At 49.1% G+C, this 275,143-nt stretch overlaps 19 protein-coding genes and 1 pseudogene across 44 annotated transcripts in view; 13 read left to right on the top strand and 7 right to left on the bottom strand.

Moving 5' to 3' along the window:
- Positions 1 to 4,990: 4,990 nt before the first annotated feature.
- Sema4f (ssemaphorin 4F) lies at positions 4,991 to 34,634 on the bottom strand. The gene is made up of 14 exons (XM_028871370.2): positions 34,348 to 34,634; positions 31,449 to 31,600; positions 30,432 to 30,491; positions 30,103 to 30,201; positions 25,435 to 25,528; positions 13,566 to 13,685; positions 13,316 to 13,467; positions 12,509 to 12,687; positions 12,164 to 12,311; positions 11,833 to 12,055; positions 11,587 to 11,696; positions 11,321 to 11,481; positions 7,578 to 7,636; positions 4,991 to 7,191 (listed from the first exon to the last, which is right to left on the bottom strand). The coding sequence occupies exons 1-14, from the start codon at positions 34,514 to 34,516 to the stop codon at positions 6,578 to 6,580; spliced, it is 2,340 nt and encodes a 779-aa protein (XP_028727203.1). The 5' UTR covers positions 34,517 to 34,634; the 3' UTR covers positions 4,991 to 6,577.
- Positions 34,635 to 49,112: 14,478 nt separating this feature from the next.
- LOC114694467 lies at positions 49,113 to 49,707 on the top strand (annotated as a pseudogene).
- A 2,930-nt stretch (positions 49,708 to 52,637) lies between these two features.
- Positions 52,638 to 122,921, top strand: LOC114694452 (meiosis 1 associated protein). Its single transcript, XM_028871397.2, has 10 exons — positions 52,638 to 53,088; positions 59,938 to 60,123; positions 72,437 to 72,605; positions 93,570 to 93,743; positions 98,578 to 98,740; positions 99,416 to 99,557; positions 118,988 to 119,194; positions 121,228 to 121,368; positions 121,952 to 121,981; positions 122,524 to 122,921. Exons 1-10 carry the CDS (start codon positions 52,849 to 52,851, stop codon positions 122,680 to 122,682), a joined length of 1,611 nt encoding a protein of 536 aa, XP_028727230.1. The 5' UTR covers positions 52,638 to 52,848; the 3' UTR covers positions 122,683 to 122,921.
- Positions 122,922 to 123,685: 764 nt separating this feature from the next.
- Positions 123,686 to 126,828, bottom strand: Dok1 (docking protein 1). 2 transcript variants are annotated; one of them, XM_028871369.2, is made up of 5 exons: positions 126,171 to 126,828; positions 125,558 to 125,857; positions 125,323 to 125,416; positions 125,031 to 125,215; positions 123,686 to 124,859 (listed from the first exon to the last, which is right to left on the bottom strand). In XM_028871369.2, the coding sequence occupies exons 1-5, from the start codon at positions 126,435 to 126,437 to the stop codon at positions 124,026 to 124,028; spliced, it is 1,680 nt and encodes a 559-aa protein (XP_028727202.1). In that variant the 5' UTR covers positions 126,438 to 126,828; the 3' UTR covers positions 123,686 to 124,025. The 2 variants fall into 2 exon arrangements, with proteins under 2 accessions (XP_028727202.1, XP_037059720.1); XM_037203825.1 differs by lacking the exons at positions 125,323 to 125,416; positions 125,558 to 125,857; positions 126,171 to 126,828 and having other exon boundaries at positions 123,686 to 124,950; positions 125,031 to 125,138.
- A 189-nt stretch (positions 126,829 to 127,017) lies between these two features.
- Loxl3 (lysyl oxidase like 3) lies at positions 127,018 to 144,982 on the top strand. Of its 4 annotated transcripts, XM_037203827.1 has the most exons (16): positions 127,018 to 127,106; positions 128,280 to 128,630; positions 130,057 to 130,220; positions 131,181 to 131,395; positions 137,917 to 137,973; positions 138,601 to 138,660; positions 141,611 to 141,830; positions 142,156 to 142,336; positions 142,449 to 142,603; positions 142,817 to 142,984; positions 143,122 to 143,284; positions 143,435 to 143,678; positions 143,779 to 143,894; positions 143,968 to 144,104; positions 144,212 to 144,323; positions 144,475 to 144,982. In XM_037203827.1, the coding sequence occupies exons 2-16, from the start codon at positions 128,309 to 128,311 to the stop codon at positions 144,546 to 144,548; spliced, it is 2,388 nt and encodes a 795-aa protein (XP_037059722.1). In that variant the 5' UTR covers positions 127,018 to 127,106; positions 128,280 to 128,308; the 3' UTR covers positions 144,549 to 144,982. The 4 variants fall into 4 exon arrangements, with proteins under 4 accessions (XP_037059722.1, XP_028727194.1, XP_037059724.1 ...); XM_028871361.2 differs by lacking the exons at positions 137,917 to 137,973; positions 138,601 to 138,660; XM_037203829.1 differs by lacking the exons at positions 127,018 to 127,106; positions 128,280 to 128,630; positions 130,057 to 130,220; ... (1 more) ...; positions 137,917 to 137,973; positions 138,601 to 138,660 and adding exons at positions 139,645 to 139,796; positions 139,929 to 140,063.
- Htra2 (HtrA serine peptidase 2) lies at positions 144,938 to 148,459 on the bottom strand. The gene is made up of 8 exons (XM_028871367.2): positions 147,807 to 148,459; positions 147,485 to 147,689; positions 147,201 to 147,395; positions 146,911 to 146,943; positions 146,607 to 146,712; positions 146,379 to 146,448; positions 145,385 to 145,480; positions 144,938 to 145,286 (listed from the first exon to the last, which is right to left on the bottom strand). Exons 1-8 carry the CDS (start codon positions 148,436 to 148,438, stop codon positions 145,121 to 145,123), a joined length of 1,503 nt encoding a protein of 500 aa, XP_028727200.1. The 5' UTR covers positions 148,439 to 148,459; the 3' UTR covers positions 144,938 to 145,120.
- Aup1 (AUP1 lipid droplet regulating VLDL assembly factor) lies at positions 148,422 to 151,679 on the top strand. Of its 3 annotated transcripts, none has more exons than XR_003734703.1 (12): positions 148,422 to 148,767; positions 148,846 to 148,983; positions 149,073 to 149,223; positions 149,453 to 149,637; positions 149,859 to 149,931; positions 150,027 to 150,100; positions 150,293 to 150,359; positions 150,543 to 150,645; positions 150,756 to 150,875; positions 150,975 to 151,090; positions 151,210 to 151,390; positions 151,495 to 151,679. XR_003734703.1 is itself a non-coding variant. In XM_028871365.1 (12 exons), the coding sequence occupies exons 1-12, from the start codon at positions 148,715 to 148,717 to the stop codon at positions 151,529 to 151,531; spliced, it is 1,236 nt and encodes a 411-aa protein (XP_028727198.1). In that variant the 5' UTR covers positions 148,422 to 148,714; the 3' UTR covers positions 151,532 to 151,679. The 3 variants fall into 3 exon arrangements, 2 of the variants coding, with proteins under 2 accessions (XP_028727198.1, XP_028727199.1); XM_028871365.1 differs by having other exon boundaries at positions 151,272 to 151,390; XM_028871366.2 differs by lacking the exon at positions 151,495 to 151,679 and having other exon boundaries at positions 148,606 to 148,767; positions 150,975 to 151,125; positions 151,210 to 151,243.
- Positions 151,680 to 151,814: 135 nt separating this feature from the next.
- Dqx1 (DEAQ-box RNA dependent ATPase 1) lies at positions 151,815 to 162,091 on the top strand. 3 transcript variants are annotated; one of them, XM_028871364.2, is made up of 13 exons: positions 152,014 to 152,105; positions 152,193 to 152,275; positions 152,462 to 152,707; positions 152,930 to 153,123; positions 153,453 to 153,840; positions 154,162 to 154,395; positions 154,483 to 154,582; positions 154,671 to 154,829; positions 154,908 to 155,099; positions 158,956 to 159,075; positions 159,230 to 159,420; positions 160,750 to 160,940; positions 161,113 to 162,091. In XM_028871364.2, exons 3-13 carry the CDS (start codon positions 152,480 to 152,482, stop codon positions 161,270 to 161,272), a joined length of 2,157 nt encoding a protein of 718 aa, XP_028727197.1. In that variant the 5' UTR covers positions 152,014 to 152,105; positions 152,193 to 152,275; positions 152,462 to 152,479; the 3' UTR covers positions 161,273 to 162,091. The 3 variants fall into 3 exon arrangements, with proteins under 3 accessions (XP_037059721.1, XP_028727197.1, XP_028727195.1); XM_037203826.1 differs by lacking the exon at positions 152,193 to 152,275 and having other exon boundaries at positions 151,815 to 152,105; XM_028871362.2 differs by having other exon boundaries at positions 152,074 to 152,275.
- A 195-nt stretch (positions 162,092 to 162,286) lies between these two features.
- Positions 162,287 to 164,543, bottom strand: Tlx2 (T cell leukemia homeobox 2). The gene is made up of 3 exons (XM_028871395.2): positions 164,016 to 164,543; positions 163,393 to 163,630; positions 162,287 to 163,310 (listed from the first exon to the last, which is right to left on the bottom strand). Exons 1-3 carry the CDS (start codon positions 164,413 to 164,415, stop codon positions 163,094 to 163,096), a joined length of 855 nt encoding a protein of 284 aa, XP_028727228.1. The 5' UTR covers positions 164,416 to 164,543; the 3' UTR covers positions 162,287 to 163,093.
- An 8,371-nt stretch (positions 164,544 to 172,914) lies between these two features.
- Positions 172,915 to 176,094, top strand: Pcgf1 (polycomb group ring finger 1). The gene is made up of 9 exons (XM_028871359.2): positions 172,915 to 173,101; positions 173,529 to 173,634; positions 173,769 to 173,921; positions 174,075 to 174,146; positions 174,283 to 174,388; positions 174,572 to 174,605; positions 174,702 to 174,788; positions 175,786 to 175,866; positions 175,950 to 176,094. The coding sequence occupies exons 1-9, from the start codon at positions 173,009 to 173,011 to the stop codon at positions 175,995 to 175,997; spliced, it is 780 nt and encodes a 259-aa protein (XP_028727192.1). The 5' UTR covers positions 172,915 to 173,008; the 3' UTR covers positions 175,998 to 176,094.
- Positions 176,095 to 181,165: 5,071 nt separating this feature from the next.
- On the top strand, positions 181,166 to 183,141 carry Lbx2 (ladybird homeobox 2). The gene is made up of 2 exons (XM_028871394.2): positions 181,166 to 181,416; positions 182,439 to 183,141. The coding sequence occupies exons 1-2, from the start codon at positions 181,221 to 181,223 to the stop codon at positions 182,825 to 182,827; spliced, it is 585 nt and encodes a 194-aa protein (XP_028727227.1). The 5' UTR covers positions 181,166 to 181,220; the 3' UTR covers positions 182,828 to 183,141.
- Positions 183,142 to 195,871: 12,730 nt separating this feature from the next.
- On the top strand, positions 195,872 to 205,154 carry Ccdc142 (coiled-coil domain containing 142). The gene is made up of 9 exons (XM_028871357.2): positions 195,872 to 198,085; positions 198,453 to 198,539; positions 198,620 to 198,769; positions 198,899 to 199,029; positions 199,103 to 199,216; positions 203,665 to 203,779; positions 204,216 to 204,393; positions 204,518 to 204,717; positions 204,856 to 205,154. The coding sequence occupies exons 1-9, from the start codon at positions 197,131 to 197,133 to the stop codon at positions 205,110 to 205,112; spliced, it is 2,187 nt and encodes a 728-aa protein (XP_028727190.1). The 5' UTR covers positions 195,872 to 197,130; the 3' UTR covers positions 205,113 to 205,154.
- A 602-nt stretch (positions 205,155 to 205,756) lies between these two features.
- Positions 205,757 to 206,814, top strand: Mrpl53 (mitochondrial ribosomal protein L53). The gene is made up of 3 exons (XM_028871358.2): positions 205,757 to 205,962; positions 206,145 to 206,257; positions 206,360 to 206,814. The coding sequence occupies exons 1-3, from the start codon at positions 205,871 to 205,873 to the stop codon at positions 206,518 to 206,520; spliced, it is 366 nt and encodes a 121-aa protein (XP_028727191.1). The 5' UTR covers positions 205,757 to 205,870; the 3' UTR covers positions 206,521 to 206,814.
- A 6,131-nt stretch (positions 206,815 to 212,945) lies between these two features.
- On the top strand, positions 212,946 to 216,379 carry Mogs (mannosyl-oligosaccharide glucosidase). The gene is made up of 4 exons (XM_028871353.2): positions 212,946 to 213,380; positions 213,485 to 213,714; positions 214,105 to 214,301; positions 214,457 to 216,379. The coding sequence occupies exons 1-4, from the start codon at positions 213,035 to 213,037 to the stop codon at positions 216,186 to 216,188; spliced, it is 2,505 nt and encodes an 834-aa protein (XP_028727186.1). The 5' UTR covers positions 212,946 to 213,034; the 3' UTR covers positions 216,189 to 216,379.
- Positions 216,380 to 216,521: 142 nt separating this feature from the next.
- Wbp1 (WW domain binding protein 1) lies at positions 216,522 to 219,136 on the bottom strand. 2 transcript variants are annotated; one of them, XM_028871355.2, is made up of 5 exons: positions 218,691 to 219,136; positions 218,263 to 218,364; positions 217,670 to 217,772; positions 217,361 to 217,537; positions 216,522 to 217,188 (listed from the first exon to the last, which is right to left on the bottom strand). In XM_028871355.2, the coding sequence occupies exons 1-5, from the start codon at positions 218,757 to 218,759 to the stop codon at positions 216,728 to 216,730; spliced, it is 912 nt and encodes a 303-aa protein (XP_028727188.1). In that variant the 5' UTR covers positions 218,760 to 219,136; the 3' UTR covers positions 216,522 to 216,727. The 2 variants fall into 2 exon arrangements, with proteins under 2 accessions (XP_028727188.1, XP_028727189.1); XM_028871356.2 differs by lacking the exon at positions 218,263 to 218,364.
- A 102-nt stretch (positions 219,137 to 219,238) lies between these two features.
- Positions 219,239 to 222,433, bottom strand: Ino80b (INO80 complex subunit B). Its single transcript, XM_028871354.2, has 5 exons — positions 222,240 to 222,433; positions 221,836 to 222,025; positions 221,527 to 221,645; positions 221,244 to 221,413; positions 219,239 to 219,850 (listed from the first exon to the last, which is right to left on the bottom strand). Exons 1-5 carry the CDS (start codon positions 222,346 to 222,348, stop codon positions 219,314 to 219,316), a joined length of 1,125 nt encoding a protein of 374 aa, XP_028727187.1. The 5' UTR covers positions 222,349 to 222,433; the 3' UTR covers positions 219,239 to 219,313.
- An 8,355-nt stretch (positions 222,434 to 230,788) lies between these two features.
- Positions 230,789 to 247,360, top strand: Rtkn (rhotekin). Of its 6 annotated transcripts, none has more exons than XM_037203830.1 (13): positions 231,620 to 232,452; positions 232,964 to 233,251; positions 240,425 to 240,624; positions 242,531 to 242,592; positions 242,691 to 242,744; positions 242,850 to 242,967; positions 243,187 to 243,396; positions 244,356 to 244,450; positions 244,554 to 244,660; positions 244,872 to 245,000; positions 245,745 to 245,913; positions 246,027 to 246,131; positions 246,675 to 247,360. In XM_037203830.1, the coding sequence occupies exons 2-13, from the start codon at positions 233,180 to 233,182 to the stop codon at positions 247,007 to 247,009; spliced, it is 1,656 nt and encodes a 551-aa protein (XP_037059725.1). In that variant the 5' UTR covers positions 231,620 to 232,452; positions 232,964 to 233,179; the 3' UTR covers positions 247,010 to 247,360. The 6 variants fall into 6 exon arrangements, with proteins under 6 accessions (XP_028727184.1, XP_028727180.1, XP_037059725.1 ...); XM_028871349.2 differs by having other exon boundaries at positions 232,325 to 232,452; positions 233,064 to 233,251; XM_037203831.1 differs by having other exon boundaries at positions 232,325 to 232,452; positions 233,151 to 233,251.
- Positions 247,361 to 247,692: 332 nt separating this feature from the next.
- Wdr54 (WD repeat domain 54) lies at positions 247,693 to 265,825 on the bottom strand. 3 transcript variants are annotated; one of them, XM_028871343.2, is made up of 10 exons: positions 265,588 to 265,825; positions 250,539 to 250,761; positions 250,362 to 250,424; positions 249,929 to 249,995; positions 249,780 to 249,833; positions 249,387 to 249,514; positions 248,461 to 248,561; positions 248,208 to 248,370; positions 247,959 to 248,033; positions 247,693 to 247,879 (listed from the first exon to the last, which is right to left on the bottom strand). In XM_028871343.2, the coding sequence occupies exons 1-10, from the start codon at positions 265,683 to 265,685 to the stop codon at positions 247,748 to 247,750; spliced, it is 1,104 nt and encodes a 367-aa protein (XP_028727176.1). In that variant the 5' UTR covers positions 265,686 to 265,825; the 3' UTR covers positions 247,693 to 247,747. The 3 variants fall into 3 exon arrangements, with proteins under 3 accessions (XP_028727176.1, XP_028727179.1, XP_028727178.1); XM_028871346.2 differs by lacking the exon at positions 265,588 to 265,825 and adding an exon at positions 251,119 to 251,198; XM_028871345.2 differs by lacking the exon at positions 265,588 to 265,825 and adding an exon at positions 251,063 to 251,188.
- Positions 251,232 to 257,310, top strand: C3H2orf81 (chromosome 3 C2orf81 homolog). Of its 2 annotated transcripts, XM_028871339.2 has the most exons (4): positions 251,235 to 251,410; positions 255,239 to 255,460; positions 255,548 to 255,769; positions 255,887 to 257,310. In XM_028871339.2, the coding sequence occupies exons 1-4, from the start codon at positions 251,393 to 251,395 to the stop codon at positions 257,249 to 257,251; spliced, it is 1,827 nt and encodes a 608-aa protein (XP_028727172.1). In that variant the 5' UTR covers positions 251,235 to 251,392; the 3' UTR covers positions 257,252 to 257,310. The 2 variants fall into 2 exon arrangements, with proteins under 2 accessions (XP_028727174.1, XP_028727172.1); XM_028871341.2 differs by lacking the exon at positions 255,548 to 255,769 and having other exon boundaries at positions 251,232 to 251,410.
- The window catches only part of Dctn1 (dynactin subunit 1), a 32,914-nt gene continuing 18,038 nt past the window's right edge, over positions 260,268 to 275,143 (top strand). For 6 of the 9 annotated variants that reach the window (XM_028871328.2, XM_028871329.2, XM_028871330.2 and 3 more), the window contains exon 1: positions 272,424 to 272,736. In XM_028871328.2, coding sequence (XP_028727161.1) covers positions 272,704 to 272,736 — 33 coding nt within the window. In that variant the 5' untranslated portion in view covers positions 272,424 to 272,703. Of the gene's footprint in view, positions 260,339 to 272,423; positions 272,737 to 275,143 lie in introns of those variants that run through there. The other 3 variants (XM_028871333.1, XM_028871337.1, XM_028871336.2) reach the window with 2 other exon arrangements.

The raw sequence follows: 275,143 nt of genomic DNA on the forward strand, positions 1-275,143 counted from the left end.
TCTCTTTCTCCCTCCTTCTCTGCTCCTTCTCTCTTGAGCCTAGATTTCTTCTCCTACTCATTCTCTCTGCCTGCCAGCCCCGCCTATCCCTCTCCTGCCTAGCTATTGGCCATTCAGTTTTTATTAGATCAATCAGACAGGCAACGTAACACATCCTCACATCATTAAATAAATGCAGCATAAAGTAACACACCTTTACACAGTTAAAATAATATTCCGCAGCATAAACAAATATAGCACATCTTTGCCTAGTTAAAATAATATTCCACAGCAGACAGGTGGGTGCATGCTGACTTCTGTGGTTTGGACGGTATTCTTGTTTGTGCCTGTGTTTAGATGTGGTTGTAGACAGCGCCTGCTATCCTATTGATCTGTCATTAGCATGGAGTGTCTTTATCCAGTCTTGATGTTCTATGAACTGTTCCCAGCTCGACAGAACTCGCAGAACATGAGCGCTAGGCTGGCTCCCAGCACTCTGGGGTGAATTCCTCTCCCTCGTTATTGACTCTTTTTCACTAACCAATGTTGCAGACATGTTTTCATACCAACATTGAGTCATATTTAACCAAAAATATTTCTCATTGAGTCATTGTAACATTGTACTATTAGTCTTATAATTAATGCTAATATGAAAATTTTTAGCAATACATCACTGCACAGGCTTCAGAATCTGTGAGACCTGAAACTAGTCCTTAGAAGATAACACCGATCTTTAGAGGACTTCTCCTCTGACCTGTTTCGCTGGCTAAAACTGTAAATAATTAGCCCAGTCTTTCTAGGGTTGAGTTTAGTATGAAAAATGTAGTGGGTAGCCATTCCAGCTTTGATCTGGAAAGTTCCAATCCCATTGAGGCTTCAGTAACTGTCATGCCTACAAGGCAGGGCCAAGAGAGGACCCTGAAGACCTGAGATCCGGATGCGCAGGCTCTCTTGGTTCCTGGACCCTGGATGCTGGTGGTAGACTGAGCAGAGTTCTCCAGAGAACACTGCCGGACTGTGCTACACCTTTCCCAGACCCTGTAACCTATCCCTTCACTTGTAAGTTACCCCACAAAATAAACCCCCCTTTTAACTATGTGGAGTGGCCCTAATAATTTTGCCAATAGAAAAAAACGTTTATTATACCATACATACAAATTAGTATATGTAAGGGCGTTATCTTTATTTTTAGTTAAAGCAACTATTCTTATTTAGGACATTTATTCTTGGAAAAAATAATGTGTCTCAGATAAATGGTCTAATTTCTTTGATCTGAAAGGAAGAGCAGAAAAGACCCAGCTTCAAATAACCAAGTGCAAATTATGGAGTTCAAAACCCAAGATAGAAAGAGGTTGTTGGAGCTCTAAATGGGAAACACCAGAAAACCACCTGTTGACGAGTGTCTGTGTGGTGGTTTGAATGTGAACTCCATAGATACATGAACACGTTAGACCCTAGTTGGGGTTGCTGTGTGGGGAGGCTTAGGATGTGAGGTCTTGCTGTAGGAAATGTGCCTCTGGGGTGGGGCTTCAAGACTGTACAGCCTTACCCGACTTGCAGTTCACTCTCCCAACGTTGTGCTTGTGGCTGAGGACGAGGTCTCAGCTTCCTGCTCCAGTGGCCAGGCCTGCCGCCTACAGTCATGCTTTCCTGCCATGATGGACTCATCCCTCTGGAAACACAGCCAAAACAAAATCTTTCTCTTTTTTTCTGTAAATTGCTTTTGGTTGCGGTGTTTTACCACAGCAACAGAAAAATTAATTCAGTCAGCCTGAGAGAGGCAGAAGCTCCCAGGGGCCATGACTCAGTACTGTAGAACCAAGGCAACTGGAGCTATCTGGGCTCCTGCAGGGATACCCACTGGTTCTTCCCAGTCCTCAGTGAGCCAGGTCAGCGACGGCCATATTGACTCATTCAATAAATACTTTTTGAGGTCTCTGTAGGGTACTTCTTAGGCACTACAGAGTTAGGACTATACTAAACAGCTATGGTTTGGACTGATATGAAGAGTAGAGTTTGGTAAGAAGGGAAATAACTCAAACAGAATAAACAAGCAAAAAAAAAAAAAAAGGTAAATGCTGTGCCAAGAAGGATGTGTAGGTAGTGTTGCGGTTTGACTAGGAAATGCCTCTCACGGGCTCATGTGTTTGAATACTTGGTCCCGGCTGGTGGTGCTGTTCGAAAAGGTTATGGAACCTGTTGGAGGAAGTTAATCACTGGGGACCAGCTTTGAAGTTTTATCACCTAGCCCCACTTCCTGTCCTCTCCGCCATGTTTCCTCTGTGGGGATGAAACACGGTCCCTCTGCTTCCTGACTGCCAGGCCGTCCTTCCGCTCTTGCTGTCTTGCTTTCCTCCCCGCAGTGGACTGTATCCCCAACAAACCCTTCCTCCCATACGTTGCTTTTGGTCAAGGTCTTTTATCCCAACAACAGACAAGCACACGGCATCTATACTGGGTGGCCAAGGTGGGTGGGCCTCACTCTGGAAGTGATATTCAAGACGAAAGCTAAATAGCTAGAAGGAGCCAGGCTTGCCAAGAATAAGGAGCTTAGTTGCCGTAAGGAAGGAAAAGCTTAATGTGTCCACAAATGTGAATGAGGGCTGTGTGATGGCTAGTCTTGGTTGTCACCTTGACTAGATCTAGAATGAACTACAGTCCACAAATGGAGGGCATGCTGGTGGGAGATTTTCTACTTGGTTTGAAGTAGGTGAATCCACTTCTAGTCTGGACCTTCGAGGGAGGAAGACACACCTCTGATCCAGATCTTGAGATGGGAAGACAGACCTTTGATCTGGGCCACACCTTCTGCTGGCAGCCTGTAGAAGAACATGGAAGAGGAAGGCTTTGCTCTTTGTCTGCTTGTCCTCACCTTGCTAGTACATCCATTCCTTCACTGGCATTGGAGCCTCCTTCCTCCAGTACAAACAGAAGACCATGAGACCTCCAGCCCCATGAGAGTGAACAACTACTAGATTCTTGGACTTTCCATTAATAGCCAGCCATTGTTGGATTAGTTGGACTGCAGCCTATAAGTCACTCCAATAAATTCCTTTTGTATAGAGAGATTCATTCCGTAAGTTCTGTGACTCCAGAGGACCCTGACTAACACAGGCTAGTATGGTGGTTCCCTTGTGTGAGAGGGAAGGAAAAAGAAAACAACTTGGTTAAGTGAATAAGTATCCCAACCTGTAGGACTCTAAGTTAGAAGAAAGGCTTTGGAATTTCTCCTAAGTGTCATAAGAAATCATTAAAAAAAATCTTCATTTGGAAGGAATATGTTTAGATTTAATTTTTAAAGATCACTGTCTGCATCTAAAATGGCTTTAGTAAACTACAACTTTTTTGTTTTTGCTATCCAACTTCCTTATGCCCGTTCTTCTGAAAATTTAATTGTTCCCTCCTTGGACATGCATGTGACTGAGGCCGATCACAGCATCCCATTCCCTTGAACACAATCATTGGTTCACTATTGTCATGTGATATAAGCAGCACTTCCTTATCACTCTTGGTTTGCAGCTGAAGAAGTTCTTTGGCATCTGGGATCTGTAGCTGAAAGAATGCGAAAGCAGCCATCTTTATCTTTTCTTTCCTTTTTAAAAACATTTATTTTGGGGCTAGAGAGATGGCTCAGCAGTTAAGAGCACTGGCTGTTCTTCCTGAGGTCCTGAGTTCAATTCCCAGCAACCATATAGTGGCTCACAACTATCTGTAATGAGATCTGGTGCCCTTTTCTGGCCTTCAGGCACACATGCAGCCAGAACACTGTATATACAATAAATAAGTAAGTAAATCTTTTTTAAAAATTAAATTAAATTAAAAAATAAAAATAAATAAAAACGTTTATTTTGTGTATGTGTGCATGCGTGCGCCATGCACACATGTGCCAAAGCATGCATGTAGAGGTCAGAGGACAACCTGAGCCAGTTCTCTCCCGCCTTGTAGGTTCTGGAGAGTCAGTGTGGCAGCAGGTGCCTTTACCCATTGAGTTCTCTGAGTTGCAGCCATCTTTTCTACCTCTGTGAGTGGACCGTTTACAGCTGGAGAGGAAGAAGTCAGGCAGAACAAGCAGACGTGACAAACAGTAGACAGAGGGACATCCTCTAACACGGAATCCTGATCCCAGAGGTTGGCACCTCACTCCTGAAGTCCTTTCTGCAGGCCTGAAAGTATCCTACCTGTCTTCTCTCCTAAGTGAGCCATGAATTTCTTGTTTTACTTCACCTTCTCAAAGGCAGGCATACCACTGTGTACCTGTAGTCAGTCCCAAGACTTTGGGGAACTGAAGCAGGAGAATCACAAGTTCTGGGCCAGTTTGGGATACACAGTGAAGTCAAGGTCAGCCTGAGCCAAAAACAAACAAACAACAAAACAAAAAAAACAAAAACAAAAAACAACAACAAAAAACCTTACTTCAGCATCTCATCCTTAGCTGGATTCTATGTGTGTGCCCAATCTCCATTATTCTGAAGGAAAATCCAGTTCCATCTTGAAAATGAGATAGCACAAAGACTTGGTAAATTTGTCCCTTCCACAGAAAAAGCAATGATTATGTCTGGGCCCTGGTCCAGCAGAAGGAAGCTTTGGCTATCGACACCACTCAAAATGTTTAAGAGGGCTGGAAAGACGCCTCGGCAGTTAAAGCATGTGCTTTTCTTTCAGAAGGCCTGAGTTCAGTTCCCAGCACCCACATCAAGCACCTCACAACTGCCTGTAACTTTAGCTCCAGGGATCCAACGCCCTCTTCTGGCCGCTGGAGGTACCTGCACTCACACATACATATACTGACACACACACATATACACATGATTTTTTAAAAAATAAATCACAGATCTGACTAAAGCCTAGACATGAGTGGTTAAGACCCATTCAGAGATGATCCAAGAACAGATGTCTGTGGAAGGATGGCCCACCTTCCACTGCATGGGGCTCTCAGTGACTGCACCTGTCATGGTGGTCACGTGGTTAAGCTCTGATGGTGTAATAAAGCAACAGTTCCAATAACAACATCTACTGCGATAGGGAATGCTTTATTGTTTATACATTTCCTCATTTGGTCCTTGCAGCAACCCTGAGGTAGGTATTTCCCCACTTTACAGATGAATAAACCAACGTCCCTATGTTCGAGTACGTGCCAAAGATCCCACACAAAGTCACTGATAACGCCAAACCCAAGGGGACTCTTGAGTAGTTCACAGGCTGCTGTCAAGGCAAGTGGAGCAGAAAACATCAACTGGAAAGGGCTGCGTCACCACTGGAGTCCGAGGCCCCCACCAGGGATGGACGAGGCACGTTCACAGGCCAAGACCGGGACTGAGCAGAAGCAGGGCACACGGGGACTACGAAGCAAGAAACGAGGTGACGGTGTCTTCAAGCACGTGCAGAGTCTAGCTTCTGACGACTGGAGAGATGCTGGATCTCCAGCAGCAACGCGTCCAGGGACCGGCCACAGGCAGCGGGGCAGGGAGGAACTGGCACGGAGCAGCACTTCCTCCACGTGGCCCATGTGGCGACGATGGGCCGTGGTCCTTTAACCTCATTAAGGCCTTTCGCTCTGATGAAAGCCATTACATCCCAACAAATAGACACACATGGACAGACATTTTGCATACAATTTCTAGGAGTCCGTGAGCCCCAGTTGGGGGAGGGGACTCCTATTTTAGGGCAAGGGTGAAAGTCACTGAGGCGAATCTACCTTTAACCGGTTTGTATTCCCTACACACATTTCCAGGCTCCGTTTGTCATCCCGCAATAGTTAGAACGTTGTGAAGTTCGTCTTAAATGGGAGCCAAGGAGAGAGGCCTCGGTCTCCACGTTAGCCAGGGAAAGCGCAGCGGTGGCATGGCAGTGGTGGCAGCCAGAGAGGAAAGAAAAGGAAGAGGGTGGGGGCCACATGTCCTGCTGCCCTTTCCACCCAGAAGGTCACTTTGGGAACTTTGCTCAAAGTCAGAGAAGCTCTGTGGGGTGATGGGGTGGGGGAGCGGGTGGTTTCCCTCACTGACTACGGAGGGTGAAGTTGTATGGGCAATGTCCCCCATTCCAACCTTGCCCTCCTTCCCCCCAGAAAGCACCTAGGCACCAGCCCTGCCATTCATGCACATATGGACAGGTCTTCTAGGCACACCAGTGTATAGACACACACTCTTCCAGGGACAAAGGGAAAGTGAGGCGGGAGAGATCTCAAGGCGCTCAGGGGATCATGCACTCCCCAGAGTCAGCAAACTGGGAAATCATACAGCCACCACAAGGATGCAGCGCACACCGACCCCCACCAACTACCTCTGTGGTGCTTCCTTCTGTCCGGGGCCCATCCTAAAGCAAGTCAGAGCTATGTCCTTGCTCCATCCCACAACTGATGGGCCCAAGATAGGAGGCCGTGGCGGAAGGGTCACAAGGGTTGACCTCTCATAGGAATCAGGAATCAGGCAAAGGTCTGGCCCCCAGCTCATCCAGGTCTAGAGGACAGACAGACACCGCTGTCCAGGTGATCACACAGACTCCAAGAGCCGCCATGATCATCTCCCAGGTCCAGTCACCCTGGTCTTGGCAGCTGCTAGTTCCAGTGATTGCTCACGGGCTGGCAGTCATTCTCCTGGCTCTAGATGGATGTCTCATCACATGTGGCTAGAGGAGCCCCCGTGAGCCGGATATGGGCTGGGCTCGAGCAAGAGTCTAGCAGAAAGGGTGGAGGGAAGCCACCAAAACCGCTGCCCCTCTTGGCCAGGGCCAGGGGCAGCCGTTCATCTTCCGGGGAAGGGGAGGGAGGGTCTTGGCTATAGCTGGTGGTTCCAGAAGGTGGAGCCCCCAGGTCTAAGCCCACCTTGTCTCTAGCCAGAAGTTCCCTCTGTCGCCGCCGCTGCTGACGGCGACCGATCAGGAGGAGGGTGAGGGACGCTGCAAGAGCCCCCAGGCAAAAGCCAACCAGCCCAGCCCCCACCACCGTGTGGGCCCGGTTTGAAGGCCCCTGCTGGCTGCCCCACACCAGGCTGTAAGCAGCCACCACCCGGGCCGCGCCACCCTCCTGACACTCACAAGCATAAGCACCCATGGCCCCTGGGGTCACCACCACCTCTAGCCCATCCCTTCGGGGCGTGAGTGCCGTTACTCCATTCGGCTGGTGCCAGACACAGGATGCCCAGGCGGAGCTGGGGAAGCATGGCAGGACCACATGGCCCTTGGTAGCCACCGGAACTTCAAACACTACCGGGTGTTCTGTGAAGAGAAGGCACAGGCACAAAATACAGGCGGTTACTAGGATGAGGGGGGGCATATGGAGAGATGTCAGATATGACATGGAGTTGTGGGGACACTGGCAAAAAGGGGTTCCCCAAGAAGGGAAGGCCCTGGGTTCCTGGTTGTTTTGTTTTGTTTTTCGAGACAGGGTTTCTCTGTGTAGCTTTGTGCCTTTCCTGGAACTCACTTTGGAGACCAGGCTGGCCTTGAACTCACAGAGATCCGCCTGCCTCTGCCTCTCGAGTGCTGGGATTAAAGGCGTGCACCATCACGGGCCCGGCCCAAGTTTTTTGATTAAGTCAAAAGTGAGCAACTTTCTAGCCGCTTTCTTTATATCCACCCACATTCCACTGAACCATACAGACCTCCAGGTTCTTTCGGACACAAGGAAGAGACATCCGCTGACTCTATGTCTTGGACCATCCTACAAAGAAGACAGCATTTGGTAAATCTAGTGTTCCCATGTGCTTGCATCCTCCTCAGAACCTCACGGTACCATGGTACAGTACTCACTCACTACATAACCCATCACCTTATAAATCACCCCTGGGGTCAGTCAGCGTTCTCCTCATCACCAGAGCTTTCCTAAATACCACTCACATTCCTTGAGGTATTTGCTCTGTCAAACTCTATACATATTCCTAGCAGACAATCTGTTGGAAAGATGCTTGGTGGGTATGCCCTAAGAGGAAGAGAGGTTTCCTAAGAAGCTAGATTGGCTGTCCATAACTACAAGATCTCTCTCATTTCAAACTGAGTGGTCCGGGGAGGTGACTCGGCAGGTGAGGCTGTGTGGTAAGGACTTACGCTTAAACCTTCAGCCCCATGGAAAAGGCTAGGGGTGAGCCTGGCTAGGGGTGAGCCTGGCTAGGGGTGAGGCCGGGCTGAGTGTGAGTTAGGCTGGGTATGAGCTGGGCTGGCGGTGCCCCACAGGGCTTCAAAACAGGCAATCTCAGTGTTACTCTGAGAAAGTATTCTGCAAACAGCTGGCCCAAGAAATATTCCATTGAAGGAACTGATATTAAAGATCAACAGCTGAGAATTTAGCTCGGGAGAGAATGCCTACCAAGCATACGCAGACCCTGGGTTTGATTCAGGCATGAATCATGATGCCTATAATCCCAGTGTGTGGCAGGATGAGGCAGGAGAGATCTGCCCAGGTTCTGTAGAGTGAATTCTAGCCTGGTTATATAGAGTAGTCCAGTCTGGGCTACAGATTAAGACCTCATCTCGATTTTTTTTTTCAAATTGAAAGACACTTATGAAACATATAAGCCTATTGGGATTGATGGTATTATTTGAATCTTGACTTATACAGGCTGTTTAAAGCATCTGCAAATGAGAAAACTGAAACATTGACAGGGTATTTGATAACACTAAGAAATTAAGAACTGGGTATGGCTATGGTAGTATTATTCATTATGTAACATGGTTATTTATTTTTTGCAGGTGTATATGTGTGCGTTTGTGTGTGCACACAAGTGGATATGCACGTGTGTGCACAGAGAGGTCAGAGGACAATCTCAGGCGCCATTCATCAGGAGCATCTACCTTTTTTCCCTTTAAGTGCATCACGTGTGTGCAGTGCCTTCACAGGCCAGGAGAGGGCACTGGAGCCCTTGGAACGATAAGCCATCATGTGGGTGCTGAGAACTGAACCTGAGTCTTTTAGAGGAGCAGCCATGCTCTTAACTATTGAGCCATCTCTCCACCACCTCCACCCTTTTAACGTGGTGCCCTTGTGTGTTAGAGATACTCAAAGATTTATGGATAAAGTAATATGATAGCTAAGATTTGCTTCAAAATAACTGGGAGTGAGGCTGTTAAAAACACAGGATTGGCCAAACATCAGTGGTGGAAGGGATGGATATATGGAAGTTTATCATAGGAGTCTCTCTAGTTTTTAACATGTTTAAAATTTCCAAGAATAGATACTTTTAGGATCATCTTTATGTGATAAAGAGCCATACTGAAATACTCAGGGAGAGTGAGATGTCAGGGATTTGCTTCCATATGGCATATTTTTAAGGTCACTGCTGAGAGGTAAATGGATGGTAGAGTCCAAAATGAGTAAGACAAGGTCAGTCAGGAAGCTGAAGAACAGCCCAGTGAGAGGTGACTGGGTTGGGGGATGGATCAGTGCCTTCTGTACAAGCCTGATGGCAAGTTTGGTTCCCAGAACCCACAGAAAAGTCGGCCACAGCAGGAAGGCTTCTAGAATCCCAGGGACCCCAGGGCACCCCTGCTGACTGAGGAGGAGGAAACAGAACTGGAAGCTTGCAGGCAGCTAGCCTGAATACACAGTAGTGAACCCAAGGCAGACCTTGTCTCAGAGTGCAAGGTGAAGACTATACCCCAGGTTGTCCTCTGCCCCCACACATGTGCTGTGGCAATAACAGATACTCGCTGGTACTCATATATACACATACACACACACACACCCTATACAAATGCACATCACACACACACTCATCATACACAAACACACATATAGTACCCCAGATTGTCCTCTGACCCCATACATGTGCTGTGGCAATAACAGATACTCGCTGGTACTCATATATATACATACACACACACCCTATACAAATGCACATCACACACACACATGCACAAACACACATATATACGTATACATCATAACACATCATACGGACACACAAAGAAGCGACACCAGCTTGGTGGCAGTGGAGGTGGAGGAAGCCAGTAGAGCGATGATACACACTGGAACTGCAGTCACTGTCCTTCACAGTACAATGTGCGCCATGTCTGGTGTGAGCACCTGGAGGGACGGCAGTCCTTTTACTGAGATGATCACGTGAGGGAAAGAGGAAACCATCGTGCAGGCTCAGACTGGCTGTGTCTGGGCTGCTTATGGAGCACAGTGCAGGAGTTTGAAGTCTAGGTTTACATGGGGAGTTCTGCAGTGTTGTGGAATATTATTTTAACTATGTAAAGATGTGTTACCTTTGTTTATGCTGCGGAATATTACTTTAACCGTGTAAAGGTGAGCTACACTTGTTTATGCTGCCTTTGTTAATGATGTGAGGATGTGTTACATTTGTTTGTGCTGCATCTGTTTAACTATGTAAAGATGTGTTGCATTTGTTTCACCTTGCCTGCCTAAGGCACCCGATTGCTCTAATAAAAAGCTGAATGGCCGATGGCTAGGCAGGAGAGGGATAGGCGGGGCTGGTCAGCAGCAAGATTAAGTAGGAAGAGAAAGTTAGGCTCAAGAGAGGAGAGAATGAGGGAGAAAGAGAGGAATGCGCCCGGGGGTCAGAAGCCAGGCTGACAGACAGACAGACAGACAGACACGAGAAGCAGGGAAAGTAGGACATACAGAAAGAAAGAAATGTTTAACAAACAAACCCGAGGCAAAACGTAGATGAAGAGAAACAGGTTAAGTTATAAGAGCTCGTGGGACAAGCATAAGATAAAGCGGAGCATTCACAACTAATAAGTCTCCGTGTCACGATTTGTGAGCTGGTTGGTGCCCCACCCCTGCCCAAAGAAAGCCTGCTACACGGCAGCTCTGCCTGAGACATGTTTGTGACAATCGCAGGAACGAAATCACCTATGCAGAGTGTAGAAGAGGAGTCGAGGACTAAACCCCGAGAGACACTGATGCTCGGTGGCTGAAGGCGGAGGCAGCCATCAGCAGGGTGAGAGGAGAATGCACAGAAGACGAGAGGAGAGAGATTCCAGCAAGGAGAGGAAGGGCAACCGTGAGAGCTCTGTGCGAGCATCTGGTCAGATGAAAACGGAGAAATGTCTCCTAGAGATGATGCCCCCCCCCCACTGCCTGTTTGTCACTGGCTGACCTGGACTCAGGGCCACTGTCAGGGCAGGTCTAGCATTAATTGGGCAGCACCAGACAGACAGATGGATAATCTAATACGGGCTGACAGATGGACAGGCAAGTGATGCAGACACGAAACGAGAAGGCGGCCCACAGACAGGGCGGCTTTAGCCAGTGAGACAGGCATATGGGAGGGGCGGAGCCACGGAGGGCAGGCGCAAGACCCACGCAAAGCAGCCCCGGTCACCCACGGGGCTCAAGACCCACGCAAAGCAGTGCCGGTCACCCACGGGGCTCCCCACTCACCCACGGTGTTCCCCGGCATGGGCCACACAAGCATCAAGGCGGAAGCTCCAGGCACACACGGGGTCCTGGGCCAGGATACACTCCGAGCAGCTCTGGAGACGGCCACAGTTGCTGGTGTTCACTTGGGTCACCTCGGTGTGGGAGCCCACCAGGAGCCAGTCCTGAAATGGAGCCAGGAGAGAAAACGTGTTACGGCTTCCAGGCCAGCTCATGAACTGGCCACGGGCTCCGTTCTCCCCACCTGGCTCCTCAAATACCCAACTCACACGGTACAATTTCATGCTCTCAACCGGCTGTGGCTCTGGGAACAAGGCCAGATCTTCCAGGACACTGAGCTGAGCACCGATGCGCACAGCCCGGTGGATGTGTCCATCCTCTAGAAGGCAAGCAAGGGACAAGAAAATGGCGTAATTGGCACTGTGCCTGGGACTCAGATGCCAGTATGTCATAGAGGACCTCTCTGTAGTGTCAGCATGCACTGTGCAGGCAACTCGCTTGATGCTTAAATATACCTGTCCCCAGGTAGAGCACATCATATTCTTTCCCTGAGAGGCTGGTCACCCTGTGGGCCACCACTCTGAGATAGGCTGTATCAGTAGTGACCAGCAGGGGGCGGCCATCCGCTGGAAACACGGGCCTGTCCATGAGCGGGTGGTCTCTGATGAAGGTGAGGACCCGGTCCGGCAGGGAGAGTGAGGACCCAAACTGCTGGAGCTTCATGTTGTTGGTGATACACTAAAGGGAGACAGGTCTGGGTGACAATGTTTCCCAGGGAACAGGAAGCGTTAGGGGTGTTTAGCACAGCTCTTGCCCTTGGCGACAAGACCTGCCCCACCTCCTCACCTCTCCAGGTCTGGGCTGGGGCACGTCGTTGTCCATGACAGGTAGTCCCCTGTTGCAGTCATGTTTTAGCTCTCTAAAGGGACCGTTCAGCACTGCCCGGATATCTTGGGGTCGGAAGGCGCACACGGCGGAGATGGCAGCTCCTTCCCTGGAGGAGTCACAGATTGGAGCCAGGTATCTGGAGAGGGCTAGGTGACAGCAATTCTCATCCCTTATCAAATGAGATGATTCCCGAGAAACGCATGGAAGCCATGCAGCTGAGGGAGAGAGAGTCCACCTGCATTGACCACACCAACTCCACAGACCTCCCCCCTGGCCCTCTCATCCGCCCCAGGACCCCCTCACCACTGAGAGGAAAAGATGCCATAGAAGACAGGAGTCCCCGCTCTAGGCTGAGGTCGAAGCTCGGTCATATCCTGCAGGACCCCAGAGGCCCGGCCATGCTCAGCCCCTGGACACAGCAGGTCAGCCTTTAGAAATGTTGTCCATCTCTGCTGAAGGGTCTTCCGGCCTCCAAGGTCCCCCTGGGGTGACAAGAACATGGGGAACACTCTTCAGAAGACCAATATTGGGCAAAACATGTGTAGACCAACCCTCTGGTTCCCTCCCTGACTTCACAGCACACATGGACAGGTGAGGAGGCAGACATACAGAAGTGGAAGAACAGGCATATAGGCTGAGAAGTTGGGGGTCATCAGATGCAGAGGTGGACAGGGTCACGATGATATGGACAGTGACAAAGTTAACTGAGTACTTACAAAGAACCGTGACCTCGTTTACTCCTTAAAACATTTATGGGTTGACTTTGGTTATTATGTAAAAAATATGTATGTGTGTGTGTGTGTGTGTGTGTGTGTGTGTGTGTGTGTGTTTCAAAGGTGCTAAAGAATACACTAGATCACAGGGGCAGGAAGTGGTGGGGCAGGACTTGAACCTGAGTCCACCATTAGCTCCTGCTTTGAGCTTCTAATGTAAAACAACCTCCTGTGTAGACAGTGTGTCACAGGGGTAAACGTGGGGTGGAGACAGAGCCCTCTCGCTCACTTCCTTCAAGCTCCCCAGGAAAGAAGCCTAGGTAGAGAACAGCAGACAGAGGAGAAGACAGAAGGACAAACACCTGCGGATGACAGACAGCCAAGACAGAGATCTCACCGCACACACTCGGGCCACCCGCGGGACCTTGATACGCTCATAGGAGTCCAGCACTCGGGAGGTCTCCGTGAAGAAGAAGAGTATTTCATCGTCTCCAGCTTCATCCCCCCACTCGGCCGGGCTCAGGACCATCGCTGCCACAAAGGCTGGGGCTGTAGAAACCAATGACCTCAGATCTTCACAGACACCGCTTGGGGCTACCCGGGCTCCACCCGACCTGTGCCACAGGGGACCCTGTCCCCCTCCTCACCATTAAGCCAGGACGGCAAGGTCTCTGTTCGAATCCAGTCCTCAGCACGACCCACGGCTCGGGAGATAATCGGCTCCGTCCCTAGGAAGTTTTTCACAGTGGCGGTGTAGAGGACGCCCCCTGCAGGGCGACAGGGGGGAGGTGGGCGGTCAGAGACGCACACCCGGAAGCAGAAGCGGTCACAGGCAGAGCATGGGACAAAGCAGAGCGGCCACACGCAGGACTGAGCACCCACCAAACGTCATCACAGGGGAACACCTGACTTACGGGAATGGGGATGGGAATGGCCGTGCTGGAGTAGGAAACCCGCACTGAGGAGCCGTCAGAGGGCTCCAGTGTGACAGGCGCATAGAGGGCTCTCTAGTGGACATTTGGGTGTCACGGAGGTAACCTGGTGATAAGCTGGCTGTCCTGAGACTCCCCCAGAGGTGGCATGTGCTTTGCGGCAAACCCCAAATCTTACTCAAGTTGTCCACTATGGAGCAGTCTGAGACCCTGTGTTCTTTCTGAACGTTGCTGGGTACACTCCTCTGGACCAATTCACAACTAAAGAGCCCACTGGAGTGACTGGAGACCCGACGACAGTGAAGGTTCTCTCAGGCCCAACCACTCTAACTGGGTAACATCGGGGCAGGTCCCAACACCCTGCATTTCAAACCAGCAGGAGTGACTCTGATCCAAGTGGTGCAGGCCTCACTTGGGGAAATGCCCGCCCAGGTGATGAGAGGAAGCTTCACAGACAGTGAGGACAGTGGGGGGGGGGGGTCTTCCCCCTGTACTGAAATGGTTCCGAGCACTCTAGGAATCCCAGCGGTAAGAGAACACAGAAACCACAAAGACTTTGGTTCCGAAGAGTCAGATAGCTCTGTCACCATGAGTCACACGGGCAAGGGCTCAGACACAGGAGTAAGGAAGCGGCTGAGGGCAGAAGTCATGGCGTCTGGAAGGTCTCAAGCCCCACAGGCATTCTGGGAAAAGCCAGGTGTCAGGAGTCCACCAGCTACTGTGCACAAGGCACTGCGCTGAACGCATCAGTGTCCCCACCGGCTCCCACTAGCGTGAGGAAGACGAGCATACGCTCAGGGACCAGGAGTCCTGAACTAGCAGGTGGAGGTGGGCACAGAGGACGATCCAGCCATATCTACTTGGGATTGCGGCATCTTTTGAGGGGTGGCAGGGAAGTACCAGGACCCTGCATAAGCCAGGCAAGTGTTCTATCAACTGAGATATATCCCCAGCCCCACAAGCACCTCTTAAGAATAAATAAAGTTGGCCAGTTAAGCACTTCAAGGAGAAATTTAGGAAATCTGTGAATAGAGGAGGCATATTCAGGCATAAGGACCATGACGGCTGACACCCGGAGGGGCAGAGGATTCTGGGCCAAGCAGGTGAGCAGAGGCAAGGCGAGAGGCGTGGAGATGTGCCCCATTTGCGAAGTGCGCTCTGCCAGGCCAGGAAATGTAGTCTTTATCCCACAGAGAAGACTGGAACTACAGAGAGTTAGTTTTTAATGGGGAGAGTCATATAATCAATGTGTGGTTTTTAAGAAAGTAATGAAGGCTGGGGGTGTGGCTCAATGTTAGAGTACTGGTCTAATCAAAGATGATGGTGGTGGTGGTGGTGGTGGTGGTGGTGGTGGTGGTGGTGGTGGTGGTGAGGACAACAGTGACATTAATGACGGTAGCTAGGCTTGGTGGTGTGGACCTGGAATCCCAGCAGTAGGAAGGCTGAGGCAAGAAGCTGACAAATTGAAGACCCAGCCTGAATCACAAAACAAGGAGCTGTCAAAAAAAGAGGAGAAGGGCCAGGCAGGGTAGTACACACCTCTCATCACAGCACTCTGGAAGCAAAGCCAGACAGATCTCTGTGAGTTCAAAGCCAGCCTGGTCTACACGGCAAGTTCTAGGACAGCCAGGGCTCCACAGAGAGACCCTGTTTCAGAAACCAAACAACAGTGATGGCTCGGCTCTTAAGAGCACTATCTGCTCTTACAGAGAACCCAGGCTTGGGTCCCAGCACCCACCTGGAGGCTCACAACCATCCTTGGATTCTAGACCCAGAGGATCCAACCCCTCCACTGGCCTCCCAAGTCCTGCAGGCATGTGATACCCAGCCATACATGCAAAACACGCAACCACATAAAATGAAAATGGGAAGAGAGAGAGAAGAAGCCACTCCTGCATTAGATGTACTGTGTGATGTTTTCACTCATGAATTCATGAAAACAAGGTGATTTTCATATTTAAAAAAGAGAAGAGGAGGAGGGAGAGGAAGGGGAAATGGGAACACAGGAGAAAACCAAAGACGATAAAAGAGGAAGTGGAGGAGGAACAGCAACAAAAGACCATTCACACAGCTCAGGAAGAGTGGACGACCTGGGTAAGGCGGGGAGAATAAAGGGGATGACGGGCTAAGAAGGTATTTCTAAGGCAGAGTGTGTTCGTAAGACCTGAGCACGAATTGAGATAAGAGAGTGAAAGAATGAACTAAGGTAATTTCTCTTATGGCTTATCAGCCATAAGTAACCAGGCCAGGAAACAACAGAGGAGGACCCATGAAGAAGGTGGCTGGAGAGGAAGGCCATTCACTCCCAGGCATGCTAAGGCAAAAGGGCTTTCAGAACAGAACGGGGATTCTAGAAGGCAATTAAGAAAGGTCCAGGAAACACAGCCAGGGTCAGCACCTGGGAGTCGCTGCACATCGTGCTCAGGTCCCAACAGAGACAACGCAAAGGAACTGAGCAGAAAGGTACACAGGTTAGGGTGCCCTGGGAACAGCGCCAATTAAAGGAGAGCGTTCTGCGGGCCACTGAGAGGTCAGAGCAGAAAGCCAGGAGAAGCAAGGCAGGAACTTTAGCAAGGCTGGAAGGAGCCTGTGCTAGCCAGGGGAGGCAGGAGGGCAGTGTCACACAGAAGGAAGCACAGACATCCCAGGGCAACAGACGCTCTAGAAAAACCTATGTTTTGTTAGCAGTGACCAGATACCCAGCCTTGACACAATCCTCAATGCAGAGTGAAGCACAGCCAGGAGGCCTGGGAGATACGTGAGTTGAAAACCTCCTTGTGGGATGTGGGTGGGAAGGGGAGATGATCCCACCATTTGAGATTTCAAAAAGGGTTTCAGCATCAGAAGACTTCGGTTTGAACTCTGACTACTTACTAGATACTAGGATCCTGGGCAAAGTGACTTTCCTAAATCCCAGATTCTTCAAATGCAGAACAGAGAGAAAGCCACCTCCCACTCAGAATAAATGCAGATGCTAGATGACGATCACAGAGCCCTAGCGAGAGTCTGGCACACGGTAGGCGTTCGGGACAATCAGTTACAGCTCCCCGTGACACTTTGGAGACGTATGCTTGACTTGCCGCTAGTAGAGGAGGGCAGCTGCCAAATGACACCCCAATCCCTTCCTGAGAGGTTTAGAAAAGAAAACCCAAACATCAGTCATCGGTCCCAGCAACAATGGGACCCCATACGAGCCAACTCTCTGTACTTGCAAGGGGGTCGGTGGAGAAGGAACCGATACAGAAAAGCTGACTGAAAAATGGTCGCTAGCCAGGCAGGGGTGACACTGCTTTTAATCCCAGCACTTGGGAGGCAGAGGCAGGTGAATCTCTGTGAGTTCAAGGTCAACCTAGTTTACAGAGCAAATTCCAGGACAGCTAGTTCCAGGGCTACATAGAGAATCCCCGTCTCAAAAAGAAAAAGAAAAAGAAAAATGGTTCCTAAGAACACCATACCCGAAAGGCTCTAAAACCAAAAGTCTGGCAGAGGTTCTGCCATGGCTGTCCTGAGAATGGAGGACGAGAGAAGGAGACAATTGTGCATATTTAGAGAGCATGTCTTTAGGGACCAAGGTGATAAATCATTAATGGACCACAGATAAGCACACAAAGGCCTGGCTGTCACTGGAGGCAAACGGTCCCAAAATGCTCTAAGGGAGCAATACCCCAGAGAGCTAGCAACCCTGGAACCTGCAGTGCAGAGAACTGTCACTCAGCGTGGAACAGAAACTATCACTGACAGAGGAAGGGATGGACGCCTTGGGATGGAGTAGCGGGTGGCCAGGTGCTCTGGGAGAATCAAGGGGCTCACCACGGTCTCAGATAAACACAGAAGGGACATCAACCACACAGGCATGAAGACCATGTCCACAGGAGGACGTACAATCACTACACATTCTAGATTCTCCAAGACTCTCAATTCCAATGCGACAGAACTACAACCTCAATGTAGTAAAATATTCATAAATGTGAAAGTGTTTGGCCAATTAGTGCTGAATGGATCAATCAGCAAACATTCAACTACACATCCGGCCCAGTGGTGCATGCCAGGAAATCCCAACACTTAGGACGCTGAAGTAGGAGTATTAGGTACCCAGGTCAGTCTGGGCTACACCGTGAGACCTGTCTCAAGAGGCCGAGGGCAGGGCGTAGTGGTGCATGCCTTTAATCCCAGCACTTGGGAGGCAGAGGCCGGTGGATTTCAAGGCCAGCCTGGTCTATATAATGAGTTCCAGAACACCAGAGCTACACAGTCTTAAAAAACCCCCAAACCAACCCAAACCAAAAGAGCCTGAGAGCTGGAGGTGGAACTCAGCAGTAAGAGGCTTGCAAAGGCCCTGGGATCTAGCCTCAGCACCGAAACAAATGACAATAAAAGCTAAAAACAGGCAAAAGAGAGTGAGGAGATGACCACGGCATCATGACCACAGTATCATGTAGAGTTCAGTGAATACGCTGGTTGGAAAAAAAATACTGGGGGCAATTCAGTCCTATTTTTACAAAACATGTTTAAATACACACATATACAGGAGCTGGGGGGACCACTCAGTGGGTAAGCACACTTCTGTGCAAGCATGAGGCCCTGAGTTCAGATCCCAGCCCCCACACAAAAAGCCAAGCATGATGGTATGCAAGCCTGTAGTCGCAGCACTGTGTGCGGCAGAAACAGTAGGGTCACCTGAGCTCCAGGTGCAGCGACAGACCCTGCCTCAAGGGAAGAAAGCAGAGAGAGGCAGAGCAGGACCCGACACCTCTGACAGCCTCCACACTCAGACACAGGCACTCAGATACATGTGCATATACCCCACCACACATAGTGTGTGTGTGTGTGTGTGTGTGTGTGTGTGTGTGTGTGTGTGTGTGTGTATGTGGTCCTCAGAAAGACTGTTGAAGATGGTATAACTACAGTGTTAATGATGTTTGTTTCTGACTAACCTTATTAGAAGAATTGCTTTGAGTTGGGTTTTTCCAAACAGGATCTTCCTGGGATGACCTTGAACTCTTGATTCTCCTGATACTACCTCATAAGTCCTGGGATTTCCAGCTTAAACCACCTTTGTAGTCTGATTGCTTTTCTTTGGTGGGGGAGGGGTAGAGAGGGTTGAGACCCCAAAGTTAGCCTCAAACTTTCCATGTAGGGAAAGATGACCTTGATTTTCCTGCCTCCATCTTCCAAGTGCTTGAGATTAAAGGTATGGCTCTCCACACCTGGCTAGTTTTTGTTTTGTTTTGTTTTTTGTTTGTTTGTTTATACTTTTGTAGTGAGCATCTTTTACTTTTATAACTCAAAGTTAACATATTTTATTTCAGAAATAGAAAAAAAAAAAGAGTTAAAAAGACACTGGAAAGCCACAAAAGATGAAGACTCACAGCTGAATAAAACACATAATTGTATGTGAAACAGATCCCTACTTGTCCGGATGGCCTGTAGACACAGGTCCCAGAAGGGTTAGCCACCCTAAAATTAACAGGCCAGATTGTGCATCCAGCAGCAACTATCCATTACACCATCAGAGTTTCACAGTTCCATCTGGGAGGCTGGAGAGACGGCTCAGTGGTAAAGAGCAGTTGCTGATCTTACAGAAAACCTGGGTTTGAGTCCCAGCACCCCCACGGTGGCTCACAACCATCCTTGACTTCGGTTTCAGGGGCTCTGATGCTCTCTTCTGGCCTCTGTGAGCACCAAGCATGTACACTGCACACAGACATACATGCAGGACAAACACTCACACACATAAAAATAAAATAAATCTAAAATAATTTTTAAAAAACAACACAGTAATCTCATTTTGAAGCCTAGGATAGTCTTGAACTCCAGATCTTCCTGTCTCAGTCTCTCCAAATGCTCACTTTTAAAGGAAATTAACAGTAGGGATTATCTTTTTTTTTAAAAAAAAAAAAGAAGATTATAAACATGCTCTAGTTTTCTTCCTTAAGATCAAGCCCCTTTCTTCCTTCCTTCCTTTCTTTTTCTTCCTCCCTCCCTTCCTTCCTCCCTCCCTCCCTTCCTCTCTTTCTGTTCCTTTTTTGACAAGGTCTCATGACGCCCAACCTGGCCTAGAACTCACTATATGGCAGAGATTGGCTTTGAACTCCTGACCCCCCCATCTCCTCTTCCCCAGTGCCAGGATTACAGGTCTATGCTACCACACCCTGCTGGTCAGACAGTCTTTCAAGACAGACAGCTTCAATTCTATCAAATGTGTTCCATTTCCTTATCTAAGCATCAGATCATCAGGCTATCTTTCTTCAACAATCTGTTTGTAAGATATAACTAGACAGAGATACTGTGTTTACCCCTTATTGTGTCTACTGGCCATACAGGATCCTATGCCTGTCATGTTTCAGTGTATGCTTGGATGTCCAGGGGCAGATGTGGATCGAAGAGGTCGGATTTGACCTAAGATGTTGGCAGCAGCTGCACACCTGAACATCTGCAGGGGTCCTTGGCAGAAGCATTACTACCAGATGGGATGGTTCTGGAATCCATAGAGAAAAAAGCACTGGACAGTGTCTGAAAAGGAGGAGGAAGAGGCAGCAGCAGCAAAAGCTTCGGCTCACTGTCGTCATAAAAACCTGATTCATTACGAGATGTGGTAGGAAAGCTCAAAGGTAACAGGCTGCTGGCTCCAGCTGGGATGCCTGGGTAATGGTATTCTGAGCCCAGAGAGAACGCTGGTGGAGGAGCAGACGAAGACAGTGAGCTAATGACGGTTTTGAGATTCTGGTGGGACATTCAAGCACAGCTGTCTGAAAGGCAGTTAGGTCTGAGAGGCAGGTACGGAACCAGGAGCCATTAGAACGTGGTGGGGAAAGAAGTCACAGGGATGAGAAGAGGCTTTTGGGTAAAAGCCAGCCTTCAAAGAGCAAGTAGAAGACAGGGAAACTGCAAAGGACTCGCCAATGACTTCAGCCTGATGTGAATGATTGCCAAAATATTCACATTTTTCCTAGTATAAATCTCACAAATGAGCCGGGTGTTGGTGGCACACGCCTTTAATCCCAGCACTCGGGAGGCAGAGCCAGGCAGATCTCTGTGAGTTCGAGGCCAGCCTGGTCTACAAAGCGAGTTCCAGGAAAGGTGCAAAGCTACACAGAGAAACCCTGTCTCAAAAAACCAAAAAAAAAAAGAAAAAGAAAAACAAATCTCACAAATGAAGATACGGAGATGATTTTGCTAATTTTACCTGACTACAGTACAAATAAATGTCATATTTCAAAACTGAACTTACAGCTAGGCATGGTGGTTCGTGTCTGCTATCCCAGCACTCAGGAGGCTGAGGCAAGATGACTAGCAGCAGGTCAAAGCCAGCCTGGGGAACAGAGAGACCTCTCCAACAACAACAACAATAATAATAAACCCTAGACTTACCCCAAAAGAAATACAAGCACCAGTAAGCACAGCGACAGCTGTTTGACCTCTCCAGGAGAAATGCCAATCAAAATACATTCAGGGAAAGGGGCGGTTACATCCTTAATCTCAGCACTTGGGAGGCAAAAGCAGGAAGATCTCTACAAGTTCAAGGCCAGTCTAATCTACTCAGCCAGGTCCATGCCTCCCAATGATACATGGTAAGACCATGTCAAAAAAAAAAAGAAGAAAGAAAGAGAGAAATAAAGAAAGGGGGAAAGGAAAGGAAAAACACAAAACAAATTGGATTTTGGAGAAGAATTTTTAATCAAATAATAATAAAATAATAACTTTCAACCAATAAAAGAAACTTAAAATGAAGTTTGGCTCCTTAAGCCATGTCCTAATATGAATTTTCTTCCTGACAAAAGAGAGAAGTTATCCAGAGACTCACCCATGCTTTAAGAATATTGCTTAATAGCATGTGAAGACGCTGGTAAGCCACGAGCCACGTGGCAGGGTATAGATTTATGGAAATGGATTAATTTAAGCTATAAGAACAGTTAGCAAGAAGCCTGCCACAGTTTGTAAGAAAAAAAAAAAAGAATATTGCTTAAAAGAAAGCATGCTTCATGTTCCTACATCTAAGTCATTTGTGTTGATACACAATTCTGCAGAATCTAGCAGTGTTTACAACAGCTACAATCCAGAAGTCTTTCTTAATGACCCCAGTGACCAATTCAGAGTTTTGTCAAAGGTGTTGGTGAAAAGCCAAGAAAAATATTGACCGAACTGTTTTATTCAACATGAACCAGTCGGTTCCAACAGTAGAGAGTGGTAATCATGACGGCTGGATGCTGTAGTCACTCAGCTCTCTGCTTGCTTCCAAACAGTCATCAACTGTATGACTGGAGAGTGATTTAATCTGTTTATCTTTTAAGAATTTTCCTAAAAATAAACTCATACATAAGGAAAAAAATCACTTTTGTAGTCCAAGTCTCAATTTTTGTTTTACATAAAGTATTGTCAAGCTGGGCACCATAGTGTACACCTTTAATCCCAACATTCTGAAGCATGTAGACTTCTGTGAGCTCAAGGCCAGCCTGGCCTACACAGTGAGACCCTGTCTCAAAAATAAATGAATAAGCCAGATGTGGTTAGTGCAGGCCTTTAATCCCAGCACTAGGAAGGCAGAGGCAGGCTGATCTTTGAGTTCAAGGCCAGCCTAGTCTACAAAGTAAGTTCCAGAACAGCCAGGGCTACACAGAAAAACCCTGACTCAAAAAATAATTAATTAATAAGTAATATAAATTTTATAAAGTATCCAAAAATATAAGTAAAAACATATTGTATGATAAACTTGGCAATAAGTGTCTAGGAAGGAAGAAGAAACTGTGATCCATGAGAATAAGGCCCGGATGAGCAAGCTGGGAATGACAGGCTGTGAGCCTCACTCACTCCATTCACTAAAACAAGCTCCAAATATTCAAAGAATTAAACCTAAGGGAACTGTTTAAAAGGGAAAAATGGTTACTTGTTCTTTAAAAGAAGAACTGAGCTTTAAAAAACATATAATCAGAAGCCAGATGTGGAAGTACAAACCTCTGATCACACTCTAAGGAGGCAGAAGCAGACAGAACTCTGTGAGTTCGAGGCCAGCCTGGTCTACATGGTAAGTTCCAGGACAGTCAGAGCTGCATAGAAAAACTCTGTCTCAAAAAATGAATAAAGTAAAATAAAAAATCTGGAAAGCTGGAAAGATGGCTCAGTGGTCAAGAGCACATGCTGTTCTTCAAGAGGACCCAGGTTCAATTCTAAGCAGGCACATGGTTGCCCACAATCATCTGTAACTCCAGTTCCAGAGGATTTGATCCCTTATTCTGACCTCTGCAGGCACCAGTCATGAACTTGTTTGCACTGACATACATGTAGACAAAACACTCATACACATAACATAATAAAATAAAGAAAACACACACACACACACACACACACACACACACACACACACACACACACCATAAAGGAAAAGGTGTGGCTTGGAATACTAATGCCCTGGCCCAACTGAGAATTTACCCAAAAAGAAGCAAAAAATAAGTACTACAACATGAAAAAAAGTTCAACTTCACTAACATTCAAAGAAATACAAATTAAAACAAGCGCCACTTTCGGCCTCAGATTAGCACAGATTTTCTTAAATGACAACAACATATGGCAAAATTAATGTGAGAAAAGAAAATACCCTCATACATTTCCGGCTTAGGGTGTGAATTGGTACACCCCAATCTAAAACCCAATTAGCATCTGATAATGAGCCATAAAATATCACACCCTTTGATGTGGTAATCCATTTCTAGGAATCCTGAGATGATCAAAACTGAAGACAAAAAATACACACATACGTTTTCACTACAGCAATATGGACAATACCAAAATCTTTAAAGGAAACATAAAATATAACAACAATATGAAATTATTTAATCAATTTACAGTATGCTCAGAAGATGAACAGCATAACATCATTAAAACTGTTTTCATAGCTGGGTATAGTGGCACATGCCTTTAATCCTAGCACTTGGGAGGCAGAGGCAGGTGAATCTTTGTGAGTTCAAGGCTAGCCTAGACTACATAGTGAGTTCCAGGACAGCCAGAGCTACATAGTAAGACCCTGTCTCAAAGAACCATAGATAGATAGATAGATAGATAGATAGATAGATAGATAGATAGATAGATAGAAAGACCTTGTCTCAGATAAAGAAAGAGAGACAGACAGACAGACAGACAGAGCTAATGTAATTTTTTTTTTTTTTTTTGGTTTTTCCGAGACAGGTTTTCTTTGTGTAGCTTTGCTCCTTTCCTGGAACTCACTTGGTAGCTCAGGCTGGCCTCGAACTCACAGAGATCCACCTGGCTTTGCCTCCCAAGTGCTGGGATTAAAGGCATGCGCCACCACTGCCCAGCGGAATAATTATTTCTAAAAATGTCTTCACAAAGTATCTTTAGAGGCTGGGGCTCTAGCTCAGTCAGTAAGGGCTTGCCTAGCACACACAAAGCCTGGGTCCTGTACCAGTGTTGCTAAAGCAAATGCATACCTATCATTCCAGCCTTCAAAGGTGGAGACAGAAGGATCAGGAGGCAGGCTACCTTTGGCTACACAGAGAGTTGGAGGCCAGTCTGGATTACATGTGACTTTGTCTCAAAATAACAACAACAACAAAAAAAGTATTTAAAAATCATATAGAAAGTCCTATAAGTAAAGCTACATGACAAAGCTCGAAATTATATTCATGCTGGAAATTAAGTGCTTTAAAAAATGTTTCAACGCACACCTAAACAGATCTCAATTCTGTTCCTGCCTGTTCTGCACTGTCATGAGCAAACAGCTGGCTCTTCTCTGAATTTGGAGTCTACGTGGAGTAAACTCCCCTAAAATATGGGTTATGTAGTACAAAAGCAATCTGTTCTCTATGCCAATGAATTTGTCATTCTCCGAAAGAAGTTCGGGCGGGGTCCACACTTGAGCAATTGCAGGTAGCTCCCTCAAAGGAGGCAATGAAAGGAACTGAAAAACAGCCGTTCATTCCCCTGAAGAACAAAGGACGAGCCAACAACATGTGCGTAAGTGTATATGGGTGTGTGAACACATTTTAAAGGCTAGAAAGGAATATCCTAAAGTACTGGCGGTGGTTTTCTAAGTAGAGATATTCTAGAAGTGCGTTAAGTGATAGCCTCAAGACGCATGGGGCCACTTACACCAAATGAGATTCAACTTCATTTAAAATTCCCTCATTCCATTGCAGTAGTCGCGTTTCAATGGCTTCAACAGCCAAGGTGGTAAGTGGCTACCAAATCAGACAAAGATCTAGATCGTCTCGGTTACCACATAAAGATAATTGAAACGCTCTTTCCAAATGTATTACAATATGCACTGCAGTCAATTCCTCTTACAAACAGGGTGGGGGGATGCTATAAGAGAAGAAAATGGGGTCCACAGACAAAACAATCCCACTAGAGGTGCAGAGGCCACATTCTCTAGAGAGGAGCCTGGGGGAAATAATATCCTATGGGGACATGTAGCGGTCACAGGCACTCAGGGACCATCAGGAAAGGCTGAGAGGAGACAGGAGTGTGGTAGACATTCCAAGGGCAGAGAAGACACAGAAACTCGGGCGGCAAGGGTGGGGAAGGAGGGCGTCAGAGCAAGAATCACCGGTTCTTGTCTCTCCCCACTCACCAGCCATTACAGCTGCTGACCGTTGAGCTGGCTCAAAAGGACATTTCCCCCGGCCACTCTCAAGTCTTTCAACCTGCTGGAAACTGGACACACCCTACAGACCAGAAGAGGGGGGGCAGGTGGTTTAGGGTTTATGGGGAAGGTTCATGGTGAGAATTAAACAGAAGATCAAATGGAGGAAAACCCCATTTCCATTCACCTCCCACCCACCCACCCCCAACTCCCATCCCCATATCCAGTCATCGTACGCCTGGTTCCTCCACCCACTTACTTCCTCTCTCTGCTTCTCTCCTCTTGGCCCTCAGACCCGTGCCCCCCACTTCCTCGTGAAGGCATTCCTAGAACAGCCCTAGAGAAGACCAGGAGGCTGGACAAAGGTCTCTCCTCTGAAATCCTGGACTTTGTAACCACCTGGATGTGCTACAGCCAAGGAGAGGGAGGGAAGCAGACAGCCTTTTGAGGGTTGGAGCTTTGAGAAAGGGCAAGGAAAGTGTAAGTCTCTGGGAACCAGCTGAAGCCCCGGAGCTTAGAGAAAACAAAATATCATTCTCCCCTCGGTCCCACTGAAGGATGGAGGAGAGGGTCAGAGTCCCACATTCAAGCAGAGAAGAAAACTGTGAAGAATGACCCAAAGCTCAGATCATGATCTGAGGGCTTGGTAGGCAAGCATCTTCTTCCAGGAACCTCCAGAGGGGCGGAGGCGGCAGACAGAAGACATCCACCAGGGACAGTCACAAGCGACCTTAGTCTAGTGGACAGCACTAGCAGAGTTTCAAGACAACATCTACAAGTGGGAAGGAAGGACGGCTTCACACTAGGACTCAGAGGGACATCACCATAGCTGGTTTCAAGTCACAGGTATGACACGGACATGCCAGGCATGCTGCCGCCAGCTCACAAACTCAAGCAGGCATCGCTGTGGCCGCAGCTGAGCTGTTCTGAGGCTAGCCAGAGGTGTGAAATAGAGACGTGGTCTCCGAGCTTAGTGCTGCCGCCGGACCACTCGCCTAGCTCCCCTCTTTGCTGCAGATGGCAAACAAGGTTTGATTTTGCTGACACAATTCTTGAAGAAGTCTGGTGAAAACGAGATGCAATCTGCTCGCCTCTCCAGAAGAAGATACTGGATCAAAAAAGCGTTTTGGAATGGAAGACCGCACAGACGCCCAACACTCCAAGTGTGTGGTGATGAGAACATTGTCTGAGGAGGAGGATGGCGGTTTTGTGACTGCTGGAGTGCTCTGGCCCTCTAGGAGTGCAGTTAGCAACCACTGTGGCTGCATTTCTTCCCTCACCTGAGCTACTCCTTGCCCTAGAATAGATGCACCCCCAATTTACCTCCACACTCACCTCACATCAGTCTTCCAGAATCACACACACACACACACACACACACACACACACACACACACACACACGCACGCACACGCACACAGACATGCGTGCATATACACATGACCCATCATTGCCTGTAGTACAAACTCTAACCCAACCTACTTATTTTCTACTACTTCTCAAAATGATCTTTGTTCCAAACAAATCACCTATTATTCCTGGAAAACAAACTGTTTTCCCATCTCTGTGCTCCCTTTCTTTTCACCAAAGATCAAAAAGATGGGCCTTTTCCTGGTACCCAACCACTTCAGTCTCTATGTATCAGCTGGCATGTTCATTTCCTGGAAATATTCCATTCTTTGGCTCTTAAAACTCTATCTTCCTGGAGTCCTTTTTCCTATTTGATATTTGTTTCTCTAGCTCCTTCTTTTCCTAGCCCCATCATGTATATCCTTAAGCTCTATCTGTAGTCTTTCTAACATATCATTTAAATATCCCATTCACTCCTCTATTTCCAGCCTTTCTGTTTAAACCATTGGTCAAACCCTCCGGGACTGATGCCCTCCAACAAGCCCCATGTCCTCCAAACACAAGTCCATACTTCCATTGACTGGGGGGCATTCTCACAAAGTTTGCTGCCAGCTTCTTCCCCTCGCCCCCACCCCCGGATCTGGGACCGAACCCAGGGCTTTGTGCTTGCTAGGCAAGCACTCTACCACTGAGCGAAATCCCCAACCCCCAACTGTCAGCTTCTTAAAATTCAACAAGTCAAGACTAGCTCTCTCCCAGTTTTCCTGAGTGCCATTATCATTTCATCTATCCTTCTAACCTTTGAGAAAGTGAGCCACCCATTGACAAACAGGTTCTGATTATTCTCTGTCCAAAATGGCCTTGAACCAGGCTGTGAAAACTGAAGACCGTCTCACTGATTTTCTGTTTGTATGTGGAGATCTTCAGTACATCATCTCCATGTCAGTGGATCGTCTCTCACTATCAGCTAGTAGTAGTAAAGGCAAGTCCCTAAAGCTGAAATCTGGGGATGGATAGGAAGGCTCTCCCTGAGCAGTGAAGCTAGAGTTGGCCCTTTGGCCTTGTCCAAAAAAAAATAGAAGGCGTATAAAGGACGTAAGATGCATGAACCATGTCAGAAGTCACAGGAGATAGAAGCCAGATGAGGACCCCTGGGTTGCAGGCTGGCCACACAGACAGGGTTGTAGAACATATCTAGACTAACCCAGGTTCAGATATTGGCTCTGCCTCTGCTAGCTACATAATCTTAAGCCATGGCATCTCATTTCTCTGAATAACAGTTTCCTTGCTTATAAAATAGAAATAAATCATACCTGAATACTATGACATGGTGATTAAATTAAACTCAATTGTGAACATAAGGTACCTAAGCCCGCAACAGAGTGAATGGCCATTGCTTTTCTGGTGATCATTACTGAGGCCTAATATTTTTCTCTATTAATGGCTGGAGTTCCCTCAAGAAGTCACATTAAGGTATTTTCTTCCAATGTGTGATGGAAGCTGGAACTGAAAGCTAGCAGTCCACTGCTAAAACTGGTAGATCCAGGGCTTCATAAGAACCTTCATTTCTCCACAATCATCAATGAGTGAGCTATGTCTAGATCAAAGCTTTCAGGAAACAGCTATCCACAATCTCAATATCATCAGTCGGGATAATGGGAGATTCAGCACTAAGGGTAAAGCAAGGACACAGTCAAAGAGAATAGGATAGGTAAAAGCCACAGAGGATGCTCAAAAGGTCTACTGAGTCGGCTTGGGATGGAGCATGGAGGGCTAACAGAGTTAACCTCTCCCTCCAAAGAATGGCCCCTCAGCTCACAAGCCTGTTGGATAGGTGGTTTCAGAAAAAATACTGAACTGGTGAGATGAGCTGGTGGGACACAGAACCCTGGCTTTACTTGTCATTGCTGACATCTCTCAAGAATGGAGAGGGGCCCAAGTCACACTGATCACCCCAGGCATGGCCAGAACATTTTCCATCTAGGTGCTTTAGCTAGGACCCATTAGGGTCCCAACTCAGAGATCCCAGGAAGAAAGGAGAGCCCAAGAAGATGAGCTGGGATGATCATACTCTGCATAATCCCTGACTCTGATATTCATTCCTCTGGGCTCCCTATGCCTGAGCAGACTGGGAAAACTAGCTCTGCTACCTTGTGAGCCTGGTGGGAATTGTAAAGAACTAAACCTTCAATACTGGTTGCTGGAATACCGAGGTTTTCAAATACCATCCAGAACCAATAAGCTGTCCCAGACTGAGAGAATCACCCAGACTTTTGTAAAGAGCATATGGAAAGAATTCAACAAGGCCAACTAACCCTGAGGAAAGCCTCGGATACTAACTGGATCCATCCCAAGCCAGAGCTAGGGTGCCCTTGAACAGAGGTTTTTGGAGATGTATACTGCCTAGGCCCAAGTGGATCACTGTATTAGTGAAGACAGTAGAACAGTCTATCAATATCTGCAGTTCAGGATCAAAGTCAAGAAAGAAACACACTGCATGGTCTGTGTGCAAAGGACAAGTAGGGTCTTTGACTCACCCCAGGACTCAGTCACAAATCTGCTGCCAGAAGACCAGTGGTGACCACTGTACAATGAGCAGAGAAAGGTCAGAGTTCCAAACATGTAGTTGTGACTAGACTAGACATCATCAACAACATATTGTTGTTGATACCAAGGCTGCCCGGGTTTGAGGGTGGGAAAGTCTACGGCCTTCACCAAGGAACAAGATCTAGAAGAAAATGTGGTTGACAGAGTGGCTCACCCCAAAGGCAGTATCAAGAGCACGGAGCCAGCTGGTACCACATTGCATGGGGGTGACATCAGGAGTCATGAGAGTCACACCCTGTAGAGAACAGGGTTGGCAGAGGGTGCCAGAAGATGATGAGGCATGCTATGGGAGAAGAGAGACTGGGCTGTTCTGATGAAGAAACAGGCTGCAGCTGCTTGGCCAAAGCCCTTAGTGGGCAAAGCATGAGTGTCTGGCTGCTGAAGTATCTCTTGGAGTTGTCCGATCCCCAGGCCAACCAATCCCCGGCAACACTAACTCCATTCACTGTCTCACTGCATCTTATTACACTGTGAGCATACCTGACAATCTCCCTTTCCCATTCCTCTGTGAGGGCATCCTCTAACCCCCACCCCCCACCCCGGGGGGCCCACCGATACTTATCCTACATAGTGGTTGTCTTAACCATGCCCAACATGGTCACTCACAAAAAACCCTTCGCACCCTCCCACCCACCACCCCCAAGTAACTCCCACTGCTGCAGGCTCCCCCTCCCTCTCCGTCTGGCCCCTGTCACTCACAATAACCCCGCACTTCGGATCAAAAGCGAAGGTGCCACAAGTGAGGAGGTGAGAGGCATTGGCCATGGCGAGAATCTGGATAAAATTGTGACATTCGTCCTGGGGGGGTCAGAGATGGTTAGAGAGAATCAGAAGCCGTGGGTATGAGAAAGGATGGGGTCAGGTATAGATAGAGGCAGCTGTGGTATGGGGGAGTATGAGTGATGTGTGGTGTTAGAGTCCTTGCCTGGACCCTTCAGGACAGGAGCACTACAGGGGGCTGACCCCAAAGTCAGGGCTGGGCCAAGGTCCCCACCGACTCTCAGGACAGGGTGAGGGCTTACACCTACCTCTTTCTTGCCTTTCTTCCTACAGTTCTGTCTGTGAGCCTCGGGCACCATCCAGTCAATCTGAGAAAGAAGAAGAACTCTTTTCCCAGGTTCCCTTCCCCCTGCACACTGAGGTCGGGGGAGAAGAGACGGTCCTACAAATCTCAACAGTCTGGAAACTTCCGAGATTCCCCACTCACTTCTTTTCAAACTGGAAGTCCCCCACCCATTAATGAGGAACAAAATCAACTGTGAAATCAAAGCCCCGTTTTTATTTTTGAGACAGGGTCTCAGGCAGCCCAGGCTGGCCTCAAACTCTTTGTAAGGCTGAGGATGACCTTGAACGTCTGAACCTCCTGTCTCTACCTTCCCAGTTCTGGGATCACAGGCATACACAAGATTTTTATGCGGTGCTGGAGGTCAAATCCAGGGCTTTGTCCAAGCTAAGCAAGCACTTCATCTGCTGAGCAGATCCCCAACCCCAAATCACATTTTTTAAGGAAACAGAACAAATCAGAACTTGTCACATACATGACTGTCAGTGCTGGTCCAAAGAAACTTTCTGTCAGGACACATTTACATACTTGTGCACTGTGTCAGGGTGTACTAGAGTTCTTACTAATACATGGTGAAAACAGTTTGCAAACTCTCCCTGGAAAAAATCACTATTCTAGCGACAACGTCTGTCCACTGCCCCTCCCCCGTCGCCACGTGTCCCCATCACAGCTGAGACAGGTGGGAAGACCCCCGTCCCATTATCTCCTTCCTTACTGGCAGACAAAGCCTTTACAGCCTGTATCCTCTATTCCATACAGTGATGGTCTTAACCATACCCACCACAGTCACTCACCAAAAACCCTTCCCTCCACCCATCACCCACCCACCACCCCCAAGTAACTCACGCTGCTGCAGGCTCCCTCTCCCTCCTTCTGCTCCATGACACCTGTAGTTATCATGAAACTCTCCCACCTACAGCCCACGGAATGATGGCTTTAAATGTACGCTACAGGCAGGGTCAACCCCACTGTCATCTCTCACCCTGCGAGGTCTTTCCCCCGAGAAGGGGAGGGATAAAGCGAAGATGCTGTCCCGAGCCCCGACGTAAAGCGTGTGAGAAGCAGGATCCACAAGGAGAGCAGAGTAATTGTATGTATGAGGGGCAGCAAACCGGGTGAGATAGGAGTCGGCCTCTGGAAGGAAGAAAAGAGGGAGAGTGACATCAGCCATCCCCTCAGAAACTTAAGGTCCCCCAAGGGGCTGATCTTTGTTGTCTCCCAAGGACTCTTTTTTTTTTTTTTTTTTTTGTGGTTTTTCGAGACAGGGTTTCTCTGTGTAGCTTTGCGCCTTTCCTGGAACTCCTGTAGCCCAGGCTGGCCTGAATTCACAGAGATCTGCCTGCCTCTGCCTCCCCAGTGCTGGGATTAAATTAGGCGTGCGCCACCACCGCCGGCCCAAGGACTCTTTATTTGGTAGCCAACAAGGTTTAAAAAAAAAAAAAGAAGAAGAAGAACCTTGACAAGCCAACCATCTTCCTGTTCCCAATGAAAGATAACTGAAGAGGCCAGAATAGTTAGCACACGATCCAGGCATGCATGCTTTTTCTATAAAAAGAACACTTTTTAAAATGGTGCAAATATTAAATCTGTCATTCCTACTCACAGCAATGTGATACAAAACATTAAAATACCTATAGAAAGTATTAGTATTTTCCTGATATGCCTCAATTTTTTTTTTTTAAAGATAAACTCTCGTTATGTAGCCCAAGCTGGCCTTGAACTCAAAATACTCCTACCTCAGTTTCCTGCCAGCTGGGATTAAAGGTGTGTGCCACCATAATGGGCACTCTTTTGCCAACACATTTGGAGTGCACTTCCTCTCTTACCCTACACCCTTGGCTTCCCCTTACCCCATCTACCCAAATCGAGAGTGGGATGAGTGTGTGTTTCTGAAATAGACCATTCTGCATTTAAACGTGGTTCTTCCACGTACCAGCTGTGTGCGCTCACATAAGCCCTCTTAGGGCCTCACCTTTGTGTGTAAACGCCACAATCCGGGAGTGTTGGGAGAATAAAGGGGGTAACAAGTGGGCATGACACCCATCTCACTCATGGTCACATCCTGCCTTCCTTATCATCTTTCTGCTTAGACCCAAACTCAACTCATTATCAGCATCTAAAGCTCTCAGCTTTTTGAAGTTCAATAACAATTTTGTGTGAATTCACCTTTGCTCAATGTCTGGTTCTGGGGAGCCGAACTCTTCACCAGTACATCTGGATTCCAGCTGCCTCATCAACTCAGATGCCCTCAAGAGAGTAGACCAGCTACCAGCCCATTCATCCCGAGATATGCCAAGGTGAGCCCCACCCATCCCACCCTTCCACATCCACACCGTCTCTACTTCCTACTCTGAAGCTTAGTATAAGCCCTGGATTGTCAAAACTCCTTTTGTGTTACCTACTCTGCTTTGCCTGGCCACCTAGGCCTCTCGGTCTGGGTTCCTGGATATCAACAAAAACTGGCATCCGGGCTGGAGAGATGGCTCAGCCGTTAAAGGCTAGGCTCACAACCAAAAATATAAGAGTTCGGTTCCCAGCACCCACGGCTGTCTCTCCAGACACGATAAAAAAAAAAAAAAAAAAAAAAAAAAAAAAAAAACCTGGCATCCACAACTCTCTTTGTAGGGTAGGGGTTCACCACAAACTGAAACTCCAGAGGCTCTGGTCGATACTTTGCCTTCAGGACTCACAGCATCCTTAGATGTCATTGGGCGTGAGCATAAGCTTTAAGTTACTGTGACCCAGTTGTGAGTTTTGGCTTCATTGAGAAGAAGACAAGCCCCATGCCACACTCATGTCCACCTCGGCAAAGAGTATTTAAACTGTGAATGCCATTTTAAACTTCATAGCACCCCTGGCTTCTCCCATGTCATCATAAAGGACCTCAGCCCTATCCTCTGTTTTTAATATATAATTTTTAGGTTTCTATTATTATTATTATTATTATTATATTATTATTATTATTATTATCTTTGTCTGTATATAGGGTCATACAAGTAACCACAGAGTCCTGTTCCCTTAGAGCTGGAATTGCAGGTGGTTATAAGCCACCCGACATGGATGCTGGGAACAGAACTCAGATCTCCTGGAAAAGCAGCCAAACGCTCCTAACACCTGAGCCATCTCTCCAGCCCCCTTCTCTGTTTTTGTTTGTTTGTTTGTTTTTAATGAAGAACTTTGAATCGACTCATTGAAGTGTTTTCTAGCATTCAAAGTAGGGGATGGGTAGAGGGAGCAGCAAACATTCAAGAAATTGAAGTGAGTTGATAACGAAAGGATGGGAAGGATAAAGCCGGAGATGTCAGCCGTATAGGAAGTGGGTGGAAAGATCTGGGTCTGGAGGCGGTGGGAGGGCGTTTGAAAGGACAACGGGACCGGGGAGGGGGGAAGTGGGGGGAGAGAAGTTGAAAAAACTAAAATGCGGGGTTAGGGATCAAGGTGGATACCTCGACTAGAAAGAAATAGGGAATAGCTTGGGCTTGGAAATGAAGTGATGAGTGTGGGTGTATGTGCGGGAAACAGAATAAAGGACTGATATGGACAACCTTGGGCAAACCCCAGGTGTTCCCGGGGCTTCCGTATCCAGGTTTGCAGGATGAGGGGCTACACCCTGTTGAAAAGGGGGGGCTTCGGGAGCACTATGGTTGTGTCTTGGGAGCTGAGGTGCAAGGCCAGCTTGGGGATAGGATAGGGTGGGATGGGATGGGATGAGATGAGATGGAGAGGCACGGGGTAGAGGTCTTGGTCTCAGAGGGGTGTGCACCGCACAGAGGGGCCCTAGATGCTGCCGCTGGGGTTAGCAGGACAGGTGGGTGTGGGCACCTGCACGCAAGGGCTGGGCTCCGTGCAAAGGGCTGAGGACAAGGGTCCCTGGGTCTTACCGGAGATGGGCAGCGAGGTTCTGGGCACCGAGCGGGGGACGCGGCCGCACACCGGGGCACTCAGCATCGCCAGCAGCAGCAGCAGCGACGGCGGCGGTGGCGGCGGCGGGAAGGGCGACACCGGAGGTGGCCGGGGGCCCGGGCGGGGCCGCTCGGCCCTGGCCAGCATCTCTGGCTCCGCCTGATGCCGGGTGGGGCGCGTCCAGCCGCCTCGGATCAGTACCGCTACAACGCGGGCCTCGGCGCCTTTCGGGTCCCTTCGGCTGAGCTCGGCCTGCAGCGGAGAGATGAAACACAACCCGACTCCACCCCCTCACGAAGGAGCCAATGGAGACCCTGTTTCTTCCTATAACCAATCAAGGTTGAGTGGAGGAGGGACGAGGAAGAGAGGCCCAACCCAGGTGGAGGCGGAGCTAGGCCAGGTGCAGGTGTGAGTGTCTTCCTCAGACGAATGGAGACGTCCCCAGGTCTGGAGTCAGCCGTGAGTGAGCTCCAAACCCCCAAATATCCATGTCTGTACTACTAGGAATATATATGTAATACTATGAAAAAAATATGTGGGTAAATGGGAGCACGAACCAAATTTCTCAGCATTATTTTTTTGTTCCCTGCACACCCAAAGAGACGGTGGTAAAGCCTGGAAAGATGGCTCCGTGGGTAAAGGCGCCTGCTGCCAAACTTGAAGTCTGAGTGTGATTTCACCCCCACCCCCACACTAGGGCCCCCACAACATGGAAAGTCGAGAATCCACTTCTTTAGGCTGTCCTCTGACGTCCACGTGCATGCCATAGGACCAGTGCCCCCACACATCCACACAATAAATATATTAATACGAAACACACACATATATGTATGAGTATATTAGTTACTTTTCTCATTGCTGAGACCCAGCTTAAGAAAGGATTGATTTTGGCTCACAGTGAAGGATATAGTCCACCAAGATGGAAAACGCTTGGTGGCAAAAAAGCAAGAATGCCGGCCACACTGCATCTGCAGTAAGGAGAGGAGAGAGGCATGCTGTTGCTCAGCCTGCTTCCTGGGTTTTTGGTTTGTTTGTTTGTTTGTTTGTTTTTGTTTTTCCATTCCCGGATGTCATCCCAGGAAATGGTGCCATCCATAATTAGTGTGGGTCTTCCTACCTCAACCAAATCTAGTAACTCCCTCACAGAAATGCCCAGAGGTTTGTCTCGGGGTGATTTTAGATTCTGTCATGTAGGCATTATTAACCACCACACTAGGAAAAACCGGGCTGGAAAGATGGCTCAGCAGGCAAGAGCACTTGTTGCTCTTACAGGGATCTTGGGTTTTCTTCCCAGCGCCCCCTTGGTGGTTCACAACCATGTGTAACTCCCATACAGAGGATCTCATGCCCCCTCTTCTGGCCTCCACAAGCACTGCATGTACAGGGGACACAGACATACAAGCAGGCAAAGCACCAACACACAGGAAATAAAATTAAAAATCTCAGTCCTTAGGTAAGAACTACGGTGACCAGAAAGTGGGTTGACCAGAGTCAAGAGGGACCACTGGGGACTTGAGAGGACAATCCACAGAGGTGCATCCAATGGAAGAGGCCTAGAGTGGCCCTCAGCGTTGCTCTGCACATAATACTCCATCATTTCTAAGCAGCTTTTAAGGAGCAGTAGCTGTGTTTTGGGGCAGGACTTTGAGATACGAAGTGACATCCTCCTGTCCCAAAGGGAACTTCTACTTACCAGGTATTTTACACACATCATTTCGGTTCATCTTCTGGGGATCCTGGGAGGGAGACCTGAAACAGAAATTAACACTCCCATGTTACTCTATCAGGAAACTGTATTGGGATTTGATGTGGAAGCAGAGCTTTTGGGCTTCCCACACACCAGCAGTTTTTAGCTCTGTAAACTCCTGCTCACTTAAGTATTCCTACTAACCCTTTACCAGCCCTCACCTTCACATTGAAAGAGAATTGACTGGTAATAGCAAAAAGGAAAAATATAGGTTGTAGTATGTATGTAATTTGTATACTACCAAATAGCACATTTAAATTCAGCAATTTTATTACATTTAACTTGATACGATGTTGTGGGTTATTTAAATAGCACATAGTTATAGATTTAACTGTACTTACTTTCTCAATAAAGCTATAAAAAAATTCTTACTTAAAAAATTCCCACTTGAGGAGTTTGATTTCGGTCTTTTCCAAGACGAAGCAATTTTGTTTGGAACTTTAGAGGCTTCTGCCCAGCGTCATGGAGGAGGCATCAGAGGTGTTCCAACAAGTTCTGAAGTCAGAACCTCCTCAGACCAGCGATGATCATGACTCCTGTGATGATTCAGTCTCACAGACAGAAATGTTAACAAAGGACCTGAAAAAGCTGACACTCAACCCCAGTGCCGAGAAGTCTCCTTCTTTTCAGCCAGTAGGTTATCGTCGCCGCCGCCATCGCCGCCCCCCCCTCCCTTCCCCCAGTGAAGATGAGGGTGGTGGAGAACAACAGTGAAAAAAAACTTAAGAGGGTCCAAAGTACCTTTCCCAAGAGAAGAGTCCGCACACTACTGTCTGTGCAGAAAGATCCTGTAGCAAGGATGAAAAGATTTATGTGGATTGAAAAGACACTAAGAAGTCTTAACAGAGATAGGGATGAAGAAAGTGGGCCGTTCAGATGCCACTGCACTTTCTGCTTGTATGAAAGGTGGGATCCTGCTGAGAACGCTAAAATAGGGCAGAATTAGGACAGTCAGTTCAGGGCTAACGTGTGCACTGCCCTTACTGCTGATAATGCCTTGCAGCAGATGTGAAAAGCTTTTTTTTTTTTAAAGATCATTAAATGATATAGATTTGTGAAGTTTGAATGCACAAGAATGCCTTTAATTTGACCCAAAGAAGCAAGACTGAGTCTCAAGTCTGGGGTTAAATACAAAGACCTGAAAGAATGTCAGTAGAATTTGAGGATGGTTTGGTTTAGAAGGTAATAATTGGAATAGATCTTTGTATATTCTAATTCACAGAAATGTGTAATAAAGGCAATTTTCAATAAATTCTTGTTATCTTAATTTTTAGTAATAAATACACAGAACAAATAAAAGTGAACCATTGGACTAAGAAAAAAATTCCCACTTGAACCATAATAAACATATACTATGGTCTAGTTAAGAAATAACCTGGTGGACATGAGAGATGGCTCAGTGGTTAAGAGAACTTGTTACTCTTTCAAAGGACCTGAGTTCAGTTCCCAGCACCCATGTGAAGCCACTTACAACTGCCTGTAACTCCAGCTCCAAGAGATTCCACACTGTCTTCTGGCCTCTGCTCCCACATATCTATGGCATTCGCTCACACATACACATACATAATTTTTAAAGAGAGAGAACTTGGGTTTCAAATAATATGGATGTAAACATCTATCAATTTGCTAAGGATTAACCAAATAATTCACAACAAAATTGTGACATTACCTAGTTATCAATAATTGTTAAGAATTTGTAGAAGTTAAATAATTATTGTGGTGGTTTGAATAAGAAATGTCCCCCACAGGCCCACGTACTTGAACACTTGGTCCCCAGTCTGTGGCACCGTTTAGGGAGGCTATTGAAACTGTAGGAGACTGCCTTGCTGGAGGAAGTGTGTCACTGGGGCTTTGGGGGTTTATAACCTCACCCCACTTTGCCCTCTCTGCTCTCGGGGTGCAGTTGGAGAGGTGCTCTCTCAGGTTGCTGCTCCGACCACCTGCTACTATGCCTTCCCCAACAGCATAGACTCTCCCTTTGGAAACATGAACCAAAATAGACTCTTCCGTAAGTCACTTTCAGTCATGGTACTTATCACAGCAACAAAGAGTGACTAATACAATTATAAATCAAGAATAACAGCTGAAGGCAGAGACCAGCTGGAAGCATCACTATTGCCCTTTATAAAATTGCAGGATTTTATTCTACTTGTGGTGTGCACACAGTAGGTATTTTACAGACCAACAGTACTTCTCAGCAGTGACTGGATAACGTGCCCAGCCATCCAGAAATGCACTGATCTGTTTTGGTGTGTTAGTGTTAATGTGCCTAACAACTGAGTTGGATGATGAGTAAGCAGCCCTTAGTCACCTGTAGAATGGAAGTCTGGGAGGGCATCTCATGTTTGTGAGCAATGAGCACTTGCTTTATTAACTCAGGCTGAAGACTGCTTCAGGTAATTATATGCTGTTCTGTCCTTTAAGGAGGTCTCTATGTAAATAAGCATTTGCTTTCTGGGAAGAATTCTTGAGCAAAGCCTGACCAACTCTGTAATCTTGATCATGTTCCTATTAGGTATGCATTTCATGTTGGAAGACAATTGTAGTCTGTCATGGATTTCTTCTAGCAACCTTGTTTTCTTTTTGTGATCAAAACTTCAATCAACCCAGTTCTAAAAAATGACATTTGTAGGGTTGGAGAATTGGCTCAGTGGTTAGGAGCACTTGTTGTTCTTGCAAAGGACCCAGGTTCGATTTCTAGCACCCACGTGAAGGCTCACCCCTTCCTCAGGCACCAGGCATGCATGTGGTGCACAGACATGCATGCAGGTAAAACATTCATACACACAAAATAAAATAATGTAAAAATAAATTAATAAAAATTTTAAAAAGAAAGGAAAAAACGATCTTTGTAAATTTAGGAGCTGAATAGTAATACTTGGTGTGTTTATTTCTCTCTCCCAGGGTTGAAATAGTAAAAAGCACCTACAATCACGCCATCTGTCATCATGAATTCTTTACCTGTACAAACACTTCCAAATATAATTACTAGGCTTGTGACTGTGGATGATTCTGATATTTTGGAGTATATGCCTGTGAGTTTGCACAGAGCTGGGGAAATTTCTTCTTCAACACCAGGAGTCTCTCGCCCTTTTAGCCGCTTATCCTGTACCTCCTCTTCAAGTTTCCTTTACTAATCTTTTCCTTTCTCCCCAGGTCTCATCATCTCACGTAAACCTCTACATCTTTTTGAGGTCTGGGTTATGTCTTCAGTCCTTGGCCGTTTATCTCATTTGCTTCCTTCAAGGTGTTGCCAACGTTACTTCATGGTGTTACTATTCAAAAGTAATTTTTTTCCCTTGGGGTTTTTTGAGACAGGGTTTCTCTGTGTAGCTTTGCACCTTTCCTGGAACTCACTTTGTAGCCCAGGTTGGCCACGAACTCACAGAGATCCACCTGCCTCTGCTTCCTGAGTGCTGGGATTAAAGGCGTGTGCCTCCACCGCCCAGCCAAGTAAGAAAAAATTTGGGAAAATAAGCTTTTGCTTTTGTCTTAGTCACTATTCTACTGCTGTGAGAGACACCATGACTAAGGCAACTCTTATAAGAAGAAAGCGTTTAACTGGGGGCTGGCCTACAGTTTCAGAGGGTCAGTCCATTGTCATGGGGCGGGGAGCATGGCAGCATGCAGGCAGGCACTGGAGCAGTAGCTGAGAGCAGAGAGCCTGGGCCTGGCATGGGCTTCTGAAACCTCAAAGCCCACCCCTGGTGACACACTTCCTCCAACAAGTCACACCTCCCCATCCTTCCAAACCTTTCAAATGGTGCCACTCCCTGGGGACTAAGCATTCAAATACATGACCCTCTGGGGGTCCTTCTTATTCAAACCACCACAGCTTTGCCAGCCCATTCTGTATCATCAATATCTTGACCCTTACTTCCTCACAAAAATGTTCACACCGCATATTCCTTCTCAGATTATAGGGCACTTTACGTAGTTTTATCTGCTCTTGTTTGTTGTTGTTGTTGTTTGTTTGTTTGTTTTTTAAGAATTAATACTGAATTTCCACTCCTTTGCCTTATAATTCACTCCTCAGTCCTTTCTTGACAACATCTCATATACTATGTTTCCACCTGTTCATTCACTGGGTGACTCCTTCTGTTAGCATATAAACTTTGTAGTAAGAGTCACAGTTTTTTGTTCCCATATCTCCCATATCAAGCCCAGTACCTGCATAGAGTAAGCATCCCTATTTTTGAATGGATGAATAAATGCACAACTTATCAATTTCTGCCTTTGTCCTGATGTCATTTAGTAATACTGCTATTTGGAATTGCTCTCATTTAGAGTTATTGTGTTAGACACTCAAGATGTAGAGCATTTCTGTTGTCAAAGAAGGTTCTATTGGGTTGAGCTACTTAGAGTTTCAAATCCTTTCCATCTACTGTGAATCCATATTTCTGCAGAATCATTCTTATCAAAACTATGAGCAATTCCTAATAATACATAAATTAAGTTCATACTTCTTAGTGCAAACTTTAGACCTTTACAGTTACATATGTTCATGTAACATATGTTAATTATATATTATATAATATATATTAATATATATGTATTATATTAACATATATTAATTATATATAATATATATTATATATGTGTGTACACACACAAAATATGGGGAGTCATTCAAGTACACTGCATACATAGCAGTCATCTGTTCCATAGTATATGACCCTCATGGGACTTGAGGGTCAAAAGAATCCCTAAAAGTAATCTGATGGACCTTCGCTGGGCCACAGATAGTATTTTGTTTCTAACTGAGAGTCTTACATTGCCATGGTATAGTTAGAGGCTATTAGTTTGCAGATCAGTTGAAATCAAATTCCAGATCCAAAAGCATTTCCCATCATGTTAGATCAGGATTGGTTGACACGATGTGTATTGCTGGAGGGCTTCTCTCCAGGTTCCCCAAGTCCAGCAGTCCCACAATCCACTTATAAAATAATCACTCAGACGCTTATATCACTTATAAACTGTATGGCCGTGGCAGGCTTCTTGCTAACTGTTCTTTTATCTTAAATTAACCCATTTTTATAAATCTATACCTTGCCACGTGGCTGGTGGCTTACCAGAGTCTTTACATGCTGCTTATCCTGGCGGTGGCTGCAGTGTCTCCCCTCTCAGCCTTCTGCTTCCCAGAATTCTCCTCTCTCCTTGTCCCACCTACTTCCTGCCTGGCAACCTACTTCCTGCCTGGTCACTGGCCATCAGTGTTTTATTTATATAGAGCAATATCCACAGCAGATGTGGAATCAGTTGTTCTGATTAAAGAACAATTCTGCTCATGTAGAGATTGCTCTTCACTTCCTTCTATTTTCACATCTCCTTGATCAATATCAAGTTAATACATCCCACTGAAAAATCCCTAAAAATCCAGATTTTTAAGATGTATATTGTATTCTACAAGTGAACATTGGGTTTTGATGGCAGTTTTGTTTTGATTATTTGTTTGTTTGTTTTGGTTTTGGTTTGGTTTGGTTTGGTTGGGTTTTGTTTGGTTTTTTCAAGACAGGGTTTCTCTGTGTAGTCTGGCTGTCCTGGATGGAACTCACTCTGTAGACCAGGTTGGCCTCAAACTCAGAGATCCAGCTGCCTCTGCCTCCCAAGTGCCTGAATTAAAGGCATGTGCCACAATTGCCAGGTAATATATTGTGATTTTTTAAGCTATTTGCTCTATTTTGATTATTTTTTACTTTAGTTTGTGTTGTCATTGATGATTTCATGTACATTTTTGTCTCCTTTGAGAATTCCCATAAAATTGATTTCTAAAAGCTTAAAGGCTCAAGTTAGGGGATGGGGATATAGCCAATGGAAGAGAGCTTGAGGGAAAAAATGAGGAGAATAGCAGAGAAGGGGAGAAGGGAGGAACAGAAAGGGAGAAGATAGGAAAGGATAGAGAGAGGGAGGGAGGGGAAGAGAGGAGGAAAAAGAAAAGGAATTGATGTTTTAAGGCAGTGTAGCTCACACTTGTAATCAGAACCTTCAGGAAGATTGAGGCAGGAGGATTGCCTGGCAGCGTGAGTTCAAGGCCAGTCTGGAGTGCATGGAGAGACCCAATCTCCAAAAGTAAAAGGGGCTGGAGAGTTGGCTCAGCAGTGAAGAGCACTTGTTACAGAGGCCCTAGGTCTCTTCACAGCACCTGTATTGTGGCTGTACACAAAACAAAAATCTGTAACTCTAGGTGCAGAGGATCCAACGCCCTCTTCTGGCCTCCTCAGGCACTGCACACACAGTGCACAGATATGGTAAAACACTCATATACATAAAACTAAAAAAGTCTGGGGTTGGGGATTTAGCTCAGTGGTAGAGAGCTTGCCTAGCAAGTGCAAGGCCCTGGGTTCTGTCCTCAGTTCCAGAAAAAAAAAAAAAAAAAGTCTTTCTTTAAAAGGCAAAAGCAAAGGAGAATTTTTATAGACAGACTGTCACCTTTAACTCATTAAAATCTTCTACTTCAGCCTCCCAGCTCGAATATCTGTTTAATAGTATTTCCTTAGCTATTTCATAAGTATAGACACATACATAAAGGTGAAGAGAAGTAAAAATAATTCTAGTATGTCTACAATCCAAGTTAAGACAGGTTGAGAAATGCCGTGTACCTGTTATCCCAGCTAAGACCAAAGAACGGCAGAGCCACTATCAAAAAAGAAAAGAGAAAAGAGAAGAAAAGGGAACTTTCTTTCACGAGAGGGTCCGATGGCCATGGTTTGCGTTCTTCCACACCCCAGGCATAGCATTCTACAGTGTGCTCACCATCAGGGCTTACTGAATAAACTGTTGGCCAAGTGAAAGCTGTGGGCACGAAAGGGTAAAGGCAAGCACACAGTAGAGGGTCGTGCCTGTGTTTAATAGGGAGGGGATAACGAAGGGAAAGTTGTCCAACTTCACGCAGGTTTTCTGAAATCTGCCACTGCCCGTGGACCATAGAGGACTAGTCTCAGGACGTTTTGGAACTTGAGCAACAGCATCGGTGAATGAAGCTGAGTGACCCAGGAAGTCAACGGCTGGGGGGGAGGGGACAACACCACCTGCAGTAAGATGGCCTGAGGGCTCACGTCCAGGCACCAGGGGGGTGTGGGAGGGGTCTCTGAACTGGAGGAGCCTGAGGGGAAGACGCCCCAGAAGGACGGAGCCTCAGTGGGAGGAGCCTCAGAGGGAGGGGCACCAGGGAGGGGGAGGTCCTACAGGGGGAGGTCCCTATAGGGGAGGAGCTTAGAGGGAGGGGGAGGTCCTACAGTGGGAGGTCCCTATAAGGGAGGAGCTTAGAGGGAGGGGGAGGTCCTACAGTGGGAGGTCCCTATAAGGGAGGAGCTTAGAGGGAGGGGGAGGTCCTACAGTGGGAGGTCCCTATAGGGGAGGAGCTTAGAGGGAGGGGGAGGTCCTACAGTGGGAAGTCCCTATAAGGGAGGAGCTTAGAGGGAGGGGGAGGTCCTACAGTGGGAGGTCCCTATAGGGGAGGCGCTTAGAGGGAGGAGCCCCTGAGGGGAGAGACCTGGGGGGCGCAGCGTGGAGGAGGCGGTGCCTAAGGGCGAAGCCTCAGAGGAAGTTGACTGTGAGGAGGAGGTTCCTGTAGGGGAGGAGCCTGAACTTGAGGTGAGTGTTTCTAAGGGAACAGCTGAGTAGGGAGGGGTACCTGAGATGGGAGGAGGGGGTGGGACAGAGAGTGCTACCTAAAGAGCGACTCCAGAGGACGGTGCCCAAAAGGGGGCTCCCTTCAGCGGGTGTCTGAGGAAAGACTCGCCTGAGGGAGTTGCCTGAACTGGGGTCCGACGGGTTGCCCCGCGAGAGACACCCGAAGGAACGTGAGGGGAACGTCTAAGGGAGACGTCCCCCGAGTGTCAGAAGAAGCCGCTGATTGACTAGAACAGTTGACGGAGTGAGCGACTGACGTCCCGTGGACCCTGGAGGTTGTAGCTAGAACTCTAGGGTGCTAGAGCTGCGCTTTCGTTTGATGGGGAGGGGAGAAGCAGGTGGGGGGGCGGTTGTCGCGGGGGGCATCTGAGGTGGACTCTTGTGGGAGCGGAGCCTGAGGGGACCCCTGAGGGGACTGTGTCTGAGGGGTGGGGCCTGAGGGAGTTCTCCTGGGGCGTCTGAGGTTCACTGAAGAGGGCGATGCCTGAGGGGACCCCTGAGGGGTGGGGTGGTGCCTGAGACAGTTCTCCTGGGGCGTCTGAGGTGTTCACTGGAGAGGGCGATGCCTGAGGGGACCCCTGGGGGGACTGTGTCTGAGGGGTGAGGCCTGAGAGACTTCTCCCGAGGCGTCTGAGGTGTTCACTGGAGAGGGCGTGCCTGGGGTGAGCAGGCAGCCTGGCTGGCGGATGATGATGCTTGGTCCTCAGGCCTCCCGGCAAGGGAAAAGGGCTTGGGGGTCAGGACCGCGCCTCAGAGGCGGCTTTAGGGGACACACTTGGGTCAGCCCCGGGCAGGTGCGAGGGCGCAGCGCTGAGAGCCTTGTCGCCGTCTGCTGGGTCCGTGAGGGCGGTAGGACCAGCGGGTGACCCATAAAGGCAATGCTTCAGAGCCCGGTAATTGACTACAGGAGGGAAGCTTAAGTCTCCCTCCCTCCCTCCCTCCCTCCCTCCCTCCCACTCTCTGTCTATTGTCGTGGTGTCGCCCCCCCCGCCCCCCCCCGCAACGTGAATCGCTGAGCCTGGTCTCACTTCTTCAGTAAGAAAGAAACTATGCACTCTGAAGGTCAAAGAAACTTTGTTTTTGTCTCCCCTCTCCAAGGGAAACCTTGACGTCTTTTTTTGGAGCTGAGGATCTAACCCAGGGGCCTTGCGCTTGCTAGGCAAGCGCTCTACCACTGAGCTAAATCCCCAACCCCAACCTTGACGTCTTTAAGACTCTTGAAAATCTATTAATTTATTATTATTTTTTTTAAATGGAGGATAGGGTCCATGAAGGCAGAAGTTCTTTGGACCCCAAAGAAGTATGGTTTAGTTTGGTTTAATTTGTGGTACTAGGGGGAGTCCAGGGCCGTGCATGTGCTGGTGACACCCTCCCCACAACACACACACACACACACACACACACACACACACACACACACACACACGGAAATTTTAATGGCGCTCTGCTCGAGGGAGAGTAGTTGGATCACTTACTGCACAGTAAAGTGTCCTAAGAGGTATAAATGCACAGCACAGGTACTTTAAGGAGCGCATGCAAAGGGCCCTAATCTACAGTGAGAGAATGCTAGGAAAGGAAGGTCACAAAGAGCCCAGCTGGAATCTGAATGTGTTCATGATGCAAGAAGCCTGGAAGATCTGAAAGAGATGAGCCTGGCCCAAGGATGGAGATCCAGGAAAACACACAGGCAAAAAATTGAGGCCAGGATGAAGAGTTTTGGATTCTGTTCCAAGCATTGTTGAAGGGATTTTGGTACTAAAGTAACTCGTTTTAGGGTGGTTCAAGGCCCAGTTCCAGGTTTAACCACATTACAGAGAAAAAAACAAAATAAACAAACATTTAGTGAGCGTTCTTAATAAAATTTGTGAGGTCAAAAAATAAAGTCGTTCCTGTTAGGTAGTGTGTCCAAACACTTTAGATGAGCTCTTTGATAATGTTTGAAGAGAGTCACTTCATTTAAAGAATAACCTCCCAATTGCAGGTTACTGTGAGGTCTCAAAATGACTGCAACCACATGGTACATGAGGATTTTAGTACTCAGGGGAAAGAGATATTTCTTGTAACGTTGCGCCTTTCCTGGAACTCACTCTGTAGCCCAGGCTGGCCTTGAACTCACAGAGATCTGCCTGCCTCTGCCTCCCGAATGCTGGGATTAAAGGTGTGTGCCACCACCGCCTGGCGGAAAGAGATATTTCTATGGTGTCTTAGTTAGGGTTCTCATTGATATGAAGAGACACCATGACCACGGCAACTCTTACAAAGGAAGAGGTGGCTGGCTTACACTTCAGTCCATTGTCATCATGATGGGAAGCATGGTAGCATGCAGGCAGACGTGGTGCTGGAGCTGAGAGTGCTACATCTTGCAGGCAACAGGAAGTCAACTAACACACTGGGAAGTATTCTGAACATAGAAAACCTCAAAGCCTGCCCACACAGTAACATACTTCCTCTAACAAGGTCATACCCACTCCAACAAAGCCATGCCTCCTAATAGTGCCACTCCCTATGAGAATATGGGGGTCAATTACATTCAAACTACCACATACTGTCAGGGCATCTTCTGATTTCAGTGCAAGGAATATCTTAATGCTTACTCTTAGAACTTGCTGCACAGAGAGGGTATCTCTTTCAGAATAGACTGGTTAGCATCACTGCTAGCACCCATTCCCTTTCACACCATCATTTCCATCTCAGTCTGTTCTCCATCTCCTTGAAAATTTGTAATCAGAAGAAACTTAAGTTGCTCTTGTATGCTATGAGCACTAAAGATTTCTGAGAAAAAAAAGTTTACTTCATCTTTGTATTTTCTTTTCTTTGTGTGTATGGTGTGTGTTTATGTCTATGATATGTATACACACACACACACACACACACACACACACACATGTTCATTTATGTGCAATCACGCCACTTGAGTGTAAAGGTCAGAGAACAACTTCGGATGTTGGTTCTTTCTTTTCATCATGTGTGAAACAGGGTTTCTTTTGGTTGTTCATAGTACATATGCCAGTCAAGCTAGCACAATGGCTTCTGGGACTTCCCCCACCTCTGCTTCCTAGGTTAAGGTAGAAGTAGGCTAGTGTGCTATGTCTGGCTTTAGGTGGGTTTCGGGGATTCACATCCCAAGTTGTCAGGCTTGTTCAGAGAGCAGTTTGCCTATGAGTCATCTCCCCCACCTTATTTCATCTGGACTTTGTGTTTATTTGTCATACTTTCCTGTAAATATTTTGTAATACTTTACTTGCAATGAAATGAATCACAATCCATTTCCTAATACAAAGCAAGATAGTTGTGTGAGAAGATACACAAAATTTTTATTAGCATTATTTCCCACTGACCTAAAATAAAATAACTGTACAACCTGAAACATGAGGCTGTCCTAATCAGTGGGGAAACACAGAAGGCTCTCTTCCTGTGGAAGTATTTAGGAGAATGTAGAGTTCATATTTCACATGCTGTAATAACACTGGGAATGTTTTGTTTGTATTTAAAAGGGGAGGAATAGCTTCTGGGCAGTGGGTATGATGACATATTCCTGTAATCTCAGCACTTCAAAGGTATCAGGAGGACAAGGGTTCAACGCCAACCTGGGCTATAAAGTGGGATCTGTCTAAAAAATAACAACAAACAAAATTGTTTTTAAGCAAAACCTCAGTGGTTTGAACGATGACATCTGCTTTCATTCTTCTCACAGGATAATTTATGATAGACCACACCCTCTTCCTACACCTCAGAAAATTGTTAGACTCCTAAGTTGGGATCTGTTTAAACATTTGCCTGAGAGTTCCTTTAATGATTCTGTTTTTGCTAGAGGTACTTTCCTCTAGAATATCTGCATCCTTTTTGTCATAACCAATTTCCTAAAAAATACCACATAGACTAGTCACAAAGAGAAAAGGAAGCAACACACTTACTTTGCTGCCTGGATTCTGCAGTGACCATTCACTGAGGGACTTTAAAAGGAGTTATATAATTGCTTACTGATAGTCGTGATTGATATACATCTGTTATTTCCATAATGGTTTATGTAATTGCTTCATTAGTTTCCACAGCAACCTGAAATCTGAATTGTTCTGATGGACTAGTGCTAATTACCAGCCCTGGAGTAGCTGAAATTGGCAAGAAATGAACCTGTGTGAAGTGCCTGCATCTAAAATGATGTTTTCAAGCTGGACATGGTGGCTCACCTCTCTAATCCCAACATTTGGGACACTGAGGTGGGACAAACAATGTGAGTGTAACGTCAACCTTGACTACATTAGAATTCCAGGCTAGCCTGGACTACAAAGTGAGACCTTGTCTCAGATAGATGATAGATAGATAGATAGATAGATAGATAGATAGATAGATAGATAGATAGAACTTGTCTCATATAGAGAGATAGATAGAATAAAACAATGTTTTTTATATATATGAAGGAAAATAGGCATGTAAGTGTGTTGAATAAGCCTTCTGTGTGCCCATTTTTTCTATATCAATATATATGTCACCCTCAAACAGAATATTCCATTTAGATGCTGGACTTGTACACTAGTTCATTTGTTCATTTTTGTTTATTTTGTTTGTTTCTGAGACAGAGTGACCTTGATCTTGTGATAATCCTCCTGCTTTAGGCTACTAAGTCATGTTCTACTTTAAAAGTACAGTTAAAAGATTAAATACTGTTGTTGCTTTCTTGGTAAATACATTAGGCATTGATTTGAATTTCCAGTTCCAAGAGAGCTTTTAAGCCAGAGTTAGTGAAATGGTTCAGTTGCCTCAAGTTCAATCCCCAGAACCCACCTAAAAGTGGAAAGAGAACCAAGAACACAAAGTTGTCTGCCCTAACCTCTATATACATGTTGAAGCACAAATGTACTCTGTATACATACATCCACACACAAACACAATAATAATAATAATAATAATAATAATAATAATAATAATATTAAATTAAAATTTCAAAGAGTACTTTCAGGTGCAGACATGTAATCACAACTACTACAGAGACTGGGGCAGGAGGGCATCATGCTCAAGGAGAGCTTGGACCACAGATTGAGTCCAGTTCTGCTTTGGATTGTTTAGCAAGCCCCTGTCTAATGAAGTAAGGGATAAGATCAATTATGAGTCTACCCAGTAGGGAAAGAACATCAAACATTAAATGTTTAGTTGTGACCGGATGTCATTATGTATCCCAGGTTGACGATGAACTCGGGATCCTCCTGCCTCAACCTCTGGAGTAAGGTGTGTGTCACCGTCCCTAGAAGTACTTTCTTTTCTTTATTTGCCTTGCCTTGTTGGCACCTTCACTATGGTATTGAATGGGCGTGATGGTAGCAAGCTCTTCATCTTATGGAGAAAACTGTCAACACATTACTATTAAGAATGATCGTTGACCTGCGCAGACGCAGCCCACGGTTCCTTTCCCTAGCAGCTGCCAAGACGGCTAAAGTAAAGCAGAAGAAGATGTAGATCTTCTGCAAGTTCACCTACTGCAGCGTGGACCTGGACCAGCTGCTGGACACTTCCTATTGTCTGTGAGCACCTGATGCATTTATACAGCGCCCCACAGAGGCGGCGCCTGAATCTGCGGTGGAAGCCACACTCATTACTCAAATGCCTGAGAGAGACCAAGAAGGAAGCGCCACCCATGGAGAAGCCCAAGATAGTGAAGACCCACTTGAGGGACATGATCATTCTGCCCAAGATGGTAGGCAGCACGGTAGGCGTGTACAATGGCAAGACCTTCAGCCAGGTGGAAATCAAACCAGAGATGATTGGCCACTACCTGGGTGAATTCTCTATCACCTACAAGCCTGTGAAGGCTGGCCTGGTATCGGAGCCATGCCCTCCTCCCACTTCATCCCCCTCAAGCAGCTGTGGCCAATGAAGACTCATGTTTAGTCCCTTGGAGGTGGGGGGGGGGCGGATATTGTGGTGCTGGAGATGGCTCAGCGGTTCAGAGCACTGACTGCTCTTCCAGAGGACTAGGGTTCAATTCCCAGCATCCACACAGAATGTTCACAACTGTCTGTGACTCCAGTTCCAGGATGTCTGGCACCCTTACATACGTAGGCAAAACACCAGTGCACATAAAATAAAAATAAACCTTAAAAAAAAAAAAAAGAATGATTGTGTGACTAAACTTTAATGAAACTGCTTGCCACGCCTGAATTGGGATCCTCAGTACCCACATAAAAAGCCACACATGATTGCATGCACTTGGAATCCCAGCACCATGAAGGCAGAAAGATGAATTCTTGGGGTTCGATGGCCAGCTTAATCAGCAAGCCCAAGTTCCCAATATGAGGCCCTATTACAAATAACAAGTAGGGTGAATCCTGAGGAATGACTCCAGAGATCATTTTCTGGCCTTCATACATACGAAAACATGTGTGTACATATACATACAAAAGAATGAGTTTGTGGCTGGGGGTGTGGCTTAGTGGTAGAAGATATCATAGTTACTGTGGGGGCGGGGGGTTAGGTTCAATCCTCCATCTAAAAATATAGAATGGGTTTGCTCCAGGGTTTTTGTTTTGATGATGGTGGTTTTTATTATGCAAGGTCTCATTCTGTATCAGAAGGCTAACAGAACCCACTGAAAATCCCAAGCTGGTCCCAAACACATCATCCACCTGCCTCTGCCTCATGATTACAGGTGTATGCCATCAGGCCTAGGCTACTCTACACTTTTTTTGAGATTGAGTTAATGTTAGATTAGTCTGGCCTAAACATCACAATATAGCCCAGGCTAGCCTCAATCTTCCAGCCTCAGCTTCACACCTAGGATTATAGGCATGAGCCACCATGACCTGATGCTCTAAGTTTTTATTCACATATTTTAATCAGATTATTCTATTCCAAGTTACTAAGGGACTTTGTCATGTATGGACATTGGATTTTAACAAAAAGTTCTTGCATCTCTATAGAGGATCATATAATTTTCTCATTTAATCTTCCAATATGGTAGATTATTATGATTCTGGTGTTTTATTAAACTTAGGTTCTTTGGTTTCTTTCAAGACTAGTTTTCCTTATTCTGGTTGGCCTCAAGCTGGAAGCAGTTCTCCTGCTCCAGCCTCCTAAATGCTGAGTTAGAGGTGTGTGTGAGCCACCATTCCTAGATAACATTATGCTTCTGAGACAAACCCAATTTGGTTATGTTATTTTTATGTGTATGAATGTTATGCCCGCATGGGTGTCTATGCACTACTTGAGTATCTGGTGCTTGAAAAGCCCTAAAGAGGATGACAGATCCCCTGGGACTGGTGTCACGCATAATGGTGAGCTGCCACATGGGTGCTGGAAATTGAACCTGGGTCCTCTGGATGAGCAGCAAGGGCTCCAACTGCTGAGCCATCTCTCCAGTCCATGTTGCATTATTCTTTTCACATGTTCCTAGCTTTAATCTTGTTTTGTTTGGGACTTTTACATCTAAATTCATGAGTAAAAATAATGTTACTTTTCTGTTTTTTATTAACAAAATTTGTTCTTTGACAATTTTATACATGTAGATAATTCATTCTGGTTGCTCTCCACCCTATCATCTTCTCTTATTCCCCTCCCACCCTTGCCAGCTCCCCTTCTTCCTTAAAAATCTCTTTCCCATGTTTACTAGTTTTTGTTCTGTTTAGTGTCATGTATAACTGGATACTACCTATGCCTCCCCATCTTCCAGAATCTGTTAGTTGCAGACAGGTCAGTAATAAGTGGTAGGCCCCTATGGGCCCCTCCCTCTTCCATAGCTGACCGTTAGGAGGATTAGTAGGCACAGCTGCTTTGGTTTTTATGATTGTTACAGCCATGTTGCAGTTAGAGGATGGCATTTTTCAGCCCTTCTCCATATCTTCCATCTCTTCCATCTTTCTGACTCCTCTGAGACTTAAACGGATGGTGTAGATGTCTTATTTAGGGCTGAGCCTTTGATCATCCATCCTTTATTCTCAGCATCTTGTGCAAGGTCTTCTCTGTTCACTGCCAGGAGTGGCTTCATTCCAAAGATGATAGTCTCCTTCATCTGTGGGTATAAACATAAGTATTTAGAAGGTGGTTTAATAGTATGTCAGTTTAGCTAAACAGCAGTGTTAGATTCCTCCACTAGGGTCCATGAACTCTACAGTCATGTGCTTTGGACCAGGTTTACAGCAGTAGGGTTTTCTCTTATAGAGCCAGCTTGAAATCTAATTGGGAAGTGGTTGGTTACTCCTGTCCCATAACAGTCATGCCACTATCGCATCAAGGGGCACATCTTGACAGGAAGGTTAGTACCATAGTTCCTAGGGTTCACAGCTGGGTAAAACTGTTGGTTCCTCTTGCCCCCAGCAGTCTTCATAGCACCTTCCAGCACTGGGAGAGGTAGCCCTCAAGGAGGAAACTTCTGGCTCGGTTCCAACTTGATTTCTCTATAGCTTTTATCCTAGGTGGGTGGTGCCTTCAGCAATAGGAGCTTATCAATTAGTTATAATGGGGAACCAAGAAAAACAACAAGAACCTTTACTGTTCTGGGAGCATCCCTGACCCACAGCTCCTATGGAGGTATCCCACACCTGCACTGTGGGAAACCTTACAATATGGTAGGAAACACAGACACAGAAACAAGTTACAATACAGCATAATAAGCAACAACAAAACTTAGGAGGGCAAATAGCCTACACAAAGCTTGATTTGAGGCACAGTGATGCTCGTCTATAATCCCTGCACTTGGGAGGTGGAAGCAGAAAGATCAGGAGTTCAAGATCATCCTCAGCTACATATGAACTCCAGGCTAACCTAGGAAACACAAGACCCTGTAGAAAAACCAAAAACAAACCTGACATTTGACTTTTGTGTAACCCCTTTAGTCTTTAGTACTTTCACTTAGCATCTGTAAGCATTCTCATACTTACACTAAAACATCTAGATCCCTTGGGTGCCATTAATATGGGATGACCTTGACAAGTTTGATTTAGTACCCAGACTGAATCCTTTTCGGATTTATCCCCTCGATTTATATCCTTTGCTTCAAGTACCTAACCCAGTTTTATGAAAGCCAGCCATTTCTTTTTCTTTTCCTTTAGGTTTAGAAAAAATATCCATTATTCAAGTGGTGGCTACAGTTCCACACTGGTTTTTGGCTGCCATGAATCGAAGGAGAACCACTAGCAGAGGGACCTCTCCTACCATGAAGATAAGTCATCAGCCTCCAAGGCTTCTCATTGTGCATATTGCTGTACCTTCCTGGGCCAACATCTGCCCCAACCTCTGTGAGGCCTTACAGAACTTTTTCTCCATAGCCTGCAGTTTGATGGGCCCCAGCCGCATGTCTCTGTTCAGCTTGTACACAGTACAAAACCAACACGAGTGTATCCTCCCATTTGTGGTAAGTCTGTCTGCACTCACGGCATCCCGAAAGCAAATGAGCTTTCCACAGCAGAGCTCACAGTTGTTACTACTTACAGTAAAAACCACATTGGTTCCTCGTATCCACTTGGCCCACGTGAACCAGAAGTCATCCTGTGTATATGGGGGTGTGTGCTGCAAGAGGAAAGTCTCTGAGTTGTTGATTTGGGGGTTGAAACAGGCTGCACACCATCCTTCTCCTGGAGAGGAGAACCCTTAGCATTTGCAGTTCTTTGAAATGTGAACACTTAAAGAAGTTTCTCCCAACTTGTCCTGGGGTAAAACTCAAGGCCCTAATTTTCTTTGCTCAGAAAATCCTAACGCAAAACAGAAACTATTTTATCTGTGTGCCTTTCCTGGATCTCGCTCTGTAGACCAGGCTGGCCTCGAACTCACAAAGATCCACCTGGCTGTGCCTCCCGAGTGCTGGGATTAAAGGCATTCGCCACTACTGCCCAGCCAAATATTATGTCTTTAAGATAACCAAAAGATGGCCGGGTGGCAGTGGAGCATGCCTTTAATCCCAGTACTTGGGAGGCAGATCTCTGTGAGTTCGAGGCCAGCCTGGTATACAGAGCAAGATCCAGAACAAGCACCAAAACTACACAGAGAAACCCTGTCTCAGAAAAAAAAAAAAAAAAAAGAAGGAATTTCACAGACTTGTTGCTGATTATGTGTGGAACATTAAATTAGAGTCCACTCATTTTTTTAAATTAATGTCTCATTCTCCTCATTGGAAGTGGAAATATAATATCTCTTTGGGTACTATAAAGTATGAAAATAATACACATTTGTTTGAGTTTGCTTTCTATTGCTGTGATAAAACTTCATGACCAAAAGTAACTTGGAGGGGTCAATGCAAAAAACTATAGCTCTCATCTTTCTTAAAGGGAATGCGATAGTTTATTCTGGAATCATTTTGAGTGACCACGGCAAGGAAACACAGGTGTAGGTTACCCCAAGCCCATGGAGGCAGGTTTATGAAGTTTTATAGGACAAAGAAATTCATAAATCAAGGCAAGTTTAAAATACATCAGTGGGTACATTAGAACACAGTTACAGCGAGATGGGGAAGCTTTCCTCCAGGCCTAAGATGCTGTCTGATGACACTCTTAGTGCTGCAGGCCGCAGGAATACAAGAACTCAGCTGGTTATGGCAGAGCCACTGCCTGGAGGGATCCAGGAATTCCTTCAGAGGAAGCCAAATTCCAGGGAGCTTTTGGTGTTATTTGGCTTGTTATATATCAGCTGTCTTCTGTTATGAAAATCATGTGTGCCTTCATAGTTTTCCAGTTGATTTTTCCCTAAGAAGTGCTAATAGTGTGGACTGATCACTCTCTGGACATACACATTCAAGGTATTTGGAGAACAGCCTCAGGAAAGGCTTCCTTTCCCCCAGCCCATCCGTTTCTCCCCTTTCAGCACTGGAATCAGATATCTCCCTTAGCCACATTCAAGGACTAACAAAGTAACAGTCCAGACCACCACATGCTAGTCTCCTGATTTAAGGTAAATTCCACAAGGAGACACCACCTAGGTCAGGTGGACCTTAAGTAATAGCTTTACACAATTTAGTTTGGACCCTCTTTTCTTACAGCCTTACTAACTTTATAGACCCCTAACTTCTTACCTAACCACTTCTAGGACTGTTTAGATAACCTTCTGCACTGAAGCTATGCACAGCCAGAACCTCAGTTGAAGGCTCCCTGTAATTATCATCATTGGCAGCATCTGGCCAGGACCATCCCCAGACAGAGGATAGTACCTTATCAGAGACACCTCTGTACTCTCTAAGAACAGACTTAAGTGTCCAGACTACCCATTTGGGAAGGCCTGGTGGATGTGCCAATTAAGCTTAACTACCTCCTTTCCCAAATCTTTCCTCTAGTTCCAGATCTCCCTTTTTTTTAATTTTTTAAATTTATTTTTTAAATTACACTCATGATATTAATCACATTTGTGGTATTCATAGATTACATTCACAGTATTCATTCAATTATATATATATATATAATATTAAATTTTAAATGTCGAATGTTATTTCTTGAAGGGGGTAGGAGGTCTTAAATACAGGCTTACAGCACAATGGGAGGACCCTGGAGGGCAGAAGTTCGATACTGATGTTTTACAATCTTGCATCTAAGCTGTTAACGCCCATTATGCAGGATACACAGACAAGGATCTTCCCTTAGGCATTCAGGAGGGTGGAACCTGGCAGGGAATTAGCATAGGGGGGATATCAAGGTCAAGGTCAGCAAACAAGGCAACAGTTACCCAAAACAGGGGCCAGGACCCTACAGACCAGATCTCCCTTTAACTATCACCAGAGGCATCTAGCTGTACACAGGTTGCCTAGTGACTGAGCACATTTTCCCCCACCCTGCAGAAAAAATGGCAGATAGCTCGGACAGATAGGAGCCACAGGAAAAAAGAAGGCAGTTCTATTTTCTCCCATTGACCTAGCAACTTATAGATTCTTAACATTTTCTACCAATCACATTTAAGATTATAGTTGAGCACATAAGATCCCTCTTCTTAGATATTACCCGAATTTAGCTTTTAATTAATTCATTTCCCCATTAGTCACTTCCCTTTGGGGGTTGCAAATGATAATTAACAATTACTGCCCCTGCCCTTCTTTGTGATTCTTATCACCCCTCCATTTGACCCTGGAAGCCTGGCTTTGCACTGCCAAGGGATTACTGCTTTTATTTTTTTTTTTAAGAGATTTATATATTTGCTATGTATACAACATTCTGCCTCCATGTATGCCTGCATGCCAGGAGAGGTCACCAGATCTCATTATTGATGGCTATGAGCCGTCATGTGGTTGCTGGGAATTGAACTCAGGACCTCTAGAAGAACAGCCAGTGTTCTTAACCTCTGAGCTATCTCTGTAGCCCGGATTACTGCTTTTAAGTGTATATATACTGGGACTCCCTGGGCATGGGAGGATGGAGAAGAAGATTTGGAAGAATAAATGACTGGACTAAGAGCTTGGTGTGCTGAGATTCTATTTCCCGAAATTAGTCCTCGCCGTTCGTAGTTCTCTCTCCTGAGCCCCTGGGGTGTGTAATATTAAGGCTGGTCCCTCGAATATTATACAAGATCTTAGTTGGTGTGTGCTTGTTATCCCAGTGCTGGGGAGGCAGAAACGGGAGGGTTCTTGGTGCTCTAGCACAGCCAAATCAGCATGCTGCAGGTCCCAGTGAGACCCTGTCTCAATAAAATAAAATCAAGGTAGATGGCTCCTATAATGACTAACCTTTGTTGTCAACCTGATACACCTGGGAAGAAGAAACCTTAATTGAAGAATTGCCTCCATCAGATTGATATATGGGATGTCTGTGGGAACATTTTCTTGATTGCTAGCTGAGGTAGGAGGTAGCTTAGCCTCCTGTGGGCAGTGCCATCCCTGGGCAGGTGGACTGTGCAAGCCAGTAAAGTAGCTAAGCAAGCCAGTAAGCAGCATTCCTCCAAGGTCTTTGCTTTGGTTCCTGTCTGAGTTCTTGCCTTGGCTTCCCTCAATGATGGGCCATAAGCTATAGACTGAAATAACCGCTTCCTCCCCCAAGTTGCTTTTGGTCATGGTGTTTATTACAGCAACAGAAAGCTAACAAGGAAGCTTCTGAGGAATGACACTCGAGGTTGACCTCTGGCTCAACACACACACACACACACACACACACACACACACACACACACACACACTTCTCAAGACACTGTACATATGATGAAGTACAATGAGGGGAACCTAGGGCTGTCACAGTCTACCCCCTTAAGTTTCCAAGCCTCAGTACAGAAGAGAAAAATCCAGGCAGGTGCCAGCCATCCTCTTGTGTTCAGAAGTAGGATCTGGGGCTTCAGAGAGACCAAGGTAGCTAGAGGAAAAGGACTCTATATGGGAAAGGAAAGAGAACTCCCATTTTCCTTTTTAAAGGAAGCTTTTTAAGGAGCTATATAAGTCAGTCAAGTTGCAAGCAAGAACAGATGGCATACCCGATCTGAACGTTTTTCAGAGATACAGAAAGAGAATATTTGCAGAAGTGAAGGCAGAGTTTAGGCAGAGTCAGTAAAAAACAGTGCAACAGCCAGGCCACCCAGGACTGGAGAGCGCCACCTCATGGGATCTGTGACCTTTGTTAAAGCACCATATAGCTTTTATTCAGGACCTTGACAATGGGATTTTGCTGTGGAGAAGAGCCTTAGCTCAGCTAAGCATAGTATGGGTAAGTGGAACTCCCACATCTAAATCCCAGCTAGTGCCTCCCATTGGACACACCTTTTTAGAAGCAAGAGTGTGAGGAAACACACTGAATTGGTCCCTAGAGATTGGACTCCAAGGATACAAAACCAGGGAGAGAAAAGTAGGCAGTGATCTTGAAAGGCAAACAAAAAGACTTCCCAGTACCGAATGTTGTGATGATTTTTCTTCAGGTGGCTTTATCTCCCTGCTACTCCCAGTATATGTGGCCTTTTAAAATCAACTGACTCCTTAATCACTCCATTAGGAAAGGTAGGCAGTTTTACACTAGAAACCATGAACTTGTCAGGAGCTTAACTAAGCTGGGAAACAGAACTTATCTGCCAGGTGCCAAAGGAACAATGAACTACAGAAAAGGGTTAAGGCTAATCTCCTGCTGAAAGGGACTAATCAAGAGTCTAACCTGGGCAAAGTCCCATTCTATCTTGTTGATGGTGGTGCTGGTGGTGAGTTTCTGTATTTCATTTCTTTTGTTTATTTAAATCGGTCTTACTCTGTCAACCAGCCTGGCCTGGGGCTCACTGTTTGGCTCAAGCTGCCCTCTAATGTGGGACAAGTCTCCCCACTTACTCTACTGAGTGCTAGGATTACAGGTGTGAGTCACCACACCCACCTTTCCCCATTTGTCTCAGAACGGTTGAGAGGTAAATGTATTGGCACCGATAAAGGGACAGTCTCCCTGTTGAATGAACCCCAGACAAAAAGCTTTGATGGTTTTAATCAACCTGGGGTTAGAGAAAGCGAAGAGGCAAGGCTAATAATAGAAAAGAACTGAGTCAGGGTAGAGAGAAGTGAATCCAAGTTTCCCCGTTCTCTCATACAGCAGTCTTGGCAAAAGCTCTTGAGGGGAACGTAGCTGTAGGCCTGAGAGACCTAGGAATGCAGGTGGCAGAGATAGGGAGGCAAGTCTCCCAAGAACAGGCTGTGCCGGGCCAGCCTGAGTCCTTGACCACATCCTTCAGAGACTGCGGTGAATTGGCTGTGCACCAAGTCTAGGTGCAAGCTGCCATTTGTCTTCCACCACCACCCCATGGAAGCTGCCAGGGAAAGCCTTGTCGTTGCCTATAGGCAGTCCTAGAAAAAAAAATCACCTTTAGGACTCCTCGTGGGTAACTCAGGAAAAATGACAAACCAAAATTTCCTTCCCTTAGAACAGTGAATTCAGGGTATTCAAGAAACTCAAGAAAATTGCGAGAATGATTCTACCACATGATGTATAGAAGCAATCCAGTCTACAAGGGAAACAGGCCCTTAATTCCATTTTCACTGAACTATATAAACATCTGACATTTCCTGTCTGCAGAGACACCTCAAAATGTAAATTCAGAAAAGTACCATATGGGAAATCGTAGCCAAGATTACGTAGACCTAAGATTACCCTTCACATTTAATTTTTTAGTATCATCAAATAATTTTGAACCTTTTATAAGGACTAATGACAGAGAATTCATAATTAAAATATTAGAATTCCTTTTATAGCCATTGTGACATGAATATAAATAATTCTAACCCAAATGATTAATTTCCCTCTCAAAGGAGGATTCCAGAAGAGTGTCCTTACTGTGAAACTCTTCCTAATTCTTTTAAATTTTTCATTACAAAGAATTTATTGAAATTATACATTATCTAGAATGAGATATTAGCTTCAAACTGCTCTAGTTTAGTTATAATGCTTTTCCTCATCCTTAGTAGCTGACGTCTGATTGTGTCAAAGCAACAAAGGATACAGATAGAGGTAAATCTAAGGAAGATGGTGTGGTAGAATGTAATTGAGAGCAACAGGAGAGGGGAATGAGAATGAGACAAGGAAATACAGTCATTCTATCAGGTGTGAGTGAAGTACTGTTAGAGGAGTCATTTAAAGGAGTCAGATAAACATGAGTTACGAAGATAAGAACCAAAACAGGCTCAAATCTTCCTAGTGTGACAAGAAAAGTGTATAGAAAAAAGGGAAATAAAATACACAAGACAGCGATTTTCTAAAAGCTGTAACCAGACAGTGTTGGGGCTGGAGAAATGGCTCATGAGCTAAGAGCATGCACCGCTCTTTCAGAGGACCCGGGTTCAGTTGCCAGCATGCTTCGGTTCAAGGAATCTGAAGCTCCTTTTTTTGTTTGTTTGGTTGGTTGGTTGTTTTTCAAGACAAAAGGGTTTCTTTGTGCAGCCCTGGAACTCACTCTGTAGACCAGGCTGGCCTTGAACTCAGAAATCCACTAGCCTCTGCCTCCCAAATGCTGGGATTAAAGGGGTGCGCCACCACTCTCCGGGTTAGGAGGAAAGCTCCCTAACTGACTTGCTCCCCATTGCTTGTTCAGCATGATTTCTTACATGACTCAGAACTACCAGCCCAGGGTTGGCACAGCACATAGGAGGCTAGGCCCTCCTACATTAGCCATTAATCAAGAGAATGCTCCACAGACAAGCTAATAGCCCAATCTGATGGAGGCAATTCCTTGATTGAGGTTTCTTCTTCCCAGGTGCCTCTAGTTTGTGTCGATGTGACAGAAGCCAACCAGCATACTGGGTTACTACAGATTTGTGTCTTTGATTCCTTTGTCTCTGCAGCAAGTGAGAGGGAACTTCGTTAGGCTGCAGGCCTGCATCTCAGAGCTGCGCATGTTAGAGGTGGAAGGTTGTTACAGACCACATCATACCTTACTGCCGTTGGCTGTAGAGGATGGGCTCCAACAGTTCAAACAACTGAGCAGGTACATGGCCACAAGTGCTGCTCAGCCCTGCACTTCCCTGGAGGTGAGTGATGCTGGTTGCAGGGCAGAAGCCATTTTCCCATTTCCATCTGTGTAGGTGATTCATTATTTATTATCCTTATGTTGTTCTGTTTCATATACATTGAGTGTCATTTTCAAGGCTAGATGTTCAGCTACCTGCAAGTAGAAGATTATTTCCCTTTCCCATAACCTGTAAGCTAGTCAGTCCTTTTTTCTTTTCTCCTCGATACTTTGTCCTTTTTTTCTGCGCACACACGCAGAAAAACATGAACGTGCGTGTGTATGTGTGTATGTATGTACGCCCATGGGCGCGTTTTGGATACCCAAGACCTGGAATTATATGCAGTTGTAAGTTGCCCAATCAGGCACTGGTTCAGTCCTCTGAAAGAACACCAAGTGGTTTTGTTTGTTCAGTTAGGTTGTGTGACCGTGTGTAGTTATACACATGTATATGCAAGTGCCCACAGAGACCAGAAGCATTGGATCTCCCAGAGCTTGGGGTCCAGGCAGTAATGAGCCGCCTGCTGTGGGTACTGGGAGCCAAACTCAGATCCTCAGGAAGAGTAACCCACGCTCTTAACCACTGAGCAATCTCTCCTACTCCAACAAGTGCTCTTAACTGCTGCCATGTTTTCAGTCCCATCCACTCCATTCTTAACATGGAGAAGGGCATCAAGAGAAACTGAAAGCAGGAGCCAAAGTGAACCATAAGGAAAAACTGAAATAAAAGTGAAATCTGAGTACACCTGCCTCCAGATATTTGGAATTTGCAAGGTAATCGTTAAATTGCCTAAATTAGCTCTGTTTTCTATCTGTCTGGGTACCCATAAAGCCAGACAGGGAGTGTCACACCTGTAATCTCAGAACGTAGGAGGTTGAGGCAAGCCTAAACCAGCCTGGGCTCTGTGGTTAGTTCCAGGCCAGACTAGGTTACAGAGTCAAACCTTATCTCAAAGAAAGAACCCAAAATAAACAAAAAATGTAATTGTCTTTAATCAAAATTTTTAAAACTTTATTTCTATTGTTTATATACATCACATCCCAAACCCAGTTTCCCTTACCTTCAAAAAAAAAAAAAAAAAAAAAAAAAAAAAAAAAAAGGCTCCCCAGGGATATCAACTGAATGTGGCATAACAAATTACAATAATACTAGGCACAAATCCTCATATTAATGCTGGATGAGGTAACCCCATAGGAGGAAAAGGGTCCCAAATGCAGGCAAAAGAGACAGAGACACCCCCTACTTGTGATGTTAGGGGTCCCACAAGAACAGCAAGCTATGCAACCATAACAGATATGCAGAGGACCTAGCTCAGACCCATACAGGTCTGTGATTGTCTCTTCAGTCTCTGTGGGCCCCTATGAGCCCTGCTTACTTGATTCTGTGGGTCATTTTTTGTGATGTCCTTGACCCCTCTGGCTCCTACAATCCTTCCTCCCCCTCTTCTTCAGGCTTCCATTGGCTTCATCTAGTGTTTGACTGTAGGTCTCTGTATCTGCTCCAATAGCTGCCAGAGGAACCTCTCTGATGATAACTGGGCTAGGCACCAATCTATGAGTATAGCAGAATATCATTAGGAATCATTTCATTGACTGTTTTTTTTTTGTTTTGGTTTGGTTTTTGGTTTTTGGTTTGGGCCAGTTATATTTGGTTCTATCCTGGGTTTCTGAGCTATCCTGCCTCTGATTCCTGACCATCCAAGCAGCGTTAATATGCAGTTCTCTTGGCATGGGCCTCAAGTTGTTATTGGTTGGCCACTCCCACAAGTTCTGCACCCCCTTTACCCCAGCACATCTTGAAGGCAGGACAAATTATATGTTGAAGGTTTTGTAGCTGGATTGATGTCCCAGTCCCACTGCTGGGAGCCTTGCCTGGTTATAGAAGGTGGCTGGTTCAGGCTCCATATCCCCATTACTAGGAGACTTCACTGCGTCACCCTTGTAGATTATAGGGAGTTTTGACTGTACTAGCTTTCTACGTCATCACCCCTCCCCATACACCCTAATTCTAGTCATCTCTCCCAAAACTCTCTCCCTCCATCTTGCCCTCCTCCTGAATCCTACTGTCCCCATCTCCACTTGCCCCCAGTTCACCTGCAAAATCTGTTCTATTTCCCCTGCCAGGAAGATCCATGCCCCCACCCACTCAAGCCCTCTTTGTTACTTAGCCTTTCTGGTCTGTGGATTGTATCATTATTTTCCTTTACTTAACAACTAATGTCCACTTTAAGTGAGCATATACCATGTTTGTCTTCTGAGTTACCTCTTTCAGAATGACTCTTTCTAGTTCCATCCATTTGCTTGCAAATTTTATTGTTTTTAACAGCCAAGTAATACTCCATTGTGTAAGTGTGCTACGTTTTCTTTATCCAGTCTTCCATTGAGGGACATCTAGGTTGTTTCCAGTTTCTGGCTATTATGAATATAGCAGCTATGAACATAGTTGAGCAAGTGTCCTTTTGGTATGGTGGAGCACCCTTTGGGTATATGTCCAAGAGTGGTATGGCTTGGTCTTGAGGTATATTGATTCCCCATTTTCTGAGGAATATTGGTCTTTAATCAAATTTTGACTTAAAGAGACTAAGTTTTCTTGGGATTAGCAAATGCCAAAATTGATGCTATTCTGATGCCAGGCTGAGACACTCTTTAAAAATCTTAAATAAGTTATGGGTGGCTATTCTGTGGGTACATTTGTGAGTGGGGGTTAAAATAGTCTGTTTTGGTAACCTCCAACTGCAAACAGATGACTGGAAAAATAATAGCGTGGAGCTTCCCATTTCCAGTTTCACATGTAAATTGTCCTAACAATTATTAAAATGCTCTACTTCCAAAAAAAACCCAGAACTCCAACTTATGTAATAAGAATGTGTAATAAACCAAGCTTGGGAAATTCAATCATCCAGTGCACATGAAACACTAATGGGTGGAAACTACCCAAAATTCTATTCCATGTGAAGGACTGGAACTGGAAAAATGAGGACGTGCTGACACCTACTGGTCACTGAGCAAAACTCACCCCAAAAGGTAATTGGTTTGCATGCCACTATCCACACTGCATACCCACAGATCTGGTTTTACAGGTTTTTTTTTGAGACAGGGTTTCTCTGTGTAGCTTTGGAGCCTGTCCTGGAACTCACTCTGTAGCCCAGGCTGGCCTTGAACTCACAGAGATCTGCCTGGCTCTGCCTCCCTAGTGCAGATTAAAGGTGTGTGTGCGCCGCCGCCCGGCTGTTTTACAGGTTTGAACTGGAGCCTTAACCCTCAAATCCCCTGTCAGTTTGCTACAGGAAAAGGAGGAATTCAAAACCCATCCTCTCAAAGAAGAAAGCCTGACTGGTGTTACATAATATACGATATAGATTGCTTGTTATTTTATATATATGTATATATATAGAGAGAGAGGCATTAAACTCCTAGCTTTGCACGTGTTGGGCTGCACTCTACCACCCAACTATATCACCAGTCCCACTTTGTCATTTATTTTTTAGATCTTCGGTTGTATAAATATCTCTCAATGGTCTTACTTTGGCTTTATGTTGCCTGATTAGGTTTTATGATTATTCTGTGTTTCTGCACCCATCCTGTTGTGTACACCTGTCATTCTTCCTACACTCAAACCATGTAAGTTCCCTCTTATCCTACCTGCCCCCCCTTCCCATTCCTTCTCCTTTTACCTCTTCAATATAATTTCCCATGGCTTTCTTAAACTCTGTTGCTCCTGATAACGTTCCAGACTTCACCCTTCCACCTGTTTTTCTCAGTTGTCCTAACACTGATCCCTGTCCTTACTCAGCCTGTTTCCTGGCCTCAGGAACTTATGACTTAGTGCATACTGTACTATCCTTGTTTCTTTGTATCCCAAGTTATTGAAGTTAAATGAATGACTGTTTCCAATATTATGATATTTACATTGTGTAATAGCTTCTACAGTTCCCACAACACCACTCCAAGATTGAACTATGAGTGGTGGTGTGGGTAGTGCCCAACATCCCGGCACATGGACTAAGGGTTTAACTACTACACTATATCACTCACAATTGACTGTGGAGGTATGTCACCTCAGCCCTACTAGTCCTGCCGAACATTGCGAATACTTCAACTGAAAAAATACAGCTGAATCTTAAAAATTCCAACCAATGACATAACCCTAGATACCCAAGTAACAGTGAAGAAATACAAGAAACATGAAGAAATCAAGACAGTGTGACCCCTCCGAAAAATGTCAATTCCCCAGTGATGGGTTCAGTGAAAGTGAATTAGATGAAATCCTACACAAAAAAAAATTCAAAAGAATAATTATATGAATATGTAATAAATCAAAGAATACACAAATAGACTCCTAAGTGAAATCAAGGAACATGAGAATAAACAATATACCACGGAGATAGTCCACACCAATATTTATTGTAGCATTATCCACAACAGCCAAGTTATAGAGTCAGTCTGGATGTCTCTCACCAGAAGAATGGATGAAAATGTGGTTTATGTACACAGTGGAATTTTGTTCAACCAGAAAGAAGACTGAATTACATCATTTGCAGAAAATGGATATAACAAGAGATTATCAAATTAAGTGAGTTAAATCAGATTCAGAAGGACAAAAGTCACATTCTCTCACTTGTGGATCCTAGGTTTTATACAGATAGATAAAAATCATATGTATCGATGACATAAAGTAGAAACAAAACTGTCTAGGAATGAGGAGGACTAATGGGATGGGGAAGGGTAGGAAGAACAAGGGTTATATTCAACTCCTCCAAAACCATTCAAAAAAAAAGAAGGTAGAATAAAATATTTGGTATTAAGAGAAAAGAATTCAGTTTGTGAGAATTATCCTTGTAGGGGGGCGGAGAGAAGGAAAATAATACAGGTTAGAAATATATATCAATGCCTGAGAAGTGAAGCATATCAAAGAAGGTAAATGAAGACTTTTTTCTTAGTCCTAATTCATGAAACATGACATTTTGGTCAAAATAACAGCAACAACATGTTGGTTGTGCATGCACACATATGTTTATAAGTAAGCGAAATCAGTGGTAGCAGTGATATAAAAGACAGGTGAAAAGCTAGGGGTTTTGTTGCATGTTTGAGAGTCATGGCCTATTCTGGCCTCAAACTTGCAATGTAGCTGAGGATGGTCTTGAACTTCTGATTCTTCTGACTCCACCTGCCCAGTTCTGAGATTATAGATATGTGACACGATGCTTGGCTCAAAATTATTGTTGTAGCATGTTTATACATCTGTAACAGAGTGGTGTTCTTTGAAAGTGGACCTGATGAGTCATGAATATAAATATACATTGCAAGCTCTTGGGTGGCCACTTTGTAAAGTTTAAAAAAAGTATAACCAGTGCACTAAAAATAGAAAAGAATTAAAAATCATAGGAACTGCTCAACTAAAGTCATGAGAAACATGGAGGAGGAGGAGGAGGAGGAGGAGGAGGAGGAGGAGGAGGAGGAGGAGGAGGAAGAGAGAGAGGGAAAGTGAAACAGGAAAAAAAGCATGTGTGACAGACATAAAATAGTGATAGTGTACGTCAGTCCCAGTGTCACTAATTGCTTTGAATGTCAGTGACCTAGAAGGCCTAGTTAAAACAGAGAATGTCGGAATGGACCAAAAGAAAGACTTGATTATGATTGGTCTACAAGAAACCCACACTAGAATTTGCTCAGCCACTAACAGCGCTTGCTGCTCAAGATTGAGAACCTGAATTGGGTCCTTGAAACCCACAGTAGAAGGAGAGGACAGCTTCTGAGAGTGGTTCCCTGACCTCCATCCTTACACCATGGCACATGTGCGCACGCGCACACACACAGACACACACCAATAATAAATAAAATAAATGATTTAATTTTTAAAAGAAGCCCACATTAAATATAAAGATAGAGATTAAAAGAAAGTGTGTGACCATGGATCTCTGCATCCGCTTCCACCAGTCACTGGATGAGAGTTCTATCATGACAGTTAGGGTGTTCGGTCATCTGATCACCAGAGCAGGTCAGCTCAGGCACTCTCTCGACCATTGCCAGTAGTCTATTGTGGAGGTATCTTTGTGGATTTCTGGGGACCTCTCTAGCTTCTTCCTATTCCTATGGGGTCTTCATTTATCATGGTGTCTCTTTCCTTGGACCTCCCTCAACTGAATCTACCACGCTGGGCTGAATCCCCAGGGAAGACCTTGCCTTTGAAGAGGTGGGAATGGGGGGTGGGTTGGGGGGGGAGAGGCTGGGGGTGGGAGGAGGGAGGACAGGGGAATCCGTGGCTGATATGTAAAATTAAATTAATTATAAAATAAAAATATTTATTTAAAAAAAGTGTGTGGAGAAAAACATATACCAGTCAAAGCAAGAGGAGTTGTATTAATTCAGGCAAAGAAACATCAAGGTACACGAAGTTATCAGGGACAAAGAAGAATATTACATAATAATAAGAAATCAGTTATTCCAAATGACGTGATAATTCTTTTTTATTTTTTAAAATTTTTAACAATTTTTAAAAAAATATTTATTTATTATGGGGTGTGGTGGTGCACACTTTTAATCCCAGTACTTGGATTAAAGAGGCAGCCAGATCTCTGTGAGTTCGAGGCCAGCCTGGTCTACATACATTCCAGGACAGCCAGAGCTACACAGTAAGACCCTGTCTCAAAAACACACACACAAAATTTACATGCATGGACGTTTTGCCTGCACGTATATAAGTGCATTGCATACACACACTCAGTGCCCAGAAGGCCAGAACAGGTTCTGAATTCCCTGAAACTGGAGCTGTGGAGGGTTGTGAATTGAGCCCATCCTTGAAAGAACAGCCAGGGCTCTTAACTGCTGAGCCATCTCTCCAGCACCAATATAATGTCTATTTTTTAAAATTATATGAAGATTTTATAGATTAAAAATAAACAGTGATAAAGTTAGATTAGTCAAACATATGACACAGGAATGTAAACACTCCCACAACCTAGACATGACCATTTTCCTTCAGCAAAATGGTATCGTTTGTCATATAAATGTACTGTTTGTTAGATTTTACATTTATAGTTTACTTATGTTCAATTTAAATTGGATTTCAGTTCAACACGATAAGAACTAGAGCCATATAGAATTCATGTTTTGTTTCAATGAATGCATATTTAAGTAAAGTGCTACTAAAAGCAATTTCTGAACAGTAGGAGTCCATAAGAATTTTCTCCTCTATGTATTCAAATATAAGATAGATGATGATACACTGAGGCTGTTCACAAAGTATTCTCCTTTGTGGTTGTCCTCAGTGACTGAGAATATGGTGACCTCTGTCCAAAGACAACCTTGAGGGGACAGAGGACTATTTTGAAGCTTCTGAGCCAGGAAGGCTCAGACACCACACTTAGGGTCCAAGACATGAAATTAGAGGAGTTCTGGTGTCCTCTGATGGAGGAAAATAAGGATGAAGACACGGAGGAAGCTATGAAGCATGAAGCTATGCAGAATTACAGATCTTAAGTGCCTTCCATGCCAGGCACCACCCTCACGACAATTCTGTTACCTGTGGTATATTCCTCACTCGATAGATGAGGAACTAGGGTTCAGGAAAATTAGTAGCTCATGTAACGTCACAGGGCTAGAAAACAGCAGAAGCAGGTCTCCTCACCATTGTCGTTCCCACCATAGCTTAGCTTCTGGAAGCCACCAGTGAGCTCTGAGAGGAAGACCCATGATCAAACTCCCTGCCAGGAATCTCCAAGCATAAATTTTGTTAAAATGACCAGACCGGAACAATATTCATCAGCTCCCAAAGCACAGGAGGAATAGGCAAGAGGGCTGGATTATTGAATGGCTCACTTTATGCATCAAGTTGACAGGGCCATGGGTTACCTAAATAGCTATAGATAATTATACATTGTTCTTTCCCCCTTTTATTGAAAATAACTTTTTTCTCATATAATATATCCTGATTATGATTCCCCTCCCTCTGCTCCTTCCCGTTCCTCTCTACTTCCCCTTCCATCAGGTCCACCCCCTTTCTGTCTCTCATTTTACCCTTTGAGTGTTATAAATAACACATCTTTGAACACCACTATACAAGGGTCTGCTTGAGGGCCTGTTTTCAATAGCTAAAATGTTTACACCTAGAAAGTTAATTGCTGAGTCATATGCTAATTGTACAGCTTACTTTTGAGAACATCCAAATCTTTTCCATGTCATTGTCAACTTTACATTCCTGTAAATAAAGCATAAATATTCTGTCTTAAAAAAAAAGAAAACAAACAGGCGTCTAAAGGATAATAATAAAATAAAAAATATTATAAAACAAAAACTGATACATTGGAGTAGAATGAAAATGAAGGAAAAGAGCCCAAGAAAAGGCACAAGAAATAGATGAAGACTCAGAGCCCCACTCATTTGAATACTCAGGAATCCCATAAAAACACTAACCTGGAAGCTGTAATATAAACACAAAGGACCTGTAGGGTAAAAAGAGATTGTGTGTGTGTGTGTGTGTGTGTGTGTGTGTGTGTGTGTGTGTATAACAAAATTAAAAACTAAGATAATTTTTTAAAAACCACGACATGATGTTGTGATATCATAACATCATAGTATAACAATTCTTATGTGAGAGTCTCACATAGATGCACAGTGTCATCTACGTGAGGCAAGAATGTAACAGAACTGCAAAGATGAACAGATGAATCCACTGTTTTTACTGGAAACCTCAGCACTCTCTATCAGAAATGGACAGATCCAGCAGGAAGAACAACCTATAGGGTGTAACTGAACTCATTAGACAAATCAAAAGGATTTAATCAGCATCTATATAGAATGTCATCTAAAAACAGACAAATGTATAGTATTCTGAAGCTCAAATGGAACACACACAAAGTTGGCCATACTGTGGCCTGTAAAGGACTCCCTAGCAATTTCATACAAAAATCATATAGTGTCTGGCTTAGACCACAATTGAATTAAACTAGAAACCAGTTCCAAAGATAACTGAAAAGGCCAAGTGTGGTGACACACACCTGTAATCCAAACACTAGGGAGGCAGAGGCAGGTAGATCTCTGTGAATTCAAGCTCTATGTAGAGAGTCCCTATCTCAAAAAAACAAGCAAAAGAAAACAAAGAGAGCTGAAAAGGTCAAAACACACGTGTGCACACATGTGGGGGCACACGCACACAAAATGAAGCAAAGAGGGAAAATCTCAGAAAGTTCAAAAATATTTTGAACTAAGAAAAAAATGGAAACACAACTTGAAATTTGTGGGATACAGTAAAAAACAGTGCTGAAAGGGAAAGAGCACTGAGTCCATATATTAGAAGAAAAATTATATTTGATACTCTAAACTTCCACTTTAGGAAACTAAAGATAAATGAGAACATAAAGTCCAAGTAAGCAGAAGAAAAAGAATAAGGATAGAGCAGAAATCAATGAAGTTGAAATTAGAAAACACCCATAAAATAAAATAATACTGATTTTAAAATTGAAAACAATCATACATAGAATTTTTTAAATGAATCTTTTTTTAAACATTAAGTAGGTATATATAGAGAGAATGAATTTTAAATGCAAATAATCCAAGCAATAAGCAAATGAGCTGAAAAGACACTTTCCAAACGAAGGAATGAGGCTAAAGACCTTAAGAGATGGCTCACCCAAAAAATCATACAGGTGGCAAGAGGGCATATGAAGAGATGATCTACATGGTTCGTCATCACAAAATACAAAGAAAAACAGCAAGCATCACCGCCCTCCTATCAGATGAGCACAATCCAGAACACTAATGATACCAAATGCTGACAAGGATGTGGGGCAACCGAAACTTGATCTAGTTTTAGCAGGAAGACAGTTTGGTGTTCCTACAATGGTTAATATTGTCAACTTGACAAGATCTAGAATCACTTTGGGGACAAACTTGCAGTCATGTCTGTGAGAGAGTTTCTGGACTGGATTGACTGAGGGGAAAACTCACCCTAAATGTGGGTGGCACCATTCCATAAGTCAAGGATCTGGACTAGCTAGAGAGCAAGCTGAGCAGCAGCATTCATACCTCTCTGCTTCCTGACTGTGGACACAGTGTGGCTGTCACCCCATTCTCCTGCCATCATGCCTCTCCTCCATGATGGACTGCATCCTTTGAACTGTAAGCCAGAATAAATCCTTCCTCCCCAAAGTCGCTCCTTGTCAGATTTGACCTCAGCAATGAGAAAAGTAACTAACATGGTTTCTTACAAAATGTAACTAAAATTTTTATCATACAATCAAACACTTAGGGCTTTTGTATCTACCCAAAGGAGTTAAAGACTGTGCCCACACACCTAGATGATTATATTAAGCTTCATTTATGCTTTCCAATCTTGGGAGCAGCACAGTGTCTGGTCTTTTTTTTTTTTTAGGGATTTTTATTTTTTATTTTGGAGACTTTCATATATGCATACAATGTGTTTTGATGAAATCCACCCCCATTTCCTCCCCTCTAGCACCCCCCAAACCCCACCACCACTTTTGCCTCCCAACTTCACGTGTTCTTTTTTTAAACCCAAGGTTCCTTTAGTGCTCCCTATATATATAAGGATGTAGGGCCACCTACTGGAGCATGGGCAGCCTCTTAGAGGCCACATCTCGAAAGGAAATTGGCTCTCCCTCTCCCAGAGGCCATCAGTTGCAAATAGCTAGAGGTGAGACTTCATGAGCCCCTCTCCTATCTGTGCTGGGGTTTGAGTGGCTTGTTCTTGTACAGATCTTGTGCACGCAGTCACAGCCACTGAAACACAAGGTCTCTCAGTAGATTAACAGATAATACATTGTGGTCCATCCAGACAATGGAATACTATTCAGCACCTAAACAAAATGAGCTATCGAGTCACAAAAAGGCATGGAAAAACCTTAAATGTACATTACTAAAAAAAGGAAGCCAATATGAAAAGTTATTTGTGATTCTAAATACACAGGACCCTGGAAAAGGCAAAATTATGGAGACAGTAAAAAAGGTGACTGATGAGCTAGGAATATAGTTCAGTAAGAGAGTATGTGCCTAGCAAAGATAAGGCCCTGGGTTCAATCCCCAGTACTGAAATTAAAAAAAAAAATGCAGTGAGAGGAATGGGAAAATAAGCAAAGAGGATTTTTAAGGCAGTGAAAACATCCTGATATTTTAGGTAAATGTCATTGTATGTTTGTGCAAACCCATACTACCCTAAACACTTATCCAAATGTAGACTATGGATTTGGGTTATTATTACTTTTCAATTGACATGAATCACTTGCAGTAAATGTACTGAGCTGGTAGAGGAAAATAAGGAGGGAAAAACTATTCATGTGTGAGGGCAAGAAGTAAGTGTTATTGTGTCCTTTTCAATGTTACTGTGAACCTAAAACTATTCTGCAACAGTAAAGCATTCAGAACTAACACTAACAATTGACTTCCATCTACAGCCCTCTTTGCTAATTAAAAACATCTACATATAAAATAATTGCATATGTAATTGTCTTCCAGAGTCTCAAAATCCAAGGCAAAACTGATCATTGAAAACATTCATTTCAGTGGTGTAAAAGATCCTAATTATACACAAATGCCTTAATATTTCTTCAGGTCCAACATACTAGTCGAGGGTTAAGTACATTTTAGAGTCAAAAGAAACCATTGTTCTGGATCCGTGCAGAGAGAACAGATCCATCTGAGAACGCAATACATGGAACCACCACTGGAAGAGGTGCCATGAGCTCTCTAAGATGTAGGGCACATGTAGTGAGGGAAACCTCAGTATCCTGTTCCTCACTTTTCCTGTGAAAGAAAAATATTTTGAGCAGAGGAAATGCTACCAGTATTTTTTTAAAAAAAAAATTTTTTTTTTTGGTTTTTCGAGACAGGGTTTCTCTGTGTAGCTTTGCGCCCTTCCTGGAACTCATTCTGTAGCCCAGGCTGGCCTTGAACTCACAGAGATCCGCCTGGCTCTGCCTCCCAAATGCTGGAATTAAAAGCATGTACCACCACCGCCCCAGCTAAAAAAATTTTTTTTTACCAAGGATGAATAAAAAAGACCAGAACACACTTATGGTTTCTCCCTGGTCATTGTCTAGGCTCTATCTACAAACTATCTGGGATTACTGGGAAGGATTTTGATGATTAATTGTTCCATCGGAATCGGCCACATGAAACTTTATTTGTATCACTTCCGAGCCTGCTGACTAAAATCAAGTGAAGTTTTATTCCTAAATTAATTTAAATCTCTCTCTTTGTACTAAACACAATAGCTACTACCAAAAACTTACACGTCTGTCTTCCAGAATAGATTGTATGTTCCTCACTCTGGATATCAAGAAAAGCAGGCATCTTCATTATTGTCATGGATTTCATTTTAGATTACTATCCTGACTTCTCAGCCTGGAAAAGAAGTGATCAGACACCTGGAGGAAGGGCTGAAAGACATAAGCCTGCTTAGTGTCAGAAGGCTGCAAGTGGTGGAGATCACGAGAGACATCCAAGAGCATATGGACTCACCGTCCCCCATTGAAGAACCCAGCAGTGGTGGTAAGAACTTTGCTTTTTGCTGTTTCCCATGCTGGTCTTGACCTAGCAAACTTCCTGCCTCAAAAATGTTAATGTTGGGGCTGGAGAGATAGCTCAGTGCTCATGGTCACTTGTTGCTCTTATAGAGGATTCAGGTTTGGTTCCCAGCACCCACATGGTGGCTTGCAACTGTCTGTAACTCCAGTTCTGGGGGATCCCATGCCCCCTTCTGGCCTTAGTGGGCACTGAATATGCACACGGTACACAGAAGTACCTGTAGGTAAAACACCCATACACAACAAAAATAAAATAAATAAACCAATTATTTTTTAAAGGGGAAAAAGTAGGGCATGACTGCCCATCTCTGTAAATGAAGCATCTGGGAGATGGAGGCTGGTATCAGTGGAAGTCTACACTACATAGCAGTTTGAGGCCGGCTTAGGCTCCATGTGACTGGAGAGAGGGAAACCCAAGTTTTCAGATTTGGTGACATAAAACACTTAGAACAGTGCCTGCCACAGATAAATGCCATGTGCTGGTGTTAATGATAGGACAATTGGAGTATTTGTAGTGCTTTTGAATATGCCTGTTACTGAGAAAATTTCAAACTCTAGTAATTTATTGTTTTACTAAAAGGAATAAATGACCATCAAAATACTTTTCAACTTAGAAGCCTATCCTAATCCCACCACCCATTACAGGATTTTTATTTTTGTACATTGCCACTCAGTTGTCCCTGTCACATTTATGCCCCATAGGTGGAATCTGTGTGTGTAATTTTCTGTTTTCATCTAACATAATGTAAAACTTTTACATAGTTCTCATGGTCCTTCGTTTCTGTTTTTTTGTCTATTTTTGTTCCTCTTTCACTCTTAAAAGAAAATGAGACAGTGTTTGCCCAAGAAATAGATACAGACTTTCACAGGGAAACCTGTATGCTTCCTTCACCCTATGCTCTTTACATGTGAACCAACCCTGTATCAACAGCAAATTCCTAATGATCTTAATCATCTTAGAATCTAGGAAGTTCTGCTAATTCTAGCACCCAAGACTGGCCTCGTAGAAGAGCCATAAATCATAGGAGTAATGTTGCTATCTTCTTTGGGGATTTTTTTTTGTGTTGCTGTTTTATTTTTTATTTGTTATTAGTATGTGCATTTGCACCTATGTGTGTGCATGGGGGGGGACATGCATGTGGAAGTTAGAGGATAACTTTGGGGAGTTCATTTTTAGCTTTCCACCTTGTTTCAAAGCAGGTTGTCTCTGGTTTCTGCTGTTCTGGGTAGTCCAGGATAACAGATGTGCAAGCTTCCAAATGATTCTCCTGTGGCTGCCTCCTAAGAATGCTGGGATTACAGGTGCATGCTACACCTTCCTGTGTGTTCCAGGGATCAAACTCAGGTTGTTGAGTTTGTGTGGCAAGTGCTTTTTACCCATTGAGCTATTTCACACAGAAGTAAGGTCTTTTTAAGTATTTTCTTCTTGTTTTCCTATTTGCTGCAGTGTTGGGGATCAAACCCAAACATTCAACACTGGGCTAAATCTCTAGCTCCTTAGAAATAAATCATGTGGGTTGGAGAGATAACTTAGCAGTTAAGAGTGCTTGATGCCCCGGGCAATGGTAGCACATACCTTTAATCCCAGCACTCGGGAGGCAGAGGCAGAGGCAGGAGGATCTCTGTGAGTTCGAGGCCAGCCTGGGCTACAGAGTGAGTTCCAGGACAGGCTCCGAAGCTACACAGAGAAACCCTGTCTCAAAAAAACAAAAGAAAAGAGTGTTTGCTGCTTGTAGAAGTGTGAATGAAAATGGCCCCCACAGGCTCGCACACTTGCAAGCTCAGTCCCTAGTCGATGAGCTGTTTGGGTAGGATTAGGAGGTGTGGCCTTGTTGAAGTTTCAAGCCAATGCCAGGCCTAGTCTCCCTCCCCCCACCCCCGTTCCCCCACCTCCCCACCCCTGCCTGCTACCTGTATATCAGCATATAAAGCTCTCAACTATGCTCCGATGCCATGCCTGTCTGCTTCCCACCATGTGGATCATGGTCTAACCCCCTGAAACTGTAGGAAGCCCTCAATCAAATGTTTTCTTTTAGAAGAGTTGCCTTGGCCATGGGGTCTCTTTACAGCAATAGGACAATAAGTAAGATAATGCTCTTCCAGAGAACCCAGGTTTCCTATATCGCTCACTATGGGCAGCTTACAACCACCTTTAAACACAGCTCCAGAGGATCCAAGGCCCTCTTCTTGCTTCCTCAGGCACCCATATACATAATGGCATACATTCACACAGACACACATGCATACATAATTTTTTCAAAAAAGAGAAAAATCTCAACTGGGATCCATATTATGGTACTTCTTGGGAGTGCCTAAAGCTTCATTCGTGTACTTTAAAGAAGTTAGAATTGGAACACGATGGTAGATAAAACACTCAACATCATTGGTGAGAATTCAGTTCTCCCCAAATTGACCTACTAACGTGATTCCAATCAAAATCCTATGAGAGTTTTTTGTCTATGAGAGTTTTTTGTCTATTTTGTCTTGTCTTGGTTTGTTTTTTTGTTTTTTGAAACGGGGTCTTGCTGTGTAGTTCTGGCTGGCATGAACTTGTGGCAATCCTCCTGCTTCAGCCTCCTGAATGCTAGGATTACAAGTATGCACTGCCATGCCCAGCTTCATTTTGTTTGTTGTTTTGTTTTTGCTTTGCCAAAGCCTAGGTTACATATTAGCTAGGCTGCCCTGGAAAATAAGATTCTCCCATTTCAATCTCAGAAATGCCGAGATTACAATTGTGTGCCCCCACACCCAGCTCACTTTTTCTGTTGTGGTTGCTAATCTGATGAGCTAATCCTATGGAAAGTGTGTGTGTATGTGCGTGAGTGCACTCTTGTACATGTATGAATCCAAGTTAAGGCACGTGTTAAAACTAAGGATTGCCTTGTCAGGTGTAAAAATGATGCATAGAGTTATTAAATAAGACAGTATTGGGGGGCTTGTCATACAAGCCAACCACAGATCTTTTGCCTCACACAAATAGTGCTCTGGATATCTCACCCAGCACTACACAAAATAACAGACAACATCAGATTGACACAAGAATAGACGATTTGTTCTGTCTGGAGCAGATTATTGATCCCAGAAGTAGAAAGTCACATGAAAACTTGATATGTGTTGTGGCTGCCATGAAAAAAGATTAATCAATCATTCTAGAACTATCAACATTCCTTACAGGAAAAAGGGAAATTGGACCTTTACTTTACAATATGTGTAACACTTTAAATGGATTAAAAACTTAAATATGAAAGATAGAACTTTTAGAAGAAAATGTGTAAGGAAAAAATTTCTGTAATGGTTGGTGAGGAGAAAAAGGAAGTATTTCCCAAATGAGACACAGAGTCTGCTAACGATGGGGGACTGAATAAGTGTCCCTGTATTAAAAATCAAAATTTCTGTTTGTCAGAAGACGTCATGAACAAAGTAGTCAGAAAAAATCACAACTACAGCTCTAACCCATATAACCAGTAAAATATAAATTTGGAATACAAAATTTGAGACATCATCATAAAGCGGAATGTCACAGTGACTGAACCACAGCTATGTAGAACAATGTGAGGAGTGGGGAAGCAAGGAACTAAAGACACCCAGAGGATGGCGATTCTTCACAAAGCTCAGGGCATTAAAACAATAAGATAGTGCTTAAGGTAGTAAACTGCTCTCTAACAGGAAAAAGGATGACAAGGAATGCAGTGTGTGGCGAGGCTTCCCCTGAAGATCAGAGAAGAGCCACCAGACAGATCAGTGCTGTTGATGCTATTCTACAGCTCAAGTTAAACAAAAGACTTCATGACTGTCCGGTTATTGTTGAGTTTTTTGGAACTTACATGAACACACATAGTATGTCTTCATTTGCATATATTAAATTTTATAATAGCCTTCTGAAGAATGGGTAAGCAATAAATATGCCAAAACTAAAAAGGCCACAGTGATCAATATCCTTTGGCATCTTGACGGCATCTGTCCAGGCTGACAACCGTCTGCACTGATTGGGTATCTAAGTCTTGAACCAGTTACAAATCAACTTAACGAGGCTGCCAACGAGCCTGCATTTCTCGGCCGTGTACACAAGGATATCAGGTTCCTTTGCTAAGTGCTCACAAGCCATCTGTTTAAAATTTCCTCCCAGGGTTGACCAGGGATCGATGTCAAGCTCCCTTGGAAAGGTATTCTAGCCATATGTGTTCTCAGGAAGCACCGAATGTTAACAATCCAAACAAAGAAGGTAGAGATTCATTGCTTCTTAGAAGATTCTAGAAAGACCTAGGTAGGGACTGGGCATCCCCTCTGTATGTCAAGCAGTTGTCAGACTCCAGAGTCTCAGGGAATGAGCAGCTGCTTGTCGAGTTTGTCTTCGATAACTGCATTAAAGTCATTTTCCTGTGGCATTAAGACTAAATTAGAAGCTCTGTTATGTTTGCTACCTAAAGATTTTTAACACAGACAGACATTTGTTTCATTAACAGAAGTCATGGTCTAAGAAAAATAGCAACCTCCCTTTCATAATTAAAGTAACAGGAATTTAGCAGAATATTTGAAGTTATTTGAAAATTGAGATTTTAAAAGTTTGGCCTTGCCAGTTTGAGGAATAATCTACACACCAGAAGTTATAGCCGCTCAACACACACATGAGTTTTCATAGTAGTATACACCTGCAGATCATCACCTCAGACAGGACAGGAAACACTTCCATCATGCTCAAAAGGCCCCTCCTGTTTCACTGCAGTCAATCCCACGGTTACATTTAATATAAGTAGAATCATACATATATACTTTTGTGTCCAACCTTTTTCATTCAGATATTGAGATTTGTCCATGTTGTTTATATCAGTTAATTTCTTCTCATTGTTGAGTAGTAATATTTTACTTAAATGTTATATTTTGTTTAACTATTTTCCTGTTGATGGACATTTTGGTTTTCAACTTTTAACTGTGAATAAAGCTGGTGAAAATAGCTATGCACAGACCTTTCTGTGTATGTATGTTTTCATTTCTCCTGAATTCTTATCATTCATTTTTTTCTCACATATGTACTTTCAACCCATTTGTGTGTTTATATTTAAAGTATATTTGAACCAGGCATGGTGGCAAATGCTTTAAATTCAGCACTCAGAGGCAGAGACATGTGGATCTCTGAGTTCAAGGCCATCCTGGTCTACAGGATGAGCTCCAGGACAGCCAGGGCCAGACAGAGAAACTCTGTCTCAAGAAACAATCAAAAATAAATGAATATATAATATAAATAATAAAATAAATATACTAACATAAATAAATAAAATATATTTGTTATATAGAACATATCTTTATATTCACTCTGATAACCTCTAAGTTTTATTTGTAATGTATACTCCATTAATAATTACCTTAAGTATATGGTTCATTTTAGGTCTACCGTTTTATTTTTTTTGTTTGTTTGTTAACTGAGTTTTTGTTGGCTTTTTTCCTCCTGCTTTCCTGCCTTTGAGGGGTGTTAAAATATTTTTAAAATTGGGGACTAGAGAGATGGCTCAACAGTTAAATGACCTAAGTTCAGTTTCCTGCAACCACATCAGGTGACTTACAACCACCTATAACTGTAGCTAGAGTTTTCCTGTGTCCACCCGGCTCCTGCAGCTGCTCAGACCCAAGTAAACACACAGAGACTTATATTACTTATAAACTGTATGGCTGTGGTAGGCTTCTTGCTATCTAGTTCTTATATCTTAAATTAACCCATTTTTATTAATCTATAAGTTGCCACGTGGCTTGTGGCTTACCAGTACTTTTACATCTTGCTTCCTCTGTGTCTGGCTGGCAACTCCTGACTCAGCCTTCCTGTTCCCAGAATTCTCTTCTCTGCTTGTCCCACCTATACTTCCTGCCTGCCTACTAGCCAATCAGCATTTTATTTATTAACCAATCAGAGCAACACATTCACAGCATACAGAGCAATATCCACAGCATGTAACTTCAGCTCCAGGGGATTTAATATCCTCTTCTAGCCCCCAAAGGCACCTGAATACACACAGAAAGACACACTCATACACATAAATTTTTTTTAATTTAGCTGAGTGTGGTGGTGCATGCCTTTAATCCCGGCATTCAGGAGACAGAGGGAGGCAGATCTCTGAGTTCAAAGGCAATCTGATTTTTTGCATAGTGGATTCCAGGCCAGCCAGGGCTATGTAATGTATTTCTTCCCCCACCCCCCCCAAAAAAAAAAAAAACAAAAAGCAAAATAGAAAGAGCATTTTAATTCTATTTAACCTATTGTAATTTAGAGATTCATCTTAGAATTCACATTTGAATTCACAAAAATAATTCACATTATTTTTGCAGCTTCTCTGGGGAATTATATTATATATCTTTTGTCTTTTTTACAACCTAATTAGAATTAACATGGTACCATAGGGCTTAAAAATCTATTTTTAAACTTTTTATAGCCTACTTAAAATTAATATAGCACTATTTCATGTAAAATACAAAAACTTCACAACTATGTAGGTCCATTTATCCCTCCTCAAACATACATTCTTTTACTTGTTAATTTGCTTGCTTGTTTGTTTGTTTGTTTTTGAAACGGGGTCTCATAGACACCAGACTGGCTTTGAAATTAATATACAGCTGAAGATGACCCTGAACTCCTGACTCTATGTCTCAAGTTCTGAGCCCTAGGGCTACATATACACTATTGTTTATGCTGTAGTTATCATATGTGTTCAGTGCTCTCAGAGGCCATAAAAGGGTACCAGATGCTCTGGGACTAGAGTGACAGATGCTTGTGAGCTGCCATGTGGATGCTGGAAATTGCCCTTAATTGCTGAGCTAGCTGTCTCTCCAGCCCCTAGTCTTAAATCCTGGATCCTCCATCTTTACCCATATATTTTTGCCACTTCTAAAGCTCCTCATTCATTCCTAAGAGGCCAAGTTTCCCTTAGATATCATGTCCTTCCCCTTGAAGGACTTTGGTATTTCTTACAGCATGGCTGTGGTAGTGACAGTTCTCCTCATTACTATTTATCTGAAAATGTCTATTCCACCTTTATTCATGAAGCATATTTGTCTCAGCTGTTTCAGTAATTTAAAGCTATTTCACTGTCTTCTGGCCTCCCCTGGTTTCTATCCAAAAGTGACAGCCCTTAAATCATTTTCAGCTATCTGGAAAGGATCATTTTTCTGACTGCTTTCATGAAATTTGTCTTTGTGTTTGTTTTCAGCAGCTTGATAATGCCATAACTAAGCATAGATTTCTTCTCATTTATCCTGTCTGAAGTTCACTGAGCCTCTTGAGTCTATATGTTCTTTTTCAGGGTCTGATCATGTATTTGTTGCTCTTAAAGACTTCTTTCTGACTGGACTCAGAAACAGAGGCTCTCAGTGAGGATAACCTACATCTTCTTGCATTCTGTTCTTGGCATTTTTCTTTGGCTTGCTTCATTCTCCTGGATAAAAGCTTAGCAGATTCTGCAGCCGTCTCCTTGTCTTTTTCTGAATGTGTTGTTTCTTCAGAGCGACGCTGGCATCTGTGTTGCAGAACGAATGGAGTGACAAGACTCTAAACCTGGGTGCTCTGCTTCTGGGCTTACCTTCTTTGTTTAAGGGCTTCCTGACAACCTATTGGCAGGCATCACCTCTTTAGAGAGACTGAGCAGCTTCAGGATGCTGTTAGCCCTTTTGGGCTCCAACTGCTGAGACATGGTAGTATCTGTCAGCCTGGGAATAGCCTTCTCTCCCCTTTGATCAAGCTGAGAACTCAGATTGGCATCCGCAGTGCCAAACAGACTTGTGCTTCCTCTCTCCAGCTCTCCTTGGTCTATAACAAGAATGCCACTTACTCAACATCAGGTACACTCTGACATGAATCAAGACACCTTGCCTTGTGGGAAAACCTTTTTTACCACCCTCACCACTGATTCAGACAACGTAATCCTTCCGCTCTTCACCAGAGCATTAGCAGCTACTTCCGTGGCCCCGTGCTCCTCATAGAAAATACGAAGTTGGCACTCATCATCCACTTTGATGTGTTTTTCAATATATTTCTCATAGCTGCTGACTGGGAGGGAAATATACAGCTTCATCTTGACATAGCTGACCGCTTAGGAGGCTCCAGGAAAAAGAGCTTGAATCTATATGCTTTATTTTTCTTTTTAAGACAGGGTCTCACTGTATAGCCTTGTCTGGCCTAGAATTCAATTTGTTTTTCAGACTGGCCCCTAACTCACAGAGACCCACCTGCTTCTTCCTCCCAAGTACTGAAGTTGAAGGTATGCATCACCATGCCTTACCAAACCTATATGCTTAAATCTGTAACCTAAGTTGAAAGTTTTTTTGCCATTATTTCTTCAAATATTTTTGTGCTACATCCTTTCTTCTCTTCTAGCACTCCAGTTACCCATATGTTAAAGTGGCGTGTGCCTCCTCATCTGATTTTTTTTTTTTTTTTTTGGTTTTTTTCGAGACAGGGTTTCTCTATGTTGTTTTGGTGCCTGTCCCGGATCTCACTCTGTAGACCAGGCTGGCCTCGAACTCACAGAGATCTGCCTGACTCTGCCTCCCGAGTGCTGGAATTAAAAGCATGTGCCACCACCCAGCTTTTCATTTGATTTTATAGTGCTGGGAACCGAAGGTTTTGTGCATGCTAAGCAAGCTCTGTACCAACTGACCTGTGTCCCTAGCCCCCCATCTGTTTTGTTCATTTTCCTTTCTTCAGGTCTTTACTTCAGGTCTTCACTTTTTCCTCTCACATTTTCATCCTGCTTTTTTTTTTTTTTTTTTAAGATTTATTTATTTACTATGTATACAGAAGAGGGCGCCAGATCTGATACAGATGGTTGTGAGCCACCATGTGGTTGCTGGGAATTGAACTCAGGACCTCTGGAAGAGCAGTCAGTGCTCTTAACCTCTGAGCCATCTCTCCGGCCCTCATCCTGCTTTTGAGCCCATGTGAACATTTTTGTTTAGATATTGTATTTTTAAAGCCCTAACATTTCCATTTGGTTATCTTTTATATTTCCTGTTTCTCTACTGACATTTCTTACATTCCTATTCATTGTGAACATACTTTCAATTCCCCATTGAGGATGATTTTAATTATGCTGGTATGAAGTCCTTATCTGGTAGATACAACAGCTTTATCATGTTAGGGTTTGCATCTGTGATCTGTGTTTTCCATTGAGACTGAGTCACAGTTTTCTTGCTCTCTATGCCAAAAACATTGTGATTTTTATTTTGTGAATGCTGTGATACAGAGATTCTAGGCTCCATTGTGTTGCTTTGGGGTGATTTTTGTTTGTTCTGTCAGACGATTAACTTTGTTAGCCTCGTTGGTCCTGCAGTGAGCAAACATTCAAATTCTCAGTCCCGTTCTCTTTATACTTGTTTTGCTTGCTGTTGTTGTTGTTGTTATCTGAAACAGGGTCTCATTGGGTAGCCTTGGCTGCTGTGAAATTCACTATGTAATAGTAAGTAGACTGGCCTTGACTCTGCCTCCTGAGTGCGGGAATTAGAGGTATGCGCCACCCTGCTTGGCCTCAGTCCCGTTCTTTAAGCCTAAACTCTAAGCTGTGTTCAGTTTGCCCCATATGTGTAATGCAAGGGCCAGCTGGGGCTTTGGACTCAGTGTAAACATGTCATTCAGTGCTCTCCAGCTCAGCTTCCTCACTTTCTGGAGACTCTGGTTCACCTGTTTTCTTCCTCTGACAAAGTCTTTTCTCTCATGTTTGGGCCAGGGAGACGGCTCAGTGGATGCTTGTATACAAGCGTGAGGACCTGAGTTTGACCTCCAGCACTCACATTAAAAGGCCAGACACTGCAACACCTCCTATAATTCCAGAACCAGTGAGGTGGAGACAGGAGGATCCCAGGAGTTTACTGGCCAGACAGTCTAGCCAAAACGGTGAGCTACACGTTCAGTGAGAAACTCTATCTCAAAAATAAGGTGGATAGCAATAGAGAAAGACACTGCAGTTGACCTCTGGCCTCTGCACATGCAAGCATGGGATCAAACACCTGCACACACATACAGGCCCTCCCACACAGAGAAATAAAGGAATACATGTTTTTATTAAAACCTAAGCCAATGTAAGGTTTGTCTCAGTAAGTAAAGGTACTTACTGACAAGCTCAAAGACCTGAGCTCCATACCCTAGTTCAGTCTCTAGGAGAGAACCAACTCTTACCATCAGACTACCAGACACACACACACACACACACACACACACACACACACACACACTACTATTGTTGACAAGATGAAAAAGGTGCTATGATGTCAAAGGACAACTGGAAACTAGGGGAAGTGCTGGGATTTACAACACAGAACATCTAAACACAAAGTTACAACAGCTCTTTTAGGGGGGAATTATAAATATCTTTGAAATTTTTGTAGAGGTTTCTTTTGAGCTGCCAGATCCTCTTTTATGAACGCAGTGTCCTGAAAACACTCTTCCAGTGATGCAGATATGCACAGACACATGCAGAATCACAGTCGTGCAGCCTAGGTGTGCGTGCACACGCATCCTTCTGGATTTTCTTCCGTTTTAGAGACCTTTTCAACTTTTTTCTTACTCACCTTAGCTCACTTGGCAAGCTCGATGATCCGAGTTCAGTCCCCGGATTGCACAGTGAAATTAGAACACTGACTCCCAGAAGTTGTGCTCTGACCCCCACACTTGTTCTCTGGTCCATGTGCAGCAGTGTGCGCCTGCTCGCACACACAGATAATGATGATTAATAATAAAATGTTGAGTGTTTAAAGGAGACAAGATGCTCTGCTGCAGTTGTTGGGTCCAGGCCAACAGACTGAATGTCTTCCCAGCCCTTTCTTCATCCACCTTTTCCTGTCCTCCTCTCTCAACATGGTGCCTGTGGAAACACTACTGCCCAGTCAGCTTTATGTTTTTGATGATCAGTTTACATTAAATACCTTTAAGTTGTGTGATATGTAAATTAATGTCTGCATGGGTAATAAAAGACTTTTGTTTTTGAAACAGGGTCTCTGACTGCCCTGGTACTTGGTACCTACCCCATAGCCAAATGCACAGAAATTCTGCCTGTCTCCCTAGTACTGCAGTTACAGGCACGTGCCATCATGGAGGGTTTTTAAATATCTCCTAACTAGTGTTTACCAAGCCAAACAATACTTACTCTAACTGTTTGTATGTTTTATTGATGTGGGAGATACATGGGACAGCGCAGCCTCAGATGTCACCCTCCTTTGAGACAGGTTCTCTGGTGGGTCTAGAGCTCACCGATGAGACTAAACCAGCTGTCCAGTGAGCCCCAGGTATCCTCCTGCCTCTGCTTCTCCAGTGCTTGAATTACAAGCGTGCACCACCATGCCCCCCAGCATTTTCACACGGAATCTGGGGATTGAACTCAGGTCCTCATGCTTATGAGACAAAAATTTTTTACCAACTGAACCATCTCCCCAGCTCCAAATAGAATGTTAGACTTTAGCATATCTCAGTCGCTACTAAGCAACTTCTTTTACATAGGGTTTCATTTTCTTTTAATAAAATAAAAATAGGACCATTGAGAACCATAGTTAAAAATATTTTTTCTCCCAATTTGGATCATATACTTCATTGACATTTTCAGCACACATGAGAAAAAGAAAAAGAAATGGCGAGGCTTTTAGTGTCTAAAATGTTCGCATCTTTGTAGACTTCCAAAAGACAACTTTTTCATCTTTATGCCCAGGAGCTGCATGGTGCTTTCAGGTCTACAGTGCTCCCGGGTGTCCAGTGCCCTTATTTTCTGTTCAGTGAGCTCTCAGCCTGGGCATCACTATCATTTCCAGCTTACAGCATTAGTTACTTTCCTGTGGCTGGGATAAAATACCATGACCAAGGCAACATATAGAAGGAAGAGTTTGTTTTGGCTTATGGTTGCAGAGGGGGCAGAGTTCAAAGGTGGGGACAGCATGGCACCAGGCACAGCAGCAGGCAGCGGACATGCACCAGGCACCAGGCACAGCAGCAGGCAGCAGACATGCACCAGGCACCAGGCACAGCAGTGGGCAGTGGACATGCACCAGGCACCAGGCACAGCAGCAGGCACCAGGCACAGCACCAGGCACCAGGCACAGCACCAGGCAGTGGACATGCACCAGGCACCAGGCACAGCACCAGGCACCAGGCACAGCACCAGGCACCAGGCACAGCACCAGGCAGTGGACATGCACCAGGCAGCAGGCACAGCACCAGGCAGCAGGCACAGCACCAGGCAGCAGGCACAGCACCAGGCACCAGGCACAGCACCAGGCAGCGGGCACGGCACCGGGCACCAGGCATAGCACCAGGCACCAGGCATGGCAACAGGAGAGCTCACATCTTCAACCACAACCACAAAGCAGAAAGGACAAACTGGCAGTGGATCCAGGCCTTAAGCTCTTCAAGCCCACTCCAGTGACACACTTCCTCCAGCAATGCCACATTTCCTAAACCTCCCCAAATAACGCCACTAACTGAGGACCAAGTATTCAAATGCCCTAGGCTACAGGGGACATCCCATTCAAACCACCACACAGATGTAAGAGTTGGAGTTACAGAAGCCAAGTGACTGGCCTGAGGTCACAGAGAAACTATTCAGCAGCCTGGCATTGAAGCATTTACTGAACCCTGCTGTGTGCCAGGCACTAGACTAGTCCCGGTGCCACGGGAATGGACAGGGTACCAGGGGTGACACACAGCAGCATATATATATATATATATACACACACACACACACACACTGGTCTGGCTAAGGCTCCTCTGACTACATCTGTAGCATCCAGAGAAGGCACAGTCACAGAACCCAGTGCAAGCTTAGCTGTCAGGGAATACTCCTAAGACCACTAAAGGACAGTCCCCATCTGTGTCCCCTTAAAACACACAAGCCAAAGAACAAGAGATTCAGGGACTAGGGAGATGACGTAGTGGTTGTCACTAAGCCTGACGACCTGAGTTTGACCTCTCAGCCCCACATGGTGGAAGGAGGGGGACTGACTCCTGCAGGTTGTCCTCTGACTGCCACACATATGCACGGTGTGCATGCACACAATCACAATCACACACACACACACACACACACACACACACACAAAATAAATAATTTTTTAAAGAGAGCTTCAGGGGCTAGAACTATGGCTTACTGGCCATGTCAAGCCCCTGCAGAGGATGGGAGTTCAATTCCCAGAACCCACATCAGGTGACTCATAACCGCACATGACTTCAGATTCGGGAGATCTAATGCCTCTGGCCTCCACAGGCACCTTCATTTACAAGCACATATCCCCATGTATACAAGTATACAAAATAATAATAAATGTTGGCTGGTATCTTAAGGCTGACAGAGACTTTCTGAGAATCTGGTAAAGGTTAAGTACCCATCCTCTTTCCCTACCCAACCCAAATGCACCTTCATACACCCTGATGACACTGTATGCAATTTCAGAGGATTCTCACTCATGACTCCCAAGGGCAGGCCACATCAGGGCTGTTGGTCGAACAGGGCTGATCTCTAGGACCTTGTGGGAGTAGTTATGAGCTGCAGGACTGTTTGGGAGTTCCATTTTCTTGGAACCACCTAAGGCCCACTAACTTAGACATTTTACGTCAAGAAAAATACAGTCATCTAATACATGTGTAGAATCCCATCAAAAACACACTTCAGAGGGCTGGAGAGACGCCTCAGCGGTAAGGGGCTCTCGCCCTTCCAAAGGTCGGGGGTTGCTTCTCAGCACCCACCTGACAGCTCATGGTAGTCTGTAAATGCAATTCCACAGCTTCTGCAGGTACACACACACACACACACACACACACACACACACACACACACACACACGAAACACATGCATACTTTCAGGTATACACACATACCCAGAAAATAAAATATTTTAAAAGATACGCTTGAGTTGTGTGTTACTGCTTTAGAGTTGTTTAGGCTGTAGGCATTATTTAACCCCCCTGCTACCCCCCCTCCAACCCCCAAAACCCCCTCCCCCGCAACCTCCAAACCCTCCTGACCCCCCCCCCAGAGCTTAACGAGCTCCGTGAAGGCTGTCACTGCTTGTGGCCACTAGGGGGCAGAACAGGTCCACACATAGACTATGAATGCGGCCTCCTGTGGAGACGATGACTCAGGCAAGGCTACCGAACTCTTAGCTGTAGTTTCACTCAGGCACCCTGTCAAGGGGGCCTGTTTCATCACACACAGAATGCCCTGCCTTCTAGCCAACGTGGGGGCTGCTCTTCAGCATCTAAGAACAATATTTTCTCTCCAATGCCCAGATTTAGCACATTTAGTTATATGTATGAGTAACACTGCGGTAGGTGCTGGTGTTCTTACATATGATGAGGCAGAAGCCAAGGACGACGACCCCCTCCCCCCCCAAAAAAAAAAAGTTTCAGGAAAAATAAAAGCACTTTTTTTTTTTTTTTGACCTCTGAGAGTGAATCATTCTATAGATGAGAGACGAGGGAATGGGCTGGGCATGTAGCTCAGTTACTAGCATGCTTATCTTACAACCCCATAAACTGGGTACAGTGGCGAATGTCAGTCCCTATCATCCCCACCCCCGGACAGTGAAGACAGGAAGATGAGAAGTTCAAGATCACGTGGCTACATGATGGGTGTGAGACCAACCTGGGCCATATGAGACCCTGTTTTATCTCAGCATAACAGTGAAAAGGGGAGGAGGAGAAAGAAGAGGAGGAGGAGGAGGAAGGTTGGACCTACTGCATGCTATTTGTAAACATCTCACACTGGTGCTTCATGGTAACTAGGAAATAGGTTAGTGTCCTCACCCCGGAACACACAACTAACAATATTCAAAGGCACAATTCAAGTCCTGGTCTTTCCACTAAATCTCACTGCCTTTCATAAACTCAGGAGAAGAGACCCTTCAGAAGAAATAGATGTGTGCGATTACCCTGAGAGTATAACACAAGAGTATTAACATAATGAGTGTGATTAACGGTGTATAAATGAAGCCCACAGACATCCAGTCGGTCCTAATTAAAGCAGACAAAGAAGATAATTTCAACATAGCTCCTGGACGAAGTTCTGAGTCAAATGCTGGAGGAGGCGCATGCCATGGATTAACAGAGTAATAAAAGTCCTAAGGAAGGAAGGAAGTCATGTGACAGGGAGACTAACTTAGCTAAAGCAGAGGAGTCACAGGAAAAACAAAGGGAGGCCCTGAACTGGGGGATGGGGAGGGTGTATGGGAAAAGAAGGCTCCATTTAAGTGGAGAAGACCAAATGTGTTCCCCAATCACAACCAGACCACACAGAATGTAAAATGAACTATACGCCCTGCCAACATCCCCTACAACCGGAGGGTGGATCAGGACATGTAGCAGGTGTCATTTGAACTTGATCTTGAAAAACAGACCGTCAACAGTAGTAATGAGGAGGAACAGCCTAGGCCACACAGAGGAAGAGGAGGGTGGGATCTCTGAGGAAGGATGGGTCATACCAAGCGCTCCAAGGTGAGGAGGTGACAGTAGAGTCGAACCTGAGTCCTTTGGAAGAGCAGCCAGTGTTCCTAACGGAGGAGCCATCTCCATCTTGTCCCTGAAAGGATGCCTCTCCTTCTGAGACAGCCATATGAAGACTCAGACTTGAAGCGCAGCACCACTGTGGAGACAACATGAGAGTTTCTCCAAAGGAAAAGGTTCTGCTGTTACTGTTCCTGGAGTACATAGGTTAAGAAGTTAGAAATGGCGATTGGACCCGGGCGGTGGTAGCGCACGCCTTTAATCCCAGCACTCGGGAGGCAGAGCCAGGCGGATCTCTGTGAGTTCAAGGCCAGCCTAGTCTACAAAGCGAGTTCCAGGACAGGCAGGGCTGTTACACAGAGAAACCCTATCTCGAAAAGCCAGAAAAAAAAGAAAAGAAAAAAAAAAAAAGGAAGGGAGAGAGAGAAAAGAAAGAAAGGAAATGGGGGGTGGGTAGAGACATGGCTGAGCAGTTACAAACACTAGCCGCTCTTCGAGAGGTCTCAGGTTTGCTTTCCACCAATTCCCATCACCCATAAGGTGCCCCACAATCATCTGGAACTCCAGCTCTAGGGGACCCAATGCCCTTTTCTGGCCTCCACAGACCCTGCACACACATGGCCCCCAGATGTACATGTGGACCAAACACCTATACACATAAAAATATATTAATAAAATCTTCAGAAAGTCAGAAACACGAACGATGAACACGGCTGGGGAGGACTGGCTGCCTGGCTCCCCTGATGGCACGGCATTTTCATCCTAGAGGTGCCGTGTTCAAGGACTGGTCCTTCCAAGTGGCTGTGCCAGCACCCTCTCGGGCATTTAGCTTCCCAAGCTCAGAACTAATGGGAAAGCTAGACTATTTAGAGAAAGAATTGTAGCTGCCGTTATCTGGGGCACATGTAGGAGCCACCCTTAGAGGAGGTCCCCGCGCCCCTGTGGCTTCATCGATGTTCCGCTTCTGGTGAGTTTTCTCCCTGTCCACTGTGCATGTCCATCCTCGACATTACAACAGGACCGTCAGCGAAGCTACTGCAAAGTCCTGCGGTTTGCATGGCATCCTTGTGCAGGACGTCATGCTTGTCTTTTGTCTTGTTCTAGGCTTAGAGTATTTGCTATTAAAGAAAACAATTCTCCTTTTTTTCTCTTTCTTTTTTTTTTAAGATGTGGTTTCACTGTGTTTCTCTGAATAACCTGGAAGTCTCTAGGTAAAACAGGATGGCTTTGAACTTACAGAGATCCACTTACCTCTGCCTCTTATGTGCTAGGTATGAGCCAGCACACCAGCTTCATTCCTTTCTTAATGTTTCTTTGTACTTTGTGTTTCTTAAAATAACTGTTTTTCCATGGTCTCACCACTCCATGTTAAATTCGTAGTTTTAATTACTTTAGGAAACCCTTTGGTTGCTGTTGTTATTTCTAGGTTCTTAATATGGATAATGACAACTTGTCTCCCCGTTTCCCAGCATTAGAGTTTCTAATCTTCTACCCATTATACTCACTTCTCTGAGCCTCTCTTTTTTAAAAATCTATTTATTTTTACTTTATGTGTATGAATGTTTTGTATGTATGTGGTGGGGGCCCACAGAGGCTCCCTAGTAAGGTCTTACTCACAAGGTCAGAGAGTCTGAGCTTGCTTTACCCAGCAGGGCTGTATAATGGGATGATTTGGCCAAGGGTGTGGTTACCAGGCGTTTTGAAGGGTCTATGCTTGTTGGTACTTTGTGCTTCGACCTTGAAAGGGGGAGGTCTTTTGCTCCTCCCCTTTCTGATGTATAAAAAGTCCATCATGATTAAACCCGGGCAACTGGGTATTGACCCAGGGCCCTCCCAAAGCTATCCTGTGTCTCTGTCTTTCTCTCCGTCTATATTTCTTCTATTATTTCTCAATTCCTCACTCCTCCCCTCAAGAACCCTCGACAGGTCAGAGCTGGCCTCCAACAGTATGTGCATCACATGTGTGCCTGGTGCCTAGGAAAGCCAGAGGATGGCCGCTGGATCCCCTGGAAACTGGAGTTAGAGGTAGTTATTAGCCAAAGTGTAGGTGCTGGGATTTGAACCCAGGTCTCCTAGAAAGGCAGCTAGTGCTCTTAACCACTGAGCTACCTCTCTAGCCCCTCAATTCCATTTCTTTAGCTCTGTACTTGCCCTCATAGCTTTAATAGCTCTTTTGCCTCACTGGGGAAAGCTGCTCACTCATCCCCAAACATGTTACTCAAGTCAAAAGTTCAAAGGCTTAGAAAAAAAGAACAATAAACGAACAGTCGTTCTCCTGTTCACCAAATCCATGTAATTTTTTAAATATTTCTTTGGCAATATCTTTGTGCTTATTATCATAGTACCATAAGACACGGTGGAACAGATGAGAATTTGAGAAGGAATGCTCGAGAATAATGCTGCTTTTAAAATTCCACAGGGGCAGCAGGGCAGTGGTGGCCTTTAATCCCAGCACTCTGGAGGCAGAGGCAGGCGGATCTCTGTGAGTTTGAGGCCAGCCTGGTCTACAAGAGTGAGATCCAGGACAGGCATCAAAACTACATGGAGAAACCCTGTCAGGGGGGGGGGGGGATCCTCAGGGGCAGAGTTGTGTGCTCCTGACGAAGTGAATGAAAGAGCTAGTAATGAATAAATCTGTACAACTATTTAGCAGAGTTGATCATGCTGACCAGAAAAAAGAAACAAAGTGTGCTTGCTATCCCTGCTGGCTGCAGGAGAAGTCCTCGAATGAGCTGTGACGTCATCGAGCGGCCCGCACCTCCTGTGCTGGAGCCAGCACGCTGGACTGAACCTTCTTTGTTCTGCTGGTGGAGAGTCTGCCACCTCTACCAACTTGTCCTCAGGAATGTCGTTCTAGAAATAAGCCGCCTGGCATTCATGAGTCACACACAGAAGTTAATTCATCTGAGCCACTGGCTTTTCTTAGGCCCTTTGTATCTCAGCAAGCCCCTCAGGGTTTCTCCTCAGTGCTTCCCTCACGTCCTCCGTCCAAGCTTCCCTCCACTGCTTTCTATTTGACTTTCCCTGACAACCGTTATCTGCAGACCCAGATAACAGAGGCAGAGGTGGATCCGGCTGAATTCTGAAGTACTCCAGGAAAGCCTGTCAACCCCCCTACCCAGAGACACTCATCACATGCCAGCCCAGCCCCTCCTCTATGTAGATCAGGATGTCAAACACACTTGTGAGACAGCGTACCGATGACTAATTCCATCATCTATATCGTAAGGTAGAGCCCGATACAATGGTTCACCGTTTTTCTTTCAAATGTGCAGATGCATTTTAAGAGGTAATAATTAAATTTATAAATGACAACATAAAACTGATATGGCCCTTGTTAATCACTAACCTGAATTGTTATGTAATTTTTCATACATTTTATATTCTAGAATATTTTAGTGTTTTTTTTTAAGATTTATTTTATTTATTTGGGGGGGGGGGTACATGCCATGTTTGTGCAGGTGCCCGTGGATGCCAGAAGAGGACATTGAATCCCTTAGAGTTGGAGTTTCAGTTGCCCAGTGTGAGTGCTGGAACCGAACTCTGGTCCTTCGCAAGAATAACAAGCGTTAACTGCTGAGTCGTCTCTCCAGACCCTTAGGCTATTTTATAACAGAAATACACAGTTAAGATAAAAAGTAAGGAATGTGGGGTGTGACTAAGAAGGGAATGTGTCTCAGAGCCCTGCCGTCTCTGCTCCCCAACAGCTAATGGTTGGATGGCGGCGCCTTGCAGACCTTTATAAAGAATGTGTGCGTACTCACGTGTGCACTTATGCAGGTAGTTTTATGTCCACACACATGGGGTCATATCTGCCCTACAACTTCCTTCACGGCTCCTTCTAATTCCCATGTTGGGGTATTTATCTTTAAATGCTAACAGTTGCGTAGTAAACACCAGTTTGAGTGTGTTGTGATTTGTTTAAGCACTCCTCTGTTGGTGGACATGAGACTTGCTTCCTGTTTGGAGTTTGATTGTTGGTATGACAATGCTGTGCTGAATGTCTTTGTATATGTCTCCTGTGTACCCTCCAAGACTGTGTCTAGGACAGATCCTGAGACATACACTTGATGTGTCAGAAGACAGGTACACTTAAAGTTTCTAATTTTCAAATTTTCTAATTAAAAAATTAGATGTGTGTGATGGCTCATGTTTGTAATCCCAGCAACTGGGAAGCGAAGGCAGGAGGCTTGTGTCAGGGTCAAGGCCTGCTCGACCCAGTGCATGCTGGGCCAGCCAGAGCTACATAGCAAGACTCTATCTTGAAAAAAAAAAAAAAAAAAAAAAAAAAGTTTAATTAAAAATTAAACACTTAGCTGGGTGTGGTTTTGTGCATGCTTTTAATCCCAATACTTGAGGGAGAGGCAGGTAGATCTCCATGAGTTCAAAGCCATCCTGATCTACATAGTGAGATCTAGGAGAGCCAGGGATACACAGTTAAACCCTGTCTCAAAAATAATAATAATAACAACAGCAATAACAATTAGACGCTTGGGCTGCAGAGATGGTTCAGTACTTGCTGTTCTCCCAAAGGTTCCTGGCACACAGGTAGCTCACAACCATCTGTAACTCCAGCTCAGGGGAAGCAGACAGCTCTTCTGACCTCTGCGGATACTTTCATTTGTGTGCACATAACTACACACACACACACACACACACACACACACACACACACACACACAATTAAAAACTAAAAACAAGTGGCTGGAGAAATGACTCAGCAGTTAAGAGTACTCTTCTAAATTCAGTTCCCAGCACCCTCAAGATAGCTCACAGCAGCTGTCTATACCTCTAGTTCTAAGGCATTTGATACCCTCTTTGCCCTCTGTGGGTATCAGGCACGTTTGTGATGCACAAATTTACATGCAGACAAAACACCCAAACACATAACTATTTTTAACATTTTTAAATTTATCTTATTATTTTACATGAATGAGTATGTTGCCTGCATGCATATATGTCTACCACTGCTGAGGTCCAAAGAGGGTGTTAGATCCCTTGGGACTTGAGTTACAGACAGTTTTGAGCCACCATATGGGTGCTGGGTATCAAACCCAGATCCTCTGCAAGGACAATGCTCTCAACAGCTGAGCCATCTCTCCAGCCCCAACACGTAAATAATTTTTAATTAAAATACATCTATTTTTAAAATATTGTAAAGACTTATTTGTATTTTTAATTATGTGTATGCCTGTGTGAGTGCATGTACCCTTGGAGTTTAGAAGAGAGAGCATCAGACCCCAGGAACTGGAGTTACAGGCAGTGGGCCACCTGGTGTAGGTGCTAGGGGTTGGACTCAAGTCCTCTGCAAGAGCAGTACATACTCTTAATAGTCATCTTCCCAACCTCGCCTTCTCCCCCGCCCCCCAAAAAATCTTAACGTAAATAATAAGATTTTTTTAAAAAATAACCCCCCCAAAAAAACAAACAAACAAAAAACTACCTTAACCACCATTTTCCTCTCTTCTGCAGAGAGTGCTATCCTGGAAGCTGACATTGTCCTTCAGAGTCTCGACAACGATGTTGTCAGCATGGAGATCTTCTTCAAAGCCTGGCTGCATAATAGTGAAACCGACCGAGAACACATCCATCTTCTTCTTGCTCCACAGACCCTTCCTCCTTCTTCCAGGGCAAGAGATAATCCAAGTACACAACCCTGAAAAGATAGGTTCTGTGGGCTAAGTCTGTCCTTGTCTGGGATTAGAAGTCTAGACGACTCTGGTGAGTCATCAGAATAGAGATCATCTGAGGCCTAGGGGTTGGAGGAGGCTTGGGTGACGCTGTCTAGTGACAGCGTGGATATAAAGAGAAAAGCTCTGCAGAGTGACCCTCCCAGCCAGCAGGAGCCAAGCAGTTACAGAGGCAAAGTCCTTGATGCCTCGATGTTAAGAAATCAGCCACACCATAGCAGGACACACTGAATCATGCACTGTCCTCAGTATTCTCACTCTTAATGAGGTAGGTGTTCTTGGTACTATAATTCAAGAGCCTGTTACCTTGATAATATCAGCACTGCCTGTGGTAAGAATAATAACAGTAAATAAAAATCTTCTCAGGGGCTGGAGAGATGGCTCAGCGGCTAAGAGCACTGGCTGCTCTTGTGGATAGACCTAGAATCAGTTCCCAGCACCCACATGGCAGCTCACAATCCCTGGAACTCCAGTTCCAGGGGACCTGACACCTTCTTCAGCCACTGCACTCATGTAGTGTGCATACAGACACAGACAGACAGACAGACACTCATACACATAAACTGAAATGAAATTCTTAAAAGTCTCACTAGCTAGGCATCACCTTGAGAAAACTGCAACAACTCCGAAGCAAGCTCCGAGGAGGGCAACATGAGCCCAGGATCATGTGCCCAAAGAAGTTCAGGCAGCTAGTCAGCACCAGGCATGTCAACAAGGTCCTAGATACTGTAGCGGCTGGTGCCAAATGGACTTAGCAGTATAATCAGCCACACTGAGTTTAAGAAGGGCGACTCCTGAGGACCCATCTCCTCAGGGAAGACACTAGAGTGTGTTTGGGGTTCTCAGTCTGCACCCACTTTCTCCACAGAACAGAATAGTGGTCGCAACTGCGGAGCTCACTGGGGGTCGTAAGTAGAACTAGGTATCGTGCTTTCCAAAGCCCCTTCCCAGGCTCTGACACGACATGTGCTGTATACCACCTCTGGAGGCTCTGTATATATGTAGTATGTTTTAGTGTACATGGGTGTTTTGCCTGCATGTATATTTGTGCACCCTGTACATGCAGTGCTCACAGAGGCTGAAAGAGAGCGTTGGACCCCCTGAAGCTGACAGATGGTTGTGAGCTGCCATGTGGGTACTGGGAACCGGACCTGGTCCTCTGCAAGAGCAGCCAGTGCTCTTAACTGCTGGGCCTCTCTCCAGCCCCAACTAACAATGTGTTTAAAATCTCTTCTCCTACTGGAATAGAACTCTGCTGTGGCTGTCACCTTTTCAGGGTCAGGGAAAGCCCTCTGAAAGTCTAATTAGATAGGAATATGGTTCCCCTCCTTCCAGGGACAGCTATCAGATTCTGCATCATTTTCTTTTTTTAAATTATTATTATTTTTTAATTTTATAATTTAATTTAATTTTACATATCAGCCACGGATTCCCCTGTCCTCCCTCCTCCATCGTTTTCTGTTCAACCCCAGGGCTTGGGACCAGCAAGATGGTTCAGTGGATAAAGACACTTGCCACTAAGCCTGACAACTGGAGTTCAGTCCCAGGTCCCATGGTATGGAAGAACAGACTCCCACAGGTTGTTCTCTGGCCTACATAGCTCATACACACACACACACACACACACACACACACACACACACACACACACACACACTGAGTGAGTAACTTTTCTTTTACAACACCTAGGGCCTGGAATGCCTTTGATGGCTTAGCCTGATAATAACCTGTTTTCCTTTGCCTGTAAATTGTCTCCCCAGGACCTCCTTTGCATTGTGTCCCAAGCGATCCTACCAGTTCCTCCCTATCCCATCCTCTTGGATTCACTCATTCACTTTCCTCCCTTAAAAGCAGCCAGCAGCTTCACACAGAAGCCGGCTGATGTTGGACATCTGTGTGCCTTTTCCCTGCCAAATTACCATGCTGGCTTCTTTCCTTGATAGTTCCCTCTGCTGTACACACCACCGCCAGGCAGATGCTGTCACCCAATATGTCATCAGGTCTAAGACGCTATCCATTATAAGACATGCCACTGTTTGTGTGCCACTAAGAACAGAAGCACTGTCAATTAAACACGACATCGTGGTTTCTTGTCACTTAGCAGTATAATTGTATCCTTCCTGGGAGAATTCAAGTGCTAAGATTGTCTGCCTGGCCAATAGCAATTGTAAGATCTTTAAAGATCTGTCTTAGTGTGTGAAAAATCTGTCTACAAACCAAACATAATACTATACCTGTGTTTACACATGAAGAAAGTAAGACAAAGAAATTAAACTCTTTCCTAGGGCTTCACAGAAAAGCACAGGGCCCCTTCTTCATCTTAGGATCAGAAATCTCTATTTGTACACTTCACAATTCTTACCTGGAATACACTCATCAAACACAGGTCTACCTACCTCCAGAACTTAGGCCTTTGCCCACCACTAACCCACTTGGTGCTTAGGCCACTCTGAACAAAAGGGATAGTGATTCACTTCTCTCACTAATGGAGTTGGGACCCTCAAAGGCCAGGAACTACTGCTACAGCATCTGTGCTTGGCTCAGGTCAGAATTTCTCCAGCTTCCCCCCACACCACCTCTCCAAAGCTTTTATTACCAGGGTCAGAGCCAGAATATAGTCCAACTGTAGCCATACTTCAGAAGTCTACAGAGTTTCAGTGTGCATGCATATCTTAGATCAGTTCTTCTGCAAGCGAGGGCCTCACTGGAATCCAGATGTCAGGTACAACTGGAATGGAGTCTGGAGAAATTAGGTCTTTTCCAGAGTGATGCAGCCCATGGAGATTATAAACAATCACAACAAAGATCAGACTGTAGCTACCTGTTATTTTTTAAGCTGATGCATGGCTCCATGTAGACTTCCGAGCACGAGACTCACCACATAAAAACAAGATCTTTCAACTCTCCTGACACAGGCTCCTTGAAGGAATGATGAGTCTTCTTTTTAAGCTTCTCTACCCGTTTTCATGACTGCCCGGAGCACTTCACCATCTCTCTGGGCTTCCCTTAGAGGTCTGCCTGTGCCGGAGTGTGCAGGCAGCTGAGTGTCTTGTTCTCTGGTGTGGGCTCTGCCATCTCTGTACCTGAGCTCTGGATGGTGAGAAGCACCCCAAAGATTCTGATTTAATTGGTCTTACACAGGCTGGCCTGGAACTCACTATGAGCTTAGCCTAGCCTGGAACTCCTGATCCTCCTGCCTCCACCTCCTGAGAACTGGAGTTATGGGTATGCACCACTGCACATGACCTCTTAGGATGATTCTTACTGCAGCCAATGAGACCTTCATCCAGATGGGCAGAGCTTCCCAATCCTAAACCCCAGTGACCGGTAATGAAGAAGTCAGGCAGAGAAGAAATGAAGGGAGGCACATTCCTGGACAAAGTCCCTCCTGGGTTCAATGAGATAAATTAAAATCTACATCTTATGAACTGAGCCCAGGAAATCCAGCTGAATCTATCGCCCACTCCATTTTTCCCATGTTACTTTGACATTTTTATTTGGTTTTTAAATTAGTATGTAACATAACAAATGTTAGTGAGATGACATTTTCAGAGATGTATGCCACTGCAGTTTACTTCTGCTTTAATTTTTACCTCACGTGGCAGTCTGGTCATTCCACAAATCACCATAACCTATGAGCCTTCTCACAAGGATTCAGTGTTCGTATACTTGCAAGTTTGCTATTGATATTCCAACCAGATCTATATTTTAATGTTTCGTAGCATCAAGGATTCAGGCACCTGAAGGTAACTGCTGGAATAGAAACCCAATTCAAAAGCCAGGAACAGTAACACACACCTGAAACCACAGCACTCGCGAGGCAGAGGCTGGAGGACAGGAGTTCAAGGTCATCTTCAGCTACATAGCAAGTTAGAGGTCAATCTGGGCTGCAGCAGAGCCTGTCTCAAAAGTGGCATAATGGGCCTGGAGAGGTGGCTCAGCAGTTAAGAGCGCTGGCTGCTCTTCCAGAGGATCCAGGTTCAATTCCCAGCACCCACATGGCAGCTCACACCTGTCTGTAACTCTAATTCCAGGGCTTCTGACACCTTCACACAGACATAGATGCAGGCAAAACACCAATGAATACAAAATAAGAATAAGTTATTTTTTTAAAAAGCCAAAAGCTTCATAGAACCGAGTAGCAGACAGAGACAAGTATAACTCAGCACAGTCTATGCACTCCCACTGTCTAACCCACCGCTGGGCTCCAAGGCCTTGAAGGTCCAGGCATCAAACATAGGCTATTTCAGGACCGTGTTCCTCCCATAGTCCTGGAGGCCCCCTGGCAGAGGCCAGAGAAAAACAGTAGCAGTCAGCTGACTGTCTGACTTCTGCTTTCCTGTTCTTCCTTCATCTGACCAGCACGCTTGCCAAAGCCGCAGGGAAGCAAGCAGCAGAGGCAAGAGTTCCTTCTGTGGTTACCCAAGGGCCTCTGCATATTATCCCGGGTTTGAGACCTAACAAGCGTTAGCTGCTCCAGCGAGGACACCTGTCCCTCCTGAACGGAATGACAAACCAGACTCCTTGCTAGGAGACAAATGCTCAGTGAGCCCAGCCGTAAAGCAAAGGAGCCTCATGCCAGGCTCAGAGAACAAGTAAACCGTGAGGATGAATAGCTATAACACAGGTGACAGGTCTGCTCTACCTCCTCAAACCAAACTTGCTTTCTTTTTCCCATTTTCCTACCTCCTCCCAAGCCTTGACTGCCTACTGAGAGTGAATTTGTCTCACAGTGACAGCCTGAGGTAACTTGTAACATGGCCTCTTCTCTAACTCTCCTTTGGTCGCAGTATGCCTGAAATGTGACCTCCAAGAGCGATTTCTCAGCCCGTCCCTGCTTCCTGGGACGGCCGATGGCCTGTTGAGAATAGATGACCCCAAAGGAGACATCAGCACACTCTACCAGATGGCCTCCCTGTCATCAGACTCTCCGTACAAGCTGCAAGTGATCAAGTACGCTTTGAGGAAACCTAGCCCTTCTACTCTGGCCTTATTGATTCCACGGCCTGGAAGTGCAGAGATTCAGGGTATACCTTGGCAGTCAGGCAACAGTCCGTGGCCAGGTAGCAGTTACAAGCATGTCATGAAAACAACAAAAGTAAGGTTGGGTTCCTCAGCAAGTGGAAGCCAGAGGGACAGATGTACACTTGCTACCACAGAAGACTTGGAGATAGGGGCAGGAATTGGAAACATGGTCTCTGAGTGCAGAGAAAAGCAAGGTCGATACAAAGGTGTTCAGCCATCCGATGGATGTTTGTCAAAAGCCATAGGGTTAGCGTAGGAATGAGCGTTTCAGGGGCAAAGTGTCTCAAGATCTAACTTCAACTCTACCACTCCTCTGGGTACTAGGAGTGCTGGATCAGGGGATCCAGCTCTCAGGTAGAACAGGGATGGGAAAGCCCAGCTTTGCTGTGTTCTTGTACTTACTCTAGGGCCCCATGGAAGACTGTAGAGCTCTAAGAACTTTCAGTGTGCCCGATTCCATGCTTGGCATTGACCACACACTCTGTAAATTACACACCCTGATCCACAAGCTCCCAGAAGGTCCTAGATCGGAGCTGAATGTAGATGGGTATGATGGTTAGAGGTAGACTCCCGATACCACTAAAGAGAGTCTTTCTTTTCCAGGGCTCTTAAATCCAGTGAGATCTGTGAGTCCCTGACCTATGGACTCCCCTTCATCCTCAGACCCACAAGCTGTTGGAAGCTGGACTGGGATGAGTTGGAAACAAACCAGCAACATTTCCATGCTCTGTGTCACTGCCTGCTGGTGAGTGCCCTGTTCCCAGGCCTGAGTGCTCAAATAACAGCTAGAGAAAAACAGTCACTAACTCTTAACCCCAGACCTGCCTCAACCCTGGAAAGGACGGAGAACCTGGCAACACTCTGGATTTTACAGTCAAGGTAACATTGCTTTTGTTAGATGCACCCAGAGGAAACATTAGTGCTTTCTACCAGATGGCATTCCAGGCATCCGCCTATTACAGTCTGACCAACTGATCAAGTGTGGTACAAAAGAACCTCCCCACTCCATACAAGTGCTAGTTTGTTTGTTTGTTTGTTTGTTTGTTTGTTTGTTTGTTTGTTTTGAGACAGGGTTTCTCGGTGTAGCCTTGGCTGTCATAGAACTAGCCCTGTAGACCAGGCTGGACTTCAACTCACAGAGATCCGCCTGCCTCCGCCTCCTGAGTGCTGGACAAATGCTATTTTTTATACATTTGATCTTTTTATTTTGTGCGCATATGTGTAGGGGGTGGTGCACACATGCTATGGCACATGTGTAGAAGTGAGAGGAGAACTTTGGGGAGTCGATTCTATCCCTCAGCCATGTGGGCCCTAGAGACTGAACTCAGGATTCAGGTTTGGCAGCAAACATCTTCACCCGCCATGCCATTTCACTGGGCCCAGGTGCTGTTCTTATTGATAGCATGGCTAGAAAGTCCAGAAATTCATTTCTCTGTCAGCCCAAAGTCAATTTGGGGGTAGCAGTTGCAAGTACTGATGAAAAAGCCAGGTGAGGGTACTCAGTTTGTAGCAGAAGCCTTCCTGAAATCAGTCAGAACCCCTTATTTTATAAGCTTTAAACATAAGTAATGATGCTTTCAACCCTGCTTCCTTTCTGGACTCGAAAAACAGCTTAGTGGGTAAACATGCTTTCCACATAAGCCTGGAGAATGGGAATGGACTCAGGAAACTGTCCTCTGTGGCACACCTGTACACACACACACACACAAATTATACACACATACACAATAAATACTTTTTACACAATTTTTTAAAGAAAAAGAAAACTAATAAGGGGCTAGAGAACTGTGCAGCTAAGAGAGCTTACTGCTCTTGCAGAGGGCACAGGTTCAATTCTCAGTACCCACATCAGAAGGCTTATAACTTCCTGTGATTCCAGTTCCAGGGAATCTGATGCCTTCTGGTCTCTACTAACACACACATGGTGCACATACACACATACATACATTCAGGCCTACACACATACATATATTCAGGCCCACATGCATACACATAAATTAAAAAAAGAGAAAAAGAAAAAAGAAACCAGATGTGGTAGTGCTCACCTTTAATTCCAGCACTTGGGAAACAGAGGCAGGTGACTGTCTATGAGTTCAAGACTAGCCTGGTCTACATTGCAAGTTCTAGGCCAGCCAGAACTACAAAGTAAGACCCTATCTCAAAAACCTAAAAAAAAAGAAAAAAGAAAAAAGAAAATTAATGCAACACTTAAATCAAAATAAAATAAGTAAAAAGAAAATCTAAGACAAGATACTGAATAAATACTTGACCTGGAGCTGGAGAGATGGCAAAGAGTTTAAGAGTACATGCTGTTCTTCCACAGGACCCGAGTTCAGTTCCCAGCACCTTGGGCTGCTCACAACCACCTGTAACTCAAGCTCTAGGGAGATCCAACACCTCTGTTCTGCACAGGTAGCTGCACTCACGTGCACAGACCCACACACATATAATGAAAAATGAAATCCATCTTTTCAAAAGCAAAGGCTTGGCCTAGGTGGGCATGAGTGGCAGGTCCACATGCTGGCCTTGGACTGAAGGGCAGCACAGCACTGTGTCTTCCACTCTCAGAGGCAGACTTCATTTCTGTTTCAAAGTTCACACTCCCCTTGGGGGCCCACCCATTGAGTTCCTGTTTCTGGTCTGAAGGACGTCCACCTCCTGTCTTTGCAGAGCACAGACAACAGATCAATCAGTTCTGAGTGCCCAGCAGCTCGGTTTACTGTGTACTCCACCCACTTCCTCCAAATCTCTGAGATGACCCATCAATCAGCAGGCATTTCCCCCATGTGCCTTCAATCTTCTTCTTTTCTTTGTGACATATTGGAGATTGAACCCAGGATATCACACAGGCTAGGCAAACAACTTCTGTTCTGTATCCTCGGACTTCCTTTTATTTTTTTGTTCTGAGACAAATCTCATTTAAGTTACTCAGGGAATTTAACTTAATCTACAGCCCAAGCAAGCCTTGAATTCAAGACCTTCCTGTCCCAGCCTCCCTGAAATAGCTAGAATTACAGGCCTGAGTCAGGCCTGTTAAAGACAAGGTCTCATATAGCCCAGGTTGGCCTTAAAGTTGCTGTGTAGCTGAGGATGACCTTTATGCCTTCCGAGTATTAGTGTTATACACAGGTACCACCAGACCTTGTTCAGTGTTTATAGCACAGGATTTTTTGTTGTTTGCTTTGCTTTTGTATTTTGAGACAAGTTCCCTCTACTATGTAACCCTGGCTATTCTGGAACTCACTATGTCGACCAGGCTGGTCTCGAACTCACTGAGATGCCTCTGCCTGCTGAAAACTGGGATTGAAGGTATGCAACACTATAGTACATATTTTACACATTGGCATTTTAACACATTTTCCTGAAAATTTCCATCAACACTTTAGCCAGGATTATAGTCCAAGACAAAGAAGCAAAGATACACACATACAAGATGTTCACCTCAGTGTTATTCCCAGAGGAAGAAAATTAGAAACCATTTAGTGTCCTAAATAGATGAATGGGTGCCCTCGCTGGCTTCTTGTCAACTTGATACAACCTAAAGTTATCTGGGAAGAGGGAACCTCAACTGAGATGCTTCCATGACATTGGTTGGTCGGCAAGTCTGTAGGGCATTTTCTTGATTGATGGTTAATGTGGGAGGGCCCAGTCTATTATAGGTAGTGCTTCACCTGGGCAGGTGGTCCTCGATAAAATGCAATAAAATTGTAGGCTGAGCAAGCTGTAGAGAGCATCCTCCATGCTCTCTGCTTCAGTGTCTGCCTCAGAGCTCCTGCCTTACGTTCCTGACCTGGCTTCCTCTGATGCTAGACTGTCAGCTGTAAGGTGAGCCTCTTCCTCTCTAAGTCACCCGCACTCTCGCTGCAGACTCCTGCATTTCGCTGGGCTAGAATCCACTTAGTATCCAGGCACTCATAATTGCTCCTTGTTCATCTTTTGCATTTATTCACATATTTAGGAAGCAGGAGGTTTACATGCCGTAACACCCATGGGAGACAGAGGACAGCTTGCAGGGGTCGGTTCTCTCCCTTCCCTATGTGGGTCACAGGGATCTCGTGCTACAGTTTTCTTGGCCCTGTTTGTTCCTAATTGTGTTAGCATCAAATACTAGTCACCTCGTGGGTGGAGGGGGTGAATTAGTTTTCGAAAGGCTCTTCATCCATGCTTTTTGAATGACACCTTTTCTGAGTGGCATAAATTCTCAATGGCAGTGTGATAGAGGGAAGGGTTTTTCACACGTTTCAAGTCATTCATTCAACAAGAAGTGGTTTTATACTTAACTATGTGACAAGACGTATTACCTAGGCTGAACCTCCCTAACCTTTTCACATGTTGCCCAAACTCTTGTGTTTTAGATTTTTATTTTTATTAACATGTATGTGTGTATATCCATGTGAGTACGTACCACTTGTGTATGGGTGCCCACAGAGGCCAGAGCTAGAGTTGCAGGCATTGATTTTTATTTTTATTAACATGTATGTGTGTATATCCATGCGAGTACGTGCCACTTGTGTATGGGTGCCCACAGAGGCCAGAGCTAGAGTTGCAGGCATTGTGACCTGTCTGACATGGGTGCTGGAACCGAACTCGGGTCCTCTGGAAGAGCACCAAGGGCCCTTAACTGCTGACCTAGCTCCCCAGCCCTGGGTTTGCAAAACTTTACCTCCAGCTTTGGTTTTGCGCTTGGACTTTCTTTTCTTTTCTTCTTTTACACTTTGTTCTCCTCGGATCTGGTGACCCCTCAGTTCCCAGGGCAACTCTGTGCTCTCTCCTCCTCACACTCATGTTTCCTCCCCTGCAGCCAGCTTCTGCTTCTGACATCTGTCGTTCTGTTACGAGCAGCCCCACCACTGTCTAGGTCACCCAGGCTTGAAACCTCAGCCACTTTCAGCTACAGTGTCCTTTACACTTGAGTCACCCAGGCCACGTCAGTTTTCCACTCCTAAACTGGAGATGTCCTTGTTTCCTGTTCCCAATGCTTTTCTCACAAACTTTTTTATAAACTCCTAACTCCCCTTACCCAACCTCCCCAGCTTCTTTTTACCTGTACATTGACACTAAATTACCTTTTCTTTTCTTTTCTTTCTTTAGTTTTATTTTTCTTTTTAGACAGGGTCTCCCTGTATAATCCTGGCTGACTTCAAACTTACTATATAAATCAAGCTGTCTTTGAACACAGAGATCCATCTACCCCTGCCTGCAAAATGCTGGGATGAAAAGCATGCGCGACCATGCCCAGCCTCATATTACCTTCTTTTTTGGTTTATTTTTACTTGTACGTGCATTGGTGTTTTGCCTGCATGTATGTCTGTGTGAGGGTGTTGGATCCTGGAGTTATAGGCAGTTGTGAGCTGCAATGTGGGTGCTGAGAATTGAACTCAGGACCTCTGGAAGAGCAGTCAGTGCTCTTAACCACTGAGCCATCTCTCCAGCCCTCGTATTACCTTCTGGAAGCAGTCCTCTGACCGTCACATTTTCTCACGTGCCTACACCCACTGCTTTAATGAACCTTGCTTATCCTCATCTTCCAGCACCTTCTCTCCCCTGTGTCCTCACCGTGCTATTCACGACCTGTCTTACTTGTGCCTTAATATTGCAGCCCTTTCTCCACTGGTCGGGATTCTCTCCTTGCTTCCCCTGCTCTGTGTGGTTTGTAGCAATGCCCATAAACTAACCTTGAAGTATGGCGTTGAGTCTGCCATCTTCAGCCTCAAAATATTTCCTGTCTGCAGCTGCTGCTGTAGCTCAGTGAAAGAGAACTTGCCTGGTGTGCACGATGCCCTAGATTTGATCCCTAGCACCCCCACACACACACACACAGAGGCATACACACGCGCGGGTGCGTGCGCACACACACTTATGCACACAATCTTACTACTATTTATACCATAAAATCCGTGTTTCTTAGTCTAGTATTCAAGGTCTAGCTTTCTTGCCCATTATTCTCTTCACATCCTATATATTACAGGCAAATGCATGAAGAGCGTTAGATTTCTCCACCTTTGGTCCTCCTCTGTTCACGCTGCCCCTTCTCTCCTCTCCATGTGTTCAAATCCTGCCCTAATCTGAAAGACTCAGCTCAAACAGTGCTTCCTTAGTAAACCCTTTCCAGTTGCCTTTTTATTAGATTTTACGTATTCTATTCCTTTTTAGAGAAAAGCATGTCTCACATAGTGTCTTTTAAGTGTATGTCCTATGATTTGACTTTAAGATTGAGATGTAAATGTGACTTACCCTAAAATCCAGAATGACACACTTGCCTTTTCCTGGTATTTCTTACACTTTCCCACTTCCCCAACCAAGTCCTCAGCTTTAGTCAAATTTTGGCTCAGAGAGAAATTCCCCCTTTGTTACCTCTATTTTTTTTTAAAGATTTATTTATGTGGGGGGTGGGGTGGGATGGGGGGCTTATAAAAAGAGCATCAGGTGTCCCCTGTCTCTCTCTGCCTTTTCATCTGAGGCAGGATCTCTGTCAGAAGCTGGAGTTTGTGAATTCCAGACTAGGCAGGAATGCAGTAAGCCCCAGAGTCCTCCTGACTCTGTCTCTCAGAGCTCGGGTCATGGATCCTTGCAGGAGTGCCCGGCTTGTTACATGGGTGCTGGCAGCCAAGCTCCAGTCCTCTGGGTGCATAGTAGGCACTCGTGAATTACCAAGCCTTCTCCCCTGCCCGTCCTGCTGCTACTTCTGAGTGGCTCAGGGTGGTTTTCTAAAATATTCTGGAGAAATATGCCTATTGCGCAAGAAAATCCTGAACTTGTTGTCCTGTTCCTTTATTGTTTCCTGACTGTGAACTTAAGCAAAAACTCACATCTCTAACCGTGCTGTATTTATGCATTCATAACCCTAACAAGCACAGTGGGCCCGTGCGGTTTAGTCTCTGCACAGATGACATATTAAAAAACATTATCCAGGGACCCCAAAGTAATTTTTAATTAATTAACTTGTGTTTTCAAAGAACACCAAAGAAGATCCATCTTGTAAACACTATGGTGTTTCTCAGATCTTCCTCCTCCACTTAATTATCTGTAACCTGGAGCTGACCCTATGCCCTTTACACACAAGCGTGCACATACACGCAGACTCTCACCACATCCTCGGGGCCCTGCTCCTGGCTCCCTCCCCCCACTCAGCCACATATTCTAAATTGATTCTCTGATGTGACTGGCCTCACTGCCGGCTCCTGTGTACAATACTCAAGTCCAGTGCTAGCTTCTCCCGTGAGCAGCACAGTGGGGAGAGAGAAAGGAAGGAGAGGCACATTGGAGACGTGCTGGTAACTCTGTGGTCTCTGTCACATCTAACAGAAACTATAAGACGTGCCTTGCATATTTTGACTAGGTAGAGCTGTGTGTGTAAAGCGCCCAGCACATGGTTTGCTCAGTTATTGGTTAGTACTTTTATAATTTCCACTTGTTTCTTCCTGTTTTCTTTTCTTTTTTTCTTTTTTCTTTTTTTTTTTTTGTTTGTTTGTTTTGTTTTTTGTTTTGGTTTTTTTGGTTTGGTTTGGTTTTGGTTTTTTGATACAGTGTCTCTCTACATAGTTATGGCTGTCCTGGAACTTACTATATAGACCAGACTGGCCTCAAACTCACAGAGATATGCCTGCTTCTGCCTCCTGAGAGCTAGTATTAAAGGCTTATACCACCATGCCTGGCTCTTCCTGATTTTTTTTTCACTCTTATTACATTTATTTGTTTGTTTGCATATGTATGTGTCTGTGTGTGTGAGAGAGAAAGAGAGGTCCCACAAATGTGGAGATTAGGGAACAGCTCGTAGAAGTCAGTTCAAGCCTGACGACCTGAGTTTGATCCCTGGGACCTCCACGGTGGGGAGAATCTGCACACGCAATCTGTACACACACACACAAATAAATATAAGTTTAGGCATTTAAGATTCTTACTGGCTAATCCTAAATCAGGTGGATTTGTTTCATTATTTGTTTTGTCTTTTGGTTTTCAAATATGTGGTCCTGGCTCGCCTTTTTGTTGGTTTGTTTTGTTTTTGTTTTTGTTTTTGTTTTGGTATCCAGCAGTATTTAATGAAAGCCACACCTGTATATAAATGTACTGTAGAGGCTCCAGTTGGTAGAGAGGGCTCACCCTTCCCTGGACCAGGCAGATAGACACGCAGGTACCGTGCTGAGTCATGGCTGGGCAACCATACTGCTAACGCTCAGTCTTTCCTCCAGAGCTTCCAACTGCAAGCCTGGTGTACTGCGCATTTCCCCTCACCCTAAAAGATCTCAACTCTAACCACTGCCACCCAAGTCCACTGAAAGCCTCTCAGCTTTTCTCAAGTGTTCCTGCCTCCAGACACATATAACTCTGGCATGTCACAAATGTTCTGAGTGGAAGACTGACTTGAGTCCCACCCTACCCCACCACCAGGTCTCCACCAAAAGAGCTGCTAGGTGCTCTGTTTCCTTGCAGATGTCTCCTAGAAGGGGGGAATCCTAGATTCTGAGTTCCACTTCCACTACCTCCATCCCCTCCAACTCAAATTCAACATATGCCCTCAGGGTAAATGAAGCCATCATAATTCCCTCCTCTGTCTAGATTCTTCCCTCTCAAGAGACTATTATTATACCATAAAATCCCTATTTCTTAGTCTAGTATTCAAGGTCCAGCTTTTTCACCCATTATTCTCTTCACATCCTATATATTACAGGCAACTGCATAAAGAGCGTTAGATTTCTCCACCTTTGGTCCTCCTCTGTTCATGCTACCCCTTCTCTCCTCTCTATGTGTTCAAATCCATGACAATACCTCACTACAAATGGTCTCTCTCTGTACATGATCTGGCTTTTCTGACTGTCCTAGGAAAGAGAAGCACCCTGCCCTGGCCTCTGAATGCAGAAGTAGCTCTTATCACATGCTCATGTACTCCCCCTTGGCCATCTGACTACATGCACAGCACATTTTCTAATTCGTCCCCAGCCAGTGAGTTGACTCCATGTTTTCACTTTCGGGTTCGTGGGCTTCCCCACAAGTGAAGGTATAGGTCAGTTTGTCCACTGCTTCCTCTCCTCCACCTCTTCATCTGGAATAGCTCTCCTGGACAAAATACACGCTACAATAATCAAATCCTTGCCATTAGTACCAACCCATCAGGCTCCCTGGCTGCAAACGGTGTGTAACTTTTCCAACTGCGTTTTGTACATGCTCTAAGCCTTAGTCAACTGCAGTTAGATGTGTACTTTCCATTCCCTGATTTTTTTTAACTGAAAATCGCTCCATTTCTGTCTTCCTCAAAGATTATTTGTTTTAAGTATCTTACTTTCATCAAAAAAGCTTTACCCAGTCTTTCTGAAAGCTAGGTATTCTGCAGTATTGTGTGACACTATTTCTGGGGAGACATGAACAAGCATCCACTGCTCCTAGATAGGAAATTGATAACAGACCAAAGTACAGATCTCACCAAAGTCCAGTGTGGTGAACCAGTGAGTTTTATTGGAATTACTTACAAGAGAGTGGCAAGGGATTATTTACAGAAGCAGAAATGACTCAAAGACAGCTGCATCACCAAAATCCCACCCCAGCATGGTGACAGCTCACAAAATCTGGGAACCTAGAGTGTTCTTTCCAGGTAACTGAGTTGGTCTGTGCCTCCTCCAGGCAGCTAGACTGGTCTCTGCTTCTTCCAGGCAGCTTGCTTGTTCTCAGCCTCCTGTAAGCAGTTCTTCTAAGCAATTTTGTCCGAGGATATCTCTCAACAGTTCGTGTGTGTGTGTGTGTGTGTGTGTGTGTGTGTGTGTGTGTGTTTGTGTTTGAGGGAAAGGGGCCTAGTGAGTCTGGTCAGTTTCAGGGACTTCCTAAAGGTTTTGAGTTATTTACTTCCTGGGCTTAATGAACATCCCTGAAGGATGGAGTATTTCACTGAATATCCTGTTGTCTCACCTCCTCTCTGACATCCTGTATCTTAGGGAGCTTCCCTCCAAGATGGAAGGTTTTACTCTCAGAGATAATCACTACATGACATCCACTGATCTCATAAATTTCACTCTTGGATTAATCTGGATCATAAGAGTCTGTGTCCTTACAGCCTCCTTTGATGCTTTTACAGACCTATATCTAAACATTACCCAATTATTTTTAATTTAACAAAATACTAAGCAACTAATAATTAAATACATCTTAATTTTAGGGGAAAAAATGAGAGGTCTCACTACATAACTCTGGCTGGCCCGGAATACACTATCTAGACCAAGCTGACCTTGGATTCACAGAGATCCACCTTCCTCTTCCTCTTGAATTCTGGGATTAAACATATGCACTGGTATGCCTAACTAATTTTAGAAATGTAATACTTTATTATGCTGACTTTATGCCTAACACAGTTCCAAGTACTTTACAACTATTAGTTTGTTTTATTACCATAACCATCCTATAAAATAACTGAAAGGAGAAGGATCCGCTCAGGACCCCCAAGGCCAAGTTCTCAGCACAAAGGAGATTTATTTGTCCCAGAGGGACAGAGAGCAGGGAATAAGAGACAAAGGCAGGAGAGAGAGGATGAGGGAGAAGGGGAAGGGAACAAGGGAGAGGGGGCAGGGGTATTTGTCCCTAGTGGGACAAAGTTCTGCCTCTGCATAGAGGGGAGACAGATGGAGCCCATAGGAAAATGGTGGTTTACAAAGGTACCAGGGGGAACCCCATATTAGGATGAGGTGTTTAATTTTAATTGGGCATGTTAATTAGGTGAGGCAAAGGGGGCTTCTGATTGCTGGACTTCAATACTTGGATAGCTGGGCCTTGGTAGTCAGCCTGAGGAGGAGAAGTGGCCAAAGAAGGGAAAAGACTTGGTGGCTAGCTTTGGGAATGTAATCTAATGGTTTTTAGCAAGGCAGAGGGGACGGGGGAGAAGGGCGTGGCCCGCCAGAGCCACACGCTGGAGTGGGCTAGTGTCCCTTCAACAAGGACTGTCTCTGTCTTGCAGATGAGGAAACTAAGGTGTGGAGAAATGGTAGAGTCAGGACAGAACCCGGAGAGCTGGTTCCAGGGCCCAAATTTTAAACCACTCTGCCATCGTGTGGAGTTGGTTGTCATGTTGATTGCAGGTGGTCTCTGAAGCATATTTGTTACTTGGCAACATCCGTCCAAGTAAGGCTCCCTTACCGTTTGTCAAGGAGAACCTTAGGGATCACCAGCATTTCTGACAGTGTCTCTGATCCTGCCCTGGTCTTAGCTCTCTCCTCTAACCAATCTCCTTAACTCGTTATTTGGTCTTTATGTGCTGTTACATTTTTTTTTCTAAGTTTACACAACAATTTTATGAAATGTGGTAGGGAATAAATACATAAGGAAATGAAATGAATTTTTCCCAGTCTTTATGAGATGAAGCCATCCATTGCCAGGAAAATGTTGTTTCAATTACCGAAGCCTACTGTGTAGTCCCAGTTATGCAGCTAATGACTCACTTTCCACATCCTCGTTTCTCTGACAAAGTCAGGTCTGTATGAACGAGCAAAAGAAATGAAAACACCAGCTAAGTCTTCCAGTTTCCTACTTCAAATGTCAGTGTCTCTAGAGACACATTCCTGAGTTTCCAGTCCCTGTCTGCCCTAATTGGCCACAGAAGTGACAGAATTCCAGCCAGGATGTGTCCAGCGGGAGTCTGAGCACACAGGCTGTGGGCTGGTTGGGCTGCAAATGGGTGGGGAGACGGAAAGTCCTTGGCTGTAGAGGCAAAGAGTCAAGACCAAGATTCCAAGCTGGGAGTGGGGTAACGGCAGGTCAAGAGCCTTAAAAAAAAAAAAAAAAGTGAGGGTAGAGGCTAGAATCTGGAGGTTAGGAGGGGAACAAGTATGAAGGCCAAAGGCTGGCATGGGGTCTTCAGCATATCTCCTCCAGTACAGTATTATAGACAAGGGATAAAACCAGATATCTTTGTTTCTGCTCTTGGCAGCAAAGTGTGCGTCTTAGTTAGGGTTTTTATTGCTGTGAAGAGACACCATGACCACAGCAACTCATAAAAAAAAAGGATTTAATGAGGGTTTGCTTACAGTTTCAGAAGTTTAGTTCATTATCATGGCAGGGAGCACAGCAGCATGAAGGCAGACATGGTGCTGGAGAAGCAGCTGAGAGTTCTGTGTCTGGATCCATAGGCAGCAGGAAGAGAGAATGAGCCACTGGGCCTGACCTGGGCTTTTGAAACCTCAAAGCCCACCCCCAGTGATGTGCTTCCTCCAATAAGGCCGCACCTCCTCCAACAAGGCCACACCTCCCAGTCCTTCTCAAGTAGTGCCATTCCCTGTGACTAAGCATTCAAATATATGAGCTTATGGGGACCATTCTTATTCAAACCACAGTGGTTTTTACCACTTTTTACCACTGTGAGTTAGAATTTTGAGGGAGTTTTGTGGGGGAAGAGGTGTTTGCTTGCTTGTTTATTTGTTTGGAAACAGAGTCCTACACTGTCGTCCAGGTTTGTCTGGAACTCACTACCTAGCCCAGGCTGGTTTTCAACTGTGGTGACCCTCCGACACCAGCCTCCCATGAGCCACCACAGTAGGCAGCTATGAGGTTATTTTTCATTTTTGTTGTTTTATTTTGGTTTTAGTACTTTGTCAAGACAAGGAAGTTCTATCCTGATTCCTAGTTTGTTGTTCCTTTTTACTGTGAAAGGTTATTGAATTTTGTCTTAAAAAAATTAAGTCTACTGGATGATTATATACTTTTTTCTCTTTATTTTATCAGTATACAATAATCTATTGACTGATTTTTTAAAGAATATTAAACCAAGGGATTGGAGAGGTAGCTCAGCAGTTAAGGGCACTTGTTGCTCTTACAGAAGACCCAGGTTCAGTTCCAGCACCCTCATGGTGCCTCACAACCCTCTGTAACCGCTGTTCCAGGATATCCAATACCCTCTTCTGACCTCCACAGACACCAGGCATGCATGTGATTGACACACAGACATACCTGCATATGCAGACATACACATAAAAAGATCTTGTCTTCCCCATGCTGTCTCAATTGCTGTAGATTCGTATGTACAACTACCCTGCTACATCCAGAAACCAGTTCCCTTGTAGCCTTCTCTACCTATGGCTCTCATAGTCTTTCTGGCCCTCTCCTCCACCATGATCTCCGAGCCTTGAGTGGAAGAGCGTGATTCAAATATCCACAGTCTCTTCTCCTCTGCACCTTGACCATTTGTGGGTCTCTGAGTTAACCACCATCTACTGCAAAGAAAGAAGCTTCTCTGATGAGGGCTGAGATACACTTTCTTCTGTGGGTATCGGGATAAGTCACCAGGAGTTGGTTTACTGCTGTGTCCACTCAGCAGAGGAGCAGAGGCAGGTTCTCCCCTAGGGCCCATGTTCTCTCTAGCCACGGATTCTTGGCCCGAGGAATGATAGCAGGTATGAGTTTCAGCTTGTGAAGCGGGCCTTAAATCCAGTCAGAGCGGTTGTTGTTGGAGTCACAGGGTTCACAGCTGGGAAGGGTTGGTGGCTCCTTTTCTCCCCTCTCACTGTAAGCCCTGCCTTAGCAGTTTGTCGCAGACTTTGCTGTTACGTTTCCAGTTCCATTCACTGTTATTTGTTTTCTAATTTCCCCTGTGATTCCCTCAATTATGCACATGTAGAAGCACATTGTTTTCTTTTCACATATTCATGAATTCCCAAGTTGCTTTCGTTATCGATTTCTAGTTTCATTCTACTGTGGTTGGAGAAAACATTTCGGATGACGTTAGTCTTTTTAAATGTATTGTTGTCTATCCTGAAGAATGTTGACTTTCGAGGACTGGGTAATCTCTTTTAGAGAGTTGGGACTCTTTTACCATGTTTACGGGAGCCAGTGTGAGAGCAGAATGGTTTTATTAGTCAGATTTTTATCACTATGGAAAAACACCTGATATAATCAAAAGAGGGAGCACTTATTTGGGATCCCAATTTCAAATGTTCAGAACATAGTCCTTGGTTCATTTGATTCTGGGCCCATGATAAAAAAAGACCATGCAGCAGAGACTACTCAGTCCATGCTAGACAGGAAGCAGAGAGAGTTCCAGGAAGGGAGATCAAGGCAAGACCTAACTTCCAAGGACACTCCCCTAAGTTTCCTGCAGCTAAGCCCCACCTCTTAAAGTTTCTAGCTTCTCCCATGTGGTTCCCCCTACTGAGGACCAAGATTTCTATACCCAGTCCATTGGATTTTAGATCCAAACCATGGTACAGGTATTGGATGCTGCAACAGCTTCTTCTCTCCTCCTGGTTCCGTCCTTTCTAGGGTAGGAAAAAAAAGCAAATGCTAAGCAAACCTAATTTCTTCCTTGTTTCCCTCCAGTTTCCAAAGGCCCAATGCATACTTAGTTTGTAGTCTCTTTTCCTGGATGCATTAGACCAAGGAGATGCCTCCCTCAACACAAGCAAAGCTAAATGGGTGTTTTGTTCCTCCCTGCTCCCTTGCCTGCCTCTGAACACCTGACTGCGCAACTAGCCATGTTTCATTAATTGCACACTGCATTTGTTTGATGGCCATCACATTGATGCCAGACCAAGGCAGTGCTGGCCTATGAGATTCAAGTTTCTCCCTGCTCTAACAAATACTCACCTGACTCCTTGCAGGGTTTGTATTAGTGCCTCTGAGATTTCTGTCAACCAGAGGTCAGTAACCATATCCTCTTCCTTCCCTTTGCTATCCGTAAGGAGTCATTAAGCTGTAACTAGAAGAAAACCATACAAACAACTGTAAATAAGTTGGGGGAGGATGATCTTACTCAGGCTGAACTTGGAGTATGGCATGCCATTCAGACCTGCCCCGTCCACATCTGCTCTCAGGAGAAGGAACCTGCTCTGTAAAGTCTAAGCCACATTCTATGGCAAGATCTCCAATTACACATAAACAAAGGCATCCTTCACATACTGTACATTAGCTACCTTTCTCATTGATGGGAGCAAATACCTAACGAGGAACAACTTGAAGGAAGAGAGATTTATTTTGTCTCACGGTGAGGAGAGACGCCAGGGTGGGGAAGGGGCTCAGCAAGGAAGGCTCACTGTGGCAGAGGCACAAGGCTACTTGATCACATCTTGGTGGACCAGAATAGGAATCCAGGCCAGACTGTAAGGCTCTGTGGATCCACTTCCTTCGGCTAGCCCCCACCTCCTAAAGGTTCCCTCCCCAAACAGCTCCACCAATGGGGAATCGAAGCAAATACATGAGCCTATAGGAGACGTTCTACATCCATAGCATAGTATCTTCCTCTGGTAAGGTTAGCATCTAAATCATGCTCTTTTCCTTAGAACCAGCCAAAGTATATTAGCAGTTATCTACGGTCATTGGCACTGTTCCCCTTGAGGACCCCAAAGGCTGCTGGCTTTGAGATGTTCCCAGTACTTTTCCTCAGCCTCAGATACTTGCTGTGGCAGTCAGCCACACCCAGCATAAGCACAATTGCTTGTCCTAACAGGTCAACCTATAACTTACCTAACATCCTCAGACTTGGGGCCTGGACCTCCAGTCTCTAGTGCCATAAGCCACTACCCAGGGGGAGATGCTAGAAATCTGCAGTCCTAAACAGGAGCCTTCAAGTTCAAACTTCCTTCCTCCTCACTCTCTCCAGATGCTCCTGGGAACTGAAGATAAATTAACATTGTCCTCTAATACGGACTTATTTCTCTCCCAGAGCTTTCTGACAATCTCTTTATGTATCAAGCCCATAAGTTTTAAAACATTCTATAAAATTCTTTCAGCTACAGAAAAATCCAAGGAGAGGGAGGGGACAAAAAACAAATCTTCTCGGTCCTCTGACAGTCCCAACATTGGCAGAGAGTTTTGAGACTGCTGTCCTTTCTACATACCAGCTAAATAACAGAGACTTGGCTGTTGTCTCTGAGTCAATCGACTCAGAGTCCAGTGTCCCAAAGTGTTCTGTGTGCAACACTCAGAGACTCTTAGCAAGCCCATAGTGTAACATGTATGACTCTTCTCTAGTGATGAGATCCAAGAAACATCATACACCATGGCCCCTAGCTTGTTGCCTCAGTGGCAAGATCTCTCATGCTTAGTCAAGTCTTGGGCAGGTGGTTGACATATCAGTTTGTTTAGGACTGAGAAGTTTTCTGGGACACGGGACAATCGTTCCTAAATATAGACCAGTCAGAAGAGTGGGTCACGTGATGTCTTAGACAAACATCCTTTATGAGCTTCCCCCTTACTCTATTATAAATGCCAAGAGGACACAGAGTATATCTAGTGAGTTTCTGCACACCTAGTGCTGGGAACATGATAAGTATTCAATAAAAAATCTTTATATGCATAAGTGTTTTGCCTGCATGTGTGTGTGTATGTGTGTGTGTGTGTGTGTGTGTGTGTGTGTGTGTGTGTGTGCACCTCATGACACCTAGTGCCCATGGAGATCAGAAAAGGGTGTCAGATCCCCTGAAAGTGGAGTTACAGATGACTGTGAGCCACCATGAGGGTGCCAGGAATTAAATCTAAGTATTCGATTCTGCAAGTGCTCCTAACCAATGGGCTGTCTTTGCAGCTCCCTACTCAATACATTTTAACAAACTTACAAACAAGTGCTTGAACTGGTACAAAATAGAAGGCTGAAAGCAATGATGGTTGATATCCTGAGCCATAATCAGAAGTTGCTTTGGCCAATGAAAGCTAAGCAATTACCTAGTCTTCCCTAAGACTTAGCAAGGCTGTGTTCCCATGGTAGGCAAATACCCTGACACACACATATACCATAATTTTAACATTATTTACTCCCAGCTTAATGGGTTCAGTAAGCCTCAGGTAGACTTCGCATCACATTTTGAATCTGTTCTGCAGGGAGGTGGGGGGGGACGACAACAAAATTCTAGCTACAAGCAAAATAATAGCACCATATGAACTTTTTTTATTTTTTATTTTTTGTGTATGCATTGGTGTTTTGCCTACATGTATGCATGTGTGAGGGTGTTGGATCTCCTGGATCTGGAGTTACAGACAGTTGTGAGCTGCCGTATGGGTGCTGGGAATTGATTGTGGGTCCTTTGGAAGAGCAGTCAGTGCTCTTAAACACTGAGCTGTCTTTCCAGCCCGCATATGAACTTCTAAGGTTCTCCACAATGCTCTTCACACAGTGTCTGTGGCTGGGTAAGCGTTCCACTGTTTGAGATTATTATTATAGTTATAGTTATATCACCTATCTCCACCCATTCTTTTATTGAGGAAGCATCATACTTCTCATCTATCTTTACCCAAGATTTTATTGAAGAGACACCATACTTCCAAAATTATCAGCCCATAACTGTCAACCACAAGAACAGTCACAGCTTCTCTTCTTGGAAGAATGAGTGGGTTCCCTCCCCTTGCCAGAGACCACCAGACCCCATGGTATTCTGTGCCATGTGGTTTGATGGCACTGAGTTAAGATGGCAGAGATTTCCCTCCTCTCTCCAAAGCCACCAGCAGGTGTTAGATGCCTCCCTGTGTCCCTTTCCATTGTCTTCCACAGAGTACTGATGGTCCCTTTCCAATGTCTTCCACAGAGTACTGATGGTCCCTTTCCAATGTCTTCCACAGAGTACTGATGGTCCCTTTCCATTGTCTTCCACAGAGTACTCATGGTCCCTTTCCAATGTCTTCCACAGAGTACTGATGGTCCCTTTCCAATGTCTTCCACAGAGTACTGATGGTCCCTTTCCAATGTCTTCCACAGAGTACTGATGGTCCCTTTCCAATGTCTTCCACAGAGTACTGATGGTCCCTTTCCAATGTCTTCCACAGAGTACTGATGGTCCCTTTCCATTGTCTTCCACAGAGTACTGATGGTCCCTTTCCAATGTCTTCCACAGAGTACTGATGGTCCCTTTCCAATGTCTTCCACAGAGTACTGATGGTCCCTTTCCAATGTCTTCCACAGAGTACTCATGGTCCCTTTCCAATGTCTTCCACAAATTACTCATGGTCCCTTTCCATTGTCTTTCAAATTATTTTTATGTTGGAATGACAGAACTAGTATGAGTTTGTTGTTCCCCATCTTGTGTAACTGGGAAATTGTTACATTTGTGCCAGATGTGATTAATGGTCTCTGCCAGCAAAAGGACATAACTTACCAATGACTATAACCATTCTGACTCCATGTTTATTGGAGATCTGTGGTTTTCCTTGGAAAAGGACCATAGAAAGTTGCCTTGTTTCCATCTCATCAAAAAGGGTGTGCCTGCAGATTCATTTGTAAATGCTTGTCTTCGTTCTCTCCTCTGCTGTCTCCATGGCATGTGACACTCACCACTGCCCCCAGGGTCCAGCCCTTGTTTGTCCTGTGGACTGGCTGAGTTGATCTCAGGGTCCCGTCCCCACCCACTGTCCTGTTGTACTAAAGCTTTCCCTACACACTTCCTCTTTCTCTTCTTGGTCTGCAGGCTGCTTCAGCATCTTCTTAACCCTTCACAGGGTATTTCAGGGGCATCCCCACAGTCATCAGTCCCATCCTAACTGCAGCCAGTGCAGCATCACCAGACTCTTGTTCTCAGAACAAGACCCGATGCGCCACACCATCCTCTACATACCTCCATTTCAAGACTAACTTTAGGAATTGGGGGTGGGAAGATAGCTCAGTGGTAGAGTGTTTGCCTAGCATGTGTGAGGCCCTAAGTTTAATTTCTAGTGACACACACACAAAATAATAATAATAATAAAATAAAAGGGAGGGGAGGCTGGGAAAATGACTCAGTCAGACCTGAGTTTGATCCCTAGAGCAACCCACATTAAAAAACAAAACAAAACAAAAAAACTACCACGGTAGGACAAGCTTATAATCCCAGTGGTGGAGAGGCACATGGATCCCTGGGGCTTACCAGATAACTTGGTAAGCCTAGCCTACTTGGTGAGTTCCAGGCCAAAGAGAAACCCTGTTTAAGAACAGGCATCTGAAAAATGACACCCGAGGTTGTCCTCTACACACACAAACACACTCACACAGTTATAATTCTTAGAGCCAGGCATGGTGGCTCATCCCAGCACAGGAAGTTGAAGCAGCCTAGCAAGCCTGGGCTACAATAGTGAGTTCTTAGATAACCTGAGCTACACAGCAAAAGCTTTTCTGGGGGCGGGGTGGGGAAGAAGAGGTGATTTAATGTTATCACATTCAATTTCTAGTACAAAAAATGTACTTAGGAAGAATTATAATTTTAGAAAGAATTATTCTTTTGTTTGTTTTTGTTTTCTTGAGACAAGGTCTCTATATAAGCCAGGCTGGCCTTGAAGTTGTGATCCTTCCGCCCCCATCTCCTGAGTACTGGGTTAAAGGTAAATACCCCCACACCCAGCTGGTAAAAAAAAAAAAATCTGAGGGAGAAGAGATGGTTCATTGAGTAAAACCACTAGTCATGTAACCCTGATCACTCAAGTTCAATCCAAGCACTCTAATCGTTTTTCCTTTATGTGTATGGATGTTTTGACTACATGTACATCCATACACCACTTGGGTGCCTGGTGCCTACAAAGGCCAGAAGAAGGAGGCGATGGATCCCCTGGAACTGGAATTACAGATGGTTGTGAACCACCATGTGGGTCCTGGAACTGCTGAGCCATCTCTCTGGGCCCTCGTGGCATGCATCTTGAATCCCAACACTCCTATGGCAAGATAGGGGTGGAGACAGGAGAATTGCCCAGAAGCATGTGGATCAACTAGCCTAGAATAGACACCAGAAACAAACAGAAAGAAAAACTCTGCCACAACAAGAACCAAGTTCCAAAACTTGTCCTCTGACATACACACACCATGGCACATGCATGCCTGCACACACACACACACACACACACACACACACACACACACATACACACATAAATAAATCACATACATATAACATACACAAGATTGTCATTTTTCAAACTCCACACTTAGTATTTAATAGTCTATCTGGAATGTACCCACTTCAAGTTAAAGAACAGTTCTTAGTATATGTCTTCACCAAAACTTTTTTGTGTATTTTCTGTAATTGTGTAAATACACACACACACACACACACACACACACACACACACACAATCTTTTTGTGTATTCTCTGTAAACCAGACAGGAAGAGCAGTAATTGCGCTATCAGGAGCTCCTCCCTTCTAAGGGCCAAAGTGAAATGTGTCTTTCCTCCTTGACACCCCAAGGAGAACTCAGAATCTTCAGTTGGGGTTGTCCTCAAAACAACCAAAGACTGAAGATGTGCGCCCTTGTTGCAGAAAAGAGACTGGCTGCTGTTGGCCAGAGGGGAGCCCCAGATCGCCAGACACAGCCAGAATGTTCCCGCCAGCAGCTTCTACGTGATCACACCATCTCAGTCTCTCACACTGCTGGTGAAGTTGGTGGCCACGAGGGAGCTGGTGCTGCCTGGCTTCTTCCCCCTGCTCTCTGAGGACCCACCTGAAGACAGCCTAAAGATGATAGAGGCAAGTGCAGCCTGTGTGTCTTAGTGTCCTCTTGCTGTGAAGAGACGCCATGACCAAGGCAACTCTTATAAGAGAAGGCATTTAATTGGGGGCGCGCTTACAGTTTCAGAGGCTTAGTCCATGACCAACACGGTGGAAACCATGGCGGGACACATGGCGCTGGAGCAGTGGCTGAGAGCTACATCCTGATCCTCAGGCAAAGGGACATGGGGCCTGGTGTGGGCTTCTGAGACCTCGAAGTCCACTCCCAGCGACACACCTCCTCCAGCACGGCCACACCTCCTAATCCTTCCAAAGCCGTCACCAACAGGGGACTGAGCATGCAAGCCTGTGGCAGTCCATCCCGTTTAAACCCCACACCATGGGACAAATAGAAGGGAGCTTGAGAACGGGGTGAAGGAGAAAAGGGGGGCCATCAGGGAACAGACGGGGAGCAGACAGGGTTTGTTATGGCCCTCAGAGATAAAAGCCAGGATAGAAAATGAAGTGGGAGGAAGTCAGTGGTCCGATTATGAAAATTAATTGAGATGAGAGCCTGATTTGAGGGGAAATAAGGTCTGTGAAGAGATACTTGAGAGAGAAATGGGCCTTGACATAGGCAAATAATTGGGAATTGGTGCCATCCATCTTAAGAGAAGCTCCCACAAACGTAGGCACATGCATAAACCTATGCACGCGCACACACATATACACCCCTGAAATCTGATGTAAATGAGTGCCAACAAGTAGATAGCTGCGAAGGAAAAGAGGGCCAGTACCCCAGAAGGGAAAGCTGACAGCAGGCAGGACAGGAAGTCCAGACAGGAAGTCCAGGTCCAGGTGCTGAATCTCATCTGTTTAGCTTGGTCTGCAGTGCCCTTTGCAAATGCCAGCCCTCGGGAGCCTTCTCTCATCTGCACTGGGCCTTGGAGAGGAGGCTGGGAGGTTTCAGGAGGAGAGGCGGAGGGACCAGAGGGAGGAAGGGATCAAAGCCCGGTGGGAGCCATGGAACAAAGACATGATGGGCAGTAGGGGAGATGCCGGTGGGAAACTGTGGGTGGATTCTCGTGTCTTCAAGGGTTTGTCATGGTGCTCTAGTGTGTGCGCCAGGCCTCTAGACAGATGGCAGCGTGTCTGTGGCTCCACCTGCGCCCTCCGTGGGACACTACGTTCCTGTAGTGTGTATGTGCATGCTTGTGCTCCCGGCCTCTGCTGGGGAAGAGGAGTAAAAGAAGAAACTCAAATGCAACGCAGCCAGCAGGCCGGGAGGCAGCCTTCTTCGGCACCCCCTCTCCCCTTCTCTCCACCTCCTCCCCTGTGCTCTCCCACCCCTCCTCCTCTCTAGATCCTGTCTTTCCTCCCGGGTTGGGGTGGAGAGGGCCTCTGGACTGGGAGAGTGGGAACCACATTCACGGCTGGCCGGCCGGCCGAGGAGCAGAAAGGACAGAGTGGGATTGTGCTTGCTGCCCGACAGCCATGGGAACGCAAAGAGGTGGGCAGGGGTGCCATGCCTCCCTCGGCGGGTCTCCCTTCGGGGCCAGTGGTTCCTGGCACAGGATGCTGTGGTCGGAAAACCTAGCGACTCAGGAATGCTGTGCTCCAATGGCCTCCTTCTCCGGCCCGCTCACCTCAGGCTGGGAACTCCCTGTACTTGTATTAAGGGCTGGAGCATCTCAACCCTGCATGTAACCTGAAGACACACCCACCCTCGGCCTCCACACTGGACCCCTTGTACCTCTCGGAGAGTTCTGGTTTTTCTCAGAACCCAGTGACACTTCCTGGGGCTAATACTAGGGGCTTCAGAGTCTCTAACCACCAGGCAGGCGTTCCATCTACTTCGCCGACATCAGCATCCTCTGGTGGGCGGGCGGAACACCAGCGGGACTCACCCATCTCAGCCTCAGCCGCAGTCTGGGGTCCTCCCCCTCCCCCAGCCTCTCACATGCTCAGGTCTCTACGGGGCGACTCGTGTTCTATGACCTTGAGTTCCTGAATTAAGTGTCTCTCCTCCTCCTCCTCCTCCTCCTCCTCCTCCTCCTCCTCCTCCTCCTCAGAGCACACTAGACCACCTGGAGCTGGGGCCCACCTACAACCCCCTGCAAGTAGAGAGCCACCTGTACGCACATCTGAGGAACACCTATGCCAAGCCTCAGGGGCGCCTCGGCACAAGCTGGGAGAGCCGGGGCCTTAGAAAGGTACCTCTCCCTCCTCCGTCCCGTCCTTCCCTTTGTCCCCATCCCCTTTGTGCCCCGAGTCCAAGGGAGCCCTTCATCCCCACCCCGCAAGAGCACCAGAACAAAGAGAGTGGCCCGCTCCACACCCCCGCGGGTGGAGGGGGAAACCAAGCTGAAGAAGGAGAGAGAACCTGCTGAGGCCACCGCAGGCAGTAGCTGAGGGAGGGGGAGGGGACAGGGGCGGGTCGGTTGGTCTGGGGTCTGTTTTGCTGTTGGGCTCACGAGGTAGCAGTACAGCCCAGAGTGATCTTGAGCTTGCCATCGGCCCGCCTCAGCCTCCCTGGGGTGGGGAGGGGAGGGAGGGTGGGGGGAGGTGATATGGCTCATGCCATCACACCTGTGGCTTAGGTAGTCTAACTGGGATGTTATCTGCTGGCTGTCTTGTTAAGCAAACAGGCCACACTGGAACTACAACCACAGCCCTCTCTTTGGAAAGAAAAAAAGGGCCGGCAGGGAGGCGGGACTAGAACTGCCTAAGGGAAGGGAAAGGAAGGCTTCTAGCGAGGGCCAGGCTTTCTAACAAGAGCTCACTCACTCTTCACAGCACCAGCAAGGAGAGCGTCACAGAGGACAGGTGAGGAGCCAGACCTGGACGCCTACCTCAGAATGGGGCTCCCGAGAAAAGGCTCGAAACCAGAAGCCAAGCATGGTGGCTCACACCCGTAATCCCAGCGCTCAGGAAGCTGAGGCAGGAGGATTGCTGGACATTTGAGGCCATCCTAGGCTACAGTGAGACCTGAAAAGAAGGGCAGGAGAGATCAGAAGGGAAACTGAAGTGTTTCTAGGAGGCCCCGGGGTCTATTGTGTTAAGGTTTCCTTTTGCTCAGAGGACTTTCCTGGTTTCTCTGTCACTGAGCATTTGGAAAAGCCCCCATTTTTGTCTCAGCTAAAATCGCTGAAGGATGTTTCTAAACTCCGGAAGAAGCAATGGCCAGATGCATCGGAGCAGCCCACCGTGAGGGCTTGGTAGGCAGGCTGACAGAGAAGGGACTCTGGGCACGGAGATGATGCCGCGGAGGTTGCAGCCCGGGGACTCGACCAGGGTCCAGCAGGGAGCAGTGACAGGAACTTGGGAACTGTCTGGTCTTCACAGAAGACTCTGGTTGTTCTTTGCAGGCTGGACAGTTGCAGACCAACAGAGTCCGAGCCACAGTGGTCCCCCTGCCCATGGCTCCAGCCCCAGCTAGAGCTCCCAAGACGTCAGCAGCCAGCAAAGCTTCCTCAGGCACCTTCCTGCCCTCTGATTTAGAGGAAGAGTATCTTTCTCAGACCTAAGTCCCCAGCGCCAGGGCACAGCCATTCCACACAGGATGGCTGCCTGAGGGCAGATCTGCCTGCTCTCAACCTGCACCTGTGAGCCCAGGCTCTCCCACCTCGGTCCCCAGGGCTGCCCTTGCCCAACCCAGGCCTGAAAGCAACACACCCAGGCCTGTCTTTTGTCCAGCAGGGATTTTCTTTCTCATTTGGATCATCTGATAGTGTTGACACAAATAATTAAATGCCCAGTAAGTCTCTACCATTGTTCAGAGCATTCCTAGGCCGGAATTTCTTCCTGCAGCTCTGTGTAAGAAGGTGGATGAGGTCCGGTCACCCTTGGGAAACTGCAACTCAAGAATTAGGACGAGGTTTTCGCAGCTCCAGAAAAGTCAAGACATTAGAACCTGAACGCTGGTCCAGAAGAGTCCCCTTCCCAAACCACCCACAGCAGTTCCCTTCAGCTTCAGACCCCTGTGAGCAAGCGTGTGTGTGTGTGTGTGTGTGTGTGTGTGTGTGTGTGTGTGTGTGTGTGTGGAAGGGGCAGGGTGCTGTTGTGCCGCCCAGCAGAGGGGAGTGGGCACTGTGAAAGAAGCTTACTCCCCCACCTCATCTCCTCTCCCCACACCACCTCCCTTCTTGTCTGCTCCCTTGAACTACAGAAAAAATAGCTGCCATTTAGAAAGCACCTTCCCATGCCTTAGATGACACTAGTGCTTGGGGAATGTAATCCACTTCAGGGTGAGCAACCTTCGGAAGCCGAGCCAAATTCTCACCCTTGGTGGAAGGACAGTGGGGGAAAGTTAAGGACTGCAGACAGCAGATACCTGACCCGGGGTCACAGAGCTAGAGACCAGCCCAGGTGGGCCCCCGGCCACCCAGGCCCTGAGCCACCACAGGTAGACTTCCCTCCCTGGGGCCCATTCCCCAACATGTTTCTGGTTCTTCTCTTGATCTGTCCACACCCCCCTCCAGCACATGCTGCCACTGTGTCTACTCACACACAGACTTTTTCAACCCAAACTGGCTTTAATAAGATTTATTTTATAAATTAAAAGTACATCTGCCAAAAAACAATACAAGACTAAGGATCCACACTGGCCTCCCCAAAGTGCGCCCACTCTGACCAGCAGACCCCTTCCATAGGCCTAGTCCCGGAACCATCCACTCCTTAGCGCTGCCGCCTCCCCAGAGCTATCTCTCAGCCTTATCCTTTGGTTCTACTTCCTATGACTTCCTGGGGCCCCTCTCCCCTCTGGTCCCCTAGTCTCAACACAGGCCCCTCCCACCCTTTGGTTCCTGCTGGTTAGAACAGGTTTGAGGTCCAGTGCCCCCTCTCCATGAAGCTCCTGTCAGCAGCTGGTTCAGGTGGAGCCCTCTGACTTGACCCCCGCCCCCTTACTCCCTACACCAGAAAGCCCACAGTCCCAAGCCCCCGGGGTCCCGCTCTTCTGGACCCGGCTGTACAGAGCTGTGTCTGAGCTGTGACCTTTGCCGCTGCTGCCGCCGCCACCGCCGCCACCGCCGCCGCCAGTGGTACCCGGGTCAGGAAGGGCCAAGCCCTGCGGCTTGGGAGCAGGGACAGGCTTCGAGCCCCGAGGAGGCGGCACAGCATAGTCATCTGTAGCGGGGTTGTAGGGGAGCTCATAGCCCTCCTCCTTGGCCCGAGCCTGGCACCACCATGCATCCTTAGGCTCCTGAGGCAGATCATAAAGGCCCCGGGGAGGGGCCGGGGCCAGGCCCTCAGGTTCGTCGTAGATGGGGTCCTCCTTGGAGTCTGTCAGCTTGGTCTTCAGCAACTGCTGCTGCACGTGCCCATACAAGTCCCAGTAGAGGGGTTTCTTCGAATGCGCCCCCTCCCCTGCCCTAGCAGGGGCGCTGCCCAGGGGGTCTGAGTATAGGGAGTCCTGAGAAGGGCCTGGGAGAATTCGCAGGGAATCTAAAGGCTCAGCATATAGGGCTGGGGGGCTGCCGGGGGGCTCCTGAGGCACGGGAGGGGAAGCTACCTTTCCCTCTGCCTCCCCTTCGTGGGAGTCAGTCCTGAGGATGTCTTGTCCCTGTCCCGCCTTTCCTTGGGCTTTCTGCTGCTGGATGGCAGCCTCAACTGCCTGGAAGATGTCATTTCCCTGTGCGGTCTGGAAGGTGAAGGTTCCAGGGCCAGAGGGGCAGCGGCGACCCGCTTCAAAGGAGAACATTACCTGAGGGTGTGGAGGGAAACCCGTTAGAGATGTCATAGGAGATGAGTCACAGGTCTGACCAAGTTCAGTGTGTCTGCAGAGAAGACACCACCTGGGAGAGGAATGGATCGTCTACACCCACCCCCATCCTACACCCTCCATGACAGTCACCCTCCCAGACAGCCCCTGCACCTTGTCCCGGCCATAGCGTCGCAACAGAGTGTAGGGCCAGAAAAGAAGCGGCTCCAGGATTTGACCCTGGGCTCCCAAAGCCAGGAGGGTCAGCTTCTCAGCCTCCACCCTCAGTATGTAGGAGCCTTGCAGGCCGCAGCGTTCAGAAGCCTCAGTCCTCTGCGTGGTTACCCAGAACTGGGAGCCTGAAAGGAACACATAGAAAGGGGAAGGAGCGCTGGGCAGCTTAGGGGCTCCAATCACTAGCTCCACGACAGCACATCTCCCGACTCCATTCATGCCAAGCATCTACCTTCCCAGGTGGGGCTGTACAGCGAATTCTCCAGCATCTCCAGGGCAGAAAACTTAGGCGGGCTCTCCGTCTGCGCCAAAGCCCAGCTGCCTTTCTGCGGAGAAAAGGAACATCGAGGAATATATAATTAATTCCCTTAGGTCCGGAGTGGGTGCAGGAGGTTCAGTGCCGCGGGAATAGCCCCCATTCTCGCAGTGTCCCTTAGGCCCAGGGCCGCTCACCCCCATCCCCTCACCGGAAAGGCATTTCTGCATAAAGTCTGCACCCAGGCGACGCTGGACGGGGCGTCCGCCGCCAGCAAGTGCGAGCGCTGCGCGGTGTCCAGGCGGAAGGCAGTGGCGCCGGGCTCAGGGGGACTCTCCACAGACACAGGGGCCACGCTCACACACTCAGCCAGGCGGATCATCTTGCAGTCCAGACGGCGAGAGCCGCCTCGACCCCCTCCAGTGCTCGACCCCTTGTGGTCAAAGAACTCCAGCCGCGCTACGCCGTGGGGACTAGCTGGGTAGAGCACAGCCCAGGTTTTCCTCCACCTCTGGGGAAAAGACGAAAGACGCGGGAGTGCGGGGCAGCACGCGCCCCAACGGGGAAAGAGAGACCCACGCAGGCCGATCTGAGTCTGGGGCTTCCCAGGCAGGGACGCTTTCCCGAAAGATAATGCCATCCCAACTCCGCACCAAGGAGGGTACGCCTGGGGCTTCCAGGGGCTCTACAGTTAGTTGCCCGCGCGGCGTTTCGACCTGCTTCCGGCCCCTCTCCTCTTTCTGGATACTTTCACCCACTTCTAGTCCAGAGGGGTTTCGCCATCCCCCACGGCACACACAGACACACACACACACACACACTACCTTGGTCCCAAAGCGCTGACTCTGCAGAAAGAGCGGACCCTCCATCACAGCCCCTTCCATGGTCCGGGCGGTTCCTTCCGCGCTTCCTGGCCCCAGGGGCAGGGGGCGGGGCGGGGCGGGGCTGCAGGGTGCCAGAGGCGTGCCCGCCCCTCCCGGCCCCTGCGGCGATGATGGGGGAAATGGAGGAAGAGGAGCCAGCAGGAAGAAGTCAGGGTCCCCAGATACGCGGACTGGGGCCTTTAGCCTACCTTTGCACAGTGGCGCCATTCAGGGAAGCCGTGATTGACAACCAGAGGGCTCTGGTGCCTGGGAGGTGGGGGCTGAGAGTGACGTCATATGCTTAACGTGACATCGGAGTGAAGGCCGTGACATCATCCGCAGGCACCCCGGGAGCACCATAGCGACCAAGGGGGCCCTCGGGACGGGACATGAGTTCCCCTTGCGGGACCTGCTCCCATGGCCCAGCCCTGGAGTTGAACTGGACTGTTAATACTCTGCCTAGCTGGGGTTGTGGAGGAACGGCTGGGGGGCTGGAAAGTTTCCCGCAGCTACAGGGGCCGATCCCGAGACCGTTTGCAAGTCCAGCATCCTGACCGCGGCTGCCTGGCCTCCAACCTGCGGGGAAAAGAAAGCTTCATTGAGCCAGGATGGGGGCGCGGGGGGGGGGGGCATAGGGGGACGGCTGCAGCCAGCTCCACGGGGGAGGGGAAGATCTAGAGGAGGGAACTGGCCTGGCTGGAATGGAGGGAGAAAGCGGAATGTGGGAGGGCTCTAGGGGACGTGGGAGGGACCGAGGAAGAGGGGGGAGGAAGGGGGGGTCCGGTCTCCCCTGGCCGAACTTTTTTTTTTTTTTTTTTTTTTTTTGGAAGTCCTAAAACTAATCTCCAGGACCAGGACTCTGCTTCCAGCCTCTGGGGCTCTGCCTAGGCGAAGAAGGTAGGGGAGTCACTGCAGGCCCGGAGAGGAGTTGGGGATGGAGAGGATGGTGGACCAGGGGGAAAGTTGATTTGGGATGGAGTCGGAGAAGCCAACCAGCTGACAGTTTTATTATTGCTAAAGGAGCGAAACGCGGGAGTGGAGAGCTTCCCAGACCCTGGGGATGGAGGCTCCAGGGTGCAGCTGGGAGGCTCTAAACCGAACACCAGGGCTTCCAGGCCAAACGCCTCCAGAACAAAGCTGTCTTGTCTGAGTTGGGGGAAGCAATTCTGGGGGCCCCCTTTGCCGTGGAGGGCTGTTTTCAGCCCGGGATGGAGAAGGCCTGAGCTGAGAAGTCAGCCCTAGCTTGTGGTTGCCCAGTAACAGTGGTGTTACGAGAGGCTCGGACCAACCCCACACCAAACCCTGCCCAGCTCGAACCTAGCTCTCCTGGAGCCCCTGACCCTGCAGGGTATTTGCGAGCCCATGTGCTAGGGAGGGTGGCTGAAGATTCTCCTACTCTGTTTAGCCTCAGCATTTCCTGCCTGGGCATCTGCTTCCATAGAAAACCGCTAACAGCCCTCTCATTCATCGTTCTGAGATCTCGGCGGCGGGGCTTCTGCTCTCCCAGGCTCCCCTTGCCTGTACTGCTGCCCGAGTCTGCCTGCTTCATGGGTCCCCCCTGTCATTTCTCCTGTGCTGCCCCGTGGCCTTTATTCCCTCTGGTGTTTTGTGCCTCTCTGTGTCCCTCCCCAATACTATGTGTTTGGGTTTGTATCCCGTCTATCCATATTCAATGTGTCTTTCACCCTGTGTCTTTCTGGGTTTTGTTTTGTTTTTTTTCCTTCATTCCCACAGTCTCCCTTACTCTCACATCCTGTCTGCCTGGGTCGTCCTCTCTGTGCCTGTTTTCAGTCTCTCTGTTTATCTAGTGAGTGTGACCATCCTCACACTCTTGGCCTGTAACCCCCACATCCACCCCATGAATGGGAGTAACTGGTGATGACGATAATGACCATAATGCTGGCCAAAAGAGGGGAGGGCATTGTGGGACATAGCAACTTGTAGCGGTTCTATTATTTGCAAAGGGAGAGTCTCCCTCCCTCACCCCCAGTCTGGGTCTCTAAGGCTGTGTCTGTTTTCTTTATGTTCCTACCCTCACTTAGTGCGCATCTCTCCCTCTCTGTCCCTTAGTGCCCCCCCCCACTCGGGCCTTGCCTGCCATGCGACCTGTCAATGTGTGGTTTCCATGGGGACCGCTGCTGCTGCTGCTGCTGCTGCATTTGCTGTGCAGCTCCAGTGTGGGGTCTCCATCCCCTTCCACTGACCCAGAGAAGAAGGTGGGAAGCCAGGGGCTGAGGTTCCGGCTGGCGGGCTTTCCTAGAAAGCCCTATGAGGGCCGTGTGGAAATACAACGTGCCGGCGAATGGGGCACCATCTGCGATGATGACTTCACACTGCAGGCTGCCCACGTCCTCTGCCGGGAACTGGGCTTCACAGAAGCCACAGGTTGGACCCACAGTGCCAAATATGGCCCCGGAACAGGTGAGCAATGCTCTAGGCTAGCCTAAGTGCAGTTCAAGTACTGAGAGAAGAACGCCATGATGGTACAGCCACAGGGACGTGGGACACCAAGACTGGATAGAATTAAGTAAATCCACGGATAATAAACCATCTAACATAGTAATTTCCGGGCCATATGCCCTGAAGCTAGCCTGTGCCTTTCATGAGCCTCCAATGTTTCATGTGCAGAAAGAGGAGGGGGTTGATAAATTCTCCTCTGCAAAGTAAGATTCTGAACCATGCACAAGGACAGCCCAGAGCAGGTGAACCCTGAATGATCCAAGTGCAGTTAACTGGATGAGATGTGAGGTCAGGTGAATGGTGTCTGCATGTCCCATAGCTAGAAGGGGTCATATACCACAGCTGACAAAATCAGGATCCAGGCTAGAGCTAACACGAGCAAGCTGGAACTCATGTGGCTCAACTATGAGTGTGAGGGTCAGGGCACAATCCTCTGGGGGTGGGGAAAGTGGAAATGCTGGGCTAAGGATGTATGTAGCTCAGAGGTAGAGTGATTGGCCTGCTCAGTCCTCCAGAGAGAAGGAGGGAGGAAAGAGGAGACAGAGAAAGGTGAAACCACTTTCAGAAGCCACGTTTCAGGAGGAATGGCTAAAAAAAAAACCAAAAGTCTGGCACAGAAACAAACAAACAAAAAAGCCCCAGTTAGCAATTACATGATGCTGGCGTTCAAATTCAGCAAGGACAGTCGTGGCTGAAGGGTTTTTCTGGGTGACGTCGAAGGACTAAATCAGACCTAGTTGGGGAAAGTTGTAAAGACCCACAAGGACTTTCGGATGGTTATGTGGCCTCGTGGGGCAGAACAGTAAGCTCTGTTAGACTAGGTGAGGCGTCCCGAACACTGGCTGAGACACGTACCTTTGAGGAGGCCCCTGCCAGTTCTGAGTGGTCAGTGATACTCAACAGGATCTAGAAAGTAAAAATAGGGTTTCTGTGGCACCATAGGTATACAGAAAAATGCCACAGGGAAGAACGTCAGAGCGAAGTAAAAGACTTCCCAAGTCTCAGGGAGAAAGTCAAAATCTTAAGTTACATCATGCTTTGGAGCCCCGGTCTATTTACATAAAGTATTTGTCTCCTGGCAGCTCCAGTCTGAGAACGATTAAGTATGTACTTACTACGGCAGAGCATTTGGCACACAGGAGGTACTTACTTATAGCTATTGTTAAATGGATCCTTACTGCTGAGAATTCAAACGTTGGTTCTTGGTTGTTATTGTTAATTCACCCTAACCAGTTTTTCAGTGTCCTGGATCACCACCAACCTTGTGTCAACTTATACCCTCTTCCCCTCCAGAGTCCTTCTTCCTTCTCCATCTCCAGCCCCACCACTCCCTCCCTCATCCTTCTCCCTCAGGCACTCCTCTGTCTGCTCATCTCCCTTTCCACAGGCCGGATCTGGTTGGACAATCTGAGCTGCAGTGGGACCGAGGGAAGTGTGACGGAATGTGCCTCCCGGGGCTGGGGAAACAGTGACTGTACCCATGATGAGGATGCTGGGGTCATCTGCAAGGACCAGCGCCTTCCTGGCTTCTCGGACTCCAACGTCATTGAGGTCTGCAGTACACACACACACACACACACACACACACACACACACACACACACACACCAAAAAAGCTATGGGGTGGCCATATGTGATTAGAAGAGACATTATAAAGGGATCCCGTAAGCCTTTATGGGATAATATGGGTTTCCGGGAAATTTGGAAGGGGGGGGGCAATGAGGTGCCACACCGCCAAATCCAATTTTTTAAAATGTATATGGGTGTTTTGCGGCCCTGTGCGTCTGTGTACCCTGTGCATGCCTAAAGTAGGCTGAGGCCAGAAGAGGCCACTGGATCCCATGGAACTGGGATTACAGGTGGTGATGAGCTGCCTGCCACGTGGGTCCTGGGAATTGAGCCCCAGGTCCTCTGGAAGAACTCTAGCCCCCAAATCCTTTTTTTTTTTTTTTTTGGTTTTTCGAGACAGGGTTTCTCTGCGTAGCTTTGTGCCTTTCCTGGGACTCACTTGGTAGCCCAGGCTGGCCTCGAACTCACAGAGATCCGCCTGGCTCTGCCTCCCGAGTGCTGGGATTAAAGGCATGCGCCACCACCGCCCGGCGCCAAATCCAATTATTTTAAGTATTCACACTGGAGTTACTAAGCCTGGCACGAGCCTCTCCAGTTTCATTCCTGGTCACCTGTCCCTCTCCTCCAACGTTTCTCCTCTCCTCCAAACTCTTTCTTACTTTCTCCTCTTCCTGAGACACTTCACTGCCAAGCTCGCCTCCTGCTTCAAGCAGATTTATCAAGGCTTCCCTTTCTCAGTGCCTTCGGGCCCTGTTATTACTCTACTACGGTCACGCTGCCGTCAGGGGCACATCCCCCAGCTAGGCAGCGGGCCTGGCATCATCCTTAGCCCTGTCTCAGTGGTCCCACCCTTGGGTTTTACAGCAGTCACAATCGGGGCTCCTTGGGGGTGTCGCGGCATGGCTGCTCGAGTTCTCTCCTCTGCCTTTGGTCCCATCTCAGGTGGAGCATCACCTGCAAGTGGAGGAGGTGCGACTCCGCCCCGCCGTGGACTGGGGCAGGCGACCCCTGCCCGTGACCGAGGGCCTGGTTGAAGTCAGGCTTCCCGAGGGCTGGTCGCAAGTGTGTGACAAAGGCTGGAGTGCCCACAACAGCCACGTGGTCTGCGGTATGCTGGGCTTCCCTGGAGAAAAGAGAGTCAACATGGCCTTCTACAGGTGCGGGGCCCAGGGGTATCTGCTGCAGACCTTGGAGAGGATGGGGGAGCCTGTGGGAAGCCCGTGTCTAAGGGAGGGGACGCAGGGACACTGCTGTGACACAGGCGGCCGGCCGGGAAACCGAGCGTGACCTCGAAGGAAACAGGCAGGTAGGCGAGCGGGCAGAATGCGAGCGCGTGGGGTGACGTCATCGGTCGGCAGGCAGATTTCTGGAGCCTGGGCGCTGGGGCCTCGGGAGTTCAGAGTTCACAGAGGGTGCGGCTGCCTGTCGGAGGCGGTGCCTACGGGCCTCGGGGACTGTGACTGGCCGGCGCCGCCGCCGAGTCACCCACCCCAGAGAACGGTTCTGTGCGAAGGGCGGCTTCCTTCCTGGAGCATCTCGTTTGGTAGTTTGGATAAACAGCCCACGCTAGTCCGGCAGATAAACTTGGAGATCTGTTCAGTGTGGATCTGCAACCTGTTTTGCAAGCCCAAAATGCTCGCTTTCTTCAGCTCTTACTTATTTCCCTCGCCTGCAGGCTTCCCACGACAGCTAGATGACTTTCCATTGAGCGCAATGCATAAGATGTGATGCATCCAGTGGGGCAGGGTATTGTGGGAGGGCCAGTCTTTGAAGAAAGTTGGCATGTATCTGGTGTTGTGAGTGACTTAGACTACCCTGTTCTGGCACAGCCATATCTGAATGGAATGACACAAGTTTTTTTTTGTTTGTTTGTTTGGTTGGTTGGTTGGTTGGTTGGTTGGTTTGGTTTTTTGAGACAGGGTTTCTCTGTGTAACTTTGCGCCTTTCCTGGAACTCACTTGGTAGCCCAGGCTGGCCTCGAACTCACAGAGATCCGCCTAGCTCTGCCTCCCGAGTGCTGGGATTAAAGGTGTGAGCCACCACCGCCCGGCTTATCTGGTGTTGAACCAGAAAACGGTTTCAGGTCTTATCTCTGATACGGATAAAGCTGCCTTTTGAACCTGACTATATGCTTGTCAAAACACAGCGATAAGCTGTGCTGACATCAGTCTCCAGCCTCCAAATTTAGTGATCCTCCATAGAGAACTATCATAGTAGTTTGAGTATAATTTTATTATTTCAGTCATCTTAGATCTCTAAGGACTGCCAAATGTTTTCCCTAAATGCTCACAAACTTTCTGTTTAGCAACTTACTCTCAAATAGCATTTGTCTGTAGAGTAAGGAAACTTTCGCTTTCTCCCTTTCTTTTTTTCTAAAGTCAGTACATTCTCTAATATTCACTAATTTCCATATTTGCTGGAGTTTTCTTTGCTGTGGTGCCCAAGCGCGTCCGAAAGTTCTTTCGGCTGCCTGCGGACTAACACCATTTTACAAAAGCTGTGTGCCGTGCCTTTACTGTCATCCAGGCTCTGTCTTTCAGGATCCAAACACCAGCTTCTAAAACAGTTGTAGGATTTAAGCCCAAGCCTCTTCCAAGCGAAGAGGATGGAGTGAACCAAGGCCTAGAGGGTCACTCATCCAACACTTATCCGATGCCCCGCTCTGTGCTGGCTTCAGTTGTAGACTTCAGAGGTTCCACAGTGAACACAGCATTCTTCCTCTGGGCACCGGGGGCACCCAGAACATAAGTGAATTTAGGAAATGGAAGGATGGTGGTGTTACCTTGGCCTCTGTCAGAACGAGGTTCCTGTCCTCTTACTCAAGAATTGAAAGAGCGCACACAAATAGCAAAGTTGGGAAGGATATTGTTCAAAGGTCACGTGGAAGTGTGGAACAGGTAGGCTGCAAGAGAGCAAGCAGCAGGCAGCAGGCCACCTGAGCTAGAGTGCTCGAGGACACCTGCCCAGGGCTTCCTTTGTGGGCCCAGGAGAAGCAGCTGGTTGTTACAGGGTGAACCATGGGCAGTTTCCTATTTTGATTGGCAGGCTTGGGTTATATAAGTCTTTGTTTACTGCTCATGTCTTTTCCCATGATGCATCTAATTTCAATCATTCATTTATATATATATATATATATATATATATATATATATATATATATATATATATATCCTATCGTGCATAGGCATATGATGGTGAATTGGAGCATTTCCCTAAAAGAACACAGTTTACCCTACTGCACTGGCCCCCAGAACCCGCCTAGGCTGGATAGGCTCACTGCCCTAGTTCCTGAATATGTTCCAGGATGTATTTGCTCCAAAAAGAGAGTTACTAAGGGTTGCTAGGTCAGCTGTATGCCAGAGCGACCCAATTGCTTTGTTCAGAGATAGGTGTGCATGCAGCAAGATGCAGGCAGGGGTCCCAGGGTGCCAAGTGCTCTGCTGAGAAAGGGGGTGTGTAGGTGTTATCTCAGGCCAACTGCATCCCAGTTTGCTAAGCTAGCCCTGGGTCTGCCTGTCTCAGCGGTGTGCAGGGAGTGAGGGGTGAGGAGGTGGAAGTGGGGGAGACACAGCGATACAGACAGGTAGGCGAGGAAGAATGGTGAGAGGGGCCGGCGAGAAGACATTCTTGTCTTCACACCAGTGGGGCTGAGCCGAGGGGACCAAGGAGAGCATGGTAGACGACGTGATAGAGAAGGTGGTGGGAAGAATTGGTGAGCTGGGTCAAGGAGGGCCCCGTGGGAGACGGTGGCTTCACTCCGTGAGGTCAGGAGACACTGGAGGGTTTTGAGCAGAGGTTTTGTTTTGTTGTCGTTTTCATTTTTATTACATCTTTACTGATTTTGAGTGGGCTGTGAGTAGATGGATGTCAGAGAGGGATGTGTGGAGGAGGTTCTCTCCCATGTGGGTCCCGGGGATGGAACTCAGGGTAGCAGTCTAGACAGCAAGCTCCTTTCTATGCTGAGCCATTCCACCTGTCCTGTCTCCAGAGACCACATCGCATGTATCCCTGGCTGGCCTTGAACTCCTGATTCTTCTGCCCCCACCTCCTAAGTGCTGGGGTTATGGGTCTGTATCACCATGCCCAGCTGATGGTTGGCATTTAATCACATTTCCAATCATTACTTTGACTTTCAATTGTTTTATTTTATTATTATGTGTGTATGTGTTCATGGTGTTTGTGTGTGTGTGTGTGTTCATGGTGTGTGTGTGTGCACTGTGGTACACGTGGGGAGTCAAAGGACAACTTTCAAGGGTCAGTTGTCTCCTTCCACACTGGATTCCTGGGATCAAACTCAAGTTGTTTCAATGGCAAAAGCTTTTACCTACTAAACCATCTTGCCAGCCATTAATTATTCTCTTGATTGCCTTACTCCTTGCTCCGTTTTTTTTTTTTCTTTAAAGATGTGTGTGTGTGTGAGTGAGTGTGTGTGTGTGTGTGTGTAGGCCAGAGGTCAACTTAAGGTGTTTTTTTTTTTTAATTAACTTGCAGGTGTGCACCATTGTGCCCAGTTTCGTATAGTTTTTAAACTTGTTTTTGGTGTTCTAGAATATGTGAAAGCTATAGAATGTTAAAGGAGGGAAGAATGGATAGCTATCAGAGCTCCTTGCTACTCTTGTATAGGTAATGAAGCCAAGGCTCCAGGAGCTTCAGTGTTGTGGAAGAAGACACTTCTTTATAAAAGGAAGTCTCCCTATGCAGCAGCTTGAACTGGCCATCCCTCTGCCTCAGCTCTGAGTGCTAAGAATGCGGGCTTTTTCTACTATGCCTGGTTTGAGAGATCACTCTTTTGTTCATGTCACTATGGGACATTTTTTTTTTCCCGAGACAGGGTTTCTCTGTGTAGCTTTGCGCCTTTCCTCGGACTCACTTGGTAGCCCAGGCTGGCCTGAAACTCACAGAAATCCGCCTGGCTCTGCTTCCTGAGTGCTGGGACTAAAGGTGTACGCCACCACCGCCCGGCTACTATGGGACATTTTTACCGACCTCCGTGCAAGGGGTGGAGAGTATCAAGATGATAAGTGATGAGGAGGAAGATAGGCACCAGACCACGGGTCTGCAGGCCATGCTAGACTTCCTAAGAAAGGAAATGGGGAAAAGACACTAGAGTGGTTGGTTGTTTGGCTTATTTGTTTGGGAGAAGGACAGGGTCTCTACATAGCCCTAACTGTCCTGGAACTCACTGTGTAGACCAGGCTGGCCTCAACTCAAGTGCTAGGATGAAAGGTGCAACCACATCAAGTTACAGTAAAGTGGTTCAGTGAAGCTGTGCAAGGTGATAACCACCCATGAGCCCAGCAGTCTGGAGCCTATGGCAGGAGGATCTGGAATTCTAGACTCTGTCTCCAAAAAAGAGGAGAAAAAGTGTTTTAATGAAGAGGTCTGTGAGATGACATGATCGGGCTCTGGCTCTGTTTTTTTCAAATGGGTTTTCATAATAAAATAATTATGGGACTAGAGAGATGACTCAGTGGCTGAAAGTACTTGCTGTTCCCTCAGAGGACTCGAGCTAGTTCCCAGCTCCCACATCAGGTCTCACAAACACTTATAACTCTAGCTCCAGGAAACCCAATGTCTTCTGGCTTCCATGGATGCCTGCAAACACACACACACACACACACACACACACACACACACACACACAAGTGTAAACTTGTAAATGATTGCTTTGATGAAACAAATACCTTTTAAAACCGTTAAAAGCTGGATATATTGCATGTACCTTCAAGGTCATCCTTGGCTACATGTGGAATCTGAGGCCTGCCTTGGCTACATAGTGAGACCCTTCTCAAAAAATACAAGGCTGGAGAGATTGCTCAGCAGTTAAGAGCCCAGACCACACAAGGTTCGAGTCTCAGCACCTACACAGTGCTTCACCGCCATCTGGAATGCCAGTTCTGGAGCTCTGATGCAGTCTTCTGATCTGAGAGCATCAGGCATGCATATGGTGCACAGCCATACATGCAGGCAAGACACCCATACACATAAAACCAAATGCATGCCTGGTGATGGCGTATGTTTGTAATCACAGGACGTGGGAGGCTCAGGCAAGAGGATTACAAGTTCAAGGCCAGCCTGGACAACACGCAGGGAAGAAAAGTAAATAAATAAAAATGCACACATCAAACCCTAGTGCAGCTTCACACAGTATACTGTGTCAAAACATGCGAGCACTCAAGAGAAATGGCAGGGCAGGGACATGGGCAAAGAAAAGATAGCCAAGGCGACAACAGGGAATGCCATGAACCTCTTCTTAAAAAGCAGATCCAAGGTCTGCACTCACCAGGTACAGGGGTTCCGTCCTGTAGTTCCGATGTGTGTGACACAGAGGGAGGAGAATCAGCACCGGTCAAGTTGTAGGCCAGGCAGGGCTATACATCAAAGTCCCTGTCTCAATCCCACACCCCACTTCACTGCATGCCCCGCCCCTCCCAAAGGCATACGCAGGATTGGACAGGACAAAGAGGAGCCATAATTAAAGTCTTCAAAATTAAAGAGACAATGAGGAGAAATTGAATTAAGGAAACCTGGAGAAGGAAGTAAGTCAATTTTTGAGGCCAATTTAAAAGATTTACTTCCCTGCAAGCGTGTTTGGGAGATGAGCTCAGCTTGGGAATGACCAGGCATGTGGGACTGGAACTCGGGCAGGAAGAAGACATACAGCCAAACCAAGCTAACGTCCTCAAAAATGTCCTCAAAAATGTAGTCCTCTGTCCCTGGTCCGGCAGTCTCAGGCCTAGACAGTGCCGTGCCAGGGCCTTACTTGGAGAGACCACCCAAGAATCTCAATCTCTCTCTCTCTCTCTCTCTCTCTCTCTCTCTCTCTCTCTCTCTCTCTCACACACACACACACACACACACACACACACACACACACACACACGAATAAAGGTGCAGACAGCCTCCCTAGGACTAACTCAAGCTAGTTCTCTGTCCTCCAAATCCCAATGTCCCCTTCTGTAATCAGACTTTCCCAGAGTTCCCTCTTCTCTGTACATACAGTTGTACATACAGTACAACTTCTTCAGTGTCTCACTGACATCTCGTGGGCACTTAGATTCATTCCGAGTTCCTCTCTCTGCCCGGAAGTCCTGCCTATTTTCTCCTGCCTAGCTATTGGCCATTCAACTCTTTATTAAATAAATCACAGTGACATATCCTCATACAGTGTAAACAAATATTCTACAGCATCCCTCCTCTGGCCTCCCCTGAGGTTTTCCACCAACCTCTAGACCCAGAAGCCCTCATTTCTTATTTATTTTATTTTTTATTTTAATTTCAAGACAGGGTTTCTCTATGTAACAGCTCTGGCTGTCCTGGAACTCGATTTGTAGACCAGGCAGGCCTCAAACTCACAGAGATCTGCCTGCGTCTACCTCCTGAGTGCTGGGGTTAAAGGCATGCGCCACCACCGCCCGGCCCCATTCATCTGTCTTGATCTAATTTCTAAAGGTCTTGCTACTGGGACACTGTTCTGAGTCCGTGATCTTCACTGAGGCTCACCCTCCTGTTCATATGCTGGGACAGCCTGTAGGGCCTTGGAAGTCGCTGATGACATCACACTACTCTTGGAATAGTTCTCTATTAGGAAATGAATCTTGCCCCCGGTTCTGGCTGCACTGGCCTTTCCCACTTGGTTCTACACCAATCCTGACTTGATCTTGTCTTATCCTCACAGAAAGTTGAGGAAGCGAGCGGCCAAAGCCTCGGCCCGACGCCCCAAGCCCCTTGGAAGGTAAAGGGGCAAGAGCCCCGGGACCTCCTGCCAGCCCCTGCGGCCTCAGGAGGTGGATGGATGGATGGAAACCTATCCATGTCCATCCTAAAACCCAATCCTATGGCTTAGGAATGTAGTTGGATCATGGCTGCTCCCAGGGGAGGGAGGGAGGAAGGGAGGAAAGCATGGGAATGGGTGAGCTTTGATCTTAGGGAATGGGAGCAGGAAGTTACGTGGGAACAGCTGAAGAGATACTTGTGTCTCTCTGTTTCTCCCAAAAGGCTCCCACTGCAGCCTCGGCCCCTGCGTTCTTCCTTCTCCCCACCCACCCCCACTTCCAGCTCAACTCCCTTGGTCCAAGAACATTTCCACTCTCCCCTCCCTTGACCTTCCGCTGACCTCTCCTCTCCCTCACCTGGATTTCCATAACTAGATTCGCCTTCAGTGGCACTGATTCCAGGGAGCATCGGGAGTTGCTGACTGTATGCCCTCCCGCGGCATCCAGCAGTCCTTATGCGCACGCACGGAAGTCAGTTGCCCTCCCCATACTGTGAACAAGGGGTCCTTCTAGAAGCAGGATGCTTCACTTCTCCTGGGCCACATCCTCACCCCCTGCCCCGACCGACATCTTTCTCCTTTTTGCAGAACAATCAACAAGTTTAAAGTCAAACACAAGCCCCGAGGGGGCAGGGGGCCAAGCAAGAGGTAAATGGGTTTGGGGTCGGAGGCAGAGAGGAAGCGAGGAAGCATGGCGGGCAGGGGCAGGGCTGGAAGCAGGGGAGGGTCCCAGACAGGCCTGTCGGACTGGTGGAACTGAGGAGAGGTGGACTGGCCGCTGTGACGATCACCTTCCAGATCCTTCTAGAAATGTGAAGTGAGGCGCTGTGATGTGAGTCTCTGGGGACTGTGTTAGTCGTAGGACTTTTGGTTCTTGTCCTGTGTGCTTGTCTCTCTTCTGTGAGTTCCAGTAGAATCTAGCACTTCTGACCCACGCCGGTCCTCTCCCCACAAGATCACCGTGGGGCCAAGAGATGGGTGTTCTCATCCTGCTTTACTTGATGAATGCTTATTTCCGTTTTTTTTTTTTTTTTTTTTAAGTAATTATTACTAGGGGCTGGAGAGATGGCTCAATGGTTAAGAGTGTACACTGTTCTTCCAGGGGACCGGAAGTCAATTCCCAATATCCACATTGTTTGACTTCAGCTCCAGAGGATCCAGTGCTGATGCCCTCTTCTGGCTTCCTTGGGCACCTACAGTCATGTGCACAAACCCACACTCTGACACAAATATTTAAAGGGCTTTTTAAAAAGTAAACATTACCAGTTTACCTGGTGTGGAGGGCAGCCTATGGAACCTTTCCAGGGATGGCTTAAGAATCACAGACCCACCTGGCTACTTGTTAATAGTCAGGCATCCAGTTCCATATTTTCTTCCTGACCTCCCTCAGAATTCAAGAGAGTAGGAGACTTCCAATCCTTCCATCCAACTTGTCTCTAAAAGGCAGGCAGCACCACTAAAATCTCCCTGATAACTTTCTTTCTTTTCTTTTCTTTTCTTTTTTTTTTTTTTTTTTTGGTTTTCCGAGACAGGGTTTCTTCGTTTAGTTTTGGTGTCTGTCCTAGTTCTCGCTCTGTAGGCCAGGTTGGCCTCGAACTCACAGAGATCCGCCTGCCTCTGCCTCCCGAGTGCTGGGATTAAAGGTGTGCGCCACCGCTGCCCGGCCCTGATAATTTCTGAGGACCAGAGAAGGCATCTCTTCCATTGTCCCCTCTTCTCCTCAGAAAGTCCAGTGTCCCCCGAACTCCCCGCCCCCTGGTAGCTGTCCAAGAGCTCAGAACTTGGTGAGTGTGAGTTCTTGTAGCCCCCTGTGGCTTGAGTCACCTTTGCCCAACATAACTGTCCTTTGGTTCCTTCCCTTCCCTGACCCCCACATTAAAGCGTGCACTTTATAACCATGTTTTTATTGGTTGTAGGGAGAGGGTGAGCGAGAGCTGAGAAGTTAGATGTCTTTTCCTGTGAAGGCCTGACTTCAGTTTTCAGCCTAACAAGACACTGAGAGTACCTGATCACTTTGATTTTCAGGATCCGTTTATCCTGGGCTTCCAAGGGTATTCTGTGAAGTGTCCTGCTTCCTTTGACTGTTGTGTGTGTGTGTGTGTGTGTGTGTGTGTGTGTGTGTGTGTGTGTGTGTTGTTGTTGTTGTTGTTTGTTTGTTTTCCAAGACATGGTTTCTCTGTGTATCCCTGGCAGTTCTGGAAACTCCTTTGTAGACCAGGCTAGCCTCAAACTCAGAGATCCTCTTGTCTGCCTACTAGGATCAGCGGCATGCAACAGCACCACCCGGCCTTTTACCTATTTGTTTACAAATAGCCTTTCTTCTTGTCTTCCTAGCCACTGGCTTTAGATTGTCATATTCCCTCTTTTCTCCAATGTCAGGGATAGGGCACCTACCTGCAATAATTCACAACGAGTCAGCCTCACAGGGCCACTCCACCAACACCAGGCCTCGCCTTCCTTTTCTCCCTGAGCCCCACCCAGCCTTTCTGGGGAGAGAGTCTTTCCTCCACTCACCGAGCTGCAGGCTCTCGTTCTGTTGGTATCTACAAGACCCCCTCTTCTCTCGGGCGTCTCTACAGTGTTTCTCCGTGTTAACATCTCTACTTTTGTCTTGATTCCCTGCTCCAATGGCTGTGCAACAATGCATGGACTACCTCACTCAAGACATCTACAGCTCAACTCGGGTCTTGGGCCACGATGGCCATTGGGATGTCCATAGCCAGCTTGCCTCTCGGGCCATGTGGTCCCTGCAGCTGTTGTCTGTCTGTCCTGCACTTGTCTCTGTTCCAGAGAGCCGTCCCCAGCCCTTTGCACTGCCGTCTTGCAGTCTGTCCTTACCATAGCTGTCTCCATATTACGACGGGGCTTCTAACCCGGAGGGCCCTCTGACCTCTGAGAAGCCATTGAGATGCAGGCCTCCTCAGTACTTTGCATCTTGGCTCACAGTCATTTGGCTTGTTCAGTCACCCCGTAATAGAAAGGTCTGCTCACTGGCTGTTCAAGTCGGCTTTGTTTGTGCCAGCCGCTCCTGAGAAGTCTCTTCTGGCTTCCCACTCAATTTGCATGGCCGCCTTGGCCTCAGCCGCAGCCTCAACCTCAGCCTGACCCTCCCTTTGGGTCATTAAGAACAAGATTGCAGCTGGGTAGTGGTGGCACACACCTTTAATCCCAGCACTTGGGAGGCAGAGGCAGGCAGATCTCTGTGGGTTTGAGGCCAGCCTGGTCTACAGAGTGAGTTCTCAGTTACACAGAGAAACTCTGTCTCAAAGGGGAAAAAAAAAAAAAACACCACCAACAAAAGAACAAAAAAGAACAAGGTTGCTATGAAACCTGGCCACCCTTCCCCTAGGGTTCTGCTGCAGAAAGTCCCCCAAAGACCCTGACTGGGTAGCCAAAGCTCTTTCAGACTACACACTGTCTCTCTACACACTAGCAATCCTGTCTCTCCCAAGGAGAACACAGAAGCAGGAAGAAGAGGGACCAGAGGTCATGAGAAGTCGGGGGTGGGGTGGGGAGGGGAGGTGCCAGGTGGCTGTGGGGCAGGGAGGCAAGAACTCAGCCTCACCCTACTGCACCTCACTGCATCCTGTCCCCACAGGATGCTGGCCCAGAGGCAGCAACACTCCTTTGGCCTGCACGGGGTGGCGTGTGTGGGCACGGAAGCCCACCTCTCCCTGTGTGCCCTGGAGTTCTATCGTGCCAATGACAGCAGCAGGTGCTCTGGGGGGAGCCCTGCCGTGGTGAGCTGTGTGCTGGGCCCTCTCTACGCCACCTCTTCTGGTCAGAAGAAGCACCAACAGCCGAAGCCTCAGGGGGAGGTAAGACAATGAATGTTTTCATTCTGCACCTCTGGGGATCGAACCCCAGGCTTCACACATGCTAGCTAGGGCAAATCGACCATTCAGCTACACCCCCAGCCAAGACAGTGAATGTGACCTTTTCCTACACAGTGTGGGAACTCCCTAGCCTGCCCTCTACTAAGCACAGCCCTGACCTTTGAAGACAGGGAAGCTTCCCGTGGCTACGCCACAGACCTGATGACACCCACTCTGTCATAAAAATCTCACTCAGCTCCCCGGGCTACATAGCCCTCCCCAAATTAGTGTTTCTATTCACCTCTTCGGGCATGTCTGTCTTTTACAGGTCCGTGTGCGTCTAAAGGGTGGCGCTCACCCTGGAGAGGGCCGAGTGGAAGTCCTGAAGGCTGGCACATGGGGAACAGTGTGTGACCGGAAGTGGGACCTGCAGGCAGCCAGCGTGGTGTGTCGAGAGCTGGGCTTTGGCACGGCTCGAGAGGCCCTGAGTGGTGCCCGGATGGGGCAGGGTGAGGGGAGAGGGTGTTCACACTACTAGGGTACAGTCCTTAGGGAGGTATGGCGTCCTCTGGGCAATGAAGTTCTAGTTAGAACCTCCTCAGCCCTGACTTCTGACTCTAGGCATGGGTGCGATCCACTTGAGTGAAGTCCGGTGCTCTGGCCAGGAACCCTCCCTCTGGAAGTGCCCCTCCAAGAACATCACAGCCGAGGACTGTTCCCACAGCCAGGATGCCGGCGTGCGATGCAATCTCCCCTATACTGGAGTGGAGACTAAGGTCAGTCATGCATTCTACTTTGGGGTCTTTCTCTCTGGGCCTAGCCTCCGAAACATGGCCTGACCGCGCCCAGCCCTTCATCCCAGGCCCAGCCGTCCCCCAGCTCCCACAGGACCCTGCCATTTGCCGGCCCCTTCTCTGTCTCTGCTCCCTGCTGCGGGCTGTCGCCCCTAAAGCGTCCCCCTGCACTCCTTCTCTTCTGTACCTCTGCAGATCCGACTCAGTGGGGGCCGAAGCCGTTATGAGGGGCGAGTTGAGGTGCAAATAGGGGCACCTGGGCATCTTCGCTGGGGCCTCATCTGTGGGGATGACTGGGGGACACTGGAGGCCATGGTGGCCTGTAGGCAACTTGGTCTGGGCTATGCCAACCACGGCCTGCAGGTAAGTGAGGAGGAAAGGGAAAACCAATCCGTTGTCACCAAAGTCTGTGCTTCGGGCAAAGGACTGTGGGAACAAGTTCCTTGGCCCTGGAAACTGGGACCTATGACCTCACCAAAACACCTACCTACATCCCCCAGGAGACCTGGTACTGGGACTCAGGGAATGTCACCGAGGTGGTGATGAGCGGAGTGCGTTGCACGGGATCTGAGCTGTCCTTGAACCAATGCGCCCATCACAGCACCCACGTCACCTGCAAGAGGACAGGAACCCGCTTCACTGCGGGAGTCATCTGTTCGGAGAGTGAGTGGCGAGGGGGTCGCATAGGCTAGAGAAGCAGGGCCCTGGAGGGAGATGTGCTGTGATCCCGAGGGGCACTCACTCCTTGGCCAGGGGAACCCTGTGTCCCACGGGGACGCTCAGCAGTAACCCCACCCCTCCCTTCCACCGCAGCCGCTTCAGACCTCCTTCTGCACTCGGCCCTGGTACAGGAGACTGCTTACATCGAGGACCGGCCGCTGCACATGTTGTACTGCGCAGCGGAAGAGAACTGCCTGGCCAGTTCCGCCCGCTCGGCCAACTGGCCTTACGGCCATCGGCGTCTGCTCCGATTCTCCTCCCAGATCCACAACCTCGGAAGAGCCGACTTCAGGCCCAAGGCTGGGCGCCATTCTTGGGTGTGGCATGAGTGCCATGGGTGAGAGGGCAAAGGGGGGCCAAAGAGACCGGCAAGGCTACAGGGGATGTGACAAGCCCGCTGGATCTGGGAAAGAATCACAAGTTCCCTTGTCCCACAGGCATTACCACAGTATGGACATCTTCACTCATTATGACATCCTGACCCCCAACGGCACCAAGGTGGCTGAGGGCCACAAAGCTAGTTTCTGCCTAGAAGACACTGAGTGTCAGGAGGGTGAGTCGGGGCCAGAGCGGACTTCAGCCCAAGCCTAGCCTTACCCTTCACTGACATCCAACCCTCCCTTCAGATGTCTCCAAGAGGTACGAGTGTGCCAACTTTGGAGAGCAGGGCATCACCGTGGGATGCTGGGATCTCTACAGGCACGACATCGACTGCCAGTGGATCGACATCACAGATGTGAAGCCAGGAAACTACATTCTCCAGGTGCCTGGCATCTGCCTGGGCTTTCGAATACTGCGGTTTGGGGTGGGTGACCCCTTTGGACTGCAGGGGTGCAGCTGGGTCGTCCCAGCATTCTCTCTAACCCACAGGTGGTCATCAACCCCAACTTTGAGGTAGCGGAGAGCGACTTCACCAACAACGCGATGAAGTGTAACTGCAAGTATGACGGGCACCGCATCTGGGTGCACAACTGCCACATCGGTAGGTGACGGGGAGGGCCGGCCGGGGCGGGAGGAGGAAGAAGCCTTCACTGCCCAAGCAGCTTCTGCACCTCCCCACCATGCCCTAGGATGGGTATGTGTCCCTGCCTCTGCAGGGAGCCAGCCCCTCACAGTGCCCCTCTCCTCTGCAGGCGATGCCTTCAGTGAAGAAGCCAACAGGAGGTTTGAGCGCTACCCCGGCCAGACCAGCAACCAGATCGTCTGAAATGCCACCACCCATCCACCACCAACCACCACTGGCCCCTCAGTGGCAGGGGTCTGAGGCTGCCATTACCTCAGGAGCTTAGCACAAGAACCCCTGATGTCAGTCAGCAGGCCCATCACACTCATCCACCTATGCTCTACGGATGACCAACTGTTGAACAAAAGTTGGCGCCTCCCTTACTGGGTCAGCTGTCAGGCCCTTTGGCCAGCCATGGAGAATCAGCCAACAGACCCTTCGACAGACAGATCACACCACAAAGAACTGCCCCACACGGGATGGGGAGGTCAGGAAGGTCAGCTCCCACAGCTCTGCTAAGTTCTCCTAAGTACCGCTTTACCTCTGGCCTTTTGGTGGGGGAAAAGATCCAGCCCCCAGTTTTGACTGAAACATGTTGCTAGATATAATTTTATTTTATATAAAATGTGTTCTTCAGAGCCCCGGATTGGTGCTGGTGGTTAGAGGAACCTGCCCTCTATAAGTCCATTGACTCCTTGACCAAGGTGTACTCAGAACGTAGGCGAGGAAGCCAAGCAGGAAATCAGAGTAGGAGCTTCATACTCTTGCTAGTCCAGTCATTCTGTGACCTCAGGGGTCACATACAAAGTCAGTGTTTCTGATCCCCGCCGGATCCGCACTGCCAGCTGGGATTGGGTTCTAACAGCCTCGTAAACATCTTCAGCATTTTTTACTATTTTCTCCCCAATGGCCAAGATCACGTCACCAGGCCGCAGACCAGCCCTGTGGAGGATGAACAGGGCGAGAAAGGAGGAGACAGCTAAGCTCAAGGATACATGCACCCCACTCCACCCCACCTCACAGAGCAGGCTTTCCATCACCTGTGTGCGGGGGAGCCCAGGATAACTTTATGGATGAGGACACCGTGCTGAACATCAGGAAAGCTTGGTTCTCGGAGCTGTAGTTCAGCAAGGATGCTGAAAGGGTACAGACCACCCCATTAGCTACGCGCAGGCCCCCTCATCTTGGCAGTCCACTTTTTACCTTCTAGTGTTTAGGAAGTGGGACAGACACACGAAAGACAGCTAACTCCAAATGATACGCAATGTCGACTCAACTGCACTTTTGTCATTCTGGACTTCTACTTTACCTGTTTGTTTCTGAAGACAGACTCTGCTGTCTGTGAAGCAGCCCCAGCTGGCCTGGAACTTGCTTCATAGACCAGGCTGGCCTCGAACTCACAGAGACCCACCTGCCTCTGCCTCCCAAGTGTTGGGATTAAAGGCGTGTATTACCATGCCCAGCCCTGGAATTCTACTTTAAGGAAGGGGTAGAACTTAAGCTGAGCCTAAAAGGATGGATCCTATTAACCATATGGAATAAGAAGGTATTAAGACAGAGGTGAAGCTGGAAGGTGGTGGCGCACGCCTTGAATCCCAGCACTAGAGAGGCAGAGGCAGGCGGATCTCTGTGAATTCGAGGACAGCCTGGCCTACAGTGAGTTTCAGGCCAGCTAAGGCTGTACAGAGAAACTCTGTCTTGGAAAACAAAAAACAAAAAACAAAAAAGACATAGAAATGGAAAATCAAAGTAGTCCTGAAGAAGCAACAAGGCAGGTCCTACAAGTCTAGGAGGTGATTAGAGGTCGGTGGAAATGTCCTCTAATGCTAGGTCAATGAAGTCTCTAAGTCACGGCAGTGACATGATGCAATCCATCCAGTGAAAAGGCACAGGATGCAGCAGGATAAAAAAGTTGTGACGGCAGACAACAGCTCATCTTAGATAAGGACAGACATGCAGGCAAAACCCGTAACAGAGCGCAGCTGGGGAGCGCAGACACACCTGTGGGCCTACCTACCACGACCCCTAACACACCTGGGAGTCAAAGTCAGCATCATCACTCCAATGTAGCGGCGCTGGGACCCACTGATTCCAAACCAGGAGTCTGCAGAAAGAGGACGGAGGGCCCACCTAGTCACAGCCTTATCCCTCACCTCCTACCTCACCTCCTACCAGCAGAGCCCAGCAAGTCACAGCGAATGCCCCTCCCCGTGTCCCACCCTCCATTTTAAAGGACCCCCTTCCCTAGGGAGAAAGGCTCACTTTTCTTTTCCCCGCGATGCAGAAACTCCCTAAGGCGATCAGAAGGGATGGCAAAGGAGATTCCAGCTGTCACCTTCATGGTGTTCACTCCAATCACCTCCCCATCCTGCAGGGACACAGCCCTCTGTCCCCTAGCCCACACACACACGGCACAGTAGCAAGGACTTGGGGGCAGGGGTCTGGATACCAGGGAGATACACAAGTAACTACGAAAACTTAACGGAAAATCCTTGAATGAGAGAAAAACCCACCCCTCCCACACTGAACCTGGGGCATGGATTCTTAGAACGTGGATGGCACTTACCAGGTTAACCAGGGGACCGCCAGAATTTCCAAACTATGGGAGAAGATGAAAGAAAACATCAAAGAAGTCTAGAATTCTATGTCTCTCGGAATTCTATGACTGTAGGCATAAGCAGGGTGTAAGGAAAATGTTCAGATTCTGTTCCCAGCCCATGAACTAGAGTAGCTGCATTCTGCCTCCCAACTGCATTCTACAGGCCCAGCCACCACACGGTCAGTGGGTGCCCACACCAGACAGCTGTCCTCCCCAACTCCAACCTAGCTCCAAATTTCTCTTCTGTCAGGACGCACATCAATAGCTGCATCGGTCTGAATGTATTCCACGTTGTTTTGCGGGAGTCCCAGGTCCCTGGCCGGACGCTGAGCAGAGCTGACAATGCCAGATGTGATCGTGTTCTGCAGCGCAAAGGGACTTCCCATGGCAACCACGAACTCCCCTTGCCGGACATCAGCAGAGCGGCCGAGGGGCAGTGTGGGAAGAGGCTCCTTGAGGGAAATGAGTACACCCAAACCGGTCATTTTAAGAAGGGAGCAAGCAAGCAGCTGCCATCAGATCTGGCCTACTCCATTCCCACCTTGGTTTGAATCCTCAGCGTGGCAATGTCTGCTACAGGATCCACAGCTGTGACCACGGCCTCATAAGTGTCTCCGCTAGGCAGCCTCACTCGCACCCGGCGCCGATCAGCCACCACGTGGGCGTTGGTAACGATAAGCCCATCTGAAGCCACTATGAATCCTGAACCGTTTGAGATGGGGACTTCACGGCCCGAGAAAGGGTGCCTGGGATGGGGGGCGGAAAGCACCGATTACACTACCCTGCAGCTTCCACCCCATCCTGCTCACTTGCCTTACTTAGGGCAGTCGGTTTCAACACCTCCCGGTCCACTTCACCATTACCGATCCAGGATTTCGATATAGACCACAGCAGGGGCTGTCTTCTCCACCACATCCGCGATGAAATTGTACTGGCTCCGGGGAGAGTTGGGTGGCGGAGCGGGAACGGCGGCCAGCACCGCGGGAGGACCCCGCCCCCAGCCCCACAGGAGCAGCAATATTGCTCCCCCTGCGCCCACCGCCACCGCCAGCCATTCGCGCCAACGGGTTCCGGAGCTCCTGCAGGCCTCCTGGGCGCTAGAGCCTGGGGTCCCCACAGTCCGTGGTGCCCAGAGATCCGGGCTCCCAGGCGTCAGACACGCCCGTGATGCAAGGACCCCCACAGGCACCCGGGCCGGGAGGCTGGGGGTCCCATAAGTTATCCGGGCTGGAGGGTCAGGAGTTCCTGACGTCAGCAGAGCCCGGACATCGGGGGCTAACAGGGGGCCCTTCCCCCAGAAGATGCCCCCCAAAGCCCGCCATGCCCGAAGGCTCCTGCCTGCACCCCGCCCCGCCTTCAGCGCAGCCATCAGCTCCGCCTCGGCTCTCTCCTTGCCCGCCCTACTCGGAGGCGGTGCCCTGGAGCCCAATAAGCCGACTGGGAGAAGCGAGGCACGCCGGTATCGGTCCGGTACATGTCGGGAATTGTAGTCCATCCAGGACGCGCTCTCTTGGGCGTGCACACACACACACACGCGCGCGCGCACGCACGCACACACCCATACACACCCCCACACACACACCAACCTCCCCCCCGTGGCCCCCCCCCGGGGGCCGCAAGGCATGCTGGGAGCGCTAGCCCTTCCGGGGCGCCTCCGGACCTCGGGTTCAGGCTTTCCCCGCGGAGGCCCGGAGACTCCGCCTTCCCAGGAGCCCCTGCGGCCCTGCGAAGATGGCGGCGACGGCGGCCCTGCTTTCCTGAGGCGGCTGCGATGGAACCTCCTCCCCCAGCTCCGGGGCCGGAGCGGCTCTTTGACTCGCACCGGTAAGCGCTGCGGAGGGAAGAGACCGGTCAGCGCGTCCTCTCGGCTTCGGCGCCTGATCGCGTCGCCTCTCGCCGCAGGCTCCCGAGTGACGGCTTCCTGCTGCTGGCGCTGCTGCTCTACGCTCCGGTCGGCCTCTGCCTCCTGGTCCTGCGCCTCTTCCTGGGGCTCCACGTCTTCCTGGTCAGCTGCGCCCTGCCGGACAGCGTCCTCCGCAGGTGCGGGCTGCGGCGGCGGCGCCTGGGGAGCCCCCTGGGCCGGGCCGGGCCCGGGAGCGCCCCGTCACCGCCGCCTGTGTCCCCCCCAGGTTCGTGGTCCGGACCATGTGTGCGGTCCTGGGGCTCGTGGCCCGGCAGGAGGACTCCGGACTCCGGGATCACCGCGTCAGGGTCCTCATTTCCAACCATGTCACCCCCTTTGACCACAACATAGTCAATCTGCTCACCACCTGTAGCACCGTGAGTGGGGGGCGAGGCCGAGAGCGCCACCGGGTGGCTCCTCCCGAGGCCCGAGCTCAGTGCTCAGCTTGGCCCCTTAGGGTTCTCTTGGGGAACACCGATCCCTTTTCCCTCGCCCCATGAGCACCACCCGGCCCGCGTGTTGCCGTTTTCCTTTCCTTCTTTTTTGTTTTTTGACATGTTCCCCCCCATTCTTTTCTTCTCGCCTTTCTCTCCTCCCTGCCCTCAGCCTCTACTCAACAGCCCCCCCAGCTTTGTGTGCTGGTCTCGGGGCTTCATGGAGATGGATAGGCGGGTGGAGTTGGTGGAGTCGCTCAAGAAATTCTGTGCTTCCACAAGGCTCCCGCCCACACCTCTGCTGCTCTTCCCCGAGGAAGAGGCCACCAATGGCCGAGAGGGGCTGCTGCGTTTCAGGTGGGTAAGGACAGGTAGCTGGCCCCAGTTGAGGGGGTTGACAAGCTCCTGGGTAAACCTGCCCTAGTTCATTTCCTGTCTGCCCACTTTTAGTCCTGCCCCTGAAATTCCTAGTTCCCTGGTTACCTGCTTAGGTAGTTGGACAGTTTCTTTAAGTCGGGTATGAGTTGTTGGTTGGGCTACGCTGGACCCCCTCCTCTCCCTCTCTCTCTCTTTCTTAGTTCGTGGCCGTTTTCTATCCAGGATGTGGTACAGCCCCTTACGCTGCAAGTTCAGAGACCCCTGGTCTCTGTGGTGAGTGCATGCTGGACAGGGGATCTCTGGGGTTTGGAGGGGAGGTTTCCCACCGCTGACCCTGGCTTAGGCCTCACTTCGTGCCCTCCCCTCAGACGGTGTCAGATGCCTCCTGGGTCTCAGAACTGCTGTGGTCACTTTTCGTCCCCTTCACGGTGTATCAAGTAAGGTACTCACTGTCCTCAGTTTTTGGTGGCTGGGAAGGTGCTCACTTCAAGGTCAAGGAAGTAGTGGCCTCTGCCCTGCCGGTCTGTGGACTTGTTAATGTCCGAGTTCCACCACAGACAACGCTGATCTCCCACCTCCCCCCTCCTCACTCCCATCCTGGTGCCTTACTAGGGTAGTGCTCTGTTTTCTGCAGGTGGCTTCATCCCGTTCATCGGCAGCCGGGGGAGGAGAATGAGGAGTTTGCACGCCGTGTACAACAGGTGGGAGTGAACATGGGCATGGTGGAGGTGGGGCCCCTCTTCGGGGGACACAGGCATGGTGGAGGTGGGACATGTGGAGGTGGGTCCCTCTTCGGGGGACACAGGCATGGTGGAGGTGGGTCCTTCTTCATGGGTGGGAGAAGGCCTGGAGTGGCTACAGTTACAACCTCTCATTCTCCCTAGCTGGTGGCCAAGGAACTGGGCCAGACAGGGACACGGCTCACTCCGGCAGACAAAGCCGAACACATGAAGCGGCAGAGACACCCCAGAGTGCGCCCCCAGTCAGGTATGCGCCTCTGTGTTCAGAGACGTTTGCTTCGGGTGGTGTGACTTACTGTGCTTGTCAGCTGCTGTCCTAGTCTCCGCTCACCTACTACTTTTTGTTTTTTTCAACAGCACAGTCGTCTTTCCCCTCTCCTCCCAGCCCTTCTTCTGATGGGCAGCTGACTACTCTGGCTCAAAGAGTCAAGGAGGTTTTACCCCATGTGCCATTGAATGTCATCCAGAGAGACCTGGGTATGGGAAGGGTAGTTCCACAGAACGACAGACACAGGAAAAAGTGGGGTGTGACAGAGAGGGTGTGCAGGAAATGGACCTCTGCTCCTCTCTTCCCAGCCAGGACTGGGTGTGTAGACTTGACCATCACGAATCTGCTTGAGGGGGCTGTGGCGTTCATGCCTGAAGATGTCACTGAGGGAACTCAGTCCCTGCCCACAGCCTCTGCCCCAAAGGTGAGAGCCAGGAGTAGTCAAGGCCAAGACTTAGGGTAGGTCGGGGCAGTCTCTTCGCGCCCTCTCCCTGACTCTCTTTAATGTTGAGACCCTAGCACAGTGCCTCTCTTGCAAAGTAGGCATTCGATGGGTGTTTAATGATGATGACTTCGCAAGCCCTCTGACATTGTGATCACCTCAGTTCCCCAGCTCTGGCCTGGTGACCCCTCAGCCCACAGCCCTAACATTTGCCAAGTCTTCCTGGGCCCGTCAGGAGAGCCTGCAGGAGCGCAAGCAGGCACTGTATGACTATGCAAGAAGGTGAGGGGGTTAGAGGACACGGTGCAGGAAGGAGCAAGGTGGAGAAGGGCCTGAGGAAGCTAATCCGACAAAGCCTACACACTGTCTCTCCCCACGTCCCACAGGAGATTCAGAGAGAGACAGGCCCAGGAGGCTGACTGAGCCCAAAGGAACAGGATGGTACCCAGAGCCGCAGGACGGAGACTGGGGGCAGCCCTCACCCAGCTCACAACAGGCCGGATGAGTGGGTGGTAAAAAGGGAGGGATGGAGCTCCCCCAATGTCACATTAAATTCAGGGTTTTCACTCAAGGTCTCTGTTGCCTCTCTGGGTTCCTTTTCTTCAGTTGAAGAATATGTGGGTGAGGATGGTCAGAATGAAACTGAAATTATCTCATGCTAAACTGAAGACAACTGGATCCCAGCTTGGCTATATTGGGAGGCTATCACTGTAAAACTACAAGTCCCAGAATGCATTTCATAAGCACAGTCCTGTTGGGTTCACACATGCTCAGTGTGGTAGCAGGAGCCGGCTTTCCATGGCTTCCAAGCAAAGTTAACCAAGGTGGAGCAAAAAGGCTCCACCCCCAAAAGCAAGCTCGGGGATTGGAGTTGGAGCTCAGCCTCAGGGTGGGGCCGGAATTACCTTTGTACTCCAGGCAGGTCTGGGTTGGTGGTGCCTGGCTGGGTGTGTCCAGAACTGGCTGCCATCCTGACACGTCTCGGAGCTGCTGGCAGGTTTGAATCCAGGATCCTTATGGCCCTGCTGTCCTGCTCTCTCTTTCCCAAATTTTACTTTTTCTCCCTCTTGGGTCCTTCCCACAGATTACTATGCTTCATGTAACTCCTGCCGCTCACAAGGGCCCCTTTGCTGGTCACAAGATCTTTCCTGCCCAACTACAAGCAGGGTAAAAGTCCGCTTGTGATGGCCCCTTAGAAACACCCTGCACTGTTTCCTGGCAAGCAAGTACTGCTGGGAAGGATGGACCCCGAGGCATTATCCTGCGAGGGTTGAGGTTGGGGATCAAGCTGAGATGGGAATTTGGTGTCAGTCACCAGATCTGAGGCCTTACTGGCTGCCCTGCTCTCCGTAGGTTCTATGGACAGCCACCATGGCCTCTGGGCTGGCGGAAGAGTCTGAACCAAGTCTTGGGGAGTCTGAGCTGGCTGTGAACCCCTTTGATGGGCTCCCCTTCTCTTCCTGCTACTATGAGCTGCTTGAGCAGCGCAGAGCCTTGCCCATCTGGGCCGCTCGCTTCCTGTTCTTGGAGCACTTGGAGAGCAGCCCCACTGGAGTAGTGCTGGTGTCTGGGGAGCCTGGCTCGGGCAAGAGCACCCAGGTGGAGGAAGAGCTGGGAGCAGACAAAGGGCGGGTTAATGTGCCTTTTCCTGGGTAAAGAGTGGGCACGTGGGAGGGTGTGCAAGTGAGAAAGGAAGATGGATGTGGCCGACCTGGGGGGTGGCGGTTCAGGAATCCCAGTTCCATTGGCTGTAGTTCCTGCGCACTTCTGTCTCAAGTCCTCCGGTCCCCTGACCAGTGGCCCTCCCTCTCCCCACTCCAGATTCCTCAGTGGTGTGCAGAGTTTGCACTGGCCAGGGGGTTCCAGCTGGGCCAGGTTACTGTCACTCAGCCCTACCCGCTAGCAGCCATGAGCCTGGCTTCAAGGGTGGCTGATGAGATGGACCTGACCCTGGGTCATGAGATTGGATACAGCATCCCTCAGGAAGACTGCACTGGGCCCAACACCATGCTCAGGTGGGCCATTTGCAGTCTCATTCCCTTTACTGATGGAAACAAGCCTAGTCGTCTAGCACCCTCCCATACCCTCAGCTTAACTGCCCTTGAGTCATGCACAGTGCAGACCTCACCTTCACCACAAGATACAGGTTATAGTGTGTGAACCAACCACCCTCAGCAAAGATAGATGTAGGGTCACACTTGGTGGTCCACAGGCTTAGGAAGTCCATGACAACATCTTTTTCTGACCTTCAGTATCAAAACCGAGGCACCTGGGGGGAAAATACCTGGATTTGGGTCTGCTCAGTGTCCCGCACTGACTCCCTGCCCACTACCAATGTCGACAGGTTCTGCTGGGACAGGCTGCTTCTGCAGGAAGTAGCCTCCACCAGGGGCCCTGGCGCCTGGACTGTGCTGATACTGGATGAGGCTCAGGAGCGGTCAGTGGCCTCAGATTTACTGCAGGGGCTCCTGAGAGACACCAGACTGAGAAACCTTCCAGGGGATCGCAGAGTGGTTGTGGTTACTGACCCAGCCCTTGAACCCAAACTCCAAGCTTTCTGGGGCAGTTCTCCTATTGTGCGTGTACCCAGAGAGCCTGGTGGAAGTCCCACTCTTGTCTACAGGGACACTGTCCCTACTGACCTAGTGGAAGCTGCCTGCCAAGCGGTGCTTGAGCTATGTCAGCGGGAAGAGGCACCAGGGGATGTGCTGGTGTACCTGCCCAGTGAGGAGGTAAACAAAATGAGAAAGTGGATTATGGGAAACATTCCTATGCTGCCGCCTTGTCCTAGGAATGGGGCAACACATGTTAATGGTTGTATTTACTCTGCTGGAGTTTTGGTGGGGGGCTCAAGGACTTCAGAATAAAGAAGTTTGCCACTTTTAAAATTCGTTATAAAGCAGAGCTTTGTGCACAGCAAGCTGAAATTATAATGTCCCCACTTTAGAAGTATGTATATTTTCTATGAGTGAAGGGCCTTAGCTATCATCAAAAAGACTTGTGCTCCCTCCCAAAAAGGTAAGAACTGCCCTAATGCCCACCCCTCTCCTTAGGAAATTTCCCTGTGCTGTGAATCCTTGTCCAGGGAGCTGGGGATGTTGGCCATCCCAGGGCCTCCACCGCGGGTACTGCCCCTTCACCCAGGCTGTGGTCAAGCCATCCAGGCTGTGTATGAGGACACAGACATGAGTGTCCGGAAGGTCGTGGTCACTCACTGGCTGGCGGATTTCTCCTTCTCCCTCCCTTCCATCCAGCATGTCATTGACTCGGGACTGGAACTTCGCAGTGTGAGTGAGAGAAATGAGGGAGTGGAGCTTCCCATAGAGACGGACCACTCTGACCTGTCTTGGCCTTGTTTGGGGGCTGGATGACAGGTTTACAGTCCTCGGATCCGAGCAGAATCCCAGGTGTTGAGACCGATTAGCAAGTGTCAGGCAGAGGCAAGGCTGCTGCGGGCCAGGGGGTTCCCATCAGGTAAGAGCCTGTGCCTCGGACCAAAAAAAAAAAAAATCATCTCACGCAAGCCCTGAGAAATTACTTCCCCAGGCCTTCCTCCTCTCAGGATCCTGCCTCCGCCTGTACTCCAAGTCCATCCTAGAACTAGAGGCTCCCCCACTGCCCCGCCCCAAAGTGTTCGAGGAGAATCTGAGCTCCCTGGTGTTGCTACTAAGGAGGAAACAGATTGCAGAGCCAGGGGAGTGCCACTTCCTGGACCGGCCTGGTGAGCCCCCATCCTGCCCCCCAGGCTACCTCTGACTGCAGACGCAGACCTGCGATCTGAGCCCTGTGTCCCACCCAGCACCAGAAGCACTGATGCAGGCCCTGGAAGACTTAGACTATCTGGCTGCGCTGGATGATGACGGGGACCTGTCGGACCTAGGAATCATTCTGTCGGAGTTTCCCCTGCCCCCTGAGCTGGCCAAAGCCCTGCTGGCCTCCTGCGAGTTTGACTGTGTGGATGAAATGCTCACTCTCGCTGCCATGCTCACCGGTATATTGCTCCTTTTACTCTGCCTTAGGTTAGGAATTCTGTCGCTTGTTAGTAGGGACTTGGGATTTGGCTGTGCTGAGCGTCTTGCCCAGGGCCTCGGTGTGCTAGGCAGCGGCTCAGCCCTGCACTAGGGTGGAGCTGCATCACTGGTCCTTAAGCGGCTTCAGCCTTCCCGCCCCTCATAGTGCCTAGGGAGCCTGGTGTTTTCTCATCTCTCCCTGTCATCCCACAGCCGTTTTCTCTAACGCTTCTTCCTTCTCGGGGTACGTCATCTCACCCACACTGTGACTAGATCCACTCACTGTCCTCCTCGGCCCTCCTCCCCCTTCAGCTACGCACATAATCCCTATGGAAATCTGTCCCGGGTATGGCTCACCCACTGCGTTCCAGCGGCAAAACCATACCACCACCACCACCACCACCACCACCACCACCACCCGAATGACCGCTTCCTAGTGAGGTTCCAGATGCTTAACTCGGACACTTTTGAGCATTTATTCACAACCTTTTGACAAGAATGTTTACCACTTGTGCTTCAAACTGCCTCCTCCCTATGCCTCTGTGATATCATTTTTATTTGTTTTTTTGAGGGATAGGGGAGAGATTCTGTTTTTTGTTTGTGTGTAGTGCTTACACATGTGTGTATACATGTGCATGAAAGTGCATGCACTGAGGCCAGAGGATGTCAGGTGTCCTGCTTCACCCTCTACTGATTCTCTTGAGACTGGATCTCTTCCTGAATCTGGAGCTAGGCGGGCATCCATCAAGTGATCCAAGTGATCCCCCTGTCTCCACTCCCTGCTTTTAAGGTTACAGGTGTGTCTGGCCACATCAGGTGGCATTTTCACCTGGAATTTGAACTCAGGTCCTCACGCTTGTGTAACAAGTGTTCTTAACCACCGAGCCACCTCCCCAGCCATCCCCCTTCCCCAGGAATCCTCCTTCCCCAGCCATTCCCCTCCCCAGGAATCCCCCTTACCCAGCTATCCCCCTTCCCCAGCCATCCCCCTTCCCCAGGAATCCCCCTTCCCCAGCCATCCCCCCCTTTTGTTTTGACACAGGATCTTGCTATGTATCCCAAGCTGGCCTTGAACTTGAGATCTTTGTGGCTCGGCCTCCCAGATGTTGGGATTATAGGTGTGCGCCACCATGCCCAGCATCCTGTGGTTTTCATCCCACCTCTTTGGCTGTCCTGTCTTCATCTCTTCCTTGGGATTCTCATCCTCTGCTTTTCCACTGTAAAGTCCTCTCAGGGTTCGAACCTCTGACTTGTGTGTCTTCTCATTCCCAGAACTCTGAGCAAGTCCATCCACAACACCCACAGTCCACAGTGCTGCCTCTGTCCTTGAAAATCCCAAACTATACTTTGCACCTCTCTGCCAGTACCATTTAAACAGACAGACAGGGTCTCACTCTGTAGCCCAGGCTGGCCTCTAACTCACAGAGATCTGCCTGCCTGTGCCTCCTGAGTGCTGGGATAAAAGATCTGTGCCACTGCTCCTGGCTCCCCCCCACCCCCTGCCCAGGACCATTCTTTTAGTTCTTAGGAAGGAGGAGATGAGGAGGCAAAAAGATAAGGAAGAAGAGGAAGAATGAGGGATACAGGGAGAAGTGAAAAAAGAGAGGATAGACATCCAACTCCTGAAGAATACCCCCTCACCCCACCCCGCCCCGTGCAAGATTTTATTTCTGTGTGTGTCCCTGCAGGGCTGTCTGTACTGTCTCATCATGCAGCACCTGCAGATGCCATCTGAGAGCATCTCATCTCCCCACCCCAGCTGGAGTTTTAGGTGATTGTGGGTGCTGGGAACCAAACCCAGCTCCTCTGCAAGAGTAGCCAGTGCGCTCAACTGCTAAGCCATCTCTCAGCCCCATGTTCCTCCTCTTTTAAAAAGTATTATTATTGTGCATCATGTATGAGGGATGCCAGGGATGTGCCATAGCTCATGCGATCGGAGACAAGATTGTAGTTGATTCTTTGCTTCCACCTATATGTGGGTTCCGGGGATCAAACTCAGGAGGCCAGGTTTGCAGGTGTGTGTGTGTGTGTGTGTGTATAAATTTTTTAAGGTTTTTATTTATTTGTTATGTATAGTGTTCTATCTGCCTGTTTTGCCCGCAGGCCAGAAGAGGGCACCAGATCTCATTATAGATGGTTGTGAGCCACCATGTGGTTGCTGGGAATTGAACTCAGGACCTCTGGAAGAGCAGTCAGTGCTCTTAACCTCTGAGCCATCTCTCCAGCCCCAATTATTTTTTTTTTAAGGCAGGGTTTTACTCCGTAGCCCATGCTGGCCTGAAATCCACTGTATATCCCATGCTCATCTCAAACTTGCAGCAATCCTCCTGCCACAGGCTCCCAGGTAGTAGGATTCCAGGCATGTGCCACAATTGCTGGCTTCCCTATAAGGATTTCTACTAGACTAGTCCACAGTGCCTCAGCTCAGAACTGAACTCAAGCACTCTACTCACCTGCCCCTCTTAGTACACCAGGCTTTTCCTGTTTCCAGTGACCCCACCACTCTCCTGGTCTCATCCTGTGCTCATCTGTCTCTAGAGTTCTCTCTTTTAGCTCCTACATGTGCTTTTTCAGAGTTATCAGCTCTCTGCATAATCACAGCCAATGGCAGTGTGGGGTCCTCCTCCCGACTCAGCTGGATTCTATGCATGGTCTCCTAACCAGCCTCGAGGACCAGCACTTGGACTTTCTTACTTACCATTCTTCCTCAGCAGTTTTTCTCCCTCCTGGACTATGCAAAGCCTTTGGCATCACGTGGCCAGCCTCTTACCCTGACTCTGCAGACCACTCCAGCTTCCCTTGCCATTCTGCTACACGTCACCCATCCCACCCAAACCAGATGGCTTCTAGGGCTCCAGATAAGCCATGCCGTTAACCTTTGTGTCATGCTGTGCCCATAGCCTCAAATGGTCCACTGTCCGTTCTCCACCCACACCTCGGACACTGACCCAAGGGGCCCATGCTTTTCTCCCACTCACCCTCGGCTCCTCCACCAGAGCCCGGATCAGCTCACCTTCGCCTTGCTTCCAGAATGCCAGGGACACTTATTTTTCTTACTTGTCCACTTCCTTGTTGGACTCTCCCACCAGACTTGGGGGGGACGAGGGTGCATGCATCAGTGTGCTTGCACGAAAGGCCAGAGGAAGGAGCTCATCTTTTCTGCTAGACTGACTGGCCAGCAAGCTCCCAGGACCTGCCTGTCTCTGCCTCTCGGGTTCTGGGGTTACCAGCATAGGTAGCAATACTGTTCTTCGTTGTTTGGTTTTTTATGTGGGTGGTGGGGATTCAGACTCAAGTCTTGATTCTCAGACAGCAAGCACCCCCTGAGTCATATGCCCAGCCTTTCTCCTACCAGATTCTAATTTCCTTAAGGGCAAAAACTTTCATTTCCAGCCATCAGTATTTACGGGAGATGGCTTCCGGGACCATCTGTGGTGCTTCAGTCTCTCAGGATAAAATACTGTAGTGCTTGAACATAACCTGTGCATATTCTCCAACATATTGCATAACCTCCAGATCACTTACAGGACCCTGTACTGTGTGCAGATATTATATCAATGGTACCCTATATTATTATTTAAGACATAACAGCAGAGGATTATCTGCAGACTCTCTATAGATGCAGTGTTCTCTGAATACTTGCAGTCGGGGCAGTTGGTTGAATCCACATGTGCAGAGCCTGGCCCTGGAGGGCTGGCTGCATTTGCCTGCAAAGTGTAAGGAAGTGCAGAGCACCCGGAATCTATTGTCTTTTAAATTAAGCTCCCAGAGGATTACTAAGTGCTACTGTCCTTCCCGACTCCTCCCAAACCACCTTCCTGTCCCCCCTGCCTCCAGCCGCTCCGGGGTTTACCCGTCCTCCACTGTGTGCAGAAGAAGCTGCCTTGCGTCGGGCCCTGGAGCATGCAGATGGTGATCACAGCTCTCTGATCCAGATTTATGAAGCCTTTGTACAAAGTAAGTGGCTCACTCTGCACCCTCAGAGACTCCCAGGAAATGCCCAATCAGCCCACAGACCTCTGTGTGCAGGAAGAGGCGGCCCCTGGCCGGGGGGTCGTTCTTTGTGCCAGTCTCAAGGACTTAATTATAGCTGTTTCCTTTCTTCTCGTAGGTGGAGCGGATGAGAGTTGGTGTCAGGCTCGGGGTCTAAACTGGGCAGCTTTGTGCCAAGCCCGTAAACTCCGAGAAGAGCTTGTGGAACTCATGCAACGGATTGAGCTTCCCCTGTCCCAGCCAGCCTTTGGCTCTGAGCAGAATCGCAGAGACCTTCAAAAAGCACTGCTGTCCGGATTCTTCCTCAAGGTTGGGGAGGGGGCTGAGCGTGATAGAATGAAAAGGCATTTTGCCTGGGGTGGTGGTGCACATCTTTAATCCCAGCACTCCAGAGGCAGGTAGAGCTCGGTAAGTTTGAGGCCAGCCTGGTCTACATAGTAAGTTCTAGGACAGCTAGGGATACATAGTGAGATTCTGTCTCCAAAAGGGGTGTGTGGGGAGGAGGGCGAGTACAGCTGGAAGGTTGGCTTAGCAGTTAAGGGCTCTTTGCGCTCTCAGAGGTCCCAGGGGGTCCAGGTTCAGATCTTAGCACCCACAGGTGGCTTCCAACCATCCTTAATTCAAATTCCAGAGAATTCGACACTTTTCTGACCTTCAAGGGTAGGCACATGGTGTGCATACATACCTGCAAGCACAACACTCATACACATAAAATAAAATAAATAAATTATTATTTTTTAAATTTTAGGGGAAAGGGAATCAAAAGGTGTCGGGGGAGGGGTCCAGGAGAAAAGCTGAATAGGTAAAGCACCTTGCTCCAATCTCAAGGACGGACTTTGACCCCCAGAACTGTGGGTTCACTTGAGGTTCTGGCACTGGGGAGGCCGAGACACTTGGGCCCCTGGAGCTGTCTAGCAGTCAGCATAGCCTGTTGGCACTTTCCAGGTTCTGTCCCCCAAAAGCATGGACGGCACCTGAGGATTGATACCCAAGACTGACACCTGAAGATTAACACACATGTACTCCCATAAACACACACACTTTCTTAGAACCAAGAGTCTGAGGGTTTGGAGGACAAGGAGCCATGGAAAATGCCATGCGGTGAAGTGAGGGCCAGGCCAGAGCTAGGAGTCGCTTTGAGGCTCTACAATACTCTTAATCTGTTCACACTCTCTTATTTTTTTTTCTCCTCTTTTCTTCCTTTTCCCCCCTTTATTTGGGGGAGGGGGTGTTGGGTTTTTTGTTTGTTTTGGTTTGGGTTTTTGTTTTTTGTTTTTGTTTTTTCAAGACAGGGTTTTTTTCTAAACAGCCCTGGCTATCCTGGAACTCACTGTAGACCAGACATACTGGCCTCAAACTCATGGAGAGCCACCTGCCTCTGCCTCCCAAGTGCTGGGATTAAAAGTGCAGCTCTTCTCTCTTCTTAAAGGCAACGCTGAGACAGACAGGCTGGCTTTGGACTTTCTGTGTAGCTCAGGCTGGCCTCAAACTCCTGCTCCTTCTGCCTCTGCCTCCCTAATGCTGGGATTACAGATGTGTGCTGCCACACCCAGTACTGACCCATCCTTTCCTTTTTTCTTTCTTCCTTTCCCCCTTGCTCTGTTACTTATCCCTTTCATATATTTGTGTTTCCATGAGGTGGCCCGAGACACAGATGGCACTGGAAACTACCTGCTTCTCACCCATAAACACGTAGCCCAGCTGTCTCCATGCTGCAGCTACCGAAACCGCAGGGCTCCGGCTCAGCCACCGGCCTGGGTGATCTACCACAGCTTCTCCATATCCAAAGACAACTGCCTGTGCATCGTCTCTGAGATCCAGCCTGAGATGTGAGTCTCCTGACCCTCACTCCTAATACCCTTTCTCCCCCAGGGACAGGGACCAAGCCTAACATTGGGGGGTGGGACTTAAGAAGAAGGTGTGTGGTAACCTGAGAAGAGAGGGTGTGTGAGAGGGGCGGAGGAGAGACGCGGATGATCTCATTCCGACTTCCTCCAACAGGCTGGTGGAGCTAGCCCCTCCATACTTCCTGAGCAACTTGCCCCCCAGTGAGAGCAGAGACTTCCTGAACCAGCTGAGAGAAGGAGCCGCAGAGCCAACATCAGCCCAGACTGACTCTTCCTCTGCCCAGGAGTACGGGGATGGCTGTGTTCTGCAGTGAGCGGCTGCCCAAGGAATGGAGCCAGCCTCACCACACAGCACCAAGGCAGTGGGCCAGTCTTAGAAACCCACAGTGCAGGGTCCAATACACTCCTGGAACCCAAGAGCCAAGACAGGGTGGGAGAGAAGGGAACCGGAGGGAGCCGCAGTGAGGAAGGAGGCAGACCTTTCTTTCTCCTTTGTCCACCGGCAAAGGAGCAAATGCTGCTCACTCCACCGATGTTGCTCCAGACAACCTTGCACTCTCCTTGGGACTATAAAAGATTTCCCTAGGATGCCAAGTCTGATCTTGGTTCTGCGGTGCCATACACCTCTGCGAGTTAGAGATGACACTTTCGAAGGAGGCTGACTTCCGCAAGCCTCCTCCCTCCTCCCACCTCAGGCCAAGCCTTTGTGCTGTCTGCCATAGCTGTCACCAGCACAGAACAGGAGTGGTCTGGCGACCACTGTCCTTAGCACAGTGTTCCAGCCTCTGCCAGAAACAAGAGGCAACACTGGAATGAGACAAAATACTCCCTTTAAACCAGAAAGCGTTGCAACCATCTTTCAACTCACCTGACTATCCAAAAGCCTACGGTAGCCTCTGACTTACCTACAGTCTGAAGTCTTTCTGATTTTTCATTATATTTAGTGCGCATGTGTGTATGCACACGCGTGTGCATGCATGAGCATGCCATAACACAATACAGTGGGCAGAGGACCATTTGTAGAAATTGGTCCTTCCACCAAGTTGTTCCTAGGGCTCAAACTCAGATTGTCAGTATTAGCTGCAAGTGTCTTAATCTGCTAAGTCATCTCCTTAAAGTCTTTCTAACTAAAAGGTGTCATGTTTTTCTTCTTTCTGTCTGGGTACTCCTTCCCTCCACCCTTAGTCTATCAATTTCTGAATCCACCACCATCCTGTAAACGTATTTGTGGAATACGGTGGAAAGAAAGGCTTAATCGGTGGAGCTCCCCAGAGTTCCCTCCCCTGGAGATCTGGGCCCCACCGATCCACCCGTGTGTTGTCAGCGAGCTCCCCCAAAGGCGTCCGGAATTTTTTCTCTCTAGATCTAATATTAGTTTTGCCTACAGTTAATCTTGCTACAGGTCCCCAGTTTCTCCTCCCTGCTCTGCAGCACCACTGACTTCCTGGCCTCCACATCTGCAGTCTTGACGTAGTCTTTGATTCTTCTTAGGTTTGCCAGTCCCAAAGCACATCTTGCTCACTCTAACACTGGGCCCATGAACTGTCCACTGGCCTCTCCTCCCGGTTCTCTGACCGTGTGTGGCATCCGAGCCAGATACTCTTCCTAGGTTTTTATCCTTTGAGTATATAAGTATCCATCTTACCTACAGCAAAGGTGCATTGTGACTCTCTGGGGGAGTGGCCTGCAGGTTAGACACATGACAACGTGAGACGGAGTCAAGAAAGAATCCTTAGCGATTGTTTTACCGTTGAGGGGATGAGGTGAACAAGCCGGTCCCTGTCACAGCCACATTCGCGGGAACCAACACCTCTTCCATTACCCGACGTCCTTAATATCTTCCTTCACACCAGCTCAGTGGCCCCTTCCCAGTGGGACCTGAGCTCTGAGGCCACTCCGGGCAGAATCACAAGAGCCTTGCCGCATCCTTCCCATTCACTACATCCTGCAGGTTGCTCTGAGATCCAGGTTCCAGCCGGTCCGAAAATGCCGTGAAGGGCAGAGTCAGAGTGCGGACCAGGGGCCGCTGGTGGCCGAGGGGAGTCAGAGGACAGCCGCAGGTCTTCGGCTCCGCACGCACCGCTAGCTGCACGGCATACGGCCGGCCACGGTGACGTTCCTCGGGTAGGGGTCGCTCACACCACCGAGGCGAGTCCGGACACCGAAGCCACCTTGTTGTCCTCGGCCCAGGGCTGCAGATTCTGCAGCGCGAAGAGCGAAGAGTTGTGCAGGCAGAGCGGGTCCGGGGGCAGCGGCGGCCGCAGTGGCCGGGGCAGCGCGTCCTGCTGCAGGTGCAGCAGCAGGCGGCCCGCGCGGTGCCGCTCCGCCTCGCGCTCCTCCGCCGTCTGGCGCCTGGGCGGGCGGAGAGCCGGGGTCAGCGGACGGCGGCGCGGCCCTTCCCCGCCACTCGGCCCGCCCGCGCCCCGCGCCTCACCGCCACTTGGTGCGCCGATTCTGGAACCAGGTCTTGACCTGCGCGTCCGTCATGCGCAGGGCCTTGGCCAGCGCCGCCCTCTCTGCCGAGGCCAGGTACTTCTGGCGCAGGAAGCGGCGCTCCAGCTCCAGCACCTGCGAGCGGGAAAAGGAGGTGCGCGGCTTCTTGCGCTTCGGGGGGGTCCGGTTTTGATAGGGGTGGCCTATGCGACGTGTCCCAGAGAAGGGCGAGAGCGCAGCTACGGGGCAGAAGAGCAAGGCAAAGTTTGGGGGTGGCCCGAGGTGACACTGAGAACTGAGAGCCCTCAGTCCTTACCGGGCCCCGCGTCCACTGAGGCCTCGTTCAAGAAGGGGCCTAGGGAGAATCGGGTCCCTCCCAAACTTCACCCTGCCCCTCCTTTCGTGGGCACGGTAGGGCTGCAGAGGAAGGGCGCATGCACCCGACGACAGCAGCTCTCTCCTTGCTGCCTCTCCTCTGTGGGACCGAGAAATGTGGGGTCGTGGAGGGTCCACGGGGATGAGCAGAGGGGAGGGAGAAAGGGGTAACGGAGTTGGAACAGAAAGCTAAGAGGCGAAGAAACGGGATCTACGGGGGAAGGACGCGGAGGGGTTGGGCAATCTCACCCGTGAGCCTGTCCTTTGCAAAGCGGCGGCCGCTGTCCATCCAGGGAAAGGTGAGTCCCGCTAGGCCCCCAGCGCCGCCCAAACCCGAGGGTCCGGGCACCGCGGGGGCCGCACCCGAGGGCGGCGGCACCGGCAGCGGGCGGTGCGCGGGGACGCGGATCACGCCGCCCGGGCCCACTCCGGAGCCTCTGGGCAAGGGGGCCAATGAGCCGGCTGGAGCGTAGCCCGAGGCTCCGTGGAATCCACCCGAGAACGCCGCACTCTCCCCGTGGCTCTGGCCCGCCTGCCCCTGGCCCAGACCGCCCCCCGGGGGTTCGGGGACGCTCAGGATCTGATCAATGCCGAAGCTGATGGGTTCGTGGTGCGGAAGGTGGTGCGGAGCCAACACCGCTGGCTCCATGGGTCCAAGCCGGAGAGGACCGGGAGGTTGGATGGCTGGGAAGGATGTCTCTGCCGGCTCCGGGCTGCGGCTTCAGGGGCCCGCGGGACTGGCCACGGCCGGGCGAAGGGGCCCCCGGGACAGCAGCATCCCTGTGCACCGGGCGCAGCCGCGCGCGTGCCCGCCCCTCCCGGGCGTCCGCGCAGGGACTCGCATCCCGGAGGAGCGTGGCCTGCCGGCGGGGGTCCCGGGAGCGCAGGTGGACGCTAGGCTGCCCAGGCCGCTGCCCGAGTCCGGTGTGGAGAGGGGTGGCCAGCTCAGGCAGGGGCAGTGACTGACAGATCGGCCTCGGGTGGGCAGAGGGGGCTGAGGGAGGGCAGGGGCGGGGCCCTGCTGTTAAAGGGAAAGGGATGGCTGGATGTGCCAGGCGCAGGCAGAGGAGGGCGCGGGTGTCAGGAAGGCGCGGTGCGCGGGAGGGGCCGCTGACTCAGCCGGGATGCTCGTGCGCCCGCATCCTCGCGGGCCTCCGCCTTCGGGCTGCCTCGACCTCCCGGCTTCCTCGGCAGGTGCTCTGCCCCCGGCCCCCACTCTTCGCCTCCCGATGGGTGCCGCTGGCCAGCTCCTGGATTCGTTGTGGCCCCTACCCAAATGCCCTCTGAGACCAAATCTCGTTGTGGCTTCCTGGCTGTGTAAGAAGCGGCTGGGGGACGGCGATCCGCGACCTGGAGTCCCAGGAAGAGGCCAGGTGTGGGAAGCAGACGGTGACAGGGCGCGTTCGGTGGGCTCGGGCAGGGAACGAACCGTCTGAGCTTGGGGTTGTGGCACACCCTCTGGCTTTTCCTGTAGCACTCCCCACCCTGGTCCTGACCGGCCAGGAATTGGTGCCCAGTTTCTTACAATTTCGATGTTCCGAAATTGCTGTAAATCGGACCCGGGTCGCAAACGGACCAACCCGGGCCTCCAGCGCGGGATTCCACTCCTCTATTTTGCATCTCGGAAAGCTGTCCTCACACACTCTGCTCCCTTCTCTAAGGCGAAAGGGCGACACTGGGGACTCGCTGAGGCCTTGGGAGGCTCCCAGCTCCGGATCCTACAGACACTTCACCCCACCCAAGCCCCAGAAAACGCGCCCGGAGCGTGCCAGCCAAGAGAGTGGGGGAAGGATGAAGAGGCTCGGTGACCTTGTGACCTCTGGGCGAGGACCCAGGAGCAGAGAGTGTGTGACCTCGGTGTCCCTCCCTCGGATGGGACCCCTGCCGGGCGGGCCCCTAAGCCGAAGACACGCCCCCGCCGCCACCCTGCCTGGTGCAGGCCGCCATAATCGGGTTAGCTGGGCCGGAATTACATTACCTTCCCCAGCCCGCCCCGGCCCTGGGGGGGGCCCTGGCGCCTCCGAGCCGGTGAGACTGGGCCCGGGGAGGGGGGCAGCGGGTGGGCACGGAGGAGCTGCTCTGCTTGCCTTGGACTCGTCCCGGCCAGAGGACCCCGCCCCGCTCTGCCAAGCCTGGACCCTCACCCCTGCCCACCTCCGGGCTCTGCTCCACCCTGCGGCTTGGCTTTCCCGCGTGAAGCGAAGTGCCTAGCAAGTATAGACAGCCCTCCTTGGGACGACTGTTCTAGTTGCTTTGCCAGGATCCCCCTGGGAAAGGCGCCCCTCCTTTCTCCCAGCAGATGGGCAGGCAGCCTGGCGCCTGGGGCAGGGTGAAGGGGTCTTTTCTCTCCTGGGAATCAGGATATTTGGGCATCTGGACAAAAACATAAAAGTAGATAAAGTAGGCCCTCCTCCCCAGTGTTCTCGGGAGCCTGCGGGGGTTGGGGGGGGGGCGACGGAGGGTAGTGGTTAGAAGCCCAGGACACTAATACTATGTAAGAGTCCTCTTCTACCTTTTCCACCTATCATTTTCAGCCATTCCTTTCGCCTTTCTGGTCACAGAGCGCGCGGGGGCGAGGGGGGGAAGTATTTTGGCAATGGTGCGTTTTATGTATGTTCCTAGAGAACACACTATCACTTCTACCTTCCTCAGACCCCTCCCTGTTCCGAGCAGCAGAGGGAGGATGCACCTACCACGAAGCCCCAAGCAAAGCAGAGTGTACTTCACTGCAGGGAGCCTTGGGACCTGGCCTAGAAAGGCAGTCCCCTGCAGAGGGACTGGCTTGCAGGTGTGCCCAGGAGGGTGAGCTTCATGAGGGAAAGTAACTCGGCCTCTCACCAAACAGAATAAATCCTTTTGAACTCGCCCAAGAATAAGTCAGCGAATGAGAAACAGGCAAGTTGGTGAAGGCCTGGCTTGCACCTTTCCAGGTCTGCGCAGGTGGCTCTCGCCCACTGATGACCTTTTGAGGAGAAGGGTCACAATCAGCAGCGCATTCAAATCTGGGAGCCAAGGAGGACACGGTCTAGGGCCTGGCCGTAAGGACCGAAGCCCTCCAGCTTTGCCAGCCCCACCTGGGAGTTCCTCTTCTTGTCCCCATCTCTGCTTGAGATGGTTCCAGCTAGTTCAAGTTGAAAATGGAGCTTCCAGGTAAGTGTTTCCTCTTCCTCGGGTCCTACCATATGCGTTCGCGACACACACCCACGGGTGTTTTCTTTTCCTTTCTCCCCTGCCCCCATTTAAAAAAAAATGTTTGAGATTGTGTCTTGCTATGGAGCCCAAGCTGGTTGTAAATTCTCCCTCCTCCGACCGACCTTCTCTCTTGACCTCCCGGACTCTGGGCTTACCGGCTTGCACCACCACCCGTTTACCGCTCAGTGTCTGGTTCACGGGCAGAAGCTGAGTGCCTCACCTCAGCGCCTTCCCTTCCCTTCCTCCCTGACGTTAACTGTTCTTCAGGAAGGCCCTAACTCTTCTGTCACCACGTGTGTGCCATCAGTGCCGTCCTCCTCTGCCCAGCTACCTCGGGACTTTCTCATTCGGACAGTCTTCGCCTGACTTAGAGTGAAATCTTCATTCCCTCTTCCCTAGTTCTCTCCATGGCCGGACTTAGAGTGAAATCTTCATTCCCTCTTCCCTAGTTCTCTCCACGGCCGGCCGTTGCCTCCCGCAGTTCTTGCTCCACAGCTATTTTTGTGTTCACCCAGAGGAGACTGGTTTTTCTGCACCACGTCTTTTTTTTTTTTTTTTTTTGCACTCCAGGGGGTGGGGGGGGGGTGGGGCAGGTCTCACTAGGTTGCCCTGGCAGGCCTGCAATTCATTCTGTAGACCAGGCTGGCCTGGAACTCACAGGAATCCACCTGCCTCTGCCTTCTGAGGAACACCCAGCAACCAATTATTTCTTGAATTTTCTTTTCTACCTTAAAACAAACAAACAAACAAAACCCCACTAAGACTACATTTCTTTTTTTTTTTAGTGTTCCTTCTGTGTGTGTGTGTGTGTGTGTGTGTGTGTGTGTGTGTGTGTGTGTAGATGTACCACAGTATGAATGTGGAGGTCAGAGGACTACCTTGATTCTGTTATCTCCTACCCTGTGGTCCCAGGGATCAAACTCAGGTCATCAGGCTTGGAAGCAATCTCCTTCACCTGCTGGACCAGCTCATCAACCCTCCAGATGTCCTTTCCTTCAGCTTCTACTATTGTGCTTTGTTTTGCTTTTTATTTTTTGTTTTGTTTTGGGCACTGGGGATTGAACCCAGGGCCTCATGCATGCCAGGCAAGTGCCCTACTCCTGAGCTATGTCCCCAGCCCTGTTTTATCATGTGACTGTCTGTAGCCATTCTCCACTGGCTTTGCTGCTGTGGAAGTCGGACTTTGGCTTTCCCATCTCTGTTCAGGTTTCATCAACCCAGTGGTCTCACTTCTCACACCCACCCAGACAGCACTGGCACCTGACCTTTGAGCCTCGGCTCAGTCTCGCTTCTGTTCTAGCTTTCTGGCCAGCTCCACCCATCTCTGTTGAAGCCACCTCAAGTCCAACAGGCCGGAGGAAATGCTCACTTCTCACAGTTCCTATTCTTCCTCTTACCCAGGCCTACTCAGCCGGTCCCTCGCTGCCTCCTTCTGCTATGCTTTCCTTTAAAGTTTAACATGCAGCCGCTGCCTCCGCCTCCTTTGGACAGAGTCTTCTGTAGCTCAGGCTGTGAATTTACTATGTAGCCATGACTGGCTTTGAACTCTGACCTTCCTGCTTCTACCTTCCGGGTGCTAGGATTACAGATGTGTTTATTTCCAGCTGCAGTTCTTCCTTACCATTGTTAAACCCTTAATCTTAGTCGTCGCCATCACCTACATTCTTTCATTTCTTCATTCAGAATATTTTAAATAGATTTCTTTAAATTTTCTATTAATGTGTGTTTGCCTTCTTGAGTTTATGTGCACTATATATGTGCAAGAGCCCTTAGAGGCCAGGAGGGTTGCATCCCCCTGAGGCTAGAGTTCCAGGTAGCTGTGAGCACCTGCCCAACATGGGTGCTGGGAACCGATCTCATGTCCTCGGCGGCTAGAGCAGAGAGTGCTCTGAACTGCTGGGCTGGCCCTCCAGCTGGCCCTCCAGCCGCCATTTCAGAATATTTTAACACCAGCTGTGTGCTCAGATCTGGAGATACAGATGTGAATAGCAGAGGGAGGAGGTACCCAGCTCTGAAGAACTTAACATTCTAATGCAAAAGTCAGATGAAAAACTAGAAAAATATTAGAAACAAATATTATATCCATATGATATATAAAGAGATATAATAGTGTGTGTGTGTGTGTGTGTGTGTGTGCGCGCGTGCGTGTGTGTGTGTGTGTGTGTGTGTGTGTGTGTGTGTGTGTAGGGGGGGGGTTGCGTGCCTGTAATTCTACCTTAGGAGGTTGAAGCAGGGAGATTACAAGTTTGAGGTCGGCTGGAACAATACTGGAGTGTTTAAAAAGAAAGAAAGAATAAAATAAAAGAGAGGGGCTCAGGAGATAGCTCAGACGATTGCTACACAAATGGGAGGATCTGAGTTGAACCCCCAGCGTTCATGTGAAAAAGCTGGTGTGGAAGCACTGTGGAGGTAGTGAGAAGAGGGCCACATGGCTTGTTAGCCAGCCAGCCTGACCTTATCATCAAGGAGCCCCCCCTCCCAGGATCCTAAGGCCCTGGAGTTTGTCCTCTGGCCTATACATACACATGTATGCGCATACATGTGTGCTCACTGTAGTGTGCATGCGCACACACACAAAATAAGTCATTTTTAAAAGTTTTTTTTTTAATTTATGGGCATCCTAGGGATGACCTGGGACAAGCACTCTACTACAGAGCTGTAACCCCAGTGCTACTAAAATACCTTAAACAGAAAGAGGAAAGGAAAGAATCTGATTTTTTATTTTAGTTTTCAGTTCTTTTTCAAGGCCTGTGTGAGTTTATGTGCACCACATTCATGTAAGAGCGGTGGAGGCCAATAGAAAACATCAGATCCCCTGGAACTGGAGTTACAGGTGGTTGTGAACAGGGAACTGAGGAACCCCAACCTGTGTCCTCTGAAAGAGCAGTAAGCACTCTTAACCACTGGACCATCCCTCCAGCCCCAAGCTTTATTTATTTATTTATTTATTTATTTATTTAAAGAAAAAGATCCAGAACCTGGTATGGTGGCAATGGCCTTTAATCCCAGGACTTGAAAGGCAGAGACAGGCAAAAGGATCTCTGTTGAGTTTAAAGCCAGTTTAATCTTAGTAAGTTCCAGGCAGCCAGGGCTACATAGTGAGACCCTGTCTCAAAAAACAAAACAAAATAAATGCTAACAATGTGAAAACACGGCAAGAAGGAAAAGGGCAAGTGAACAGTTTATTTGTGCAGCAGGAACACAGGAGCTTCATGCAGACCCACAGGAAGGAGGACGCGTGGATGGCCAGTGTGTCAAAGCAGAGCCCATTTTAGTATTTTCATGGAACAGACAGCGCGGAGCCCAGTGTGGCTGGAGAAACCATGAAACCATGCAAGGCGTTAGGCTGTTATTCTGACTGAAAAGGGAAGCTATCAAGTTTAGATTTTCGTTTGTTTTGGTTTTTTAAATTTATATGATGTGCATGAGTGTTTTGCACATGTATGTATGTGTACCACAAACATGGTGTAACGACTGTGGAGGCCAAACAAGGGCATGGGAGCTACAGCTGGAGTGAGATTGTCGGAAACCTTTTATGGGTGCTGTGAAGCAAGCCCAAGTCCTCTGAAAGAGCATCTGAGCCGTCTCTCCAGCCCCTGGGTTTGTCTAGGGGTGTGTGTGTGTGTGTGTGTGTGTATGTGTGTGTAGTGTGTGTTCCTAGGGATGACTTGGGACAAGCACTCTACTACAGAGCTGTAACCCCAGTGCTACTAAAATACCTTAAACAGAAAAAGGAAAGAAAAGAATCTGATTTTTTTTATTATTTTATTCGGTTTTTTTCAAGACAGAGCCTCTAGGTAGTCCTCAATATCCTGGAACTCACTCTGTAGACCTGGCTGGCCTCACTCTCAGAGATCCGCCTTGAGTGCTAGGATCAAAGGTGTGCATCACCACACTCAGCTCAACAATCTAATTTTTTTAATTTTATGGATTACTTATTGCTTGTTTTTGTTGTTGTATCCCAGGTTGAAGCTGGGTGGTGGTGGCACACGCCTTTGATCCCAGCACTCGGGAGGCAGAGGCAGGCGGATCTCTGTGAGTTCAAGGCCAGCCTGGACTACCAAGTGAGTTCCAGGAAAAGGCGCAAAACTTCACAGAGAAACCCTGTCTCGAAAAACCAAATATATATATATATATATCTGAGGTTGGCCTCAAAATTGCTATATAGCCTAGGATGACCCTGAACTCATGATTCCCCCTGCCTCTACCTCATAAGTGCTGGGATTACAGGACTGTGCCTTTATTATTTTTCAACAGTTTTCTTGAAGTCTAATTTATTATATTTTATTATAATTTATCTAACTTTATTTTGTGTGTTGGTATGAAGGCGTCAGATCCCCTGGAACTGGAGTTAGAGACGGTGTGAGCTGCCATATGGGTGATGGGAATTGAACCTGGGTCCTCTGGAAAAACAGCCAGTGCTCCTAACCACTGAGCCATCTCTCCAGCCCGTTTTGTTTTGTTTGTTTTGTTTCCGGGACAGGGTTTCTCTGTGTAGTTTTGGTGCATGTCTGGATCTGGCTCTGTAGACCACACTGACCTTGAACTCACAGAGACCCACCTGGCTCTGCCTCCCAAATGCTGGGATTAAAGGCGTGCGCTGACACCTCCCGGAGATCTAACTTATAATAAACTGCAAGTTTTTAAGTGTATACTCTGGTCTCCACAAATGTAAATACGCATTAAACCAACTCCACACTCTAAATAAGAAAATCCATCAAAAACATTGTGCTCTGTCTAAGCTATGGTCAGAATCACTCTTCCATGCTGTAGGAAGAAGGGACTGAAGAGGGAGCAATGGTGGACAGGAAGAAATCTGTCAAGACCCGCAGTGCCCCGGGATGTGATGCCAGTAGCTTGGCCCTGAGAGGTAAACCATAGCTGTAATTAGTTGATTAACAAGTCATTAACACTTTCTTGCTGGTTATGTACTCCATTCTGAAGAGGACATTTTATTCCATTCATGGGGTAACACACACACACTCCTTTCTGTCAAGTACCTGTTGCCATCAATCTAATCATTCCAACCCTTTTAGGCCCCCCGTTCCTTCTATTACCACTCCCAATCCACACCTTCTGTTTTCTCGATCATGTTTCCCCTCCACACTACCTTTCTTTCCCATTTCCATCACACTTTCAATGTCCAGGTGGTATCTCCCCTCTGGCTCCAATCTCCAATTGTACTCGGTGCCAATAACGCTTCAGAGTTTTTTTTTAAAAAAAAATTTTAAATTTCGTGGTAAGAGCCCAGTGATGACAGTGCACCAGTCCTGGGGACCCCTGCGTCCGCCCCCAGTGCGGGCCTGGGCCTATGCTACTGCAGGCACTCGCTGCCCAAGTATCTTCGCTGTCAGCCGTCCCCTCCTCCTTCGGCATCTGCTCTGCATTAGTCTATCCCAGGCCTCCGCAGGCGCCGATGATTAAATCATCATCATTAACCAGGGCCTATTCCCCCCCACCCCCGGCAGCAGGGAGAGAGTGGGGGGTAAGATTGCCACGTTCCCGGAGGGTCTCTCCCTCCCCACCCCGCCCAAGGCACCCTCTCCGAGACTTCGCGAAGCCGGGAGAAACTCCCGCGGCGGAGCGGAGACGAAGGCCCGCCACCCGGACGCAGATCCGCAGCGCGGACGCCGCAGCCGAGCAGGGTCGCGCTGCACGGTGAGGACCCGGGGTCTGGGGCGAGGTCGCGTCCCAGGACGCCCACTCTCCGGGGCAGCAGCGGGCGGCGATCGGCCGGCCTCGGAGGGCGCAGGCTATCCATCACAAGCTCCTGAAGTTGGTCCAGAGGTCCGGCGCGTGCCGTCGGAAGGACGCCCGTGGGGGGCGTGCGATCCCGGGACCCTGCTCCACGGCCCCCCACTCCCTAATGACCGCGGGGAGGGGGGGCCCAGCGGGCTCAGGTGAGCACACCGGGAGAGAGAGAGGGGGGGGTGAGGGCGGGGTGTGCCGGAAGACTAGCCAATCCGGAGAATTTGAGGCCCTCGTTGCTATGAGACAAGTCCCGCCCCGCAGGCGGTACCGGAAGTGGCGGGCTGGGATCAGCCTTTAAGATGGCGTCTCCTCAGGGGGGCCAGATTGCGATCGCGATGAGGCTTCGGAACCAGCTCCAGTCAGTGTACAAGATGGACCCGCTACGGAACGAGGTGCAGGGGCGGCGGGTTGACTTCTGGGGTCCGGTAGCGGTGCGAACCCGAGCGGGCGAGAGGACGGGCGGTGGCGGGACGGGCGCCCAGTGCGCCTGCGCAGCCTTTGGGGGTGCGCGGTACGCACGCGCGATTCCGACCGGGTTGCCAAACGCTGGACCAGGACGCTTGCGCGTTGTGTCATTGACGGCGTTTGGTCTCCCTGGGGAAAGGAGGGTCGGGCGAGCCCTGGAGAAGAGAGCACCCGCTGTGCGCGGAGCCCCCTGCTGGGCGGAGGGGGAGCTCCTCTCCCCCACCACCCCCACCCCCACCTCCTCGGGCCGAGTCCCAGTGACAGGAACCGCTCCGGAGCTGGGAAGTGCAGAGGTGACGTGGGCAGGGCGTGCGGGAGGCGAGTGAGGAGTGACTGAGGAGGGTGTGTCCACAGGAGGAGGTCCGAGTGAAGATCAAAGACCTGAACGAACACATCGTGTGCTGCCTGTGCGCCGGCTACTTCGTGGATGCCACCACCATCACAGAGTGTCTCCACACCTGTGAGTGTCCCGGCTCCCGCCCTGTCCTCACCACGCCGCCTGCAAGCCTCTTTTGTGCGGTCTGCCCCACTCCGGACCCGCCCTGTGTGTCGGGTTCCCAAAGGGGCTGAGCGGCCGCGTTTCTCCTCTTGCAGTCTGCAAAAGTTGTATCGTGAAGTACCTGCAGACCAGCAAGTACTGCCCCATGTGCAACATCAAGATCCACGAGACGCAGCCGCTGCTCAACCTCAAGCTGGATCGGGTCATGCAGGACATAGTGTATAAGCTCGTACCAGGCTTGCAAGACAGTGAGTGGCCACCTTGTGTTTGGGGGGCCTCCTGACGCCGGTGCTGGGTGGCAGCTGGATGCGAACAAACGGTTTTGTTGGGAACCATCTAGATAAAGAGGTCAACAGCCAGGACAAAGAGAATTAATATGGCCGCCCTTCGCCCCTCCCTAGGTGAAGAGAAACGGATTCGAGAATTCTATCAGTCCCGAGGCTTGGACAGAGTCTCCCAGCCCAGTGGGGAAGGTATGTCCTTGGTGGTCATTTGGGGAAGGGGGGGGGTCAAGTAACGTCTTCAGGGCATTTCTTCTGCCCAGTTTTGCTGTCTGGGGAAGAGGGTTCGGAACCTGTACCAGCTTCCTCGGTGTCTACTTTTTCTCAGAGCCGGCCCTGAGCAACCTTGGCCTCCCTTTCAGCAGCTTTGACCACTCCAAAGCCCACTACTACCGCTATGACGAGCAGCTGAGCCTCTGCCTGGAGCGGCTGAGGTGAGGGGCGGGTCAGAGGTTGCATGAAGTGATACTGCTGGTGACCCAGAGTCAGCTGAGGGGTGTAGGGAAAGGTGAAGGGGTGAGGGAGTGTCTGTCCCCTTGATGGATGGAGATGGACTATGGATCTAGGTGGGAGAGAGGGAAAATGGGATCCTCTAACTTGTTTCTGTTTCCATCCAGTTCTGGCAAAGACAAGAATAAAAATGTCCTTCAGGTGAGAGGGGCTGAGGTGGGGAGGCCTCTTTGAAAGAGAAATCCCAGCAACCCTTTCCTCACACACCTGTCCTCTTCCCCCCTTCCCTGCTCCTAGAACAAATATGTCCGGTGCTCTGTTAGAGCTGAGGTTCGCCATCTCCGAAGGGTTCTGTGTCACCGCCTAATGCTAAATCCACAACATGTGAGTAGACCCACTGTGGTATTTATGTGAGTAGACCCACTGTGGTATTTATGTGAGTAGACCCACTGTGGTATTTATGTGAGTAAGTAGACACACTGTGTTATTTATGTGAGTAGACCCACTGTGTTATTTATGTGAGTAAGTAGACACACTGTGTTATTTATGTGAGTAGACCCACTGTGTTATTTGGAGAACAAGATGTTGAAAGGGGAGGGACATGTCTGGCTTGGTGGCTTGTGCCTGGAAGGAAGCTGAGACAGGAAGATTACTTCAAGTTCAAGGTTAGCCCAAGCTATATAGTGAATTCCAGGCCAGTCGGGGGTCCAGAGTAAGACCTTGTCTTCAGAAATGAAAAAAAAAAAAAGGCGGGAGACAGACTAGTGGGTAAAGTCCTTGCCTTGTAAGCACCAGGACCAGAGTTCAATCCCCAGGCCTAAAACAAAACCAGCCTAGTGAGGTAGTGCCTGTAGTCCCGGCACCGGGGTCGGGGCTAGCCTGCCCTACTTGATGAGTCGGGCCAGTGAGAGAATCTGTCTCAGAAAAGAAAAAAGGTGGATGGAGCCTGAGGAAAAACCCCAGAGCTGTTCTCTGGCCTCCTCAGACATAAACACACACAATGTACATGCGAGCATTCATACATACTACATAAACACACACAATGTACATGTGAGCATACATACATACTGCATAAACACACAATGTACATGCAAGCATACATACATACTGCATAAACACACACAATGTACTTGCGAGCATACATACATACTGCATAAACACACACAATGTACATGCGAGCATACATACATACTATATAAACACACACAATGTACATGCGAGCATACATACATACTGCATAAACACACACAATGTACTTGCGAGCATACATACATACTGCATAAACACACACAATGTACATGCTACATAACACACACGGGACGGAGTCCAGGGAGTCTGCCTAGTCCTCCTGAGACAGCTCCCTCGCCCCTCGCCCCCTTAGGTACAGCTCCTTTTTGACAATGAAGTTCTCCCTGACCACATGACAATGAAGCAGCTCTGGCTGTCCCGCTGGTTCGGCAAGGTAAGCCAGGTGCCAGGTGCGGTGGGCCGAGGGCCCTGCAGATGCCGGCAGCCTACTCACGTTCTCTTCCCTTCTCTCCATAGCCGTCTCCTTTGCTTTTACAGTACAGTGTGAAAGAGAAGAGGAGGTAGGGGCCAGTCCTGCTTCCACCCCTCCCCACCCCTCCCCAGATATTTATGTGAAATTAACTGTGTCTTTATTTTTTGAAATAAAAGCTTTTAAAAAGCATTTTTCACCTTCCTTAACCACTCACTGCACACTCAAGCTTTGGCCTGGTTCCTGGTTCCTCAGCAGTCTCCCGGCTCCTCCATCTACCAAATGTCTTCAGTGACTTGCCCAAGGCGAGGGGTAGAGGCCCTCTGAACTGAAACCTGGCTTTTTTGGTGAGGGAAGGCTGTCTAGATGGCAGCTCTTGCCGTCCTCGTGGGCTGCAGTGTATGGTCCCAGCCTCAGTGGAAATGTCACAGATCACGTCAAGAGAGGAGGATGTGTGGCCACTACAGGGCTGAAGAGGAGGAAGAGTAATATTTAAGGAAAAAATCCAAATAATGGCATCTGGTTCTGTAGCCTGGGAAATGAGACAAGAAAAATACCCCCCAAATGGCTTCTAGTGGGCAGACCTGAGCCCAGGGCAGATGTCTACAGAGGCAGGCAGCTAGGATGGGGAGTCAGTGAAGCTGAGATGGGAAAGGGGAGTTGAGAGGGGGCCCAGGTACAAGACACCAAAGGAGCTTTAAGGGGGGGGGGGCTTCATGGAAGAGGGGTGTGCCTGGTTCTATGGTTAGCTATGTAGGAGAGTCAGAAAGTACCCCCCACCCAAAGGAAGAAAAAAAGCAAAACCAAGCAAGCAAGCATAGGTGGTCCCCTTTAGTCCCAGCACTCAGGAGGCAGAGTCTGAGCCCAGCCTGGTCTACAGGACAGCAAGGGCTACTAAAGAAACCCTGTATTCACACCCAGGACATTCTGGAGGAAGCCTCAGGCTGCTGTCCAATCTGGGATGAGCCCCAATGAGCAGACTGTAAATTTTGGGGGTTCCTGATTGTAAAGCCAAACCATGATGACTTAAAGGCTGACTTCCCGAGTTCAAGGAGGTCTTGGTATGTAGCTAAGGTTGGAAGGCTGGCAATGAATATAAGCCACATGAGCTAAGAAAGCCTAAGCTTGCATCTGGAACCTTTCCACTTTCATTATATTGTCTGGAAACCTTACCAAGTCACTTGGGACACATAGAGAATGGCCAAGGCAAAAGTATTGCAAAAAATGAGCTAGGCCAAGGGACTCTTGTTTATAAATTCCAACATTGGGGAAGTTGAGGCAGGAGTATTACCAAGAGTTCTGTGCTAGCCTGGATGGAGTACAAAGTGAGCCGTCTCCAACAATAAAAAGTGCTTTTGTGTTTGAGGCAGACGACAGGGATCTGGGTGGGGAGGGGTGAACAACAGCCTCACCTCCTCCGGGGACCCCTTCCCCATGCAGAACAGCTGTTCCCAGAAGATGACCTCAACAGCAGCTCGGGTGGGTTAAATATCCAGATAGTGTTCTCCCACTACCTTCCGGATCTAAAGTCTGCAAGCTTGCGGCACCCTGGGTGTTCTCAAGGGTTTGTGCGCCCGGCCCGTGAGTTTCTCATGGAGGGCTGGGCAGGAGCAAGGAGGAGGGCCGCTAAGCTAGCACTGTGGGAGGTAGACTGCAGTCTGCGTGTGTCCTGTCTCCCTCCCCACCCCCGACCCCCTCCCCGACCCCCATTCTGCGAAGGTGCATGCTCTTGCAGCAGCTCAGCAACAAAAAGAAATCAGAGGAACTGGGGTTGAATATGATCAAAATACAAAGTCGGTTTTTTGTTTTGGTTTGGTTTTTCCAGACAAGGTTTCTCTCTGTAGTTTTAAGTGCCTGTCCTGAATCTCGCTCTGTAGACCAGGCTGAACTCACAGAGATCCGCCTCCCTCTGCCTCCCGAGTGCTGGGATTAAAGGCGTGCGCCACCGGCAGCATATTTTTTTTTAAATAAAATTTAAAACGTCAGAGAGCAGCTTGTATCCGTGAAATCGCGTGCCCCTCCCCCACCCGCCCCCGCGCGCTAAATGTTTTTGTTTTGTTTTGTTTTAATTAAGTCCAGCCTGAAGACTAGGGGTTCCTAGCTCAGGAGTCCTGAGCACCCACGCCTGGAGATGTAGCCTTTGCTTTGAGGCTCAGGACAGCTGAAGGTGCTAAGATTTGAGTCTGGCTGGAACGATGGTCTGTCTGGTTGATGGTCCATGGTTGCAGCACCCTTCATCCTGTCAGCATCTCCAGTAGCTGCTGATGCGGCGCAGCTGCAGACTCCCTTTTTCCACCTTGACCCCGAGGTCATTCGCATCTCATATTGGGATATCACAACAATCCTTCTCCGGGAGGCGTGTGTGTGTGTGTGTGTGTGTGTGTGTGTGTGTGTGTGTGTGTGTGTGTGTGTGTTTGCGCGCGCGCACAGAACCCAATGGAACTCAACTCCAGAACCCAATGGGTCTGGTTACCACTTAGATACACAACCTGGAAAAGAAAATTGCCCCAAGCTGAGTGCAAGCAGCTCTGAGGTTGAGGCAAGAGAATTTCTGTGAGTTCTAGGCCACCCTGGGCTATATGAAAGACCTTGTTTTAACTCTAGCCCCCCAAAGAAAACAACCCAGAGACAGAGGGACCTCTCCCACACACCTTGCTTGGTTTTTCTTTCTTTTCCTTTTCCGTTTTGTGTGTGTGCTGGGCAAGTCCTCTACCAACTGACCTATACCCCCAGCCTCTAAAAATACCGTTGTTGAGACAGGGTCTCACTATGTAGCTCTGGCTAAGCGCTCCCCTCAAGCCCAGAACTCAGGTTTAATCTCCTCCTAGCCCTCATTAATCACTCACCCTCCTCCGGTCCCCCTCTGTGGATCTGGTTTCTTCCCAGCTCATGTTCCAGATGCTTAACCAGGAGAAGCCCCCCTCAATGGCCCCAGGATAGTCTGCACTAGTCCCTAGGCACAGAGATGTCCTTAGTCTCTGACGTTGAGACATCTTCCCTTTAACCTCTCCGCCTCTCTTTTTCCCCCAAAGTTGTGTCTGAGGACCATCCCATCCGTTCCTGGAGCCCATCTGCTGGTGGGAGGCCCGTAGGCAGTCGAGGTGGACGGGGAGGAAGGCAAAGCCCCTCAGGAGAGCCCCACACTCCTCACACACACACAGGAGTAATTGAGAGCAGAGGTAAAAAGGACATAAAAGCCACATAATGGATATGTGAGGAGAGGTTGCAGTGTCTTCTGGGTGATGGGTCTGGGATGCGGTAGGGCGGTCCCTCCTGCCTCCTGGGATCTGCTTTAATTGCAGATTAAGTGAAACCACAAGGACTGTGCTGATGCCTGAGGCCCGCAGCAGAGGCTCTGTACTGCCCTCCCCACCCCCTCCATTAATAACCAATTAACAAGGTTCTGAAGCAGCTTAGCTTTCCATCGGGCCGGCTCTGCTCTCTGACCCCGCAGTGGCTCACTGCATCCAGAGCATCCCCCAGGCTTCCAGGAGGATCTGGATGCCTGAAGTCTGGGGGTGCCATCAGAGGGAACCCTTTGTTGGAAAGACACCCCTCCGACTATCAAGGGAAGTGGCCTATTGTCAAGGAACTTTTGGCCCAGGTTCCCAGAATCTCCTAAGTCCTATTTGGGGCACCCCACCTCTAAGTTACACTTGCCCCAGGGAATAGACAAGTGGGCACTGAATAAATAATGTGGAGCTGCAGAGGACTACAGGAAAGGTGGTATGGGGAACAGTCCAGGGGAGGGAGGGACTCGTCTGGTTTTTCACTTGACTGTCAACAAAACCAAACAAACAAACAGACAGAATACTAGTTTTGGCTCAGCACAGTGGCTCACTCCACAGAAGACTGAGCCAGGAGGATTGCTTTGAGTTTGAGCAGAGCCTGGGTTACATACTGAGACAAACCCTAGCTGAATCATAAATAAATTAATTAAAACTAAAAGCCATGTATGGTGGCAGATACCTTTAGTCCCAGAGAAAGAAGTTTGAGACCAGCCTAGCCTATATAGTAAGCTCCAGGACAGCCAGAGCTACACAGTGAGATTCTAATTCAATAATAATAATAATAATAATAATAATAATAATAATAATAATACAACTTAAAAAGAACATTGGCATGCCCTTTGGGAATAGCTGGGTTTCTGTGGCTATAAGCTGTGAAGCCTTCAGCTATGTGAGGCAGACACAGTAGAAAGAGAACCCAGGCCCGTCCAGCCTCACTGACCCAGCTTCGCTGTCCCAGAGCTGCCTTATTTCAACTCAAGATGACCATGGAGTGCTAACTCGGGTGAGAATAAATGTGGGGGAGGAGGAGACGGAGAATACCAAAGACAACGAGCAGACCAGACCTCAGAGCTGGCGTCCGGGTTACCAGTGCTGCCTGCCTCGTGATCTGGCTGGGTCTGTGAGGTCCGCTCTTCAATTAGTCTTCCCTGGAGAGTGATCCCACAGGGAGGACACCACACCTGAAATATCAGAGCTTAATAAAACGACAGGCGGACCCACTGGTAAGCCAAGAAGAAGAGCAGGTTCTCTGTGGAGACCAGGCCTTGGGAGCAAGGGACCCCGGGAGGGCCAGCCCAGGTCTCTGGAAACTGTGTGTGTGTGTGTGTGTGTGTGTGTGTGTGTGTGTGTGTGTGTGTGTGTGTTTTAACTTACTGGGACCTCTAGGCTCCAACATGGCAGACTCACCTGCTCCATTCCTTGTGGTATCTTTTTATGACAGTCTTCCACTAGGCCAGGCTCTCCCAAGTCTTGATCCCGGTCCCCCCACACTGTACCAACCATTTCCAGCCTCCATGTTCTCTCTAAGACCATTTCCTGGGGTCGGGTGGGGAAGATTAGGCCAAGTTAGGAGACTGAGTTCCTAGCTAAGGCCCAGGATCCTAACATAATCAGCCCTGAATCCTGTTTCTAAGTACTCTGCAAATCCCCAGCCCTTGGGGCCAGGGAAAGCAATTTTATTGCCCAGGAGTTTATGAGCCAGAGCGTATGCGGGGAGCCAAGCAGCCGGCAGAATCCAGTAAAGAAAGCCCAGTTTGAATGTGCACAGAGCTATACCTCAAAGCCAGAAGCCACCGGCTTCTCTCCAAGATACAGAAGAACTAAGGTTGCCAGGACACCTTCGGGCTCCAGACTCACCACGGCCCTTGGAGGGAGGTGGGGGTGCAGAAGGAGGGGACATGGGGCTCCAACCCAGCTCTTGGGGGCGGATCCGAGCAGGGGGCCCAGATCGGAAGCTGAGCGCTGGGGGCCAAGGAGGTTGTGGAGCCAAGAGCAGCGGGAGGCGGGACCGTGACAACCCGGCTTGCCATGAACTCTGGACGCCAACGCCGGACACCCTTCAGCATCGCAGACATCCTAGGCCCGAGCATGGTTCCCCGAGCACCTTCTGCGCCACAGCTTCCCGAGGCCAGTCCTGATCCCGCGTCGCCACTGTACGCGCTGGAGGAGCTGACTAGTAAAACGTTCCTGGGCCGTGACCCGCGCGCTCTGCAGCCTTCTGAAGGTACAACGCCTGCAAAGTCGCGGATTTGAATTTAGTTCTCTCTCCCTCTCTGTCGCTGTCTCTGTCTGTGTCTCTGTCTGTCTGTGTCTCTGTCTGTCTGTGTCTCTGTCTCTGTCTCTCTGTCTCTGTCTCTCTCTGTCTCTCTGTCTCCCCCCCACCCCACCCCACCCCGTCACAAAGTTTTGTCCAACCCTGGCCGATCGTTTTTTACCCAGTCCTGCCCTCTGCCCAGGTGTCAAGAGTTGCATCTCAGGCCCCGCAACTCTCCAGTCTTAGTTCCTAGACCTTGCAGCGGCTCGAGGGGGGTCGCCAGCGCCGCGGGGTATCGCCAGGCTGGAAAGAATCTAGGGGACCGGCTGGGCCGGTGCGTTCGCTGTACGCGGGACAATCTGGACCCAGACAGGCCGCGGAGGAGACAAAAGGCTTGAGCCGTAGGCAAGAAACGAGTAAGGCAGGGCTAGGACGAGGCAGAAAGCTCCAGAGACCTCTCGACCACCCAGCCCCAGCCCAGCCCCAGCCGGTCACTTCTAGAGCCTTGTCCAAGAAGGTCCTTGCAGCTGCATTAGCCACAGAAACCGCCTCTCTCTACCTCCCTTCCCTCCCTATGCGCCCACTGTATCCCTTTTTGGCTCCCGGAGAGGGAACTGGTGTTTTTAAGGACAAATAAACAGAGGGCTTTATATGACCACCAGGCCGGGTGGGTCACCCGACCTCAATCTAGCCTCTAACCTACCACCACGCGCAACTTGGAGCTCCAAAAGCCGTCGGAGGATCTTCTCCAAACGGCCTTGACCCCTGCACCAGATCTCCTCTGATCAGTCCCACCCACTCCCCTGCATGAGCAACCTCATCTCACCTCTTCCAGAGGCTGCTGCTCTTCGAATCCCTGGCCTGACCCGGGGTATAGGGATCGTGGTGCTGGTCCTCCCCCACACCTGCTTGAGCCCTGCGACCCTAGCTTTTCCGCCCAGACCACAGCTCCTCCAAAACTGGAGGCTGACATTTCCGTTCCATCCGTGCAGGCAGAGGCGCCCCAGAGGCGCCGCCGGGTCCTGGCGCTGGTGTCCGGAGACGCCGCAAGTCGCGGACAGCGTTCACTGCACAGCAGGTGCTGGAGCTGGAGCGGCGATTCGTCTTCCAGAAGTACTTGGCACCGTCGGAGCGCGACGGACTGGCCGCGCGGCTGGGCCTGGCCAATGCGCAAGTGGTCACTTGGTTCCAGAACCGTCGCGCCAAGCTCAAGCGAGATGTGGAGGAGATGCGCGCGGACGTGGCCTCCCTGTGCGCGTTGTCTCCGGGAGTCCTGTGCCACCTGGCACTGCCGGACAGCGCTTCAAGCCCTGACCCTGGCCCTACAGGGCCTGACTCTGAGCCCCACTTATCAGATGAAGAGATACAGGTGGACGATTGAAAGCAAGGCCCCTGCCAGCCCTGGGTGCCAGGGCCCTGGGCTCCTCACCTCTGCTAGGGGCCTTGTCTGGGTTCCCGGGTGGAGGGAAGAGACCCATTTAGCCCTGTTTTGTCCCTCAGTCCACACTCCTATTTTTTTTTTTTTTTTCCTTACTCGTTGAGAATAAAGCCGCCGCTCTGCTGCAAGGTGCCTCAATCCGGGATGCTCGCAGCCCAAACCAACGCAATCTGCTATTTACTGGGAAATTAATTGGTTTTGCTGCTTTGCGGCTCCTTTAAAACGCGGTGCTTCTTTTAGCCGTGGTAGCAACCCCAAAAGGTAGGTGTCTGGCTATGCTCATTTTCCAAAAGAATCTTGAGGTCAGGATGTGGACGCAGGCATCAGCTACCCTTCAGAGAGCCGCCTGTCTTTCCCCTCTGGAGACACTGGATGGAGAGGAAGTGGGCAGGACTCCAGCGGTGGCTTCCGGCCACTACCCCCTACTGGCCACCTTTGTTCCCAGGACTCTGTCTGCAGTCTTGGAGACCTCAGCACTAAACTTTAGGTTGTCCCCTACGTGATAACGTGTTTCTTTCCGTTCCCTACTCTTAATCAAGCTTTACCAGGTTCCGGGCATTAAGCGCTTCACACTAAGCCTAGTGCGGGTGCACACCTGTGATCTTAGCATTTGGGAGGTGGAGGCAGGAGGATCAAGAGTTCTAGGTCAGCCTGGGCTACTTCACACACACACACACACACACACACACACACACACACACACACACACACACCAATAAACAAAGAACTCTATGATGGGACACAGTGACACCAATGTCTGGAAAGAAGGCACCCCCACTTCTACCTCTGTCCAGGTATGGGGGCAGCGGGGCACAACTGACTGCTGAGAGGAGCTGGAAATAGCTGTGACTGTCACAAGGACATCTTAGCCTGGCCCCACTGCTGACATCTCCGACATGCCTTTCTTCTGGCCATTGATCACCCTCCTGCAAGGGCACTGGGGAGGGACCAGGAGCAGTGAGGAGTTCCAGGCCCACCCTGCCAGTCTTTAGGAGACCACCGTTCAGCTAGAGCCTCAGCTGCATTCCAGGGAGGGTGACTAAGGCTGGAAGGCAGGAGTGATCCTGGTGTCTTCACACAAGAATGAAGTGCTTCGTGTGAATTAGTCAGCAGGCCAGCCCAACTGACAGACTTCTGGTCTGGGACCACCAAGGACACCGCCCTTGTAGGTGGTAAGATGGGGTTCATCTTTCTGCTTTTCTGAAACAAGCTTTTGTTTTGTTTTTTATTTTTGTTTTTGTTTTTCAACACAGAATTTCTCTGTGTAGCCCTGGCTGTCCTGGAACTCACTTTGTAGACCAGGCTGGTCAGAAATCCACCAGCCTCTACCTCCCAAGTGCTGGGATTAAAGGTGTGTGCCACCATACTGGACATACTCTTCTTTTTTTTTAAGATTAATTTATTTTCGACAGGCGGTGGTGGCGAACACCTTTAATCCCAGCATTCGGGAGGCAGAGCCAGGCGGATCTCTGTGAGTTCGAGGCCAGCCTGGGCTACCAAGTGAGCTCCAGGAAAGGCGCAAAGCTACGCAGAGAAACCCTGTCTCCAAAAACAAAAACAAAAACAAAAAAAAAGATTAATTTATTTTCATCTTGTGTATATGAGTGTTTTGCTTGCACATACATATGCATACTGTGTGTGCCTGGTGCCAACACTGCTGGAAGAGAGTGTTGGATCCCCTGGAATTGGATGGTTTTTTTGTTTTGTTTTGTTTTTGTTTGTTTTTTTGTTCTTTTGTTGTTGTTTTTGAGACAGGGTTTTTCTGTGTAGTTTTGGTGCCTGTTCTGGATCTTGCTCTGTAGACCAGGCTGGCCTCGAGCTCACAAGATCCACCTGCCTTTGGATTAAAGGCATGCGCCACCGCCACCGCCCGGCTGGAATTGGAGTTATAGTCAGTTGTGAGTCCACATCAGCTGGGAGCTGAACCCAAGTCCTCTGCCAGAACAGAAAGTGCCACTTTTCTAGCCCTGGCATTTTGCTTGCTTCTCTGCCCCGCCCCCTGGCACAAAACAAATGCATGTGGTTTCAACTCCTTCAGGTACTAGCCCTATGGAGGTGACTAGGAAACAGATGTCTAGGGAGAGAGGCAAGAGGACCGGGAAGGAAATTGGAGTAGGCACTGTACTGTAACAAGGCATCATCTTCAAGACGTTAGGGAGGCCAAGCAGAACACTGCTTAGGGTAGGTAGGCTGGTATGGTGGTATGAGAGAGACTGCCAGAGGTCTTTGGCCACTGCAGAGAGTAGCAGCAGAGGATTCACAGCTTGGTTGGGAGAAGTGTGGGGGCAGTCACAGAAGGGAATCCATGTGATTCTAGTGACTGGGACTAGATGACTGTCAACCTTATCAACTGGAAGGAAAAGGGCACGGGACAGAAACTGTGACCACTGATACAGAGCTGAGACACTGGCAGTCGTGTTCAGAACATACTCTTTGCAGCTGCACCGCCCTTCTGTATGCACAGGTACCACAGCCGCCCTGGCCCCGGCCCCACCATGCTCCATCGCCGCCTTCCAGACTCCCTCTGTGGGACTCTTCCAGCAGGCAGTCCTCTCTGTTGGGTTGCCCAGCACCGCCAGATTCTGGCACTGTTACACCAGCACCCCCAGGAACCCCAGGATGGCTGGACACCTCCTTTTGTAATGACTCTGAATCTGAGCTTCTGCAACAGAGCCCTGTTCACTAGAAGCAGTGGGTGTACAGCGGGCAGGGGGCAGGGTATTAGAGGATCTTATGACTCAAGTTCAGACGAGGCTAAGAAGTCCGGAGGAGGGGACATTGTTTAAAGGTGTGTCCAAAAGCCGGTGTGAAAATAGCTATGAATGTATCCCAACACAAAATGGTAAATTTACTGAAAACATTGTAAGGGCTGTGTGTGTGTGTGTGTGTGTGTGTGTGTGTGTGTGTGTGTGTATGTATGCACGCAGTTTTTCATGTATATGTGTGGCTGCAAGGATTTTTGCATATGTATGCGTCTGTGTGCCAGTGTGCATGCATGTGTGTTTAAGTCCACATGGAGGTCAGGGGTCAATAGCAGGTGTCGTCCTCGGTTGCTCTCTACCTTATTTTATTGAGACGGAGTTTCACTTTGTAGCCTTGGCTGGCCTGAAACCCACTATGTAGACCAGACTGGCCTTGAAGTCTCAGAGATCCACCTATCTCTGCACATGCTACCATGCCTGGCTCCTCCTTATAGAAAGGAAGGAAGGAAGGAAGGAAGGAAGGGAAGGAAGGAAGAAAGGAAGAAAAGAAAAGCAAATGATGAGCTGAGTATGGTATCTCAAGCCTTTGATCCCAGCTCTTGGTGGGGGAGGGGCAGAGATAGCAGATCTCTGAGTTTGAAGTTAATCTGGTTTACATATCAAGTTCCAGGTCAGCCAGGGCCATATAGTGAGACATTACCTTAAAAAAAGAAAATGAAAAAGTGTCAAAGAGCAGAGGAAGACATCTAATGTACTTTTCGAGCCTCCACAAATGTACAAACACACATCCCTCTCATATGTGTACCACACATTCACACACACACACACACACACACACACACACACACACACACACAGAGTGAACAGTGATTACCTAGAAGGCTTACTGAACACCGATCACTGTGGGCTCGATGCTTTGCAGCCTGACGGAAATTCTTGGCCTGGTGCCCGCATGTTTACATCCATCAGTTTCCTGGGTGATGTTGATGGTACTGGTCCCCACGCATGGAGATCCACAGTCCCAGCAATTCTGGACTTTATTAATTTAAAAAGCAATGTACTCACACACCTCTTTCCATCTAGGAGTCACAAATCCACGGGGCAGGTGCAGGCAAAAATCAGTTTATTTCGCAACCTGGATGGATAGTTTCTCAGCCTTCTCCTTTCATCCTCTAACCACTCTGTGAGGCAGGGATTGCCTCTATTGTGCAAATGAAGGAACTAAGTTCAAACACCGAGAGACTTGCCACAAGGTCCCAGCTAATCACTGCTGGCTTTTATCCTGCTTCAGCGCTTTTAAGGTCCTAAATCATAAACAATTAAAAAAAATGTCCAAGGCCTATAAAAAAGAGATGTTTCAACAATTACAAAAGAAAGCGCTTGGAGATCTAGCTTGGTGGCCGAGAGCCCGCTCCATTCCCAGCAAGGAGGGGAGTGGAGAGAGGGAGGGGGGAGGGAGGGAGGGAGGGAGGAGGGAGGGGGAAGCTAATTGCAATGCCAGCAATCAATGTGTGTGAAGCTGTGTTAGTCCCACCAGCTCCAGGCGAGATCTAAGAAGGGACTTCTCAAATGCAAACCCTTGAAGAATCTTTCGGCAGGGGGAGGTGGAAGGAATTTGATCACTGAACACGCGAGAGGTCAGAAGGCGTATAGTAACACAGACAGGAAATGTTACCAGAGGCCAGGAGCAACAGAACTGTATCTGGAACAGACGGGGCAGGGACTGAGATGAGGGAGGGCGAGCATCCATCCAGCCAAAGGGTGTGACTTAGCCATTATCCGTCACTCCTGAGAGACTCCTGAGCACTGCGCTCTAGTTGACCTTAGAGTCCCTTAGGGCTGAAAACAGGACAAACTCCATGGTCTCCTCCCTGGTATACAGACCTATATGTAGGCAAAACACTCTTACACATAAAATAAAAATAAAAATAATAAAACGAGCATTTTTTAAAAATGTATTTTGGTCCAGTGTAGTGGTGCAAACCTTTGATCCCAGCACTTAGGTGGCAGAAGGAAGCAGATCTCTGTGAGTTTAAGGCTAGCCTGGTCTACATAGTGAGTTTCAGGACAGCCAGAGCTACATAGTGAGACTCTGTCTTGAAAAACAAAACAAAATATGTTTATTGTGCTAGGTACACACCTTTAATCTCAGCACTCAGGGGGCAGAGTTAAATTCTAGCCTGATCTACACAGTGAGTTCAGGGCCAGCCAGGGCGACACAGTGTGTGTGTGTGTGTGTGTGTGTGTGTGTGTGTGTAGATGGGGCGGCACAGGACATGTGTGGAGGTCAGAAGTCAGTCATGTGGGTTGCAGGGATCAAACTCAGGTTTTCAGGCTTGGTGGCATCTCTGCAGCCTGATTTCATTCTGTAGCACTGCAGTAAGGATGAGGTTGTTTGTACTTGACTACATGCAGTGTGGCAAGCCATGTGCTGAATGTACTAGCTCATCCACTCCCTGTGACTCCGTGATGTCGGGTTTGTTAATCATTTAAATTTTTTTTTTTTTTTTTTTTTTGGTTTTTCGAGACAGGGTTTCTCAGTGTAGCTTTGCGCCTTTCCTGGAACTCACTTGGTAGCCCAGGTTGGCCTCGAACTCACAGAGATCCACCTGGCTCTGCCTCCCGAGTGCTGGGATTAAAGGCGTGCGCCACCACCGCCCGGCCATTTAAAAATTTTTAAAGATTTATTTTACTTTTTTTTTTTTCCAGACAGGGTCTCTACCTAATTCTGACTGTCCTAGAACTCACTATGTAGACCAAGTTGGCCTTGAACTCAACGGAGATCTGCATGTCTCTGCCTCCCAAGTTCTGGGATTGAAGGCATGAATCACCACACTTGGTGCCAAGATTTATTTTACTTTTATTTATGTGTATGTATCTGTGTGTCAGTATGTACCCACAAGTGCAGTGCTTGCAGGGGCCAGAAGATGGCGCTGTATCCCCTGGAACTGGAGTTACAAACAGCTGTGAGCTGCCTTGTAGGTGCTGAACCAGAGTCCTCTGCAAGAGCAGTAATTGCTCTTAACTACTAAGCCATCTCTCCAGACCATCATTTAAACATTTATTTTGGGTCAGTAAGATGGCTCAGTGGGTAAAGGCACTTACTGTGAAGCCTGATCACCTCCTCAGGACCCACATGGTGGAAGGGGAAATTGAGTCCTGCAAGTTGTTCTTTGACCTCCCCACACATGCTATGGCATGCATACACCACACACACACATACACACACACACACACACACACACACACACACACACACACACACACACACACACACGAGAGATAGATGATAGGTAGGTAGGTAGGTAAGTAGATAGACAGATAGGTAGGAAGGTAGGTAGATAGATAGATAGATAGAGAGATAGATAGATAGATAGATGTAATAAAAATTTTAAAGATTTATTTTACTTATGTGTGTGTGTACATACATGAGTGGGTAGACATATTTTGGAGTACAGCGGCCAGAGAAGGCATCAGACCCCTCAGCACTGACGTCACAGGGGTTTTGCCACACGCCTGCTTTGTTATGTGAGTGCTGGGATTTGAACTCTGGGATTGAGCAGCAAGCACCCCTGACTGCTGAGCCATCTCCCCAGCCCCACTATTCTCGTCTGATAGGTGAAAAAGCAGACAAGAAAGCCACCGGCCAGAGGCCCCACAGTGAGGGAGAAGCGGGTCCCAGTCAAGCACATGGTGGGATTCCGCCACTGCTCATGGTCTCCAGAAGACTCTCTGGTCCCCGAGCCCTTTGCACCCACCTGCAGTGAGCCCCACCTGTCCCCTGCCAAGTCCTTCTGGGCCTCCACTCTCCTTTTGGACCCCCACCCCAACACATACCCTCTAGAGCCGCCTGCTGGCGTCGTTTCTTCCTGACTTTCTGGGGGATGCACACTCCTCCTCTGCTATCAGTGTCTCCCACAGGAGACTGGCTTCCTGGGGAAAGGAGGGCAGGCGGCCGGCCAGAAGGAGAGGAAATATGGAGAATAGAAGAGAACAAGCCAGGGAGGCAAGCTTGGCATGGTGGCACACACCTTTAATTCCATCACAGAGGCTGCTTCCTATGATGAGCTGGAGAGCTGTCTAGTCTACATTGTGAGTTCCAGGCCAGCTAAGGCTTCGTAGTCACCCTGTCTCAAATAACAAAACCAAAAAGAGAGGACAGGGATAGGCAAACCCTGAGAAGTAATCTTGAATGGCATGGATTGGGTGGAGGACACTGAGATAGAAATATGGGGAGGGAGCCCACAGTAGACCAGTGTACAGACGCCACCAAAGCACAACTTGGCGGGCCAATGAGTGCTACTGGGATTATTTACAGGAGCAGAAATGACTCGGTGACAGCTGTACTACCCCAGCATGGGTGACAGCTCATGGAAGCTGGACCTCTGGAGCACGCTGCACAGCCTGCAGGAGCTCACCGGCTTGAAGAGCCAGGGAAGGGAGGAGCCTAACGAATCTGGTCAGTTTCCGGGACTCCCTTGGTAAGTTAGGCATCTCGCACACACTTGGTTAGCAATGGTGTAGACCCTCCTACAGTTCTAACCTTAGTATTGGATCAGACATAGCCTGAGGTCCCCTGTGACTTTCTTCCTTTGTGTAGGAATACTCTGGTTATGGTCTGATCTCTGAAGACTCCATGGCCTCTTTAATCAAGAGGACAAGTGACTTATGAGAGGGTTCTCATTGTGCCCTCCGTCCTAGCTGACCTTGGAGGTCAAAGGCCAAGATACTCCATTTCTTCTTTGACTCTCTTACCCACACTGGTGTAGGTGCCCAAGCTCTGCTGAACACCGAGAAGGACGGCCTCACCAACCTTGTCATTTTGAGTCTGTGTCACAGTTAGGTAAAGCTTAGACAACTTGAAACAACCCAACAGTTTTACACAAATCTTGACTTTGCCGTGACTTGGTTTCCCCAATTGGTTAAAGTCTAATGCAGCAAAAGTGTAGATAATTAGCTGGGCAGTGGTGGCACACGCCTTTAATCCCAGCACGCAGGAGTTCAAGTCTACAGAGCAAGATCCAGGACAGGCACCAAAGCTACACAGAGAAACCCTGTCTCAGAAAAACAAAACAAAACAAGAAAACAAAAACAAAAAGCAAAAAAACAAAAAAAGTAGATAATTATCTGGATTAGACATACACTTTTGTTTTTTAAAGCCAGTTTTTGCAAATATTATCACAAGTTGATCAGTATAATGTTGTGGAATATTTCTTTAATTATGAAAGATGTGTTGCATTTATTTATGTTGTGGAATATTTCTTTAATTATGCAAAGATGTGTTGCTGTTTTACCTTGTCTGCCTAAGGCAACTGATTGGTCTAATAGAAGCTTAATGCCAATTGCAAGGGAGGAGGTATAGGCGGGACTTCTGGGCAGAGAAAGTAAGGAGGAGGAGGAGGAATTTAAGCTCAGGGGAAGAAAGAAAAAGAGATACCAAGGAGATGCCAGGGGCCAGACAGACAAGAAGCAGGAAATTAGGACATACAGAATGAAAGAGAGGTTAAAAAAAAAAAACCAAGGCAAAACATAGATGAACAGAAACAGGTTAAATTATGGAACTAGAAAAAATCATCCTGAGTGAGGTAACCAGACTCAAAAGGACAAACATGGTATGTACTCACTCATAAGTGGATACTAGATATAAAGCAAAGGACAATCAGACTGCAACCCACAGATCCAGGGAGGCTACCTAAGCAGGAGGGACCCTAGGATGCCTGTGGCTTATAATAAGTTTTGGTTTTGCCCAATCACTGGGAAAACTTTAGTGAAACATTTCACTATTAGGATAAGAATTTGTACTGTATCAAGCTGATGAAAGAAAATGCTGGCCATACTTTCAGGAGGGGAGGCCAAAATCTTTTTAGATTATGGATTAGCCTATAGAAAAATGTCTGCTATAAATCAAACAGTGAAGGGGAATATGAATAGGAATCTCACTTACACAACTTAAAACATAGCTCTCGGGGCTGGAGAGATGGCTCAGAGGTTAAGAGCACTGGTTGTTCTTCCAGAGGTCCTGAGTTCAATTCCCAGCAACCACATCCTGGCTCACAGCCATCTATAATGAGATCTGGTGCCCTCTTCTGGCCTGGAGGGATACATGCAAGTAGAACACTGTATACATAATAAATAAATTAAAAAACAAACAAACATAGCTCTCTGAGCAGATGAAGATAGGTTTCTTCTGTATCACAGAATCTAACAATATTTATATGTATAATTCAGCTATCATTTGGCTTAAAAGGGGCTTAATGGGAAATGTTATCATTTTTACATTTTATCATTTTCTACAGAGAAAATATTTTACTGTTTAAAATACCCCTGGACTTTTGAATTATAACCTGTTTTTATGTTCAAGCTGTGTATTATTTCTCCTGCAGTTGTACATAAAATGTTTTTGCATTTAAAAAGGACAAATACTATAGAATTGTATTACATGACATATATAGAGTATACAAATTCATAGAGACAGAAAGATTAGACATTATCTCCAGATGGAGAAGAAAGGAATATAGAGCAATGATTTCCTAAGTTCAGAATCTCTCTTTTGTGTGATGGAAAAACCCCACAAATGGACAGTAGTATCAGGATATAATATCATGAATGTAATAAATCAATACAATTAATGTAATTAATGAATATCATAAACATAATTATTGAATACTGTGAATGTAACCAATGAATACCACAAATGTAATTAATCATGAGTGTAATTAATGAATATCATAAGTGTAATTAAAAAAATAAAAAATAAATAAATAAATAAAAGAAACAGGTTAAATTAAGTTAAAAGAGCTAGTGGGACAAGCTTAAGCTAAAGCTGAGCATTCATAATTAATAATAAGTCTACATGTCTTTATTTGGGAGCTGGTTGGTGGCTCAAAGAAAATTCTAACTACAGTATAACCTTGGGTTTTTTTTTAAGATTTATTTATTTAATTTATTACTTATTATTTTATTTTATTTGTTTAAGTATTTTGCTTGCATGTATGTAGGTGCACCATAAGCATGCTTCATGTCTGCGGAGGTCAGACCAGGGCTTCTGATCCCCTGGAAGCAGAGTTGTGGATGGTTGTGAGCCATCATGTGGGTGCTGGGAGTCAAACCTAGGTCCTCTATAAGGGCAGCCAGTGTCTTTAACAGCTGAGCCATCCTTGCAATCCAATCTTAGAAAGTTTAATAAACTCTAACCATCCAACCTATAGATCATTTTTGTACAGTTTATTCAGACTCCCTGGGACTTGGCTTTAGGCTTTCACTGTTTGGCTCCCTCGCTTATTTTTCATTCTTAGAATAAAATCCTTTTTTTTTTTTTTTTTTTTAACCATAAAAAAATCCGCCGGGCGGTGGTGGTGCACGCCTTTAGTCCAAGCACTCCGGAGGCAGAGCCAGGCGGATCTCTGTGAGTTTGAGGCCAGCCTGGTCTCCAAGGAGAGTTCCAGGAAAGGTGCAAAGCTACATAGAGAAACCCTGTCTCGAAAAACAAAAACAAAAAACAAAAAACAAACAAACAAAATTCCGCCCTTGTCCAAAATATTCTCATTTCTTTTTTACCCTTTTAACAAAAATATGACCTTATACTTAGATTATTCCCAACAATTCTCTCATACCCACTCACTGTCTCTTTCTTATTTCATTCCTTAATAACAGTCAATTCCAAATAACATACACGGCACCTTGTAACAAATTAAGATTACCTGTACAATTTTTTTATTTTATTTTCCGGACAGGGTTTCTCTGCCCTGGCTGTCCTGGAATTCGCTCTGTAGATCAGGCTGGCCTTGAACTCACAGAGACCCACCTGCCTCTACTCCCCAGGGCTGGGATTAAAGGTGTGCGCCGCCGCCGCCGCCGCCGCCGCCGCCGCCGCCGCCGCCGCCGCCGCCGCCGCCGCCGCCGCCGCCACCACCACCACCACCACCCTGCTGCACACCTACTTTTAACCACCAAATTTTTTTCTTTGGAAGTCTTAAGCAAGCCTTTTCTTTGCTCCAATTTTTACTTTTCTTTCTCCCCCAGTTAGAAAAAAAATAGTTATATTCTAGCAAGAGCCTTGACATATTATCAAAATGACCTTGACGCTGGGTAATACAACCTTGCAAACAAGAAATGGCAGAAAAGAAAGCACATCTAGAGACAAAAAAAAATTCTGCATGTTAACTCTGTAATTGAAATTTTAGATGAGAAAGACATTTATTAATGTATTTTAATTCTCACTGATAGGGGGGTATTATTTCTCATTTTCTTTCTTTCTTTTTTTTTTGTTTTTGTTTTTGTTTTTGTTTTTCGAGATAGGATTTCTCTGTGTAGTTTTGGTGCCTGTCCTGGAGCTCACTCTGTAGATCAGGCTGGCCTCAAACTCACAGAGCTCTGCTTCCCAAGTGCTGAGATTCAAGGTGTGTGCCACTACCACCTGGCTTCAACCCCCATTTCTAACTTCTTCTTCTTTTTGTTCTTCTTCCTTTTTTGTTTTTTGTTTTTGTTTTGTTTTGTTTGTTGGGTTTTTTTTGTTTTTGTTTTTGTTTTTTTTTTGGTTTTTCGAGACAGGGTTTCTCTATGTAGCTTTGCACCTTTCCTGGAGCTCACTTGGTAGCCCAGGCTGGCCTCGATCTCACAGAGATCTGCCTGGCTCTGCCTCCCAAGTGCTGGGATTAAAGGCGTGGGCCACCACCGCCCGGCTCTGTTTTTTTGGTTTTTTGTTTGTTTGTTTGTTTGTTTTTTGAGACAGGGTTTCTCTGTGTAGTTTTGGTGCCTGTCCTGTATCTCACTCTGTAGTCCAGGCTGGCCTTGAACTCACAGAGATCTGCCTGGCTCTGCCTCCTGAGTGCTGGGATTAAAGGTGTGCGCCACCACTGCCCCAGCTATTTCTTGTTTTCTAAGACAGGACATTGGCTCTTAGAATGCCCCGGTCCCTCCATTTTAACAGTGGATTTCTTCTTCCTCCCTGGAGTCTGTCTTTGGTCTTACTCCCTTTGAGGCTTCTCTGTTGATTTGGACCTTGACTTCCTGGAGCCTTGCCTACCCTCATTAGTCTGATTTATGGTTGTCAACAGTATCTAAGCTTTTTGCTGTGTCTTTCCTTGACCCTTCTTGGACAGACCTTTTGCATGGCTTGGAATAACTCTGTTCCCATCTCTTTAGCCCTCCATCTTTTCTCATTTTTTTCAGTCTCAAAAACCACTGTCTGCTCAGTGGTTAGTTACAAAGTGTAATTTTAGCATCCCTTATCCCAAAGACTCTTTCATGTTTAATCTCAAGTATTTTTTCATCTGACTCTTAAGCCTTTTTAGGAACACTGTGGGCTCATCTTCTTTTCCTATATACTAAGGCTTCTCTTACCTAATGACCCCTTGGTGGTGGCAGCCATTGTAACTGAAGCCCAATCTATTTCTATACTGTCCAGAGCTTTCCTTGAGACAGCTCAACACCTGTGAAGTTCCTACAACACACCATCTGTGACTTTGCACGTCTTATGTCCTCCACCTGGGATATTCTTTCCCAGGCAAATGGGTTGGCTCTCTTGTCCATTTTAGATCTTGGCTTAAACGTCACATTATCAGGGAAGCTGTCTCTATCATTCCTTTAAAAAAGAGTAACCTCTTAATTCCGCTCTACTTCCTGTTTATATATCTCCTATGTGACAAACTGTTAGGCGTGACTGGTGGCTCCACTCGATACTGCTAAGTCATTGACTAGAAGAGTTTTTATTTTACTCCTTATTATTGGTGTGTGTGTGTGTGTGTGTGTGTGTGTGTGTGTGTGTGTGTGTGATTTCCTCCTTCCACCATGTGGGTTCCAGGGATCAAACTTAGGTTGTCAGTCTTGGAAGCAAGTGCCCTTATTGGCTGAGTCATCTCACCAGCCCTCTCAAAAACAAACAAACAAACAAACAAACAAACACAATTCTAGTGAATGTTTGAGATAAAAGGAGGATTATAAAAGGAGTCTCAAGATTTTTTTACTAAGCAAACAGGTTTGTGTTATGAACCAAAAAAACAACCAAATAAATGGTAACTAACTTTTCAAGATTTTATTTTTTAATTATATGTATCTGGGGGGTGCCATGTGCAGGTGTGCAGGTGCCTTCAGAGACCAGACACATCAGATCCCCCAGAAACTGGAGTTGCAGGCTGTTTCAGGCCATTTGATGTGGGTGCTGGGAATTGAACTGGGGTCCTCTGCCTGAGTAGAGGCATCTCTTCAACTTCAATTAATTAATTTTTAGACTTGTTGACTTTGTGGGTGGGTGCTCATGAATCTGAGGCTGGGTCCAATTCTCTATGTGACCTGTATCCTTCGCCTGAGGACTTGTTAGCTGAGATTTTAGAAATAAATCAGGAAATGGTCAGGAAGGCACCTGGAAATTTAGCCAGCCAGTGCCCCCATATCTGATGCTTTTGTCTCTCCCTCAGCAACTGTACCATATACTTCAGGAAATCTAAACCCTTGTGGCCTTTCAAGCCACTGTCAGATACTGGTCTCACACTGTAGCCCAAGCTAGCCTGAAACTATGTAGACCTCATGACAATTCTCCTGTCTCAGTCTCCTGAGTGCTGGGCTGTAGTGATACTCTCTTTTCCTTGCTTCAGCGTTTTTGCTCAAAACTTCCTGTGTTCGCAGTATCTTTCCAAACCACTGCTGAGTCCTCAACCATGAGACCCTCAAATGCTCAGCTTTGCCTGCTTTGAGCATTGTATCCGAAGCAGCCTGAGGGTCCCTTGCTGTCCGTTTGCTTAAGATCTTTATGAGCAGGGCCCGAACCTGCTGGTTCCCAAAGCCCGCCGCTAACTCAAAACATAACATCTTGCCGGAGTCTGGCCGTGATGACACAAACACACTCTTAACTTCAGCAGAGGAGGCAGAGGCAGGCGGACAACTGTGAGTTCGAGATCAGCCTGGTCTACATGGCGAGTTCCAGGTTAGCCAGGAACACACAAAGTGAGACGCAAAGAGAAGAGAACATAACAAAACAACCACAAACCCACCAACAATCATGAAGACGATGATCCGGGAAAAAGGAAGCCAGGGTCTTACTTTCCTCTTTTCTGTGGTACCGAAACTCCTTGCTAAATCGGGAACCACAGCCCCCACCCCACCCCCATGTCAGCCAGACCTCAGGGAAGGAAGGTGACGTCAGGGAGCCCGAGGTGGAGAGGCCAGGACCCTCCACCTGAAGCCTAAAATTCTACTGAAAATGTCCAAACCCTGGACGATTGAAGGGGCCTCTCTTCCTGAGCTTCCTAAAGTTTGGTCAAACCACTCACCTAACTTGACTCACCCTACAACATTTGGCATCAGCGCCACCTCCCGTCAACGGTGGCAGGAAAGTGAAAGTCCGGCTAGAATTTGGTTCCCGCTAAATGCCGGGAAAGAATGAGCAGACGGCCATCTTTGTTAGGGGCAGACGCCGCGGCTACGGAGAGCGAGTGAAGCCACGAAACTTCCGGCTGCAAGCTGGTGAGTCCAGGCGCCCGCGGGTGTGGAGTGCCGCGGGATGTGGGGAGGTGGCGGGCGTTAGGTTCGTTTGGGACTCGCCGTGCCATGGCCCGGGCGCCTCGCTCCGGTGGCTTTCTGCCTCCCCTCTCTAACGTACCCCCGTCGTGGGCGCATCCCGTGGGTGCTGGGAATGAGCGGGGCGAGGGGAGTCGCGGAGGGCCGGGGCTGCTGGCTGCGGGGAGCGTCCCGCGCCCGGACTCCGACAGACAGCCGTGGGAGCCCGCATCGGCGAGCGGCCCGATGCCCTTCGCTCTGCAGCGGCTCCGGACCGCATTGCTCCGTCTGCACCGCGAGCGGGAGCAGCTTCTGCGGGCCCGGGACTGTGCCCGCCACCTGCAGGCGGTCGTGAGGCTGCTCCGCTCCAGCTCGTCGGCCGGTGCCCTCTCCCAGCAGCAGCTGCATCGCGACCTGCAGCTGTGCCCTTCGCGTGGGTCGGCTCTGCGCCTCGGCCGCCGGGACCCCACGGAGACGCTTCTCCTGGCTCGCCCCGTCGGGCTAGCAGCCCAGCGTCTGGATGCTGCCATCGAGATGCAGCTTCGCGCCCTAGGCCGGGCACCCGCCAGCCTGGGCCTGACGTCCCAGCTAGCGGAACTGATGCTGGTCCTTCCCTTCTACCACAAGCTACAGGGACAAGCCGTGAGTTGCGTCCCTGGGGCCGCGCGCCCGTTCCCCGCGGCCCGTGTGCTCCACCTCCTGGCTGCAGAGCGGGGTTGTCAGGTGGCACATAGGCTGGCCGAGGCCCTTGGCGGATCGGGCTTGCAAGACCAACTCCGTCGGCAGTGCGACGAAGAGCGAGAGCTGCTGCCAGGGCTGCTGGGTCTAATAGGGGGTGTGGCTAGCACCGACAGCAGTGGACTGAGGCTTGGAGGGCCTGGAGCCCTGTGGAGCCAGTACTGGACCTTGCTGTGGGCAGCCTGTGCTCAGAGTCTGGCCCTAAGCGTGGGACCCTGGGGGGACCCCAGAGCAGTGGCACGACAGTTGCGTCAGGCATTGTGTCAAGGTGAGTGAGGAACCCAAGCTGGCATTTGGGGGTTGTGGTGAGGGTATCTCTCTCCTTTTATCCTAGTCGGCTCGCTCACCTTTAGCCCGTCAGAAAGCGCAGGTCCTTTAGAATGAACTTTCCTGAGTTCATAGGTTACGGTTTCCGAGGCCACCTTGCTTTCCCACCCGTTTTTGTTTTGTTTAGAGGTAGGTTTTTACTACGTAGTCCATAATGGCCTCGAACTCCTGCCTCAGCTTCCCACAGGCTGAGAGACACGGCGCCGGACTTTCCACCCCTGATGGAGTGGTGGAGGACACATCAGGAGTAGGCAGGGGCTGTAAACAGGGAGGTTTTGTTCTCAGGCTCCCAACGTTTCTCCCATTAGCATCCCTGCCTCAAGAGTGCGAGAAGGAGCTGCTGTCTTGGTGTGACATCCTACTTCATCAGTCTCTTACCTGGAGCTGGGACCAAGGTAAGGAGAAAGGGACATGGGGGGGGGGGTGGCCCAAGGGTCAGCTTGCTCCCCCTTCAGACCATATTCTGTCCTTCCAGGGTTCTGCCAGGCCTTGGGGTCATCCCTGACGGGTCAGAGCAGCCCTGCTCTACTATCTCCTACTGCCGAGCTATTGCAGCGGCTTTTCCCTCCACTCTTGGACGCCCTTCGAGAGCCGAGGTCAGAACTTCGCCTGTGTCTGCCTCCAAGTAAGAAGGGTGTGGAAGGGGGTACGAGGTAGAGCAGTTGATATCTCTTTCCTTCCCTCTGTTCTGCAGCTGGCTTTCTCCTGAAGGTAGCCTATGGACACTAGGATACTCTCTGCTCTTTCCCTCCAGGTCCTGCGCCTGTTGCTCTGGGGCTCTGTACCCTGCAGACCACCTTGCTCTGGTTCTTGGGCAGAGCTCAGCAGTACCTGGCAGCATGGACCCCCAGTTCCTTCCTGCTCCTGACCCAAAGGGATTTGCCTGTGAGTGACCTGGGAGCAGGGAAGGGAGCAGCCTGGCCTGAACTGAGCCCTCACTCTCTGTTTCCACCTAAAGCCTCTACTGCGTGCAGTGGAGGAGCTGTCCAGCCTGGCCTCAGAGGCAACCCTAACCCTGGAGGTGGAGCAGAAGCTGGGCCTGGAGATCCGGAAGCTGGCTGCAGAGATGCAGGTGAGGGCACAGGTGCAGGGGAGAGAGCACAGGTGCAGGAGAGAGAGCACAGGTGCAGGAGAGAGAGCACAGGTGCAGGAGGGAGAGCACAGGTGCAGGAGGGAGAGCACAGGTGCAGGAGAGAGCACAGGTGCAGGAGAGAGAGCACAGGTGCAGGAGAGAGAGCACAGGTGCAGGAGAGAGAGCACAGGTGCAGGAGAGAGAGCACAGGTGCAGGAGGGAGAGCACAGGTGCAGGAGAGAGCACAGGTGCAGGAGAGAGAGCACAGGTGCAGGAGAGAGCACAGGTGCAGGAGAGAGCACAGGTGCAGGAGAGAGCACAGGTGCAGGAGAGAGAGCACAGGTGCAGGAGACAGAGCACAGGTGCAGGAGACAGAGCACAGGTGCAGGAGAGAGAGCACAGGTGCAGGAGACAGAGCACAGGTGCAGGGGAGAGAGCACAGGTGCAGGAGACAGAGCACAGGTGCAGGAGAGAGAGCACAGGTGCAGGGGTGAGAGCACAGGTGCAGGAGAGAGAGCACAGGTGCAGGAGAGAGAGCACAGGTGCAGGAGAGAGAGCACAGGTGCAGGAGAGAGAGCACAGGTGCAGGAGAGAGAGCACAGGTGCAGGGGAGAGAGCACAGGTGCAGGAGACAGAGCACAGGTGCAGGGGAGAGAGCACAGGTGCAGGAGACAGAGCACAGGTGCAGGAGAGAGAGCACAGGTGCAGGGGTGAGAGCACAGGTGCAGGAGAGAGAGCACAGGTGCAGGAGAGAGAGCACAGGTGCAGGGGAGAGAGCACAGGTGCAGGAGAGAGAGCACAGGTGCAGGGGAGAGAGCACAGGTGCAGGAGAGAGAGCACAGGTGCAGGGGAGAGAGCACAGGTGCAGGAGAGAGCACAGGTGCAGGAGAGAGAGCACAGGTGCAGGAGACAGAGCACAGGTGCAGGAGAGAGCACAGGTGCAGGAGAGAGCACAGGTGCAGGAGAGAGAGCACAGGTGCAGGGGAGAGAGCACAGGTGCAGGAGAGAGCACAGGTGCAGGAGAGAGAGCACAGGTGCAGGAGACAGAGCACAGGTGCAGGAGAGAGAGCACAGGTGCAGGAGAGAGCACAGGTGCAGGAGAGAGAGCACAGGTGCAGGAGAGAGAGCACAGGTGCAGGGGAGAGAGCACAGGTGCAGGAGAGAGCACAGGTGCAGGAGAGAGAGCACAGGTGCAGGGGAGAGAGCACAGGTGCAGGAGAGAGCACAGGTGCAGGAGAGAGAGCACAGGTGCAGGAGACAGAGCACAGGTGCAGGAGAGAGAGCACAGGTGCAGGAGACAGAGCACAGGTGCAGGAGAGAGCACAGGTGCAGGAGAGAGAGCACAGGTGCAGGGGAGAGAGCACAGGTGCAGGAGAGAGCACAGGTGCAGGAGAGAGAGCACAGGTGCAGGAGACAGAGCACAGGTGCAGGAGAGAGCACAGGTGCAGGAGAGAGCACAGGTGCAGGAGAGAGAGCACAGGTGCAGGGGAGAGAGCACAGGTGCAGGAGAGAGCACAGGTGCAGGAGAGAGAGCACAGGTGCAGGAGACAGAGCACAGGTGCAGGAGAGAGAGCACAGGTGCAGGAGACAGAGCACAGGTGCAGGAGAGAGCACAGGTGCAGGAGAGAGAGCACAGGTGCAGGGGAGAGAGCACAGGTGCAGGAGAGAGCACAGGTGCAGGAGAGAGAGCACAGGTGCAGGAGACAGAGCACAGGTGCAGGAGAGAGAACACAGGTGCAGGAGAGAGAGCACAGGTGCAGGGGAGAGAGCACAGGTGCAGGGGAGAGCAGAGCCCCTTAGAGTGACAGTTTAAGTGTGTGCTAACCAGGGAACAGGGTTGGGATGAACAGCGTAAAACCTCTGTGCCTTGCAATCTCCTTGGAGTCTCCACTAACTTCATTTTTTTTTGGGGGGGTGGGCGTTGGTTTCTTGTTCTGCCTAAGTCTATACTAGGGAAAATTTTCAAATATGGTCATAACAGTATTAACGAGTGGCCAATTATGATTCTCACTCCCTGGCTACCTGCTAATAGTGGTAACCACTGACATCACTGCTTATACTTATTTCATTAGCGACTGCAAATGTGGTTTTCCGTAATTACATCCTCCACTTTTCCTACGTGTTCAATCCACTGGTTCTCCTCTCTAAGTTTAATGTGTGTGTGTGTGTGTGTGTGTGTGTGTGTGTGTGTGTGTGTGATATTATGTGCTTGTTTGTTTTGTTTTGTTGAGATAGGGTCTCTTTATGTCGTTCAGGTTGGCCTGGAACTCGATATGTAGACAAGGCTAGCCTTAAGCTCAGATTTGCCTGCCTCTGCTTCCTGAATGCTGAGATTAAAGGTGCGTGCCATCACATCTAGCTTAATGTACAGTTTTATTGAAGTACTACATGTCTACAGTGTAAAAAGTGAAATGTAGCTGGGCAATGGTGGCAGAAGCCTTTAATCCCAGCACTCGGGAGACAGAGGCAGGCAGATCTCTGAGTTTGAGGCCAGCCTGGTTTACAGAGCGAGTTCCAGGACAGCCAAGTCTGTCTCGGGGGTACAAAAGTGAAATGTAAACTGGGCTGTAGCTAAGCAGCACAGCATTTGCTGGTCATGCATCAAGCCTTTCTTTGATCCCAATTATGAGCAGGAAAGGGGGAAAGGAAGCAGCAAGATGGCTGGCTCATCAGTTAAAGGTGCTTGCTGCCAAGTCTGACAACCTAAAGTTGATCTCCAGGACTCATGTGAGGTAGAGAGAACCATTTCTGTAAGTTGTCCTCCCCATCTGTAAGCACATGTGTGTCCCTGCCTCCCTCTTCTGTATGTGTGTGGGCCTGCGTGTGTCAGGAAAGGAGTGTGGGAATTGGCAGAGTAAGCAAGTTAGTATTAAATTGTTGGAGGCAAGGCCAGGTGTGCTAGCCTACACCTTTAACCCAGTACTGCGGAGGCTGAAGCAGGATTGTGGGTTTGAGGCCAGCCTGGGCTACACAGTAAGACCCTGTCAAGATGGGAGGGAGGAGGAAATGCTATGCTGGAGAAGAAGGCAAGAGTTTAGGTTTAAACAAGCCAGATGTGCCGGGAACCCAGTGGCTTCCTCTCCCTCTTTAGGTTCCTGGGATCCACACATCAGGATCTTTTTTCTTCTCTTTTGTTCTCCCTTCCCCTCTCCCCTTCTTGTGTTTTGTGAGAGAGTAAGATCAAGCTGACCCATTACAAATGCCCATTTCTTAGATTCCTCTCCTCCGAGACCAGCAGCAAGACAAAGAGCCTTTTTACTGCTGTCTGCTCCCCTTCATGGAACACAGCCTGCCGCGCTACTTCCCTCTTTATTTCATGGGTCATTTGCTTTGCAGACAGCAAGGAATACTTAATGTAAGGCCATTTCAAAGGCTCCTGGATGCCAGAACAGTGACACAGGCATGGGTCCTGGTCTGCATCCACTGCCTTCCTTTTTGGATGTAGCCAGATAATTTTAATTTCACCCTTTGCCTCAGCCCCTGCCTGATCAGGGCACACAGACCCATCTGTCTACTATATGCTTCTGACAGGTTTTAAACCCATTTGGGTTTTGTTTTTATTTTCTTGAGATGGGGTCCAGACTGGCCTTGAACTTGTTATGTAGCTGAGGTTGGTCATGAATTCCTGATAGTCCTGGAGTACAGGCATGTAGGTGGACTTTTCTGTCCCACCATCTAGTTCTCAAATAACCACACAGAGACTTATTTATTTTAAATGCTCGGCTTTTTTTTTTTTTTTAAAGATTTATTTATTTATTATGTATACAGCATGTATGACTGCAGGCCAGAAGAGGGCACCAGATCTCATTACAGGTGGTTGTGAGCCACCATGTGGTTGCTGGGAATTGAACTCAGGACCTCCGGAAGAACAGTCAGTGCTCTTAACCTCTGAGCCATCTCTCCAGCCCCTTAGATTTGTTTTTAACTAGCTCTTATAACTAAAATCAACCCATTTCTATTCACCTATGTGCTCCCCCAAGGCTCGTTTACCTTGTTTATGTACTTTTCATGTTGCTTCTTCCCAGTCTGGCCAGCGAGTTCTGAAATTGCTCCTTCTTCTTCCCAGCATTCTCTTAGTCTGATTCTCCCACCTAACTTATCCTGCCTAGCTATAGGGCAGTCAGCTTCTTAATTAAACCAACCACAGTGACAAATGTTCACACAGTGTAAAGGAATATTCCACACAAGCACATGCCCAACATGCCTGACTTGTCATGTGCCTTTGACTACTAAGAACTGGTAATCCTACAGATTGTGCAGAGTTTGGGTCCAGACCTCATGGAAAATTCAGTTAAAGTTGTGACATCTCTCCTTAGAAAGTGCCCAGGCTGCCACAGTGACGCACGGACTCGGGGTTGTACAGACCCCACGCCGAGGCCTCAGGTGGGAGAAGCACCATCTCGTCAGTCTAACAGGTGAGCCTTCTGACTCTCCTCCTCCCCATGCAGCTCCTGCCCGAAGAGTCGCTGAGTCTCTTTTTCCAAGAATGCCGTCAACAAGCCACACAGGGCTTCAAGCTCCACATGCCAAGGGGTCGATACTGGAGGCTTCGGCTGTGTCCTGGTAAGTTTTCTTTCTCTCTTTGTAGCGCTGGGGATGAAACCCAGGACGACTTCACGCATGCTAGTCTTTCTGACTAAGTGACACGACCCCCTACACACACACACACACACACACACACACACACACACACACACACAGAGAGAGAGAGAGAGCCCACTGTCTTGGTAACCTCCCATGTCCATCTTCTCCTTCCCGGGTTCCCAGTGAGTGAGTGGTTCAAGCCCCCAACAGTGGCTCCACACCACTGTCGCCACCCTTGTCCTTACCTTCTGTGCCCCTCTGCTGGTGCCCATTGGACAGCCCCCCCCCAGCTGAGGACCACACCCAGGGCCTTACACTTGCTAGGCAAGCGCTCTACCGCTGAGCTCAATCCCCAACCCCCACATTGGATTTCTAGAGTCTCACAACCTGCCCTTTCTCTTCTCTCTCTCTCCAGAACATCCCCGGGCTCCTAGTGAGTATGCAGGGATGGTGGTCTGCGCTGTGCTGGAGCCTGTGTTACAAGGATTGCAGGGACTGCCACCCGAAGCCCAAGCCCCTCCCCTCGGCCAGGCACTGACAGCCGTCCTGGGTGCCTGGCTTGACCACATCCTCACCCATGGGATCCGGTTCAGGTGGGAAGGAAAGACGGTAGTGGCAGAGGGCGAATGTCAACAGGGAAAATGGAGAGAACATCTGGGCAGAGCAGTCTGGGGAGGCAGAAGGGTCCCCGCGGCCACATTGTACCTGGACATCTAGCCTGCAGGGGGCGCTGCAGCTCAAACAAGACTTCGGAGTCGTCAGGGAGGTTCTGGAACAGGAGCAGTGGGGCCTGTCCCGGGAGCTTCGCCAGACTCTGCTCTCACTCAGCATCTTCCAGCGGCTAGATGGAGCCCTGCTGTGTCTCCTGCAGCAGCCCCTGCCCAAGAACCCAGTCCACAGGAGGACTCGCTGTTGCTGTGAGTCATTACGCTGCCCCAACCCCAGGTTTTCCTAAATCCCTCCATCGCTGCTTTTAAGAGACCCACAGCCCCATCTCACCATTGACCTGGCATTAACATCACCCACCAATCTGCTGTCCACTCCTGCCTTCCCAGGTTTTTGTAATGACGTCCAGACCACTGAACTCCCCACCAGCAACCTCAACAGCCTGGAAAGCTTGGCACCCCCTCTACGGCCTGGAGTCTCCCCAGCCCAGAACATGCACCTGCTAAGCACCCTGGGAGGAGGAGGACCTAGTCCTGAGGCTTACCTGGCTGGAAACCAGCAAGCCTGGCTTGCCCTGAGGCTGCACCAGCACCCTCGTTGGCACCTGCCCTTTCTTTCCTGCCTGGGGACGAGTCCTGAGCCCTAAGTTGCCTAGGATGGGGAGTTCCAAATCATGGACTGTTAAGCCCCAGTCAAGGAACCTTATGTTAGAGAGGCTTAAAACTGGGAGCTTGGGAGAACACATACATAAAGTACACAGTCTGGAACTGAATCCAAGATCACCCTAGTACCTGCAATCCAGAGTAATGGGCAAACTGCAGCATGGAATGTAGACGTCAGCAACAATGAAGACATGAGCTAGAAATAGCTAGGTCTACAGGTTTGGCTCTCAGGAGGCCAAAGCAAGCTACATGCTTTCTCTCGAATCCCAGGAACAAGGCTAAAGTGAATTCACGAGGAAACACAGATGGAGCAAGCATTTCTACACGCGGAGGGCCTGTCTTAACCCTTCCTCGTTTCTATTTTCAGTAATTAGGCTGTAGGGCTGTGACAACATTTAAGCTTTGGCTGTACAGTTACCAGGGTGGGTCAACACCATCCTAAATCCAATGAGGGGATTACCACAGCAGGGATTGTCCTACATGTAGCAGGCAGGATACTGAAGGGGAAAAGCTGCAGGAGACGATGTATTTTCCTACACACGGGGGGTTTTTGCACATTCACTGTCTACGCCATGTGTGGCACAGGGTACTGCTAAGGGCTGAAGAATTTGCGACCCGCCCACTCTGGATCCCTCGGCGGCCCAGGAGGGCAACCGCTTAAAAGTCCCCGCAGAGGCCGCCGGAAGCGGTCCGTTCCCATAAAGCGATCCCCAGCCCTACTCCTTCCGGGCCAGAGGGAACCATGGCGGCGGCTTTGGCTCGGCTCGGACTGCGGCCGGTCAAGCTGGTTCGAGTTCAGTTCTGCCCGTTTGAGAAGAACGTGGAGGCGACAAGGTACGGGTTCCGGGGAGGTGGGAGGCGCCCGCGCTCCCGACGCCTGCGCGCGCACCCTCGACCCCCCGCCCGAGTTCCAGGGCGCCCCGGAGCGGCTGTCCCTGGCCCGCGCTGCGCGCCCCTTCGTCCCCGCTCCAGGCTCCCGGGTGCCCCGGCGCGCTCACGCCGCCCTCCCACCGCAGGACCTTTCTCCAGGCGGTGAGCAGCGAAAAAGTCCGTGCCACGAACCTCAACTGTTCGGTGATCGCCGACGTGAGGCACGACGGCTCCGAGCCCTGCGTGGACGTGGTGTTCGGTGGGTCTGGCTGGGACGCGGGCGGGCGGCGGCGGTGGCGGGGCGCAGCCCTAGCCCTGCGGACTCGGGGGTCCCTGACTCATCGGCTTGCATCTTCCCCAGGAGATGGGTATCGGCTGATTATGCGGGGCGCCCACCTCACCGCTCAGGAAATGTTCACTGCCTTGGCCTCCCACATACGGGTCAGGAACGCAGCGGCAGCCGCGGCAGCGTCGGCCTCCAGCGCAGACAAGCCCGGCCCAGTTACTGGTACCCGGCGCTGACATTGCTTAAGAGTCCAACCACCGAAGGTTAGCTTGGAACTAAAGATAGCTGTCTAAGAAGAACTGGGCTTAATCACTCACAACGCTGCGTGGCGGTCACGAAACAGACTGATGGTTCATGGAAACCTGACACTTACCAGTGCTTTGGGGGCAAGATAAGTAAGATTAGGTGGTGGAGGGTCAGGACGAATTTGAATTTTTCTTTCTCCTCTTCCCTCACTGCGTAACCGTATTTGAGTTTGGCTTCATCTGTTACCCAAGTACCTTTTAATTAAATATTTATTGCCAAATGAATGTTATTTTTCTCAGGTTGTTTGCTTGGTTGGTTTTTGTGTCAGAATCTTGTCATGAGCCAACCTGAAACTTGGTCCGGAGACCAAGGTGGACTAGAAATTTGAAAGGATTCTCCTGCCTTCAGGCTCCTGAGTGCTGGGATTACAGATGTGCCTAACCACACCAGGCTTCAGTCCTCATCTTTCTTAGCAGTTTTGTCTGGTTTTTAGTAGTTTTTTACTCTCATAAGGAATCTGCCTTAGTTATGGTTTCTATTGCTTCGAAGATACACCATGACCATGGCAACTCTTATAAAGGAAAAACATTCCGTTGGGGCTGGCTTACAGTTTCAGAGGTCCATTATGGTCATGATAGGAATCAGGGTGGCATGCAGGCAGACATGGTGCTGTAGAAGGAGCTGGGAGTTGTCCGGCTTGGTCTGCAGGCAGCAGGAAGGGGCTGTGACACTTCCTCCATCAACGCTATACCTACTAATAGTGTCACTCCCCATGGGCCAAGCATTCAAACACATGGGGGCCATTCCTATTCAGACCCCCACAGAACCACTCACTCGATCGTGATTTAAACTACTCTGGACTTAAACCCTACATTTCTGTTTAGTTTTAATCCCCATTTCTATGGTTACCTACTATCAACTTCCTTCATATGCAAACAACATTCCTAAAGTAGAATCAGTCCCACCTGGTGGCACAGACCATCCCAGCTACTCCGGAGACCAGCCTGGTCTACTTAGCAAGACCTTTCTATTACCATTCATTCTCGGTACCACTTGCGTTCTCCTGCCTGGTGTCATTTTCCCTTATCATCTTTTGCTGCTACTTAAATCGTACCTTCAGGCACATAATGGCTTATTTCTCATAGCACCTGAAATAGTTCTTAGTCTAACGGACATTGATGTGGCCATGAAATCATTTTAGAGGATTCAATGGTATAAAAAGTTATCCATTCATGCCACATGAGTATTCTTTTAGGAAACTTTAGTTTTAAGCAAATAACCATGTATATTTTATAACATAAAGGCACTCCTGTGTGTGTGTGTGTGTGTGTGTGTGTGTGTGTGTGTGTGTGTGTGTGTTTGTAAGTACTGGGTTACAGTACACATTCTCTTTTGTTTGTTTGTTTTGTTTTTTGAGACAGGGATTCTCTGTGTAACAGCCTTGGCTGTCCCGGAACTCACTCTGTAGACCAGGCTGGCCTTGAACTCACAGAGACCCACCAACCTCTGCCTCCCTAGTGCTGGGATTAAAGGTGTGTGCCCCCACTGCCCAGCTATTCCCATTGCTTCTTTTTGTGAGTGTATGGATATGTATATGTAGATGCGCTTGTCTGTGTTCGCAAATGTGGAAGCCAAAGGTAGGGTATTTTCCTCTGCCATGCTCCAGCTGTTCTGTGGGGTTTGGTTTGGTTTGGTTTTGTTTCTAAGCAAGATCTCTCACTGAACCTGGAGTTTACCATTTTCAGCTAGACTAGCCAGCAAGCCCTGAGGATCCGGTCTCCAGTCCCCCAGTGCTGAGGTTTCTCCCCAGCTGGCTTTTATGTGGGTACACTGGATCCCAAGTCAATTTCTCATGCTTTCCCAGAAAGTGCTCAAATCACTGGGCCACCTTCCCAGCCCCCTTGTTCCTTACTATGAATTACAAGGGAAGAAAAAAGTAGCCCACAGCCACTGCCAGAAGAATTTAAGATTGCCTAGCTAAGGCAATCGGAGATCTCTGAGATACTGGCTGCTCTGTAGTTTACCAAATATATTAACTGTGGAGCTCCCCTCCCCACAGCAATACTGTAACTCCTCCCTGCCTGAAAGGATAGCAAAGGATTCTCTCTGCACCATCCTTTAAGAAAGATGGCTGTAGTGGTAAGTTTCTCAGGTCCCACCCGGCCCTGCAGTTCCTCAGCCGATTATTAAATAATCATTCAGAGGCTTAATATTAATTATCAACTGTATGGCCTATGGCAGGCCTCTTGCTAGCTAGCTCTTATAGTTTATCTCAACCCATAACTATTAATCTATGTATCGCCACGTATTCCGTGACTTTGCCTGCATCTCATTACATTACATGTTGCTCCTAGCATAGCAGTCTGGCATCTCCCTCACTCCGCCTTTCTCTTTCCCTGTCTCTCTCCTTGGATTTCCTGCCAGCTTCTAAGCTGCCTTGCCATAGGCCAAAGCAGGTTATTTATTAACCAATGGGAACAACGTATATTCACAGCGTACAAAAAGACATCCCCCAACAGACTGCTGCTGTGAGAACCAGCCTTCAGCAGCTCAGGAATTGGAAGGGGAGCCACAGAGTCGGCGGACTAGTCACTCAATTGACTCTCCTGTCTGAGGAAGTAAAACTTAATTCTTTTAGGGCCCAAGAAAAAGTGAAAATACACACATCTTCAGGGTCTCTATCATCTCTCTATTTTTCTTTTTCAGCTTATATATCCCAGCAAAATCATTCAAGCAATATAAAAATTACAATGTGTTTGCATTCTGTTTTTCAAGTGAACGATTATAATGAATACAGGTTAAAAAAAAAATGTTCCCATTTTCCTTACATGATTAAACATTTCATGTATTATAGGTGAAATATTATTCCCAAGAACCCACATACATTCATGTCCAAGCAACTTGTTATAGATTAACAGAATGTGAGCAAGCAAGGTGTTTTTCTCAGCCAGTTCTTTTCCTGGCAGGCTGCATTTTTTCAGTTATAAAGAAAGGATCAATCACTTTATTATTTATCTCAAAAAGTAATCTTGCTGGGCAGTGGTGGCACACGCCTTTAATCCCAGCACTGGGAGGCAGAGCCAAGCAGATCTCTGAGTTTGAAGCCAGCCTGGTCTACAGAGCGAGATCCAGGACAGGCACCAAAACTACACAGAGAACCCTGTCGGGGGTGGGGGAGGAATAATCTTATAAAAAAATCTTAAGGGCTGGAGAGATGGCTCAGAGGTTAAGAGCACTGGCTGCTCTTCCAGAGGTCCTGAGTTCAATTCCCAGCAATCACATGATGACTCACAACCATCTATAATGAGATCTGGTGTCTTCTTCTGGCATGCAGACATACATGCAGACAGAACACTGTATACATAAATAAATCTTTTTAAAAAGTAATAAATCTTTAAAGAATTACAAATCTAAACTTTTATATATGAAAAACAACCAGTCATTTCTACTTTATGTCCTCAGGATGCATAACCGCTCATCAACAGTTTTTTTTTTTATTAAATCATATCAGGAAGCCGAGGGCAGAAATGGATACAAGGAATTAATCATCACCTTCGATCACCAACCCATCCTAGCAAGAAAGGTATGTCAGCCAGCAGTAGGCAGGCTGCCGTGGTTTTTGTTTCCTGACCTCAACTATTGTTCTTGAATCCCTCATTCCAACTATTAAAAGTGTGTCTTCCTAAGCTTTAAACTGTTCCCCAGGATTTTCTACCTCAATGCCATTAACAAAAACATCTCAACCTAACGTTAAGACATTATTTAAAGTTTTGTCTTAGCTATGATGCACACTGAAACCCGTGAACACATCTCTCAACATCAAGATGAAAAGAACTTGAGCTAGCCTAGCTTCTGGGACTCAATTGTTTTCCTTAGTAATTACCCTAAGCCATAGTCTACCTGGCTCCTCAAGAGAAAGGCGTAAGTCCTGGCTGTGAGACACCTCCTTGTTTCTATTTTCTGTCCTCTGCAGCCCCTGCCCTACCAGGGGCAGGGTCAACACTATATCCTACCTTTACTTAAATTTTCCCACTAAACTAGCTTCTATCATAATCTTACTATATCTTTTAGAAACCCTTAATCATCAAAATTCTATTTAAACTATTATTGTATAAAATCATTCCAATTAAACAGTACAGCTTAAGAGGAAATCATCTTCATAATAATCCACAGGTAAAAATGCCCAGTAGAACAGGATATTTCCATGAGATAATCACACTACATTAAAGGCAGTGGGGATCCCCCACACCTATTCACATGATGCCAGATACTAGAGAAAAATGGCAGCAGCAAAAATGTAAAGGCACAGCAGTAGCAAGAAACATTCTGGAGCCAAAGTCCTCTGGCCTTGCCTCTCTGAGATTCACCCATCAGTGCCTTGCTTCCTGGTGGGCTGGACTCCCTAAGCTCAATTGCTGCTTGCTGCTCCTGTGACATGGTTGCAGGCAAAAGACAACTCCCTGAAGGCCGCATAATATAAAGACCCAGCCTGGCTGGTGTCAATCTCAGTCATCCTAGGACATGGGACAGACAAATCTATCACTGCCTGCTTTCTCATTTGTCAACTAAGGACAGCAGGTTGTCCACTGTTTCTAAGGGTTCTGTGTTGGAATGAAAATACTGCATCCAGGTATAATGAGTCTTCTGTCCCGCCAGCCCTTTTATCTTAACTCCGTACAGTCCATCCTGCTTCCTCCATGCATCTCGCATGTATTGAAGATACATATATTTAAGATATATTTAAGATATGCATCAGGTGTATGTCACATGCAAATACTAAAAACGGAGTGGTCTCGGTACTCAAGGGTCAAAGGCAAGGCTTGGCCATGTAAGTCCCAGGGAAACCGCAGCTGCATAGTGAGACCCTAAGTTGCTCATCGGTCAATCTGAGATGCAGGTACTACCTCTGAACAGCCTCCAGACAGATGTAAGTCATGCTTTCCGTAAGGTCTTCTGTCTCTTGGGTCATAGGAAAGAAAACGCCTTTTGTAGAGTCTAATCTGAGTTCATCTATCAAAGTTTGGTAGGTAGGTAGGTAAGGGGTACCTGCCTAGCATGCAAACGTTTCCAGGTTCCTCTCAGACACTACAAGTGAGTGAGTGGGTGAATGAATGAATGAATGAATGAATGAATGAATGAATGAATGAATGAATGGGGGCTGGGGCTGTAGCTCAGTTGGCAGAGTGCTTGCCTAGCATGCATGAAGCTGTCTGTTTGATCCCCACTACTGAATACACTAGTAGTGGCTACATGTAACCCCAGCACTGGGGGTGTAGAAGTTCAAGGTCATCTTTGGCTACTTAGCAAGTTCCAGGCCCGTCTGGTATACAGGCTTTGTTTTAAATTTAAAAGCCAACAAAATTTCAGGCTGAGTTAGAGCCTTTTCTGAAGTCATTAAGTGGCTTACAGAAGCAGACCCCAAGCTTCCTCGAGAGTTCACTCCAGGGAGAAGGGAAGTGCAGGGTGTGAGCCGTGATAGAGCCTGCTTCATCTACACTTTCCAGTCTTAAACTAGCCACTTCCCGCTCCGTGACTTGGACTCCGTTCCTTGTATTTCCTAGGCCACGGCTTTCTGCTACCAGATCAGTGCTGGACAGCAATTTGTAAAAGTAGCATATTAGATCCTAGCTCCCGACACTCTGGAGGCTGAGGCAGGAGGATATCAAGGTTGAGAATATCAAAACACGACCCTGTTTCAGCCAACCTGGCTTTACATATCAAGTTGGAAGAAAAACCTAGACAAACTCATTCCCCAATGAGGAAAAACGGGCCTTAGCATGATCCTTTTTTAATACTTACTTTCATTTTGTGTGTTTGGACATTTTGCCTGCATGTATGTCTGTGCACCACATGCATGCAGCGCTGGAAGAGGGCGTCACAGCCTCTGGACAATTTGTAAGATGCCATGTGGGTGCTGAGAACCGAACCCGTGTCCTCTGAAAGAGCAGCAGGTGCTCTTAGCCTCTAAATCATGTCTGCAGCCTCACCCCCTACACGTACTTAAAAAAAAAATCGTGTGTGCTTGTGTGTGTACGTATGGAGGTGCGCTCGTGCTACGACGCCCGTGTGGAGGCCAGGGAGTGTATGGATACGTGTGGGCGCGCTTGCGAATGTCAGAGGACAACTTGAGGGAGTCAGTTCTGTTACTTGCACGACGTGGGTGTGGGGATCTAAGCCAGGTCGTCAACCTCGCCGGCAAGCGCCTTTACCTGCTGAGCCATCTCTCCAGCCCCAGATCATTATTTAAACAAAACATGTGGGGCTCAGCATGCTCTTGCTTCTCTCTCGGAGCCGGTGAACCCACGGCCACGGCCGCCTGTCACCGGCTGAGCCGGGGGTACTCAGTACCGAGCCCGGTCAGTTACACCGCTTCCGGGTTCCGGGGCCAGGCCTGACGTGGCGGGGCGGGATTTCCGCGGGTGCTCAGCGAGGCGCGGGCCGCAGGCTCAGTGGACCGACCGACCGACCGCACGGTGGCGGCCGGGGGACGGGCCGGCTGCCGGGATGGCCCGAGGCGAGAGGCGACGGCGCGCCGCAGCGGCAGAGGGGGCGCGGCCGCTGGAGAGGGCGCGGGGCGCTGGGCGGCGGGACGGCAGGGCGAGCGGGGCGCGCGGCTCGGCTGGCGGCGCGGCCCTGGCCGTGGTGGTGCTGGCGCTGGCCTTCGGTCTGTCGGGGCGCTGGGTGATGGCATGGCTCCGTGCGCGTCGCGCGCTCACACTGCACCCCGCGCCGCCCGCGCTGCCCCCCGACTCCTCCAGTCCCGCCGTGGCCCCGGAACTCTTCTGGGGCACCTACCGTCCACACGTCTATTTCGGCATGAAGACTCGCAGCCCCAAACCACTGCTGACGGGTAACCCCGGGGCCCGGGAGCGGGGAGGAGTGCGAGCATCCAGCAGTCTTTGCAGGCTTAGAGGGACAGTAGCGGTTGACTTACGTGGCCCTTCTACTCCCCAGGTCTGATGTGGGCGCAGCAGGGCGCCACCCCGGGGACCCCTCCTAAACTCAGGCACACGTGTGAACAGGGAGACGGCGTGGGTCCCTATGGCTGGGAGTTCCACGATGGCCTCTCCTTCGGCCGCCAGCATATCAGCGATGGGGCCTTAAGGCTCACCACTGAGTTCGTCAAGAGGCCCGGGGGTCAGCATGGAGGGGACTGGAGCTGGAGAGTGACGGTAGAGCCTCAGGTCAGGGCATCAGGAACCTCTTTCCTCAGCCCAGACTTCCCCACACTTCCCTTGCAGCAGCAAATACAGCATGAAATGGAGGTTAACAGCAGTCGGGACACCAGCCGGGCTGACCCATCTCTAAGCTTTCATTTCCTTGTCTGTAAAGCAGATATCACCGTGACACCTAACTCACAAGATTAAATGAAACAACCCATGTAGAATTCTAAAACACCTGTCATTTTCCCCGGGGAACCCTGTTCGAGGCCCTTTATCTCAGCCCACTCCAGGGTACCCGCTTACTCTCAGCACTGACAGGTGTTTGCCATAGTTCTTCCTTGTAATCTTTGCTAAGGCTGCCTCTCAAAAGATTGCTTTTCTAAGGCTTTGCTGTTCCCGTTGGTCATCCAGGCCTCAGGTACTACTTCCCTCCCTTTGGTGTCCCTGTTCTTCTACGTGGTAACAGATGGCCAGGAAGTCCTACTACCAGAGATTGGAGCCAAAGGACAGTTGAAGTTCATCAGTGGACATACCAGTGAACTTGGTGACTTCCGCCTTACGCTTCTGCCACCAACCAGTCCAGGAGACACTGTCCCTAAGCATGGCAGGTAACTGGGGGAAGGGTGCAGGGTGGTACAGGGCTGGTATGGATGTTGACTTAGCCTGGTTTCAGTGACCCCACCCACCCCACTTTCCCACCGGTGAGACCGCGGAGACATCCCTTTCCTGAATAACATTCCCTATTTGTCTTCTTGCCTTCAAGCTACAATGTCTTCTGGTCCTCCAACCCAGGGCTGCCACTGCTCACAGATATGGTCAAGAGCCGCCTCAACAGCTGGTTTCAGCACCGGCCCCCAGGGGCCTCTCCAGAACGCTACCTTGGCTTGCCTGGGTCTCTGAAGTGGGAGGAGAGAGGCCCTGGTGGGCAAGGACAGTTCTTGATACAGCAGGTGACAATCAAAGTCCCTTTCTCTGTGGAGTTCGTGTTTGAGTCCGGCAGTGCCCGGGCGGGTGGCAACCAAGCCCCTGGGCAGTTGCTGGGCAGCCAGCTGACCCAAGCCCTAGAGAGCCATGCTGCGGCTTTCCAAGAGCGTTTTGAGAGGACCTTCCGGTTAAAGGAGAAGGGCCTGAGCCCCGAGGAGCAGACTTTGGGTCAGGCTGCCCTCAGTGGCCTCCTGGGCGGGATTGGCTATTTCTATGGACAGGGTTTGGTGTTGCCAGACACTGGCATGGAAGGGTCTGAGCAGAAAGTAGACCCTGCTCTTTTCCCCCCTGTACCCCTTTTCTCTGGAGTGCCTTCCCGGTCCTTCTTCCCTCGAGGCTTCCTTTGGGATGAAGGCTTTCACCAGCTAGTGGTCCAGCGATGGGATCCCCACCTCACCCGAGAGGTCCTAGGCCACTGGCTGGGGCTGCTCAATGCTGACGGCTGGATTGGGCGGGAACAGATACTAGGGGATGAGGCCCGATCCCGAGTGCCCCCGGAATTCCTAGTGCAACGCGCAGCCCATGCTAACCCCCCAACCCTGCTCTTGCCAGTGCTGCAGATGTTAGAAGGCGGTGACCCCGATGACTTGGCCTTCCTCCGAAAGGCTTTCCCCCGCCTGCATGCTTGGTTCTCTTGGCTCCATCAAAGTCAGGCCGGGCCAGTGCCGCTATCCTACCGCTGGCGAGGCAGGGACCTGGCTTTACCTACCCTACTTAATCCCAAAACACTGCCCTCGGGCCTGGATGACTACCCCAGGGCATCCCACCCTTCTGCAGCGGAGCGGCACCTGGACCTGCGATGCTGGGTGGCCCTGGGCGCCCGGGTGCTGTCACGGCTTGCAGAACAGCTGGGGGAAACTGAGGCTGCTGCAGAGCTGGGCCCACTGGCTGCCTCCCTGGAAGAACCCGCGAGTCTAGAAGAGCTGCACTGGGCTCCTGAACTGGGAGTCTTTGCTGACTTTGGGAACCACACAAAAGCAGTACAGCTCAAGTCCAGGCCTCCTCAGGGGCTGGTTAGGGTGGTGGGCCGGCCTCCGCCTCAGTTGCAGTATGTGGATGCCGTGGGCTATGTCTCTCTTTTTCCCTTCCTGCTACAGCTGCTGGACCCCAGCTCAGCCCGCCTGGGGCCCCTGCTGGACATTCTAGCTGACAGCCGCCATCTCTGGAGCCCCTATGGGTTGCGCTCCCTTTCAGCCTCCAGCCTCTTTTATAGACAGCGCAATTCTGAGCATGATCCCCCTTACTGGCGGGGTGCCGTGTGGGTGAACATCAACTACCTAGCTTTGGGGGCACTCCACCACTATGGGCGTGTGGAGGGTCCCCACAAGGTTCAGGCTGCCAAGCTCTACCATGAACTCCGTGCCAATGTAGTGAGCAACATATGGCGGCAGTACCAGGCTACAGGGTTTCTGTGGGAACAGTACAGTGACCAGGACGGCCATGGCATGGGCTGCCGCCCCTTCCAGGGATGGACAAGCCTTGTCTTACTGGTCATGGCTGAGGAGTACTGAAGTGACTGAGAGCTAGGCCACGTGTGTCACTTGGAATATGCAGAGACAAGGTCTTAGGTTTCTGGTCTTGTCCCCTCAGATCTTGTAAGCTCATCTCAGGTGTCTCCTTTATTGTCACCCCATACAGCTCTGGGGGGAATGTGAACTCAAGAGTCTATTTTTCTAAATAAACAGGAAAAACCCTAACTCAACTCTTGCCTTTGGCAGTTTTGCCTCAGGGCTACCTGCTATCCTCAGGTAAGATGATAAACGGCCACTGCTTCTTCCCTTCGAACCCAGTGTGTTAGGGGGCATGCAGTACGTTGAGGTCTACTCTACCCAAAACCACAAGCAGCTGGTTCACGTCTCTTTAATGAGATTAAAGGCTCCTGTGTATGTTTTAAGAGTAAAGAGCACAGTCCTCGGTACTGCCCCTCTTCAGGGCTGAGCCCTTTCAGGCAGATTCTAGGATGGGGAGGGCCCACCCGGAGGACAACTGCCATTGAATCCAGGGCTGTTCCTGGTGGCCAAGGAACACCCAGCCTCCCTCTTGAAACTACTTACGGGATGTCCCCATAACTGGAAGCCAGCCCCAGAGGAGGGGCCTGGGACAGAGACTCTGGGGACAGTGCACAGGGGGAATGGTCCTCCAGATCTGGTTGAGTGGCTCTAACCCTCGTCTCCTTGACTGGCTCACCTTCGCTGGAGTCAGGACAAGGGCAGAGCTCGATACCTGAGTCACCAGTCAGGCGACGGTAGCGGCAGGAAGGGGGTATGTGAACTGGGCTCACCCCTGCCCTGGGCTCACCCTCCTGACGAGGGAGGGCACTCTGGTGGGAGGAAACACCTTCCACATTTGTCCCCTCCAAGTGGGCAGAGCAGCTGGGTGCGGGAAGACAGCTGGTGCATTCACTAGAAGCAGTCAAGGGGTGGCCCGGGGCCATAGTGTAAGGAGGTGGCGGTGTGCCGGGGTGGTGAACCACATCCTCATAGGCTGGGGGTTTGAAGGCGCTGAGGAAGCCTGCAGGAGAGAGAACAGCATGGATGACTGAAGGATCGGAGCTAGAAGAGGGATCTCTCCTATGAGGGGAAAGAGTGCTTTGAAAAGTCTGCCAGTGGAAATGTGGGGTGGGTGAGGGCCCTGGCTTGGGAGGGGCTACTGGTTCTGCACCCACGAGCCTCAAGTCACTCACGAAGGTCAAGCAGTGAGCCAGTGGGAACAGGGCCAGCCCCGTGGCATGCCCCATGGTAAGCCAACAAGTTGATCTCACGCTGCCGCTGCTGCTGTTGCAGCCTGAGTTTAGCTCTCCGGTGGCGGAAGGCGCAACAACAGCTAAAAAGGATGAGGACTGTCCAGAGCAGCCAGAACCCTGCAGGAGGCAAGAGCACATCTCAGATTACCAGCCTAGCCTTACATGCAGAGAAGGGTCCTCGGTAGCTGAATTCAGAAATCTGAGGGAGGATGGGCAGGGGGCCTGAGATGGGCCCCTTTGGAGACTCACACCAGAGTTCATAGTAGTAGGTGCAGCAGCCAGTCTCCCCACAGCAGTGACCGCTCTCACAGAGGTAGGGTTGGGCATTCACTCCTGGGCACAGCTCTTGAAGCTGGAGGCAAGTAGGCACTTAGAACTAAGGGAGATTCTACCCAAGGCCCTGTCCGCCCCACCTGCTGCATGAACACACACAATCCCACCCGCGAGCCAACATAGCTTGGAAAGATGGCATGGGGATGCTAAGAGGAGCTTAAATTTATGTAGTGCTGTCAGTATGGACGATTTGGAATAGCCAGGAACTAGGGTCAAAAATAAAGTGTGGATACACAAAAGAAGGTGGCTTCAGTTCTTTAAACCCAATACTTCTCTCACATAAGCCTAGCCCCCAAGGGTGGGTTTTGGTTAGGTAGTGGTTTGGAAGAAACAAAACAATCTGACAATCGGTAGAGATTTAAGGCCATTTCCAAAGCTAAAATGCTTTCAACACCCCCCACCCCGAAGGTCTGCCTCCCACAACCCCAGGATGGATTTTTCCACCCCTGGGTCTCAAGCTCCCTAGGGTAGAGGAAGGGCAGTTTGAGACCCAGAGCAGTGCTCCCAACCAGATGGGATTGCTGGGGATGATAAAGGATGGCATCCAGGGCGCGAGTCTGGGTCCCAGCTCGTCTCCAAATTGCTCCCTCAAGAGAAGACGCTGCCGGACTCTGTTGTGACAATAGGCACATAGAAAAACATCACAAAAAAACTGCTGCACGACAGAGGGAGCCTCCCTGGGGTCTTCACTACACCCTGGTAACTGGGAAGCCACTGCAGGCTTACACTGCAGTCGTGGGATGGGGTCTAAGGCTGCAGGTAAAGTCAACTGCGTCTATGTAACAAAGTTTAGACAAAGAGTAGAATGGTCATGTTCAGGAACTTCATGGTATCTTTGGCTCTGTGAGCTCCTCCCCCACCCCGGACAGGAAGTGACAGGAAAGGGGAAAGAGAAATAAATGGCTGTCGTGATAAGCTTTTAGAGCTGCTGGGATACCTGCTGTTGCGGCGCCCGGAGTGCCCCCCAGGCCTCTTCGCTGCTGTTCCTGCTGCTGGCCCGAGCCATGCCTCCACCTACAGACCCCTGAAGACCACAGCCTCCTCTACCGCCAGCTGCCCCGCCCCTGCCACTTCTGCCGCCACCGCCATGGTCCCTGCCCGGCCCATCTCCGAGGCTGCCACCATCACTCGGTGGCCGGAGCTCCCATCCGGGGAGCGCTCTTCCAGAGGACAAGGATTGCTCGGTCCAACCAATCAGCGCCGTTCACTGACAGACTGGCCAATAGGAGCGGGTCACAGGTTTCTCCCGCTGTCCAATCCGCAGCAGCGCCTCTGCCGCTCTCCCAGACAACAGGGACTCACACAGACAAAGACAGGGGGAAGGTTCGACCGCGGCTCTGATTGACAGCTACAGTAGCCAGTAGGGACAACAGGACAAGCATTGACTTATCAGCCAATCAACGGCCGTCCAGAAGTACAAAATCACCACCGATTGGCTAGGTGAATCGCGCAGGTTCCGAGTCCGCAGGCTTCCCACTGCCGCAATTCTATACAAGCCGAGGCACCGCACCAAATTTAATAGGGTAGGAGAGACAGAAGGAATGTGGCGTGGGAGAGGCCTCAAGTGGCCAGGAGGGGGGACCCTGGGCCCTCAGGTCCACCCAGCCGTAGCTGCAGGTTGATGCGGTAGCACTGCAGGCTGCAGAGAGCCTGGCCGGTGCGAGAGCAAGCATAACGACGCGGGTGGGGGCAGCCGGGGACGGAGCAGCGCGGAGCAGGGCCCGTGGGGGCGGGCCGCTGAACCACGGGCGCGGGTGCGGCGACGCCGGGAGGAAAGGACAGAGTGGAGCCCTGGGCCCCGCTGCTGTAGCGCACCATGGGTGCAGGGGCTGGGGCAGCCGCCCGCCCTCCGCGCCGCTCTCCGCGCGCTGCCCCACGCCCTCCGCGTCCGCTAGGAGCGGCCGTCTTGGTGAGACGCTCGATTGTCTGATTCTTGTGCTCCTCGGCCCGCCTTGCCGCCTGCAGCCTCCGCTTCCGCGCCCGCTCCTCGCGTTTCAGCAGCATCTCTTCCGTGAGGGCAGGGGCTGGGCAGCCCCCAGCCACCGGCAGAGGAAGGATGGGGGACGGCTGACTCCGCGCCTTCTGGAGCAGGGCTCGCTGGGGAAAGACAGAGAATGTCTTGAGAACCGAATGGCCAGGTCCCCAAGTCTCGAGATGAGAGAGGAAAGGCAGGATCTTGAGAATCGTATTTGGGGAACACCCCTCTCCCATTTTTTGTTTTTCAAGATGGTCTTACTATGTAGCTCTGGCTGGAACTCATGTAGACCAGGCCAGCCTCGAGCTCAGAGATCCTCCTGCCTCTGCCTCTCAAATGCTGGAATTAAAGGCTTGCGCCACCACACCTATCTTTGAAGACCCTTAATAACACTTGCTCCTCCCAGGGCTCCCAGCTTCAATGGGGAAAACATCAGTATTATCCCCAGGCTGCCCCAAGTGTCCAATCTGTACCACCCTTGTGTAGATTTTTGCTGGATTTGGCGCAAACCAAAAACTCAAAATTAACCTGGATTCTTTTTCCCCTCAGTCATCTCCCAACAACTAGCTACTTCCAAAATATATCCAGGATTTGGTAGAGATTTCTTCATTCTATTCCTACTTCTTGGCTCAGGCCATCACCATCTCCACACTCCTCTCCCAGCTGACTGACTGACTTAGACAGGATCTCTGGATGTGTTCCTGGCTGGCTCAGAATTTGTAGCCATCCTTCTGTCTTTCAAGTTCTGGGGTTACAGGCATGCACCTCCCCAGCCTGCACAGCAGCTTTCTTCGTAAATCCCTTCCCCAATAAAAACTGAAAATTAAGTCAGCGATGTCACTTGTCTGCATATGACCCACGAGCGGCTTAGCCACGTTTTCCTTCTGTGCCTATGGCATCTGGCCTCTGTCTGAGGAGCTCTTCCAGTGCTGGAAATGTCATCTCTTCAAAGAGGGGTCCTGGGCTGGAAAGAGCACTCAGCAGTGAAGAGCACTAGCTGCTCTTGCGGAGGACTCTGGTTCGGTTCCCAGCACCTACACGGCAGCTCACAACTGTCCGTAAATCTAGTTCCAGGAGTTCTGATGACCTCTGGCCTCCATGGGCAGCAGCCAAACACTCATACGCATAAAATGAAAATAAATAAAAATTATCTTTGAAACAAAAGCAAACAACAATAAGCCATTCCCTACAACAACCCTAATGTTTCTGTCGTGCCACTTTCTATTTCATCATTCCTACTTTCTGTAGTGTGTAAAAATTACGTATGAGCTGGGTGTGGTGGTACACACCTTTAATTCCAGCGCTTGGGAGGCAAAGGCAAGCAGATCTCTGGGTGTTTCAGGCCAGTCAGGGCTAACCAGTAAGATCCCAATTCAAAAAAGAAAATAATTTTCCATCCCTCGGCATGCACAGGAGCATCAGCCCCTTTTCTATTCCACCGACATTCTCGCTGGCTAGCAAACAGCAGGTTCTCCTCATGTGTTTGTGGCGTGAATAAAGGCTGAACTAACGAACCTGTCTCGCAGTGAGCAGCCGCTCATCGATCTCCTTCTTGAGGTCCCCGTTGTCATCCAGCTCTCCCTTCTCCAGGGCATCTAGCCACCTCTGTTCCTCCTCTTCCTCCTGGCCCTCCAGATCCCCTGGCAGATCCCGAAGTGGAGAGGGGGACAGATTACTGTCTTCATCTGGGTAAGAAAGTTGGAGAAAGAAAAGTAGAACGTTAATTTAGCAAAGTTGGTCCTGGGACATGAAACTTCTCAGAACCAACCCCCTCCCCCCACCTCCAGGGTCTGCTCACCCAGCCAGGCTCGGTACTGCTCCAGAGGTACCCCTTCCATAGGTTCCTCTTCATTATCCACGACCATCAGGGGAGAAGGTGATCGTGGCCCCTCAGGGATCACAGTGAAGGTAGGAACACTGCAGAGAAGGAACACTACTCTAAAGTGAACAAGTGCACTCTACCGCTCTGGAGCCACATCCAGCTTTCCCGACTGCTTGGATCCTTGATGCCTTCACCTGGACCCCAACGTCAACGTTCATTCTCTATTTTCCAGAAAGCCCAGCCCTCCTGCTGCTGAATTTTCTCGAGTTAAATATTTGACCTTACCTCTTGGTGCCCAGGACCTGTCCACCCAGCTTGATTTTAAGTTTAAGCTGAGGTTTCGCAGGAGCCTGTGTCTGTCCGGCCTCCTCTTCCTGATGATGCTTCTTCTTGTGTTTCTTTTTGTGCTTCTTGTGTTTTTTCTTGTGTACTCCGTGGCTGTGAGCACCTGCCAGGCTCAACTCCAGCGCTTCCCCTGCAGAAGAAGAGTCTGTCAGAGGTGTCCCATCAAACAGTGGCAGGGGAAGAGCTGAATAACCTCACAACTTGACCGAGTCCCACTCTTATGAGCCGTTATCATAACAACAGCCCCGCCTCGCTCCTTCCCACCTGTGGGGAGTTGACCTGGCTCCGCGGAGTGAGAGGACTCCTTTTCAAAGATCCCCCGAGTTTGAGCCACCCGCGCTTACCTGGCTCGGGGGCCTCCATGGCCCCAGAGGTGCTCCCGCGCCGCCACAGCTTGCTCATGGGGTCCTGCGAGGGAAGAGGACTGGGAACGGTCGGGACACAAGCCGACATGCCTTTTCCGCCCCGCGGAAGAACGGAATCCAGCAAAATAACCGGCTACTTCCGGCGCCTGGCAACCATGTTTGTGCGTGGCACGGTTTACAGCCAAAAACACTCCGGCAAGAAACAAGGACCATTTCAAAGAAAAGTTCCGGCATTGCTACGTACCTTCCTGTCACACCTGCCTTTAAAAAAATGATCACGAGTTCGAGGCCAGCCTTAACGCCACTCCTGATCTCAAAACAAAAGGGCTAAGTCTCTATGAGGCTGGAAACGCCACAAAGAAGACTTTTCCTTAACTTGGGCTCCGCATATTAGGTTCCAGAGCCGTTCTTTCTCCCTCTCTGTCTTTGTGTCTGTCTGTCCGTCTGTCCGGTCTTCCCCCTCCCTCCCTCTCTGTCTGTCTCTCCCTCCTTTCCTCCCGCCTCCCTCCGTCTCTCTCCCTCCTTCCGTCCCGCCTCTCTCTCTCTCTCTCTCTCTCTCTCTCTCTCTCTCTCTCTCTCTCTCTCTCTCTCCCTCCCTCCCTCCTCCCTCCCTCCCTCCCTCCCTCCCTCCCTCTCTCTCTCTCTCTCTCTCTCTCTCTCTCTCTCTGTCTGTCTCCCCCCTCCCCCTCCCCCCTTTCTCCTTCATTCTCATTGGTAAGCAATGGGGTAAGTCCATTACAGTGCATCTAGTCAGAAACACTAAGTTTCTCAACTAACAAAAGTTGTGAAATAATAAGATAGACACAGAATTTAGATTCCAGAGAACAGTCACATTGTAAAGAATGAATCCCTCTAAAGAAGGGATCCTTCTAATGAAACATCTAAAAAAATTTTGCTACATCCCTAGGAGAATCTGATACCTCTGGTCTGTGCAGGCACAGACATACACCTGCATATAACTTTTAAAAATAATGTGATTGGCGCTGGAGGGATGGCTCACTAGCTAAGAGCACTTGCTACTGTTCCAGAGGACCCGAGTTTGGTTCCTAGCACCCACACAACTGCTCACAATCATCAGTAACTCCGGTTTCAGATCTGTCTGCCTCTTCTGGCCTCCTCAGATCCTCTGCAGAGCAGCAAATCTTGCTGAGCCAGCTCTCCAGCTCCTTGATTCTGTTTATTTGTTTGTTTATTATTTGTTTGTTTTTGAGACAGGGTTTCTCTGTGTAGCCCTGACTCTCTTGAAACTCACTTCGTAGACCAGGCTGGCCTTGAACTCAGAGATTCACCTGCCTGTCTGCCTCCCGAGTGCTGGAATTGAGTGTGTGCCATCAAATCCAGCTTCCTTCATTTCATTTTTTTTTTCCAGAGCTGAGGACCGAACCCAGGGCCTTGAGCTTGCTAGGCAAGTGCTCTACCACTGAGCTAAATCCCCAACCCCTTGATTTCATTTTTAAAAGTATCATATGGGCCAGGCGGTGGTGGCTCACGCCTTTAATTCCAGCACTCAGGAGGCAGAGGCAGGTGTATCTCTATGAGTTCGAGGCCAGTCTGGTCTCCAAAGCAAGTTCCAGGAAAGGCACAAAGCTACATAGAGAAACCCTGTCTCAAAAAAAAAAAAAAAAAAAAAAAAAAAAAATCATATGGTAGTATATACTAGAAAAAAAAATTGAGGAATATACAGTGTGCCGTTATTGTATATTAAGGTTACAGTTAAGGATCTTTTACTGTCTAGATTTGAACTCACTCTGTAGACCAGGCTGGCTTCGAACTCAGAGATTCACTTGTCTCTTTCTCTGCCTCCTGAGTGCTGGGATTAAAGGTGTATGACACCACTACCTGGCATTGCAATGAGTTTTCTTACAGTCCATGTATACATTTGTAATTAGGAAGAAACAACACCTATATATGTGTACTTAATATCTGAACAAGGTACTAGCAGTGAACTAAGAAGGGGAAGAATTTATTCAAGAGACATGCGAGACAAAAGCGATGAAGAGCTGGGTGGCAGTGGCACACACCTTTAATCCCAGCACTCAGAAGGCAGAGCCAGGAGGATCTCTGCGAGTTCAAGGCCAGCCTGGTCTACAGAGCGAGATCCCGGGCAGGCACCAAAACTACACAGAGAAACCCTGTCTTAAAAAAAAACAAAACAAACAAAAATAAACCAAAAGTGATGCAGAGCCAATGAATAGTAATATGTGGGAATTCAGTAAGAGAGCAATGTAATAGCGTGATTAAGATGAAAAGAATGGACTTTGGAGTCAGAGAAGCCTATTATCAAATACAAGTTCCACTATTTATTAGCTGTGCACCTCGGGCTCAAAGTTGTTTAAGTTCTTTGAGCCTCAGATTACAAGTTTGTAAGATAAGATAAAGTAAAACCTACTTCATTGAGCTTTTTTTTTTTCCTTCTTCAGTAGTAGGGATTCAATTTAGAGTCTTCTGCATGCTGAGTGAGTATTCTACCGATGAGTGCTTCCTAGGGCTCTTTCTAGTCGTAAAACAAACCAAGAACACACATACTTTATGAAGAATTGACCACGATAAAAGATGTTTCTGGAAAGTAATAAATGCATGGCTGGGGATGTGACTCAGTTGGCAGAGTACTTTCCTCACATACACAGAGCCTTGAACATTCCCAGCACAGGATAAAACTGTGGAGGTACACAATGCAAGCCCAGCAGGTGGAGCGGGAGGCAGGAGGAGCAGGAATTCAAGGTCATTCTCAGCAAGTGTGAGGCCAGCCTGGGATACAGAAGACCCTAGCATTAAAAAATAAAGAGTAAGGCTGGAGAGATGGCTCAACAGTTAAGAGCACTGACTGCTCTTCCAAAGGTCCTGAGTTCAATTCCCAGCAACCACATGGTGGCTCACAACCATCTGTAATGAGATCTGGCGCCCTCTTCTGGCACGCAGACAGAACACTACATGCATCATAAGTAAATCTTAAAAAAAAAAAAAAGTAAAATAAAGACTATTAGTAACAATAGTAAATAGACTTGTATACAAGCACAAGTATTGGGAAAGAAGGTAGTCTTTTTCTTTTTTTCTTTTTTTAAATAGGGTCTCACTATGTAACGTAGGCTGTAACATAGACCAGGCTAGCCTTTACCTCCCTAATGCTGGGATTAGGTTTGCACCACTACATCTGGCCTTATTTATTTATGTTTTTTTTTAGACAGGATCAAATATATTCCAGGCTGGCCTCGAACTTGCAGTATAGCTGAAGAAACGCCTGATTCTCTGGCCCCTACCAGTGCTGCAGTTATAGATAAGACACTGTCACATCCAGGGTCATGTAGTTCTGGGGATGGAGCCTGGGGCTTATGTGTGCTGGACAAGCACTCTAGCATCATTGCTAGCCCAATTTTTAAAAAAATTACATTTATTTATTTATTTATTTATTTATTTATTTGGTTGGTTGGTGGGGGGAGGTGTGCCATGATGCACTGCTGAGGAGTGTTATGTCAACTTGACATAAGCTGGAGTTATCTGAAAGGAGGGAACCTCAACTGAGAGAACGCCTCCATAAGAGTCAGCGTTTTTTAACTTAGTAATTGATGGGGGAGGGCCCAGCCCATTGTGGGTGGTGCCATCTCTGAACTGGGGTCCTGGGTTCTAGAAGAAAGCAGGCTGAGCAAGCCAGCAAGCAGCGCCCGTCCATGGCCTCTGTATCAGCTACTGCCTCCAATTCAAGTTCCTGTCCTGACTTCCTTCGATGATGAACAGTGATATGGAGGTGTAAGCCAAATAAACCCTGTCCTCCCCAACTTGTTTTTTGGTCATGGTGTTTCATCACAGCAGTAGAAACCCTAAGACAGGGCCTGTGTGGAGGTCACAGTTTGCAGGAATCAGTTCTCTCTTTCTGCTTCCGGGGATCGAACTCGGGTCCTCAGTCTTCCTGATAAGAGCCTTTACCCACTAAGCCACCTCACCAGCTCCTGGGCGCGCTTTCCACTGTCCAGACACTAACAGATGTTCTGAGCCACGGCAGGGCAGGCAGAAGGAACATGTGGCTGAGGTTGTGCTGAGGCCACATGGAAGCCATGCCCAGGAACTATCTGATGAGGCTTGGCTGCCAACACCACCCAGCCTTCAGGGGCTGCAGTTGCAGCGAATTTATCATGAACTCTGACTGGGGCTTGTCTGTACTCCAAGCTTCAAAGTCCAGTTGGGAGCACTCCAGTGTCTCTGGGTCTATGAAGAAGGGCATGGGGTGGGCGGGCAGAGGAAACAAACATGCTTCAGCTGCCTTAAAGGAGCTCCAGCTCCTGCTACCAGCACGTTCTTGAGGGCGACGGTGCAAACTAGGCAGGTGGTCTGGGTCCTGTGTGACTCACACCCCTTTCTCCAAAGGATGGGGAACACGAGAAAGAGAGGGCCACTAAACCAGTGGTGTGCTGGTAAATGTTTAACAAAAGCTGCACTGGAAAACAAATCAGCCCTAATCTGGAATGTCCACTTATTCTGTTATGTAAATACTCTCACTGAAGCCCATTCAGACAGGAAGGTCACTAAACACACAAGTGGGAGCAGATATGCAAATCTCCTACCAGAATGTAACATTTCTACTCTACAGATGCCAGAGAAGTAATCACATTAGGAAATAATGGTAAAATGAGACCAGGAAGTAATGAGTATTTGTCATTTATCACCTTCGTTTTAATTTTTAAAATAAGCGTAAAGCCATATTTCTTTTATCTTTAGTTATGTTTATGTAGTACGTGAGTATGTACACATGAGGGCAGGTGCCCGGAAGTCAGAAGCGTGGGGGCTGGAGTTGTAGGTGGTTGTGAAGCTGGCTCGGAGGCTGGGGATTGAACTCGGGTCCTCTGGAAGGGCAGCAAGTGCTCTCTTCACTGATGTACCATTTCTCCAGCTCTCTTTACGTTTTTTTTCTTTTAACTGAACCTGGTGGCATATGCCTTTAATCTCAGCACTTGGGAGGCAGAAGTAGGTGGATCTCCAAAGTCAAGGCCAGCCTTGTCTACAGAGGGAGTTCTAGGACAGCCAGGGATACACAGAGAAACCTTGTCTTAGAAAAAAAAAATCATTTTTCTTTCTTTTACATTTTATTATTAGTGTGTGTGTGTGTGTGTGTGTGTGTGTGTGTGTGTGTGCGCGCGCCATAGAGCGCTTGTGGAAGTCAGAGGACAGCTTTTAGGAGTTGATTCTCTACTTCCATCATGTGCTCCCCCCGCCCCCCCCCCCCCCCCCGTGATAGAACTCGGGTCTTTGAAAGCTTTGCAACCAGTGCCTTTACATGCTGAGACATCTTATTGGCTGCAAATATTTTGTCAAGTAAAATTTCGATCTAAAATCAATCCACTAGTATCTTGGTCCTTATTTCTTCTCCCTCGTTGAGTCCGGCATCTGCTTTGCACACAAGGCCACCAAGTTCACTTCCAAAAGGTGGGTTTGTGGTGCCACTCAAGCTCTCAGACAGGGCTTGAGCTCAACTTTCTCCCCGGGAGTCTATTTCTCTATGTATTGCCCGGGTCTTTTTTTAAATTATTTATTTATTATGTATACAGTGCTCTGTCTGCATGTATCCTGCAGGCCAGAAGAGGGCACCAGATCTCATTACAGGTGGTTGTGAGCCACCATGTGGTTGCTGGGAATTGAACTCAGGACCTTTGGAAGAGCAGCCGGTGCTCCTAACCTCTGAGCCATCTCTCCAGCCCGTGCCTGGGTCTTAAAGCAGGTGTTCTCAAGTCTTAGGAGCTCTTGTGCCCGGCTCCACAGGAGCGCTGAGAGCAGGCCCGAGACTCCAGAAACTGATTCTTTACACTGTGGAATCTGAGCGCTGTCACAAACTCCAGGTCAGATTTCATCTGGGAAAAAATGGGTTCTGTGCCCAAAAACAAACACTAGAAACGAACTTTTTTAAAAAAAGATGTATTTATTATGTGTACAGTATTCTGTCGGCAAGTATGCCTGCAGGCCAAAAGAGGGCATCAGATCTCATTATAGATGTTTGTGAGCCACCATGTGATTCCTGGGAATTGAACTTAGGACCTCTGGAAGAACAGCCAGTGCTCTTAACCTCTGAGCCATCTCTCCAGCCCTTGTTTTGTTTTTCAGATTTATTTATTTATTATGTATACAGTGTTCTGCCTGCATGCCAGAAGAGGGCACCTGATCTCATTACAGATGGTTGTGAACCACCATGTGATTCCTGGGAATTGAACTCAGGACCTCTGGAAGAACAGCCAGTGCTCTTAACCTCTGAGCCATTTCTCCAGCCCTTGTTTTTGTTTTAGTTTTTGAAGTCAGGGTCTCACTTTCTATCTAATTCTGGCTGTCCTGGAACTTGCTATATATTCTCAAACTCACAGAGATCCTCCTGCCTCTGATCAAGGCATGTGCCACCATGCCCAGTTTGAAATGAACCTCTTTAGTTGCGTGTGGTACTTAGGGTCTTGCACATGCTGGGCAAGTACTCTGCCACTTAATGACACCTCCAACCCAATTAATATTTATCTTGATGAATGATTTTGTAAAAGAGTTAGTGGTGTGTGTGTGTGCGCGTGTGCGCGCGCATGTGCGCGCGCGCACCGCAGATGCCTTAAATCAGTGTGCTGCTTTTGTTTGTTTCAACTGATGCTTACTGAGCACTTAAGATGTACAGGGGATCAGAGACAGACAAGACAGACTGCCCGTCTCTGGAAAGCTTGCACATTAGAGTAGTAATAGTGGACCTGTGGAGTGAAGGTGTAAGACATGCCTCTCTTCCTTTCCCTCATCTATCATTTGAGTTGATATCAAATATCGTACCTCTGTGTGTGTACGAGGATGAGGATGGACGGCTGTCTTTCTCCCTACCACCATCCATTTCCTCACCGATTGGCAGTACCTGAAACATCCTTTGAGGAACCTCTTCCTCCCATCCTCTCCTCCTTCCAGCTGATTGGGCTCTAGTTGCTCTCTAGGAGTGTACAAGTAAGCAAGCACACGTGACTCTTAGCAAAGGTGCTTGGTTCGGGTCTAGTCAGAGATCAGGCCACAGCGATTTGTTCGGGATGCTTGAGTGATTTCAAATAGCCTAGCATGAGTCCCAGACATGTGCAGATGCCCCAATCCCCAGATGTTCTTTTTTTTTTTTAAGTTGAATTTAAGTCTGAAAAGTCGTACGTAGTCCCGGAATTTTTGGCAGCAATCTTATTACGCTATGCTATTGAGGGCTGGATCAATATGAAAGGAAGTAGAGCAAAATGTGTGTGTGTGTGTGTGTGTGTGTGTGTGTGTGTGTGTGTGTGTGTGCAAAACCCAAAACCTTTGTGACTCTGGATGCCTGGGTCAAAGCTGCACCTAAAACCTGACGCCTGCACTTTCCAGGTGTATAAGCCAATGCTCTCTCTCCCTCTGTGGCTGGACTGACTGGACGTCCGCCTTCTAGCACACTACCGAGTCGTTTGCTGCAGCCCAGAGCCTCTAAGTTGGCTGCCCTGCAAGCTGGCTCCTGCCATCTGCTCTGTCATAGCCCCACCCTGTCTCAAACTCTCCCCAGCCCATTCTGAAGCTTCCAGGAGACCCTGTGTAGTTGGCTAGTGAGCCAGTCCTCTGCCATTCCCTTCTGTCAGGAGGGAGTCCTGTTCCTGAGAACCCTGGGCTCTGCGACCCAGCAAGCAGCTGAGAGATGACCAGGCCTTATACTCTTTCTGTTTGTTGTTTGTTTTTCGAGACAGGGCTTCTCTGTGTCACGGCCCTGGCTGTCTGTCCTGGAACTCTCTTTGTAGAGCAGGCTGGCCTCAAACCCACAGAGATGCGCCTGCCTCTGCCTCCTGAGTGCTGGGATTAAAGGTGTGCGCCACCGCATGCCTGGTGCTGTCCTTAAACTCTTAAGATGCTTAAGGTCAGGTCGGGGTCGAGTGAGCAGGAGCTGCTTGCATCTGAGGACTCAGTGGTTAGGGCCCTGGCTCCTTAGTCTTTGGAGCTCTGCTTATAGGGCACTTTCCCTGGGAGGGCTTCACTTTCATTCCCATACATGATTTTCATTGCAACTGAGACTACAATGTCCTCATAGAATAGACTAGAGAGTTCAGTGGTTGGACCAAGGTTCTGTGGTCCAATAGGGAAGTAAGTGAACGTTCAAGACCCTCCTAAGCCTTCTTTATGAGTAGAGGCCACTGTGGATGGGCAGGTGGCCATGCAGGGTAGCCTAAATGGGAGAGAGATACATTCAGCTGTAGGAAGTTGTAGCTTAAGAGGTGACAATGGACGGTCCCGAGTCAGGCTAGAACCAGGGAGCGCAGTGAGCCATCCGTGTGACTACATATTTTCCAAGTTCCAGGACTCCAGTCTGACAGGTGGGGGCTGCTGCCGGGGAGGGGATTTGGGGACCCGCCCCAAATTCAGGTGAGCTAATCCAGCCAGAAGGGTGGAAGCTCTCAGGCTGTGTTGGAGTGATTTAGGGTGCCTCTGGCTCTGAAACTGTCGACCCAGATTGGCTTAGCGCCCGGGTACGGGCCGGGCCTTTAGCGGGGGTGGAAGAGGAGGGTGCCGCGCCCTGCCCAGCCCAGGTGTCGTCTCCGGGGGCGGGGTTTGGGAACCGGGCAGCTGGGGAGATTCCCGGCTGCACTGGTAGGAGGGTGGCCGTCGAGGGACCGGAGCCCAAGCCCGAGAGAGACTGATTCCAGGAACGCAGGGAGCGCACTGGGCAAGGGGCTGCAAGCATGTTCTCTCGAAACCATCGGAGCCGGGTCACAGTGGCCAGGGGCTCCGCCCTGGAGATGGAGTTCAAACGCGGCCGCTTCCGACTTAGTGTCTTCAGCGACCCGCCGGAGGTGAGAGGTCGAATCCCTGCCTTCCCCTCCCAACACTGGCAGGTAGCCCTGGCCACCCTGTCTCCTGGGCGCGCCGAGATCTGCGTCCGCTCTAGCTCAAGTTGTTGACTTAGAAAGCCAGATGCGGACAGGGTGCGGATCCATCCGATCTGTGCAAGCCCACGCCTTGCCTGGTTGGGGTAATTTGCCTCTGACTGGAAAGCTCCCGATCGACCTCAATGTGAGGGGCCCTAAACTCAATTCCAGAACTGCGCCTGTCCCAAGTCCTTCCAGCATCCTGGGCCAAGAGCATTGGGCAGCCAGGCATCCTCCAATACTTGTATTCTTAGCTTGGGTTCCAGCTGGTTACCAGCCGCGCCAGTGGCATCCCACACTCCGTGTCGGACCCCTAGGCCAGTCTCCGGTTGTCTCCACGGTGCTGTGATTTGTCTGAAGCCTTCCCAATGCCTCTGTACTCCTGAAGGACAAGCCTGCCTCTCTCTCTCTCTCTCTCTCTCTCTCTCTCTCTCTCTCTCTCTCTCTCTCTCTCTCTCTCTCTCGTGTGTGTGTGTGTGTGTGTGTGTGTGTGTGTAACTCTGGAGTGGTTTCCCACACCCAAACTTTCCACCTCCCTTCTTGGGCCTAAGAGGAATCCAGGCTCTAGCTTGAGAGTCACCGGGCATATTCTGAGTCCTGTGCTTAAGTCCCTAAACTGGAGAGGCACCGGAGGCACATGGCTGGAGCCAGAAATGAGAGGTGCTCAGCCACCCCAAAGAGACTTAGGTCCCCAAGGTCAGCCTACCACACGCTCAAGGAGGTCCCAGTTCGCTGTCTCCATCGCTCCCCTGCCTGGGAAGAGTTAATCGAGGTGGTTGTCTACACACACACACACACACACACACACACACACACACACACACACACGCCCTCCCCGGATTCCAGGCCTGGCTTTTGCCCTTTCCCTTTCGGCTGCCCTGAACAAAGGCTCTTTCACACCCGTGTCCCGCCGTCCCAGGCTTTCTCTGAGTCAGAAGCTAGTGGAGATCTTCTGTCATCTTCCCACCCCAGCTACTTAGACCCAAGAAACCCGCGCGTGGCTAGCGTGGGGGAGCCGGGGGCGAGGTCGGGGACCCGGAGGAAGGGCCTGTGATCCTGAGCAGCGCTAGGATATGCCAGGCCTTGGGGGCCAGAGCTGAGTAGTCGGGGCGGAGCTGCAGGGCCAGGCCTGCCGCCGCCGGGTTGAGTGTGACTCCATAGGCCCGGGGGTGGGGGGGTGGGGGGGGGACAGCCCTGCAGCTGGCTGGGACCCGGGTTGGTTTCCTGTCTGGAAGGGAAGGGGCCCGCAGAGGGGAGCGGGGCCAGCAGCAATCAGGCACACCCCTGCCTTTCTCCCTCTCTCTCCTCCCTTCTGCTGGAAAAGCGAGGTAATTTGTGAGCCCAGGGTGGGGCGTGCTGGATGGGGGCCGGCGCTGGAAGGGGTGACCCTGGGTCTGGGCCGCATTACAGACTCACCCCTTTGTCCCATTCCCTGGGCTCAAGTCTCCTCAAGTCCTCCCTTCTGTCGCTAACTTTCTCAAACTAAGGCAGCACTCCCTCGGTGGGTTCCGATCTCCGGACCAGCCCCAGGATTCCGTAGAATCAGCAGGAGGCGTCCGTTCCCTGCCCCCTTCCAGCTGTACCTGCCCCTCACTGCCCTCACGTCAGGCGGGCACATTCTCAGTCCGCCGGGCCAGGGATGTGGGCGGGAGCGGGGGAGGGGCCAAAATGGGAATGAAAGGGCCTTTTTCTTCCACAACTGGGAGAACAGCTGCCTCCAAAGCCAGGCTGGACACTCTGTGCCCAGGGCCCCCTCTGCAGCTGGCCTCTCCTCCCAGGATCCCCTGCTCACTCTCACCCCACTTTTCTTCCTCCTCGGCCTGGCTCCCTCCTACCAAGGCCTTGGGACAGCACTAGCAGAGGAAATTTTTGTCACAGAAGCCAGAGGGATCGAACAGGACTGCAGAGGGACAGGGACAGCCTCTTCATTCTGTCCTAGAGCTGGCCACCTTTCTCAAGCCCAGGGAGCAGTGGGAGGAGGAGCTTTTGGGACAGCGTGCTGACTACCTGGCGTCTCTCTGGGCAGCACGGGAAGGGGCTCTAGGGGACACAGAGATGCAGGACAGATTGCACATCCTGGAGGACCTCAATATGCTCTACATTCGGCAGATGGCACTCAGCCTGGAGGTAATGCCCTGACCCCTGGACCATACATTTCTTCCTTCGCTGTCTCAGTCTTAATGGGGCCCGATGTGTTTGGGGGGGGGCGGGGGCGGGGGCGGGGACGGGCACGGTGTACACGCCCATAGGAGGGCGGCAGGTGGTTCTGTATGCTCTGTGTTGAATGCCGGTCGTGGACCCAGGCCCATTTCTGCTGCTGACCAGAGCGAACATTATGTTGAAGGGCTAGGGATGTGGCTCCCGTTGGTAGAGTTGCTGTTTGGTATGGACAAAGTCCTGGGTTTGATTACCAGCACCCCAGCGCGGCACACACTGGGTCCCGCGGTGCAGCGGCACATACCTGTAATCCTAGCACTTGGATTGAAGTAGAAGCCAGAGTGAGTTCCAGGCCAGCCTGGGCTAAACAACAACACTAACCTCAAAACCACATGTTGACAGCAGGGTCTTTGCACCTATTTCTGGAAGCTGTGTGAGTAGGTGTGAATGTTTGTTCTGGGGACAGCAGTTCCTTTTAGAGAAGGAATGAAGAGACTTCAATATGAAAGAGGTTTGTAGAAAGACGTTGCCTGAAGAGAAGTGAAAGGAGATGGTGGGTCAAGAGGAAAGGTGCGTGCGTCTGTGCGTCTGTGTAGAGCAGAGGACAGAGGACCATTTTGGGGATTTGGTCTTTCCTTCCACCATGTGGACTCTGGCGACTGAACCCAGGTCCTCGGGATGGATGGCGATCACCTTTGATCCATTTCACTGTCCTGCTGTTTTTTCATTTTTTTCTTAAGACAGGCTCCCTGAATTTACTATGTAGTTGAGGATGACCTTGACCTCCCTACCACCACCTCCCAAGTGCTGGAATTGCAAGCACGTGTTTAAGAATCAATAAGCAAGCCACCATACCTGTCCCATGTATTCTTAAACACACAAATTAAACTTGTTCTATGTGCCAAGCTCCTTTCGAGGCCATGGAAATATCTCTGGAGAAGACAGGCAGGGTCCTCTCCTGTGAGGGAACAGATAATAACTATGTATAAGTGATGTCACATGGTGAAAGTATTATAAAAGTACGATGCAATGCCAGTCAGGCAGATGGCAGCAGTAGATAATCTGGAAGGGCCTGATGATCTGAGGTTGGCAGGAAGGCTTTCCAGAAAGATGGCATAGCCAGGGTGAAGAGCCGTTGATGGGGTTGAGGATGATATATTTGTGTGGGGGGAAAAAGGCCAGTGAGACTGGAATTTGTCATCGGGTGGAGCTGGTGGGCAGCGGTGGACCATGCTGGGGTGGAAAGGCTGGAATGTGTCACTTAGATTGTGCTCTGAGTAGGATTCTGCAGCATAGAAAGGTTTTTTTTTTTTTTTTTTTTTCATCCTAGGCTGGCCTCAGACTCTACATGTAGCCAAGCATGACCTTGAGTTTCTGATCTTCCTGCCTCTAACGCCTGAGTGCTAGAATTACAAGTGTGCATCACCAGGCTGGTGCTGGGAATCCCGCATGCCGAACACCCAACCAGCCGGATGACATCACCAGCACTTATCTCAAGCTTGCTGTTGTTGTTTATGGGCTTGTTTGTTTTTGAGATAGAGTCCCCATGTATCCCTGGTTGGCCTGAACTGGCTATATAGGCCAGGCTAGCCTTTAACTCACAGCTATCCATCCGCCTCTATCTCCCGGTTGTGGGAATTAAAGGTGTATGTCACCACCTGACCTCCTGCCTTAAGTTTTTAGAGAGTGATCACTTGGGGATCAGCTCAGTGGTAATGAGAGCTGGGCAAGAAAGTTGGCAGGAGAGTTTGCAAGTTTCCCCAGTGGATGGTCAAATATTACCATAGGGGAATGAATCTGGAGTGGAGCTTACAGAGTTCGTGGACAGAAGGAGGGATTCCAGATGATGCTGGTAGATCTGACAGAGCTGGCTGATGGATCGATTGGACAGGGTGAGTGAAGCAGGAAGAACTCTAGAATAGACGGGTCCAGGTGTGTGGCTAAGCCTCCCAGTGCTGTGGCCCTTTGCTGAGATGGACAGTGACTGCCTGGACTTGACTGGACAGGGACTGCAGCTGAGGGCGGTCAGAGGCTGGGATGCGGAGTGTAATCAGGAAGGGTAACTTACTTCGCACATGCTGCCCAGCACTGCCCTCATCTCTGATCAATGGACTTTGCTAGTGAGTGATGGCCTCACCCAGTTGCAGCCTTCCTATCACAGCCTTGGTGTGCATTTTGAGTGTACTTTTCACATGGAGCCTGCTAGAGGAAGGAAACCACCCATGTCCAGCTTCTGCACCAGGAGGAGACACCTCAGTACTTGTCTGGGGAGGGTCCCCTTCTTCTATTTTGTAGAAAGATGCCAAGTGGACCCATTGGGTTTCTGACATTGCCTATTTTCCCTGTGTTGATGCGCAAGAGAAAACCTTATTTACTGGGTGAGGCATGGTGTGGAGGCACATGCCTATAATCCCAGTGCTCAGGAGGCTGAGGAAGGAGTGTTGTGAGTTCAAGGCCCGCCTGGCACTTGGGAAGGAGACCATCCCAAGTGAAAACACAAACAAAGGAAAATGTAAGCAAATTACCCCAAAGCTCCTTTCTATCCATCTGGTCTTCATTGCCTCCACTCCTCGTCGTATAATTTGTGTTGTTATTACTTTTGGTTAATTAAAAGGGTGGGGGAAGAAACCAGTTAGTTTCTTGGTTTCGCCAGCCACATTCAACTGCCAGATACATGCTGACTGCTTCTATCAACAGAGTTGGTTAGGGTATGTAAATGTTTAAATTCTGCATCCTGTGCACCCCTCCCCCACCCCCACATTGTCGTTTCTCTCCATGGGAGGCCTGCCCAACATGTGGAACAGAAGAATGACTTTGTTTTTTACTTTGATCAACTTTCCTTCAGCCACAGGCTGAGAATTCTGCACAACCCCTTCCTTCCCCGGTTCATCACATCCTCAGAAAGACAGACTCACTGATATTTCAGGAAATTGCAGGAAAGTTAGCTCTGGAGTGTAAATCCAAAAAGACTTTCTGGAGGAGGCATCCTAAGCTGCAAGTGTCGGAGGAGTGAGAGCGGAAAGCCTTTTTTTTTTTTTTTTTTTTTTTTTTTTTTCCCCCTATTGTGATAACCTCTCATGCAGCCCAGGCTGTGGAAGGAATTGTCTGAGGAAGATGTTGGATTTCTAACCCTCCTGTCTCTACCTCCCAAGTGCTAGGATTACAGGCAAGCCTTACTTCTGGTGAATGGGGTGCTCAAGATGGAACCCAGGCTGTCATGCATGCTGGGAAGCTCTATCAACATCCCCGGAGCTAAGTTTGAACGCATGCCAGGCCCAGGTGGAGGTTCGATGTTTCTCATCAAATCCTCACACAATACTCTGAAGGAAGCCACCTACTCCCAAGTCTACAGACTGAAGCTCCAGAGACAAAATGCTTCCAGCTCGTCAAGTCCCTTCATTAGGACTTGTACTTAGCCCTAGTGGGAATTCTGAAGGGAACAGAAGGTGATGGGAAGCAGGGCAGGAAGTCCGGGACAGAGTGTGGGAGAGGAGTGTGTCATCATGGGCGACTGTGACTCATTCTCTGTCATCCCTAGGGATCTGACCCAGGTCACCCAGGTCGGAGCACATTCAGTATTGGGATCTTTCCCATACTGGAGGAACTGGCCGTCCATTTCTGGAGAGTGAGGGTGGCGGTGGAGAGGAAGCCAGGGTCTCTTCCTGTACAAATTGGTACGGAGAGAGGTGCAAAGCACAAGGACCCCAATCTCCACCTGGAAAGGTGGGAACTCTTTCTCCAGGGCTTTCTTGGCAGTAGGCTGAGCTATAGTGGATTCGGAAGTGATGTGCGTGTGGACTAGGTATCTAGTTCCTCCCAAGTCCAGTTCTGCTGGTCCATCCTGGACCCAGAGACCCCACTTCATACCCACGCCCTGCTCCTGGTTAAGGGTCACCTTGGAGAGTGAAGCTGGCTAGGGAGAGGCCTCCAAGGCGGCCCGGGTGCTCCCTGCAGTCGCGTCCCTCCGTGACAGGGTCCCAGTGGTGGAGTGCAGGCATCTCGGAGCCCGCAGGGACCGCCCGCGCCCGGCGCCCTCGGTGCCTCTCGCGGCAATTGGGAGCTGATGTCATGGGCAACTCCGGGCGCAGCGGCCCCAGGCGGTGAGGCAGTGCCGACTCCCGGGATCCTTCAATTCCCACGCAGTCCTCGGGTCACGCCGGCCACCCGGGGTCTCCTGAGACCCCTCGCCATTTGCAAACGCAATGGACGAGGCTAGGGAAGGATCGGTGAGTGCTTGGCTACGGAGGAGGCTAGCTAACCAGGAGCGAGCTTGAGGACGAATTCTCGATCTCATTCATTTGCGGGATTAGGTACAGAGTCAGGGAGGGGTGGGCAAGCAGTCGGTTTAGCCTAGGCAGAACCCTGATGCGTACAAAGCGTGGCTGAGAGAGACAGTAGTTTGGGAAGGCTGCCAGATGGAGAGGGCTTTGAGGTGGTACTGGAGTGGTGGTACACGGTACTGGAGCGGTTTATGATAACTGCCTAATACAGCAGCCCCCCAAAACAGGGGAGGAAGGGTTGGCACGCAGTCTGGACAGGGTTTTGGTGAGAAGGAAGTCAAGGTGTCAGGAAAGCTGGGCACCAGACACAGGAGCAGGACGTAGCGAATGGAGGAGAGGTGATGTGACGAGAGGACAGGTCTGTGTAGTCACACTCATTCTTCTCTTCCAACTGCAAGCCTCCGCTTGCCTGGCTTCCTGAACCAATGTTGTGCACCTCCGCTCCGAAGCCTCCCGCTGTCACCTCAGCAGAAACCAGGAGGGGCTGTTTCCTGTGTTTTTATGCCATGACAAGGCACTTACGGAGTAGCCATTCATCTATGCGTGTTCACCTCCCAGCTGGGGCTTAGATATGGAGCCTTGGTCAGCGCAGGGACGCTCCAGTGCTCTCTGCTGAACAAGCCTACTGCCAAAGCAGCCTCCTCCTGAAAGCCTGTGTCCCGCCATTGTGCCGAATACTCTGCACCAGGCACTGAGTGTGAATCTCACTGGCCTTTCAACACTAAGATGCCATGACTATTTTCACCCTGTGTTGTGTGTCTGTGGTGTATGTATGTGTGTGCATGTGTGTATGCTTTCCTACGAGTGTATGTAGACCAGAGGTCTACTTAAAGTTTTTTGTTTATGTGGTTAGTTGGTTTTTGTTGTTTGTTTTACATGAGGGGTTCTCACTATATTGCCCTGCCTGGTCTGGAACTGGCTATGTAGACCAGGCTGGCTTCAGACTCAGAGAGATTCGCCTGTCTCTGCCTCTGAGTGCTGGGATTAAAGATATGTGTCACCATGCCCAGACTGTCCACCTTTAATATTGTGTGTGTGTGTGTGTGTGTGTGTGTGTGTGTGTGTGTGTGTGTGTTTCTGTATATGGAGACAGCTAACAGCCGCCATGTGTTTGGGATGGGGGCTTCCTGGAGGACTTTGGGGCCTGAGTTGGCCTGTTCTGGAAGAGAATCTTGTGGGTGGTGCTGGGGTGAAAATCTGACCTAGTACAGTGATCCAGAAAATAGTCCTTGGAGAAAGGAACTGTAAGTAAGCTAGATATGTAGCCCAGGCTGGCTTGGAACTCATGGTAATTCTCCTGCCTCTGTTTCCTGAGTGCTGGGATTACAGGCATGCATCACTACACCTGGCTGCCTAGTGCTTTTTATACTTTATTTTATTGTTTTGAGACAGTTTCATATAGCCCAAGAGGGCCTCGTATTCACTATGTTGCTGAGGGTGACCTTGAACATCCTAATTCTCCTGCCTCCACCCCCTGAGTACTCATCACCACGTCAGGTTTATGCAGTACTGGGGAGTCAGACCCAGAGCCTTAAGCATGCTCAACTCCCAGCCCAATGCCAACTGCCTTTTAACCTCCAGGATGACTTCTTTCTAAGTGACTACCCTGTGTCCTCTCTCAGGGCCTCTCCTCTGCCCTTCCATGCCTGTCCAGTGCCTCATGCATGCCTGACCTCCCTCCCCCCAGCCCCTCATACCTGGACCAACTACTTTCCCTTCCTCATCCCTTGCCTCTGACCTCCTCTCCCAAGCTCAGGGAGCCAGAGGCAGTGTATGTGCTATTTGGGATATGTATAGGATTCTGGGCAGCGTGGATGAGCTCTGCAGGAGGTATGTATCTGACTAATTCCACAAATCTGTTTTCTATTCCTGACCTCTGGGACCACAACCACACAAATATGTAAATATATATTTACACACATATATACATATGCATGTGCAAATATATGATATATATTATATCACAAATGGTAGTGTGTGTATATTTTGTTTGTTTTTGAGTCTCAAGTATCCCGGGCTTGCCACTAATTCACCACATAGCTGAGGATGGCCTTACACTATTGATCCTCCTGCCTCTACCTCCCAAGTGCTGGATTACCGATGTGTACCCCCCTGCCTGGCTTGATGCACAGTGTTGTTTTGCTTTCTATTTTTGTGCTATATTTTCTGGAGAGTTATAGCTATACACATGTCTACCTCAGTCTTTTGCCCTGTTTACAGTACAGATTTAACTGGTGTCTTATGGAAAGGCTTTTTTTTTTTTTTTTTTTTTAAGTTTGGGTGTTTAAAACACTGCCTGGGGCTGGAGAGATGGCTCAGTGGTAAAGAACAATCATTGTTCTTCCAGAGACTCTAAGTTCACTTCCTGGCACCCTTGTGAGATGGTTTGTAACTCCAGCTCCAGGGGATCTGATGCCTCCCTCTGGCCTCTCTGGGCACTGCACTCATGTGTAGTATGCATACACATAAATAAAACAGTGCTAAGTGAATCTTTTTGTACATATGACTTGGCAGTTATAGGTGTAATTGCATCTGTAGGCCAAACACTTGAGTGTGGGATAGTTAGGTCAAAGGATATATGAATTTGCAGTTTTTGTAGATTTCTCCAAATTGTAATCCAAGGCAGAAAAGTTATATACTCCTCCCGATCAAAAGCATGAGCGTATCTGGTGTTTTGCAAAGCTTTTCTGGCTCATCTTGGGCAGCTGAGAGTGAGAGGACAGGCTTGCTCTTGACTTTGTCCTCTGCCCTGCCCCCACCCACCCCAACATAGGCAACTTGGGACCGGGGTTGGGGTGTGGGGGGTGCCTCAGCCTGATCCCTGACTGCCATTTCCTTTTCCCCTTCCCACGACTCTGGTCAGGACACAGAGCTGCAGAGGAAGCTAGATCATGAGATCCGGATGAGGGAAGGGGCCTGCAAGCTGCTGGCGGCCTGCTCCCAGCGAGAGCAGGCCCTGGAGGCCACCAAGAGTCTGCTGGTGTGCAACAGCCGAATTCTCAGCTACATGGGCGAGCTGCAGAGACGCAAGGAGGCCCAGGTGCTGGGGAAGACAGGCCGGCGGTGAGCAAGGGAGGTGACCGGGCCGAGGGAGGGAGGCTTTATCGGTGCCATGATAAGTGCCTGTCTGGAGTGTATCGATGGTACGGCAAGCGGCTGGTGGAGTGTTCAGAGCTCGGGTCACCTTCCTGAAGGGGACTGCCTCACAAGCACCTGTCCTGCTCGTGAAAGACACCTTAGTGTTTTACCGTGGTGGTAGGTCACCCGGAGTGGCTGGGGCTGGACTCGGGAAAGCCTGTGTGTGTCTGATGGAAGCTGGCAGTCCAAACCACAAGCAATGCAAAACGTGCTCATTTGTTGAGGCCTGCCCATGATCTGCTACGTCTTGCTGGTTGGTTTCTGGAAAACTAATTTTCTCAAAGCCAGTTCACCAAATGGCCAATTTGCTGAGTGACCAATTTACCACAAATTGACCATAGCTTGTTGTACCTGGGGTTCACCATCAGAGGCAGGAGTTGGGAAAGCACGTAATTAAAAATCACTTAAAGGAAGGCTCCCCATTTGTAGAAATCAGTCGTGCATTCCAAAGGAGTTCAGCATCAGTAAGTGGCCTACACACTGTGCCAACGCTGTGGTACACACTACCAATCTGACAGGCCAACCATGAGACAGCTGGAGTCAAGTGAAAATGTTAGAGAGAAAACACTTGGCAAATTGATTGCTTTGAGGACTGGCCATTTTCGGTAAATGAGTCATTTGGGGAACTGCCTGCCTCATCGAGGCTGCCTGGGGAGAGGGTCCCAGCCCTTCCTGGCATGGAGGAGCTGAAGGAGAGGTTGCCAGGGCTTCACAGAAAGTCCACGTTCCATCGCTGCTTCATTTAGCAAGAGGCCAAGCAGGCAGGAGGCAGCTCTCCCAGGTAGCCATGGGCAGATGGACGACGCAGCCCTCACAGTGGGGATATGAAGTACATTTAATTCCCTAGCAGCTAATTGTGCTATACTGTGTACAAGCTGGGTATGGTGGCTTACGCCTGTAATCCCAGCACAGGGGAGGCTGAGATAAGAAGATCACTGAGTTTGAAGCCAGCTTGAGCTACAGAGTGAGGCCTTCACTCTGAAACAAGCAAGTGAGATATTGGGAATAAGTGACTTCTAGGTCACTTGCAAGGAAAACCTGCCAATCTCTTCAAGCCCATGGTTTGTCTGTGTGTGTGTGTGTGTGTGTGTGTGTGTGTGTGTGTGTGTGTGTGTGTGTGTTGGGGGGGCTCGAAAGGGAATCTCTTATGGTACCTGTTCCCTCAAGGCCCCACTTGTGCCTGACAGGGGTCTGGAAGGTCAGGAACAATGCTAGGATGGGGGGGGAGGGGCCAGAGCGCGTGTGTTGCGCCTGTGTGTTAACATTGCTCAAATGTTCCTAAGACCAGCAAACCCCTGAGTTCTGTCAATAGCGCTCCTCTGAGCCCCCATGGGACTGGACTAGGCCCCCTGGATAAGCGAGACAGTTGTTCAGCTTGAACTGTATAAGGGCCCCCCAGACAGTGGGATTGGGACCTGTCCCTAGTGCATGCGCTGGCTTTTTGGAGCCTAGTGCCTATGGTGAGACACTTTGCACAGCCTTGGTGCAGGGAGGAGGGGCTTGGACCTGCCTCAACTGAATGTACCAGGCTCTGCTGACTCCCCATGGGAGACCTTGCCTTGGAGAAGGTGGGAATGGGGGGTGGGCTGGAGGGGAAGGCTGGGGAGTGGGAGGAGGGAGGAGAGGGGAATCTGTGGTTGGTATGTAAAAGGAATAGAAAAATCTCTTAATAAAAAAGAAAAAGAAAAAGAAAAAAATAGCGCTCCTCTGGTCCCTTAGTCCTGCCATGCCAACCGGGCTAGGAATCAGGGGCCTCTCAGAGCCCTTGGGAGTCAGAACAAAGGGGAGGAAAGTGGGAAGACCAGGCCAGGACTCTGTGATCTGCCCACAGACCTTCCGACAGCGTGCCGCCCCCTGAGCGTACCCCTTGCCGTGGCCGGGTCTGCATTTCTGGTAAGAAACACGCAGCCACAGCCCCTGGCACCCTTGCCCCCCCCCCACATACCACCCCCTGGCTGCTTCTAACCCCCTTCCTTCCCTCTGTCCGCCAGACCTCCGGATCCCACTCATGTGGAAGGACACAGAGTATTTCAAGAACAAAGGCGGTGAGTGCCACTCATGGGGGCAGACTCAAGAGCGTGTTCACGGGAGGTGGAGACTCCTGTGGACAATTCTCATGTTTTCACTCCTCTTTTTCTCCTTCTTCCCAGACCTGCACCGCTGGGCTGTGTTCCTGCTGCTGCAGCTCGGGGAACAGATTCAGGACACCGAGATGGTGCTGGTGGACAGGACTCTCACAGACATCTCTTTTCAGAACAACGTGCTCTTGTGAGGGCCTTGCCTGTTACTCCTTCCTTCCTTCCTCCACTCCGGCTCCAGCTCCCGCGGGACTGCTCTGGGGTGGAGGTGGAGAGGCAGAAGGGGAGGCGGATGGCCCATGGGCATCCACCCCTGTAGAGTTGTCCCGACGTACGCCCTTCCCCCTCCACGCCCTCCTGAGCCTCTCACTCATCGCCCTCCTCCTCTCTCTCTCTTGCACTCGTGTAGTGCAGAGGCAGGGCCGGACTTCGAACTGCGGCTGGAGCTGTACGGGGCCTGTGTGGAAGAGGAGGGAGCCCTGGCTGGTGCCCCCAAGAGGCTCGCCACCAAACTCAGCAGCTCCCTGGGCCGATCCTCGGGGAAGCGTGTCAGGGCATCGCTGGACAGTGCGGGGGGCTCTGGGAACAGTCCCATCCTGCTGCCTACCCCAACTGTAGGGTAAGACCACATCCTCACTTCTCAGGGCCCTTAGCTGCCTCCAACTCCCCCCTGGTGACCCTGCCACACTGAATGAGCAGGCATTCTGGCTAACCCCACGGTTAGGCCTCAGTCAGTCTACAAGCCTGGCGGGGAGGAGGCAGGGAGAGCTAGGCTTTGGAGGCCTACCTGTTAAGCAGCCACAAAAACACCTTATGGGACAGGGGATGTAGCTCAGTTGGTTGAAGTGCTTGTCTAGCACACAGGAAGCCTTGGGTGGGGTGATGCACACCTGTTATCACGGCACTTGGGAGGCAGAGGCAGGAGGATCGTAAGTTCAAAGTCATCCTCAGCTGCAGAGTGAGTTTCTGGCCAGCCTGGTGCACATTAGACCCCTGTCTCAAAACACCAGAAGCAGGGATGAGGAGAACGGTTCAGTGGATACAGCACTTGTTATACAAGCACAGGGACTGGAGTTCTGATCCCCCAGAAACCCCAGGGCTCACTTGGGAGGAGACATGTGACCTCCAGGGCAAGCTGGCTAGCTAGACTCATGGAATTGGCAAGCTGTGGGTTCAGTGAGAGACCCTGCCTTCATAAATCATGTAGAGAGCAGTTGAAGAGGACACCCAATGTCAACGTCGGGCCGCCACACATATATGCACACATGTGTACCTCCCGTATAGACGCCCAAACTGAACATAGATGTGTGTACAACTCTGCTCTGAGCTGAGGCATGCTCTGCAGCAGGCCTACAGTCACCTGAAGTTACTGGGCTTCGGAGGAAGCCGCCTCATCTCCTGACTGAAGAACACCCACCCTCACGGAGCTGCCGGGAGAATTTCATGGGGATAATGTCTAAGTGCCGGTCTGAGTGCCTAGCAGGAGGTCAGGAAACAGGCCAGCTAGTTGTCTGTGGTAGCCTTGCAGCCCTCTCCTGGCCCACACCGCACTCCACTGAGGTCCCCTTCTCTCCCCAGAGGTCCTCGATTCCACCTCTTGGCCCACACCACCCTCACCCTGGCAGCAGTCCAAGATGGATTCCGTACACACGACCTCGCCCTCGCCAGTCACGGTACGTGTGTGAGTGTGTGTCGGGGGTGTCGGCACGGCGAGGAGCGGTTGTGGGGTAGCCCTTTCTCCTTCCCATCCTCACCCTGGACTCCCTCCCCCCACAGAGGAGAACCCTGCCTGGCTGCCCCTTTATGGTAGCGTGTGCTGCCGTCTGGCGGCTCAGCCGCTCTGCATGACTCAGCCCACTGCAAGTGGTACCCTCAGGGTGCAGGTGAGCGGTCCTAAGAGAGTGCAAGGGGACAGGGAGGAGACAGAGTTGGACTGCCTAGGAACAGGATGATAAAAATGGGGGCCTGGGGGGACAAAGTGGGATGGGAAGACAGCAGGGTGAGTATTGGGGACATGGGGTCAATGGGGGACTGGGAAGAAGGTGCCTGGTGGAGAGGCAAGACTCCCTAGAAAACACCACATCGTTTATGCAGCACGCTGGGGAGCTACGGAATGGGACACTCGTGCACGGAGTCTTGAAAGGCACAAACCTCGTGTGTTACTGGAGGTCTGAGGATGCAGACACTGGGCAAGAACCGCTGTTCACTATCGCCATCAACAAGGTGACCAGTCCCACGGCAGTGAGCCACCTGGTGCCTAGGCACGGGCACCTCTTTCTCAAGGCCCTGGAGAGTTGGGCTCAGGCCTCAGGGGCAGGGAGGGTGGACTCTCTTCCTAAGAGCATCAAGCTCCACAGCCTGGGAGGCAGAGAGACCACGTCCCTGTATTTTCCACCCCTCGGATGATGCTAAGAAATTTACCCTGCTCACTCAGCTTCCCCCACCCTTTCCAAACCCCAGGGGATTCCTCCAGTGCCCTCTGCTTCCAGTTTGGAGCTGCTGATAACCTGCTCTTTCTGTCTCTACCTGGGTGCCCTTGGGCTGCTCTGCTCCCGAGCCAGAGTTGCTTTCCTATGTGTTTGTTTTGCTTTGCTTGGTGCTGGGGTCAAATTGAGAGACTTGTGTGTTAGGCAAGTGCTCTCCCACTGCACTGCACCCCAGACGCCCTGTCTGGGGTTCGGAAGTACCGGGTGGGCAACCCGACCCTGGCCCTTGGTAACTCTTGCCCACCTCTGCACCTTCCCTGCCTTGCTCTGCCCGTCCTTCCTGTCTCAACCTGCTGCTCCTTCCCTGTCTAGGCAGAGGTCCTTTTTCCCCAGTCCTCTCTTGCTGTCCCCTCATCCCTTCCTAGAGTTAGCAGGAGGCAAACGAAGGCTCAGTAGAGGTCCCAAAGATACTTATAGGCAGGGGTGATGGGCTGCTTCTCAACCACGGTAGAGATGAAGGCAGCTATGCTTTGCCCTGCAGGAGACGAGGATCCGGGCAGGGGAGCTGGAGCAGGCCTCAGAATGGCCTTTCACCCTCAGCATCAGCAACCAGTATGGAGATGATGCGGTGACCAACACCCTCCAGGTGGAGAGCAGAGAGGCCCTGCAGAACTGGATGGAGGCGCTGTGGCAGCTCTTCTTTGACATGAGTAAGAGCAAGGGCCGGCCTGAACTCTGGCAGGGCCTGAGGTCTGCGTGATGCGGGAAGGCGGGAAATGTGGCGGGAGGCAGGCAGCTCCAACACCTGACGCTCTCCCTGCAGGCCAGTGGAAGCACTGCTGTGATGAGGTCATGAAAATCGAAACCCCTGCACCCCGGAAGCCCCCGCAAGCACTGGCCAAGCAGGGGTCCCTATACCACGAGATGGGTAAGTCAGTGGGGGGGGGGCTGATGGGAAGTGGAGCTGGGGACCTCACGGGAATCCAGGCAATAGAGACAGAGAGGAAGCACGGAGGGGTCCAGGTCCCACTCAGCCCTACTGTATTCCCCCTTTTCTCTCCAATTCTGAAAACCACCTCTACCCAAGTTCAAAACAAACCCCGAAGAGCCAGATCCACTCCAGGACGTCTATCCTAATCCTTCTTTTCTGTTTCCCTCTGTGCATGTGGATTCCTGTCTCCTCTTCTGACCTCACTTGCCCGGCACTGCTTTCTCTCCTTTTTTGTGGTTTCTTTACCCACTTCTGCTCCTCACTGCCACCCCAATGTCACACAGTCTTGTCAGAGCCTGTGGCCGCGGGGGGGCCCAGTGAGGGGCTGCTCCTGCAGAATAATGCCATCTCAGCCGAGATTCGGGCCTTGCTTTCCTCATATTACAGTGACAGGTGACCGTCAGGGCTGAGCAGGCCAGGGCGGGAGCTCTGACTAGCCCCTCCCCTTCCCCTCCCCTCCCCTCCCCCCTGGTGCCACAGCTATTGAGCCCCTGGATGACATCGCAGCTGTGACAGACATCCTGGCCCAGCGGGAGGGCACAAGGCTGGAGACGCCCCCACCCTGGCTAGCCATGTTTACAGACCAGCCCGCCTTGCCTAGCTCCTGCTCGCCTGCCTCAGTGGCCCCGGTCCCAACCTGGACGCAACCCCTGCCTTGGGGGCGACCCCGAACCTTTTCCCTGGATGCTGCCCCCCCAGACCACTCCCTTGGGGCTTCTCGCTCGGTTGCACCCCTCCCCCCGCAGCGATCCCCACAGTCCAGAGGCTTCTACAGCAAAAGTCAGCTCGGCGCATGGCTCCAGTCCCCGGTGTGAGAGAGACACCAGCAACAGAATCTGGCCAAGAAAGAAAACGATGACCCAGGGGCAACTGGGCTCTAGGTCCAGCACTGTGGGGCGCCCGCCAGGCTCTTCTTCCTCCACTGGACTGGGAAGGAAGGCTGGGGAGGGGGTAACAGGAGCCCCTCTTAAGTTGTGGTTACCATGGTACTGAGGGGACCATTTCTGGAGCTGGTTGGGATGCCCTAAGCTCTTCCTGGGAGAAAACTGGAACCACCCTGCCCTACCTCCCCGCACTAACCAGTCTCCAGGGCCGCACGAGGGAGCGGGGAGGAAGGCACCTCCTCTGTGACTCCTACATCGACCATTAAAGTTATTTAACAGCTAGCTGCCTTCACTTGGTCTCTGAGGACATGGTCTCTGAGGACCCGTGGCTTCTGTGTGCTCTGAACCTGCCCCTCCCTCCTCCTCCTCCTGTTGTTGTTTTTTCCCCATGTAGTTTTGGTGCCTGTCCTGGATCTCACTCTGTAGACCAGGCTGGCCTCGAACTCACAGAGATCCCCCTGCCTCTGCCTCCCGAGTGTTGGGATTAAAGGCGTGCGCCGCCGCCGCCGCCGCCGCCGCCGCCGCCGCCGCCGCCGCCGCCACCACCACCACCACCGCCCGGTGAGCTTGCTGTTTAGAAGTGTGGCTGTGGTAGTGAGTAAGCAGGCAAGGGCTTCATGGAAGGAATACTTTATAAATACCAAGGGAGAAGGGACGGTTGCTCCTCTCTCAGACACTGCTGAATCTCAGGATCTCAGCAAGGTCATAACCCGTCACCGCAAAGGAGCTGCCTGATGGGTCACAGAACCGAGCACCACACACCTGGGTGTCAGAAATACATTCACCATGGCAGTGTTCAACCTGAGGGGAGGGGAAGACTGGTCAGCCCTGCTGCTCACCCTCTGCTTGGGTCCCCATTCCCACCCTTCTACAAACCTACCTCAATGGAGCCATTCTCTGGGCTCCTGTTCAGCTTCCAGATGTGCACAAATGTGTCCTCAGCAGCAGAGAGTAGCTAAAAGAGAGAAACCCATGAGGGGTAGCCAAGGGGTCAGAAAGCCCTGACAGGATGGGTGTGGGCTGGAGTCCCAGTCCAGGTACCCGGGGATGGAGTTACACTGAGTATGGAGAGGAGCCTGAGCTATGCATCTAAGCATGGGAAAAGTACTTAGGGATGCACAAGACTGACCTTGCCTGCTTCTGGAGCGAGGTCCAGGGCGCAGACGGTCCGGGCATGGGCGCTGATCTGGACATGGAGTGCTCCTGTGATGGCGTCATACAGACGCACTTGCCCGTTCCCATACCCGGCTGCCACAACACCCTGCCACAGCTGCACGGAGGGGCAAGGGACCCTGCAAGGGTGAGGTTCAGTTTTGGTTTCTCCAGACCCCAACACTCTCCCTACCCTCACAAAGGCCAAAACCCTCTTCTGCCTCTCCTACCCGAATCCTGGTATTCGAGTCAGCAACGTGAACGCAGTTCCTGACCTCCAGACACACAGAACACCCGAGTCATCGGCTGTCACCATGTCAGCAACACCATCCTGAGGAGAAAGTCGGGGTCAGCTCTTCCTGCTACAGTCTGTGTGGTCCAGAGTACAGGGCAGGCGGGGAAGTGAAGCCATGCCTGCCTCTGCTTCTACGGGGAAAGAGCAAGAGGTAGGTCCTTTGCCAGCCTGACACCAGACACCTCTGAGAGTCCCTTAGACATGGGCTCCTTGTAGGTCCTTATATGCACCTCACAGCCACCACCTCCCCTGCCCCCATCGCGGAGTAGAAGCGGATGTATAATTGTTCCTTTGCCATTTCCTGATTTTTTGGAGGTTCTGTAATGAGCCGATCAGTCACAACGAGCCCGGAGGCCTCCTGACCTGATGCAGGCAGACAAACGTGCTGGGAAGGGTACAGATTATAAAGCCACACCCTGTTCTCAAGAGGTTTACAATCCAAGGGGGGGGGGGAAAGAGTTTTCCATGTGGACAGGGCCTATTCAGAGTGGGGGGGGGCATTGGAAGAGGGAGAGGACTTTCTGGAAAGGCTAGCCCTGGCGCTGGGTCAGAATAGGGGCACTTGCTCAAATCCAGAGAAGGAAGCTACAGCTGTCCGTGTTGGCAGCATCTGGGAAGTGGTCGGCTCCAACTTCTGGATTCACACCAGCACTGGAGAGCGTTAGTGATTTTTATAGAACACTCAATGTAAAGTATGTTTTACTCCAGACCTGAAGTTGCTACATCTTCAGGAAAGGAAATGCAGATGATCCCAAAGCCACACTTCTACTTGGTGGCAGAGCTAAGACCCAAATGGGGCCTCCCAGTGTGACGAAGGCTCCCGGGGCCATTAGAACAGGTAGAGGAAGGAGGTCTACTCACCTGCCCCTGGGCACGCTCAGTGGCAATGTCTGTGATTGGCGTCTGGTGCCCAGCCAGCTCCTCGTTAAGTACAATGTTGGGACCCTTAGTAGGGATGTCAAACACCAGTACCCGACCGGACCATGTTCCTGCAGCCAGAACCAGTGTCCCACTGATGACTTCCTGACCCGCCTGGGTCTCCAGTCACCACAGCTAACACTCCCTCTACCCCACAGTCCTGACTTTCCATTCACTATCCCTCCCTAAATGTTTTTATGAGTCTCTGATACCCTCCCTCCCCCCACCTTCTCCCCTAAGCCTTCATAAGTTCGTCAACCCCTCAGCATCCTCCTGACGGAAAGCCCGTAACGATGTACCTCGTACACCTTAATGCCCTGCATTTAGGCCTCTCACCCACACAGATGAAGTGAACACAGGCAGCAATTCCTCGGGCAAACATAGCCTGTGCTGAATATAAAAACAGCTCTCAGACACGGCACTTCCTCCAGCCCTGGCAAACCCTCCCAGCCTCCACCCCTGCTCCACTTGGTCCTGCGGGTTACCTGAAGACGCATCTCCTGAATCCAAGGCATGCCAATAGACCATGAGGGAGCCGTCAGACTCATACATCTGGAAGATGGGGGCAAGGAGGGGAGCATGATCCAACGGACCCTTGCTGTGCTCTGGGCCCAGCATTTCACACAGCCCTGTCAGCCCAAGTCCATGTAATCCTCACACTTGTTCTGGAGGGAGGCACTACTCTTAATCCCTAGTTTTCAGAGGAGGACACCGAGGCTACATGTACCGAAGGTCACAGAGTGATTGAAGGAGGCAGATGGCTGAGGTGGAACTTGAGGGGTGAAGAAAATGGAAAGCATGAGAATGAAAACTAGAGAAAGGGTGGCCTACACATACCGGAAGTTTGGAAGAGTTTATTTAGAGGGAACTGGGGAGCGTGGGGGCTGAAGAGGGAAGAGGGGAGGATTCCCTTCTCACCTGTATCCTTCGATGTGAGGTGAGCACCAGCAGTACTCTGAAGGGGAGGACGCACCAGTGGACCTGGAGGTACACGCATCACAGTAAGACGGCATAAAGCGTCGAGGGGGATAGATAGGGATTCAAGATCAAAGGCAGAGCTGATTTAGGCAACGCCTCTTTAACTCCTAGCCTCACCTGAGTGATAAGTGGGGGACTCACTCCAACGCCCACTTTGACTTGGAGCTGGCGTTGGGCCAAGGGCACACCCTCAGGGGCAGCGCTGAGAATCTGGGCGCTCGGTCCATGAACCACTCCAAAATGCGTGAGATCACGGGCTGGAAGCTGCAGTACACTGAGGTTGTTGGACAGGGCGGCGGCAGAGTCGCGGAGTGGGATGGAGCGCTCGCGGCGGAACATCCTGGGAGAAAGATACTAGAGTCACTGGAGCGAGCCAGGAAAAGGCCACAGAGGGCACTTGGGCAGGGGAGAAGGGTGAGACACTAGGAGAGACCCTTGATCGACGGGTTCCACGAGGAAAGTGATGGGGAACAGTCACAAGGAGGAGAGGATCCCACGAAGCCGGAGAGAGCCCCAAGGTTGAGTATTGCGGCCACCAGGGAATCCCACAGGAAGAATGGTGATGGAAAGACCTGGTCCCGAACGCCCCAGCTAAAAAGGCAGAATAAGCCCTCCAGCCCTTCCTCCCACAGTCTGGTTACCTGAAGGTCCACGCCAAGGTCAGAGGTCACACCTGCAACCCCCCCACCACCCCCACCCTCAAGTCTGTCTCGCCTGACGCTACGATCCTCAGGTCCCTCCGAATCCGCCGCCACCATAGAGACGACGCACTGACGCACGGCCTCTGGGCGGGGCCTGTGGCTGGAAAGGGGCGGTGCGCGGCGCAGTTGCCGGGGCAACCGTGGACCGCGCCTGAGACCCTCAGGGCTGCCTGGTTGCCGAGGCGACCGTTGGGCCGCGGCCGCGGCGGCTGCAGCGATGGAGGGTCCTGGAGGCAGCTGAAACACCGCGTCGGAGCGACTGTCGCGACAATGTCACACGAAGGCTCGGTGAGCTTCAACTTGGGGAGTGTGCAAGAACTGGGGTTGGCGGGACGAGGCCAAGAGCAAGCGAGTTCCGAAACAACCGGCTAGTACAAGTAGTAATTCGTTTATGCCGAGGAACCCGTCTTGGTGGGTAAACCAGATCAGGCACTAGGGAGAGCGCTTGATGGCTGAATATCTTGACAGTTTCAGGACTGTGAAATGGATTAAACAATTCAGAGGCTGGCCTTTAAAGTTAATGTATTGTATTATTATTGTTTTGTTGTTGTTGTTTTGAGGCAGAGTGTGATGATGTAGACCAGGCTGGCCTTCAACTCAAGAGATCTGCCTGCCTCTGCCTCCAGAGGGCTGTCATAAAAAGCACGTGCTACCATGGCTGGCCTTTTATTTTGAGACAAGGTCCCACTGTGCAGCCCTGGCTGGCCTAGACCTCACTATGTAGATCAGGTTACACCTGAACTCATAGCCTCTTCCCATACCAACACCCTCTGTCAATAGCCAAATTGTTTAAGTTAAGAAAAAACGTTATTATTTTATGTGTATGGGTGTTTGGTGTGCTTGTGTGTCTGAGCAGCATGTTCACACAGTGATGCCTGCAGAGACCAGGAGACAGAACCAGATTTCCTGGAACTGGAGTTACAGTGTTGAGCCATCGTATGGGTGCTAGGAACCAAACCCAGGTCCTTTGGAAGATCAGCCAATGCTCTTAACTACTGAGACATCTCTCCTATTCTCAAAGTGAAGACATTTTAAAAATACAGATCGGAAGAACTCTGGGAAAATGAAAGAGAAAAAAAAATCTCTGTCCTCTTTTGTCAGGTTCACTCCCCATCTCTAGACGCAAGGCTTGCAGGGGAGACACCTCCGGGATCAGTTCTGTGTTTGGGGTTTAAAGATGTAGGCTGAGCATGAGGAAGCATAGCTTTAATCCCAGCAGTAGGCAGATGGTCTCTGGGAATCCACGGCCAGAGATTGGAAGAGTAGGGGAATAGGAGACTTCAGATTGCCTGGGAGGATGAATGTTAGGAAATATAAAATACGAAGCAATAAGGGTGGAGGTAGGCAGGTCGACACAGGTTTCTATTTGGAGGTAAGGTTTGGAAGGAACCATCTTCCTTCACTCTCTCCCTTTGTAGCCCAGTCCAGTCTCGAACACATGGCTGCTGTCCTGCTTCAGGCTCCTGAATGCTGGGTTTGCTGGTATAAACCACCACCACTGGCTCCGGTCATCTTTGCACATTTTTTATTACTCATCTACATTTCTTTTGTGAACTATTATATCCCTAGTTTACCTTTGGGCTCACCTTACTTACTTTTTTATTGCTGTCAAAAAAACACCATGACCAAAGCAACTTATAAAAGGGTTTAATTTGGGGCTCACAGTTCCGGAGGGATAGAGTCTATGACCATCATGATGGGGAGCATGGCAGCAGGCAGGCAGGCATGGTTCTGGAGGAGTCGCTGAGAGCCCACATCTCAAGATAACAACCACAAGGCAAATAGAGCTGACTGCAAATGATGGGCTTTTGAAACCTCAAAACTGGCCCCTAGTTATTCACCTTCAACAAGACCACACTTCCTAATCCTTCCCAACAGCTTCATCAACTAGAGATCAAGATTCAAATATATGAGCTTATGGGGCTGTTCCTGCTCAACTCATCACAGGGGGCTTTAGTGATTTTTAAAAACTTTTTTTGTTACATTTACTTATTTGTGTGTGTGTGTGTGTGTGTGTGTGTGTGTGTGTGTGTGTGTGTGTGTGTCATAGACCATGAATGGAGAGTGGAGGGTGACTTGTGGGAGTCGGTTCTTTTTCTCCCTGTGGTCCGGGGAATCAAACTTTGGTCGTTAGGCTTGGTAGCAAACATCTTTACCCAAATGAGTCATCCCACCAACTGTCATTTACTTTATTTCTCTTCGGTTTTTAAAAGTTTTTAATATATCTGGGCATGTTTTTCTTTTCCATATCTTTATGAATATCTTTATTTGGGAAGCAAGAGTCAGGTTTTGGAATTAGACAAATCTGTATATGAATTCTAACTGTACTACTTCCCAGGTGTGATATTAGGCAAACTACATAAAATGGAAATAAAAATAATGGTTAAAGCCGGGCGGTGGTGGCTCATGCCTTTAATCCCAGCACTCGGGAGGCAGAGGCAGGCGGATCTCTGTGAGTTCTACAGAGTGAGTTCCAGGAGAGGTACAAAGCTACACAGGGAAACCCTGTCTCAAAAAACCATAATAACAATAATAATAATAATAATAATAATAATAATGGTTAAATATGATCTAGTAATGCAGGCCTGTAATCCTAGCTACTCTGGGAGGCAAAAGGACCACAAGTCAGAGGGGATGGATGGCATCGAGGAAACAGTGTCTCCCGAGCCTGACCGGACGATACGCACGTAAAGTCACAAAGAGTGCAGTAGCATGAACAGGGCCTGCACAAGCTTGAGCCAAATGGGGTCCTAGCGCTATGAAGGGGGAGTGGACACAAGCTCCCATCCCCACCCTAGAAGCTATTTCCAGTTGGAAATCACTTGCAAAGGAAAAATCAGTTTTACCCAATGGAGTCTCACTGGGTATATAAACTACATTTAAGGGTAGGCCCCGTGTCCCAGAAGGCCAAGAAAAAACTATCTCAATGGTGCTTTTATAGATTGTTTTATTTGGACATTTAAAAATAATCTCTCTGGTCTTTTGCTTGTATATTATGGTTTCTGATTTTGTGTTTTTATGGTTTTTGTTTTGGTGTGTGTGTGTGTGTGTGTGTGTGTGTGTGTGTGTATTTTCACAATTTTATTTTTATTATTATTCAGATTTGCTTGCCTTTCTAATTTGCCTGTTTTTTAAAGAGAAAGACAGATGAAGGCCTGGAGTTGGATGAGAGGGGAGGTGGGGAGGATCTGGAAGAAGAGCGAAGGGAAACTGTGATCAGAATGTATGATATCAGTTTTCAATTAAAAAAAGAAAAAGAGGACCACAAGTTAATTTCAAAGCCTGCTTGGAATACAGAGTGAGTTCAAGACTTACCTTGGGATCTTAGTGAGATCTCAAAATAAAAAGTAAAAAGAGAGTTGGGGGTAACAGGACACACTCTTAATCCCAGCACTCAGGAGGCAGAGGCAGGTGGATTTCTGTGAGTTTGAGGCCAGCCTGGTCTACATATAAGGAGAGTTCCAGAACAGACAGGGCTACATAAAAAGAATCTGTTTCAAACAAACAAAAAGTAAAGAGGCCTAGGGTTTAGCTCAGTGGTAGAGTATGTACAATGCCTCCAGGTTCAATCCCCAGAACTACAGTACACACATACACAAAAAGGCAACGAACAAACAGAACATAGAGACCCTGGCATGGTCTTACATTCCTGTAATCCTAGGATTTGAGAGGCAGAGGCAGGAGAATTGCTGCAAGTTCCAGGCCAGCCAGGGCTACATAACAAGACTGTTCAAACCTCAAACAGAAGAGACTAAGTTCTAGTGACCTCAATGACTCAGATTCCAATTCTCTGAACTCCCAAGAACTCGGACACGGCAGTAATGCAAACAGCAAGAGCTGGGAGTTGAGCATCATTAGGCCTGGGGTTCAGTTTGCATCCAAGCAGATGAGGGCTAGCTTCTGACAAGTGTCAGTTTCCTTGTTTAAAGGGCTGTTGAGTATTACATTGATCCGCATACCTTCAGAGTGTCCCTCCGCTGCATCGCAGATTGAGTGAGGCGCCTTGTTCTGGTCCCTTTTCTTAGTAAACATCTTGAGAAAGCGTCTTTCTAGGCTCTAGCCCATCAGTCCCATCCCTTCCGTTTCCTGTCCTGAGTGCCCGTTTCGTTCCCACAGAGGCAGGCGCGAGACCGTGGGGTGACCCGATCCAAGGCTGAAAAAGCCCGGCCGCCCACCCAGCCGGTGCCGCAGGTGGACATCGTGCCCGGGCGGCTCAATGAGGCAGAATGGATTGCGTTTTTGTCCCTGGAGGAGGGCGAGGACGTAGTGGGTGACATCTTGGCCGACCTTCTTGCTCGAGTCATGGAGTCTGCCTTCAAAGTCTACCTGACTCAGCAGGTGGGCCTAGATCTGGGTCTTCCAGATCCCATCTTCTACCTCTCCCGCCTCTCCTGGTGAGGCTGAGACCCTCCCTCACTTCCACAGTGCGTCCCATTCACCATTAGCCAGGCCCGAGAGGCCATGCTGCAGATCACTGAGTGGCGCTTCCTGGCCCGGGATGAGGGAGAATCTGCAGTGGCCGAGGACCCCACGTGGGGCGAGGACCAGGAGCCCCTGGCATGCACCACGGATGCCTGGGCCCAGGGCTCCGTGCCTGTACTGCACACGCCGGCACCCGGGGGTATGGAGGAGCACTTCCAAGGCGAAGTAAGCCCAAGCCCCGAGCCTCCTTCCGACAGAAGCCTCCTCCGGAGCCGCTCAGGACCACAAAGTGAGGTCCTTCCCCCACTTCCAACATCTCATTACCCTTATGTGTTTCCCCAGGAACCTGGGAACCCGGACCAGTTCCTTTTAGGTTCACCGTGGTCGGACAGAGACTTCCAGGAGCTAACAGCATTTCCAGAGCCTTCTGCTGAGCCAAGAGTCACCCCAAGACCCACGCCCAACTTGGAGGTGTTTCAGGAAGTTGAGCCCGGGGATACCTTGGAAGAACCCGATGGTCAGGAGCAAAGCCACATCTTGGCCACGTCTTCAAAAGAGGCTTTATGGCCTAGTGACATCTTGCCTTCGAAGGAGTCCTTACTGACTTCCCTGGAAGTGGTGCGGGTCCCCAGTCCCCAACCTTCCCCGGGTCTGCCCCAAGTTGTCAGCCTCCAGGCCTCCGAGGAGAAGGGACCATCCCTCGGCTCCCACCTGTCCCTCGAGGATCTTTACCTCTGCGTGCCTCAACCAGATGCGGCAGGAGACCGGCTGAACCTCGAGAGCAAAGGCATGCCCGGCGCCTCCTCGGACGGGTCTGTGCCCCTCCTCAGTGTGCCCACCCCAGAAGAGCCCTGCCGGTCGCCGCAGCCTGCGCAAAGCCGCAAGACGCCCGTGGTGCGCCTGGATCCCGCTCGGCTGCCCCGCCACTGGGTGCGCCCAACGGCCGAGGTCCTGAACCCAGACTCCGAAGCGCGCCCTTTGGAAATATATCGCGGGCGCCCGCGGAGTGAAAAGAGCCAAGCGGGGGCCCGAACCTCAGTCAGCGGGCCCCAAGCCCTCGGCTCACGCGCCCACTCTAAACCCCACGTCTCTACCTCAAGGTTCCCTCGCCAGTGTTACGCTCCATTCAGTGCTTTGGGCCCGGATCCCAACTTGGCCCAGTCCTCACCAAGCTTCGGTTCCAAGATGCCATTCCTCAGCCCCGGGTTCCGGTTCCTCGCCAGAAACCCAATCCCCCCCGAAGTCGCCCGCAGCCCCAGTCCCAAGCTTTGGCCTCGGGCTAAGTGGCCGAGCGGCTGGGAGCGGGAGGCAGAGCAGCTGGGCGAGCTGTGGGCCGGTCGGACCCGCGTGCCTCCGCAGGGCCAGGAACCTGCTGCTGATGACGCCTCGGAGGACTCGGGATGGCCCCTAGCGGCGCCCCAGGTCCTCGAGGCCACGTCCCAGGTTCTGTGGAAGCCCTTGGTTCTTTCAGACACCATGAAGCTGACTCCTGGTGTGAGTATGTGGAACCGGGGCACCCAGGAGCTGCTCAGCCCTGCTGCCACCCTGGAGGAGTGTGAGGGAGACACCTCCCATGCGGTTGAGCAGCAGCAACCCATCCAGACAGGGGTGCCCAGGCCCCAGGTGATTGTGACCCAGCTAATAAAGAAGGAAACCCCCAAAGCCTGGCTGCTCCCAGACAAGCCTGTGCCCCACTCTGGGTCCTGAGCCTCCACACTGGGAATTGAGCCTTGCCCAAAATAAACATGCGTTGCGGCAGGAACTGACTGGTGAGATGGTGCCATTTCTTCCAAGGCTGTCTACTCTCTTTCTGGACTCCAGGGGGCACAGTTGTCATTATTAGCGGTAGGAGACAGGTCTTAGGGATCAGGCTGTTCCCTGGCGGCGGAAGCATTCTAGACACATCCCCGCCCCCTCAAACACACCTTAGAGAAGAAGTGAGGACTGTAGGGGAGGGGGAGGGGGAACGACACTCTGGCTCCCAGGGAGAACTTTGCCCGTTCAACAGGGAAGGGCACAACTGAGATTATTCATGGAGTGATTCGATACATAAATTCAACCTGCTTTCCTGACTCCTGGAGCTTAGTCAGTTCAGCTTGGATTGAAAAATCCATTCTTTTCTGTTTGTTTTTTGCTCCTGTGTTCTGGGAATTGAACCTAGAACTTTGCGTGTGCCAAGAAAACATTGTACCATACAGACTTAAAGGTAAAACGACCATACATATCCAATAAATCTTAAACAATTACAACACACATAAATCTGCTCATGTGAAATGTCCTGTGTACCCTAAGGTTGCACAACACACAACAGCAAAAGATTAGAAACAGAGCCTGGGAGATGCTCAGCCAGTAAATCACCTGCTGTGCACAGCAGAGCAGAGCATCCCTGAATACAGGTCCCAGCGCCTATAACCCCACTCTGGGGAAGTAGATGGGAGGGTCCCTAGGGCTTGCTGGTCAGCCAGTCCAGCCAGAATTGAGGAGTTCCAGGTTCAGTGAGAGCCCTTGTCTCAAAAAAACGATAAGGTAGAGAGTGACTGAGGAGGACACCCAGGTCAACCTCTGACCTCCAAATGCACATGTGCGCACACAAACATATACACAGGACTAGAAAACAAAGTAACTAGAGGAATCCGGTTAGTAAATTATGCATATCCACAAATGAAGACACAGGTTCAAGATAGGGTCTCTTGCAGCCTAGTCTGGCTATCAGGCCATGGATGGCCTTGAACTCCTGATCTCTCAACCTCCCAAGTGCTGAGATTACAGACACTGGCTTGTACAACTAGGAAAGATTCCCTCCCTTCGTTTGAATGTGATGGGTTAGTGTTAGTGGAGAGTACTTATTGGTTGCTCTTCCAGAGAGGAACTGGGTTCAATTCCCAGCACCCACACGGCAGCTCAGCTCACAACCATCTCTAACTCCAGCTCCAGGGGATCAGACATCCTCTTCTGACTTCCCCATGTGCATGTGTCTGGTGGGTAGACACTCATACACATAAAATGAGTAAATCTTACAGAAGATGCTGTTCTATTAAGGAAAAAGGCAGAGTGTAGATGTATATATTCTATTACCCTTTGCACAAGCAACAGAAGGAGTAAAACTCTTAAGTTCATATGTGATTGCATTTAAATAAAATATCTAGAAGATTGACCGAGAAACTAATAGTTAATTATCCTTAGTAGCCAAGGAAGGTGGGCTAGATTGGAACAAGGATTAAAGGGAGGCTTCTCAGTGCATACTTTTTGGGGGGAGTGACATGGGGTTTCTTCTTTTTGGGTTTTTTTGTTTTAAGGGAGGGTTTCTCTGTGTAGCCCTGGCTGTCCTGGAACTTGCTCTATAGACCAGCCTGCCCCAAATTCAGAGATCCAACTGCTGCTGCCTCCTGAGGTTTGGTGTTGTTTTCTTTTTTTAAATGAGACAGGGTCTTACTATGAATTCCTGGTTGGCCTGGAACTTGCTAAAACAACAGACTGGCCTTGCACTTATAGAGAACAGCTTGCCCCAGCCTTCAGAGTGCTGGGATTAAAGGCATGTGCCACTGTGCCTGGCTCAGTGAATACTTTAAAGTATTAATTTGATTATTGTATTTTATTTAGTAGTGTGTGTGTGTGTGTGTGTGTGTGTGTGGTGTATGTATGCGTGTGGGTGTGAGTCTATGTGTGTGTGTTTGGTCAGTTCTCTCCTTCTACTTTCCTGTGGGTTCCAGGAACCAAGCTCACCTTGTCAGGCTTCTGTGCAAAGTTCCTTTACCTGCTGAGTGATTTTACCAGCTGGAGCCTGGATTTTGAATGGTAGGAATGCGTTGTATGTTGAGAATAATTGGAAATATTTAAAAGATGAAATGGGAGTGAGAAGGAATGCTAGTAGAGATGTCCAACCTTTCTAGATCCTGTCATGGACAGTCTCATTTCATAAATAAGGAAACGGCAAGGAGAGGTTAAGTAACCAGCGCAGGATTTCACACAGCTTAGTGAACTGAAGGTAGAACTGGAACCCGGCTGTGAAATCCTAACTCCCTTTCCTGCGGGTAACTTTGCACATTTGCTCAGTCCTTCCTTCATGCCTGCCTGTAGGTACCATTGGACACTTGTTCAATTCTTCCTCCTTGGTACCCCAGGCTCCTCTAGAACTTGGAGCGATCCTCCTGCCTCACCCTTTCTAGTACTGGGTTATCGCTAGTTTTAACAAGCCAATTAACACTCAAAAAAGCTAGCAAATAGACATTGAAGACAAGAGTCTTCGACAACACCTCCATTGAAGAAATGCCCCTCAATGCTGCAGACCTCTTGGTCCAGTTCAGTTATGGGAGGGCTGAGGAACAGCTGAAAAGGGACTAGAAAAGGTGTGGACACCTTACTTTACCTCTCCCTTCCCCGACTCCATATACGTCGCGTTTAGAGACCAAAACAATACAAAAACTCCCAACGTGTCCCCCGAGTCCTCCGCCAGCAGAGGGCGCTCACCCCGCCGAGCCTCTCCACCGTGGTCCTAATCGCCTACCCTGGCGTAGTGCGCGTGCGCCTGCCTGCACCCTGCCGCAGGTGTCCAGCTCAGTGCCTTATCGATGGCTTCTCTGCCGCGTTCTGCGTGACTTTGTCAGCCAGGGCGGGGCTGCAAGAATGAGGAGACTGTACCCAGAACTCTAGAGTTTCCTGGGACCTGAGGGTTCCGGGGGTCCCTACGGGTCGGGCTGCGCGCGGGGCAGCCCGTGGGGCGGGGCGGGGCGGGGCAGCAAGTCCCGGGCGGCGGGCGGCGGCGGGGCCGAGCCGGGCGCGGAGCCCTGACAGCAGGTACGCGGGTGGCGACCCCACCAACTGTCTGCTGAGCTGCCCCGGAGCTGGCGCAGAGCTGGCGGGGGCCCGGGGCTCGGGCCAGGTGGGGTCGGAGGGTGGGCGGCACCCCGACGGGAGGGCGCGGGCCTGGGGCCCCAGCGAGAGCTTCTCCCAGGCTTGCCCACTAGCCTCCGGCTCTGCAAGGGGCCCGGGCTTGCCCTGACCGGTACCGAGCCCAGGTTCCTGTGGACACGTGGTGGGGAAATTGTGTTAACTGAGGACAAAAAATAATCCTAGAAGGTTCAAACGTGGGGGGTCTGGAAATACATTTGCTGTGTGACTACTCCCTGTCCTGGGGTCCGACTAGGATGGCACCATGATCCTTGCGAAGTCGTCTTGGTTATACATCCTTCCTCGCTATGGCCTGGACAACGGCTAAAGCACACAGATGTAAAACTGCTGTTTTGAAGGAGGCACATCTTTAAAACCGAACTCTCATTTATAGTCGCGCGGAGAACAGCAAGCGCCTGTTGGCCGCTTGGTACCCTAGTGTACATAAGGTACCGAGAGTCTAGAGATGGCATTTTTAGCCTACTGTGCTGCCAAAGCCTGAGCTGCACTGTATTTAAAGAGATGAGGATAACCTAAAGAAAAAAAAAGTGTATGAGTGTAGATCCCCACAGAGGCCAGCTGCAGCTGGACTTACGGCCGGCTGCAGGTCCTGGTAATTGAACTCGGGTCCTCTGTAAGAGCAGTAGGTGCTCTTAACTGCTGAGCTATCTCTTCAGCCCCCATAACTTTTATTTTGTAAGGTGCTTTGTATTCATATATGTTTGAAAGTTTATGCTTCAGGTTTTCTCAACTACAGACTATTTCACAACTTTTAGTGTGCACGTGGTATTTATCAAGTCTCCAAATGGGGTGTATGTGGAGATTTCCCAAAATAGACTGGGAAATACTGGGTTTTGTTTGTTTGTTTGCCTGTTTTGTTCTTGGTCTGCTTAACGTCTGGTGCAGTTTGGGAAATGAATTTCCAGAAATAGAAAGCCACCATTGTCAAGGGGCAGTGTGTGCCAATGGTCTTTACTCTAATGGGAGTATGGGTTTAGTTGGATAGAGTCTGGTGAGAACACAAATCTAATCCAGTCTGCGTTTGTAACAGGTTTCCAGGCGGCGTTAGTGCTGCTGGTCTGGGAGCAGATGCAGTAGCATATCACTGAGTTGACCCACACATTTGGCTGCCTGCTGTGTAGAACAGTCTGCTGCCATGTCTCAGTCACTTTGTCCAGACCTTAAAACAGGTGTCAGGACTAGGAGACCTCTCAGCTCCTCTCATCTCATTGCTGGGTTCTAACACAGTTACCTTTGCTGCAATTGACTTCCATAAACGATATCCTTGTCAATGTGGCAAAGTTTGCAATTTGGTTTGAACATTTCTAACAATGGGGAAATAACTAGATATAAAGTCTCTCTCCGTGCCTCTTCCTCTCCCTTTCAACCCCTCCCCCGCCTTCTTCTTTTTTTAATAGGGTCTCATGTGGTACAGGCAGCCTCAAACTCCGTGTGCAGTCAAGGCTGACCTTGAGGGCTGCTTCTACCTACACTTCCTAGTTGCGAGGATTACAGGCATAAAACATTTCATCTTATTCATGGGATAGCACACTAAAGATGTTCTGGAGGTTGGTGAAATAAACCTCTGCAACATCCATCCTTCTTGTCTAGGCTGTCTATTAGAGTGAAACCAAAGAAAAGCAAATTCTTCTTAAAAAGTTGACTCTTACCAGGTGTGGTGGTACTCAACTTTTCTGTTGTGATTTCTGTTTTTCAGAACAGGGCTTATCTGTGTAGTCCTGGCTGTCCTGGAACTCACTTTGTAGAACTCTGCCTTCCAAGTGCTGGGATTAAAGCAGGCAGATCTCTGTGAGTTTGAGGCCAGCCTACTCTACATACTGAGCTCTAGGATAGCCCCAGCTACTTAAACAAAAATAAAATAGAAAGTTGGCTTTTAAGCTGTGCATATGATACATGTGTGTAATCCCAGACCCTGGGAGGACAATACAGGAAGATTGCTTTGAGTTTGGGGACAGTCTGGACTACACAGTGAATTCCAAGCTAGCCTCAGCTACAGAGTGAGGCCCTCCCTCAAAAACCTGACGGAAGCTGAGGGAAACTATCGACTCTTACAGCATCTGATGACAGCTATTCTGGCTTTTTTCCTCAAATTGAATTGGTCCTTAATTCTTTCACCACACTGAAGAAAACTCATTCTTTAATTTGTCTCTGTTTTGCACCTAATGGACTTTAGCTGGACTTTGAAGGATGGGTGTGGTGTGCAAGACTACAGAAAGCTCTGGAAGTAGCTGCAGCAGTGCACAGATGAGACTGTGCACACCAGAACCAGGGTTACTAGATAGTGAGAAGGAGACGGCGTGGAAGGACGGCAGCGGAGTGAGCAGAGCAGTGCTGGAGAGCGCATTTACCTCACTGTGCTGTAAGAAGTGGTTAGAAGTCGGGAGGAGAGAGGCAGAGATTTTTGCATAGTAATAGAGGACTTGGACCGATGATACAGCAGTGATGACTTGCTTTCATGTTTAACTGAGATTACAGAACTTATGGGCATGATCTCATTTGATGTAATTTCCTGTAAGGTTGGCAGAGCAGCCGATGAAGCACCAGAAAGGAGAAATGGTTGGCTTTCATCTTCAGAGCTGTCCCATGGCAGAGCAGAGTGCCGACAGTGGTGAGGAGGAGGAAGGGAGGGTGCAGGTGCTCAGGTAAGCCTGGCTGGCTATGAGTGCACCGAGAAGACACTGGAAGGGAGGAATCAGAGAGGCTGGAGACTCATAACAACATCAGCTGCTGCCCTCTGGACCTCCCCACCGGTGGCAGTGGCCACTGGAGGTGGAGGTTAGGACTGTAGTTATATGGCCTGCTTTAGAGGCTAGTCAGTTATGGAGGGAACATAAACTGCATTCTCAGTGTCTCCTGTCATCCATGGCTGTAATTTGTTCTGGAAACTGGTGGCCTGACTCTTAGTTCTGTGATGTTTGCTACTCAGAGTGTGTGTCCATGGACCAGGACAAGGTAAGAGGCTGCCTGATGCAAATGCATCTTGGGGTCCTTGCCATCTTGGAGATTCTGGCTTTGGCTTATTGGTGTTTTCTTTCTGACGTTCAGGAGTACTAGTTGAGGTTGGCTGATAGGTCAAGTTCATGTGTATCCTGACCTTTCCCTGCCCCTTTTTACCTCATAGGGACCTCACAGCAGCAGAGAGTGGGGCCTTTAGAACATTCCTCCTCAGAAGGTCTGCATTTTACTTAGAGCCTGTCTGTGGTTCCTTTACCATGGAAGAATATGAGCTTGAGATTGTGTGTTAGCATCAATTTCTAGACCTGGGCTTAGGCTCCTATCTGAAAGAGCTTCATGCACTGCTGTGTCTGTTTGTCTGTCTATATGTATGTATGAATGTATGTATGTATGTATATATATACTTCCCCACCCTGTGGTGTGTGTGTGTATATGTGTAAGTGTGGTATGATATATGCACACATGTGGGTCAGGGTGTGTGTCCCTGTGCATGTGCCTGGAGGTCAAAGACAGTGGCATCCTCTAATACTCTGACTTTTCTCTTTTGTTTGTTTAAGACAGTGTCACATGTGACTTTGGCTAACCTGAATCTTGATATATAGACCAGCTGGCCTCGAATTCGTAGAGATAAGCTTTCCTCAGCCTTCCAAGTGCTGGGATGCCTTACTCCTTTTGAAGGAGCCAGCACACCCCAGCAGTTCTTTTCTTCACCCCTCACAGTGCTGGAGCTTGTTGGTGGGTTCTAGAGTCTGAACTCGGGCCTCATGGTTGCCCAGCAAGCCCTCTTAACCACTCATGTGGGCTGCAAGCGTGGGCCATTCTTCTCTAAAACCTGGCTGGTCATATACCTAGAGCCAGGCTAGGACAGTAACTTTGGAATATCATGTGCTGCTCTAGGCAAAGCACTGTGCTCAGTGTTTAGACACCAAGGGTAAAGCTCTCGGTCCTAGGAAGGTTGGTAGGCAAGATTTTCAGGAAAGTGTAGCACTGTAACTGAACTTTGTCCAAGGTGTCTATATTAGGGCAGAGGAAATAACAGACTGTACAGGGAGAAGTTGGAGAATTTCAGGAAAGAGGGGACTATTGAGCTAAGTAGGGATGGATGAAGAGTGCAATCCTGGTGATACGCTTATATTTGCAGGGCATATGGGGAAGTAGATCCAAGCAGCCAGAATGTGAGAACTTTGGGATCAAAGGGGAGGTTATTGCTGTTCAGTTAATAAAAACATTTTTATTATATGTATGTGTGTGTATGTGTGTGTGTGTGTGTGTCCCCACACACGTGTGCATACGAACATAGGTCAGAGGGAAAACTTGTAGGAACTGGTTCTTTCTATTATATGTGTCCTGGGAATCAAACGTAGGTTGTCAGATTTGGTGGCAGATTGACCTACTGAGCCATCTCACTGGCCCCACTGGGAGATTTTAGACAAGGAGTGGTATTTTGGGAGGCCGATGATGGAGAGACTGAAGGGTTAGAATATGGGTTCAGGCTATTGGGAGACTTTTTTTTTTTTTTTTTTTTAAGATTTATTTATTATGTATACAACATTCTGCCACCATGTAACTTTGCACGCCAGAAGAGGGCACCAGATCTCATTATGGAACTATGCGGTCTATGCTAGCTTTGAACTGCCCAAGCCCTCCTGTGGTTTTCACAACGGTCCAGTTGTGAAGCACTATATTGCTGTTTTACAGAAAGGGATCTTGAGGGCATGCAGGTTTTTTTTTATCAGGCTTAGTGTTCATGTTTGGTGAGTATCTCTGCAGAAATGGGAGTCCTCCCAAGGCATTAGAGAAGGGAGCAATTTAGTGGGCAGGGAGGTGGGGTCCGTTGCTGCCATAGGGGAATTTGCAAATTCTCGAGTGATTGCCCAGCATCTTGACTAGCAAGACAGGTACCCACCCGTTGGCTGCTTGTCAGATACTGAAGGATGAGACTATCACCTGAAACAGCGACTAGGAAGAGAGACCTTGTTTCCGTCCTCCAGAAAAGGAGAATGCATTCTGTCCTCAGCTTTGGGACTGGGCAGACCTGTATCCTTATGTTACAGTTTGGTTCTTAGCTCACCTTTGAGTTTTCCCAGTCGGTGTGGTGGGTAAGATCTGCAGGCAGGGCCTACCCCTGATGAGTGGAGGGAGAAAGGTAGTTGGCACGGATAGAGGAGAAACAAACTCACCTTTTTATGCTGCAGCCCCTGGAGCATCTCTGTGTCCTTCCTTTTGAGGTTGCTATGGATACGCCTTTGCATGGTGGTTTGAGGAGACTGATCTCCATTATGATCAGGTGGTGATGTGGGTTTTAAAAAAGAAAGGACGGTCTGATCTGCTTCTGAGGAGTGGCTGGTGAGCTGCCCAGGCGGCAGAGGCTCGGCCACCTCAGCTGTGCCTTTGTTGGCTGCCTTGGCTTTTGCTGAAGTTGGGAAATGGTGCATCTACCTCAGTAGAGCGCAGTCTCCGTGCTCCCTGCCTGCTGGGTCCTAGTGCCAGGATCTTTACTGGTTGATTCAGGGAAAGAACTAAATCAGATGGAATCAGACAAGTGGGACTCCTGTGGGTGTGACATTTGCTGCTGTTGAGTGTGGGGCTGAGGGCCTCGTGCACTCCTGCACAAGTTCCTTTCTCAAGATAAGTGAGGAGGACTGTGTAACTAACTTTCCTCTCCTGGTTCTTGGAGGTGGACCTGGAAATCCCTGGGTAGTTGTTGGAGTGAGGGAAACTTTGGGGTTGGGGAGAGCTCCATTCAGATTGGGAGTAGGATGCAGCCATTTCTGGGGATGATGAGCTGGAATGGTGAAGAAGGTCCATCGAGGATCCACTCCCATCTCTGTCAGATTGGTACGGCAGGGAGTGGAGTGAGACCCAGGACCAAAAGCTCCGTGCAGTCGGTCTTGCCGGGTTCGGTTCGACCTCCTCTCTGAGCGAGCAGGCCTTCCCCCTGCTGGACTCTGGAGGTGTGTGTGCACACTCACTTCTTCACTAGTGCTTTCAGAGAGTCTGGCTCCATTGTCAGGCTGCCCAGGCTTAAACCAGCCCCTCCTAGGGCAGGATCAGCGAGAGCAAAATGTGGGCTCAAAGTTTGGCAGCGTGAGACTGAAAGAGAATTAGAGTGCTAAGGGATCCTGAGGTTAAAAAAAAAGAGGATAGAAATGATAGAGCAAAAAAAGGATGAAGAGGCTTCATCCTCACTGTCTGTCCGTCTGTCCGTCCGTCCGTCCCTCCGTCCGTCCCCCACCCCTGCAGGTCTGCTTGTTTCCTTGTTATTTTCTAAAAATTCTCCAAGACTTACTGAGTTGTCAGATACTGAAGACTCCCTCCCCCCACTTTCCTAGATATCTCACAGTATTTAATACTGCTGAGGAGAAGGATGGATTAGAAATCCAGGTCCTGTCGCTCTCTACTAAAGGAATATGAAGATTCCCATGGGACAGTGTCAGGGGCCCAGTAATGCTGTGGCAAAAGCATGCACCTATATAGCTAGGCTTGATATCTGAGACTCAGCATCACTCACAGATAGGGTAATACAGTCCAATTTGACTAATCGTGTGTGTGTGTGTGTGTGTGTGTGTGTGTGTGTGTGTGTAAGCCAGAGGTCGACATCAGAATGCCCCCCTAATCAGAAGCCCCCCTTCTTCAGCGAGGCTAGCTGTTCAGCAGGCTCCATATCTGCCCAGCACCAACCCTGCATTGTAGATGTGCACGACCACACCCAGCTTTTAGTGGGTTCCGGGATTTGCGCTCAGTACTCATGCTTACATACCGAGCACTGTGAGTGCTGAGCCATTTCCCCAACCCCTCTTTTTGTTTTGTTGGCAATATCGTAAGCTTTTGTTCACAGTATTGGGCATGGGACCTGTTGTCACATGCTAGGCAAGTGTTCTAGTGAACCTGCGTCCTCCGCTCTGCCTGAAATATTCTATTTTGGAGTAACTAGTCCATTTACATAAGGCTATAAGGAATAACATGGAAAAACTGGCCCACTGGCTCAGGTTTGTAGTACTAGCTACCTGAGAGATAGAGGTAGGAAGATTATGAGCCCAAGGCCTGCCTGGGCAATTTTTTGAGAGTCTGTCAATGGAAAGTATGGAGCCTGTTGGTTCTGTTGGTAAACTGCTGTCACACAAGAATGACAACCTGGTTGATCCCCAGTACCCATGTGAAAAAGCCAGACACACGAGTGTGCACCTGTAACCGCAGCTCTGGGAAGGTGGAGACAGGACGATCTCAGGGCTGGCTGGCCAGTCAGTCTAGCTGAATCAGCAACTTCAGGTTCAGTGAGAGACCTGTCTCAAAATGAAGGTTGAGAGTAACAGAAAGAAACCCGATACTGCCCTCTGGCCTCTGTATTCCTGTAAACGTGCACACAAAGACGTGAAAGGTTTGAAAGAAAAAGGGCTAAGGATGTACAGTGCTTGTTTAACACACAGGCTGGCAGTTAAGTTTGCAGCAAAACACGCACGCACGCGCACGCACGCACACTCGCACAAACTGATAGAGTACACACACACTTAGTTCATTCCCCAGCCCTGTGTGAAGCTGTGGCATGGAGTCTCAGGTAGGACACAGGCATGGTTTCATGACAGATCCCTCACGTTGTCTTTTAGAGTCCGGCCTCCAGTCTCCTCTTTCCACTCTCCTTAGTCCTTAACTACTGGGAAGCATCCATCTCACGGGTTCACATTGGAAGCAGGCGATGAAACACATTTTAGTGTGCACAGTTGGATTTGCTCCAAAAAGGCCCTTAGAACATGCCTAGTTTCCCTTTCCCCATTCTGGTTTTTTGTTTGTTTGTTTGTTTTTGTTTTTGTTTTTCTGACGCAGGATTTCTCTGTGTAGCTTTTGGAGCCTATCCTGAAACTCACTCTGTAGCCCAGGCTGGCCTCGAACTCACAGAGATCTACCCACCTCTGCCTCCCGAGTGCTGGGATTAAAGATGTGCACCACCACCGCCCAGCCTTCCCCATTCTGTTTTGATCCGCTTTCTTTTTTCTGTTTTTAAAAAATGCTTTTGTGGCTGGGTGGTGGTGGCACACGCCTTTAATTCCAGCACTCAGGAGGAAGAGGCAGGTGGATCTCTGTGAGTTCAAGGTCTACAGAGTGAGTTCCAGGACAGCCGGGGCTGTTAAACAAAGAAACCCTGTCTTGAAAAACAACAACGACGACGAAAACAAAACAAAATGCTCTTGTGTGTACACAGTGTGTGTGTATGTGTGGTCGTGTGTACCGATGTAGGTACACACCTGCCACAGCGTACTTGTGGAGATCAGAGGAAGACCTCTGCTGTTGGTCCTAGCCTCACACCTTGTTGGAGACAGGGTCTCTTGAGGATTCCTTCCCCCCAGATCTCCGTAGGGTGGGACTACAGGTGCGCGTTCTCAAGCTTATTCGGCAAGTGCTTCACCCACTGAACCACCTTCCAGCCCTCAGTCCTTATTCTGCTATTCACACCTAAAAGCCTCCCAGTTTATTTATTCATTTGTGTGTTATTTTATAAATATTTACTATTTGTGTGTGCGTTTATAAGTACATGTGTGTAGGGATACCTGTGGAGGACAGATGGGAGAGTCAGATCTGGAAATGGAGTCACAGGTGGTTGTGATGCTTACAGGGTGGGTGCTGGGAACCAACTCGGGTCCTCTGTAACAGCAGCAAACACTCTTAGCCGCTGAACCACCTCTCTAGCCCCTCATTTGCTAATTTTTGCATCCATTCACCTCTTCATTTATTGCAACCTTAAAGTTCCTGTTGTGAGCAGGTCATCATCATTGGGTGGATACAGTAACCACGAAGGCACCTACATCTGACAGAGCACAGTCTGTGGCAGGCATTGTAACAGATCCTTTGCTTAAATCCTAACATTTCTGGGGGGGGAGGAGGTTAATGTTATGAGATAGTCTCGCTGTGTACTCCAAGTGCTAGTATGTCTTGCTCCCTAGTTCCTGACTTGTTTTCCTTACTCTTTGTAACATCCATACCAAATAGAGAATGCCTTTGTGTGTGTGGATTGGGTTACTGTGGCTCAGTAAGTTAAACATCTTGCCCAGAGTCATGCAGGTGAGGAAACATGAGAACAGAGCTGTGTCCTGGGCTGTGTGGGGCTCATGCCAGTCTGCTGTCTTTCCTAGCATCCCATCTGTCTGTCTGTCTCCCTTTCCCTTCTCACCCCATGCTCACCACTGCAGCATGCTCTTCTTTTTAACCCTGCCCTGCAGGTTGCCCGTGTCTACATGCTCTACTGCATGTTTGATCTTCCTCAAGCAGGCTCGCTATGCCACTCCACAGCTCAGGAATGAGACTGACTTCCCGCTGTCACTGGATTCGCTCACCTGTCCCTGCCTGTTCTTCTTACTTCCTAGTGCATCTCAGTGTGTTTATTTATTCAATAAGTACTTGCCTTTCTGCACGGAGGGCAGTTGCATCATAAAGAGAAGTTGTGGACTTCCCCGAAGAAGGCTTTGTAGTTTGACAGAAGACCCCAAGTGGGTACTTTATGTCTCTGTCTATTCTGTGTTTATAACTTACAGGGCTTCTGTGTGGGCCCAAACCAAATATAAAAGCTCCACAATTCAAGGCACAGTCAGATAATTTTTTCCCCAGTCCACCTTTCTCCTGCCTAATTTTATATAATATTTATTGTCTATACATTTGAAGATTTATATATACCTAGGATCCTGCTGAGTAGTACTTCTTTGGAATTCTATAGTCTTAATACTCCTTACCATGTTTTCTCTTACTTGAGTCTTGCAGTACTAGGGGAGCTGTGTCCCGTACTCCCATTTGGTAGAATAAACGGCTCCCAAGAAGTAAAAAAATTTATTATTTTACTTATATACACAGACATATATAAATAAAATATGTATAGACATATTCATTGGCAAATTTAGAGATTAATTTTATTCTTCATTATGTGTGTGGGTGTGTGCCTGTGTGTAGGCATGTGCACATGTATGCATGGGGAGGTCAGAGGAGTCAAACTCCCCAGAGCTACCTGATGTGGGTGCTGGGAACCAAATCCAGGTCCTCTGCAAGAACTGGACATGCTCTTTACAGCTGAACCACCTCTCTATGCTTACTTTTATTTTAAAAAGGATTTGTTTCATTTTAAAGTGTGTGTGTGTGTGTGTGTGTGTGTGTGTGTGTGTGTGTGTGTGTGTGTGAACGTAAGTGCAGGTTCCTGCAGAGGCAGAGGCATCTGTCTATCTCATCTTGAGCTGGAGTTACAGGTGGTTGGGAGCAGCACAGCATAGGTGCTGGGGACCAAACCCAGGTCCTCATCCAGAAGAGAAAACTCCTTTAACCACTGAGCCGTCTTGCCAACCCCTGTCCTAAATATTTATTATTTTTTAAAAGTTTTATTTTATGTGTGTGAGTGTTTTTCTGCATATATGGCTGCACCATGTGCGTACCATGCCCTTGGAGGTCAGAAAAGGGCATTAGATCCTCTAGGAGTGAAACTAAAGACAGTTGGGAGCCTCTGTGGCCTCTTTGTGGGTGCTGGGATGAACCTAGGTTCTCTGCAAGAGCAGCCAGGCGTCTTGATTGCTGAGACATCTCTCCAGCCCCAATTTCTGTCCTACCCACTGAGCTGTCTGCCGAGCACTCAGTGATGTTTTGAAATGTGTTCTGTAGACTGCAGATACTCTGAATGGGTTTAGTATGGTTGCCTGGGCCAGAATGGCTCTGCCCTCCTGTGTGGTGGGGAATAAGGAGAGGAGGGCAATCTGGAGACTGCGGGGAAGCAGGGAGGGATGTCGCTGGTTCTGGGCAGAAGTGAAGATGCAGAGAATGTATTAATTAGAACGGTAAGGTAGCATGTGATGGGTTTCAGTATGGTGTTTTCACACGTACTCATCACCTTCTTGAGAACTGTTTGTGACCTTGTTCTGCTGTTGGGGTAGTGGACAGAGTGTCAGAAATTGCAGTTTTGTTGGTGAAGGAAGACAAGTATGTCAGGATCTATATCCACATTACAGCCAGGGCACTCAGTGGTCAGACCCAATGCTAACTTTGCTTACAGGGTAAGGACCCTGGTCTGCTGATTCCTAGTCATTGGCAGATAAGAATAAATGAGGTAATATGTGGAGACCTCACTAGAATGAGTAGTTTCATTAAATTAACAGCATTTGTTTTTAAATTATGAAGGTAATATAACATTGTTAAGGTATTTTGTGACATATACAACTATAAAAAAAATAAATTAGCTTAGCCTGGCAGTGGTGGCACATGCCTTTAATCCCTCAGGAGACAGGCAGGTGGATCTCTGTGAGTTTGAGGACAGCCAAGGCTACACAAAGAAACTCTGTCTCAAAAAAAAAAAAAAAAAAAAAAAAAAAAAAACCAATCAATCAATCAATCAAATAAATCAGCTTGTTGGGTCTGGTGTTAGGGGACAAGAGACAGGGACAGAGGTAGAGTGGCTGGGGGGCCCAAGGGGACAATGAGGCTCTTGGCTGTTGAAAACTGCCGTTAGCAATCCATTTGAATGGGGATCAGAAGCTGGCCTGACACTAGAAGCCGAGGAGAGCGACTGTGGGGACCTTTGCCATTGTGGAGTGTGGAGCTGTTCTTGACCAGCTTTCTCTGTGTGAGCACGCCTCCATTTCTGCCCTCCTTTGCTGTTTACCTGGCCCCGTGGGAGACTGAATTCCAGACCCTAATCATGTGGATTTGGACCTGAGTCCAGATATTTTTGGGGAGGGTAACACAGAAAAGCAAGGGAAAGTGTGTGTGGTGGTGGTGGTGGGGGAGTTAGTTGTTCATGTGAAGGCTGTAGGCAGCTGATCATTTTGAAGTAGTATTTGATGCTTGGGGATCAGCTGAGGCTTCACATTCTGGGGTGAGGGCAGTGATGGTAGGGGGTACAGGTGAGGAAGAAGTGTCAGGACTGCTGGAGCAGTGGGCTCCAGTGCTGAGGATTTGTGGGTGGGCCCATCCTTGGGTACTAGGCGGTCTTATCTGGCCCAGGTGAAGCCGGGGAGCACTAGGACCCAGAGGCCAGCATGTTTCCTGACAGTCTGGAGCAGCACTAGCGCAGAGTGAGACTCATCAGCTGGCAAGCGGGGTTCAGTGTCTCTGGGCTCAGGAATCCTTCCTTGGGCAGTGGAAGGGACCTAGTCCTCAGCCCCATCGTTGCCCTTACCCCTGCCGAGGGAGACCCACGGATGGAGGGAGGGCTGTGCCTGACGGCTTCTGAGCCGGTCCATGCAGGCCCATCACCCTGACCCCTCCTGCCTAGGTTTTTGCCTTTTCTCTGTCTTTGGCTAGCTGGGGGAGGGGGTAGAGTCCGGGTGAACAACATGGCCCAGAGCAAGAGGCACGCGTACAATCGGGTAAGTGGCCTCAATCAATGTGGGATGGCCCTGGGAGGGCTGCTAGAGCAGGCCTGGGCGCCTGTGGACATCACTTGTGTGGGGGCTGGGGAGACAGGCTGGCCCTCAGCTGAGGCACTCACACAGTGGACTTCCAAGGAGCCTTTGGAGCTCTGGTACTAGGAGGCTGGACAGCCCCCCCCTCCCCTGAGTTGGACCCTAACTGGGGCCCCCTAGGCTTGACCTCTGATTCCAGCTGGTCTTGAGGCTAGGGGTTTGTGAGGGGTCCAGTGTGTCTCTGACTGGGCTGCGGGTCAGAAGGCCTTGCAGTGAGGCCCTGTCCATATATATGCTCTGCTCTCTGTCCCTGCTCTCTTCTGCCTGAGATTCGATTTGCGTCCACTGAGACAGCCTCCTGGTTCTGAGAGGTGTGTTGGGAGGTGTGGGAGGGTCTTTCCCGAGTTTGTGTCCAGCCTTGATGTCACTGGCAGTTTCCTTTATTGTTACGCCCATAGCATCCACATTGTCCCAGGTATGATCTGAGGTCCCCACACCCCTAGGAGCTGTGTCCCCAGCTTACTGGCTGGGCTTTTTGAGGAAGGGAGTTAGCGAGTGACAGGCTGGGAGGTGTTTTGACTTCCCTGGCTCTGGCAGGGCTCCTTTCTGAAGCCAGCCATGCTGAGTATGTGGGGGTATCAAGAAGAACCCCCTGGATTCTTTAGACCCATGGGGTCACATTTCCTTGCCTTATTTGTTTGCTGCAAGCTCTCTGGCTCATGGAACAGCTATTGCTAAAAATGGCTTAGGTGTGATTTTCTTCCGAATCCTGGTCTGATTTGGGACCTAATTTCATGTGTTCTCTCATCACGGATATGTGAGAAGCAGGGAAGTTCCCAAGGACGGGTTTTTGTGTGTTCCCTTACCTGTCCTCGGAACGACGATGGAGCAGGGTCTGCAGACAGGGAGGGGCTAATTGGAGGAACTTTGTTTATTTGGCCTGTGTTTTCTTCTTGTGATGGCATGAACTGGGGAAGGATCTCCAGAGCCTGAGGGAGGTAGAGCAGGACAAGGACCAGGAGGAGGGAGTGGATGGTGAATAGGTGGAGTCAGCCATCCAGGAATGTCATGGTGGACATGTGGATGGAGTGACAGGAGTCGTATCCGGAAGGAGTGATGGTGACTTGAGGGCCTGGAAAAAGGTTCAGTTCTGTGCCTGAAAAGAAGGCTAGTTGGATGTGTTGGTCTATGGCTGTGATCCCAGCATTCAGGAGGCTGAGGCAGGAGGATTGTAAGTTCCAGACCAGCCTAGGGTAATACCGACATTCTGTCTCAAAAGAACAATAACAAACATTTTAAAGTGTGCATGCACGCGTGCGTGTGCGCGCGCACACACACACACAAAGAAGTAGAAGAAAATTGGTGGAGTGGGGGTGGAGAACCCAGAGAAGGGCATTTGAATCCCAAGGAAGACAGGACAGTGGAGAGGGCCACCACTGAGCCACAACTTTCTCAGCTCTGGTTCCTGAGACAGGGTTGTGGGGAACCTGGTCTGAATAGAGCTGTTTGCTTGTTCTTGCTTCCTCTGCCTGGGGGCAGTACACCCAAGCAGCAGCCATATGGTGCCGTTCAAAGATCTACCAAGGAATCTTGATTTGTTATACAATTTAAATTCTTAAGAATTCAAGGAGATTCTAGAGGATTTTGGAATATCTTTTAAATTCATTTTTATTTTTAAAGATTGTTGTTACTGTTCATTGTTGTGACATTTTTTCCCTTGAGGTTCGTCTCACTTTAGACTAGGTTGAACTGGAACTCAACCATGTAGTTCAGGCTAGCCCCAGCTCATGGCAGTCCTTTCTGAGCTTCTCAAGTGCTGGGATTACATGTGTGAGCCATCAAAACAAGCTGTTTTTCTTGAAACAAGGTCTCATTATGTAGCCCAGACTGGCCTTTAATTTATTATATATAGCCCGGGTTGGCCTCAGCCTCCTGGGTGTTGAGATCCTAGGTGTAAGCCACTATACCTGACTTTGGGGAAATTTTGGACATGTCACTGATGTTTTTCAAAGGGCAATTTGTGGACTTACTTCACCCTAAAAATTATTAGAATTTTCTCAAGGGCCTGCCCTGAGAAAATCCCTCCCAGGGTCCTGGGGAAGACGCTACATCCGGTGTGGGGTTATCTGAGGGAAAGGAATCTATATACACCATGCTCTTATGTCCATGAACTTTATTTCTCTAAGACAGAATTCTGTCTACAGCTTCATTTCCGTCCTGACACTCAGTTCCTCTCTGTCCCTTCTTTTTCTGTCCTCATAGCCCTGGTAATAACTCAGTTCCTATGCTTTCGATCTCATCTTCGTCCCCCTTTCCTTTGTCCTCCATCTTTCTTTCCTTGCTCCTTACTCCTGGCTCTGAGACAACGCTA

This window comes from Peromyscus leucopus, chromosome 3 (genome assembly GCF_004664715.2).
Source record: "Peromyscus leucopus breed LL Stock chromosome 3, UCI_PerLeu_2.1, whole genome shotgun sequence".
In the NCBI taxonomy this organism is placed as follows: Eukaryota; Metazoa; Chordata; class Mammalia; order Rodentia; family Cricetidae; genus Peromyscus; species Peromyscus leucopus.

Bases quoted from the DNA above. Each gene is read 5' to 3' on its own strand.
- LOC114694452 (XM_028871397.2), top strand. From the start codon at position 52,849: ATGAATCGAAGGAGAACCACTAGCAGAGGGACCTCTCCTACCATGAAG. The intron at 53,089-59,937 runs GTAAGTCTGTCT...TTGTCTCTGCAG, and splicing joins AGTGTATCCTCCCATTTGTG to CAAGTGAGAGGGAACTTCGT. The intron at 99,558-118,987 runs GTGAGTGCCCTG...CCCTTGTTGCAG, and splicing joins CTCTGTGTCACTGCCTGCTG to AAAAGAGACTGGCTGCTGTT.
- Ino80b (XM_028871354.2), bottom strand. From the start codon at position 222,348: ATGTCGGCTTGTGTCCCGACCGTTCCCAGTCCTCTTCCCTCGCAGGAC. The intron at 221,414-221,526 runs GTGAGCAGACCC...TTTCTTACCCAG, and splicing joins GCAGTACCGAGCCTGGCTGG to ATGAAGACAGTAATCTGTCC. The intron at 219,851-221,243 runs GTTCGTTAGTTC...GTCTTTCCCCAG, and splicing joins GGCTGCTCACTGCGAGACAG to CGAGCCCTGCTCCAGAAGGC.
- Loxl3 (XM_037203827.1), top strand. From the start codon at position 128,309: ATGCGACCTGTCAATGTGTGGTTTCCATGGGGACCGCTGCTGCTGCTG. The intron at 142,985-143,121 runs GTAAGTGAGGAG...TACATCCCCCAG, and splicing joins ATGCCAACCACGGCCTGCAG to GAGACCTGGTACTGGGACTC. The intron at 144,105-144,211 runs GTGCCTGGCATC...TCTAACCCACAG, and splicing joins CAGGAAACTACATTCTCCAG to GTGGTCATCAACCCCAACTT.
- Rtkn (XM_028871347.2), top strand. From the start codon at position 230,939: ATGTTCTCTCGAAACCATCGGAGCCGGGTCACAGTGGCCAGGGGCTCC. The intron at 231,050-240,424 runs GTGAGAGGTCGA...GACTCTGGTCAG, and splicing joins TCTTCAGCGACCCGCCGGAG to GACACAGAGCTGCAGAGGAA. The intron at 246,132-246,674 runs GTAAGTCAGTGG...CTGGTGCCACAG, and splicing joins GTCCCTATACCACGAGATGG to CTATTGAGCCCCTGGATGAC.
- C3H2orf81 (XM_028871339.2), top strand. The intron at 255,461-255,547 runs GTGGGCCTAGAT...TCACTTCCACAG, and splicing joins AAGTCTACCTGACTCAGCAG to TGCGTCCCATTCACCATTAG. The intron at 255,770-255,886 runs GTAAGCCCAAGC...GTGTTTCCCCAG, and splicing joins AGGAGCACTTCCAAGGCGAA to GAACCTGGGAACCCGGACCA.
- Mrpl53 (XM_028871358.2), top strand. From the start codon at position 205,871: ATGGCGGCGGCTTTGGCTCGGCTCGGACTGCGGCCGGTCAAGCTGGTT. The intron at 205,963-206,144 runs GTACGGGTTCCG...CTCCCACCGCAG, and splicing joins AAGAACGTGGAGGCGACAAG to GACCTTTCTCCAGGCGGTGA. The intron at 206,258-206,359 runs GTGGGTCTGGCT...CATCTTCCCCAG, and splicing joins CTGCGTGGACGTGGTGTTCG to GAGATGGGTATCGGCTGATT.
- Aup1 (XM_028871365.1), top strand. From the start codon at position 148,715: ATGGAACCTCCTCCCCCAGCTCCGGGGCCGGAGCGGCTCTTTGACTCG. The intron at 148,984-149,072 runs GTGCGGGCTGCG...TGTCCCCCCCAG, and splicing joins CCGGACAGCGTCCTCCGCAG to GTTCGTGGTCCGGACCATGT. The intron at 151,091-151,271 runs GTGAGAGCCAGG...TGATCACCTCAG, and splicing joins CCACAGCCTCTGCCCCAAAG to TTCCCCAGCTCTGGCCTGGT.
- Dqx1 (XM_037203826.1), top strand. From the start codon at position 151,839: ATGCATTTCATAAGCACAGTCCTGTTGGGTTCACACATGCTCAGTGTG. The intron at 154,396-154,482 runs GTGAGTGAGAGA...GCTGGATGACAG, and splicing joins CGGGACTGGAACTTCGCAGT to GTTTACAGTCCTCGGATCCG. The intron at 159,421-160,749 runs GTTGGGGAGGGG...TGTTTCCATGAG, and splicing joins TGTCCGGATTCTTCCTCAAG to GTGGCCCGAGACACAGATGG.
- Wdr54 (XM_028871343.2), bottom strand. From the start codon at position 265,685: ATGGAGATCAGTCTCCTCAAACCACCATGCAAAGGCGTATCCATAGCA. The intron at 248,034-248,207 runs GTCAGTCTTGTG...TCTCTCTTTTAG, and splicing joins TCGCTCCAGAAGCAGGCAAG to CTACTCTCTGCTGCTGAGGA. The intron at 247,880-247,958 runs GTAGGTTTGTAG...CCCTCCCCTCAG, and splicing joins CAGAGAATGGCTCCATTGAG to GTTGAACACTGCCATGGTGA.
- Wbp1 (XM_028871355.2), bottom strand. From the start codon at position 218,759: ATGGCTCGGGCCAGCAGCAGGAACAGCAGCGAAGAGGCCTGGGGGGCA. The intron at 218,365-218,690 runs GTATCCCAGCAG...TTGTCACAACAG, and splicing joins TCCGGGCGCCGCAACAGCAG to AGTCCGGCAGCGTCTTCTCT. The intron at 217,538-217,669 runs GTGAGTCTCCAA...TGCCTCCTGCAG, and splicing joins CTACTACTATGAACTCTGGT to GGTTCTGGCTGCTCTGGACA.
- Pcgf1 (XM_028871359.2), top strand. From the start codon at position 173,009: ATGGCGTCTCCTCAGGGGGGCCAGATTGCGATCGCGATGAGGCTTCGG. The intron at 173,635-173,768 runs GTGAGTGTCCCG...CTCCTCTTGCAG, and splicing joins CACAGAGTGTCTCCACACCT to TCTGCAAAAGTTGTATCGTG. The intron at 174,147-174,282 runs GTATGTCCTTGG...ACTTTTTCTCAG, and splicing joins CTCCCAGCCCAGTGGGGAAG to AGCCGGCCCTGAGCAACCTT.
- Dok1 (XM_028871369.2), bottom strand. From the start codon at position 126,437: ATGGCGCCACTGTGCAAAGGTAGGCTAAAGGCCCCAGTCCGCGTATCT. The intron at 125,417-125,557 runs GTGAGGGGATGG...TTTTCTCCGCAG, and splicing joins TATGCAGAAATGCCTTTCCG to AAAGGCAGCTGGGCTTTGGC. The intron at 124,860-125,030 runs GTGCAGGGGCTG...CCACACCCTCAG, and splicing joins GACGCTATGGCCGGGACAAG to GTAATGTTCTCCTTTGAAGC.
- Mogs (XM_028871353.2), top strand. From the start codon at position 213,035: ATGGCCCGAGGCGAGAGGCGACGGCGCGCCGCAGCGGCAGAGGGGGCG. The intron at 213,381-213,484 runs GTAACCCCGGGG...TCTACTCCCCAG, and splicing joins CCCCAAACCACTGCTGACGG to GTCTGATGTGGGCGCAGCAG. The intron at 214,302-214,456 runs GTAACTGGGGGA...CTTGCCTTCAAG, and splicing joins ACTGTCCCTAAGCATGGCAG to CTACAATGTCTTCTGGTCCT.
- Tlx2 (XM_028871395.2), bottom strand. From the start codon at position 164,415: ATGGAGCCAGCGGTGTTGGCTCCGCACCACCTTCCGCACCACGAACCC. The intron at 163,631-164,015 runs GTGAGATTGCCC...TCTGCCCCGTAG, and splicing joins TGCAAAGGACAGGCTCACGG to CTGCGCTCTCGCCCTTCTCT. The intron at 163,311-163,392 runs GTGAGGCGCGGG...CCGCCCGCCCAG, and splicing joins AATCGGCGCACCAAGTGGCG to GCGCCAGACGGCGGAGGAGC.
- Lbx2 (XM_028871394.2), top strand. From the start codon at position 181,221: ATGAACTCTGGACGCCAACGCCGGACACCCTTCAGCATCGCAGACATC. The intron at 181,417-182,438 runs GTACAACGCCTG...CCATCCGTGCAG, and splicing joins CGCTCTGCAGCCTTCTGAAG to GCAGAGGCGCCCCAGAGGCG.
- Ccdc142 (XM_028871357.2), top strand. From the start codon at position 197,131: ATGGCCCGGGCGCCTCGCTCCGGTGGCTTTCTGCCTCCCCTCTCTAAC. The intron at 198,086-198,452 runs GTGAGTGAGGAA...TTCTCCCATTAG, and splicing joins GCGTCAGGCATTGTGTCAAG to CATCCCTGCCTCAAGAGTGC. The intron at 198,540-198,619 runs GTAAGGAGAAAG...CTGTCCTTCCAG, and splicing joins TACCTGGAGCTGGGACCAAG to GGTTCTGCCAGGCCTTGGGG.
- Htra2 (XM_028871367.2), bottom strand. From the start codon at position 148,438: ATGGACTACAATTCCCGACATGTACCGGACCGATACCGGCGTGCCTCG. The intron at 147,690-147,806 runs GTAATGGTGAAG...CCCCCATCCCAG, and splicing joins TATATCGAAATCCTGGATCG to GCACCCTTTCTCGGGCCGTG. The intron at 145,481-146,378 runs GTGTGTTAGGGG...GTACCCTTTCAG, and splicing joins ATGCTGACTTTGACTCCCAG to CATCCTTGCTGAACTACAGC.
- Sema4f (XM_028871370.2), bottom strand. From the start codon at position 34,516: ATGCTGGCCAGGGCCGAGCGGCCCCGCCCGGGCCCCCGGCCACCTCCG. The intron at 30,202-30,431 runs GTAGGTGTAAGC...TGACCCCCCCAG, and splicing joins GGAAGAAAGGCAAGAAAGAG to GACGAATGTCACAATTTTAT. The intron at 12,312-12,508 runs GTGAGGGGGTCC...TGACTCCTCCAG, and splicing joins GGCATCTTTTCCTCTCAGTG to GGAAGGAGCTGCCATCTCCG.